The sequence below is a fragment of the Syngnathus scovelli genome, chromosome 4 (genome assembly GCF_024217435.2).
Source record: "Syngnathus scovelli strain Florida chromosome 4, RoL_Ssco_1.2, whole genome shotgun sequence".
Lineage (NCBI taxonomy): Eukaryota > Metazoa > Chordata > Actinopteri > Syngnathiformes > Syngnathidae > Syngnathus > Syngnathus scovelli.
In genome coordinates, this window is record NC_090850.1 from 18,886,604 (window position 1) to 19,121,768 (window position 235,165).

At 42.0% G+C, this 235,165-nt stretch overlaps 9 protein-coding genes and 1 long non-coding RNA gene across 31 annotated transcripts; 7 read left to right on the forward strand and 3 right to left on the reverse strand.

Moving 5' to 3' along the window:
• Positions 1-8,022: 8,022 nt before the first annotated feature.
• On the forward strand, positions 8,023-12,583 carry LOC125967412 (trans-1,2-dihydrobenzene-1,2-diol dehydrogenase-like). The gene is made up of 7 exons (XM_049718489.2): positions 8,023-8,230; positions 8,293-8,404; positions 8,862-9,025; positions 9,500-9,752; positions 10,651-10,775; positions 10,943-11,093; positions 11,177-12,583. The coding sequence occupies exons 1-7, from the start codon at positions 8,141-8,143 to the stop codon at positions 11,284-11,286; spliced, it is 1,005 nt and encodes a 334-aa protein (XP_049574446.1). The 5' UTR covers positions 8,023-8,140; the 3' UTR covers positions 11,287-12,583.
• LOC125967414 (trans-1,2-dihydrobenzene-1,2-diol dehydrogenase) lies at positions 12,161-18,304 on the forward strand. The gene is made up of 7 exons (XM_049718491.2): positions 12,161-12,277; positions 16,696-16,807; positions 16,886-17,007; positions 17,275-17,527; positions 17,640-17,764; positions 17,857-18,007; positions 18,103-18,304. The coding sequence occupies exons 1-7, from the start codon at positions 12,161-12,163 to the stop codon at positions 18,210-18,212; spliced, it is 990 nt and encodes a 329-aa protein (XP_049574448.1). The 3' UTR covers positions 18,213-18,304.
• Positions 17,096-18,261, reverse strand: LOC125967420 (uncharacterized). Of its 2 annotated transcripts, none has more exons than XR_011086752.1 (4): positions 18,142-18,261; positions 17,883-18,021; positions 17,627-17,789; positions 17,096-17,513 (listed from the first exon to the last, which is right to left on the reverse strand). It is a non-coding gene; the product is annotated as an uncharacterized lncRNA (long non-coding RNA). The 2 variants fall into 2 exon arrangements; XR_011086751.1 differs by having other exon boundaries at positions 17,883-18,037.
• A 685-nt stretch (positions 18,305-18,989) lies between the features above and the next one.
• On the forward strand, positions 18,990-21,732 carry LOC125967413 (trans-1,2-dihydrobenzene-1,2-diol dehydrogenase). Its single transcript, XM_049718490.2, has 7 exons — positions 18,990-19,177; positions 20,115-20,226; positions 20,299-20,462; positions 20,624-20,876; positions 20,943-21,067; positions 21,208-21,358; positions 21,487-21,732. The coding sequence occupies exons 1-7, from the start codon at positions 19,088-19,090 to the stop codon at positions 21,582-21,584; spliced, it is 993 nt and encodes a 330-aa protein (XP_049574447.1). The 5' UTR covers positions 18,990-19,087; the 3' UTR covers positions 21,585-21,732.
• A 153-nt stretch (positions 21,733-21,885) lies between these two features.
• On the forward strand, positions 21,886-24,400 carry LOC125967411 (trans-1,2-dihydrobenzene-1,2-diol dehydrogenase-like). 2 transcript variants are annotated; one of them, XM_049718488.2, is made up of 7 exons: positions 21,886-22,063; positions 22,608-22,719; positions 22,792-22,955; positions 23,137-23,389; positions 23,456-23,580; positions 23,713-23,863; positions 24,057-24,400. In XM_049718488.2, the coding sequence occupies exons 1-7, from the start codon at positions 21,974-21,976 to the stop codon at positions 24,152-24,154; spliced, it is 993 nt and encodes a 330-aa protein (XP_049574445.1). In that variant the 5' UTR covers positions 21,886-21,973; the 3' UTR covers positions 24,155-24,400. The 2 variants fall into 2 exon arrangements, with proteins under 2 accessions (XP_049574445.1, XP_049574444.1); XM_049718487.2 differs by having other exon boundaries at positions 22,608-22,955.
• pkma (pyruvate kinase M1/2a) lies at positions 24,239-135,336 on the reverse strand. 8 transcript variants are annotated; one of them, XM_049718464.1, is made up of 11 exons: positions 135,331-135,336; positions 30,156-30,337; positions 29,948-30,039; positions 29,113-29,244; positions 28,828-29,014; positions 28,400-28,670; positions 28,080-28,230; positions 27,827-27,979; positions 26,782-26,948; positions 25,638-25,819; positions 24,239-25,298 (listed from the first exon to the last, which is right to left on the reverse strand). In XM_049718464.1, the coding sequence occupies exons 2-11, from the start codon at positions 30,310-30,312 to the stop codon at positions 25,192-25,194; spliced, it is 1,599 nt and encodes a 532-aa protein (XP_049574421.1). In that variant the 5' UTR covers positions 30,313-30,337; positions 135,331-135,336; the 3' UTR covers positions 24,239-25,191. The 8 variants fall into 8 exon arrangements, with proteins under 8 accessions (XP_049574421.1, XP_049574420.1, XP_049574419.1 ...); XM_049718463.2 differs by lacking the exon at positions 135,331-135,336 and adding an exon at positions 33,934-34,121; XM_049718462.2 differs by lacking the exon at positions 135,331-135,336 and adding an exon at positions 33,934-34,116 and having other exon boundaries at positions 30,156-30,340.
• On the reverse strand, positions 36,298-231,051 carry slc12a4 (solute carrier family 12 member 4). 4 transcript variants are annotated; one of them, XR_007480723.2, is made up of 28 exons: positions 230,645-231,051; positions 223,797-223,888; positions 223,572-223,703; positions 223,171-223,317; positions 222,699-222,753; positions 222,458-222,588; positions 222,056-222,297; positions 221,762-221,976; positions 221,475-221,639; positions 221,187-221,285; positions 221,038-221,095; positions 220,801-220,975; positions 220,556-220,674; positions 220,155-220,253; positions 219,912-220,031; positions 219,732-219,836; positions 219,472-219,640; positions 219,192-219,387; positions 218,355-218,524; positions 218,144-218,275; positions 217,926-218,033; positions 217,669-217,859; positions 162,974-163,122; positions 156,199-156,383; positions 97,573-97,724; positions 91,646-91,716; positions 41,948-42,040; positions 36,298-39,548 (listed from the first exon to the last, which is right to left on the reverse strand). XR_007480723.2 is itself a non-coding variant. In XM_049718453.2 (24 exons), the coding sequence occupies exons 1-24, from the start codon at positions 230,772-230,774 to the stop codon at positions 216,486-216,488; spliced, it is 3,276 nt and encodes a 1,091-aa protein (XP_049574410.1). In that variant the 5' UTR covers positions 230,775-231,045; the 3' UTR covers positions 215,673-216,485. The 4 variants fall into 4 exon arrangements, 2 of the variants coding, with proteins under 2 accessions (XP_049574410.1, XP_049574409.1); XR_007480722.2 differs by lacking the exon at positions 162,974-163,122; XM_049718453.2 differs by lacking the exons at positions 36,298-39,548; positions 41,948-42,040; positions 91,646-91,716; ... (1 more) ...; positions 156,199-156,383; positions 162,974-163,122 and adding exons at positions 215,673-216,577; positions 216,664-216,797 and having other exon boundaries at positions 230,645-231,045.
• Positions 36,536-48,276, forward strand: LOC125967402 (protein mono-ADP-ribosyltransferase PARP6). 3 transcript variants are annotated; one of them, XM_049718465.1, is made up of 23 exons: positions 36,536-36,587; positions 38,117-38,213; positions 38,397-38,474; positions 39,804-39,898; positions 40,301-40,361; positions 40,531-40,621; positions 40,776-40,842; positions 40,928-41,077; positions 41,353-41,503; positions 41,632-41,763; positions 41,951-42,046; positions 42,226-42,318; positions 42,996-43,121; positions 43,527-43,592; positions 43,758-43,825; positions 44,146-44,194; positions 44,288-44,400; positions 44,836-44,908; positions 46,126-46,195; positions 46,262-46,341; positions 46,410-46,476; positions 46,548-46,632; positions 46,746-48,276. In XM_049718465.1, the coding sequence occupies exons 2-23, from the start codon at positions 38,211-38,213 to the stop codon at positions 46,831-46,833; spliced, it is 1,902 nt and encodes a 633-aa protein (XP_049574422.1). In that variant the 5' UTR covers positions 36,536-36,587; positions 38,117-38,210; the 3' UTR covers positions 46,834-48,276. The 3 variants fall into 3 exon arrangements, with proteins under 3 accessions (XP_049574422.1, XP_049574424.1, XP_049574425.1); XM_049718467.1 differs by having other exon boundaries at positions 46,413-46,476; XM_049718468.1 differs by having other exon boundaries at positions 43,530-43,592.
• celf6 (CUGBP Elav-like family member 6) lies at positions 71,066-176,168 on the forward strand. 8 transcript variants are annotated; one of them, XM_049718478.2, is made up of 13 exons: positions 71,066-71,407; positions 77,955-78,037; positions 135,162-135,210; positions 143,548-143,676; positions 148,523-148,602; positions 156,205-156,348; positions 157,580-157,724; positions 158,972-159,118; positions 160,138-160,200; positions 160,848-160,928; positions 161,776-161,919; positions 165,410-165,559; positions 169,208-176,168. In XM_049718478.2, exons 1-12 carry the CDS (start codon positions 71,155-71,157, stop codon positions 165,535-165,537), a joined length of 1,446 nt encoding a protein of 481 aa, XP_049574435.1. In that variant the 5' UTR covers positions 71,066-71,154; the 3' UTR covers positions 165,538-165,559; positions 169,208-176,168. The 8 variants fall into 8 exon arrangements, with proteins under 8 accessions (XP_049574435.1, XP_049574436.1, XP_049574433.1 ...); XM_049718479.2 differs by having other exon boundaries at positions 160,851-160,928; XM_049718476.2 differs by having other exon boundaries at positions 143,548-143,670; positions 156,205-156,378; positions 157,577-157,724.
• On the forward strand, positions 209,163-211,093 carry LOC125967416 (uncharacterized). The gene has a single exon (XM_049718494.2). The coding sequence runs from the start codon at positions 209,844-209,846 to the stop codon at positions 210,666-210,668; it is 825 nt and encodes a 274-aa protein (XP_049574451.1). The 5' UTR covers positions 209,163-209,843; the 3' UTR covers positions 210,669-211,093.
• Positions 231,052-235,165: the final 4,114 nt, after the last annotated feature.

The window sequence follows — 235,165 nt, forward strand, 5'->3', positions numbered from 1 at the left end:
AGCTCAAAGTCAATTGGGCCTTGCACTTCCTTCATGCCATCCTGCACCATGGAGGTGTCCATCAAGCTCTAATTCCCTCTTTTTCAGCTTGGGGGGGGATAATCTGCTCTAGTTCTCCTTGGGTCAAACTCAACAGTAATTAATCCTCACATTACCCTGCAGGCTTCAGGGGTAAAGCACTGTAAATGCTTGTGCCCAATTTTTTTTGGGGCTCCTAGTAGTCTATTTCATTTCTAGTCATTGAGCAAACACTGCATGCAGCCACTTAAATTTTGTTCTACTTGAATTTAATTGCTTTAAATTAGAGGAGTCTATTTATTAGTGCTAAAAATAGTATGAGACCTGCAACTGTGAAAAGACAACATGCTTTTGGGCAGGTCTACTTATTTTTACAATTTGCCTTCATTCTATGACCTGTTTTCTTTGCGTTTTCTTTCTTTTTTATGCCCATGGCAAGCGAGAATCACGTTTTTTGGCAGCACTCAGTGCAGAGCACTCAGCAAACTGACACACAGTAACTACAGCATATCCGTATTAGTACTGTTTTTTTTTTTTTTTTTACCCCCATAAAATCCTGTCGTCAAAGCCTTTTGACATCTGCCAGCATGTTCGCAAATATTGTCCAAAAGCCAACATTGCAATACCAGAGCCTCTGATGGGCATGGCGTAAAGTTTGTGTGTCTGTGTGTGCGTGCGTGTTTGTATGTGTGTGCCTCCTGGGATTCAGTTGATGAAAGCATGGATGAGATCAGAAAGATGACCACAGGTTGCCAACCTGATGTCCCCTTTCTTGCTCCTGTTGTGCCAAATCCCTCCAAAAAGTGTGTGTCCTCACCACCATCCTCTCATGCTCAGAGATTGACCATATGTGCCCTACTCACAGGTAAAATGCTGACAACGTATTCAAAATATTCTCGAGTGAGTATTGGGCGAAGGCTTTCTAAGGTGAAATTCTAAGCAGACTTAATGGCCAATGTAGTTTTAGCATATCACGATCATCGAATAATCACCAAAATTCCAATTTGCCTCACAATTCTGAAGATGGTTCCTACTATTTTGCATCTCAAACCTCAGGAGGAAAAAAAAATGCCCTAAAAGAAAAGGCTGTGTTCCTAAGTTTGCACTTCTAATCCTCCTTGACGGGTGACTCCGCCCAGCCAGAGAACACGGATGGGGAAGAACTTGCCGGTCGCTTCCATCACCCTACACCATCACTCACATGGTAAACTATGTAGAGCAGAAAAGCCCCTCCCCTCTCTCACCCCCCACCCCCCACCTTCTCTGCTCTAACCCTTCTCCCCTCCCTATTTATCATATTAGTCTGTGCCCTTGAGCATTTTGCAGCCGCGTGCATCCTTTGAACTGCACAGGCTGAAAACAGGCAGTCCAATGTGACCATGTCTTGTTAATTATGTGGGTTGACGCTAAATGGTTATAAATGACTTCCAGGCTGGGTTGTGGACGGTCAAGATTGGCCATGAAGGGACAATGCGGTTCCCTGTGTAGCAACAAGTAAGAAAAAAATATATACTAGTTTCACTGATCAAAAGAAAATAAAGTGAATATTTGTATCGCAAGATAAGACACAAAAAAATCTCAAGGACCAACCCTTGGCCAAAACTGAATAAGAAGTTGGGCATTTTGAGTTGAAGCGGCCATTTTCTTATTCTACCGAACTCACCCGAATGATGCTTTTTTTGTCTACCTTATTTAACGTGAAAAGATAGTCAACAAAGTTTAAAGGTCATTTTGGATTCTTGGCAAAAAAAAATCGGAAAACAGTATCTCAGCTGCTAAATTTTTTCTAAATATTTTTTTAAGGTCCATATTATCTAATGATGGCCAAGTACAGCATCAATAATAATTTTTTATCGTTTTTAATTTTCCCTCCACTTATCAATTCTTTACATTGGCGGTAAAACCACAATTGTTCACTCCATGTGACATCCAGCGGATTGGACACACACGACTCGTAAAGCTTGGAATGACACCAGTATATGGAGAGGCAAGTCTCCTTCTGCTTAATTAAGATAACAACCAAGTGTCACGACAGACTCATATGGCCGCTCTAAGTGCGCAGAAGGACTCTTGGAAGAAGCAACTTAGAACGGAGGAGCAATTTTGTCAGGCAGCCAATGTCATGCTGGTTCTGCTGACCTCCACGCTTCGTCTCACCTGCAAATGAACGTTGTGGCAACAGGTGGAAAGGCAGTGGAGATGGATTTTAGTTTATTCTATTTAGGGGGGCATCGTGCAGTAATGTTACCTAATTCCTCATAACGTTAATATTTAGAGTAGGGATGCTTGATACCACTTTTCTTCAAACCGATACGAGTCCTCAGCGCTTGCGTAGTCACCAATACCAAGTACCGATACTACTGGTGCATTTGATACTTAAACCCCCACCCAAAAAAAAAATTAAAAGACCCCTATATACTAATATAACAATTTTCCTTAAATTTGCATGTAATAAATGGCAATTTTCTGCGAAGGGAAATAAGCCTGATACCTGCACTGATACCGATACTGATGCCGATACCATCACCGATTCATGGTATCGTTACTCACCTACTCCCTAACCAGTTTTGATAAAAATGTTGCATTGGGTGCTAGTCTCAAATATTTAAGCACAAAAAAATACAACCGTATATAATATACAATAACATTCCTAATGTGAGAGTAAAATTCAATCTTGACATCAAACAAGGATGACATGCTGATTTCCGAGATGAGATAATTCACTTTTATTATGGGAAGCGAAGCCTTTTGATCGTCTTCCTAAGGGATTTTTTTTTTTTTTCAAGCCAAGTGATTGTCTGTGTGTGAATGTGTGTGTGTAAGCACATAGCTCACAGCGGTGGATTCAATTGACAGTTACAACGCGGCAGCCCAACTCCCCTGAAGCGATAACAGCGGTTGTGAGCAAGCGCCCGTGTGTGTTTATGTCAATCTGCATATTTTTCACGTTCAGTGAAAAATGATGTAAAACATCGGATAAATAACAAATATCCGCGCCAGGGGTTTCTAAGCGTGTGTGTGTGTGTGTCAATCTGCATATTTTTTTACAATTGATGAAAAATTTGGCAAACTATTGGATAATAAACATTGGCCAATCTGAAATTTCCAAAGAATGATTTTTTTTAAAGGAGTATTTAGATAAATTTTTGAGTGTTGGACTTTTTTTTTGCATGTTCTTGAAGAGTATTACAGGCAGTAAATGTGTTTGCGAACGTCTCGTTCAACTTCCATTTCTAATCTTGGCGTAGCCGCTGGGATTAAAAGAGGGCCGTTGCTGTATGAATATTTCATGAATGCACGTGACACAAATTGGAGGTTTGGATTAGCGTGCCTTTTTCTCCTGTTAATTAAAAGAGTCGGCAAACTTTGTTATAGTTATTATTTGCTCTACTCGATACTCCCTGTTCCCCCGGCGTTAACCAAACAAACAGTCAAGATAACTCCCAAAATAAACATGGCCATTATTATTATTGCTATTATTATATATGATTATTGTTTTTATTATTGCTATACTTGATTAATTTAAATTATTAATAAATATGACATTTTATTTTTTATTTTATGAATAATTAGCAATAATAATTAATAATCATTTGATTCAACATGAACCCATCCAATGGAAATTAGGACTAACCATAAACATTGAGTCGATTCAATATTTTTCGAAAGTTCAATGGCTTACCCCAACCTACTATTTTGGCAACGCTTCCGTTTGCTTTATGAGATGCTGTGACTAACCGGCCATGTCCAATCAGCGGGCGGTGTGCCTGCAATGCAATGTCTTCTTAGTCTGTGTGGAAGGAGTTGCCGAATGGATTTGATAATCCCCCGCCGCCCCCTCCGACAGCATAAAACATGATTCCATTTGCAGAGAGATCCTGGCGAGGTGAACTTTCCTAATCCCGATAGCCAAAAAAGAAAACTGGAAAAATGAGAGAACTGATCCTGGGTGGTTTAACTTCAGTAGTTCCATCAAGGTTGTTTCTCTGGTTTTGATACTGATATTTCCATCGCTAGATTGTCCACCTTGCTAGGTGTCAAAGGTTAAATTGAAACCACAACATATAATCTCGATTGAGTGTGTATGAATGTGTGAGTGTGGTGAGTTTTCTCGTTCCTGAAAAAAACACCAACATATCACTTCCTGGTTTTCTACCAATCACCAGGCGCAATGATCCATCATTGACTGTTTCCTCGATGAAATCTAACAAAGTGCTCGAGTTCTGTTTTGTTACTGATTGCATAGAAGTGATGTTGATGATGATGATGATGAAGGCTCCAGTTGACTGCGAATGTTCTGAGCGATATCACGGCTGAGAGGCCTGGTCACGCGGTTGGATACGCAGGTGCACAGAAGTGGCGGCTTTCCTGCAGCAAACAGGCAGCTCTCTCGTCAACGGTGTACTGAGGCGTGACACACACACACACTCACACACACAAAATCCACTAACAACCACATCTCCGCTCTGAGACACTCGCTGCCTCACGGATGGCTAATGAAAATATTACAAACCCTATCAGGCAATTAAGGGGGGGGGGGGGGGGGGGGGGCTGTAGACACGAGTGTCGTCTTAGTGGTGGTACTTTGTGTGAGTAAACAAGGTATGCATCCTTAAATGTAACCCAAACTACTAATGCCGGCTAATCATGTTCATGTTACTTATACAGAAATGCTGATTAACCATTCAAGCTTAATTTTCTTGATGCGGCAAAATGACATCCTAATTATTACGGACTTTCATTGAGTCGTAACCATAAAATAGTGCAATTAAATAGTTTTAATCACTGCCTAATAACAAAATAGACACCTAATAAAATATATGGAAACTACAATATTCAAGAAATAAAAGATCATCTATTAATTTTTACTTCCTTTTATTAATGATCCAGCTGGTTCAAGCCCATTTTATATGACATTGTTGAACAGCAAAAATGATGCACCTGCGGGTCAACAGTTTTACTGCCGAAGCCCAAATTGGAACCCCCAACCTCAGAATGCACACAGAACCCAACAGTTATCTTTCCTTTCACGTCAACCAGGATTCCAAGATGAAATAATGACAAGGTGGCGCCATCTCCAAAGTGAGCGCTCAGATTCATACTGCAGCTAATGGGGTCTCACTAAGACTGCACTGACAGATGAAATAAGTTCACTTTAGCACTCAAAAGGCAATAAACCCTCGTACGAGACTTTATTTGTTGTTCATTAAAAGCCCCGTTACATGCTCCGTCAGATCGAGGCATCGCGGAAACGCATCTCGTTGAATTTGTAACCATAAAAACACTCATTAATAAAAAAGAAAAAAAACAACATCTTTTTGTATTTCGCCCGTTGGTGAGCACAACAAATCATTAGCTTTTATAAATACAAATTACGGGTCGCCCCAGCGAGACGTTGCAAGTGTTGCGTCAAGCTTTTTCATCACAGATGTAAAAGATGAGGTCGTCCGAGGGCTGCTTAGGGATAAAAATGCGAACTGTTTGCTTTTGTCTTTGTGCCTTTCAGTGACTCTTCCTGTTTTTCTGTAACTCGCAACCTGCTGCCAACACGCCATAATAATACAATAATAATGATAAATATAAAAAGAATGAATTTGAAGTCAAAATTTAAAATGCTAAAAATAATCAGCAGCCACTCTCAATTATTCAAAATTGGGAACAATTCAGTTCCTTGTTTGACTTCTACCTCATATCCACTATACGAGTTTCATCCAAGCATCCAGATCTGAGAGCCCGCTGTAACATCACCGTTCGCTCTCATCATTCTCTGGCCAACATGGATTCGGAGGAACACAGAAATAGGGAATAAAGAGTGATAAATGGCCTATGTGCGCCCCCCCTTTATTCCCCCTACCCATCATCAGCGCAGGCGGCCCCAGATGAAGGGCTTCAACTAAGTAAGCTCCGGTCCAGCCTGCTCTTGCTCCACAAATCAGCCTCCCAGTGTGTGCGTGCTGCAGACAGAGATAGTGCTTCTCAAAGGAGTCGTGCGTTGCCACAATGGTGGGGCGGCTCAAAAGGCTCACTCTACTCACAATCACACTTACTAATACAAAAAAATAATAGCGGCAGAAATAAATGACCGACTCCCCGGACTCATCCCCGTCGAGGCCTGTCACCTTTCTCCTGCAGTGACCTTGAGATGAAGGTTCCCACTGCTCCTCCGGAAAAAAAAAAAAACACACTCACATGCGTGTCTCTCGTGACAGAAGGAGAGGGGAAGAACCTTCCACATGTCGGCATCAATCAAAGCAGGATTAGACCGCCTCTCTCCGGTCCTTTTTATTTCCCATTAACATCAAGCGCGCTGATGAAATACAGTGCTGTTAAATGCTAACTAGTTTAGCCACTGTGCATCTGCTACTATCATTCAAAGGAAGTGTGCCAAAAACATCAATAAAGCTCATTGCTGATGGTGACCTTGCAGGTCCCGTCCATACATATTGGATTTTCATATAACATAGCAAGGACGGGGAGGACAAAGTCTCAATAGTAAAGACGTTTTAATATGTATTCAGTGTTATCTCCTCGTGACTAGTATTTTTTTAATTAATGAGATTCCCTACTGCAGATGGATCCGTTAAAAGTCAGGGTCTGATCGGGTTATACGCCTGTTCATCAGATGAGCGTCTGGGATAAAGTTGCAAGTTGGGGGTCTCCGAGGGGTTCTCCCGCCACCTGAGCCTCTTGGCTGGCGGCACACAACTGATTGGTTACTTCACACCAATTTAAAATCGGGTTGCCATGTCAGGTTACACCTTCTAGCACATTCGGCACTTCTTTCCCCCCCCGACATTTGTGGTGATGTCACCGCATGGCCCTCCACTGACCACTAGAAGATCCTTTAAGTTTAATTTGTACAGTAGAGTTTAATAATGTACTTTCCTTTGAGGTTGCCCCAGAAAAAAAGTTCTGGGGCATTCCTACGGTAATGAGATCTCAGGTAATGGTTGGAATATGAGGCCAACCCCACGGAAATTTGCATACAAATAGCCCAGCTGACATCTTGTTGGTATGACAACGCTAGCACACAGCTGCAAAGGCTCATTTTGGGTGTCAATCACAAAGTACACTACAAGTGAGGAATATAAATTTTTAAATGTTTTATTTTAAATTTAAAAGTGACCCTGGATGGATGGATGGATGGATGGATGGATGGATGGATGGATGGATGGATGGATGGATGGATGGATGGATGGATGGATGGATGGATGGATGGATGGATGGATATAAATATAAAATTTAAACCTGCTTTTCCCCCCAATCTTTTTAACTCCCTCCCACCCTGCCACAACTCCGGAGTAGACAGTGAAGATAGCTGACAGTAGCGCCCCCTTTTGACGGCATATGGTAGGACGTTAGGGCTAGGGTTTAGGGTTAGGTTAAACGTTAGGGCTAGGTTTTAGGGTTAGGTTATTGGTTAAGAGTCGTAGTCTGGTTTCAAACTAAAGTCAGCTTTTTAACCTCGGGTTAGAGTTTTGAAATAGGGGTTTGAACGAGGGTTTCTGTTTCATACAAGGGTTTGAAATTCAAGTTAAGGTTTCAAAATAGGTTTAGGTTTTCAAAGTAGGGGTTCAAATTAAAGTTAGATTATCAAACTAGGATTAGGGGTAAGGAGATTCAAGATTTTTAGATTTAAAAAAATGTGAAAAGCAAGATGAAGTAATATTTTGAAAATAAAAAAAGAGTTTTCTGTATGCACAAAAGGGTGCACAGAAACCAGTGGCGCAAAAACCAAGATACGGGCTGGAGCAAAGGTTAACTGCACCGTTGCATCCCTACTGTCTAACTTTCTTTTCTTTTTTTTATGCCTCAGTTTGATAGGCGGTGAGTGATATAACAGTGTAATCATTTACTTCTTTTACCAAACAGAACCTTTGATTGATCTTTGTTCGCTATGTGCATTTGCTTCCCCTCCTCACCCTCACAACTTGTTACAGATTGTTAAGTACAAAACAATCTGATGAACACTTTATTCAACCATAAAACCATAATCAGACTGTGTTTTGACAAGGAAGTAGACACAAGCACGACCTCACCGACGTATAAATGCAGGAAGCTCCGAGGCATGACAACTCTTTTCGCCAAGGTCACAAATCAAGAGTAGCAAGCGGCTTCCAGCATGGCAACCCGATGGGGACTCTGCGGTGCCGGAAAGATCAGTCACGACTTCAGCGTGGCTTTGAGGACACTTCCACCTCAAGACCACCAGGTTTGCAAAACAAGAAGCTCGCTGTATCTTTGCTCACCTTGTAAGGACTATCATTTGTCTAGATAAGAGCCGTCGCATCGAGGAGTTTGGAGCGGGCCCAAGACTTCGCCAAGAGGCACAGCGTCCTTGAGGCGTACGGCAGCTACGAAGAGCTGGCCAATGACCCAAATATTGGTGAGCGTCAGAAGCAGACGGTTTTTCAGTTAGCAGTCAAGAATGTTAAAAAGTGACTTTGTCAACTCTTATTTAAAACCCCAACCCTATTTTGAACCCCTAGTTTGAAACCCTAACCCTAGTTTGAAACCCTTGTTTGAATCCCTAACCCTAGTTTGAAACCCCTGTTTGAATCCCTAACCCTAGTTTTAATGTAAATTTGTTCACTCACAACACAACACAACACAACACAACACAACACAACACAACACAACACAACACAACACAACTGAAATCCATCGAATGCTTTTTTGTGTGTGTTTTCTTGTTTATTCTTACATTGAGATCAAAAGGAATCAATAGGAATCAATTGATTTTTGGATAAAATGCTAATTTACTAAATACAAATATATATATATATATAAAATATATAACTAATACCAAAACTAAATTCCCATAATGTATTTATTTTATACAGATGTTGTATACGTGGGAGTGCTGCATACTGAACACTGGCGAGCGGGCCTCCTCTTCCTCAATGCTGGCAAGAATGTTCTGTGTGAGAAACCCTTCGCCATGAACTCTGGTCAGGTGAAAGACCTCGTCAACGCCGCCAGAACAAACAAGGTCTTCTTGATGGAGGTACGCTAAGGCCAGCCTTGGGAACAACATTATCGATTGTGCACATTGTTTACACACGTTGGGCCATTTCATTGGCCTTGCACAGCATGTTTCGGGTTGCCATTTGTCTAGCCAGTCACTGAACCGCTTAGCCTGATTCGGGTCACGGGGGTGCTGGAGTTGACCCCAGCAGTCATTATCAGGGGGATTTTACAAACCCATAAAATTTTCCTGAAAATCCTGATAAAAATTCACCACATGCTCCTACCTTGCTCCTTGAGTGGAAATGTTGAAAAATATTCCGGCAAAAATCTGAAAATACCCAAAAGTCAATTGTATGTATTTGTATAGTTCCTGGAAATGTGTCAAGACAATTTCAGCTATGATGGAACGGACAGTATGTCTTCATGTCACGACTCACAAATATAAAAAGAAAACACGTTGTGTCTAAAGTGTCAGAAAGGAAGTGACGAGCAGCTACCCTGTCCCTCTCAGGCAGTCTGGTCTCGCTGCTTCCCCACTTACGTCGAGGTGGGCCGACGGCTGCGTGAGGGGGCCGTGGGGGAGGTCAAACTGGTCAAGGCCTACTTCGGCTCTCCCCAGCTCGATATCCCACGCTCTGTGGAGAGGGAGCTCGGGGGAGGCGCTCTGCTGGACATCGGCGTATATTGCCTGCAGTTTATCCTGATGGTGTTCGACGGCGAGCGGCCGGAGTCTGTCCACGCCACGGGGGTGTTGCTTGACTCGGGTATGAGTCAGCAATTTTAGTTTAGGATTAGTCTCATTCACCACCCACTGTAGATCAGTGATCACAAGCTGCTTAGCCTCTGTGTTTAATGCTAAGCAAATTTCCTCCTGAGTTGCAGAGGTGGGGAAAGTACTAACTCACTGTTCCGAAATACAAGAAAGACTCTGGTGAAAGTAAAAGTATGATTCAACAAATTCATAAGAACTAATCATAACTAAAAAAAAATAATACATTACTTTAATGTGTTTTCTCAGATTGTACAGATACATTTATTGACTAGTTGACTTCTATTTGAGTTTTTTTATGTTGCGCTGTCATCTGCGAAAAAACAATAACAAACCTATTTACACAATAGAATACAAAGTACAGCTATAATTTTAAATTATTTAAAAAATAGGTAACAAAAATTAAGTCTTGATAAAAAAAAAACATGAATACTTAAGTGAAGTACAGATACCTAAAACCAAAATATTTGTCTTTTCACTGCTGAATTGAAAGCCAGTCCCTCGCCTAAAAAAAATAAAGTATAAGAAACCAGGGGAGGAATTCTTCACATGGAAAAGCCCAGTTATCTTTGAAAATGTCAGACTAATCCAAATCCCTCCCCCGGGAAGCACGGTAATACTGCAGACTGACAGGCAATGTGGACCTGCTCGTCTCGCAGCCAGATAACCTTCCATGAAAAACTGTCACATTATAACGGTGATTTCCTTATCTTTCACCAAACGCCGTGTTGCACCCTTTAATCGTCTCCTAATGATGAAGGTGTGAAATCAAATTCCCCCTGTCATCTTTTCTCCAACTCTAGAGCTTCATTCAATTAATTGAAACATGTTTGCTCAGTGTTCCACAAACCAAATGCTAACCAGCCTGATTTGTGATTTTTATTCCTCACAAGGAGTGGATGAGTCTGTAGTTGTGGTGATGAAATTCTCCAGAAAGAGGATGGCCACGTGCACCTTCTCAATCGCTGTTCGTCTTCCAAACGATGCTGTCATCAGCGGCACCAAGGGCTCAATCCAAGTAAGAAATCACAAAGAAAGTGGATGACGGAATACTCAAATGGGAGACTACAAAACAGGATGTTAGCATGCATGCTATACGGTCCAGATGTTCAGATTTTTGGCCCAGATAACAGGTTGGGCACATTTGACATTTTCTTCTATTATTTTTTGGGTCATTTCCTGAAGGTGTGTCGGCCCATGCATTGCCCCACCAGACTAGTGGTAAACGACAAAGTAAGTGAATATCCTTTGCCAGAGCCTGACCTCCCGCTCAACTTCACCAACAGCACCGGACTTCGCTACGAGGCCGAGGAAGTGCGACAATGCCTTCTTCAGGGTAAAAAATATTCATAAATTATAATGAATTTGGTTTGAGCAAATTTCTGTGACGTTATAGAGTATAATACGCCTCTTCATCAGGTCTTAAGGAGAGCCCACGGATGCCTCTGGCTGACTCCATCTTACTGACAGAAATCATGGATGAAATCAGGAAGCAAGTGGGCGTTGTTTTTAGCCAGGACAGCCAATAATGTTTCTCGAAAACATAGCCAGCTTCACCTGACTTGAACCCAGAGACTGTAACCATCAAAAAGCAAACAGTTTGAAACTCTACTTCAAAGCCCTAACCGTAGTTTAAAAAGCATGCGTCGAAACCTTAACCTTTAACGCCTAAACCTTAAACCTAACCTTAACTAACCCTAATCCTAAACTTTAACATCATCACCAAAACCCTAAACCTAACCTTAACACTAACCCTAACCCTCAGCAGCTGCAGCACAATACGCAGGGGGACAGAACGTGGTCCAAATAAAATTGCGGTCGACATGTCACCCCATTCCCAGTGCCATCTGCGCCTAAGGCTACATTAAAGATACAATTATGAAATGATTTTATCGTGTTGTTCTTCCACGTGTGGGCTCAATTCTTACTTTTGGGTTGCATTGTGACATTGCTGTTACATTACAGGCGAAAATAATCTTGGTCCTGCAGCATGTGTAAATTGACTGTGGTTACTTGAAAATATTTTTTTATTTGAAAAATTCCATTGCAAGAGTGACTATTCTTAAAATAAATTACAATTAATGTGGTTAATTTAAAAATGTCAACACAATGTGTATGCATATATTTTTCTATGGTTAAAATTAAAATAAATGTTTTAAAAATGGATTTGAAAAATAGAAAATATACTTCCATTGTATTCCTCTAACAATAATATATCTTATTATAATCAGACATACAAAAGTAAAAAAAAAAAAGGTATACCCCCAATAATTGCACGTAGACGTTGATCTTGTCTACATACAATCAGGCAAATTGACTGTACAGTGAATGTCCCCAGAAAAAAATTAATAAGTGAGACTTTGTCGCCATCTATCAGGATCCTGCGGGTATTACATCCAGATTATGATCCGTGAACACTTCCTTCCAAACATGGCAACCAAATGGGGGATTTGCAGCGCAGGCAAAATCAGCCACGACTTCACGGCTGCCTTGAAAACTCTTCCGCTCGAAGACCACCAGGTATCAGCACAGCGAGTGATTCCCTTACTATCATCAAACCATGTTTACCCCACCTTGCTATTGCTTAATCCAATGTTTGCGATTAGCGTTTGCTCAGTATTGATATGCATTCCAGTTCTTTTAAGTGAACTGAATCTTAAAATCAGTTCACTCAAAAGATTCGTTCAAAAGAATCGTTCACCGAATCTTGGGAGCTTAAGACCAGGGGACGGTTTGAGAATAATTGTCAATTTGTTTTGTATATGTGAAGCCCTTTGAGACTGCTTGTGATTTAGGGCTATATAAATAAACTTGACTTGACTTGAATCGTCGCTACACTTTATTTATTTATTCATTTATTTATTTTTTTACCTCGTGTGTTGTACCTATTGAAGTGTCAATGAGCTGTACCTAATAGCAGGCCACTTCATTAGGGAAAAATCATGGTCAAAGCTTAACTGAAAGTGAAAAGTGCCCACCTGCCCTCACCCCCACCTCCTGATTGGCTGTTTGATCTGTGACGTCACTCAGACACTCCAATAGGTACACCGCCATTTTCAGGTGTACCTAATAACAGACCACTTCATTAGGGAAAAATCATGCTTCGAAATAATTTCGTTCTATGGCTCCACATCTCCTCAGCACTGCAAAACAGCCTAGACATGTAAATAACAACAAAAAAAAACTTGCTAAACTTCTCAAAAGTTACTGCCATATTTTTCGCTCGGGTGGGGAGTCGAACCATAAATCCGAGGTGTTCGAGCGCAGCGACGGTGCCACTCGCCAAACGTGGCGAGCTCGGCGGTCATCTCGCTTTCACTTCGAGTCATGCTTATCCGTTCAGTATTGCGTTAGGCGCGCGTTGGGTAAGTACAAAATAGTGTTGGCTCGTGAGTGAACGATTCGTTCAAATGAACGATTTTCTTTTCAGTAAATGAGAGTGAACGAATCACTTCCTAAAGTGATTCGTTCTTTTTTCAGTTCATATTACTTCAACCAGTAGATATCGGTAATGCGCATTGAAGCTGGTGCCACCTCGCCGTAAAACATAACGAAGAAGAAAATGACTTAACTTCCCGTTCACGACCGAGTCGTCAATTGCATTTCCCGTTCAACAACTGAACGGAGCTGTGAGGGAACGAATCCTGACTTTCTCGTTCGCGTAAGAGTTAATGGGTGAACTGCCTTCCTTCCCGTGCATCAACGGATCAGTCAGTGAACTATGTAAGCCAGAATGTCGATTGACGATTTGCCAAGGAAAGAAAGAGCCACTCACTGAAACACCACTTCTTTTATGCACGTTTTCTCCAAGCTAACGGCTTACTTTATTGCATGAAGGGGATGCGCCGTCATGCAACAATGGGGAGATTATGCTTCTCTTGGGCAATCTTGATTTTACAACACTTAAAATAACGTGTATGCATATTTACGCCTAAATATTGTTATCCAATATATCTACTGGAATTTCACATTGGTTTGCTGGTTCGAAATTTGCTTTTATTATTATATTACAATAATAATATTTATCTATTATTACATTTTCGAACAGTGATATATATTTTTGTTGTTTGTTTTTGTTTGTTTTTTATTGATTTTATTCTTAAATCATGTTCGAAATAAAGATTCATTATTATTATTATTTTAATAAACATTTATGTTAACTTGTCTGGTGTTTTATTCCTTGTTTTTTTATTCGCCAATTAAAACGTAAAAATCTGAAATTTAGTTAACTGCTTTATATGACAATATGTATGTGTTTTATGTTGTTATATGAGTTGGTGTCCCCAGAAATAAAAAATGTCGACATAACGGGTTTTTTTCAACCTTTTATTCAAACACAAACACATTCGGTATAATAATACCATTGTCTACAAGTCAACAAAAATACAAAATTAAAACATCAATGTCGGCAGGCATAACGTGTGTTGGCTGGCAATGGCATAGCAGCAATGCCGTCTGTCACTCACGAACGAACCTGACAATGGCAGTGTACCTAATAGAGTGTCCGAATGACGTCACAGCTCAAACAGCCAATCAGAAAGTGGGGGTGAGGGCGGGTGTGGCACTTTTCACTTTCATTTAAACTTTGACCGTGATTTTTCCCTAATGAAGTGGCCTGTGATTAGGTACACCCAAAAATGGCGGTGTACCTAATGGAATGTCCAAGTGACATCACAGATGAACCAGCCAATCAGAACGTGGGGGTGAGGGCGGGTGTGGCACTTTTCACTTAAACCAGGGGTGTCGACCTCCAGTCCTCGAGGGGCCGCGTTCCAATATGTTTTCCAAGTGACCCTCGTTAAGCGCAGGTGCGTGAAAAGTTTTAGCTTCTTTCACGTTCAAAAGGAGCTAAAAGTTTTCACGCACCTGCACTTAACGAGGGAATCACACGGACACTCCATTAGGTACACCGCCATTTTCAAGCGTACCTAATAACAGGCCACTTTATTAGGGAAATATCATGGTCAAAGGTCACGTGTCAAGCTCTAGTCCTCGGGGCCGCGTTCCAACATGTTTTCCAAGTGACCCTCGTTAAGCGCACCTGCGTGAAAACTTTTAGCTTCTTTCACGTTCAAAAGGAGCTAAAAGTTTTCACGCACCTGCACTTAACGAGGGAATCACACGGACACTCCATTAGGTACACCGCCATTTTCAAGCGTACCTAATAACAGGCCACTTTATTAGGGAAATATCATGGTCAAAGGTCACGTGTCAAGCTCTAGTCCTCGGGGCCGCGTTCCAACATGTTTTTCAAGTGACCCTCGTTAAGCGCACCTGCGTGAAAACTTTTAGCTTCTTTCACGTTCAAAAGGAGCTAAAAGTTTTCACGCACCTGCACTTAACGAGGGTCACTTGGAAAACATGTTGGAACGCGGCCCTTCGAGGACTGGAGGTCGGCACCCCTGGTTTAAGTGAAAAGTGACACACCCGCCCTCACCCCCACTTTGTGATTGGCTGTTTGATCTGTGACGTCACTTGGACACTCCATTAGCTACACCGCCATTTTTGGGTGTACCTAATAATAGGCCACTTTATTAGGGAAAAATCATGGCCAAAGCTGAACTGAAAGTGAAAAGTGCCACACCCGCCCTCACCCCTACCTCCTGATTGGCTGGTTGATCTGTGACGTCACACAGACACTCTATTAGGTACACCACCATTTTCAAGTGTACCTCATAACTTTATGCATTTTTTGTATGTGTCAAGCATGTGTATTTGAATACTTGCTCTTTATTGGGGGGGGGGGGGGGGGGGGGGGACACCATCACATATTACACAACGTAAAACACATACATATTTCATATAAAGCAGTTAACCAAATGTCAGATTCTTGTTTTCATGCCCAAAAAAATAAAAAATCAGGAATAAAACACCAGACAAGTTTTAACAGGTTTTAATGTTTATTAAAATAATAATAATAAAAGTACACTTCAAACCAGTAATCTAATGTGAAATTGCAGTAGATATATTGGATAACAATATTTAGGCGTATATATGCATACACGTTATTTTAAGTGTTATAAAATCAAGATTGCCCAAAGAGAAGCATAATCTCCCCATTGTTGCATGACGGCGCATCCCCTTCATGCAATAAAGTTAACCGTTAGCTTGGAGGAAACGCGCATAAAAGAAGTGGTGTTTCAGTGAGTGGTTCTTTTTTTCCTTGGAAAATCGTAAATCTACATACTGGCTTACATAGTTCACGCCAGGAGACGCAACATGTTCACTGACTGATCCGTTGATGTACGGCAAGGAAGGCAGTTCACCCATTAACTCGTTCGCGAACGGAAAAGTCAGGATCCGTTCCCTCACTGATCCGTTCTCGCGATGAACTGGAAATGCAAATCACTCCCTGACTCGTTCACTCACAGATCCGTTCAGTTGGGAACGGGAAATGCAATTCACGACTCGTTCGTGAACGGGAAGTTACGTCATTTTCTTCTTCGTTTTGTTTTACGGCGAGGTGGCACTAGCTTCCACGCGCATTACTGACACCTACTGCTTGAAGTCATATGAACTGAGAAAAGAACTTTAGGAAGTGATTCGTTCACTGAAAAATAAAATCGTTCTTTTGACCGAATCGTTCACTCACGAGCTAACCCTATTGCGCAGGGACAGACGTACGCGTCCGACCAGTACAAAGTGCAAAGCACATTTACGTTTATTTGCCGTTTTCTCTCCCTTCCAATTAGTTATTTACGCTCCAAAGTGCACACCAATGACTCGGGTGCTTTAATAATGCGGCAGTACTGATATAACATTCCTATTGGGGTCATGCAACATACACACTTTACAAGACAGGAATAACATGTCCAACTATTTATCTTGATACATTTGAAGTATTTTAGCAATGACTTGTATGGTGGCTTAAAATCTCCAACTAACCTAAGAAAGCCGACACAGAACATTAATTTACTCATCAAATTGTGTTTTAACAGGTTGTGGCGGTGGCTGCCCGCAACTTGGAGCGTGCACAGGAGTTCAGCAAAAAGCACAGCATCCCATCAGCATACGGCAGCTATGAAGAACTGGCCCGAGATCCAAACATCGGTCGGTTTGTATCAAGGACCCCGTGGACTTACTGTCAACTAAAATAAATCATTCACGGCTCTCCGTCTGTGTTTGTAGACGTGGTGTATGTCGGCGTGATCCACCCGTACCACCTGAAGAGCTGTTTGCTCTTCATGGATGCAAAAGAGGTGAAGGAGATTCTGGACTCAGCCAAGAGGAACAATGTTTTCCTCATGGAGGTGATTGCGCTTTCAGAAATAGAGCTCTGATTTTCATGGATAGTGCATGAAAAACAGAAACAAACTCAAGGAAATGTAAGATCATAGCTAAAGCTATGCACCATCACACATTTATCTCATCCATGGTGAGAAATCCACGCAACTTGGCTGTGATATTTCCCAGAACCTTTTAAATTGTAAATAAAGCAAAGCATTTGTCTACAGGTTTATATCATGTAGTTCACAACCATGCCCAGAGTGAAAATCACTTCTGAACTTCTGTTCCAGGCCGTGTGGAGTCGATTTTTCCCAGCCTCAGTGGAGATCCGCATGCTGCTGACTCAAGGGGAGCTTGGCGAGGTGAAGATGGTGAAGGCCGAATTTGGCCAGTCACTCATGCATTTGCCCCGATCCATGGACAAGGAGTTGGGCGCGGGAACAATGCTGGACCTCGGCATTTACCCGCTGCAGTTCTCCATCATGGTGTACGGCGGAGAAAAGCCCCAGAGCATCAAGGCCATGGGAGTCTGTACGGAGAATGGTGCATAAAATGTTAAATGTTGCATGTAAAAAGCAAAAATCATCTGACGCTAGCTCAAATGAAGTCTACTGAGTTGTTTCCCAAACATACAACTTGTACCGTATGTTTCTAGGAGTGGACGAGACCGTGGTGGTCACTCTCAAGTTCTCCAAAGGCCGCATGGCCGTGATCACGTGCTCCTCAGGAATGGAGCTAGACAACGACGCCGTCATTGTGGGTACCAATGGCAACATCAGGGTAGGAATGCAGTTATCTGTCCAAACTGGATGAACTAGAATTAGCTTTACTTATTGCTGCACACTTAACAAATCAAATTCATCATCGTATAGATCCCTGCTCACATGTGGTGCCCCACCTCTTTGGTGGTCAACGGGAAGGAGACACAGTATCCTGTTCCAGAGTCTGACGTAGCCCTCAACTTCTTCAACAGCACGGGAATGCGCTACGAGGCCGAAGCGGTCCGACAGTGTTTGCTCAAAGGTATTGTGACAAAGCTGTTGATGAAATACCCTAGAATGAATCAAATTAGTCACATTTGTTACGGACAAACATTTGTTTTGTTGTCTCCACTGCAGGACTAAAGGAGAGTCCCGTGATGTCGCACGCCGACTCACTTCTTCTGGCCGAAGTGGAGGATGAAGTACGAAGGCAGGTGGGCGTGGTCTACAGCCAAGACTCGACCTAAGCGTCCAACTCATTGGATTTTTGACACCATCCTTCTTTGTGCTTATTGCCTAAATTGTTAGTCAAAAAGATAAATAAAGAGAAGAAAATGTGGTTATTGTTTCTTTTAAACCGGGTTACTATTTTTCTATTATTGTGATTAGCAAGAGTAGTTACATCTGGCTCACTGCCAGGTAATTCAGGTTTGAATCTCTGTGCAGTTTTTATGATCTTCAGCTAAGCAGATTTCCTCTCGGGGGCGGAACAAGATCAGCGATGCCCTAGGCAAAGCAGTACGTTAACAATTTCCAACATGCTGCACCGCTTCAGGAAGTCAAACTATTGTTACACCACAAATTATTGTTGCCACATTGAAAACAAGAATGAGCATTGTTATCGCTTTGAATGCAGAATTGTCTGCGACAGTGCTTGTGGGGGGATCACATGAGAATGTTGAAGCTGGGTATTTTTCCACTGAGCTGCTTTTTTGGTTTCTTGGATGTTACATAAGTTATGAGTGTGTGTGTTTGTTTCATTTGACTCTGCAAGCAAAGCCTCCCTTTTAGGCACGCCTGCTAACTTTTTTTTTTTTTTTAACGGTTGAAACTTGTTCACCTTTTATTTGTACATATAGTGTGCTTGACTGACCTGTCAATCACCCATCCAAAATGTACAAACTGAGTGCAAGTGGAAAAAACCCAAACAACACACGCTGATGAAATGTCTTGAAATTTGACACTTCCTGACGTTTGCAAACAAGCAAGCCAATTGAATCGTATGAAAGAACACTGGGCAAGAATTTCCTGTTGCGCCCAACTCGACGATCCTCACTCACTCACGAGTCTGACTTTCGAGCTGTGATCCCCTGCTCTCGGATCCACTCACACATCTGCAAACATGGCAACCAGATGGGGAATCTGCAGCGCCGGCAAGATCAGTCATGACTTCATGGTAGCCATGAAAACGCTTCCGGCTGAAGACCACCAGGTACCACCGAGAGCACATATTGAGACTCGTTTTTAGTTTGGCACATTTGCTCGATACTGCTGCTGCCTAGGAAGAAGTTAACACTATTGTCTGTAAGCAAAATTTATTTCAGCTTAAGTGACTGAAAATATTTGACCTACTTTTTGGGAAGGATTAATACAATGCTTTATCATTGAAGTTAATTTTTACCTTTTTGGGAAGGATTAATAAAATGCTTTATTAATGAAGTGAAAAAAAAATTGATACAATGTAAAAAAAAATCTGACTTGCTTGATGGCATTTTATGATTTCTTTCAATTATTTGTGAAAAATAAATGTAAAAAATAGTGATGACAATAACAAAAAGTTACCACTAAAAATATGAGTTTGTATATATTTGTGTGTTTTCACCACTGCTGGGGGGTTTTTTTGCCTGTAGTTTAATATTGAGTGATGGTCAAATACTTTTGTTAAGCAGAATAATATGTACAGTATAGTAAATGTTACTGAAATCAAAATAAATTCTTTAAAATAACCCAATATAATTAAATAATAACGGGTTTTCTTTTCCTCCACATGCCTTGTAGTTTGAAGCGGTTATAGTTGAAAGAGGAGACATGCAAAGCATCCTCTCAGCAGTAGATCAGAGGTGTCATGTTAACAGCGTGCCTGACAGTACACGTCTGAAAGAGTTAGGTTTGAAACGTAAACGATCAGCTCGTGGCCTAATAAAGTTCAGGCGCAGCATGACTGCTACAGCCATGTGACACAGCTCCCAACAGAAGGCGCTGAAGCTAAATTTGCTTATCTTAGTAATTTTGTCAACATGTCTTTTTTGGATATTTTATTTTATTAATTAATTAATTAATAGCGTTTTACGATTTATGAAAAACAACCCCCACCTCTCGCTCGCATAGTAAATGGACGGATGGATTAGAATTTTGATTTTGATTGACAGGCTGTGGCCGTGGCTGCCCGCAGTTTAGAGGATGCAAAGAAGTTTGGCAAAACGCACAACATCCCTCGAACGTACGGCAGCTACGAGGAGCTGGCCAAAGATCCCAACATCGGTCAGTGATCACGTCAGGCTCGTTGGGTCTATTTTGTGCTTTGTCAGCATAATCTCCTCTCCCTCTGCGCAGATGTGGTGTATATCGGCACTATCCAGACCAACCACCTGAGCTCCTGTTTGCTTTTCCTTAATGCCAAGAAGCCTGTCCTGTGTGAGAAATCCCTGGGTATGACCACCAAGGAGGTCAAGGAGATCCTGGCCTGTGCCAAGAAGAACAACGTCTTTTTCATGGAGGTAACTGAAGAGCAGGTTGTCACAGCGCAAACAACACTCACATGATGTGACCTCATATTTTTAGAGGGCGCTTCAGGGGCATACATTTCTTCTATATTTATAATAATTAAAAAGAGTTTCTTACCTCACTTGAATGAATCTGGTGTTTGGGTATTTTTCAGGCCATTTGGGCCCGTTTTTTCCCGGCCTACCGAGAGCTCCGGAGGCTGATCGCCCAGGGAGAGATCGGTGACGTGAGGATGGTCCGGTCCGAGTTTGGCCTGTCCGTGCTGCCTTTGCCGAGATTGGAGCTAAAGGAACTTGGTGGGGGAGCGCTGCTGGATATCGGGATCTACCCGCTGCAGTTCTCCATCATGGTGTACGGCGGAGAGAGGCCAGAGAGCATCAAAACCGAGGGAGTCATCCTGGATACTGGTAAGGGAAGAAAAGAAAGATTTTAAATTCAGGAGACATCCTATACGTGTGAATATATTTTTGCAGGTGTGGACGAGACCTTGGTGGTGACGCTCAAGTTCTCCAAAAACAGGATGGCCGTGTTCACCAGCTCCTCGGGCTTGCAGCTCTCCAATGATGCCATTGTGGTTGGCACCAAGGGGTTAATCCGGGTACGTTACTGACGATTATACTTGTGCAAACTTGCACGTAATTGCCGCTTATATTAAACAAAACAACACTAGAGAATGATGTTAAACAGGTTTCTCCACCCCTCCTCCCTACCAAATTTGTTTTCTTTATGTTTGCTCAGTTCCCATCACACATGTGGTGTCCTGAAGTCATGGTGGTGAATGGGAAGGAGAAGAAGTACCCTCTCCCGGAGCCTCACTTGCCCCTCAACTTCGTCCATAGCACGGGGTTGCGCTACGAGGCGGAGGAGGTCCGACAGTGTTTGCTCAAAGGTACAAAGGCAGATGAACAAAACTGTTGCGATGAGGTTCGCGAGTGAACATGTAATTTATAGGACTAGGCATCTATTAATTTAGAGATCTATTTCTGAGAATAATCATGTGCTTTTTCTCCACTGCAGGAATGAAGGAGTGCCCAATCATGTCTCACGCAGATTCGCTGCTGCTGGCTGAAGTCAAAGAAGAAATTCTTAAACAAGTTGGAGTGGTGTATGACTGAATTTTCTTTTTTCTTTTTTTGTTGACAGCCTTATTTCGGGAGTGTAAATGTCTTACTTTCAATCAAATTCACCCTTTTAAAGATTTTTTTTGGGGGGGTGGGGGCAAGTTGAGAAAAGTCTTCCGAAAATAAAGCAAATGCAAAAATAGAGTTTAGGTACTAGCCTTTTTATTGATGAAATCCAGTCAGGTGACAACAACTAGTCCAACATGTGCAAACTGCAAGTGTGCAAGTGGAAAAACTCTACAACACAAGATGATGAAACATCTTTGAATTTGACACTTTGAGACGTTTGCAACGAGCGAGCCAATCGAATCGTGGGGAAGAAGATAAGAGAGCAGGAATTTCCGGTTGCGCCCGATCAGACGATACACTCACTCAACACAAACATGGCAACCAGGTGGGGAATCTGCAGCGCCGGCAAGATAAGTCACGACTTCTTGGTGGCCCTTAAAACGCTTCCAGCCAAAGATCACCAGGTACCCGCCGTGAGATGCTCAGACACACCTAGAGACTCGTTTTTAGTTTGACGCATTTGTTCGGTACTGCTGCTGCCAAAGTGGAAGTTCACACTACTGCTTGTGGGCCGTATTGACTTAAGCAACTGAAAATGTTTGATCTCGTTTTTGGGAGGGGATAATATAATATATAATTATTGAAATAAAAAAATAATAAAAAATGCAATGTGGACAATCATATGGCTTGCCCTTTTCATTTGTTTGGGAAAAATAAATGTCAAAAAATAGTTCCCAGTAATGGTTATCACCAATACTGCTTTTTGGTCTGTAACTTTGATTGTGTAATGATCAAACACATTGGTTAAGCACAATAATATATAGCGTAGTATATTAAATCAAAATAAATTATATAAACAGTAATTAAATCTAAGTTGCAAGTGTTTCAATGTTACTATGAATGAAAAACAAAAAATCCCCCCAAATTCCGTCTCTGGCTCTCGTTCAATCGGGCCCCAGTAAGAAATGGACGGATGGATTTGAAAACTATTTAGACTTTGATTGACAGGCTGTGGCGGTGGCTGCCCGCAGTTTAGAGGATGCAAAGAAATTTGGCAAAATGCACAACATCCCTCGAGCGTATGGCAGCTATGAGGAACTGGCCAAAGATCCCAACATCGGTCAGTATTCACATCAGGCCTGCTGGATATATTTTGTGCTTTGTCAGCATGAGCTCCAATCTATGTGCACAGATGTGGTGCACATCGGCACTATCCACACCAACCACCTGAGCTCCAGTTTGCTTTTCCTTAACGCCAAAAAGCCTGTCCTGTGTGTGAAATCCCTGGGGATGACATCCAAGGAGGTCAAGGAGATCCTGGCCTGTGCCAAGAAGAACAACGTCTTCTTCATGGAGGTAACTGAAGAGCAGAGCGACACAGTGGGACCAACACATTTTTCACTGAGAACTCGCATAATGTGGCCTCATATTTTTGGAGGGCGCTTCAGGGACATACATTTCTTGTGTCTATGTTTATAATCATTAAAAAGAGTTTCTTACCTCACTTGAATGAATCTGGCCGTTGGGTCTTTTCCAGGGCATTTGGGTCCGATTCTTCCCAGCCTACCGAGAGCTCCGGAGGCTACTCGCCCAGGGAGAGATCGGTGACGTGAGGATGGTCCGGTCAGAGTATGGCCTGTCCCTGCTCCCTCTGCCGAGAATGGAGCTAAAGGAACTTGGCGGAGGAGCGCTGCTGGAGGTTGGCATTTATCCGCTGCAGTTCTCCATCATGGTGTACGGCGGAGAGAGGCCAGAGAGCATCAAAACTGAGGGAGTCGTCCTGGATACTGGTAAGGGAAGAAAAGAAAGATATTAAATTCAGTAGACATCCTATACGTGTGAATATATTTTTGCAGGTGTGGACGAGACCTTGGTGGTGACGCTCAAGTTCTCCAAAAACAGGATGGCCGTGTTCACCAGCTCCTCGGGCTTGCAGCTCTACAATGATGCCATTGTGGTGGGCACCAAGGGGTTAATCCGGGTATGTTACCGATGACTATAGTTATGCTAACTTGCATGTAGGCCACACTAGTTATTGCACACAAAGAATGATGGTCAACAGATTTCTCCAACCCTCCCTAATTTGTTTGCCTCATGTCTGCTGTTTGTTCAGTTCCCATCACACATGTGGTGTCCGGAAACCATGGTGGTAAACGGGAAAGAAAAGACGTACCCTGTTCCAGAACCTCACTTGCCCCTCAACTTTGTTCATACCACAGGTTTGCGCTATGAAGCGGAGGAGGTTCGACAGTGTTTGCTCAAAGGTACTAAGGCAGAAGAACAAAACTGTTTCGACGAGGGTCGCGAGTGATATCAGTAGCTCGGGCCCACATGTAATTTATGGGTCATTGGTTTATTGTCACTTGGTTGATGCTAAAAATTTAAAATGTGTTAGTACAAACCATTTCAAATTTAGAGATATATTCTGAGAATAATCATGGCTTTTCTATACTGCAGGAATGAAGGAGTGTCCAATTGTGTCTCACGCTGAGTCGCTGCTGCTGGCTGAAGTCAAAGAGGAAATTCTTAAACAAGTTGGAGTGGTGTATGACTGAATCTTTTTTTTGTGTGTTTTTGGGGCGAGGAGGAGTTGAAAAAAAGAATAGTCTTCTGAAAATAAAACGCATGCAAAAATACAGTTTAGGTACTTGCCTATTTATTGATGAAATCCAGTCAGGTGACAACAACTAGCGACACATGACCACTTGGCGTTCGCATAGCTCGAGTGTAACAATCAAAAGCTTGTCAGACAATAGCAACAAAGACAAAAAAAAAAAAAAAATCTTGACTTTTGTTACCAATCATCAGCTGCAGCCAACATCGCAAGTTCGCAATCCCATCAAAGTGCCATTTAATTTTTTTTGAGACTTCTAAGTGTCAACTTAAACATAATCCACTACACGTGAAAGGCTCTATCACACATCTAACTTAAATACAGTAACCAGCTCCGACAAGGGACACCCTTACTCTTTAGAGTCAGACAAAATAAGACTGGAATGTCCCCAACAAAACACCATTTATAATAGTCAAGTATAATAGACTGTAACAAGATTAGGAGTGCTACACACAGTGAAAGCAAAGACACTTGAGCCACACACACAGCACTAACACAACAATCTGAATTGGGTGGCGTGGCAGACCGTGAGGACGCCATTTTGTTTGTTCGCTTATTCGGTCTCGGAGCGGTTCGTTGGAACCGCACGTGTTCATGCGGCGCCACCAAAACGATAGTGACGACGCGCATGCACAAGGATCTGCTGATTTGACTGGGAGGATGTTGTTTAATAGAAGCATCTCGAGTGAATAAATAAGATCAGCTTTTGATTGAGGCATGTCAAACTGGTCGGGTGCCTGACGATTTGATTTTTATACGAGGGAAATTTAACGTGAAAGGAATGGACTCAGGAAGTGGAAATTCCACCCCACCCATTGGTTGTCCTGACATTTTGGTCTATGATTATTGTTGCTTTTGATTGCCTAGAATGCTTTGTAATTTTTATAGCAGGTGTTTGGATAGAATGGTGGAGTGGGTAGAATGGTGGAGTGTGAAAGAGAACAGGCAGCGATGGAGTGGGCCCTTTGTTTTGGCTTCTCAGGGGACCAAAACCACACGCATGGTGTTGGTGAAGCCGGAGCCTGGACGCCAGCCGGTCAGTACAATGACAACGTCACCCTCCTTGAAGAAGCCTCTCACTTTGCCTGTGGGTTACACACAACAGTGTCAAAAGTGCCTTTCTTAAACAGAGCAAAGGCGCCACAAGCTGTTACACTTGAGTACTGCATGTGATCACAGCTCTAATTTTGAGTCGGGTTGCCAAATGTAGGAAATTTTCTAATGGGGGGAAAAAGACCTGAAAGGTGGCTGGTAGTAGGGAAATTGAATATGTAAGGGGAAATACATTCCAGCATAATCCTGACTAAACCAACCAGATTTCATGCAAGTAGTACTGTGCATATATTTACAAATCAATGCCATTCCTCAAACAACTGCGCAGAGAACACCGCAGGGCTATTGAGAACACTAATGCAAAGCTTTACCCATATCCATGGCGAAGTTGACACGCATGTCGACATCCTCGGCCCACACATCGTGGGCAGGAGCATTGTAGAGGACTGGAAAGATCCCGCGGTACAGGTGAGCCTGGCGAGCAGTCTGGGCGTTACGGGTCACGGCCAGGATGGGGGCGCGGGGCCTGTATCTGGATATAAGGTGGGCGGACCTGCAAAATAACAAAAAAAAAAAAACTGTAGGAGTGTAATTCTTAAATGACTAATACTGTTATGTCCTAAGTATTAAAAGATGCCACTGTTTCATTGCACAACACTGCCACAGTTCTGCATGCCTTAGCTTTCCGCTTCAAAATACAAGAACAATGCAGAAAGAAAATCCATGTTTCACTGAGGGTCAAAAGACTGTGCAGTGGAAAAGCGGCACTTTTGTTTTTAAACAACAGATGCGTTAGGTCACAAATATCCAAAGGTAAACTTGTGAATTTCTGTCCTCTCACCTACTTCCCAGTGCAATTAAGCAAACCCTCATTCATTCACACACTAAATGGGCAAAAGGTCCATTATAGTGTACTTACCCAAGCTGATTTGTGCGTGCCAGTATCTTACCTCCCGGTCTTGGTGAGAACAATAATGGCACTAGCGCAGCATTTGAAAGAGGACTCCACAGCTCCGACAGCCACCGCCTCAGACGGGTCTCTGGTCAGGTGGGAGTGGCGCCGCAGCTCCTCAAACAGCTGCCTGTGGAAAGTGGCCGCCTCGGCCTCACGGGCAATCTAAGCCAGGTCCGAGGGGAACCAATTGGGGAAGGAGTGGCGGTTACTTACCATCACACACACACACACACCTCATCATTCATACGTCTGGGAAGGGCTTGAAATCACCCCACTACGTCTCCTGGTTGACATTAAAGTGACCTTTGTAAAGTTTGTAAAACTAAGTAAACATGCAAGGTACTTCCAGGTGGCAGAACCTTCATTGGACAAGGTTTTAAAAAATAAAAAAATAAAAAACTGAAATGGTCAACAAAAAAGAGAAAAACAACCAGCAGCTTTATGAACGTGATTGCAAGCCTCTCATTCCCAGGATTCCATCAGTCCCTGTTCTGGCCCTACTCTTCCTCTGAAAGCCTGCCCGACACAAGTGCCACAATGAATGTGGACAGTCGCCCTACCTTCCGGAACCCGTGAGCACAATGATGGCAGAGGCCAAACTCTTAAAGGAGGCCTCGACGGCGCCAATGGCGATGGCCTCGGCGGGGTCTTTGCAGTGCGGCGTGGATCGACGCAGGTCCTCAAACACCTGACGGTGAAACATGGCCGCCTCGGCTTCGCGAGCAATCTGGCAAGCGAGCGGGGTGGGTAGGATGCAACGAGCAAAAGGCCAAACCACAAGCACCACACACAAACGGAATGATGAAGATGGAGGAATTACAAAGAACATAAGAGAATGAGTGGGGAGTTAGCGGGGAGAGAGACGGTCGACAATTATTAACACCATATAATTGACTACAACTTCAGAACGTATGGCGTTAAAGCAACCGCACAAAAGCAGGAAGTCGTGTGAAACAGATGATTAGAAAGGCAGCAAATGTCAGCAGCTGAAAAGGTGGGGTGGGTTTAAGAGCTGCAAGTTGCTTCAAATATTTTAAAATTAGTGACACGCAAATAATTAAAAAGTAGAACGTGTGTCAGTAATGGGGATGGGAAAAAAAAGTTTCTTTTTGCTTTGTCATTCAAGTGGAATAGAAAATGCTGCATCACCCCATCTGAATTGAAGTGATGGATGGTGACTTGGCATGGGGACATTAAAAATTTACATTTGCTAATTTGAATCAATATTTCACAGCAGTGAACTGCAGAGGGTGCCCGGTAAATAAGGCCCACGCAGTTTGCTTTTTGCTGTCCACAGAAAAAAAGCACGACTTCTATGCATTCATTTTCTGTAGTGCTTGTCCATCCCCAAGAGGTGAACTGAAGCCTATACTAGGTGATTTATGGAACATCCACCCACATTCACAAGTCGTCAGACTGTTGGGTACAACCCACGCAAGTACAGAAAGAACGTGCTAATCATGAATACTCGGTGATTGAACTTCATGCACGATGCTGCATTCTTTTTGCTGTCCCTATTGCTGACCGAGGAGCAGATTTCAATTAGTAAAAGAAGTTAGTTGTGAAAACGGCGTTAGTATCATTGTTTCTTTTCTGTGAACTGACCATGTGTTGTGTGCGCACAGCTTCCAGGGGGTAGTCTCCCTTTGCGGTCTCACCGCTCAGCATGATGCAGTCGGCTCCATCCAGCACAGCGTTGGCCACGTCGCTGCCCTCGGCGCGGGTGGGTCGCGGCTTCTTGATCATGCTCTCCAGCATCTGAAGACAAACCATTCAAAATAAGATATACGAAAAAAAAAATGCAGAAATGAAAGGTAACATGTTACAGCGAGAGTGAAAAGAAATTCAACCGTCAGACCTGAGTGGCACAGGTGATGGGCTTGCCGGCTCTGTTGCATCGGCCAATCATCATCTTTTGGGCGACAAAGACTTTCTCGGTGGGGATCTCAATTCCCAGGTCACCGCGGGCAACCATGATGCCATCGCTGGCCTCCATGATCTCATCGAACCTGAAGACGCAAATCAGGCGTTACACAAGAATGTCAAGTGGTGGCGTAGTTTGCTTTTTGGGTGTAGTGTCACTATGAGACCACCAGGGTGGAGCAAATACACATCACTGGATGCTAAGGATGACAGCTAGCTCATCAGGTTCATATATCTCAACTCGAGGTCAGATACCTGCGCACGCCCTCGTGGTTCTCCAGCTTGCTGATGATCTTGATGTTCTTGCCTTTCTCGCCCAGCACGGCCCTGACCGCCTGGACATCGGCGGCCTTGCGGATGAAGGAGGCGAACACCATGTCGACGCCCTGCTCCACGCCGAATGTCAGATCCTGGATGTCCTTTTCGGAGACGGCGGGCAGATCCACGGCGGCGCCAGGCAGGTTGACGCCCTTCTTGCTGCCCAGGGTGCCGCCGTTCTCAATCTCGCACATGAGGAAGTCAGGGCCTGGCACACGACAGTGTTCATTTAAATAAAAAGACAACTTTGAGTTGTGATACAAGAAATGATGCTGCAATGGATTTTTTTTTCATTTTTGACATGTACACATTTGCAGTTCTAATATTATACAGCAAACAAATCATTTAAATAATCATCATCTTACCAATCTCCTTGACCTGCAGTGATATGAGTCCATCGTCAATGTAGATATTGCTGTCATGTTCCACCACTTTGGTGATGTTCTTGTAGTCCAGCCACAGTATCTCTTCGCTGCATTTGTCCTGGTAGCTGTCATCTAAGGTGATCTTGATCATGTTGCCCTTCTTCAGTTCGACCTCAGCCGTGCCGCTCTGTCAAATTGCACAGACACACATCCTTATGGCGCCGTTGCTTTCTAAGCAGTGTTTTGTTTTGTTTTATTAGTAGGAGAACGCAGTCCTCAACTCACCCCGTCGATGAGGCCTGTTCTGATCTCTGGGCCCTTTGTGTCCAGGGCGATTCCGATTGGTCGGTATTGGATGCTGCCGGGCTCAAAGCTCTCGCATGCCTCACGGACATTCTTGATGGTCTCAGCATGGTACTGTGGGACAAAAAAGTTTGATTGTGAAGTCTTTGTTTCTTAAGCAGACAAAATAGCATTCAAAATGAATGGTAGATGATTAATAACTGGGTTTCTATATTTTGCACTTCTCGAGTTGAGTCTCCCATGGTGTGGTGACACAACTGTTGGCAGTTGTTTTATTCCTTAGCATCACAGGTTCAAATCCCGCTCCACTATAGTACATATATTTGGTTTTACTCTGTTTACACAGTTAACCGTTTTTATGTAATTATTATTTACCGTGCATATTTATAACTGTTAAGAATGTTCAAAAAATTTAAAATGTTGTCAATGGTTGAACCGAAAAAAAAAATCTGATTTAGGATTTGAGACTGAGTGATAAAATGTTTGCCCTTGGTTTCACCTGTGTCCGACTGTACCAAACCCACCTGAGCATTCTTATCACCTTCCATAAAGTTGGTCATCTGGTTTGCCAGATTGTGTTTCAAATTACCATATTGCCACATCGCTCATAAATAAGATGCCCGTTTCTGAACAACCATTGTATTCTAAGATGTGCAATGTTTGCCAAGCTGTAAAAAGCAAATATTGTAAAAAGGAAAGTCACACACGCATGCGATAAGGACTGAAATGAATTGCGCAGGTTTTCTGTAGCAGTTGGGCATCTCGCCACCCTCTATAGTTTCATACATGCCAAAGAGGAAGTGATGAAACAGCTCACCTCGTGTGTGCCGTGGGAGAAGTTCAAGCGTGCAATGTTCATGCCGGACTTGATCATCTCCTTCAGCATGTCCACAGAGCGGGAAGCTGGCCCTGAAGATAAAATTAAAGACAAAAGTAACAAATGAATGGTTGTCTATGAGCAGTTTGTCGAATTGCACATTGAAATCATTTTGTTTTCCTCTTTGGCACACACACGATAGACACACCAATAGTGCAGATGATGCCAGTGTTGCGAGCGGTGGTGGGCTTGGAGTCGATGTCCAGCAGACACATGTGCTCCAGGAAGGTGTCGGCCATGGCGGCGTTGAGCTGCTGCGTCTGGATGAAGGCGGAGCCCATGTCGACAACCTTTGGCTGAGGCATGGCGATTACCTTGGAGTCTGGAGAGCTGCTGAAGGGCCAAAAATACAAACAAGGCTTTGAGATTTTTTTTTATGGCGTGTCAGTCCGATAAAGGGTGTGATGCTAGTCACATTGTTTGGAAAATAAATGATTTTGCATCAGGAAAAAAAAATGACGGACGCAATTTCAACATTCACCATAGAGCAGACGGCACACGTATAGTACACTCTGTTCTCAAACAGCCACCCCAACTGGGTTGCCAATGGCAACAATTCATTACGCACAAATAAGATCACCGCTCTTTTTCCCAGGCTGATTATTATTGCTTTTAATTTTAACTGCAACATACACAACACATTCAAAACAACAGTGGGAGGGGTGGGGGGGGGAAAAGCCAGAAATACAAGCTGGGTGCATCCTTGTTTCTTTAACAAACAAAACTCTGGTTACATAACTATATGAATGGGACGTAACTACTTTCTTGTCAACATCTAATTAAAATGGTAATGGTGGTAGGGCTTTCGAAGCCTTTACTGTCTGTCTCCTTCTGACTGATGATGTAACAGTAGAGTGAATGGAGAAGTGGCTGGCGAGGGGCTGTACGTGCTCACAGTCACATCCTGCCCTACTGCAGCAATGCGCAGGCAAGGCAGCAGAGTAGGCTGAGTCACAGGGAGCCCCCGCAATGACCATTTTTTTTGTTCGCTTTATAAACACTGGCAACCTCTCCCTCAACAGGTATGCGTTATTCTCACCAAAAACACTCCTCTAGGCAAATACTCGTCATTCACACTATTATAATCACATTCACCACCCTAACATTCATTACATTTTAGAGAACAAGTTGCAGCCTAAATCGCTCACCACACAACACTAGGTTGAATTGGATGCACATAACCCTCGGATCATACTACATAATATTGGCCACGTACACACCAAGGCAACTGTAAAGCTGAAGTTCATGGTGGAGATTTTTTTTTAATGCAGTCAATGCTGTCTTTTTTTGGCCTTAAAACAAAAAAGTTACATAAACGACAAGAATGGCAGCGATCTAATGTCAGTTGCAAACAAAGTCAGCTGAGTATCCTTGATGGGCAGTTAGCAGTCACCCTGACACAGATGCAAGGCTAATTTAAGAGCCGGCCGCTAATAATCCCCTCCAATCCCTTCCGAAACATTCTCACTCTTTCAAATGCTCCTTGTCACATGACCTCCTATCTTGCTGATAACTGCACAAGTACAATCATGGGCAAGGGCACTGCAATCGGGGTGTCGTGACTTTTGGGATGGTGACTCAACATATCCAATACGACCTTTATCAACCACTCCACCAACCTGTTCCATGCACTACATACCCCCGGTAGATCTTTTTGGTCCTCTTGGGGACGAAGAGGCACGCCACCGCCGCTGACCTCCAAAGGAACCCCAGTGTGTTAGAGCGACCAACATACTGAAATAGCTGACAACATCCTGCAAGAGATGGCCTGGCGCAACAGCCAGCCAAGGCGCTCGTGCTCGTTGACACCACTTCCAGGAGCTCAAGACTAAATCCGTTCGGTGCTGATGACAATGAAGGGCAAGGAAAGTGCCAATGTCGACCGGGCAATCGCCATAACGTGACGCTACGGCCGCACATGAGACACCCACCGCAAGAGAGCAGTGGCTACAAAGTCACTGCCAGCTTTGGACACACAACACCTCAGGCCTAAAAACAGGCTAGTCTAATAATAACATACAGCACGCAGCGAGAGTTTAAAAATTCAATGCTCGAGATGCATGAGCGGCTGGGCTATGTTTGTAGGGACTACATTACCGTTTTGAACATGTACATGGGAAAGGCATCACTTCCACGATAATCATTTTCAAAGGTTTCGTATTTTCAGAATCTGCAATGCTGTTGTCAAAAACGAAGCCATATCACACCCGCCAGGTACCAAATGCGGTCTCACGTGGTTCCAATTGGGCAAATCCGGTTAGTCTACACCGGTAAACAGGCACATTTGGAATTTTTCCCAGACTTGAGCTCGTCAGCAGAGCTTTCATGAGAAGGACTGCAAATGAGCAGATGTGAAGTGCACACACCACAACATAGGTCAAGGGCAGGCAAGCCTAGAACCAGAAAATGCAGTTTTGTAACATTACCTTAGGGAAACGGAGGAATAATCTTTGAACATTTCCAGAATGATTACACATTCTGAAATGTGGATGTGAACAAATCTATGTGAAGGAGGAAAGTGTCAGAGATAAACTTTGGTCCCATTATCATGCCAATTCCGACAAAAAGGCAAAAAATTCCAGAACTTTTACAAGTCTTGGATGAGGTTTAGGGACCTCAGTGATTTTCTTGTATAATTATTACGTACTCAAACTAAATAGATACTATGCATACTACACTTGTTTCAAAACAGGTTTGTTTGAAAGCAACAATTCCTGCTACGCAATTAGCCACTCAGCAGAACATAAATCCAAAGATTCTAAGAGCAAAAATAAGACATTTCTGACTTTCAGTAGCACCAACTGCACTAAAAAAGTCATGGGAAATTCAACACTTCTTTGAGGATTGTATAAAAACCTGCAAAAGCCCCATAACCAGCATTATGGAGATGAAAGCAGGCTAGCAAGGTTTTAAGATAAAGAACTAAATGCTCTATCAAGCAGGGGTTTAACCGCAAATATTCTGAGTTTGTAACATTGCCACTTTTACATCTTGCATTATTTACTTGTCTTTATGGTCATTATAAAACAAAGTCCCTCAGGTGTACATATATTCCGTGTGATCAAAAATGCTTCTTTTATTGTGAGGTTTGCCGACAGCTTTGAATAGTGAATTAACGTTCTGCTGTTACAACATAAAACATATAGTTATTTTCTTTTTATAAACTCACATGTCCTTTTCAGTGGATTGGCATTCCCCAACACAAGGACACTCCTCAATACACTGACCATCCTCGCAAGACATTTTTGAGCAAACGACAAATTATTGTAGTGCTAAGAGAGCAATTTCTGTAAGCAATTATTTGGATAATATTGGACTAACGAAAAAGCGTTCGTACGGCGTAGTCGATGCGTCAAAAGTCACGTTTGCATCACTGCGTCATCTAGCTTCATAACGCTTGAGATCACATTGACCAATCGGAAGCCGAGGAGACGCCTAAACCACGCCCACAACAGGAAGCAACTGGAAGAGAGTCGGCCACAGGACTATTGCATACATCGCAGTCGATTACTATTTATTCAAGTGCAACAACATTCAGCATACAGTACCGTGGCTATGAGTAAAAGTACAAAATGAGTTTTGGTAAACCAATACCTTACTGCATACCCGCCCACCAACACAATTCTGCGTTGACGGGAGACTAGTACGGCACGCACCAATGTCAGCCTCTCAAGATGGCTGCAAAGTTCATCACGTACGTCCACTTCGACGCAAATTACAATATGTGTCATTTGTCACGATGGCATTAGAGGACAGCCGAGCAGTATATTTCACAAGCATTTAAACACGCCATGAAACGTTTCACGAGGAGAGAAAAGGGAGACCGCATTTTAGGGATACAGAATGTGAGGAAAAAGTAACAACAATACAAATTTGAATGGAGCTAAAACGAAGAAACAAACGACCTAAAGGTTAGTTGAACTCACCTTCTATTGCAATAGGATGTTGGCAACGATGTGACGAGCACAGCAATCGGCTCAAGGTGAACTCGTCTACACTCCTTACTCGGCGGAACTACTTCGTTGTGATGCTGGGATATATCCCTCCGAGGCAAATCCTACGGTCGCACTTTGAGGCAAAATCCACGATCGTGCTCCAATTACGACTCTATTCCAGCATCTTGTCATTTATTATACTTGTGCAAGCAAGCCCCTCTGACACGTTTCAGTTTTTTTCCGTTAAACGCTGGAAAATTGAGAGCTAAATTGGATGGCACACGCTCGCGGAAGCATACACGGAATATAAAATGAGCTCGAGACCCGTTGTGCATTTAGCCAATCAGAACGCGAGAAATCCTCGGCAGCAAGTTGGCCTCAACAATGTTGAGTCAACATGTGACGCATGATGGCGAGTTGTAGCAAGTTTCCTCAAAACCCGCTGTGTTGGTTCCTTTTGAATACCTTATGATAGTGTGCCCTTTTATATTTCAGGACAATGCATTCGCCTTTAGCATCGCAGTTTGCCAATGCACACTGAAGAGGTAAATACTCCAGAAGACAAGACCCCCCCCCCCCACACACTTCATAAATAAATACCAGAATAAATAAATAACTAAACAAACAAACAAACAAACAAACAAACAAACAAACAAACAAACAAAAATAATAAATAAATAAATAAATAAATAAATAAATAAATAAATAAATAAATGTGATTTCGATAAAACATTTATTAAAAAGTAGCATGTTCGGAGATTACATAAGGCGACAGTGTGGTTTGGTATAAATGAGGCATATGTCGTCATCTAGTGTTCGAAAAATAGGCTTGCACTATGGCGCCCATACAATATAAAGTAGTAAAACACTTATTTCCATTTCAGACCATAATGCGTACCACGTTGTTGTTAGATGACTGATGACAAGAGAAGTTTAAATTTTTACAATTTTTTATATGATCTGATTTTCAAGGAGATGTGTAACTTTCATAATGTAAAGTTTTAAATCACTTCCTTCAATATTTATTTTGACTTCATTACCATATTTGATATTAGAGTAAACCAGGAATCAAAAGCAATCACGTTACATTACTTTCATACTATCTATAGATATGGTATTTATTTATTCGTTTATTTGTACATTTTTCTCCTTATATACAGGTATACTGTATGCAAACACAATCTGTCTGTATGCAAAACGTCACAACAATAAACTTCACTACATAATTTGGAAAGTTTTACTTTCACCTTTAGCCAGAGTTTAAGTTGACAAACTTAATCCTTTTCAGTCTTTGGGTTAGTCTGCAATAGACACTATGAAACAACCAGGGTAAAGACAGATTATCCCAAAAGCCTTATCACCATTGTCTCCAACATACAGTATACATGCTGTGGCACTGCATGATAATGCTTGATAATCATGATCATTATTTCAATGGCGTCAGTGGCATTTTGTATGAAAAAATCAGAGGACTTCAGAATTTACTCAACGACAAAGAAAATAATGAATCAATTACAATTGCAGCATGTGGTATTATACATAGTTGGGAAAAAATAGTATTTTTTTTAAATTGCTCTGCATAATATTATGTATTGCATTGGCAAATTTAACTGCTTTGTATTAAATATAACAATTTCAATGATGTCTGGTGAAATCCTTGCATGCCCCAAATCATCACTTTTCAGGAAAGAACAAAAAAGGCATTCGTAAATGTAACAGATCCACTTAACTATTGAGATTTGATTGATTGATTGATTGATTGATTGATATCTTTATTTCGAACATCCAAAACAAAAAAACAAAACAAATCACACTCTAAAGTGCCACATATAAGTCCATACAACAACAAACAAAATATAAACCAACAAACAGAAAAAATACATAAATAAATAAATAAATAATAATAATAATACATAAGTAAATAAATCAATAAAGAATGCTCGAAAAGGAGTAGGAAGAAGCATACCTTTTTAGATTCCTACCCCTTTCTCACTTTATCCATTAAACCAATGATTCAACATATACTGTAATTACTGAGATTTGTGGAAAAAACATTAAAATGACCAAATTGAAATTTGAGTTGTTTGTCAACCTGACACTAGTAATATGTAAGACAAAGATCGAGGTCCATTTATCCATTTGGTATACGGGTTGCTCAGTCTTAAATATAAAATATTAGGGGAAACAGGTAATCATCATCTTTACGGGCTTTCTCGTGCAGACTTGCCATTTTAAAATATTAAGCATGTGCTAATCCGGTAATATTGTTTGTGGATTACATGAATACACTCAACAGCATCAACATGATTACTCATCAGCAGACAAAGACATGCGCACAAGCCTCTCCTCTCTATCTTTCCTTTTTTTTTTTTTTTTTATCATCCTCCCAGCCCAGCAGCAGCAGTGCAGTCAGCTGCGGGTCACATGACTTGACTGTCTGCTCTCACTGAGCATGCTCCAAACCCTTTAGTGTTGTCAGGCAAAATACACTAGACGGCGGTCGGCACGGTGAGAGCTGCAGATGACAAACACACCGGCTCATATCACGGAGTTATTTTTGATGAGCTTTTTGTCTTTGCTTGCAGGCGCCAGGCGGGAAGAGGCTGAGGCGAGGACAGCATCCCGCGTCTCCATCCTCTCTGAAGGTAAATATGGATGGAGGAGGTTTGGGGAGGGGGTGCAGAGGGGGGAGGGGGAAAACGCGCTTGACTGCATTTTGTGCTAAATAATCATCATGGGGAGAAATGAGGACGATGGTGGAATGTGGCACCACAAAGCCATGGGGATGGTGATGGAGGGGGGGGGCACATCAGGATGCTGTGTGCAAGTGAAAGGGATATTCTCATATTCAGTACATGACAAGGTAGAATCTAGTTATGAGAAAGACGGTCTCTGAAGCGACACGGTGCACAAAGAACGCATGAGGTGTCGGGACTTGATGTCCTTGTTTGGAATTCGTATCAGCATTCGCTATCGTAATGTGTGTAACACTAAAGTGCTTTGTGTTTTGGTTTATTAATGATGTAAATGGTCTTTTGCGTGACAGCCGTGCACCGGCATTTGATACATTGTTGAACTCACTGAACCAAAATAGGAAGGACCGCTGTTTTCTTTGTCATACATGACAGCTTTGTGGTTCGAGCGGAACCTATTGCAACGGTGCTTGACGGATGATTTGTTGAGATTTCAGAAACAATAGAGGTCAGTCATGATATGTTTTAAGGTTTTGCGGTAATGCTATCAGCCAACAAAAGGAGAAGTCAGGTCAAATTAGCCAACAAAAGGAGACGTCACACAAAAACATATCTCGACAATCCCACACGACGAAACGCAGTATTCACATTAGTGTTTGTGGTATAGTAGAAAAATCCATCACAGGGGTCAGCTTGCGAATGTCACGTGACCAAACCCTGCAAACAGGTGAGGCCCTTAGACACTCTGATGTCATATTTAGTCGACAGCAATTGGCAGTCCAAGATAAAATGGCTGCACCCTGAGATGGATAAAAATGGGTGTATTTTTCTGCTCAATTCAAATTCCACAAATGCAATATATATTAATCAGAATGAAAAATTAGAAAAAAAGAAAAGAAATAATGAATGCATGAATGAAAGATTATTGATCTTCTTAACTCCTGTTCATAGCATCGTCAGTAAATAAACATTGACAACTGCCGGTTGCAGCCAAGAAGTGAATGCTGATTCAACATGATTAATCGATTCCATTTCAAATCCTTAGAAACCAATGGATTGGTGATTATGCACACTCCAAACAGTGACTTTAAAAAAAAATCCAATTCACCATGCCAGCAAATCAGAAAATGTCCATTTTTAACAATAGGCTAGCTGACATGGGCAAAAATAAAACATTTTACAAGTCCATAAAAAGGTCAGCCAACCTGAATAGATCTTTCTTTTTTCCCCGAGGAAAAAAACACAATGTAACACAGACAACCCGAGTTCTGAACATCCAGCACCGTTCTCCCACACACACACACTCCACAGTGATTAATGCCACTCAGAAAAAGAGGCAGAGACGGTTGTTGCTAGGAGACAGCAGGAAGGTGAAGTGCAGGCGGTTTAAAGGAGAATTTGCTGACAAAAGTGTGTAATGTTAAGCTAAGGCCTCTTGCGTGGATCTGACCTATGTCTGTCTGTCTGTCTGTTGCACTAAGGTGCGCAAGACGTACTGGCTTCCTTCCTTCCCAGCTGCGATGGTTGGCACGAGGCCTAAAGCTGACTGATTGAATCCTGAAAACAGCTGAACTGATGGTAAGCGAGCTCATCGGTACCTACATCAAATAAAATCTATTTATTCCATTGGACCTCCGGGGAATTTGCTTTAATTCTCCCAACAAAAGGATGGTTATTTTTAATCACTTTGTAAAGCGCATTATAAATATAGTGATGAAAGGCGCTCAAAGAAATGATGGCTGCTGCTTTGCTTGCCCACAGGACATCAAAAGCCAGTGCTGGACCGACGAGGAATCCGACGGTGAGAACGAGCCGGAGCAGTTCCTGTACGGTATCCAGGTACGAGTTTAGTCATTTCCTGTTGCTGGCGTTGGGACATAATTAACCTTGACACGCCAGATGGAATTTTGTGAAGGAGTTCATTCCACAAATCCATGTGGAATAGAGTCATTATGAGAAAAAGTTTGTGAAGGTGGAAGGTGATTAGACGAGCATTATATGGGCTAGTCGGATCATAAAGTACAGTTCTCGCAAGAGACTTGTTCGCGCTTTTGTTCAAGGCAGTTAGAAGAAATTGTCCTTTTCATTGAGGTGAATGACACTTTTGCTCCAGTTCTGATAAAACTGCTGCTTTGTTAGCCACAGCCATGCTAATCACTTTAGCGCAGGGGTCACCAACGTGTTGACCTCAGGCCCATTCTAAAAATAGCTCATTGTAATTTCTAAGGAAGGAAAAACTGACCATTTGAAAGTATGAACGCTGGCAGAGAACTCACTGTTTTCTTTTTATGATATATTTTTAAAAATATCCTTTGTTCAGCATTAGCTGTTGAGAAGGTAAAATATGGTACTGTCTTCTTTTGCAGAACTGTCACCATTAGACACCCTGTAAAGTATTGTCCCATTCCGTCTTTCACGCTAACTTTATGATCCCAATTTGCGTTATCGTCCAAGACCTGTAATTGAAATGTAAATCCTGTCAGGGGGCTCGGAGCTTGTCTCTATGCCGCTGTAGAACATAAAAGCAGAGAGGGAAAGATAAGGATGAAGGTCTGTGAAAAGTCTCAGCAAGCTGAGGTGATCAAGAGTCTCACTTCCTGTCTGGATGGCGAGAGATTGGGCTCCCTGGGACATTTTTGAGCCAACATGCAGAAATGAGTTGCTGCGGGAGATTATAAAGATCCTAAAATATAGCATTTGAAAAAAATTCACCATATTAAACTTCCTTCGAAGTGGACTGTTGAGAGTCTGATAATGTCATTTCACAATTTGGCCCCTCTTCAAGAAAATAATAATGATATAGTGATTCACTTGCCTGACTGGTGCAGACAGTATGGGCTCAGTTCCCACTGGGTGACAAAGTGAATAGGCAATCAATTTGAGGAGATTGCGCTGGCGGCCATGTGGCTTGGACTGAAATGAAAAACAGCACGTTTGTAAAACAATGGTGGCTATAATGGCAGTTTTATTACAACAGGACAACATCTGAACACTTCTATTTCTCATATGCTAATACTCTACAATAATGTGCTGTGTCATTAGCTTTTGTGTGATCATTATCACAAGTTTACTGTTGCTATTTCAAATTTTGTCATAAAAAAATTAAGTATTAATGGAACGAGTCCTCCCATGAGCTGAATGATTGATGGCAAAAATTGTTTGTGACAGGGGAGTTGCGCTGCTGACCTATACCGCCATCCTCAACTTGATGCAGACATTGAGGCAGTAAAAGACATCTATACCGACAGTGCTGTCTCCGTTAGGTACACACACATGCACACACACATGTACACACCCCTGAACCACTATCAACCGACTACAGACAAATTTTGTGTTGAAGTGATACAAATGCATGCGGTGGCCGGGGATATCTCAGTAGGTCCTGAAGAAAAACAAAAATGTTATGCTCTGAAGTAAATGAGGGAAAAAAAATACGCAGAAAAAAGCAGAAACTACCCAAAGTCAGTTATCAGGCATATTTAAGGGGGGCAGTGCCCTGACCACCCCCCTCATAGCTCCGCCAGTGATTGAATGGGAATCATCCATAAAAATTTGTTGTGCACATTTTCTATGTAACATTACCTCATCTTCACCAAATGTTTTGGAGCTCGGGATAGATAAAATCAATCTTTGAATTAATGCCTATCACTTGTGTCTTTAATCAGGGAGTATGGCATCATCGACGACGTCGACATTGAGCTTCACATTAACATCGGCTTCCTCGATGTGAGTCAGCATTCTAATTTTTTATTTTTCCATTGTTATTCTTATCCACATCTCGCCAACATCATGCATAATGCAGCTCATAGTCCCAGTTTATTCACGAGAAGAAAAACTGTCCTAATTAGCAGGCTAACCTTGTGTATATATGCATGTGTATATTTGTCCGATTCAGGAGGAGGTTGCAACAGCTTGGAAAGTTATCAGAACAGAGCCCATTATTCTGAGACTCCGCTTTTCTCTTTCTCAGTACCTCGATGGGCCCGGTGAGTAGAGATCATGTTGATGCCGCTTTTTAGCAATTTGTGCCACGCGCGGAGCGTGGGAGGTGAGCAGCACGCATGCAACACGAGGAGGCAGCGGAGGCTCAGGAGAACGCTTTCCGTGACTGCCTGTATAATGTCAGTCATCTTCTTGCAGAGCCATCAGTCGATGTGTTCCAACCTTCCAATAAAGAAGGATTCAGCCTTGGCTTACAACTCAAAAAGTGAGACAAAATCTCTTGTAATTGTGTATAATTTTTGTCATTCCTTTCAATTTGCTGCTCGACATCCTCTTCATATAATTGACAGGATCCTGAGCACATTTACGTCCCAGCAGTGGAAGCATCTCAGTAATGAGTTCCTCAAGGCCCAGCAGGAGAAGAGACACAGCTGGTTCAAAGCCGGCGGAACCATCAAAAAGTTCCGTGCCGGGCTCAGTATCTTTTCTCCAATACCCAAGTAAATTTCTCTCGCTAAGATATTTTGTATGCTAGGCTGTTGATCAATATTACGTTGTACTCAGGTCGTGTGTGCAGTATTTAGTTTTAAAACAATAATATGATCTGTCATACTGAATGAGGCTGCTTGTTATTATGAATGAGGGATTTGTTGGTATCGAACAATTAAATATGTTAACAGACACGCCCACTGACCTTGCAATGACAAACACTACATTGTCTCATTACAAGTAAACAGGAATTGCTGCAAATAATTGCTTTGCTTTTGTTATCAAGGTCTCCAAGCTTCCCCTTGATCCAAGACACGGTCCTGAAAGGGAAGCTGAGCGTGCCTGAACTCCGCGTGACCCGCCTCATGAATCGATCCATCTCGTGTACCATGAAGAACCCCAAAGGGGAGCTCTTCAGCTATCCGCCAAATAGCCAGGTTAGTGTGTTTCACACACAAAATCAAAATAGAGTACAGTATTTTTGTATATTTAATTGAAACCGTCTTCTCTATATATTGTGACTGTCGTACCGTTACCCGTAATGCTCTGTTTCCTGACTCATCAGACCGTGGCGGTCCCGGCGGCCAGGGCTCCTGCACAGATCACCACGAGGCAGCTGATCGAATTGTTTTTCTCATCCCAGGCGGGTGGACACTGCAAGAACATTCCCACACTGGAGTATGGATTCTTAGTGCAGGTGCAATAATACCTCCTACTGTTTATAATGTATTTTACTCCATGTTAGAGACTAATAGTTGCTATTCATCCATTTATTGCCATTCATGTAGGCTACTCAGTAGATTTTTATATCGCAACATTGGATTCATTTTAAGCAGAAGACTTTTTTTTTGGGCTGTGTGTGCATGTGTGTTTTCTCTGACCAGATAATGAAGTACTCCGAGCAGAGGATCCCCACGCTTAACGAGTACTGCGTGGTCTGTGATGAGCAGCACGTCTTTCAGAACGGATCCATGCTGAAGGTATCAAAACAGAGACAATTAGCCACAAAGCGTAAAACATACACAAAACTCTTACTCCAACTCTTGATCACAACTGAGAAGTATACTGTCAAGAGGTTTTACTTACAAATAGCCAATGGATGAAATGTGTAAACAAATATACTCAGTTATTTCCCGTCTTTGTGTGTATGTGTGACTAGCCGGCTGTGTGCACGAGGGAGTTGTGTGTGTTCTCCTTCTACACGCTGGGCGTGATGTCAGGTGCTGCAGAGGAAGTGGCCACTGGTGCAGAGGTGATAAACACACACATGCACACGCATACACGCGCGCACGCACACACACACAATGCAATGTGGCATATTTGTATTACAGGGATCTACTATTTGTTCTTTGTTTTGTTGTTTTGCGAGTACAGTATATTAAATAGAAGAATGAAGTATTACCGAACTCTTTGGTTAGCTAACTTTTTTGTATTCCGTATGTTTTACCAGCTCAGTGGCCTAGTAGTAGAGTGTTCGCCCTGAGACTGGGCAGTTCTGGGTTCAAACCCCGGGTCATACCAAAGATTATAAAAATGGGACCCATTTCCTCCCTGCTTGGCACTCAGCATAAGGGTTGGAATTGGGGGTTAGATCACCAAATAATTCCTGAGCGCAGCACCGCTGCTGCTCACTGCTCCCCTCTCCCCCAGGGGATGGATCAAAATCACACAGGGATGGGTTAAATGCAGAGGAGAAATTTCACCACACCCAGATGTGTGTGTGACGATCATTGGGACTTTAACTTCACTTTGTTTGTAATATACCGGTAACACTGTTCAATATTGCAAAAATGCAACTGACTAAAGGTCTCTTACGCCGCCTCCTCCATATGCAGTTGGGTAAATACGCACTCCCTGAGCCACTATTTGTGAAAAGATGACAATCTCCAAGATAATAACAGTTATCATGTTTCCCTTTCCTTTCGCCAGGTGGTAGATCTCCTCGTGGCGATGTGCCGAGCTGCACTCGAGTCTCCTCGCAAGAGCATCATCTTTGAGCCCTACCCTTCTGTTGTTGACCCAAATGACCCTAAGACTTTGGCCTTCAACCCAAAGGTCAGCATGCCATGAAGTGCTGACTATGATTGCTCATCTTATTTTGAATTTAATAGATATAAGCAAGCCACGGCACTTTTTTTTTTTCTCAGAGTGGATCACTATAATCTTGAATAATACCAGTGGTTATGAAGGATTTATATTTTTTTTTCCATTCAGAGCCTATTTTTTTCTTCAATATGACCCCTCTCAAAAAAACTATCATTTTTTAATACTGATGACTTTTGTTTTCAGTGGTTTGATGAAATTGTAATTTAGCTGACACTACCAAATAATAAAGAGGTCTTGAGAGCAGCTTCTCTATAAAATGTAATGATAAACGAGAAATGTAATTTTTGAGGTATGCATGTTCTTTCCTCTCTTTCATCACATGCAAATGCTGCTGGGTTCCACCGATGAACACAGAAGAAGAATTATGAGAGGCTGCAAAAAGCGCTGGACAGCGTTATGTCGATACGGGAAATGACCCAGGTACGCTAAGCAGATCCCGGCACAGTGTCATATATACTAAAAATAGAACTTTTATGACAACGCTGTGCATTCACTCTCTCTCGATGCGACCTTTGCCTTTATCTCCACTTTGGCACTTTATATTCAATTTGCTGAACAGAGCACATGCGTGTGTGCTTTTGCCAGGGCTCGTATTTGGAGATCAAGAAGCAGATGGACAAACTGGACCCTTTGGCACATCCCTTGCTACAGTGGTGGGTGGAGAGAACCTGTTATTATAAAAAATAAATAAATAAAAAAAGCTGTGTCTGCTCGTTAACAGCTTTTGCAGAATTAGCAACAGGAACTGTAAAATAGGGAACTGAGTGGAATCTTGGGAAGTTACAGACAATCTGTTTCAAGATCACTTTTATATTACTATAACCGTGCGAGTAGTGTTAAAAGTAACACGTGTGGAAAAATGTCGAGTGATAATCAGTAAATTACAATTATGGTATCAGAAAATGCCATTTTTTTTTACTTCCCTAGACTCACATTGATTTTTTCTTAATCCACATTTTCTGTCTTTTTGCAGGATTATTTCCAGTAATAGATCTCACATTGTCAAGTTGCCTCTAAGCAGGGTAGGAAATCAAAAGCACCTCACATCCTCTTTTTGCATCTTGTAATGGAAGGTTTCAAGTCTCCTTTCTGTCTCATTTTGTTCACCATGACAGCAACTGAAATTCATGCACACCTCCCACCAGTTCCTGCTGCTCAGCAGCCCTCCGGCCAAGGAGGCTCGTTTCCGCACAGCCAAGAAGCTCTACGGCAGCACCTTCGCCTTCCAGTAAGTCTGCTTTAGTCCTTCCCGTCAGTGACATTCTTTGCATTCAGGCAATGCTTTTGTATTGCATCACATGGGAGCGTATAATGTCTGACTGTCAATAGTCAAAGTAATATTTGTATATATCGTAGCGATATATTGAGGTAAGCCTTTCGTTAAAGCGCTGGCTGTTATATAGGGAAATCATTTTTTTAAATCAATAACTAGTTATTGGCTCCCTGTTGCTTTCAAGAAACTAATGCAACTTAGGTCATTCATATTTTGATCCACCCAAAAATCATTCATATGGCCAGGGAGGTGAGTCACTTCACATCAACACTCAACAAAATTTGCACTTTGGACTTGCAGTGTATATTTTGTTCTTGTGTCTCATTTTGAGGAGCCAGGATATTATTCACAGACCTATTTTTTCTCCCCCTCCCCCTACACTTGCTCTAGTGGTTCCCATATAGAGAACTGGCATTCTGTTCTGAGAAATGGACTAGTCAATGCCTCTTATACCAAACTGCAGGTACGTCAAATCCGGCAGTTTGCCATCTCGGACCATCAGCCTGCTTTGCAACAGAAGCAGGCTGGCTGTCCGGCTGATTCATTTTTGCAGTTAATAGATGCCAGGTTCCCTTTTGGGCTGCTTTGCCGTTTGCACTTCAGCCGGCAGGGTGTATTGGCAGAATTTCCCCCCCAGCCAGTGTGTGCCACACCAGTGGTGGCATACGCTGTGATGCTAGCTAGGAGGCTGCCTGTGCACCCTCTTGGGGTCAACCACTTAGAGCACGGTGTAGGCTATAGGTACGATGTTGCGGAATGCAAAGGATAACGGGATCCAGAGTGAGTAAAGCCTTCTCAGAGAGCTTTCGTTGGACGAGGTCAGTAACTAAAACCCGTGCTCGGCGAAGACAACCATAGCGGGACTATGCAATTGGTCATTTGATTGATGAGAAATGTTGATATTAAAATGCTGATGAACATTATATCAGATCCAACTGTGAAATAAATAAATAAATAAATAAATAAATAAATAAATAAATAAATAAATATGAATAACAATTATTACCATTAAAGATATCATTTGGGTCAATGTACTTCTTATGACATTGTAACAAATCTAACCATCACAGAAACATGAAAACATATTTTGGGTAATTATCAATGCTGTTAATTACATTTTCTGATAAAATTTTCCACACGCCTCGCTACATCCAGTGGCGTCCGTGAATATTTCTGTTTACTTTTATGAGCCAATCTTTTTCAAAGACATAAGTGATCAAATTAAAGCAGAAATGAATTCCGCAGTCTGCAGAAACGTCTCATTTGCTCGAGACGAGTGCGTGAAGACACGCTGCAAATAGATTAAATGCGCGTCAAAATCAAATCACAAGATTTATTTACACACTTTGATGGTCCTTCATGTCGTTCTGATGACTTTAATTTGTGCCTTCTTTGTTCTCATACATTTAAGGTGTCAAAACACCTTCTCAAGTGGCAAAATTGAACTGCATCCAATAGATAAATATGGAAATACTCACCTGGATGCTCATTATGTCATTATTTTAAATATGTTTGTGTCAGTTGTACGAGTGGTGGAATGTGTTGGTTTCAATCCATGTCAAGCGCTTTGAGTAGCATTTTTGTTTTTGTTTGAAAAGCGCTCTAAAAACAAAGTTGGATTGACGAGTTTTGTTCTGTGCTACACTGATCCTTCGTTTTTTCCGCTCTTTCTCAACCAAGCTGCACGGGGCAGCATATGGAAAGGGAATCTATCTCAGCCCCATCTCCAGCATCTCTTTTGGTTACTCAGGTAAAGAACGAATCACTTCTCAGCCTCCCTCATCTCGTGTAAATTATTTTTGTGATTGGGATGCAGGAATGGGGAAGGGACAACACCGCATGCCCACGAAAGATGAATTGGTGCAACGTTATAACCGCATGAACACCATACCACAGGTAAGAGAGGGAACAATATTTGGGATAATCAAAGAAGCGTTCATCATGCTCTTGATTTCCATTTCAAGCAGAGTCGCCCGATCCAATCGAGATTTCTACAAAGTCGAAATCTGAACTGCATTGCGCTCTGTGAAGGTAAAATGAAAATAAAAAAAGAATGACACCAGATTGGAAGGACACTCTTTTGTTTGTTTGTTATTTAACAGTGATAACATCCAAGGATCTACAGAAGCACGGCAACATTTGGGTGTGTCCTGTATCGGACCACGTTTGTACTCGCTTCTTTTTTGTGTGAGTAATCGCTTGAAATCTGTTTGTGCTTGTCCTTATTCAAAACTCGGGCGAGCTGGAATGTATCCCAACATAGTTTGAGCGAGTTTTTTTTTGTCTGCGTGTTTTTGCAGGTACGAGGACGGTCAAGTGGGAGATGCTAACATCAACACACAAGAGCCCAAAGTGCAGAAGGAGATCATGCGGGTGATCGGGACCTAGATCCGCATCGCCGAAGTAATGGAGTTTTTTTTTTTTTTGCAAACTGGACCTCCATGCATTGACGTGGGCGGAAACAAGTGGACAAAAAAAAAAAAAAAAAAAAATAGCAAGTGAATGTTTTTGAGGAAGGCGAGCTGACCTGCGAGGTATTGGGAGGACAATTATTGTGTTTTTTTTCGTCAGACTTGCTTTTTAACCGTAAAGTCACTGGCATGGCTTTTCCACAGTTACAGCCTGCTTCATCTCCTTTCTTGCTGCATATGTACTGTATCGCCACTTATATTTTTCCACTTTCTATATACAATTCTATAATCCAATGATCGCTAAATCCATTTGTGGGTCATCTGTAAAGGATGTAAATGCACACTGGAATTAATCCCCTTTTTACCGGGAACCGTTTTCTTCATCGTTCATGGGGCATTAAAATACGATGCAAAACAAATGAATATTAGCACATATTATTTTGGGCTTTTTTTTTTTTTTTTTTTTTAATTACAGTGTTTTTAGAGTTGCAAAGGAAGTCACGTCAGGCTCTTTGGCAGGCCATGCATAGCTCATAGTTGGTTCCCCAAACACTGCGAGAGACGATGGCAGATTATTTTTCTGTCGAATAATGTTTGAGTAATGGCATCGGTTATGTCTGTACAATTGTTATCTAAAGGGCAAGCATAGCTCTGTCATTCCGTCCTTGGCCAATGGAATTCATTTGCCAGAATTCAATAAGGGCGGCTTTGAACTATCCTCTAAAGGCACTTTGTTATGATGAGATTTATTGATAGTGTTATTATTTTGTCATGATGAATTCTTACAGCGAGGTAAATGTCCTTTATACAAAGTTAAAACGAATATTGTCAGCTAATTTTGACATTGTTTTTACTCATCAAAGATAAAAGATTGATTTACTAATAGAGTGAATGAATGACAACAGCACCTTACGATTCAGAATTCATTTCCCCTGATGTGCATAATGTTGTGTTTTGGAGCATTACTTTTTCCTGTCAAAATCAATTTTCGGAAAAGTACTCAATATGTTGCCCAGGTCCCCCTGTAAAGTGGATGCATTAAATATACACATTAACAAATTTCAACCTTGTGTATATAATCTGGGTTATGAATTATAATTTATTGTATGTGGACAATGGCAGGCATTTTCTTGACATTGTATGAGACATTGCACTTAATCTACGCTTGCCTAAAATGACGTGTCCTAAAACTAAAATACATTGGGAGACTGTATTCTTAACTATGTATGTCTGTACAAAGAAGAGCTGTAAATATGGATGGAATTTACCCAGCAAAGTACGGATGCCTGTTTTTCGGGGGGCTTTTTTGCTGCCAATTTGAACGTCTATTCTCTCGCCGCTTGTCTCTGGTGTAGAAAGTCAATGATGTAAAGTGGGATTAAAGACAATAAAATCCTGATTTTGCACAGTTTTATATAAACTCTCCCCTATTCTGTGAGAACTTGACTTACAATTTGACAAAAGGTGACATCAACCATCTGCCACAAGATGGTGCCAAAGCCCGAGCTAAGAAGGCGTCAAGGCATTATGTTGAAGTGATACATCTTAACTTTAGAATATATCTGTGTACAGTATTATCACGGAGGACCCACGTTTAGCTGCAACCATTTGCGTTTAAGGGTAACGTAAAATGATGTGCCCCATCTCGTGATTATTTTTTGTTTGGGTGTTGTCAATGTCACAAACACAATGTCGCGCTGCTGATATTTTAGAATGAGCAGATGATGTGTCACTCTGACCTCTGAAGGCCACTGTTGCCCACCTCCCCCCTTTTTAAACAATAGCCAGCTGTTAGTCTCCCAAGCTTTTATAGAAGTGTAATTTCATAATCAGCCACAAGGAGGAGCTCTGGTTTTAAAGTTGTCTTCTTTCTTTGCATCTTTTAAAGCGACTATAGATCCATAAACACACTCGGCTGTGGTTGTTTGGTAGAATGAAAAGAAGCGATAGAAAGGTCAGCGACCCTGTGGGCGCGACCCGTGAACCGTCGAAGGAAGTGCGGCAGTTCGATTCCCGCACAAAAGAAGCAATTACCGGGGGAGGTGTGTTAATCAAGTGCTCTTTTATCAAACTCGGGGACGTGACCCCGGAGGAGGTTGTCCGGTTGGGGCCGAGCCCCTCTGGAGACTCACCCCTGCAGTGCAATAAATGGAAAGTGTATGTTGTGCATGGCAATTAATGCAGATACACGAACTGAGCACGTTGGGCGTCGTAAGGCTTGTTGGGCCGACCCCGGCACCGGAGAGCGTGGGAAACGAGTATCTTGATGAGGTAACAAGTAGATGCTTGCTTGACATGAGCAGGAGAACCAAAAACAACAGTTACGGGTGATTACCGAGCACGGTAGCTTGCGGGTCGGGTTGAGCATACAAAATATGTGTCGGCATGTACCGAGCAAAAACAACAGGATTCGATTTTCCTGCTTTACAATCCCGCCCTGAGCTCCCATTCAAAACACAGCCCAGCCAGTTCTGTGTGTCAGCCGGCTCTATTTTCACTCCCTATTTGTGTAGATGCACACTTGATCATTATATCCAATGGATGCTATTTTTTCATTTCAATATGGGTTGAACATTTTTGCAGCATTAGGATCTTCCCAGCTGCGGGACTGTGGTCACTCCATGGGGCAGTCATGCCGGAGCCCTTTGAATTCACCCCGGCAACAATTAACCTGTGTGAGTGTATATGCTAATAAAGCACAGACACTCCATAACTACCACAAACAACCCAGGTTTATCTTGGCTGCCCACCCGAAATTGAAAAACTCATATCTCAGTGTAGATGTAACACTTCAATCGTACTTTCTGGATGCAAGTCCTATTTAGGAATTTGGCGACACCTTGTGGCAATGTGGGATATTTTGGTGAATAGCTGGGGATACTATACAATACCCTATTACTCATTACATATTTTTTACCATTTGTTTCTTTTTGACAAGTTTGCAACAAAACATTTTTATTGTTATGTAAGTGTTTCAAACTTTATAACTTTTTTCGCTCAAACTTAGTTATTAATTTAGTCATCTGTTCAACTGGACGCAATATTTAAAAATATCTGAATATTTTTGTAAAATAGTTTACACTTTTTTATAGACATTACAATTACAAGTCTAAACTTTTTATTTTTTATCGCAAAGTAAAAAAACATAATTATGTGATATTAACACGATTTCTTTTATCATGTCGCAAATTTCTTGTAAGATTAAACATTCATTTTTACAATAACAATTATTGTTGAATCAGAATTATTTTTTGTCATCGTGACCCTCACATTCCTTCATACTTCACCGACATCTTTCAGTCATTTTTCCCCCTAGACACGGCTGCTGGCTTCTCTCATAGTGGTGTTAGGCGGCTAAAGCGAATCAGGTGGTGGGGGCATCATAAGACGCTTGCGCCAACACCATTGACATCACGCCAACAGCTGTGTGGCTAATGTTTTGTGACACGAAGCCCTTCTGTTTCTCCGATATTGGAGACGCCGTGTTCCATCTTCAACAAATGGCTTTGCGACTTTGTCATTCACCCCCTAAGTCCCTAATTATCACTCCCCTTCTTTTTTGCCCCCCACCCCCCACTACACATAGGATCCATATGGACGCTGTATTATTCCGCTGTGCAATTTGCAAGTGGCATTTATGACAATGGCCTCAGCCAGCCTTTCTCCAAAAGAAAAGAGAGGAGGGGCGGGGGAGCAAAAGTGTGGTGCAATCTGGCAGCAACAGTCACCTCCATTTCTCTCTCTCTCTCTCTCTCTCTCTCTCTCTCTCTCTCTTTCTCTCTCTCTCTCTCTCTCTCTCTCTCTCTCTCTTTCCCCGCCTCCGTACACCACTTCTATTTCTGTGTGCGCCTTTTCCCTTTTGTTATTAATTTAATTTTTATAGCTTTCACACCATTGGCATAAACAGCCCCCTATCTGCCTTCAAGCTGAGGAAAAGGAAATAGCTGATGTTGATTTTTTTGCCTCCCCCCCTCTTCTCCCTCTCTATCTTTTTCTCTCTACACCCCTTCATAATTCATTTTGGGATTAATTCCTCCCGTCTTTGGAGACAATGCTCATTCTTTATTATTTCCACTTCACAGGCTTGATGACATCCACCTATCCACATATCATATTCGGGGGGAACATGATACCCGGCAGACCTTCTACTTTAATTTCTCACAATACTTTTTACAGCTATGAGGCAGAAGTGCCAGGTCAGAGCTAATGTTGCTATGGTATCGTATCGCTAGGTCAAAATAACCTCTTTTACGCAAAGATGGCACAAAATAGTTGTTTAAGAGCCATATAAACAGATTTGGCACTTATTAAATCTTACAGGTTACAAACTTGGGGTAGGGTTTGAAATTAGGACTTTTAAATAAGGTTTGGGGTTTTAAGACAGATTTTAAGACAAATTAGGGTTTTAAGACAATTTATTTAAGTGTTTTAAATAGGCTTTGTAGGATTAGGGTTTGAGCTTCAAATTAGGGTTTCAAACAAGATTTGTGCTTTATGTTAGCGGTAGGGTTTCAAGTCAGTACGGTTTAAATTAGGGTGTCAAATTGAGGACAGGGTGTGGATTTACATTAGATTTTCAAGCTTTAAAATGAGGACTCAAGCAAGGTTTAACTTCTCAAGTTAGGTTTTGGAGCCAGAATTAGGGTTTTAACCCATGGTGACTCAAGTTGAGGTTTCAAATCAGTTTTAGCATTTCAAGATAGTGCTTGAAGTTGGGAAATCACTGCAAGGTCAAGGTTTAAATTTAGGGATTTTTACAAAGGACTAGGTTTCAAGTTGAGGTTTCAAATACGGTTTCTTGTTCTTATTAAACAACTGTGAATGTTAACGACTTCTTTTCATCTTCCTGCTTTGTCCGTCCTGCTCTTCTTTCTTTTTCCCATCGTGCATCTCCATCACGCTATCTGCTGTGTTCCATTTCTCTGCCTCTCGTTCTGCCTGCGTACACGCCCTCCCTCTTTCCCTCCCTCACTCCATCTGTGTTTTTGTGCCAATCTTTTTATTCCTATCATTCTTTTGTGACATGTCTCTTTTTCTGCTTTTTCTCTGTCAGCCACTTGCTCAAATGGCCACATTTTTAGGGACCATTTTCACTTGCCAAGGGCGCTCTCCCTTTTTTTCCAGGCATCTGGCAAACACACAGGCGCCTGCACCTGCGTGTGCGCACACACACACACACGCACACAAACACACACACACGCACACATACACACACACACACAATATGTTGCATCTTCAATTCACTATTAAGTGGGACCCTGAATTTCCCCTGAGCTCTGTTATGGCGGCGGCCACTTGGAGAGTCCGGCTGTGCGAGATGTGTTGTCTGCTCCCTTACCATTCAATTACATGGCTGTAATCTGACAGGCTCCTCATGGCTTGTGTGCGTGTGTGTGTGTGTGTCCTGTCTCTGTGCATTTTACCTCATATCATCTCTTGCCTCTGTATTTGTATTCTTGTAACGCCACAAAAAAATGCATCAAGATGACACATAATTTATTAATTCATTAATCAGGGTTTAGGTCAATGACTTGGATGAGTTTGGTGTGGAAAAACTTCAGTGTTGAATTTTTAACTTTATCAATCATATTTGGGGTGAACTCCAAATAGACTGGAAATAATTCACAGAGGCAAAAACATGTCACAAACTATTCATGGTAACCGCCATCTTGAGTTCCTAGCTTACTTGGTCATGTGCATCATATGATTCTATCATTAGGCTTACTGTATGCAAATGCAGTAACCTCGTGAAAGAAAGAAATAGAATCGACTAAAAATAATACACAATGCAAAAAAAAATAAAAAATGGCCATGGCGTATACAATCGTTCACTTGCTAATTCCTGCCAACCACTATTTTGTGCAAACCAGAAAATTATCCACAAAGTCAGAAAAGTTCCAGTACAGGGCCACTTCCTGAAGTTGTCCAAAAACTTTTGCCAACATATTTCTCATTTGTTCATCATGCATGGTCTTTGTAGTCTTTTTATTTTCCCCTTGGTTATTCGACACTGTACTAGCTATTCATGTCCTATCAGTCCATCAAGTTCTTCCTTCATCAGTGTCGTCGCGTTCTCTCTTTTATCTTCATCTACTCCCACTGTCTTCCCCTCCCTTCCTCCTTCTCTCTCTCTCGCTCTCTGTGTCAGACTGTCTATGCAAGGCAGGCTAGTCGCTGGCGGTGTTGACCTGAGAAGGGCTGACATTCAGGGACCGGTCCCCCGCCTGCAGCACTGACATTTCTGCCAGACTTTGATGGCGCCTTTGAAAAGAGATGTGTGGAAGGGAAGAGCTGCCATGTCTCCCTTCCACCCGAGCAAGAGAACTCCAGCTACTCTAGCAGCCGACTATACGAGTACTCGTTCTAAGAATAAAACCCCTCGGACAAATTGTCATTACTCTGACAAGATATAACAACTTTTACAGTTATATGAAGCCTTTCTACTACATTTTAAAAGGTAATGGGAATTTTTGCTTTAGTGATCCAAAAAGTGCTCGATGGGGTTGAGGTCAGGGTTTTGTGCAAGTTCCCATACAATTTGAAGTTGAAGCAGGTTTTAGTTTTTTGCATGCAAACAAAACATTTTTTTTAGAGTCAGTATTGTACACAGTGTGGCATTAAATTTAGATTTTTGGCCAACGCTCGGTTTACTGTTTTAGCTATGTGGGACAAACAGTATGTGAACAAATTACACAACAGCATACAAAAATCAAAGACTCCCCCACCGGGAGGCCTTCAAAGACACATTTTACTCTTCGAACCGACAAAACCTGCGCATGACGTGGAAGGGGACCTAGTTATCCATTCACCCAGCCCCCTCCACCTGGCCACGCCCCCCTGCTGTGCTGCCTTCAAAGAGCGCCATGTTACCCCATCCGCCCTCACAGACCTCTTTTTTTTTTGCACTCATCTCGTGTGTGCACCATTCACAAGAAAGACTACAGAAGATAAAATAATGACCAAAAGAATGGCTTGATGTGTTATTCCTCTGACAATCATTGCAGAGTGATTTTTTTGGAAAAAAAAAAGTGTTCTGTTGTACAGTGACGGCAAGCTGCCTGCTTTGGCAGAGAGTCACTGCTCTGTGTTGTTATTGAAGATTTTTTTTTTTTGGGAGTTGGAGGATGGGAGCAAAGCACAATTAAAAACGACTTGACGGGGTAGACGAGGATCGAAACGCCTCATTTTGTTTCCCTCCGAGGAGTTGCGGTGATGTTGGTGGCAGATTCTACTTCCACACAAACGTCAATTCAAAGAGCCAGTTGATTGCACTTCTCAAGTAAAGCATTAAATAATTCCACACTTTCACATTCAAACAAACCCTTTTCTTTGTGTGTAGACACATCAGATGAATTTAAGTTGACTCGTGATGGGTTTTAATGATGAGGGGCTGACAAAAATGGTGTTTCCATTTCATCCAATTATCTTTATATCTGTCATGTTAGAGCCTTCTTTGTAATGCAGCTCACTTTAAAGTTCCTCTTAGATCAATTGGTATTTTCTTTAAAAAAAACACTGCATGCTTATCAAATCAGTAAATTCAACACCGGCGGCTTTCGTTTCTACTTTCTGCTAGGTTAACTTTTAAATGTAAGAAAAAAAGACAATGTTGAATTGTATGCACAATATATGTAAAGCACATTTTGCATGCTTCTCATTATCAAAAGCACAAAGACAGCTTTTAATGAATGTTTCTTCCACCCAAACAAATTGTAACCTATTTGGGATAATGAGCCACATTGACATTTACCCATCAAACGTCCTATTAAAAACAACAAGGTTTTGTTATGGAAACCCAGAATAGGTGCTTATTAGGAGGAACCATTCCATATTTTCAGATTAAATTAGTTCTAGCTATTATTTTTTGAAGAAATCCACAATTGATATGCGATTTAATAGCTTCTTATCCATGTTTTAACTCATGTTTAACCCCCCCAGGACAAAAAAATCCTAGCTCCGCCCATGATGCTTGTCTATACAAAATTGATGTAGAGATGGTAAAGAATCAAACCCTTCCAACATTACACAACAATCCCAAACTCCCCCTCCCTCCGAGCTGCTGGTGCGGGGATTCTGCCTGTACTGGGCTATTGATTGGGAACCGGGCTGCAGCTCACCTGCTAATTGAAAGCCGATCGGGGGGGCCCTGGGGCAGAGCTGTAAAACAGGCCCCACGTGGCATTAAAAGCTGAAGGCTGACGGGCGACTGTAAATCCAGTGGCGCTAATAGCGCCGCTGTACATCCATCTGTGTGTACATGCACGCAGTGCACATATTGGTGTTTGTTCTCCTTAATGTGCACATATTAACCACAAATGTAAAGTACGTGCGAGTATCTGAAACGTGTGTACGGGTTTGTCCCGCGTGACTGTAAAGTGTGTTTTTAGTCGATAGTTTTATTTCAAGAATAATCTGCGTGGATGTAACTCAAGGCTTCTTTAGACAGCAAACTAGACCGAATCAATAGCGTGTCTGATAGTTGCAGCCAAGTGGTGCCCTCCATTTTGCCTCAATTGCTGCAAGATATGATTAATCAACAAGTAATTCCACACATTTGACACAAGTATTAACATTCATTAAATGAGTAATTGCTCATTAAACTCATTCCGAATTCTTTTCATAGCCCTGATCTTAAAAGTTTATTGTTTCACATTAAAATTAGGGTCAACCGGTTCAGGGTGTCCCCCGCCTACTGCCCGATGACAGCTGGGATAGGCTCCAGCACCCCCGCGACCCCCGTGGGGACTAAGCGGTTCAGAAAATGGATGGATGGATAAAATTAGGGTTTCAAACTAGAGTTTAAAACTAGGGTCAGGGTTTCAAACAAGAGTTAGTGTTTCAAACTAGGGTTACTGTTTTAAGTAACATTTATTTTCCAAAGGTGCGATATGCCACAAAATGCCTAAACCAGAAAATCGGAATAAATGAATCACAGTTGCAATAAAGTGACAATAATGACTCATTTACTAATTTCGGCAAACAATCTAATTTTAAGCTTTCGAGGATGCAAAACATTTTGACATTGCGATCACGTTAAATCCCCAAAAGGCTTCTAACTCCGCCATTATATCAGACTCTAATTTCATTGTGTGGAGGAGGGAATGGAGGATGGTGGGGGGCCCGACTCATGGGGGTTGGGTCGCCGGCTGTCCTGCAGGACGTCGTGTGGAAACAGAGGTTAATTGGATCGTAATTAGCAGCGGGGTGATTAATTGATAGCGTCAGTACATTTGGATGTTTCCATTGTGGGCTTGGCAAATGAGAGCATGCAAGGCCAGGGGAAGACAGGCAGAGGGAGGAAGATACACCAAGAGTGACATTATATTGATGACATTAACTTCCTGCACCACAACTCTATCCTTGAAAAGCAACAAATGTTGCCCAGTTTACCTTCAATATGTTATTATTAATAACAATATTCATCTAATGGAAGACATTGATCTTGTTTATGATTTTGACATGAATTAAAATCCTTATCAAGCGACTGCAGCATTTTCCCTAAATAGGTTGGATTCCAATGTTCGTCATCTTACTGTTTTAGTTCTCATTTAATATTGTACCTGAAGAATGGTTTACAAAAAAAGTCCTGGAACACAAACTGTTGGCCTGTTAGCGGTTATCAATTGAAATAGTGCTTGACTACAGGATAACATCCATATTATTCTGCCTTTAAACTTTTATTGTCAGGTTCCCATCTTACTATATATCCATGTACCAACTGTTAGCATATTAGCTTTAGACTATTAGCAGTAATTCATCCTTTTTTTTACATTCATACATTCTATGTGTTTTTTTTTTCAGTTAATGATGCAAAAATTGCTCATCATCTCTCATGTGATGCAAATTGTTCATTAAGTACAGGGTCTCTTACCCTCACGAATGTTGCAGCGGTGGTCCATATGAGGATAGAATTAAAATTAATCAAATGTGCCTCCAGTCGGGTCCTATCACACAGCGCCAGACTCCCGCCAATGAGCCCACGTCGCTAAATTTACATTTCATCTTCTTCAGGGGAAAGGTAGTGCAGGGGAGGTGGTACAAAATTTTTCGGCCTGCCACTCGCCAAAAAGGTCCTGGAAGGATGCTAACGTTCTCCGGGCCGCACACGGTGAATCGCAGTGAAAAGCCACCCGCCCCTTCCCAGGCACACTTTTGATGAATAAGTGGGAGAAAATAGAGGAGATGACAGCAGGGGAAATATTTGCTGTTGTATTTGGAACACTCCTCAGATGCAAAGAATGTGGGTCGGAGTATTTGCACAGCTGCCTCCCAAGCAGAGTGTTTGAGCGTGTGCCCGCTAGAGTCTATTTGTTAGTCAAAGTCACTGCGCCTGTGTTCTTCAAGATATTCGGGCCTTTGGTTGTGTATTAATCCTACCCGTTCCCTCTCTCTCTCTCTCTCTTTATATACGTGTATATTTATATAAATACAGGAATACAAAGGCATTGCAGTGTGTGCGGAGTGCGAGCGATGGGATATATATCTAGGGAAAAGCAAATCCATCTGTCTTTCTTGGATACAGGCACCAGAGACAAGGAAGACAGAGAGGTTCTGGCGCTCGTAGCTTCCTTATCACCGCTCGCTCACCACATGTTCACCAGCTTTCCAGCTTCCATCTTTCAAAGAAAAGTCGAGTCTCCGGAGAAAGCATTTGCATCGTATGCAAATCTGCTATTACCTTTGCCAAGCGTTAAAGTGCGAACGCTAAAGGTATTGTTTGATCGGCGTTTATATGGAAGCAGGGCAGGATTACGCTCACAAAATAATCTGCAAGGATGGCATTTCAGGTGACCTCTTCCAAGGAGTCTATCCCAGCTGACTTCTACAACTTATTTACTGTTTTAAGGTTTTTTTATATTTCTGTTAACTAAATATAAACTCCATAAAAAAATACATACTTGGCAAGAGTTCATAACCTCCGGATTTATGCATGGCGCACGCAAGGTTATCAAAACAAAACAGGCAATTAGGGCACACTGTAGCGTTATTAAAATGCTCCTCTTGGACACAGTGGTACTGTTGATTGTATGTGATGTTTCCCAGTTCATTATACTTGAGGAGAGCATGGCATCTCATGCAGAACTATTATGCGGAGAGTGGTAAATAATGGGACTAAAAAAAAAAAAATGTCCTATTAAACTCGGCTGAACTTGGAGGGCGACGGATGAATGAACATAACTGTGTGTTTTTACATTTGTGTACCTCGCGTGGATGCTAATGGCAATCGGAAAGCTTACAGATGAATAGCGCCATGTTTTTGTGTGTGTATTAAAATGCAACATTATTGGGGAATAAATTGGACTCTCACAGAATTACAAATCACCTCACCCTTGCAAATATGTACGCCGGACAAAAGTGATAGCAGAAGAAGCTTATAAAAGCATCAATCACGTCAAACACCATCATTCATATTTTTATTTGGTATTTGTTAAGTTGTTGCCTCTGCTATTATGGCAGCTATTGTTTCATACGTTCCCCAGGCATGTCATGTTTCTATTAGTCGGCATTTATAATGTAGAGATATAATTATTGTAACAGGGTGTCGAACAACGAGGCTGAGTTGACAGATAGTGACACAAAAATGACTTTACTGTCATAGTGTGCCATCCTGAGTGTTTGTACTTTTGTTTCTAGTATTTCTAAAATTATAAAATCTAAACAGAACTGATTTTTAAAAGACATTATATCGAAATGTACTGTTAAACCCCCCCAAAACCTGTCTTGCAATGTACTCCAATAAGCGTGCAGGCTTTAAATGAATTAAATTTACAGGGATTCTACTGAGTGCCTTGTAAAGGATTCAATTGGTGATTACAGCCTTCTGCTTTGAATGCAACGGCTGATAATGGACCCATATACTGTATTTGGGACAGATGTTTGATGAGAATGCCTGTTTAGTAACAAGCGCCAACCCTGGGGGAACTTTATGTCCTCTCCTTATAAAAATAGAGGTCCAAAGAAGAAAACAGAAGCTTTTTCTTCAGCTTTCTGGTAAACAAAGTCTTAGCTGAGTGCAGTTTAAATTCACACATCATTAGGATGCAAATAGTGAGCTCAGACTGTGTTTAGACAGCGCCAGTGGACCGTGTTTCATTTGATTACATGATGTCCCTCAACGTTGCTCACCGGGCCCAGCGGCTTTTTTTTTCATCTGTCCTGTCGTTGACCCTCCGTTTCGGTCAAATGACCCGTCCGTGACACAGTTGCGCCGGCTCGTTCCGTACCCACATTCCCAACGTCCTTCCTTTGCACTCATACTGCATTTGTCAGTTTTGTTCTCCTGCTACTTAGCCCTGAGCTCCCTTTTTTTCACTTCAGATAATTCTGAAAAAAAGACAGGATTAAACACAATAAAATTATTTAGCATTCAGCTAAACCTTCTCAGAAACTTTGCATGACTTCACCGTACAAAAACGTGGTGGAAAAAGTCAAAGAACGAGTTCTAGCTAGCTAGCTACCTAGCTACCTAGCTAACAACGAATATGCTTTATGCCAGACAAACGGAGCAGGAAACAGTCAAGTGAACACGCCATTTGGGAATTAATCCATCTTTTTTCTATTCCGCCTATCCATTGCAGGGTTATAGCCCATCACATTAAACTTGGGAGGCCGAGAAGTAACATACCCCCTGGACACATTGCCAGGAGATTCGTAGAATCTTTGGTGGCTGAAAAACCAGCAATTCAATTAAAGGTTCGAGAAAAATACGCTCTGCAAGTCATACAGAGTCCAATAGCCTAATAAAATTGTAGCAAGATGAGAAAAATCAAAGCACTTAGACTTCAGGCTATGTTGTTCTATGAAAAAGGACCAGAGTTTGGTTGCAAATTGGAAAGGTCGTACGTAGCATGAGAAAAGTTCCCGAATCATCCTGTAGGTGGTGATAATGTGCATTACAAAGGATAACCGTCAAATGTGTGCTGCCCCCAACCAGAAAAAATCCGGAAATGCCACCAAAATCTAAACCACAATTGCATGGCTTCATTCTTTCTTCAAACCATCCACAGAGTTTGTTAAAAAATCAAAACATGAATAATTCACCTCACAGGGAAGTATCACTACAGTGTAAGGTTTTAGAGTTGCCAGATCTTACCATGTAAACCTGAAGGGAAAAAAACAGAGGCAGCTGAATAATTTAAAGAAGAAATACGTGTTTTTGTCACGTTTTAAAATGTTTATAGTGTCATGTGGCATACTTCTGTCATAACCCCCAACGATCACGAACAACAGTTAGCTTTTTCACCCCAATTTTTAGCTTAACTAAAACTTAAATTATTATAAATAAATATGTAAATGATATTATATACAAATATATAAATTCAACTTCCTGCTTCTTATAAATAAACCCTGTTGCCCTCTATTGTGGGGCTGTGCAACACAAATTTGAGTTTGCGTTACCACAACGACTGGGGGAGGCGCTCGGGAGTTGAATGACGCCAGCCAATTCAGAACCTGAATAGCTTTATTGTCATTGTACCGCAGGGTGCAACGAAATGGAACCGACACCGCCCATCCAAGAGACGTGGAAAAAAAACAATGACCACCAGGGGGATACCGAAAGGTAGTCCGCCTTTTACGGTGCCCCATTTTCGTAGATGAAAAGAAAAAACATAAGGGAGCTGTAAGGGGAGCACAGTATGGATGAGTATTATATGTAATCTGGAAGAAAAGGCCAAATTGTGGAAAAAAGAAAGCGCCCATAAAAACAATAAAAGCATCGATTGTGATTTCTCTGGAGGCCGCGCTTCATCACCGAGCTGCTGAGTTATAATAAATTACATGTCAATTAGTGTTGTGGATCCCTGTGTCATCAAATATACACATTAAAAATTAAAATTAATTATAATAAAAAAAATTAAAATTAATTACAAAAAATATATCATATATAATATACTACATATTCAAAGATAACATTTTATAATGTACACCATTTAAGTTGCCTGTCCTTCAATCACACTTTGAGCTTGGCAGAGGTAATGACGGAGACATGCCCTTGCGGATGAGCGGCCTAAACTCTCCTTTGCGTTCATCCGTCTTTCCCTCACATGACGACTGCGCTGTCGCCGAATCAATTTGCGGGAGGCAAGCGAAACATTAATTTGGGGAGGGGATTCTCGGCACGGGCTTTGGTTGACTTCCTTGGCGACATAGAGCTGAAAATCGGAAGGACACAAAATGCCCGCTGGGGCCCAAGATAATGGTCCTATGCACATAAATTATGGCAGGAGCAGGATGGCATTTGACAAGCAGCGGTAACTTACTATTATTGCCTGCAACCCATGATGACAATTCCCGCACTAGCCAACAGGTCGGAGCGATGTAATATGCATGGGATTCATGCAAATGCTTCCAACGCACGTCAAAAATATTGCCGCCACTGGCTAGAAGCCTTGTATCTTGGAAAAGCAGCCTCACTGTCAACCATGCATCATATTGTACTTTATGAATAGATTTGGAGCCCCCCCTCTCCCTCTTTTCCCCAGGGGTGGGGCGGGGTCGCACAGCTGGCAACCCCCCTATAAAGAGCCACATAAACTTTGCCGCCCAGGTAGACGCCTGGAAATTACAAGCGGGGCTTACGAGGGTGCCCTGGAACAGCAGGGATCTAATCTCCCAAAGCCAGCATCACCGCTTCCGTGAATAGTCAACGGCGTCACAATAAAAAAGTGGCATCATCGCCACCAAGCGCATTACGGCTTAGTGGAGACACATCACTTACATTCCCGCCACAATGGGGACTCCTAACCTTGTGAAGAGTGTTGTTCTCTTCTGGCTATTTATGCCCTACTTTTTTGCACGGCTCGCCGTCGATGCTGAAGAGCCGTCATAGCACGCCGCCGCCGATATATTCGAGGCTAATGGCAAAACGGCAGGGGCACCCTGACACCCTAATGGTGTTGATGGTTAATGTTTTCATTTAGATTGAATGGGAAAAGTAGTAGCCACATGCAAAGGGCATTTGGTCCGAAGACCGTTTCGACAATAGCATTCATGCAGAGCAAAGATGAGTAGACGAGTAGACGAACTGATGTTGACCATTGTGTATGTAATTTTACACACTAATATTTGTATTACACGTGTATGCAAATTAACCGACTGTTTAAAGTGTGTGTGTGTGAAATGACAGTTGGATGTTTACGCTGTGTGAATGAATGTGGTGGACCGTTGTTGGTATAATTATTCAACATATAAACAATGAACAAAAAATAATGTCACAGAAAGTAAAAAATGATTCAAAAGAAGTGAATGCACATTAACGATCAGCTCACATGTTCAAAAGAGAGTAGGAAGAAGTTATAAAATTTTCATTTGGCTACATTTGACTCAGATCTGATTGTCTGGAAAGGATCGGCAAAATCTGGCATCTGGTATGATGTCATAACTTGCTGATCGATAATGACAATTAATGGTGTCATTGAGCAGATCCGCAAAATAAGACAACGCAATCTCGTTCACTTCAGGGACATTTTGTGCTGCTAGAGTTAATTTTCCGAAGTTTCTCAGCATTTTCAGTGTTTCTCAGATTTATTTTACAATCCCCCCCAATTTTTGTGAATAATTTCTTTGTTTTCTTAGTGGGTGTTGCATTCCCAAAAGCATATATTATTTTTACACACATCAACATGCGTGTGTGAGTGTTCGCATGTGAACGAACAGACCGATATATCCGGAGATGTTTCCTATATTCCCATCTTTACCTTGCCCTCCAGTCTTTGTGCTGCCTCATTATTTGTCTGCAGGGTTTTCATTAGATTCCCCAACTAGCAATTAGCGCTCCTCTCCGAAGCAGAGGTGAAACAGTGGCACTCGATGCCCCTTGCCTTTTATTGCATGGTTAAGTAGACTTCATGCGGCTATTAATAACACCGCCGCTATAGCTTAGAAAAATATGCACTTTGGCTAACTAGGTTATTGCATTGTTTACTTTGCCTCAAAACATCACAACGAACAAATGTACCTCCTGTCCTTTCAGTCTTATTTCCTTCCCTCTCCAAAGCTCCATTTTTTCCCCAGTTTGGGTACAAAGAGATGCAGAGAGAGGAAAGTTAATTAGAAAGACGTCCACAGAGGGGAGAAAGGAAGTGTGGGGGGGTGTTTTTGGTAATGGAAAAGGAGCTCTGCATGGAAACAGATGGGCCTGAATTTATTAACTTGCAGGAACGCTTGAAGGAAGCTGCCGCGACCAGAAGAGACCAGACCAGACGCCAGGCCGGTCAGTGTCTGGACCTAAATGCTCGTAGGAGGCTCAGTACAGGTTGGGGCTGTCTGGCACCCAAAAATAGAACGCAGATTTATCTCCGGAGTGTTGCAAATGACCCGTCAGTGCGGAACAATGGATGCAATCCGCCTCACTGGTTGACATCTTTTAGTACACGATTTGACAGCCGAGACGAGTAATGGAGTCTTTATTCGCGTCAAAAGTTAGTTTTTGGATGTGAGGGGACTCCATTTTTTATACTCCGGATGCGATAAACACTCAAAGACAAAAAATATAGCAGGCGATGGGTAGAGTGGAAATTGAGTGAGTGGGCTGTAAACAAAAGAATATCTTCAAGAATGGAACCTTTGCAGTACAAGCAGAAGCTAAACCCACACTGCCTGCATCAAAGTTAGCTACACAACTACGTACACAATCATATTGACTTTTAGGCTAATAGAATCTAAATCAGGGATGAGCAACTTAAATGCTGGAGGGAAGCCATAGCAATTTCCTAATCAGATGTATGACAGAAATGCGATTTCAAATATTGACAAAATGGATCCAAAACGCATTTCATTTTTGACAATATATTTATCAATACATGTATAAAGGATACACCATCTTCCTAATTTGACAACAAAGGGTTTGAAGAAATAAAAAAAATAACCAATAATTAAATGAATGTTTTTTTTAAAGTGCAAAGGGCTCTCTTCCATAAAAAGTACCATTCCGGGAAGGCACAAAACTGATGAGAAAAAAAAAAAAGATCCAAAATTAACCAGTGGTGATTGGTGGTATTGCAATTTAAAATGACAGTCAAAAATCTTAAAGCTAAATGTGACATATTGTTGACATATTTGCTTCGTATTCTTAGTCAAGCATGCTAATAAGTTTGCCTTCTGGTAGAAGTACCATGTATCTACCATATATACGTACGTATTTATCCATCAGTGTACAGTCAGTAGTTGTAAAGTTTGGCAGAGCTCCCGTGCGCTCTCCCTCGACACTCTTACTGTTTACATTTGGCAGAGTGCTGTAAGCATTTAGCGGCCTCAACTCTAAAGTGTGCACTTCTACTTCCCATTTGAACTCTCCTCACTTCCTGTAAATTAGACAGCTACACTTGGTTCCGGTCCAAACCTTTTGCTTGTAACTGCACACGGCTACCCATTGCATGTGAATATGCTAAACAATAAAAACAGAAAAAAAGAAATGTGGTCCTAGAGGGATTAAAAATGCAGTGAAAAGCATGTTATCTTGCAGGAAACTGGCTGCTGCCGCGCTTAGAAGAAATCCACAACAGCCCGCAGCCTGCTCCGCATAACAACAACAACACTCTTAATTGTAGCATCTCCAAAACATCATTTTAAGTCAATCTTATTGCCAATTCTACTTTCGCCTTGGGTTACACATTAGCTCATCATTTCACAAAACACCCAGCGGAGCAATTGGTGTGTAATTTGCTGTCGTAGCAAGGTGTGAGGTGCTGAATTATAACCGTAATTTAGCAACACTCCAGCGACAAATGGAGTTCAATGATCTATTATAAAACTATATGTTTTGGCTTGGCACCTTTCATCAGGCGTGGAGGAGGAAAAAGAAGTCAAGTAAAATTTTCATAAAGAGTGAAATATGGAAAAGGAACGCTTTTTATGGCCAGGCGCGTGTGCGTCGGTGCGGTTTAACGGGACTTTGTGTGGAAGTGTGACAAACCACGTGTGTGTGTGTAAAATACATCCATTCGACAGCGAAAACAAACAATTTTTATCTTTCAAGCTCAATAAAGAACATGCCGGATGCAAGAACACGGCTGCGAAAGGAAACTTGTTTGACAAGAAGGAGAAAATGGGGAGATTACAGTTTACAAGCTTCTGTTTAAATGCGATAGAAAAACCCTTCTTGTGATAGAAAAACAATGAGATGTGTGATCTGCGACCTTTAACCTTTAGTCTATTTACTCGCCACACAAAAGGGGTTGTTTACTGAGCACGGTTTTGATTCTGTCATCCCTTTCAAAAAAATGTTGAAATTTTGTTACGATCAACTTGAGATGTTCAAACTTATCTTAAATGCAAACTTGAGCCACGTTTGCGTTCAAGTACGATTCAAGGATTTGAAATTTCTTACAAAATTTCAGCTGAATTTTGACCCAATGCAAAACCAAAAGTTTTGTCTCATGGAATTTTGCTGATTCTAAGACCTTGGAATTTGTAAAAAATCCAGATTTTAACACAAAAAAAATAAAAAAAATAACTAGAAAACTTGTACACTTTGAAAAGTTGGACGGAAAAACTGACTCCAATTTTTTTCCACACAATTTCAGTGCTTTATAAAGAAGCTTCTTGGTCTATTGAGGTCTTCTTTTTCATCTCCATGATATAAACCACATAGCGGTCAGACCTGTTCAGTCGCTTTAGCCCATTTTTAGTCTCACTTTGTCACATTATGGTTGTTCGCATTAAATTTGAGGAAACATTCCTTTTTCTTTTGTCTAAAACTGTCGCAAATGTAAAGTGGAGACAAGGAAACATTCAGTTAATGGTGGGTCTTTAAGGCACCACAGAGTTGTCACCAGCGTCTATTTTTACTTTGGCGGGACGAACGCGGCGGCATCCAAAGCTCACGGCGTCGACACACAAACGTTGACGCTTCCCGTTGCCTTAGCAAGCGGCTCACAAGCTGCTCTTGCCTTCCTCTCACCCCGCATGGGCGAGCCTTAAATAAAGCAGCGGGCTCCACACTAAATCTATTTTTCATTAGCTTTTAGCACTGCGCTGTGCGCGTTCTTTGATTCCATGCTGCAGCTTTTGACTCTGCTCATCGTTTGGACTCCGATGAAATCTTTTTTTAAACTATACAGGCAATGTTTTAAGTAAGATGAGCAGCAGTCTTAACGCTTATGCAAGCAGAAAATGATAGCTAAGTCCTAGTTGACGTTGATGAATTAAAATGTATTAAATTTCTAGTTTGTGTGTTTGTTTTTTTAAATAATGTGTTCATTGATTTCTTATAAATACTGTCATTTAAAATATAGTAAATAAACAAATAAACAAATGAATAGATAGATAGATAGATAGATAGATAGATAGATAGATAGATAGATAGATAGATAGATAGATAGATAAAATAAATAAATAAATAAATAAATAAATAAATAAAATTGTGTTTGGCCGGGTAATGAGCGTTAAATTGTTGAGCAATCAGTACAGAATCTGGATGAAGGGATGTCTCTGTCAAAAAAAGTTTTTAAAAAGTATCTTTTTGTGTCTCCGTTTTTCAAGCAATGGTGTCGCCGTTGGTGCCGTTGACCCCGCACGCCCTCATCTCCGTGTAAAACTTTTCAAGTTGTCAACGTCTCTGCACCAATGTCACCAAGACAAACCCGCTCCATTTCGATTCGCAGCCTGTAGCTCTGAAAACCTTTGTACTCATAAAACTGCGCAGCCGGCAAATGCGTCGCTTTGTGACTGTAAAGGCATCGCATGGGTCCTCCAGAGGTCCTTTTTACACGCTGTATTTTCATTATTGTATAATGATTATTATGAAGAGAAAAAGCCACGCTGCTAAAAGAAATAACGGTCGATTTGAAATCCAAGGACACTGCGGCGTCTCTCCATATCGCTTGACTCTAATTTCATAAGGAAAAAAAAAACATCTGTTAAATGATGCCTCGGCAAATTGAAAGAGCCATTTTATTGGAATGCTCTCCGAATGTCGGTGACATTGCGCTGATGTTATTGTTGGTAATGGTGAGCTCAGCAGGGTGTTTATTTGAGGAGCGCTTGGCCTGACAGCTCTTGGCAAGTGCTTTTTTTCCAAGCTGTTGTTTCCCAGACTTTGGCCCGCGACCAAAAGAATTAAAGTCCTAAGCGTCTGTATATTCAAATAAAGGCCTTGATTACAAGTGCGATTTGTCACCGTGATTAATTTTTGTGTGGACTGACTGGAGAAACAGGTTGTGTTTATTAAATATGGTGCGGGGGGTTATCTTCTTGAAGCCAGTTTGTCCTGGATTGATTCAAATTAATAAAGTACAGTAATAGATAAAGTAGAAAATAAAAAGTTCATTTGTTCCTTTTTGTTTTTTTTTCTTTAACCCTTGTTTGAAACATTTGGAGGTTCAACTAAATCAGAACAAAGCAAGACTCGATACGAGCGACTTTGACAAACAGAGAGGCAACAACAATTTAATGCATCCCTGATATATTACACAACATTCCTCCAAGATGTTCCCCGTGCGAGTTTTATTTTTAATGCTATTATAAAACACGCCGTGCGCATAAGAAACAAACGGAAAAAAAAAAAGCAAAACTTGTGTGAAGTGAAGTTACAGATGCTGCTCGTAACGCAGCCGTGGGTACTTTTCAAATCTATATCGGGGGAATTGAGGTTGACAAAAAAAAAAAAAAAAATGCCATCAGGTTTGCAACAACAGCCTCAGGGAAGGGGACTGGGAGGAGCTTGTAAAAGCTAAATACAACACAAGCAGACATAAAACAAAGGTGGGCCTGCTTGCTTTTGTTTTAAATATTTGCGACGTTATCTTGAAAATAAGGAAAGGGAATAAGATGACCTCAGAAAAAACACATAAGCACGAAAAGAGTATGCAAAGTGAACACCTGAGTTGGGATTAGAACCCAGAAGCCGCCATGGGGCGGACCCGCCAACCACTAGTGAATTCTGCCTCGACCCAACTCAAAAATCTTAATGAGGAAAGTCTACAAATGATCAATGCATACGGTGAAACATGGGAGTAGATGAGCGACGTTAACATTCCGCATAAAACATGACTTTGAGTGCATGTCTGTGCATATTGAAATTCAAGTGCAAACAGTGAGTGAGTAGTCAGAGGGAGTATTTGTATTTTGGGGATTCATTAGCAGCCAGGAAAAGGACGTCTGACTGTGATCCACTGACCTCTCATTTGTTGTTTTTTTTCCATTTCATTTATTCCCTACCTTGTAATCACGAGCTCATCATTATTCACCGAAACGTGAACACACCGCCACACAGAGCGCATTCATATGAGAGGTGGGGGGATAGAATAAAAAGTCCAAATAACAATGAAACTAAAGATAATTTACAAAAACATTCTTCAGCATTCCCTCACGGTTCCCTTTTCTCATTTGGGCAAATATAACTGGCAAATCCAATTATCTCAGATGCTAAATTCACTCATGGACAAAACTGCTGAGTGCATTTCAACACTGTTGCTAACCAAAACAGCAGCACTTAGCGATGTGTAAAAAGGTCTGTCTCTCTGATGAATTTCAGTGCCAAATAATTTTATGTTAATTTTTTCTTTATTCCAGTTGACTGGTGTGTGCTCATTTCACAATTTTACGTGTGTGTTTATGTTACACGGAGTTATGTGACTTATTAGCCATGTTAAGCCACATTGTTGTGGCCCTAAGAAACAATTTTCCGAAATTGTTTTAGTCATAAATGATGACGTCTTAGTGATAATTTAATAATAATAATAATAATAATCTAGCCTAGCATTCGGAATAACAATCCAACCCCCCCCCCCCCCCCCCCCCCCCCCCCCGCAGGCTATGATTTTTCCAGGCCCTTCTGTTACTCCACATACAAAAACTACTGTCACACCTCATAGTGCATGCGGCATGAATATCAATTATTGCTCCCCCTTTCGAACCTAGGGCCAGTGGAAAAATGTTCATGCATGACGACGCACCACCTGGCACCATATTCCCCCTTTAACGGCGTAATGAAAACACAGTATCAAGGAATTGTGCGTGACACATATATTGTGACGTTACAATAAGTCACCTTGACGGCCGCGCTATGAGTCATTCTAATATTCTGAACAGCCGAGCTTTGAATGTTACCAAAATGATTTTTGCCTATGAGGCTCGGAGCTAATGGCTGAAATGGACGTTTTCCATCCAGAGTTAATTTGAGTGAAACGCAGCTCTCGGTGAGCGGGCACCTCATGGGATTTTTCTTTCTTTCCATGTCAAATTCATACAAGCATTCCGAGTTTTCTTTTTGAGGCTGAAAGGGGGACAATTGGCATGTAAAGAATCCAAGAAGAAGAAGAAAACAAGCTTGCTCGTCTTCCAACAAAGATGACACGAACACGCCAGCCGCAATTGACGAACAAACCTGCGGCTTCAAAGTCATCGCAGATGCGAGGGCAAACCAAACCGCAGGAGGAAGAGGAGGAAGGAACACAAAGTAAGTTAAATACAAAAGAAGAAAAATTAGTGCGCAGAAGCCATTTTCGGAGATGCTCGACGAAGACATAATTGCATAGAAAATGAATACATTTACAGAACAAAGCCATGGCCAGATGTTAGTTTCACTCTGGGAGGACTGTCGTCCCAAATGAATGCGCACATTGACAGTTGACACGCACACACACACACACACACACACACATTTGCAGTTTATCTAGTTATGGTCAATTTTTGGCTTTGTGTTACACAGTCATCATTGCACTTTAAGCCATTTGTTGAATAGCACAAATTACTTAAACGGGAACACGTTAAACTCATGAGTCAAGATGGAAAAAATAAAATAAAATAAATTAAAAAAGAAATAAATAATTGAATGCTGTCTTTTCATACAAATTACAAGCAAGGAGGCCTAAACGTATTATGCTTGCCTTAATGTAAGCTGTCTGATGGTGATTTATTATCTTCAATGGGCCATTTAGCAAATGATAGCACATGAATTTTCATCTGTCACCATATAAAAAATATACGTTTAATGACACAAATGGGCAAACAAATTCCAGGATGTTCAAACAGAGCACACGTGTCACTGCTTTGTAAGCTAGCATGCGTCCCTCATTAGTAGCGCTTTTAATTGACTTGCGACATGCAATCAATTATTGATACATGATCCGACGCCATCGCATCTAACTTAATTACCCGTATCAGCGTGGGGGCCTCACTGCCCTCGTATTGACGCCATATCCCCGACTGCGCTAATTATTAAGATTCTCCACGTGTGGCTCGCGCGCTCATGCCGACAGGTCACGTGCAGATTTCTATCGTTTGCTAACGATTTTGGGTGGCATCGTTGAAAATAAGGGCTTGAATTGACTTGAATCAAATACAAGGAAAGTAAGGGTGAGAAACATACGGCTTGTTGCCCATACACAGACCGCCACAGCAGGTGGCCCGGCCCGCTGTGCAACGTGGACAATTCAAGTTAACATCAAGTTATTGTGTGCTAACATTCTGGAGCTCTACTCTAAATATGTGATGCTCTTTATCTGCAGACCATGTTGGGAAGAGTTCCAAACATGTCTGTCTGTGTATAAATTGGTGTGGCATATGACATTTGTCTTTATTTTCATTCCTTCTTTGGAGGAGTCCATGCCTGCTTGGTTGTGACTCAATTAGTTATAAAATAATAATGAATAATTAATTATGAAATAAACACATGAATTTTATTTGATGGTAATGTAAACAGTGTCTAAATAAATAAATAAATAGATAAATAAATAAATAAACATTAAGTGTTTACGGTAAGGTTTTATCTATTTGCTTCTATTATGTAAAATAAACAAATACAAAGGTAAATTATATTGATATGTACATTATTTAACACAATACACAAAAAATATATTAAAACAAAAATTATATTGATATGTAAATTATTTAACACACTAAAAGATAACGGGTAAACTTTTATTTAAATATCTAAATCTATCTGTATATTGTATTTAAAAACACACTGACAGACAAGCGGTGGAGTTTACACTACTGTTTGCCTTCTGTGTTAGACCCCGCCCCTTGTCACTCCCTGCTCTCCTATTGGCTCAGAGGGCGGGCGCTTGTTATATGCAAATGAGACGGTGGGTGGCCGCGTCTGTTTGTAAAAGTGACGTCACGACAAACGACGGCGAAGGGGAGTAGAAAGGGAGGGGAGGGGAGAAGGGGGATTTGAACGTAATAAAAAAGGAAAAGCAAAAGGGAGGTGGGGGTAGAGCGAGAGAGAGAGAGAGAGAGAGAGCGAGAGAGAGAGAGAGAGAGAGAAAGAGAGAGAGAGAGAGAGAGAGAGAGAGAGAGCGAGAGAGCGAGAGAGCGAGAGAGCCGAGCCCCGCCGGCGGCCCATTGAGGAAAGATGGCCACAGTCAGTGCAAACGGAGTGCTGCGGGAGAATGGATTCAGCACCACGGACAGCGGCGGCAGGATGAACGGGCTCGGCCTCGGTAGTCAGAACACCATCCCCATGAAGGACCACGACGCCATCAAGCTCTTCATCGGCCAGATCCCTCGCAACCTGGAGGAGAAGGACCTCAAACCGCTCTTTGAGGAATTCGGCAAGATTTACGAACTCACGGTACTGAAAGACAGGTTTACCGGGATGCATAAAGGTTGGTTCTGGATGATTTTACTTCTTTGGTGTAACTGAGCAAACTGTGACCTCATTTTGTTTTATTTTATTTTTTTGTTGGGGAAGCGCTGAGGAGCGGAGCGAACTATTTAACACGTGCATGTGGTTTGAAGTGTGTTAATTGCATGAGCACGTGAAGGCAGCTACTACACGCCTTTTGTGCGCGCATGTGTGTGAGCGGGTGCGCGTGTGTGCGTGTGTGTTTACATTGACAATCATGAGCGTGGAAGGGGGCGGGACCCCGCTGAGAGGCTCGTGCGGCTTTGCAACGCGGCACCCAAAATACATTAAAAAAAATGGATGGTGGTAAACTTTTAGGGCAGGGTTCTCACTGTACAACCATTTTTCAATCAAACTAAGACGCGCGCACGCATGCACGCACGCGCACATACGCACAATAAGTCAACAATAGATGGTGCGTGAACTTTTAGTAAGGGTCTAATTTTTTTTTTCCAGCACCCCCTCACACACAAATCCGCATTTTTATGTCAGTTGGTGTTTATTTAGTCAACTGCAGATGATAGCGGAATATATTTATCTAGGACAAATAATTTAATTTTCATAAATTTATTTATATGCGGAAAAAAAAAACAAGCCAAAAAATGAAGGCAGACTGGGTGGAGCAAATATGTTATAAAACTCCTCAGGACATAAACCTGTAGCGATACACACAACAGTGTGGCGTTACCACATATCATAGCGGCTGTCTCTACATAAGACCCCTTTTATTACTGTAGAGAGAAGAAGGCAAATGAATGGCATGAACGGGAAGACTGGGCATGGCTAATAAGTCACGTAACTCCCCGTAACGTAAACACACACACAACATTGAGTACACGTCAGTCAACTGGAAATCAGAGCATATGTAAAGATGCCTTCTCAACATAACATATGATCAGGAAACTCATTCCGCCCTGAAACTCATCAGAGGTAGAGTTTTTTACACATTGGTAGTGCTGCTGTTTTGGTTAGCAACTGCGTTCAGTTTTGGCCATGAGTAAATTCAGCATCTGAGATAATTAGACTCGCCAGTGTTATTTACCCTCATGGGAAAATGCAGCCGTCTTTTGGGGTGTGGCATTAACTAGTCCCATATTAGCATGGTGGCCACGCATTTTGCACCGCACCTTGACTGTTCAGCAGCGTAGTGCTGCAAAACACTGGCGACACGTTCTCCTCCTCGTCCCCGCCGACCGAGAGATCAGTAATCACCTCGTAATTGGGACGACAAGCCGCTGATTACGCGGAGATCGATCACTTCTTAATGATAACCAAAAAGCGAGGGTGCGGGACTTTTTCTAGGCACAGGGAGCCATTAAGTCCAAAGTCCATTAGGCGGAACTTTAATTGCTTTCTGCACTTTTCCTATATGTTCAACGCACGTCTTGTGCCACAATAAATGAAACTCGTGTGGGTTTTTTTTTCTCACCAAGAAAACACTTGGTCGATTGTTTCTTTTTCTAATCATTTCAATTATATTTGTATTAATTATATATGATTGTATTACATTTGTATTTAATTTAATAATAAGGCGTCCATTTCGGTTACCAAACGTGGCCTTAAAATGGCTCCTTGTCAGTCATTTACAATTTAGTATTGCCATTAACATTCACAATCATTCCCCTCAGCACAAACTGTCAAATTATGTATGATATGTAAGTCGCTGGCTACAGTTCATGATCTTATTGATCGCACTGAGATGAGTTCAGCTCAAGCAGGCTTGAAAAGTCTCCCCATCCCCTCCTGCACCACCTGTTCCTCCCGCGCCCCACCTCTTTCCCCGCTGTGATCGATTAAAACAATATCTCCCGTTGCCGTTGTTTACGCACCGTCCTCGGCCATCCCTGAATGTCAACACCAAGGATGAGAGAGGTCCGAGTCGGAAAGAGAGTGATAATCCTGTTCCAAAGACGGACCTATGCGGGAGCCCCCCCACCACACCCCCACCTCAAGGTTCCTCTGCGGCGGGCATTCATTCCTGTCAATCCGTCCCATGTGAGATTCAAAGTCACTTTGTGTGCACTTTTAATGAGATTTCACCAATGCATTACAGGGATGAGTTTTTGCTCATGTAACACATGTTCATGTGATCGTACGAACCAGAACAGGATGCAAGAAAATGGGATTAGTGCCTTTAAGGAAAACCAAAGTAGGTGAAGTGAATCGGCGCCCTCTAAGGGACAAATAAAAGCTGTCATTGGATAAACGCAATTCCACTTGTGGAATATGTACAAAGATTATTAAGTATATGTTATATTAATTATACATTCAGTCTTGCTAGTGCTGTTCGGTATTTTATTTTGAAGAGGACAAGCGGTATGGGGGGCTGAAGGAACCGTAATCGATGACGTTTCAATTTTTTTTAACCATTTAGCTTACATTTTATCAATACGTTTGAATGTACTTCGCAAATCCGTTGAAACTCATTTCAATGAGTTTGCAAAAAGGCCACAATGACATTGCCCCATATTGACCAAGTGTGGTAAAAATAACGATGACGGAGTGATAGATCAATGAAAACGGACTGGTTCGGCCTAAAATAATGACGGACTGAGGATGACCTGGCCACTGGTGAATAACGGACCGGCAAAATGTATTGACTCATGTATTGAATCACTTTAAATAACATTGAGTTTTCCAAATGGCCAGACTGGATGGATAGAATCAAGATAAAAACATTTTTAGATTCCCTCAATCAATCAATAACTCCACTTTTATATCTAATTGTCATTACTTGAAGTCTTCTATCCAGACAATATTTCACGTCACTGCGAGTGTGTGTTTGTTGTCAGGTCGTTTCAACAATCTCCTAGTTGTGGGGGGTTGACTTCACAGAACCGGAGGAGGGCATGACGCTCGTCAGCCCAGGTTGCACCGTTTAACATCCATCATTCTGGCCCGGCACTACATTATCATAACGCTTAGTGTCAGCGTCGGAGCCCGTGTGCGCCGCTCAGACATGCTGAATGATGGCGGGGGGCAAATCCCGTGCTTGAATAGCGTTATTTATCAATCCGTCTGCGATGCTGAGAGGAGACGCACCGCACAGCCCGTACAAAGACAGCCTAAATGTTCTCATCCATTGCCTGCTCATCGGAGGCTCCATGCACGCAATGAATACAGCGAGAAACCCTCACAGGCATTCCGCCGCCCGCCATTAATAAAACATCACCGTTCCAAAATACATGACACGGAATGTTTTGTTCATATTACTTTTTGATTTTGTGATTGATGAGCTAAAGCTGGAAGCGTGATGAGTGATGGGTCATGTATGTTGCAGTCAAGTGAACTAGACAGCTTGTGTTACAATGTCCGGAACAGCTCGTTCTGGACCAGAGGAGGTAAAAACACTCAACGGGCGAGGATCTTAGCGGACATGAGTCATTCAGGGCCATTTAGAAAAATTACATTTAACACAGTATAGACAGGAACCAGCAACCCAGTACTGAGCTGTTACTGGTCCCAAATAAAAAAAAAAAAAGTGGGTTGCATCACGAAGGGCATTCAACGCTAAAGTGTGCCAAACAAATCATGCGAGTGACTCACTGTCATGACCCCAGATGGGACAAAGTGAAAGTCACAACAATAACAATCAGTAAAATACATTTGCACTAGACTGGAAAACTAAAGTGTTGATTTCTGCTTACTAATATTGTCATCTGAAGCTGCCACCCCCCCAAAAACAGAACTAACAACTGGGCTGACTTTGCTGTTTCTGAAAAGAATGAAAACTGAGTAAACTGAGTCTAACAAAAAAATAGATAATACATTCAGTCTTAATTTTAATTATTTCGTTGCCAAGGGTTCTTCCAAGAATACCCGGTCCTTCAAATGATAAAATTTGAATCACATTTATTAGCTAGAAAGAGGGGTGATGCTACTGTGTGGTCTGAGGGAGCTGCTTTTCTAGCTAGTTTCAACGAGACAAGAAATAAGGTGTGTAAAGTGTAGCCTAATTCTTAAATCCATGGGGCAATTTGACGAAACTTGTCATTTAAACACCAGGGAATTGTTTTTAATTGTGAAAAGGAAAAAAAATCGAGAACATTTTTTCCACTAAGAAAAACATTTTCAGAATCTTCAATTATGAACATCTGCTGTCTTAAAAAAACTATATATACCATATAATTACTGTCTGCCTGCATGTAATTGTCAGTTCATAGTTAGTTTTAAAAAAGCAAGGTACTCAGAAAGTAAGTTTTGAAAGTAATCAAACAAATCATGTGGGACCGACTCCACTTTTTGCATTTAAATAGAATTTGTGGGACTTTTGTTGTAATGATGGAAAAGTAAATTGTCGCCACCCCACTTAACCTGCTCATCACAGAACGCTGCCACTTCCTCTGTTCAACAACCGCCACACTTTCTAGCCCTCATTTCCCAGTCTTTGTCCATTTAACTCGACCAACTTGCACGTCTAATTGCTTCAGAAACTTGAAATATTGACGTGAAAGATTGCTTTTTATTGCATCTGCTAGCTGAGAGAGCTTTCCCACCATATGCTACGCTTTTATAATGAACAGCTAGTTTGAGTTTACTTAGTTTGTGATCCAATCTGCTTCAAGAGGGAACAGATTTTGTGACCTTTCCATAACTAATATACTGTCATGATAGGATACACATTTGCCCGGTAGAATTCATCCCCACGTGCCATGTTGTTGCCGAGGCATCATCATTAGTCAATTCACACGTTTTACGCTGACAGCGACAACCTGCCACCAGCTGCTGTACTCGGCTTAAATGTCTCTTCTAAGCCCCATCAATTCTCAAAACAAGCTCTCTCAATCATAGTCCTTTGCGATTAAAATACCAGAACCAAAACTACAATACATAATTGACATGAATCTCACTGGAAGCCTTACAGATGGTCTGAAAATGTAAATACAAGCAATATTCAAAATGATAATAAACATGGTTTGTGGGATAGTGGATGGAATATTCAGGAAATGCTGTTCTGAATTAAATCAAGGATGCTTTGCATTTTTAATGAAGATGGCCAAGATTTAGAGAAGAGCTCAAATTGATTTACATTTAGTTCTTGAAGGAACTAAAGGGTATGTGAAGAATCCCCCGAGTTTTTCATTTTTCTCGCAACCTGTCATTGCATTTTAGTCAGCGATCAACATGTGAATCGCCTCATAAGCAAGACATGCTAATATTTACGGGGATGTTTATTATTCCCAGGGTGAATTCCCTCCCCTGAAGTGAGGCGCGTCCTCTGATGCGTTTCCAATCATCTTATCATTGCGAGTGTTTGTCAAAGCAAAGCACATGTGACATTAAGACAGCCAGGAATCGCCTCCCCTTGCGCCAACTCGCAGTTTTGTAACGCAGAGGAGGATGAAGAGTGTTCCCTCCGCCTCCTCCCGGGTGGCCCCCAAAACTTTTTCCGCTTTGCTCGTATGGCATGCCGTTTCATCAGTGTCTCCTGGGGTGATTTTTCCTTCTGACTAAGTGCCTGGTAGCGGGTGAAGGTTGTCGTGAAAGGGAGCGTTCTTGGCCGAATGCCAGTCGCTCAGCTTCGGGGGCGACTATATGCTGGGAGCAAGTTATCATTACCGTGCGTGCGTGTGTGTTGTGCTCCTTCTTCTCTCGTGGGAATGCTTGGCAGCCGCTGTGACATGTAGTAATGGGAAATTATGCTGCACGGTGCAAAACCTGGAGCTGAATGGGGTCACCCACTGTCAGCTGTGCAGCCAACACACACGACACGCTCCCTGACGGAAGCTGTCGCACATTTGTTAGCGCCTTGTTTATCCGTGCATGTTTACCTGTGAATTTTTTTTGCTGAGATGTCTCAAGAGATGTTGCAACTTTCATGTCATAGCTGTTTTTTTTTCTTTAGAATGACTCATGTGTTTGAAACTACAAAGGGGAAAAAAGGGCCAGCTCTGGCTTGACCCAGTATGGCGTTCTAAATAAAGCTCTTGTTATATGGGGGGGTCAAAATGAGCCTTGTGACTCATCAGTAATGATCTAAGAGATTTCTAGCAAAGATATAATACGGTTACATAAAATAAAAAAAGACTTGAATCCATAATCGGATTTGTTCTGACGGAATCGAATCATTACATTTTAAAATGTATCGTTCATGAATTGTAAAGCACCTCATGTATCCAGATACATATCGAATTGTTTTTTTATGAACAGGTATAAATTGATCTGATGGTGCTGATGATTTTTTTTGTTTCTTTTAATTTTATTCTTAATTAGTTTGTGCTTTGGGGAGCTTTTATTTATACGAAAAACATGACAAAAGCTACAGCTGTGCTGTACCATACCAAATCGAATCTCACTGAATCAAATTGTTCCATGACTCTGATTCAAAAGCAATATCGAACTCTCACTATTTTTTATTATATTAGCTTTGCATTATTATGCTACTATGCTGCAATGTACAGTATGCCCTGTATTAAAAAAAGTATTTGACAATTTCACAGAATTCAGAAGGAATTTCTGCGGCAAGTCCATTCTTTATTACTTTCAATACTTAGAATGGTGGAATGACATTTTTTCTCTCTCTGCAGGATGTGCCTTTCTTACATACTGTGCCAGAGAGTCAGCACTGAAAGCCCAGAGCGCCCTCCATGAACAGAAGACTCTGCCGGGGGTAAGTTTATCCTTATTGTCCGTGAACCTCAGCTTTTCGAGATGCTGGTTGGCCGGTTTGGCATGGCGGCCTAAACAAACATCATCCCCGTCTGTCTCATGCACATAAGTAGACGCGGCCTATCCCATCTGAGTGAAGATATTTGATCAGCGCTGCTTCATGACATCCGTCCTTCCCCGCGTCCTCTCACAATATGGCAGTCGCAAACACTAATTGCCTTGAGGAATCCCTTTCTCATTATCACATATAATCAAACAGTAAGTATAAACAATTATTTTAACCATGAATATCGCCATCTGCTTCTGTTGTTCCAACTCTCATTTATTTTCTCCCTTCGTCCTCCTTCTGACATCTCGCCTTCAGCGAATGCGTAACTTTTACCGAATCAAGTTTTGGTTGACAGATAAAAAAGTTGAAAATAACAAAAAAGGTTCCTGGTGGCGGGCGCGTCTTAAAGCCAACTCGGGAGGAGGCCCTCGATGTGAGTTGTGTATCTGCACTCGGTGTGCGACGACATCACATCTAGGGAATTATCGAGGTGTGATTGAATTATGCCCGCGGGTCCTAAACGAGGACACGCCCCCCCCACCCCCCCTTCCTCACCACCACATTTTCCCTCCCTGCCAGGTTAAGGCTTTAATCAGAGCTGCAGGATCTTAAACCACCAGGGGGCTGGAGGAGGTTGGGGACCAAAAAGAATTGTGTGCAAAGAAAGGGGCCAGAGGTGTCTGATGGACTTGAGGAGGGGAGGGAGGGGGGGCTTTGTCTCCCTCCTGCTTTTGGGTTAATCACATGTTTGCACTCGGTGGCGTATCGCAGGTACTTCAACCCGCTGCAGAAGAGCCCCCCTTGGGAAGCTAGCTCCTGCACCATCTCCCCATCCCATGTGGCTTAGTAATGAGATGATTGTCATGATGGTTTCTGTCTTTATTGGCCTTAAGACGGGACGCACTTGTTTGTCTTCTATCTCCAAAGAGGTTAATGGCCTGCTCTGCCGGCTTTCGGTAAACATTGGCCCTGTACAGAGCTCAGTGTGGGGTCAGTCCTGCAATCTCATGCAGAGCCCAGGCTGCACACTGAGGGCTAATAAAGATGTCCTGGTCTTCTCTATGTGTGTGTTTGTGTGTGTGTGATGTTAAAGTAAGGCCATAAACATGGGGAGAAAAGACAAGAAGACTTCTAGACAAGCCTGATTGCTATTGTCACGGCCTCTGCTTTGAGTTAGTTGGCGCCTCAGTGGCTTCTCCTTACAGCTCATGATAGAGTCCACATATGTGTGTGTGTGTGTGGTTGTCAGGCAACACAAAAGATGTTTGTTTTTTTTCCACGTTCCTGCCTGTCATTGAATGCCCTTCGAGATGAAAATAACCAGCAGTGATTATAGTTTCATCGTCAACTTTACTTTAAGGAAGTTGGTTGTTTCACTGCTAGGTGTTAGCATCTCTACGCTAGGCTGTTACTTGACTCATTTATGGAAGGCAGGATCATGAACAAATGTGCACGATTAGATTTTGCCCCTTCCCAATCACGGACACCAAAGACCTCATGGAACAGAGGTGAACCTTACAAAAAGTGTCCAGCTACGAGTAATCCAGGTCACAAAGGAATCCAGGACCACGTCTAAAGAACTGCAGGCCTCCCTCACCTCAGTTAAGGTCAGTCAGTGTTCTTAACAGTAAGAAAGAGACTGGGCAAAAATCACATGCAGGACAGAGTTCCAAGGCTAAATCTACTGCTGATCAAAAAGAGTCATGGAGATGGGGGTGGAAGGATAGGTTTTCATCTCCAGAAATCTTCAACACTGAAGAGGAGGATTAAGGGAAATGTAGAAAAAAATGCCATTTTCAAATAATATATTATTATAATTTTTTTTCAATCTTCATTTTTTTAAAATATTCAAATTCAGGGTGTCCCCCGCCTACTGCCCGATGACGGCTGGGATAGGCTCCAGCACACCCGCGACCCCCGTGGGCACTAAGCGGTTCAGAAAATGGATGGATTTTATTTATAAAAGAGCCACCAATGTAAGCTGAAAATGGCCTCAGAATCTCAAAATACGTTTACCTCATCTGACTTCTCTTTTTATACACTGCCCTCCTATAAGAACTCTGATTTGTTTCATATTTTTCACACTTTTCTCACACCGTGCTATTTTCTCATTAGCACTTTGCACGCCTCTCACAACATTTGAGGCAATTTTGCGCCAAACAGAGAGATGGAAAAGAAGCAGAAATAAACTATGTGTGTGTGTGTGTGTGCGCTCAGGAAGTCACGATTATTACATCATCACTAGCTGAGAATCTTCAGATTTTCCTTAATTTGCAATATCTTCTTGACTGAATCTCGCACTGTTGTGGGAATCGCCCACGGGGGAATGATGCTGGTTCTCGGCAAACTTCATTAGCGTTATTTGATCAATTGTATATAAAGACCATCATGAGCAGTGTTGAATAAATAATGCATCCAAGAGAGTGTAGTATAGTGTGATTCTTAATTGGCAAATGCATCTTAAAATGTGACAAGGTCATTAATGAAGATGGCGTTCCCCCTGAGTCTTTCCTAGGGCCCAAATATTTTCTTTCATTGCTCCGATTGATTTTTTTTTTTTCTGATTTAGGAAACCACAAGGACATTTGGCATTTGTTCATCTTGGTGATTTACATGAACAACATAGATTTTTTTACATGTTTTGGGGGGGCTACAGGTGTATTTGATTGATAAACCCAATACTTTGAAGAAAACCCATTTGAAAAGTTTGAAGTCGATTCCCCCTCCAAAATAAGCCCCGATGCATTTTTGATTGCCCAAACATTCGACAACAATCATATCCTCTCATTCGCAACACCATCTGGCTATAAAGGCGGTGTGCGAGTGTAACTAATATTTGCAGTTGCGGCTGAACTGAAATGTTCCTTACAAGTGTTTGCCAAACACCCTCCTGACATTGGAGGATCTAATCTTCAAATGAATGCTGCGCTCTCATCTCGGGGGCCACGCCACTTTCTCCTCTCGGGCCAATTAGCTGCCAGTGTTTGCGTGTAACAAGCATGCTAATTGGGTGAGAGTGAAGCCCAAAAGCCAATTATAATGTTGGAGGATAAAAAAAAAAAAAAAAAACACGCATACATTGGCTTCTCTTTGTCTATCTTCCTCCTCTCGTTTGTGCATAATATCGCTTCGGCTTTTTACTTCCACCCCCACGACTGAGTTGTCATATATTGCAATGTTTTTGTTGAGTAAAAGCAGCACCTGTCTGCAGTGTTGATGATGAAACAGCCAAATGAGAAATGTGTCCCCAAAATATTGCTGTGCTATTTTTCTGCACCATGGAAAATTCCAAAAATTGACTCATGAATGCATGAGACAGAAACGGGGTCAGGAGGAGCTTGGCTGTTGTCCCACATCTCCTGTAATCATGTGCGCTTGCTAAACAGTTGTCGGCACTGCATGCTAGACACAACTGATATTTATGTATTTGTCTTAAAAAATTTAGTAGATTTATTTGATAGTCCAGAAGCAACATATGCGATTCATGTTGCCTTATATGAGCAGTTCTATCAGAATTTGAAGAAAAATATTCTCAGATATTCTTGATGTTGAGTGCTAAATCCTGTTATCACATATCTGACTCAGCAAAATGAAACATCTTGACGGCATGCTTCCAGGTGTATGTTTTACACGGATCTCCAGCAGATCCATTTTTCTTCCTTACTTGGACACTGCAGTTTCTTTATGCATCCTTTTATGGGACTAATTGTGTCTACTGCTGATCAATTTGTCCTTAGTGTGAGATTATTCCACCCCCGGAGCCCCTTGAGCGGTGGCAATTATGCTACAAAAGGTCCAGTTTAAAAAAAAAAGAAAAAAAATGTTGAGAAACTAGATGCGAGAACTCTCCAAATGATCCCCGTGCTCTCCTAATCATCAATTAAGTCGGTATCATTTTCCTTCTACTGTCCGCTTTAGAAACGAAATTAAAATGGCCTATTGTCTTTCTTATCCCAGCGGGATGAAGTCATTTACTCCAGCGCTGCGCTGCGGAGAGCCGTCCCGCCTATTTCGCGAGCGAATGGTCTCACAATTGCAATACTAACTCGGCATTGTCCCCTGTTATGTGGCTGGTGGCCTCTCCTTATTGTGCAGAAATTCATTTTGGTCCATCTGATGGGATTTTACCAAATGGTAATGCTGACAAATAGTCCAGTGGGCAGACATGGGAGAGACTGTTTTCTTTTTTATGACAAAACTGTTGATTTTTAGCAGCAGCCAGTAAATATGGCAGATCCATACTATAGGACGGATAGTGGATTTAAAGGCCTTGAACCTCAAGACTTCTGGGGCTAGAAATCATATAGAGCCCATTTAGCCCCTTGGGGTAAACAAATGCGAAAACAATGCTCTCTGGTTTCACACCATTGGAAACAAAGATAATAAAAATGGATATGCTAAGTCTGTATGAAACTTTGTAGCGGTACAAAACAGCCATCAGGGGTCCCTAAAAATGATTTGTCTTATAAGTGCCTTCAAATGCAACCTTGAGTGAGGCGTGATACAACAAACAATCACATTTTTATTAAATGAACTATCAGGATAAATAAATAAATAAATAAATAAATAAATAAATAAATAAATAAATAAATAAATAAATAAATAAAATAGGAGCTTCATGGGGAGCCTTAGACAAGGGTTGAAATTGTGCTAGAACTGCATTCGATTGAGTGGCGACTGGTCCAATGTGCAAAATTATAAAGGCTACCAAATTAGTTTATGGTAACCGATGGAGTTACGTTTGTATTTTATGAGCAGATGTTTTTTTTTTTTATCACTATGCTGCTTCACATGTAGGCAGTCATTCCAGTTTGAGTTCATTTACTTTGGCGTGGGTGAAGAAGTTGATCTGTGAGCCTCAGGTTTGAGAAAACGATATTAATTCAGTCACCTCTCATCGCCCATGCTGCCGTATATAAAACACATCGTCAAATAAATGATTTTTTTTTTATACCGCCGATACTTTTCAGTTACTTTCATATCATCCACGAATCATCTAATCATCTATGCTATACATGTATTAAAATATTAAAAAGGATTCCAATTGTGAGATAGAAAAGCCCGCATGTAATGTCCCTGCATAAAGAAGCGGGGTCGCAGCAGGTTAATTTATGACAACTTCTTACCCTGCGCTTATGAGACCGACCTTCTCTTTCCCCCCCGAAATGACCGCGGGGACAAATTAAGAAGGGATTATCGACTAAATCTTTCAAGATAATAAAAAAGAAAAAAAAACTGGGCCAGACACTTTTGATCGGTCAGCAAATATTGCCTCTGCTGTAGAAACGTCGCTAATAATGAAGCAGACGCTGGAAGATGAGAAGCCGGCCCAGTTTGGTTAATAAGCGTGTTAAAGTAAGCGCTTCCTTTACCTTCCCTCCCCTTTACCGCCGCCGCCACCACCCTTCTTTCCCCTCGCTGACAGGTGCACGCTCCCCTGCACTAATTTAGCCGCTTCTTTAGCTGTAATGAGGCAGAACTGGTAAATGTAGGGGGGACAGCATTGTTAACATCTCTGCTTCACAGAGAAAGAGAGAAAGAAAGCGTGAGGAGAAGGATGACAAATAGCAAGAAATGGAAATGAGGGTGTGGGTGCTGTCATCATTCCAGGAAGGAACGCTTCGAAGTTTTTTTTTTTTTCTTTTAAACTTTACTTTCACTCAGGCTGGCTGGGCCGCTGCTTCTAAGCCAGGCTGCCAGCTGGGTGAGTCCACTTCCTCAACCAATTAAAAATCAAAAGCCGTGCTGGAGCACGATCAGCTAGTTTATAAGATACACTCCAACGAAAAAATAAGGACTTTCCATTCGGTTATTTTCTTATACTGGAAATAAAGTTACTGATTAAGGTGAACCTGCAAAGTCTTGAATCTGAGGCACACAAATCTTGTTTGGACCAGAAAACGGGACGGGTAGGAATTGATTGGTAGCCTGCTGAGTCACAATGAAATAGAAAAAAAAAAGAAACATAATTACAAGCACAGCATCACTCCTCCATCAGCTTGTCCGAAGGATTAAGCACATGCACGTTCATCTCCCTCCATTCATAGCGAAAAGAAGACAGTGACCTTGGGTTTGTTTACGTACTGATTAAAGACAGGAGGACAGACAAGGAGAAATGGCGGGAAAGTCAAACGGTAATTGGGAAAAAGTTTGTTCAGGAAGTCAGTTTATACGGCGGCACAGTGAGCGGCTGCAACATACAGCATTGAAAAAAAAAATGGATGCTGCGTAGCAGCTAACGAGCAATGAGTGGGGTGGGATGAAGCGTGTGTGTGCGCTTGGTGTATTGTTCATGAAGGTTGTTTGTGTGATTTAAAAAACAAAAAACAAAAGTATGCTTTGTGTGTGGGTGGTTCCATTAGTTAGTCTGCTTGTTTTATTGCACTGGGAATAACTGCCGACGGTAGGCTCATATGAGTCACACCGTACGCTACACTACACGCCACTACACGATGTGTGAGTTTGTGTGAAAGTGTGTACGTGTGTTCACGTGGACTTGTTTCCTTAGGCACAGCAAACCTTTGCAGGCAAATATCCCATTGTGGATTGTGCATTGAATAAGTATATATGTATATGTATATAAACTATATGTATGTATGTATATATATATATGTATACACATATATCAGTGCTGTGCATGAATGAATCGGAATTTGTTCAGTTTGGATTGACTCAATCGTTTGATTTTCACGTTATTCTGGTCAAGTTGGTGTTTTACAGTCTGAGTGCAACCCAAGCATATCCAAGGGAAAACTCTTTGCCTCAAATGAGTCGAAGCTTTTTCGAAATGGAGGTTGCAGGGGTTCGGCACATCCAAGTCCTTGGTGGCGACAGAAGCTCCTGCTTTTCCATTTAAACGGTATCATTAAAAGGGAAGACGGCACCTCCATACCTCATAAAGTGCGAGCGCCACGGCAGCCGAGAAGCCACGCACGGCTGCTTTTACAGCGAGCCAAACACCCCCCCCCACCCCGAGCCCATCCACCCCCCAATTCTCAAATCGCTTTCATGGCGATTCGTTTAGATGATATTACTCACTCTCCATTCCCCTACTTTTGTGCCCCTGCTAAGTATTGACCGATATCTCAACTGCCCCCTTTCGAGTCTTGCCTTTTTTCGCTGTCAAATTTCCCCCAACGAGGAGTCAGAGCGTAACATTGAAAGGGTATAATCAAGGTGTGTGTGTGTAGGGGGGGGAGCACTCAGGGAGCCCATTTGAAGCATGCTGTAGGGCAGAGTTGATTCAAGGGTGCAGATTGAGTCAAGCCTCATTTCGCATCCCCCCAATTAGTCATCCTGCTCGTGCCCTCCATCGCCCCCTTCTTCCACTAGCCAGACGGCCTCTCGTTTCACACTAAAATACGGCCGAGTTTTATTTCAGGTTTTTTTTACCTTGCAATGAGACATAGCCATTTAGTTCCCCTCCTCCCATCTCACCTGCTTCTCACCTCCGCCGGGATAAGCTGCGGCAAAACCCTCCTTCTCCACAAACCCTCCTTGACTTCCTCCTCACTCGCTTGTGCCTCTCCAACTTTTGCACCCTGCCACTCGTTCTCCCTCCGTCATAAATCTCCACTCAAATCCTACTTAAACCTGCATCGGCAGCTGTCCTTAAAACTCCATTATCTACAATTACTCCAGCATTAGGGAACCGGAGCACTCCTGCCCCCACATAAAAGCGGCCTTACCTAAAAAAAAAAATATATTAAACCTGCCCAAAAGGGATTTTATATATTTTTTTTATTATTTGTAGTACCTGGGCTGCGGGCGCCCCCGCGGCAAAGCTCACTAACAGAGAAAATGCCAGCAGTTGGGATTAGCGCGGTGAGGAGCGGGTATGATCGTGCATACCGAAAATTTCGTACCGAGACCAGCCCGAAACGAGAGACTACGGACAAAAGTTGGATGTATGCCTGTAAATCTGAAAATGGACTCAAGTATGGCCGATTAGCATCTTAAAACTAATTCTATAAAAAAAAAATCATTGTCGAGTAGAATCTAGCATTGTGTGAAAGTGCTTCTTTGGTGGTCAGGTGGTCTGATCTGCTGTGACTGACAGCAAAGGCAGATAAGGTGCAAAGCTGCAAGCAAAGATAGCAGCCAAGATTAGCACCTTGCCCCACATGCCCCCAACCCCCCCACACATAAAGGGGGGGTGTAAATGTCCACAGTGACAGATTGAGACATCAATGCCCAAAGGTCTTTGCTGGCCAACGCAACATGATGCGAGACTTTTTATTATACACGTGTGCTATTGTGCATCAGATCGTTGAGTGGCCGCTATGAGGAGGAGAAGGAGGACGCTCGCTAATGAGCTCATAATCCAAGCGGCTGCCGTTTCCCGGGCAACGCTGCTGCACACTCATGAGTAGCAAACAGATGCGCTCGCTCGTCTAATTCCGTCTACCCCCTCCCAGCATCCCACACAAGCACCACCACCACCACCACCACCCTTCTCACCCTGTTGCTTTCTCCTTCCTGTCAGCGCAGGCCCTCCTGTCAGCTCCAATTCTCGGCTTCCTCTGTCATTCCTAATGTCTCTGTTCACTTTTTCCCCTTTCCCATTCGCCTCTCCTGTGATCACAGAGGCCCCTGAGCTTGCCCTCGTACTTCTTCCAATTTTCTTCCCCCATCAAAACAGACCTCTGGTTGGCCTAATTCACCTTCTTCTTCCTGTATACACTCTTTGTTTTTGCCTAGGCTGGCTCTATCTGTGCAGGGCTGCTGGAGGCATGGATGAAGGCTCACTGGGAGAGCATTATGTGGTCAGGGCCCTGCAGCCTCCTCCTCCTCCTCCTCCCATGCCCTGCACCACTGGAGCTCAACCGGGATTCTGTTTAGTCCTGGCAGCACTGTACTTTTTTTTTTTTTTTTTTAGGGGGAAGAAAACAAAGCTGATTTTAGTAATTGGATTTTTGTCATTGGTGTCAAGGAAGTCAGTTAAAGTGATCTTTGGATGTTGGGGGATAAGTAAAAGACAAAATTTAGGCTGGGTTGTTTATTGAAGTTGCTGTGAATCTTAGGTATATTTTTACTCTATTGAGTTTTCTCGCTGTCCTCAGTCTCATTTCTGACAGAATAGTCTCCAAGAAGTCTGCTAAGAAGCAAATGTAGAAGTCGCTCTGACCTAGATTATTAGAGCTAAGCTGCTATCGAACATCGGAACTATGGTGTAAATACAAGTGATGTATTGGTCACAGTGTTCCAGTCAACTAACTGCCCTTCCATTTTTCCTGTTGGCCCGATTGCGCTTTGACCTGTGGAGCAACAGCAAGCAGAGGTTGGACTGAGCCTTAGGTGCCGCGCAGACAATCGACCGCCTTCACAGAACAGACTAGTGGACATGAAAGGAGTTTGATAAACGACCGGCTATTTGGCCTCTAATTGCAGCCCTTTAAAACGTCTCGCCGGTGATTGGAGAGAGCTTTGACTCAAGTTAGCCGGATCAAAGTAAAGAGGGGAAGATTAAAACATGCTGGGGCGTCTGCGCTTCGACTAACGTTGCGTCTTCCACTCGTGACCCCGTGTGGCCTCACCGGCGCCGGGAATGGCCAATATTCCACGCCTCACAGCCAGATAAATCAAAGTCTCTGCGGAAAGCTATCTTATCATGAGTTATGCCAGATCCTGGATCCTGTTGCAGTTAATCATCATTGCTCAACTTCAGTCCCATTATTTCTTAGATGATCTGAATAAATGTAGAAGTATGGCAGGAAACGGAGATGGGCAACGTGAGATCTGTACTACAGAAAACTTTTAAGAACAATCAACATGGATTTAACCCTGGAGAATGAGTGTCATACCCATCGCAATTGACAGAGTTCACCTGTCTCAAGGGTTCTTCAAGTTGGACATGCCTCCTTGTCCCAGATTTGTCATAGAACTTTGAACAATCAACCAAGATTTGAATGGCAGGAACAGTACATTGTTTAAAAAAACTGGCACTGACCCAATGAATTTCCCAAAATTCATCTGTCCAAGTGGTCCATCAGAATGGCACTCTACCAATTGTCTCATATCAAACAATTCCATTCTCTAATTGAACTCATACTGGATTTGAACCAAGTTCTGTTGAAAGACCTTCATACTGGCAACAACAGCAACCACAAGACTAAAGAGCCAAAGCGTGTGAGCCAGATTGCCTACACGGCCATAGCATCCAAGTTAAACTTATTAGATTTAACTTTGATCATATCATTCCCCGAAGCTCTGATATTAGATCAAATGTCAATAAATCCCAATTTGTGCACGTAATTCGTACTGTATATACCGTCGTGGTTTGAATGGAATTTACCCGTGAGCATTCCACACTGTTGCTTTGAAAACATATATAACCGAGAGACAAGGAAAGTATAGGAAGAAACAAAACAATAATAAAGACAAATGACAGTCAAACAAAGGCAACATCACTTTTAGAGTGCTGAGTGTGTGCGTGTTGGCTTGTGATAGAGACAAATGGGGTTAGTTCACAAGGAGCCATTAAGACAACGGAGGGGAGGGCGAGCCCAGTCGGGAGGAGGGAGCCGCCGCCGCCGCCGCTCTGCCTGAGTCTCCCCTGAGTCGTCTCGCAGACCATGTTTAATCGGGCCCGTGAACCTTTGAGGCTGAGGTCACGGCGTAGCGCTCATTAGACCTAAAGGGAACGCCGCGCCGCGACGGACGGGGCACAATCTCCACTCTCTTCATCCATCTTGAAAACACACATAATCACCTCCCACACACCCCTGAACTTTCATCCTATTACTTGCATGTGAACCCAAGGCTACGACAAACACACCTGCGGTATACCTTACACACACACAATGAAGCTGCTTGTGCTTTGTGACTTTGGCTGATCTACTGTACGCACTCTGGCCAAGGGCCAAGCATCTCCAGGAAAGATGAGCCTCTCCATTGATAAAGTGGGCAAGAGGAAATTACTCCATTATGGATGGCACAAGGCCTGTAGGAACAAACAAATACAAGGCTACGATAGGAACGGGAAGACACCATGTCCAAAATGCTCAGACGGCTACAGCTCGTCAAAAAAAAAAACGATAAATTGGACCGCATTTAAAACGATTATCACTCAGCTTCGAACCCAACAGGTAGGTTGATCAAAGTGAGACTGGCGTGTTTGCACAGCACACACACACACTTCCACACGCTTCCTCCAAGTACGGTAAGGAACGGTGAGATTTATTACCATGCAGATGACAGCCCACAGCGCACGCCAAGGAGTTAATTACATGCCAAGATATCAGAGGAGAGACACCAAGAAAGTAGATGTGGCATTGGTAGAGAGAATACAGCAGTGGGGGTGAGTCAGGATGGCTTAGTACCGTCTTCAAATAGATGGAAGAATTTGAGTTTGCGGTTAGTTTATGTCAACAAAGTCTGCTAACTTGCTTACAAATCACAGAATGCTAATAACGCACCATCAGAAGATACTTCGTTTAGGTTCACCAAAGAACTTTTATACTCAGGTTCAGGAGTGAGAGCCGATTATATTTAGACCTGGTGAAGCAGCATGTGGCTCAATACCCTGAGTTACTTTCAAGAAAACCTTTTATGCTCCATTGCAATTGGGAATTTTAACTAGAACAGGGATGTCAAACTCATTTTTGTCCATTTTTGTCAATTTGCAATTTTAGTATTGACACAGAGTCGATTTGTCTTTGCGGGCCAAACATAAATACACCGGGATAAATTTGGCCCACGGGCCAGAATTTGACACCACTGTCCCAGAAGGACAAAACTTTGTGTTCCCAGTCTTCCAAGCTACTCAATTATCAACCCATATAGAGAAAGCTGCAATGTTGAACTAAGTTGAAGTAAGTGGCTGGTTTAGCCACCCTTATTCCGCTATTACTAGGAGGAATGGTTTATCACTGGGTTTGACAGCAAATATCCCAGAGGTGGTCAAGGGAAATAAGTGCATGTGGACAGCAGCAGTTCTCTTATTACATCAAGTATTGAACAATAAGCTTTTTGGCAGACTTTTTATTGGCCTACCGCCACTTCACCAGCTGACCAGTTGCAAATAATAAAATCCCTACACAGTTTATTTGATCCTGTGATGGTGGGTAGGGGGGCGAGAAGTGTCAACACAATGAGACAATATTTCCACTGGGCATGCAGCGGCAAGACAACAGGCAGAGGTGAGATGCATAGTGCAAAAGGAGAAAGTAGTATTTCTCTTATGGGGGAAGAGAAGAACTGCTCCTATAAATCCCGCTCATGACAACTGTGTAAATATTTATGTTCACAAGCCCGGCTGAGACTAACAGCGGAGGACAATGCGACTGGGCAAGCGGGAACGGAGCCCGACGCCGCTCGGCACGTTAACTCAGTATTCATCTTCTTCTTCTTCCCCTTCCACTCTACTTCATGTCGCCTCGTCCCTCCCGTTGCAGACCGCACATGTATATTCATTACTGACCTCCGACTGTCTCGTAAAAGTCATGAGCCCCGAAGGCTGGCTGGGACGCCGCCGCCGCGAAGACCATCACGAGCGCTCGGCAGCGCCGGTGGTGGTTTCACTTCAAGCTATTGTGCGCTGTGAGAAAATGTACAAAAGCGTGGTAATGGATTCTAGAAAAGATTTTCTGGAGCACTCGTTCGTCTTCTTACGGTAGCGCGGTTTGCTTTAGGTAGCATCAAGATATGAAAACAGAGGGACAGTGAAGATTCTGGTCTTACTTAGAAAGATTTAAAATGGCATCCAGCAAATGTTCAAATTGATCACGATGGAGATCGGTTTGGACAAATTCCAAGTTTGTCAAACTACGAGCTCTAAAATTCCGACAAAATGTTTTCAATCAAAATTGCTGACTTTCTTTTATTTCAAGCACGAGTACTTAAAACATTTTTGTAAGTACTAACATGAAAGACGAATGAATTTTGAATGAATGTGTGACATCCAAATAAATTACTCAGGCATTGGAATCTAGATTTGACAATTTTGTATTGATGCTATATCATAACAAAAAATGATACATTGTGATGATGCTATTTATACTGCATATGCAATCCATCATATGAGAATTTGAAACCAATTTGCACATTTCTATCAGGGCGATGGCGTAGCAAATGTGTGTGCGTGCGTCCGTGTGTGTGTTTGTGTGTATGTGTCCAATCGAGTGCAGGGGAGATAAAGGGGACCATTCTGGCCGATGGGAGACAGGAGGTCTAACAAGGATGTATGGCAGCTCCAAGCATCCACCCGAAGACATTGTTTTGTGCTGTCAATCAACTTCAGCACTCTTACTTTTTCTCTCTACACACACATACACACATGCACACACATACTAACACACATGTAATCGTTTTAACATTAACCATTTTCACTCAGGAGTGTACTTACTTTTGTTGTCTGTAGTTTGAACTATAATGACTTTTTTTTTCCTCAGAACTCATCTTCAGTTTTTTTTGGTAAAAAAATCGCAATTTGTAAAGATTTTTTTCATTCCTTTACTCGCCTCCCAGTGTTAGTTAGATGCATATTTTCCACTATTTTGCTGGTCGACCATATTACAAAAACTGGACTCACTTTTACGAGATGAAGTAGAAGCAACTCACCTTGAGTCCACTTTTACAACAATCAGTTTTGACGTTGCTGGATTGAATGGTCCTAGTATTGTCTTTTGCCCCTGAAATGAAAATGGAAAAAAAAAAAGTCAGCCCTTCATGTTGCATTTAACCAGGCATACATATGTGCGTGTTTGTGTGTGTGTGTGTTAGCTCATCGTTATTTAGATCAATTCAGTACAGGAAGCCCAGCAAAGGTCTTATTATCATCTAATTTCTTCGAGCAGTTGATTAATTAGCTGATAATTTGCTTTTCTATTAATAGTGTGCTTGAGTCCAGTCTTATGTTTGATGCACACCCTTCGGCTGCAACGTGAGGTACACACAAGTAGATGGCATTCGAGGTACTTAGTTATTTTTCTGACTTCAGAAGTTATTTAAATGCATTTTAAAGCTAAGATGATAAGTGGCTCTTCTTTCTTAAAGTCACAAATATGTCTTGAATGCATCCGTGACTGGCAGACTATTTATGGCCAAACCATTATAATCCTTGCACAGGCAATCTTTTATTTCATGAGGTCTAAAAAAAAAAAAAAAAAAAAAAGAAAAAGAAAAACCCAGTTTAGATTCATTTGAGTTTTTTTGTGAACACTTGTTGGATTAGTTGTGGAATTGGAAGAGCTGAACAATGCCGCCTCCGCTGCATGCAGCGCATTCTCGCAAGTGCCAACATTATTTGGACAGATGAAATGCACGCGGCACCTAAAGATAGACGTGGCAGTTCTCAATTAACTCGGCACAAAGGCGCAAATGGAAAATCTATTTTGACTCAAGCATGCAAAAGTTAGTCATGTCACAATTGAGCAGCTTCCTGCTGTTTTAAGAGCAGTTTTGGCAGACGTGTTCATTTTAACACATTAAACAAACCGTTTAATGGGGCAAAAAACGTGCAGTACTTGACAGCAGCCAGCAGAGGCACTGTTGACTCATTGTCGGTAAAAAGTTAAACTGTATCCAAGCACCTGGTAACTGATATAGAAAATCATTCAGAACATTCTGAATTAAATTGCCCATTGAATATTATATTATATTTATTTCTATTTAATTTCTAACTCCCAACATTGCATATCATTGGACAGCACCAATATTTGTATTTTCTTATATTCTTTTCCTCTTTCTTTCTCTTGCCACTTTTCAGAGGATGATGTCAGCGGAGAAAGCATTAAATGCATCCCCTCTCATTGGAGATTGAATAAATACATAAATAAAGATTAAGTTACCGCGGTTGAGGTTGGATGACGGGCTGTTTGAATAATTTCAAGCTTCACGTATCCCCCTTGCAGACTTCCATACAAATTCAGTGAACAGCAGTAATAAGGTTTCAGAGCGCTTCCAAGCAACAAACACTCCAATACACAACATTGCACACAAACAATTAGTGTTTATTCAAATACATTTCAGCAACACATACTATAGCCACATGGAACTAAAATTGTATGCAACGTTTGGAGCTTATTTATACCTTTGTGTTTTAAGAGAGATTTTAAAAAATAAGTGACATTTACAGTCTGTTTGCAGACCGCATCTAATCCAAATATCAAGTGGAGGGGTATATTGTAATAGAAGCAGAGTTGTCACAGCATGAAGTTGAAAAGGCAGAAAGCACTCAGCACTCCACACCAGAGGCCACTAAATCAATAAAGGGGCTGATTTGCATCTGCTGTACAAACACGATCCTTCTTGTTGCTGTTTGGGGAGGCTGGCGTGCAACTTGTGCTGCTGGGAACCACCCCATCGTATGACACGATGATAGTATTGACAAATATCACGGAATTGGAGGATTATTACAATGGGACTGATATCTTCTCCTCTGTTTTCTTCTGCTGCTATTGTCCTCATTCAACTGAAGCGTATTTCTGATATTAGGGATTATATTTATTTCATTTTTTTTCCACTGCCATTGACAGATATAGACGTCAACGTTTTTAACGAGGCTGGCAGTGAGTAAATTAATTGTGTGTTATAAATGGGTGGCTAAAAAAATTCTATTTTTGAATGTTGGCTAGCATTAGCTATTTCCTCGGTGATAACAACTTTGGATGAGATCACATTTCCAGTAATGTGTTAAATGCACAGAATGAACATTTAGTGTTTTGGTCATTGCTGGGATTGGCTCCAGCTCACCTGGCACCTTAATGAGGTCTTGGATGGATGGGTAAAATAAGTGGACTGTCAGATGCTTTTATCAATGTGAGGGGACTTACATCAACACCCTGCGGCACTCCATTTTCATTATCACCAATTGGTATGCATGATAGAAAGCAACATATTAGCATTGTAGCCTTTTAGTTGACCTTCATATAACTTATTTTCTGCCTCCACCCACATGGCATGCTTTGGATCATTTCCCTCAGATAGTTTCATCAGAACAGGGATGCTCGATGCAGAGCTCCAACCAGTGGATTTTTTCGGCTGCCGTTCTTAGCTTGAAAATCGGAACCCCCTAGCGTGTTTTGTTGTCTATCCACCCACATACCCTCGCACAACCCCCAAAGCCTATCGCACCCCCTGCCGGGAAAGACTCGCCATGAGTCGTGATGAAACATTTCCCGGCCGAGCAGCCCACGCCTCGTCGCCCTGGCCCGTGTGTCTCTTCCCATTTCCACAAAGCAAGCAGCCGCCGGGTAAACCGAGACAGCACCCCCCACCCCACCCGAGACGAAGCCTCTGTCCTTCCTGCTGTCAGCGTATGAGTCACAGACAAATTTATAGCCGCTTTTGTTCCTTTCCTTATGTGCATGTTTAAGTCTCCAGTGTGCTTCCTCCAATATGCATACTAACCACCAGTGTCTATTTAAAGTGGAGGTGAAGGGCCGTTTCTACTCTAGAAGGCAATTAAAAGATGAGGGAGTCAAAATAGCACTTTAAGGATGTGGAAGCTCAGCTGGCAAATGGACAAATCCACTTCCTGTTCAAGTGTTCGCTGATGACTCCCAATTTTCTCCCAAAATTATACTTGCACTCATTTTGGCATTAAGGGACCCGATTCACTCCCATTCGACCAATCAGAGAGCTGAGCTGCTCGTGGGTACAGAATATTATTTCAGCTACTCAATATAGAGACAGAGAAGAGATCTGCAGAAGTTACAGCTGAACTTTTTCATTTGGTTGAAATAGCTGAGAAATGTTTTTCGTACAAATGTTGACTTCAACTGCGGCATTAGTGTAGATTACGACACAGTCTGACTTGGATACACATTTGTGTCATATCTCCGAACCTCGTTGTAAACTGACTGACCAATGTCATGCTCTTGTAGCTCTCGTAGTACCCGAAAGTGCTGTCCGCATAATTGCTAATCAAGATCAATTCGTTAAAAAATTGCTGTTCAAAAGGGTAAAACATCGAGAGTTCCCTTAAACGGAAACAGTCCACGTTAAAGCGTTTCCTGATGCTAGATTGTCTCTGAGACAAATCGGCCACGGTGGTCTAATACATTTTGAAATAGCACCCTTACTCCGATTTTCAGCTTCCAAATCATACGCTCCCCTTCAACAGTAATAGACAGTTCATGCATGCAGCGCCCACAATCCGCCAAGAGTTATTTCCACATTATGTCGAGGGCATTTTTTCTATCCCAAGCCCGGGAATTAAAACTTCAGCCAGTGGTGAAGGGAGAACGGTTGTGTGAGTGGCAATAATTGAGGGAATATTGCCTGAGTGGAGAAGCGAGCCACGCTTTTTACATGAGGGCCCTGAAAGTCATTTCAGTTTTCTGCCCATTACTTTTTCCCCTTCACCATATTTTTCTTCAGGGGTGGGGGGTTGGGAAGGGATCAAAATGTTGTCAAGTGCTCACTTTGAGAGCCCGAGTGAAGAGAGTAAAAGGAGGGTGATGTGAGTAGGACCCAAGGAATTACCTGGAAAAAGATGAAGGCATGGGGGAAGGGGGGAGTGGGATGGGCAGGATGTATGTCACAAGTACGAATGTTTGTACTGTGTGCCAAAAGCATCTAATCAGAATATCGCCTTCCTGCTTCACTCCGTTCATCCGTCCAACTCTTTCCCATCTCCTACTTCTTGTCTGCCTCCCCCGCAGTTAACTCTGACAGACGGTGAAGGCGGCAGGATAAGCGATTGTCTGGCCCCGAGGAAGCGGTGGCGGCTGCGAGATCGGTGAAGGGGCCGACCGGACAGGGCAGAGACGAGTGGGTTGAGGCGGGAGAGCTGTCGCTACGGTGACGCGACGTGGCGGGCTGTGGGCGAACTTGACATTGCTGTCGGGGGTTTAGTGCTCCATCTTCTAAACTTGGTCCGGTCCGTATTGTGGCTGAAAATAAGTTACCTGGGAACATTCCTGCCAGTAACCCTATGCGGGTCCAATTATAAAAATCAACAAAAATAAATTATAATACAGAAAAAAAATACTCGGTATACTGTAGAGTATATTCACCATCAGCAGTAGTGCCGTACCTGCGGACACATCAGAGGGGTTTATGGGATCTTTATTTCTGATTGCACCCTTGTGAGCTGACAGCGGCATAAATCTCAGCAGTGCTTTAAGCAGAAGCATATGCAGCTATGAAAAAAAAAACTCAGTGAGGTTGTTACAGTAGGGGAGGGGCCTTTTAACTTCCACGCTGTCGAGAGATTGATTTTGCTCAATCTTTAGCGATACCGTGTATTGATATCAAATAGATTCAGTCATGATATATTCTTGGAGCTACTAAAAAGATGGAACCCGGTCGACATAAACAGCATGGTAGAAGTCTTTAAACTATACCGGACAATCTGACTGGTCCTTTGCCTGCGAGTGGTACCCAAGCCCCCCTCGGTTTCCTAATCAACATTGAACAACACTGAGTAAGGCTAACTGGTTCTGGCAGAAGTAATGGCACCACATGGGAGCGGTTCTCCTCACGTTCAATCCAGCAGACCTCCTTCAGCTACTCGCTCTCCTTGGCGGTAGATTGTTGAGAATGTTTGAGGCTAGATTCAATATTCTGTCACGTAGTTGCTTTGTCCCAAACGAGAAAGGTGACTACAGCTCATGAGCCATAATCCATTCCTGCTCATCCAGATTGGAGGACAGTCACGCGTCACAGCGGTGTTTCTTTGGTGGAGCCGATTCTTAACGAGGACTTAGCCTCCCCGCCCGCCGTGGCATCTGCGCTCTCGCCTTCCTGCATGCGTACATCATGTGGACGTCACCGCTCCATCGCAACCTGTTAGGCCGTGCTTAATCCAGCCTGCCGAGACGCGGCGCCTTCTCGACCCTCCGGCCATATGTTCAACGAAAGATCAACTCTGGCAGGAGGCCGACAAGATGTGGTTTCGTGCTTTCTGGATATCACGCCTCTTTCTCCATTTTTTTTTTTAGTCTTACTCGATTAAGACGGTCAGTCATTAGGAGACGGCGTCGTTCTCCCATGAGAAATCCGAGCCGTCGCTAGTGACTCACGAATCACGGCCCAGTTCATAAACCAGAGTTCATCTGGGCATATGGGCATGCTTGACATTACAGATCCCACATGCTGGGCCAGCAGGGCATCCCATAATATGGATTGATCCCATATAGAGGGAAAGTGGAAAGGTGGGGGCTGGATGCGGGGGTCCCACCGGTGAGCTAATCTGGTATACTAGAGAAGGGCTTTGCCCCAGGGGAGGTGGACCGAGCAACTGAGGTGAAAAAGAAATCCGGAAATTTTATGTATGATAAAACATAAACATATTTTCTAAGCCAAATTATGCTGGCACTGTGAAAATCTTCTTTTTTTTTTTTTTTTTTTGGGGGGGGGGGGGGGGGGGGGAATGATTTCCAACCAGTGTGTAATTGTCTGAATGTCATGTGACAACATACGGGACTCTGGGAATAAAATGCAAAATGGTCTCATCTAAATAGTTAGAGAATATTAATTCTGTAATCAGACAGCCAGCAATCAAAACCAAGAATTTTAGCGAGTGTCTCATTGTCATTTACCTTTGCAGGACTGTACTGTTACTTGTAGCCCACTCAGGAAAAAATTGTCCTCTCATTGTCACCGTCATCATCATCATGATCATCATCATCATCATCCAGGTCCCCACTTTGCTTCCCCTTCAAGCTCCATTTTATCTGTTCATCAAGTTACACTGAGAGGAACAAAAGAAGAAGAAAAAAATCTTGACATGATTACTTGCACTGGAAAAAGAGTCAAAAGTGTGCATGTGTGTTACGTGCATGTGTGTGTGTGTGTGTGTGTGCGTGGGAAGATGTGAACATTTTAAAGATAGAAAGGTCAGGATGGTAAATTGCCTCTCAGTACATGAGTCTCACTCGTCCTTTGACTATAATGTGGGGGTTTAATCCGTCCTCCTGCCCTTTGTGCTTACACAGAACAAGAGATTGTAATTCCCCACAAGCTGATTTTTTACTTTTTATTTACTTATTTATTTTATTTAAACGTTCAGTAAATGTTTGTGCGTCCCACCTTGTTTGACACTTATTGAAAATCATTCTTTGGAAAGCGGACAATGTCTCTTGTGAGTCTTTTTTTCTTCAAAGGAAAAAAAAAAGTCAATTTAGGTCAGTGATTCATTTAAAAAAAAAAAAGTTTCATTCAGTCAACCTGCTTTGGGCCAGATAATAATAACATTACGACTTTATTCTTGGAAGAATAATTTCATTCCGCTCATAAAGTATTTTTTGATGCACTTAAGCATGTTTATTTCAGCCAGTTCCTAATGCTCATTTTTGATTTGACAGAAAAGTCTAAAAATATATATGGATATTTATCATTATTGCCGTAAAAGTAGTATACTGTGAGTTCTTCCCAATATTTTATGTTTGCTGCAAGCACTCAGTGACACAATACAACAACAACAATACATTTTCGAAAAGGCGGGCCCGATATACACACAGAATCAACCCTTCACAGTCATACACTAGGATGGACAAGAATTAAACATTTTCAATTCATCGAAAATACATGTTGCTGTAACGTGGACGACTGGACCTGAGATTTAAAATCCAAACCTTGAAGCTGTAAAGCACTGCTAACAAAATATATTGTATGATAGGATATCCCAAACAAATATGCAAGTTCTCTCACCAGAAAAAAAAAAAATTCTGATGTCATTGACTTTGACTATCTTCTATAGAATAATCCTGGATGTCTTTGTCTGCGGATGTCTTTTGTTTCCTCGCTCTCATTCTTCTCTGAAACCGATACAAGCGTCGAGCTTCATTTTCATATAATTGAATTGCACCGCTCCCCATGGTGAGCCGGGATTCAGTTAAGCCGAGAGTCCTCCTCGACTACTGTTACCTCGGCGCCGATTTGGTTACAGCTGTTACCGCGGCAGAGCAGCCTGCCAAAGCCCCGTCTCGGCGGACGCCTCCCCCTAATTGCTGTGTTTATTGGAAATTAAAGATATACCAGTTAATGAAACGCGGCAAACATTAGCGCCGATGGAATGTCATTAATTCGAAGCCGGCTCTCCATCTCTCATGTGACGCTCAGGCGGGGAAGAGGAGGGATGCTGAATATTAGCATGAAAATGATTTGTTTTTGTCTGTGGGAAGGCACTTGAATATTTTTTCATATTTCCAGCATGAATGTAAATAAAGTTGGTGGATGAGCTGCAAGCTCCTCTTTGTTTATGGATAGGATGGGGGGGTATAAAAGGAAGGCCTGCAGAGTGGCGGCATCTGCGCGGCATACGGCATGGACCCCAGTCGCTGCCCCCGCCCCTCCCCTCCCCTAAACACGCATACTGTATAGGCTGGAGTGCCTATATCGTCAACAGCCTGAGTCTCAGGAGATAGCACAAGCTGCCAGCGAGCTGCTGATCGATGTTTACTGTCGGTTTGGCACTCAGTGATGCGCTATAGTGGCTCATTCATTCTTGTCAATGAATATGCAAAGGGATGGTTATTTAAGCGCCAACGTTGGTGCACATTTGAGTACAAAATGTCCAGCCTGGCGAACATGAGATTCTTCCCTAATGGAAAAGTGTAGCGGCAAGTTAAGTTTTTTTGTGCTGCATCTCGTCGGTAAATAGCTGCTGAGGGACCACTGTTGGAGCTCTGCTTCCATTTTTGCAGCCGTTTGTTTCACTGCCACGGCACATGTTCACGTCTCGGTCGAGTGATTCTGTTTAAATGCCATTCAGCTGAGATGTGTAATTCAAAAACAAAATCTGAGGTTGCACCAAAGTTTTTTTTCTTTTTTCAAACTTTCATTTCAACATTTTTTCAGCATAAAACATTGCTGCTATCCTTCAGCACTAGATTTTTTTTACAATTTAATGTTGCCCATCTTTATAGCATACGTGGTTTCTGGAAATAGCGTCTTCATACCAAAATGGCAAATCTTTAAATTCCATATTGCCAAACTTTTTTTGATCATCACATACAAGACATTTTGTTGGCGCATCATTGTTAGTTTTGCGTTTTACAGCAAGTCAGGAAATTAGCGAAAACATTTATTTTTTATTTCTAGTGACATCCATTTGTCGAGTATTCATGCCCCAAGTTTCGTAGAAATCTGAAGGATCCTCGAAATGGCCAAATTGACTTCCTTTGTATTCTATGAATGAATTTTTGAGTGCTTGTTTTTTTTTTTTTTGTTTACCCATAACAGACATGGCTACCAAATTTAATGTTGTTAAATTAAACTGGCTTCAACTGTCAATATAAAAAACAAATATTTATAATAATGCCTAGGTTATTCAAATTTGATATTTGCTATTAAATGGGCAAATTTTCTCATTACATTTGATCTTTTCTCATTACGATAGTTCACTTCCTGAGTGTCATTGGGTTTGGCAATTTAATTTTTTTTTGTGTGTCCTAAAATATCTTTTAAAAGTGTACTTGAATATCTTGTTAAGCACAAGGTTCTTCTCTATTTCTACCACTTCTACTTCTACTACTTTCTTTGCTCCGGAGATGACTGCAGAAGTATCAAAGCTAAGAACATGAAATGAATGCAATGCTTTTTTTTTTTTTCTTTTTACTTTTTTTTGCCGAGTGAATCGTGGCTCCCTTGAGGCCTTGAGCTGAGTGGACACATGAACTCAAGAGACTTCCTCACTGTGCTTCAGCAAACGTGTGAAAAGCTACAGGGAGACTCCTTCTCTTCCATTTTCTTTCTTTTCATGTGGAAGACAAGCAGAAGTTTGTGTAAGGAGAACGAGATCAGAAGACACGTGTCGTGCTATTGGTCTTGAAAGATTTTCGGGGGTTTTTTCTTCACAATTTGATGCTTGGCTGCTAATTACGCTCCCCGTGGAAAGTTATAGTCTCTCTGCGTCTTTAAACTGTAAACACAAGCAAGTCTGCACTTGCATCGCGCTGTTAGTTAGCCTCCCCGTGGTGACGTATGTTTTTTATTCTCATATCACTTTTGTCCTACACGTTTCCTCATGTACGAACAAAACGTTTTTCCTTTCACCTTGAAGCTCAGCTGTTATGAGATTATGAAACGAAAATAAGTCATCCGGCGACCGCCCTTTGGAATCCCTACGATGACGGTGATGACGCCAAACACATTTATCAATACCGTCGGAATTAAACGCCGTCAATTTCATCATCTGACAGCCAGGCGGCCTGAAAATAACAATAATAACAGTGAAATCCAATTTGATAAAGGGATAATTGAATTTGCAAACATCAGAGAAGAGATGTGATCCCAGATTATGTTTTTTTCTTTTTTTAAATGAAGTCTAGAGATATTGGCCATATGTAAATTGGGAAACGTCGAAATGGATACCGCTACATGATTAGGGTCCAGTCATGATGAAGTTCTGTCGCTTTAGATGTGAATGATGTGGGCTGCTGGGTGATGTTAAAATCTGATTAAAGGTAATGAAAAAGTATATGAGCTGGGGGAATGAAGGCTGTCATGACATCTTATGGAGCAAAAGGCTTCACATGTCTTCATCTGGATATTGCTAGCTCCTAGTGTGTCTTTATCCTGTTTAAAGGTCGTCTGGAGAAAAGGAAAAAAAAAAAAACAGCAGTTCATCCCCCCCTTGCTGTTGTAGTCTTTTCACTATCCCGACAGGTGGTCGGTCTACTAGCAGCGTGACCCACTTTTATCATCATGTCCTCATCTGACCTCCAGGCTAGACTGCGAGGGGCACTCGAGGAATATTTGCTTGTTTACCAAAAGCGTCCGTAAACCTTCTTTGTCTTTATTAGAGGTCATCGCAACGACGTGTACGGTATACTTTACGCGATGGGCTGACACTTGGAAGATATTAAATCAACTGCATCTTTTATTGTAATTGAGCCTTTTTTTTTTTTTTTTTTATCAATCGGTGCAAGCCATTTCCTGATAATACAGAGAACCACAGCAGAGCTGGCTTATTTTTCCAACAGAGTGGGCCAACATTATAAAAGCTTTGTGTCCTTTTTCCAGCCTCTAAGCGTACCTTCTACGTCTACTCTCATCTCCTTTAAACACCCATCTCGCATGCCACTTTGTGCTGGACTTTACATAAGGGCTCGAGGTAAAGTATTTTTTTTTTAGAGGAAAAAAGGGAGGATGGGAATCAGTGGGGCTTTGTCACAGCTTTTAGCTGAGTGAGTTTTGTAGATTATTCATGATAAAATTATAGCTTTCAGGTATCCTAGACAAATGAGCTATGTAAAATTACAAAGATTTTTTTTTTTGCCTATGCAAACTAATGTAGGCAGAGCCTGTCAAAAGACTATTTTGAGAACTTGCCATGACAAGACACAGTGAGTCCCGTTCTAGCCATCTGCAGTTTTAATTATTAAATTTTGGTTTTAAGAGAATATCAACCACTCAAAGACTTTCTGGGGAAATTCATTTCTGGTACCTTAGAGATTTTCTTGTCTATTTTAAAAAAAATCTCTAATCTTGACTGAGCGCCTTCATATGATTTGCCTTTCATAAATAATAATAAAAAATGAATATAAACATTTGTTTTCCACTACTGGGAATACTTTGTGTCGGCATGCGGACCATAATCCTCCCACCTTGGTGGAGGTCTGCACTCTGCTGTGTGGCTTTCTATTTGTAACTGTTGAGGCTGTTTGGAATTCACCAAATAGATGCATCTTATCGCGAGCATGTTTCTACCAGGACAAAGAAGCCGCTCCTTGGCAACAGAATCACTTTGTCAACAGTCCGTGCCTACGAGCCTCAGCACCCCCCCCATCTCCTGCTTTTGGAGGGTGATTTTTCAGCCTCCAGGTGTTTACCTGCAGGATACACATTCCTCTTGAGGAGCACATGAGTGTCACATACGCCAGCTGTGGGCAGACACATCGCTCAGTGATATCGAGGGAGGGAGGCGAGCTGGGCCAAACAAACAAGTGAATGGAGGGCAACGCCGCTTTTATTATGCACCCGCCAAAAGCTTCGACTCATTATGTATGCGGCCGTCCCAGAGCAAGCATCCATATCCGGAAAGCGATCCCCGCAGTGGCTCTGATCACATTTTTCCAAGTCCAAGGTCAAAAAGAAATTTGGAAGGCAGGAACTTTAAAGCCAAACAACAGGTGGCACTATAATCTGGGACCAAAATTGATGACTCAAGGAAAATTAGGAGGGTTTGCTCAATAGGGTATAAAGGGGCAACGATTAATCGATTAGTTGACGATTAATCACTCATCGAAACAATCTATGATTATTTTTGATAGTCGATTAATCATGTCGACAGTTTTTTTTAATTTAAAATCCTCAGAATTTCAATTTTTGTCCTCCTTGATGAATGCAGGCTGATAAATTTTGTGTTGGGCGCCATGTTGGGGGAAACCTGATCTGGACGGTTCTTTTGCCTATGCAAAAGGTTATAAGTTATTTTGAACTTTATGAACGTTGCTAAATTAATATCCTGACATCAAAACTCATGACTTTCTTCTTAACCATATAAGTAAATATTATAAACATGATTTGTTTGAGTGACTTTTGGTTCTGGCGAGATCAGTCAAAAAGTTTGAATGCATTTTCTGCAGACAACAGGCGAGCTAAAACACATGATAAAAAGTTTGAAACAGCCTGTTGGGATGGTCATCACAACGACTGCGGTTGACCTTTTTCAACACAAACAGCCACCCATGCTCTATTTGCTATCGTCTGGATGCCATCAAAACGCAGAATGGAAATTCCGGGCTACTTAAGCCTCCTGCAGCTGCTCGCGCAAGACGGAAGATAGCCTTTGGTCAACGCCAGTTTGCCCTCTGTGTGTGTGCCGCAAGTTGCAAATGGAAGAGGGAATAATAGATGAGTATCCGCTCGCGTCTGATGGAAGGTCTAAGTGATACAAATGCGTCCCATTCCGGTGATCCATCCGGGGCTGTGTCATGGAGGTGATTTGTGGGAAAGGTCGAGCAAGAAATGACTTTGGCTGAGGAGGCGAAGGCGAATCCCCTTGTTTGTGTTTTGGCGGCCCCCGCCGAGCGACGGGCTGCGGCGACGGGCGTCTGGCGCAGGTGGTGTTTTCGGAGGATCGGGCTGATATATCATTTTGCCAAGGTCGTACTCAATTAGGCTATTTGTTGAGCACGGCGGCGTGAGGTTGGTTTAATCAAGCGAGGGACGGAGACAACAGCGACAAAAGAGGAAATAAATTAGGCATGGCCAGGCGACGCTGTCAGCCTGGCGGCAGCCGGCTGGAGAAATGCTCCATTTAGCTGGTCTTTTTTGAGAAAAAAAACCTAAAAAGAACCATCCGCACACACAAAGCTTAAATAATTGTATACACAGACCGACTTCAACCATCTTAATCAATTTCTTCCCCTCCTCTTTCCACGTGGCGCGACCCGGATATTTTGTCTCCACTCTGAACCTAGCATAATACTGCTAAAGCTAACATACAAACTTACGATACAATTACAAGAAACTATTTAACATACAATGCTTCATGTGGATCGCCTCATTGATATTGTGCCTAATAATATGCTGCGCCCAGTGGTCCGAAAAATATGGTGGTATTTGTAGGGCCAAAAGGTCAAAACAATATGGTGCTTGTAGATTCATTGTAAATGACCAAATTAAAAAAAAAAACATTAATTTTACTCCTCTTTGAGACTATGCATGCCTTTTCATACTGATTTGTGTATATTTTAAACAATTAAACACAGTTCCCTGGTTTCTTAACATGTCTGACTTTCTTAGGTCCCAAGGATCAAGACTTACAATGCACTTTACGCACCAGATAGGAAAATCGCTCAGGTTCTTAGTTACATATTTTTAATTTAAACTGCAAAGGAGACCAAAAGATCAAATTCGGCCCCATTGGATTGTCACTAACACTCACCTTTCCTTTTTGTTTATGACTTTCTAACGCAGTTATAACCTTTTTTTTTCTGAAGCACAACAGGCAACACACAAAAGGTTAATTACACCAGATGGGCATGATTAGCAAATGCGTTTAAATAGACACGTGTGTGTGTGTCTGGGTGTGTGTGTATGTGTTGGAGGGGGGGGGGGGGGGGGGCATTTAGGTGTGACTGCAAAGACTGGCATGCATCAAGCAAAGTGACAACAGTTGTTTACCCTGATTAAGCCGAGCCCTTGAAGGGCGCTTAAGCACCTATGCAAGCGGGTTGCAGCCCTCAAGGAGAAGAGTCAGGCTGTGTTAATAGCGAAGCAATCAGCGGCCATTCAGGTTAATGGGCTTTCAGCGAGTCGGCTCCAGCTAATGTGTGATTTGCGGGGTGAGCCCGTAAGCTTGGCATTAAAGCTTCGCCGCGCACTCCGCCGACTCTGCCCTGGCTCGACTTTTTCCTCGCCACACCCTCAGGCGCTGCGGCATCTTATGGCGGTAAATATTTGATTGAATAAAAAGAAGTGGCTCGATTTGCTCGGCCTTTGCTTTCATACTAAAGGGAGCGTTTCTTTATTACCTCCTGTCTACACTGTCATCTCTTCAGGTAGTAAATAAGTTAAAGGCGAGTGTGATGGTGGCTGGGGAGGAGTGATGATGATGATGATGATGATGAATTGATAGTACAGAAAGTCAATGGTGACAAAAACGAGGAGTACTGCCTGCTTTTCTCGGCACTTACCTGTCTGTTTTCTCTCTCCCTCACTTGCTCGCTTTCCACGAGACCTCTTAAGCTGTGACATTTCCGTTTCCCTGGAGACAGAGCGTGCCAGGCGGTTGCCATGGCAACTCCCTGCACTTTTAGCGTGCACGCACAACCCAGGCGGGGATGGCTGCTGGAGGAAGGAGGGAGATCCAGAGGAAAAGCACACCTGCTGGCTTCTTGCTAATTGGCTATTTCTCTTTCGCACTTTTTTTTTACACCCCATGTCTTCTTTTAACTTTGTACCCTCTCCTTGGATTGCTTCTTCATTCCTGACTTTAGAAGTTCTTTCTTCCCGCCTATTGTGTCTATTTTTAAATTGCTCTTCTCTCAAAGTTTTTCACTTATGCAAGCACTCAAGGCCTCTTCTTTGTGTGTGTGTGTATCGAGTACGAGCGCAACTTCAGAATGTATCTTCATCTGACCTTGTCACTCCCCATCATCACGCTCAGCTACATGCTACATCATCGAAACCCTTGAATGCACCTTGCTTTTATTAGCTGCTTGTCATACTGGCTTGTTTTGATGGGGTTGAGCTTCCATCCAAGCAACCCCTTGGACAAACACACTTTACCATAATAAATCACCTATCAGGTTATACTGTAGAACTCCATATTACAAATATCAGCGCTAACTTTTCCTATCCATGCTTGTGGTGAGACGCTTGAACACACTGTGTATCATCAGACATTTGTCATGTTTGCTTGTCCTCTATGATTTGGGTAACTTATTGGTCCTTCCACACCTTTACACCGGCATAAAGGCATAAATCCATAAATTCATCTCACACGGCAATAAATATCTCAACGAGAAGGGTGCACACTAAGAATCTCCTTCTAGTCATGATCCCTGGCTTCCAATTTGATCTCTTGTGGATCTTAAAGGCCCAACTCTATATTGCAAATATCACAGATAATCTTCTCAATCCTGCCGCTAATCACCGTGTCTGAGACGCTCGGACATATCGTGATTATTATTAGCTTCTTGCTATGTTGTGGTGGAAGACGCACTGGTCAAGCATTTTGTGGATTAAACTGGGTTGGTTGTTGTCTTTGGTCAGAGCAGAAGTTATTATAGGGAGTCTTGACGGGAGGCCGAGATAAGCCTGTCATCGCATCCGTGACATTTGAACGCATGACGCAGGAGGACAGCTATCCCTTCATTAAGTCCACGAACAAACCTGCTGTGTCATCGTGGGGAAGGGGTACGGGTAACGATTATGAAATCTGTTTGCCGCCACATAGTGAATGTTAAGTAGTGTACCGTTTTCCTGGCAGCAGAAAGGCAAATATCGATGTGGTGACATTGGGGGGGTAAGAAAAACAACAAAACAAAATATAACAGTAAAGCCTGCATCCCTACTCAAACGCCAAATATGCTACGATGGCCTTTTTTCGTCCACCAACTTGTCTAGCAATGTGTTTACACCATCAACTTTCTGTGAGTGAAAAATAGATTTAATACAAAAAAAGACACCGTGGATTCAATAAGTCCTTTGACCTTTTATGGACTGATGCGGATTGGGTCCAGTCCCCCTGACCCATTTAAACTTGGCCACATGGAGCTCACAATTACACTATTGATCCGACTGCCGGCCAGGCATCATCCGTCCAATTCATCCACCTTCGAGCACTTCAATTATCAGAGCCATCACGGCCACGCCGCTGCGAGTGGCAGCTTGTCCAACACTGTAATCTGTCAGGGAATGAGATCCTGACCGCCTCGTCATATGCCAGATGCTCCCCTATATGTCACCTTGATCATTAAGGGCCGTCAAGCACTGACAGGGTTGTGAAAGGGCCTCGGGTCCCTTTAGAGCAGCAATTCTCATTCTTTTTTTGTACCGAGGAGCCGTTACATGCACAACAATATTTCTCTTTGGTAAACTTCAGACGATTGTGTGGTGCAAGTTAATTTATCTTAGTGAAGTCCAGTACCGACTAATACAGTGGTTGCGTTTTTTTGTTTACAATACGTTATCATAGCCCAAACATGGCAAATGTATATGCTAATACAACCCGTACGTTGTATCATCACGGGCCATTCGGTATAACTTCCACTCCCTTCAGAGTCTTTTTGTTAACTAAGTCACAAAATAAATCTTGCACCTTCCAAAGGACCAGCAACATGTTTAGGACATATTGGAAAAGCTGCCTAAGCTGAACTAGCTAGCAGGTAGGGGACAGAATATTGATCGAATATCCAGTTTGAGCCAAGTGAAACAGCACGGCCTCAGTGCTGCCCACGCCTGACGTGCAAACTCTAAAGAAAGATCCAGGCTGTTTCTAAAGCCTGCGTTTCTTTGTGCAAGAACAACCTCCCTAATTCCCTGCCAGGAATGCTCCTGCTGACAGCCTAAGGTCTGGAGGTCTGGGACTCAGAGCTGCACAAATGTACCGACATGAACTGGAAGTAAGGCCGAAGCGGAATCAACAACAGTGAATGCAGGAAATGACTCTTGATCTACTATTTTTCCCCACAGATTGATGACTAAAACACCACAAAAGCGCAGTTTAGCCACGTGAATTATGATTTACTTGACGGGGTTGTGAAATGGTCGCAAAGAAAATTTGAATGACGATTAAAGCTGTTTGTGATGGGATATTTCACAAACTATTATAATCTATTCATTCATGGCGTTTCCCTGGGATGACTTTTTGAATTTTTTTGCTTCAATTTGAATTTCTATCCAGCTGTGTTCATTCCACAAAGATTGCTAACAAGGAAATAAAGCATTCAGGGATTTTTTTTCCCTCAGTTCTTCCCATGCCGATTGCTCGCGGAAACTTTCCCATTCAATTGTTTCATCTACATAATTTTACTGAGCCGTAATTACCATAACAAAGATTTGGCGTCCTCCGGTGACATTGCTCAGACAACAAATGCCATCCCAATAGCTCTAAAATAGCATTTAATGTGAATGAGAATTGGAGGGGATGTTGACAGCTTTATGATATGCAACACACATCGGTGGGATGCACCAAATTAGAGCTGTTTTCACAGAAAAGTGCCTCCTAAGTCTCATCTTTGCCATGCCATTCCAGTTAGCTTAAGCTCACTAGGAAGAAGGGACGTGATGCATTTGTGTGAAAATTAATTATGGTCTTTTTGTTCTGAGAGACTAATCATCACTTTACGGTTATATTTTCTGTCCAATTTAAAAAAAAACAACAACATTTCTTGTCTGTCATGTAAAAATTGCTATGAAGATGCAAAATAAGTTACTGCATCCAATTTTGTGAAATACAAACAAAGGATTATTGATTAGCAGTTAGTATGACCAATATTTGATCAAAAAGAAATCAGCGTTTTATATACAGCACAACAGTAGCCCCTGAACTTCACAAGGTAGTTGCAAAAGTAAAATAATATAGTGACATCATTGGCAGTGATTATGGGGGGCAGGTGCTTTTTCAATATGGCCACATTTACACCAAGCAAAGATTCATATTTGTGACTTGAACTGCCCACTTATATTAAGATGGCCCAGAAAAGATCATTTTGTATCTCAAATAGAAGAAGCAACAGTCTTATGTTGTTGAAAAAAAAAATTACAACTGCCCACAGCGCAAACAACATCCTCCGTGTGAGTCATGTTTGGATGGCCCTTGGTACAATGCAAAAAATATATTACAAATTCAGCTGGGAGAAGAAAAGTCAATGTCAAGAGATTAGAGAAACGCTTTACATCATAAAACTGGAGTGACGAGGCTCAGAAAGGAATTATCAAGATGAGCAAGGCCCTTTTTTGCCCCCCGCCTTTCTTAAACAGCCACTTTGCAGTGAAAATTGCTTTAAGCCACTGTATATTCAACCCTATCTCTCGCATATCATAAAACCGTCAACATTCGACCCCATTTTCATTCATATTGGATTTTATTTTAGAGCTACTGAATTTGAAATCCTTCTGTAAGGGTTCAAAGTCTTTGTTATGGGAAATTAATCTCGGTCAAATCACTTGGGAGAGCGCTGCGGCGTAGTTAGCGCTATTCCGTCATGGTTGATTTTACTGCGGCACTGTGGTCATTACCTAGTCGTCCAACTCTTTGTAGTCCCGGGAAGAGCAGTACTAACTCAACTCCACTTTGCACCCCATGAAAACTCAACAATAGAATTGAATATAGTTTGCAAATTGGCACAGTCGGAGGTCTTTTTAAGGCTATGCCTCCATTTTCTATCCAATTCTAGACCATGTACGTTCAATCCGGAGTCAATCCCAGTTTAGCCAGTGTGAAAGGCAAACTCCACTTTTAACTGATGGACAGACAATAAAAAAAAATTCAAAACCTTTTAATCAAATCTACACTTTTCGGCTACTTTCAAACTGCACGTTCTGCAACATGACCGCCGTGAAGTCAACACAAAGTGACTCAATTACGCGAGCGCACCGCTAATCCCCGTCCTCCTTTACCCCGCTGCCATTATTCCCCCACATAAACAGACTCGCTCGTACATTCACGCCTGTGTTTAGTTTACCGTTTATTTTTAGAAGGCCGGCGCCTAATTAGGAGGGAGCTGGTGTAGAACACAAGCATAAACAGTAACATTAGTGCTGATGGCTAATGAGAGAAGCTATTGTGGGTAAAGCTAGGGTAGTTTCATGGCATATTTTTATTATTATTCTTTCATTATCTTCTCAGTGGATGACTGACCCCTCCGCCTCTTAAAATACAAAAGCTAAGCTATTATATTTGTGTGAACTTAGTTCTCACTGGTATGTTCTCAAGTCGTTGAGGACAACTTGGCATGCAATAAAATGCAATAAAGGTGGTGTATTAAATAGCTTTGCTTTCCAAAGATAAAGTCCTCATTTTTTTTATATTTCTTATGCCTGAAACAATTAAAATATTTTTCCCAGTAAAAATATTCTTATTGTTTAAGAAATGCTGCAAATAGGGAAAAATAATTGAAATCATTTGTTGCTGTGAGAGGGAACGGTAGCGCAAGGTCCATGGAGGCGGAGCAGTCGGACGGATTGCTTTGGGCAGTCAGCTGTGTAGCGCTTGATGTGAACCAGTGCTGTCACGGGCTTGTTATCTTTATCATTTTCCCTCATAATGCGCAGGACGCTTGCGAATTGCCTGTCTTGCACAGGCTGATATCTGTGATACGCTGTGCTTTTCCCAAGTGGGCAAATAGGTGCATTAAGCCTTCTGTGCTACAATTTTGTCATATATAGATATGCCCATGTACATTAAATAAAGCATGACTCATTTGCTGTAATGGTTTGTAACCCTTAATATGCAGTAATGCACTTTATAACCCGGTGACCCAACCTATATATGGGAATTTCTAAAAATAGTCCTCTTCATTGAGACTCGCTCCTTATAATGAGGTGTCTGAGAAATACGGTAACTTAAGTAAATACACCCAACATGTTTCCTCAAATATCGATCACAACTCTAATATATATATATATATGTATGGTCCGCCCCAATTAGTTGACGCCTCTCTTCTCATAATTGGAAAAAATAGCATAATAACTCTTTTGTCATTTGCAGTACAGTATATATGCAATATTCCAAAAGATTTTGAACATCTACAAAAAAGAATGACACTAATAGATGTCTCTCTCATCTACAGTTGAATATACCTTCTGCAAAATAATGATATAAAATCATCTTTTTAGTAGATGCCAAGAATTTTCTGCATGGTCCCGACTTCCGCATCTCACTGAGATTACTTTCTTCACTCCAACTGTGCGCAAGCAACAACTCAAATTTCCATCGAATTTTTCTTAGTCAGAGTTAGCGTGAGTCCATATCTAAAACTGTTATGGGTCTTATACATGCAGAGACACAGAGTTCATGACTGAGGGTTACCAGTGGTTACCTGAGCAAGAAAGCCCGAGAAGCGCCGTCACGGCTGTCTCCCCGCTGCCCCTCACGGGCCGTAGCCCCTCTGCGCACATCAGCCTAATCAGGCTGCTCAGTATGCAGAACAACCTTCCCAGACGGCCCCGGCGCCGAGCCCTCAGTCGCTGACCTCCCCTACAGCAATGCAGGCCAGTCGGGCTGAGCTGTGCCCAGTCAGCCGGTGCCAGATGTCAGGCGGGATGGATAGCGGCGATAGTTATGCAGAGGAACAGGCGAAGGCTGGATCAAGTGATACTGGCAAGGAATTTTTTTACGCATTGCCTACTGGGTAAAGAAGGAAATGATGTGGCCCACATTAAATTCTCTCTTGGCCACTTTGTAATAGCAAGGGATTTAACTTTTTCAGGGATAGTTCACATACTGGATCCAATGTGCACCTTTTTGCATGTTTAATCAAACTAATAGTCATATAAATATATTCCACCTTTAAATTTGTTGTAGGTAATATATTCACAGCACAACTGGTAATAGCAAGTGTACAATGAAAACTTACAAGGTCCATTAAACGTGGGGACGAAAATGGATGAAGAAAAAACCCTCCACTAAGGCTAATTATTTTAATGTGATGGATTTGACTAATGCTGTCCACTGAGTTTTGTGAAAACCACCTCTGCATTTTGTTTTTGGTTGCAAAGACCAAATGAAGAGCATCGTTAACTGTTACTTTCCAAAAAGCCCGAAAAGTTTTTTTTTTTATCATAAGATTATTTTATACTGTCACTAATACATATAATTAATACTTTTTCTTTAATCACAAAAATAAGCAAATATTTTTCACAAATAATTTAATAACTTAATTTGTATTTTTGCAACTTTTTCATTGAAGTTGATTAGAGCTCGTAAGAATCATTGTTGGATCTAATCTGCAGGCACATTGTTTCCCAGAACACAAAAATGGACGCAACACAACACAGAGATGCTAATGAAATGCTAATTGCTTAACAATGACTCACCAAACAATGTGAAATCATGCTCAACACAAAGCAGGAATCTTGTTTACAACGAGCAAGACTTTACGCTTAAATCCATCTAAGCGACTGTTTACGCACTTTACTTTTAGGTCCTGCTGTTTTGGTTATCAACAAGGTTAGCAATATTCTGCAGGGTGCAGCAGTTAGCTCAGTCAATTACACCCGCAAAAGCTGGGCAACAAACCCGGCAATAATTGGGACATGCCGTCTATTAGCGTAGAGGCCACTATTTGAGGAAATAAGGTTTTGTTTTTGAATCGAAAACACAAATGTTCACCGGAGGTAATCGCGTCCCTTCGTTTAAAACGGTAACACTGCCTTGATTGCAGTCGCAGCAATGACACATTATGTGAGCACATATTGGAACTAAAGCGGCCCCTCCCTCTGCAGGCTGATGTAATCCGAAGCAACACAGAGCACACCCATATATTCTAAAATCCCCTCAGAGACAAGAGAAGGAGGAGGAGCATAGAAGAGAGAAAGAAAAAAATGGCTTCTCCCAGGGAATTTAGGAGTAGAATTCCTCGTCTGCCCCTCAACATGTCACCCTTAAAAAAAGCAGGTTATTGATCTCTTGGAAGAGAGTCTGTCAGATTTCAGCGTGTGCCTTCTGCCCCCGGCTCCCAGCTCAGCCGGATCCCAGAGAGGATGATATCCCCCGGGGGCTGATTAAAGACGTTTTCCCGGAAGACTCCTGGGTCAACCTATAAGCTCCTTTCCCCCTTTTTACAGCAAGCCTGCTATATTCAACACGTTGGAGCGATGACTCCATATGAAGAAAGACTCTTTACAACTATTATCCTCCAGTTACTCTTTATACTTTGCCAGGGAGGGACAGTGGAGCCACTAAAGTGGATCACGATCCCTTCCATAAGAAATAATGAATGGATTTTGACAGCTGAATCTGTATGGGTAAAATTTTAGGATTTCTAATAGAGTATATAGAGAAGGTAAAATATTTATTAGGTATTATTAAGTGCAAAAATAACTATCGAGTGATAGTGGCTTGTAATATGACCTTGGCATTGCATGAATATATCGTGAATCATCTTTATGGACAGCATGCTGTCTAAATGGCAACACCTCCAATTATGCTTTGCACTGAAATTGTCTACACGTGGACCTCCAATCGGAGACCCCGAGGTTGCATTACGTGGAGCCTTCTGTCTCTCAGCGGGTCAGAGCTGGAACAGGACCAGTCGACCGCAGGGCCAGGCCGACCTTTACCTTATCGAGTTAACCATGATGAGATTATAGAACAACCTGAACTGCCACGGCCATTACCAGCCTGTTGTCCATTAGTGACCTGTGGCTACCGCTGCATGTTCACGGTGGGCACACACACACTCAGAAAGAGAGAGAGAAAAAGAAATAAACGCAATATAAAGACGCAGGCACACACATGACAAATCTATCTATTCTTTGTATGTTATATATTTAGTGTTGCTGATTGCATAAAACAGCAGATAAAGCACATGGTGAGGCAGACACGATTCTGCCTCACCAAAGCAATTTTGTATGCTAGAAAAAATATCGATCATACCTGCCATCCTATTGTTGTATCGCTTTATGCCTGTATACAATCTACGCGTAAATCCCACTGATGGTTGCTTCCAGTATTTATTACAGTGTGGGAGTGCGCGTGTAATCGTGTGCACGCGCACGGAGCGAAAGCGTCGTCGCTATGATAAGTGACTTGCCGGGTGATTAAAGAGAAGTCGCTGGCTGTGTCTCTGCGTAATGAACACAGGAGATCCATCAAGCGGGCGCCTTTGAGGAGCGCCGGGCTCATCGGCAGCTCAAGAGCTAGCCTGTGATCTTTTTCCCGTTTCAAGCAACCTTTATTCACGTTATTAAGTGGAATGGTATTGAGCGAGGCAGGTGAGATTAAAAAAAAATAAAAATCGTTTGCATTAGGTAAAGAACATGTTTGTGTACATACTGTCGTGGAGAATTTAGCCTTCAAGTCATCCAGTGTGCATATTTTGGTACGAGACAAGATATGACGAGATTAATACACACCCTGCATCTTAAATATGAGATTCATAGTATCAGGTACGACAGGTCAGGAACTACTGAAAGGTTCTCGAGATGTTGAGGGCAAACGGAGACTCGGTTCAAACGTACAAGGTAAATCAGGCAACGTGGGGACCAGTTTTATCATTCATGCTGGGAGTTGTCCCACTTATACACACTGCCACTCAGGTGAACTCTCGTACGGGATCGGCCGCTCTCGCTTGATCTGATGGCGGGCCTGTGGGAAGCTTTGCAAGAGTGTTCATTCCGATTACTTATCCCGAAGTTGTCACCTGTACATTGAACCCGGGGTCAGTGAATTTGATTTACAAGTGGAAATACCTATATAAGTCTCACTTATTTTCCATCCCCAAAGAGAGCGGGCCTTTGATTTGCCTTTTCCGTAGTCAGTCATGGACTGTTGCTCCCACACTGTTGTGAGTAATTTGTTCCCGCATGTTTACAACATCAAACATGGCATCAGTAGATGTATTTTGTGTTTGAAAACAAACTCCTAATACAAAATGGAGCGTGATTTCAACCACTTCCTCATTTGTAAAGTGACCTCTAGACCTTGTTCATGATTGCATCGTGTGACGCATCTGATGATCTCCCCATGGATTAAGTGTGTCACTATTCCCTTTCATAGCTGAAATTATCCGAGTAGACACTATAGAGAGAGTCTTGCTAATCTCGAATTACTGGGTAGAGATCTTTCAAAAGAAGTAGTAAAGCATTAACTTGCGAATGTTAACCTCAGCAATTGTGGTTCTGGACTGAAATCAACTCCACCAACTGATAAGCGTTACAATTTTAATGAGAGAAATTGATCATCATTCCAATATATATAAAAATATAATGAAAGAGAGAATGTAAAGAACAACTGGGTTGGTCTGCATGTAAGCATCTGGGGATGAATTGTGGCCTGCAGTGCTTCCTGCAAGTCTTTTCATTTTATATTTGTGTGTTTGACTGCTTGTCACATTCAATAAATGAACTAATAGTGCACCAACCCAGAAAGGATTCATAACTCAAAAGAACTGTGCAAAGGAAAAGTGCCATCAAGTTTGTAAATTCAATACGCTCTTTGGTAAATTTGACATTCGTACTGAATGGGAAAGCTTGATGAGATTTTGGAGAAGCTTTTAGTTTGGAGCTTGCAATGCAAACATTCATTGTGATGCCATTTCCATTTCGTGGCAAACATTCGCTTGTCAGCGCTGGCTCATGGATGTTGTGGGTCACCTCTGTGACAGAGACGACACGCCTGATCAAAGGCTGGCCATTTGCCGCTGGGAGGCCTTGGATTCCCGCATCCAGCTGCGCGTGTACGCTTGTCTGACCTTGGCCTCGCGTCGCGGAAGTTCGTGCGGCAAATAATAGCTAATCTGACCCGGCTAATGCTCCTTCGGTGTCCCCTTCATCCGTCGTTTCATCTCAGCGTTCAGTTTCTTCAGGCTACGTGGGGGAGCCCTGATGAGGCTTGCCAAATAGCGAGAATATTATCACAGTTGTGAGCAGATAAAAATAAAACGTGGCTCAGACTGTATCCACAGATTTCTGGTGCACTTTGCTCAAAAGGGGGCACTCTGTAGCACCGCCATCTGCCTGTGACGGCTGGACATACCGCCAACATTAGCAACAAATCTCACACCAGCTGCCTTCAACTGCAGCGTTTTGTCTCTTTGTTAGTGTAAAAAAACATTTTACTTCCTGAATTGAGTATAACTATATACTTGTAGCAGAGAGAAAAGGTTCCGCTTGTATGATCCTGCTTTTATGTGCCGAGACAATTGTTTCTATGAAAAGCACCGGTGTTATTTTTTTGTGTTTTAAAAAAAAAAATCGACAAGTGATTCATTTGTAAAACCTCCTGCTGCAAATGGCAACTGTTTCTTTCCATGTAAACCACTCAGCCGCTTTTATCGGGGATCATTGCACTGGCAGTAACTTTCGGCTAAACATCAGCATTGGCATTCAAATGTTGAAATTGATTCCACTGTCAGAGTAAAGAGGTGAACAGTCATAACACACTGTGTTTTCACATTTATTGCCAAGTTCACTTTTTGAATGAGGGGGAAAAAATGCATTAATGCATAAATCAGGGCAACTTGGTTCATTGAAAAGTGTAAAGCAAAGCACGGCATTCAAAAGAACATTGACTTCTACCAAGGCCAAACTCTGAACAACTGGAGTGGCAAGAAGGTGAAGTGTCGAAGTTGTGCTCGATGCTGAGATGGTGTAAAAGCTGCTTTCCAAATCGGTGCAAGAAAACAAATCATCTCTAAAATGATTATCTCAGTTTATAGATTCTATTATCCACATATAGGCTACATTTATTTGGTGAGCTGATTTAAACACTGTTGCTCACCAAAACAGCAGCACCGAGGCACCAAAATGAGCAAATAAGACGTGTGCTTCACAGTTATGATGAGTGATGGACATAAGATTTTTTTTTTTTTTTACAGTGAGCTCAGCAACAGACAGCTTCAAAAGGGATATCGTAAAAAAATCATGAAAGACTCTGACAAGCCCATGACACATGAGGGATATTTCTCTTTCTAGAGATCAGTGAGGCTGGACAAAAAAAAGAAACACGGAGACTCAGTTGGGAACGTGTAACAAAAGCCCAGATGCAGAAAGAGACATTCAAAGGCAGCCCCGTGATGAAGCTCATGCATTGGGATCGTCGCTCCCGACGACTCGCTCTGATGGAAGGATTTCATCTGTTTTATCTCCTTTGTCTTCTTTTTTTCCCCTTCATGTTATACAGACCATGTCCCTCCTTTTTTTCACCCCTCCCTTCCTTTTTCTTTGCTTCAGTGAGGCAAAAGATCTTAATCGCGCCTGACCGTAATCTAGCAGAGTGGAACGCTTTTCTTCAATAGAGTAAGGGTTATTGTCTGACGAAAAAAAAAAGATGTGCGGTTTGTGGTTTTGAATTGTGTCATTTCCAGACTATAAGCCGCTATAAAGATCCGGACGGCCCTCAATGGGCTTTACTGAAGTCTTAAGAGAGTTTTGGAATTGACAAAATGGAAAGTCATGTGATGATTGTGACTTGGAGGCACATTTTTTCATCTATTTCCAAATCTCTCAGGAAGAGTCAAATTTGGAGGTTTCAATGTGTTTTCGAAAGTATTCAGCTGGCACCCATGATAGATTCAAAGTGACAAGACTACAATAAAATGAAATCATCATCTTCGGCTTGAAGTTTGACTTTCTCCTGTGATGGCAGATGCCTCCTTTTTTCCCCTCCACGTTTCTCCTTTTGTCTCTGTCACCTCATTTTCTTCTTGTTGCCTTTTGTCACTTTGCCTCTCGCTCTTTGGCATCTTTCTTGTTCTCTTGTGTCGTTGTCACTTCCCATCTTGGCTGCCTCATTTGTCATTTCATTCTCGGAGCTTGTCTTTTGTAGACAAACATGGGGAAAATCCTCGTTTTTCTTTTTTCAATCTGATGTCAGAAAAGAATTTGAAAATCCACAAACAAGTGGGTAGCTCAGGAAGTACATGAGTTGTTCATCTTTTCCTACCATGTCTCGTTTTTAGAAAGCCTCACTAAATGTATGAAATAGTTCATTTGACAAGATGAAATTTAATAAGCTATCATGAGTATACCCACCAAAGCATTTCAAGCGTTTTGATACTCAAGCTAATACGGACATGCTAATATGAGCCGACAACGCATCACTCATATGTGTTGACTTACGATGTTTCCTCGTTAAGCGCCGTCGCGGACCGTCCAATTGGAAAAGAGTCTTATCGGGCGTAAATAATGGCATCTATCTGTACAGAGGCATGGACGTTGATGCAACAGATGCCTTTCTCCCCTTCACTGAGTCTGCTCGCTAAATTCTGCCACTCACATACTTGGCTCCCATTCACACTCATTTGTATTAATTCAGTGCATATAAAAGGAAGAAAGGATGAATGAGGATGTTGATACAGGAAATGAAAATATACCCCGCTGAGCTAAGGTTCAATGTGTTCCTTAGGGCCTATGCAGTTTGTGGCAGATCAGTGAAGCATGATGGGAGTTGACGTTTATGCATTCATCCATTCAGCCCGTCTTTGCAAATCCATCCAAATGATCAGGCAAAGGCAATTGAGAAGAATGAAAATGAAAATAAAAAAAACAGCCTTGCGTCTCTTGTGTTTTTTCCCCAAAGACGGTAAAACTGCTCTTAGCATTTTTTTATCATCCATAAAAGCATTTGTTAAAAGCTTACAATTACTTCTCCCTTCAACCACATTTAAACTTGGGTCCACATCTAAGCTCTCACAAAATGTGAGCCTCCTTTCCACTAACTAGTACAAGTTGCTATATATTATGACAATAAAGGAGTGACATCACGAGAAACTACAAGCGAAAGAAATACTTTTTTCTTTTAGTCTTATTACAACAAGAGTAATACTTTTAGGAAAATGGAGTACTATTAGCAGAAGAATTATACGAGAAAAGTTAAAAAAAATACAGTTACTCACGGGAATGCAAGCATTTTTAAATACCATTTAATGAGAATAAAAATGTTGATTTGCAAGAATATTGCAATCCGGATAAAATTGTGATATAAGAGAAAAAAAAACACCAGCACAAACTAATGAGGTCTAATAATAATCTCAAAGGAATTAAAAAAAAATATACAAAAGACATGTACAGAGCTAACCAATGGAACCGATGCAAGCTTTGATTTATGTACAACAGCCCGGTGTGACATTGTGCACGTGTTCCGTCAACAACAAACAGCCCAGTGAGCTACGGCACCTTCCGCCATGCACCTGGCGTATTTGTCAATAGCCTGAATAAAAGCCAACGCTTCCCCTGCGTCCGCCGAGCCTCGTATCCTCGCATTGATTTCTCCCCGGCCGTTTGCTCTCCCCTCACAGCCGAACCCAGGATGCAATTTAAGTGCCGTGCGGGGACGCGTTTGCAGCATACCGGCCGACACGGTGCGGTCAATAGCCCAGGGCGGCCAACAAACTGGAGTGGCGTACGAGCTGCTCGACAGACTTCCTCTTTCAAGCTCACCTCACGCCTCTTTGTCAAATTAAATGATGGAGGCTGGATGGCTTTCCAAGAGGCCTCCGGCGGGCTTCCGTCTCCGAGTGGACGAGGCGGGACCGTGACAAACGTAGCGCGTTCCACACTTCAATTGTTCCGTTTGATACGGCGTTGGATTTCAACGCGCTGCTTCAGGAAGTTGAGTTTTACAAACAGATGCTGTTTGGATTGACACAACGAGGCACTTGATGCTGATGGTTGGTTTTAATTTACAAGATTTTATACGACTGCTTAAATTTGAACCAGAATTTGTCAGCCCAAAATCGATCCAGTAGTGCCCACTGGAAAGCTTCAAAAGTTGCACTCCAAAAGTTTGTTTTCAGATCGCAATTAGAAGTTTGCTAGCCACGTCTATCATGAGTTGACTCAAAAAGCTGTGCCTGAAAATTCCAGGTAATCAGCCATTTTGGTTTGAAGACGCCATTTTAAGTTTATTGTTCCCAATTACAGGTTTCCTTAAATATGAGCCTGTCCAAAAGCTTTTTCCAAAATTTATCCTGGCCTTAAAGGACAAAGTGTTTCGTCATACATAGCTACCTTACTCCAAAACTCCAGTTACTCAACTCATAAATGATTTATTGTATAACGACATTCCCACTTTTAAGAAAAGCATACACATCCACCACTGTCATGAACGTATAGATGAAATACTTCTACTTCAAACCAAATTCACTTTTGTTTGGTGCACCTTCAGCTAGAGGAGAGGCTGTTTGTATTTGTGCAGAACAGAACAACGGGCCGTGTGGATAATGTAAACATAAATTCATGAATGCGGGCGTAATAGGGTAGCCGCTCTACATCTTTCTTCTACGTTTATTATATATTTGCAAACCATTGGCAAAGAAAAACAAATTTATCTGGGCGAGGATGAAGCCATTACTTTGTCTATTACTCATTCACGTGAGCCTCCGGGCCGATGGAGGGAAAAGAAAATGGAAATAGTAAAATACGCCGGCTACGAATACTGTTCATTTGATGCTGCCTCTTGGATACATTGTGTGGTGGCGACACTGTTTATTTTATTCCTCGACATGAGCGCGCAACGCCGCTCATGCGTGTGTGCTATAAACATTGCACTCCAATGTGCAACCATGCTTGTCTTGTCCGTGTACTCGCATGACCCCCCACCCCCCACACACACACACCGACACCAGAGCTTTTTTTTGTTTTCTCCACACATGCCGTATCAGAAAGCATCTGCAATTATACACTCCGCAGTAAAATTATTCAGTTGGCATCGACGCCACATCGCAATTCTACACGCAACAACCGCCTCCCCCTCCCTCCCCTGAAATCTCAAAGGGAAATAAAGCAAAACCATTTAGACGGGTTTGGAGCTCAACCTTTTGTTTGTCACACCTGGGGAGCACAAATGGATTCTGCTTGTACAGAAGATTGAAATTGTATGCTTATTTACACCTCTCTGCTTTATTTAAAAAAAACATGACAGCCACCCCCCTCCCCCTGTTAGTCCACATTGCCCTCACTCTTCTAAGACAGTTGAATGTTTTTCAACCTTTCAGGAACTCAGGATGGTCCTTAGAGGACTTTCTAAGACTGAAACTATTCTTCAGAAAAAAAAACATGTTAGAAGGTAACAGAAGGACACAAGTCCTCCACTTTTAGCCTGTTCAAATAATTGGCGGTTTTGACCTGGGCCCTCTCTGTTGGCCCATTAGTAATCTTGGAGAATGAAAGAGCGCTGCACGGTTGCTCATTTTGTTTTGACGCTCACAAACACCCGCCAAGAATCAACATAAACAATCCCAGGACGATGCTAACACACCCTCGCACACACATACTGTACAGGCACAGAACCAAGGCAAGAGCGGGATTGATTTTATGATGATGCCCCTGGCTGCTTCCAGCCATGGAGGAATTGGAGGCGGTAGAGCTTTTGTGCACATGTGTGGATTTTTTTTTTTTTGTGTGTGTGTTTTGCTTTTTGGGAAATGAGGAGTGCCGCTGTTTGATTTTTGGAAGCAGTCTGCTGGACAGGCCAGGCTGTGCTACTGCTGCTGAATGCACAGCTTGTGCAACATGGATGATGTTGGGAAGTGTGTGTGGCGGTGGTGGGGGGGCAACCATGCCCCCTACCACAGACAAGCCGCCCTCCTCAGCGCACACACACACACACACACACACAGGCAGACCTGCAACTGCCAATCAAAGGCGCCTCGGGCGCCGCCACTGCCATGTATGCATAAATTAGCATTCATTTGCATGAGCAGCCACTCGGTTAGCAGGCCCACTTGGACCCCCATTCCTCCCTCCCGACACGCAAATGGCATTTTCTCCCCCCCCCTCGTTCCCTTCTCCTCAATTGCTCACTTTTGCTCTCCTTATCCCATTACAAGCATCGGCAAGAGCTAGAAAATAGTAAGTTAACCCTTTTTCTACCAAACAGCTCTCGACATGAATTACAGTACAGGATTTTGAATTTGCATGCTTGTTTGTTTGTAAACTTACAAATGAGCCAACAAACAAAAAGAAAGCAAACAGAGGGCTAACACAATCTAATGAGCACTGGCAGAGCTAGAATTTTTTTTCTGGTGGGGGTGGCCAAGGATAAAAAAATTACAAAACCAAAAAGTTCTTCAGGAAACTAAATAAATAGAATCTGAGACAGAGGGGGAAAAAAATTGCAGGAAAACATCCAAAATCCAATTATCTATCCTGGCCCTTTAGGGGAGTTTTGTGGACAACATCTGTGAACTTTGTTTTACAATTCTATCATTTTGGTTACTTTAAATTAGAAGTACAAACTATTTGCTTTCAGTGCCAAATAGCAAAATACGGTGTTAACATTGTCATTTCTGACAATGTCAGTGAAAACTGACCATTATTAAAGTTGCTTGTCACAACTCTTGTGAGGGATCTCATTAGATACCCTGTGACTTACTTTGCCAATAAAGTAAAAAAATCTTTCTAAAGCGCTCACATAAGACTTTAACTTTCCACCGCCGAGCTGCATAGGCACCAAAAACAGGCACAGACCAAGCTTCATTATCCCACGAACTCTCAAGTCTTGTTTTGCACCGGGAGCAGCAGTGCATGCATGGCTGTCTAAATTACATTTTCTCCCAACAAGAAAATTCAGCATAACGCTCAGCAACAGTTACACAGCCAAGGTGAGCCAGTCAGATCGGGGAATACAGCGGATAAAATGACATGAATTTTTCACCACGAACACTCAAACATGACACTATACAGTGTTGGCCTGCATGGGGATTAATAAGTAAAGAACAGAGAGGGCTTATAGCTGCCCTGAGCACAAGTTTTCGGATGTAGTAATTGGCCGAGATTGTGCATTCCAAGTCGAGTCGGAGCAGCGCGTGTGAGCCTAATAAAAGTTTCCTCTGCTGCTTTGTTGACCTTTTTCTCACCCGTTGCACATATTTTCAACAAAGTTCACAATGATTAAATTATTGAAAGTCTTCTTTGGTCCATAAAACTGCATTCGATTGCATTTGTATTCATCCCAAAAATAAAAAAGCCTCAATTAACAACAGCATTTGTAAACATTTTAGGGGGTGGCATCAACTATTCTGGATTTTTTTTTTTACTTTTTGCAGTACAGTTCAGTCCCTAGTGGATAGTGGGGAATTATGGTATTCTGCTCACTGGGTTTAACAGAGGGCATGTAGCTAGCACATATTAGCATAAAAGTGCATATGGAGCATGTATAGTGCTGTGTATACATTGTCAGAAACTAATCTGGGTTGTGTACCACACGGGGTGCTCGCATCTGCAAGCCTTGACGACGCAAAGGAAATTGCAGATAGTCTCAAGTGCCCACTGTTGGCTGTGTTTCCTGTCCTCAACCTCTCTGTGACCCTTCAGTTGAATACAAGTCACGAGAACTCAAAGAAGCACTGCCAAGGCAACAGAGCCGCATGCTGTCTCATCCGATTTCCACATCACCTCGCCTGAAACACATCACGCCCTTTTCGTGTGCACTTTCTATTTATGTTGTTTGTGTCTACTGGGAGTGAACTGAGCTATAGTTAAGGCATCAGAGTTGTAAAGATAGTAGGTTCAAATATCTTTAAGGGGTCGACACGTTTCTGTTATGTCGTGCCGCATTCAAAGGTTTGATAAAGGTCATTTGTGCATTTTGAAATTTCACCCAAAATTTGAATATCCCATTTTTAGAGTAGCATATGAGAAGACTCGGCATGATCAAGAAAGTGTTAATGCTCACAAACAACTGCTGCCGCCTCTTGTTACGAGTGCTAATGATGTCAGCGGAGGGGCCCCTGCTTGTTGATTAGCCTAAATGAAGGGCTAATAGAAGTTGCCCGAGCGTAATTAATGACTGAAGGGTCGCCTAACGAAGACGAGAGCGTGCAGACATGGCGTGCGGGGTAGTCCCGGGGTTAAGTGCGCCAATAGACAACACGGCAGGGCAAACCTCATCAGCTCGACCATGCTAGCTAACCCGTGATGCCCTGCCACCGTGAGCTACGCCAATGCCCAAGACAGGCCTGCCATCCTGACCGGGTTCTAATTAGCTGTCACCGCAGGTGGACCAATGCCACCGTGTGGTCTTGTATCTCTGACAGTGTGGGACCCCACCGAGCTTCCCCTTGACACCCGGCACCACTGCAGAGAATGTGCGTGTGTGTGTCTGAACATAGAATACATTAATTTTAGAGATGGGCACACAATAGTCCTTTACTGATAGATATGCAGCCAAATATCCTCTTTTGGTTCAATCTAAGGCCATTTTTTAATATTCATGCTGTGTTTGCCACTTCATTTATAGGCAGTGTAGAATGGATAATGTAGATTAATAAGCTAAATGAAATATACAATAATAGTGGCAACTTGTGCAACAGAAAAACTAAGTAACTTGGGTCCATCACACGGTTACTGCATGTTATATTATAAATGAAAACATTTCTTGTCTAGTTTTTCACTCCGAATCAACAGAATGTCATCAAATAATCCACAGTCAAGAATTCCCATGGCGGCAACATGCACCCACACACGTGCATAATTTATATATGTACCGTAGTTAATAATCACTCAGAGTCTCAGGCACTCAAGTACGCCCTCAATTTACATTTTCTATACTGTAATTAATGCAATTGTCCTTCTCGCCAGTTATTCATGATAACCGGCAAGTGTGATCAATACAAATCATCAGATCAAATATAAATATTGCACTGTCAAAAAAGAAGTCCACAGCACTCTGTTACTCCGCCTGTCATATAATCAATGAGATTGTGTATCTTGCCAACTATTCATAAAAGCTGCCACCTTGCACAATCTACCAAACCTAAACTAGAACTGCTCGAAATAATCAACAAAGTTAAGAAGGGGCACCATTTGTTTATGATGTGATTTCTACCCTTGCCAGTTTTTCATGAAAACCGATACCATTCCTCCTCTTGCCTTTCACAATAAAAATAAATACAAGGACTAGAAATAATCCATAAAGTGAAAGAATGCCCAGGCACTATAAAGAATGTAAAGTCAGGCACGATGCAATAACAGCCTATTGTATAAAATCAAATGGCCTTGTGTGAGTACATACAGTAAGTAAGTACCGGTACTAAACTAATTCCAAGCGATATATCATTGTTACCATCAATTTCAACACAGCATTCCATCATTACGCCTGCGTGTTGTGTTTGTCTACCCTTCATCATTTCTACCGAACATAACATTCTTAGACACCGTGTCAAGTGTTAAACACACATACACACAACGGCGTGCACGGTGATGTATGGCTCATTTGCGGCGTGATATGTTCTACACGCGGTCACTATACATCAGCCACTGATGTTGCGCAAACGGGTCCATTTGATCCTCTTTGGCAGATGGATCCAATCGGCCGTATTGGCCTGTGACAGAAAGCAATCTAACGGCAGCCTCATTGATGATGATGAGTTCTGTTCCATTGCGCCCGAGATCCAGTCCAATTTCAAAAACAAATTCAGCCATTCATCTTCCAAATAATTGTGGCACTTTATCAATTGCTCCCGGCTCTTTTATCTATCATTTCGATTGATGTGATCATTTTCCAAAATAGCCGTCTGTACCGAGTCTGGTCTTCAGACACACTTGCGTGGCTTTGCCGGTGTGTGAGTTCTTTGGCTTTGAGAGATATTAGTGAATGGAAAATGTGCTTTGATAAAGATTTTAGTTGACTCACAAAATTTTATAAAATGGTGACTCGGGAATATTTTCACAATTTATTACAATCTATCCATTTTGTACACGTTTCAAATTTGACACAAATTTGCTTTTTGAAGGACAATGAATGGTCAAAATTATCCTTAAATGGACTCCAACTAGTGCATTTTTGGGTTTTTGAGACTTTTTCTCTGTGAACTCATGATAAACCTGCCTGCCAAATTTCACCCTGCCAAATGAAACTGGCCTCGGGGGGCTAAATGGACATGGTCCGGATTATCATTCATGGCTGTGTGTGTTAAGTCAATTTTACTTTAGTGAGTGACATGTAATGTTGTTAGACCACTTTTTTTTTTGAGGATCTTTTCATTTGTTCGTAACAGAAAAATGCTCGGATGAAGGTGTGTGCGAAAAGTAGTCCAATCAAGTAGCTCAATCTTAAACAATATTTTTGTTAATATGAAATGTTTTCTTATTCTATATCTGGAATTTAGACAAAGCAAAAAATTTTGACTGATGTGTATATTTAAATGTTGAAGATTGGCCTGACTCTAATTTAAATTCCACCTGGCTTTGACCATCTTCAGCTAATTTGCATGCACATGTACGTTTGTCTTCAGTCAACACTTTCTTTGATTTTGTGCCTTCCTTTATTAAGATATTACATGGGCGCCGTGATCTGACAGATCCAATTTTTGCGTCGTTGTCAGCACCCAAACTACTTAGCATTCTAAGTGAATGCACGCGGGCAAAGATGAAACAGATGCGGTATTATATGACAGCTCTGTCATAAACTCCACTTTGAATAGGTGGAGGCGGAGGGGGGGCAGGGTCACAAGAGTTAAGTATTCTGTTTGAGAGAGATGTTAAATGTTATAGTGGGAGTTTTAATGTAATATCACATATTTGGTATATTAATTACAATTGATGTACATTTGTTTTGCTAATTCCATTGCCAAAGAGGGTGTATTTAGTGTTTGTTCCATCAACATGGCCGCATGCATGGGTGATAAAATCACTCCGTTTTCAGGACTTATACATGTTCACGTGACGGATCCGTGATCCATCATTGCTTTACGTTTATTACTCTCGACATTCTCTTTAAACTACTCGGGTCGTTTCACAAAGCCTGGCTTGAAAATATTTGCACTGTGGCCTTGCGGAGTGATTGATGCACCCGGGGAGGTACCGGGTTATTGTTATGGCTTTGCGTTTATGTGCAGGGGCTTGTGTCTGTTAAGCTAACCTTCTGTGATATGGAAGTATTCACTGGAGTGCATGTTTATTGATTTCATCTTCTTGATTAGTATGCATGCTGGATAGTTGTACAGTACATATATGTATGCTGGATCTGCACTCTGCTATTGCTCTTACTATGATAAAACAATTTTAATGTGTTATCTTCATCCTTACTTGTAATGTTGTGTTTGTAAAATAAATCTCAGAATGTTATAAAGTAGAGAAACGGGATTTTCATCAAACAATTTCTGATTTGTTGCCCTTGAGAACTGATTTACAAAGCAATGTTGGAAAGATAATAATAACTTCCAAAAATAAGATTCCAAAGATGATTCCATAAACATTTCCCATATGTAGCAGTAGTCCGGCTCGTCTCTTAAGAAACAAACTCATCAAGATGGCAAAAAATATTGCGCTTTTGCACATTCAGATAAATGCCAGCAGTTTGAGACAAGTAAACAAAGTCTCTTTTCTGAAGTAATGAGTAATAAGAGTTAAAAAAATACCTATTTCCATTTCTGCAAAGACAATGTTGTCACAGATACAATACCATCTGCATGGTCCAGTTCTGATCAAATTGCAGTCAAGGCAAAGTCCAAGGTAATACCCCTTGTGGTCCTTCCTTGCTCAAGAAATTATCACATCCGACAATTTGGAATTTGGCAAGAGAGTGCATATCATACCGCAATAAATTGGCTACCTTACACAGCTGTGGAAACGTATTACAAGAAGAGACGAAAGTATGCACTTGGTCCCACACCTATTATGCAAACTAATTTACTCATCTCACTTCAGTATGCTAATGCTAAACAGAAGCGAGAACTTGCTTCCAAAGTTAAACTTTTCCATTGTTGCCTGATCCCCAAGCTTCTCGTATCCGTGATTTCTTCCTCTAATCTCGCATCTTTAATCTTACTTCCTTGCGTTTGGTTCTCTCTCTCGCTATCCCCCTTTACCCCGCCGCCACTTTTACTTCCTTTTCCGAATACTTTCTCCACACGCCCTGGCGAGGGGAACATCCCTCGAGAATGAGCCAGAGACGGCGAAGGGAGAACGGTCGCCTCAAAGGAGCAGACCTCATAAAACTCTCTGTCACTTTGACTAATTTGTTAGTCTTATCGCTCTGTGTCCAATCGTCACCCCTCCGCTAGAGAGGGAGAGGGAAGGGGGAGGTAAAAATGGGGCAGTAAAGGTAATATAGCAGCCTGGCCATTGGGTGCATGGACCTCCATGGCAATCTATCTCCAGTCCAAGAAAGAAAAGAGGCTTTATGGAGCAGAGGATAACATGATGGCTCAATTTCTCATTCGTTTTCTGTCTCAGGGCCCCCCCCTAGACTCCTCCCGCTTCAAGTCCAACCAAAATTAAGCGAAGATAGGAGCATTATGAGCACGGGTCCACAGTCCCGGAATTGGATGGCATGACACTGCCAAAAGCAGGCGGAGCCTCTCGGAGGGGCCAGCACAGATAGAGAGAGATAAATAAATGTCAACGCTCCTGCCTGGTGGGCAATTACGGGGAATGAGAGGAGGGATTACGGAGACATAACCAAAAGGAAAACAAAACGCATAAGGAGATGCAGTGAGGGAATAGTGTGAGTCTGATGCGACATTTTTCGACATGCGTGACCTTAAAGCAAAAGTGTCATATAGATACCACGCTGGCTGGTATGAAATAGGCATCGAGGTTCTTACCATGACATTCTCAAATCCCCCAAAGCTTTCTCAGTGTCTAACTAACCCAGTTACTTCTTGGATTGTGATTCTTATAGGTCTCACAGTTCTTGGTTTGCATAGTTGTTGACTTCCATGTATTCGGTGTCAAATGGATTCCCACTCTCTGTGCCAGACCAATCCAGGGTTGACTACAACCTGGTTAACAAGGCTAAGTACAAAATTGGATAGATGAACTGTCACATTTCCTTTCTGTGAGTTTTCAGTGCAGATGACTTCACCCGATAGAACCCGTCCCAAACAGCATTAAATAGCAGAAGGGGTTCAGAGCTAAGAATAGGCCAAATCTTCCCGCTGTCCACGCATGTAGCAAGCTGTCAGAGCCTATTCCCTCTCAGTGCGACTCCACACTGAGCTCCGCTCGTGGGTTTCCCATCACTCGGATTCTAACCCCGTCTGCTCCAACAAACTCCGCCGACTGAAACTCTCCTGACTTCCTGGCCTGGTGGGGAGGCGACGGTGAACACACGCTCCAATTTGAGAGAGAGCGCCGTTCCCGCTGCGCTGGCCCTGTTTCTTCTTTCACGGCGGAATAAGGGGCAGGGTGTCCTGATGTGTGAGTGATGGGTGATGGAAGGTGTAATTTGGGACGGTACAGCAAGGCTTCTGCTCAATCTAGGAGCTTACCTGTCAGGGAAATAGGCCCTGAGGGAGATACTTATATTTTAAACCGGGTGGGTTTTTACGAACGACATATCTGAATGGATCCTGAAAGCTTTTTTTTTGGGAGTAGCACACATTTACTCAAGATTTGTTATGCTAATTTAAAAAAATCCCTCATTGTCATCAAGAAGAGAAGCAACTTGACCTGGATCTGCATACAAGCTGTGCTTTTTAATATTTCGCCAAAACCTTTACGAAAAGCAAATAAAGTTAAGCCCTGCGGCTTGCTCATACCCTGACCACATTTTGAGTGAAATTTTTTAATGGATATCTTTTAGCTGACAATGACAAAGGAAATCTGTAAAAGATGAAGTAGCCCCTTTTGTTTACATTTGGACCAAAATGATTCATCGTCTTATTACTTGCAAAACGTTTTCGTTTTAAGACCTATATTACAAAACTTTATCATGCACTGCCAAAACATGGACAGCATATACGATAGAAAAATAACGCTAAACATGTTATTGAATCAAAAGCCATTTATCAAGAAAACATATGTCTACTATCATAAGCTTGGAAAATGCTGCCGTAGATTATTGTAAAAGTCACCAAGGTTATTAAAAATGGTGCAAAAGATCGGAGCATGTCTCCAAACATTTGCAAGACATCAATCATTTTCTAAATTGAAAAATGTAAATTGAGAATATTAATTTCATGAATATCTTGTTGTTACTATTTTGATGTGCCATAATCATAATGTTATGAAATCATGTAAAGAATAATATTGTGCTTGCAAAAAATATGTTTTCTTTTTTTCCCCCAAAATGTTCAAATATGAATTTTACAACTGTGTCGTTAGACTAACGAAAGATTTATTCCCTTTAATACTTCATTTGGACAGAATATATTCACATTTCTATGAACAATCACCATAATTATCAACTATCAATAAACAGAAAAAGATTGAGCGATAGTCTCATGCAGTATTTTGCCTTCACAAAGAAGGATTCTCCATCTTATCAAGTGCCATCAGCTCTTTGTTAGCTTTCTAAGAAAAGTCAGTCAGCATTAAACACCTTTAATGAGTGTCGAAGGCTATAAATGGAACCAGCAGCTAAAATGAAACCACAGCCGAGCGGCAGGAATCATAATAAGACGGATCAAACAGATGTTGGCTTATTAAGGTGGAAATTTGTGATGGTTCTAAAAAAGACAAAGAAATTAAATCGCTATGTGATCAAATGACAAAAGTCAGTTTTTTCCATCGAGTAGATTTTGTTTCCACTAGTTTGTTTGCCTGTCTGGCGGTTGGATTGCACTGAAACGACCACCGTGGTTTTCAATTTTCCATGGAGATTGACACAAAATAGAGTTTTATTGGAAATTTCAGAGCTCAGCGGTAGTGCGCCGCGGCGGTATTTGTTTTGCTAGCCGCTGTTGAGCAAGTTCAACAGGACAGGGAAACCAAGTAAATCTTTTTCAAACCGTTTCCTGTGTAAGATCATCATTTTGTATTGTTTCCACTGTGACTTGGGGACTTGGCGGGATAGATGAAGGGCAGCCATTTTCTAGCAATACTCCTCACAGCTACAATACATTTTGTTGGCTACACAGATTAGCAACATTAGCATCTGAAAATGGGCATATCCTTGATTGCTTGGTGCTCAATAGAAAGTCTTAAAGTATTTCTTTGTAATTATTTTTTCCCCGTTTATATTTTCAAGCTGCTGCCGGGAAGTGACACACTTTGAAAGCTGCTGTTTAGGAATGATTAATTATACTTTTCAGTCTCGTGCATTTGCATATGGTTAATCAATTGATCAGTCGGGCTTTGTATTATTGATGACTTTAACAATCTGAATTGATGAATGCATCTCAGAGAGGCTCATTATCTGATATCGGCACTGCATCAACGTACTTTTTCTTCACTTTGTATGCCAGGTGACATTTTGCCTTATGGAGAACTTTTATATTTGTCATGCAGCGCCATGATTGGCGCAGCTGTTTAGGACTAAAGTGAGTAATGTGACTGGCTGAGAAGATTTATCATGGTTCCTTTAGATAAATACAACAGTTCACAAAAAAGACAGTTTAGGGTATGCATGAAGAAGAATCACCGGTGTGCCGATAACCTAAGAATACATTTGCGTATTAATAAAAGACGAGCTATTTCCCAGCAACCAATCAGAGAGCGTCTCCAGCTCCAGGTTTTCTGGGGCAGTTCAATTGCGATTCCCTTTCTTGGTACAATACATTTGCATCCACTCTTTTGGAACATTTTGTTTTGAAAACATTTATTTTGATAAGTTTATATTTAACTTATATGCACATACATTTTTGTTGAATCATTAAGGGGAGTTTTTTTTATTGTGCTATATTCAAGCACAGTTTTTATATTGAAAATATCAACTGTTAGAGTGGCGTAGAATAAATAATATTAAATCCATAAATAAATCAAATTCAGATTGTTTTAATTAACACTTGGGCCTACTACGCTACTGTATTTTACTATTGGCTATTGGTGATTCTTCAGCTGTACGAATTTTGAGACTGCCCTGCCCACAGTGCTTGGTTAACATTTTTCATGTTTTCAGACTGTCGTGCAAAATAGAAAATATATATAAATAATCTGTCCTTGTTGACTTTTTGTCTCCCTTTAGACAAAGCATGGTCAAGCATGGTCAAAGGCCAGCACTGACCTTGTCTCACTTTCTATCTGCTGCACTTGTTATCAATCAGACACGCTAAGACTGAAGCATCTGCATGCAAACACACACACGCACGCACACACACACACACACACACACACACACACACACACACACACACACACGCACACACACACACACACACACACACACGCGCGCACGCACGCGCACACACACGCACAAAGGCAGTAAAGTCCTTCTGTGGAACAATGCAAGCGAGCTCCACTCTTCCGCACTATAGTTTTTCCAACCCTCCATGTCTTAAACACACTTTTATTCATCATAAAATAATGAAAAATATAGATTCAATGCCGCAGAGTGGAGAGGGAAAAAAGACAAAAAGTGAATGTATAGACATAAAGCAAATAGAGCATGAAGGAGGGGAAATGTAGAGGGAGGAAGGGAGGGTTGAATGTTAAAAAAAAAAGTGGAAAAATGGCAGGGATGAGGAGAACGAGAGATGGCCTCTCTAAGTGCGCCTGCGTAGGCGCAGAACTGCGCGTTCCCAGGCAGGACAGCATGAGCTGCCTATTTGTCAGCATTGATCAAGCCATTAAGGGGCTGTGGAGGGAAGCATATTGGTTTTGGAGGCCAAAAGGGCACTGAGAGACAAATATAAAGCAAGACATGGACAGGGGGGGGGCGGCGGTTAGGTGGGGGGAGCTTCTATCCCCCGCAGCAAGACGTCTGCCAGATGAATAAGCTGGATGTCTTTCTTCCGAATGTTGATGCAGCTTATTTTGTATAGGCCCGGCGGGAAAATGCTAGAAATCATTTCACTGAGACTGGTTTTCACTGGTAAGTCTGATTTCATGTCTATATCTGATATGCGGTCTGTCTCCTGTGTGGGATGTGTGAAAGAGACTGACATGGAATATGGATAAAAGCCACACACACATTACTTTAGAGCAGTGATGTCAAACTCATTTTTGTCGCGGGCTGCATCATAGTCATAGTTTCCTTCGGAGGGCCATTACGACCATCAACAAACTGATGAATAACTAAGTTTGAAACCGGAGACTGTTCAAATATTTTGAAAACATCAATGGTAACAAAAATTGCTATCAATGTATATTTTTTTTATAGTAAAGCCAATTTGTAACTTTAGTTTTGACAGATGAAGTTGATACACAATTTGTCTTCGGGGGACACATAAAATAATGTGGCGGGCCGTATCTGGCCCCCTGGCCTTGACTTGGCCACCTATGCTTTAAAGAGACAATGGTGACTGTAAAAAGCAACGGGGGAAAGGGGGGTAGACATTTTTGCTTGGTCGGATAAGGCCACTTTATTTTCATCACCATTCACAATAGAATCAAAGATGGCTGCATTGGAAGGTACCAATGCAGGATGGCGACAAGAGCAAAAATCGGTATCACTTGGACTACGTAGTGTAAATCCATCTTTAGGCAGCACGCGTCACTGTGACACCAAAATCCTTATTAGCCAGCTTCCCCAGATAGACCAAATGTGACTCGTCTGGATTTTGTGTGAGCAAGGGTGAGTGGTTGGTGGATGCTTGGCCCAAGGGGAAGACAGGCTGCCTCTTCGCCCATTCTCTGATGAATTCATATAATTAACTCAGCCTTGATCTGTTGGCTAATCCTGCACTCTGTAATAAGGGATTAAAATGTCACCTAAGACACCTGCTGTTATTGAGCCCAAAGACTTTTTGTGATACTGTCAGGGAGGGTTTGTAACATTCGCAAGGGGACAGTACTAGGAGACGGAGCTACTGCTATAAGCATGTTCATGTTAGCAGTGACTCAATAGTTGGCCCAGAAATTGCAGCAACAGACTTGCTCTGAAAAGTCTCGGTCAGAGTCAGTGAAAAGGGACAAGAAAGTAGGACATGCTGGAAGGTGTGGGAGTTTACAGACTCTTTCTTGCGCACTCTCGCTATGACCTCCTTGGACCTAGCCAAGGAAAAAAAAAGGAAAAAAAAGAACCAAGTGCCAATTGGTTGGCAAACTGCCCGAGGACCGACAGGCTCGCTCGCTTTGTCTGCCTGCCGGGCACCTCCACTCTGTTGCCTAGCAACCCCAAGTGTACTTTTGGTACGACTAATGACTCTTGTTGTAGAGCGGTGGGGCTCAAGGCCACTAATGAAGCTTCTTGGCCAATCGTTGGCTCTTAAAAGTCGCAGAAGCTGACTGATCACAAAACGAAGAGATCTTCCCAGCTTCAGGCTGTCCTTAAATTCTCATGCCAGACAAACTGTGACACTTTTATATTTAAAGCAAGTACCGTACATTTAACACTTTGAGTGCTACAGTTGACCTACATTAGTCCTGATGCTTGACGGTTGCATAAAACAAAGACCTTTATCCGAGAAAGTTTAGACTGTGGACTTTTAGCAACCGGCCATAGCTGTTTTTGTGTATGAAAATGTCTCAGTACCAAGTAGAGGCGATCTGATGAGGTTTCAGATCAACTTTTCAATTTCAATAAATGTGTCTTGGGAAACATTTATAGCCTTCATTAATATCGCTGGGCGAGTAAATTGTGTGCCCTGGGTGTCGCCATGTACTTTGGATCTGAGTCGATCCATGCCAACCAGACTCAAGTCTATATTTAGCTCTATGGTCCCGGCTCATGTCAACCACTGTCAAGTGCTGCACTGCCTCGAGGCTCGACACCCACCGTGTGAGAGTGATCTGAGCGGGCAGCGCCTTGTGCCGTTCATATGTCGTCGGCGAGACGGACCCACAAGTGACAAAAGAAAAAGTAGGAAATATGACGCATGTGACCTGGATAAGCAAGGAGCTGCAAGAAAAACTCTAGCTCAGGAAGAACAAGTAGACCTTAAGTGCTATTGTGTTCCTGAGTCGAGAGGAACAGGAAGAGTGAGCACCAGGCCAGAAAGGACCTCTGCCTGGAGGTGCGGGAGTGGCTGATGTAATAGCATTAATCTCCGAGTGCCATCTGACACCCGGTGTGGTGCCGTCATTGAAAAGTGCGAACTCTGCTGAACTGTGAGGGGAATTTGGGCATCTCTCGAGGCGGCGCCCTGCATTAATTAAACCCACTGGCTGGAATTTTTGTGTTTAGCTAACAAAGTACTCATTACACACCAGGGACTACCTTTCGCATCTTCAGGCTCTTGATGAAATAAGTTGGCCTCATTGTTACACGCTAACAATTCCTTCTTTTGTTTTCTCTCTCCAGATGAATCGGCCCATCCAGGTGAAGCCAGCAGACAGCGAAGGACGGGGAGGTAAATAACCTCAAGAAAAAAAAAAACATTGACACACAGTGGTAAAAGCACAATCCTTAATATTCTCCTCTCACTTGAGACGCACTGGGAGTTAGCAGCACGGTCCGTAATATAGGTCACTTGCTTCTATTGACTTCCCATCTGTGCCAGCAAAAAGGGGGCTGTCGCGGTTCACAGTCACCGCGAGCGGGTCAAAGACAAGTGAGAGGAACACGGCGGAAAGACGAAAGAGGATGGAGAGCAATAAGTAGACACACTGAACCGTCTGCTTGAGGCTTCGGGGGAAAAGGCGAGACAAAAAAAAAAAAAAAAAACAGAAGACAAACAAAATTGAAAGGAAGAAAGAAACACTGAGCTGGACAATTTCAAGACGCTATCTTGAGTTTTGTGATTGAAAAGAATAATAAAATAGAAAATTTGGAGGGAATGTTCAGGTGTTGCTAACCATAAATTCGTCATCACAAATCTATTTTCCTCTCGATATCTGGCACCGACTCTCACAATAAGGCCTGATGACTGACTGCATCATTTCCGTGACGACCATCACAGGAGGTTAACGCAGATGAAGCCAGTTAAACATGCGCACACTGGGTGGCATAGGCTCTAATTGAACCAGTCAGCGTCTGCTTAAATTTCAGACCGAGCCACGTCGGTGATTTATCCGCCCCGAGTGTGAATCAAATGGCTCATTCCCATCGGCGGGGTAGACCCCCAAAGCGAGTCTTATTTTTGTCATGGCGGCACTTTAATTAACGGACATCTAAAAAAAACGGGCAAAGTCTGACCGACAAGGCTTGTGTGAGAGCCAATTGGCATTCTCACCAAGATAAATTAGATCTCTAGCCTTAAGAGGGGAGGATGGATGGATCCCAATATCAATTACTACTCCTCTTTCACCGAACGGAGACATACAGGCGTGAATGATACGGAATACAGACGGCTCTTTGGCCGGCACATCTGTCGCTCGTCTGTTAGATGAAGTTTCTATATGGGAGGACAGGCTCGCTAACAGAACGGATTGAAATAAGACCAAGCCGACAGGCCCCAACAGAGATATTGAGCTTTAATGGCAACAGGAAGTCGGCTGGCCAGCAAGGGAAGTAAACCACAGTCACGGCTGACAATGAAATGAGATTTACTATGAAGCTGTGCGGTTAAAGGGAAATAGACAGCCCAGGCTGACAAAGAGAAAGAGGAGCAAGGATTCATTTGTGGAAGGACCAGTCAGGTATAATTAACAGTGAGAGACACTAGATTGTCATTTGGAACATTTGCACCTTCAGTGTGAAGTCACAGTTTTTTGGAATACGTCACACGGCAAAGAATAAATATGGGTCTTCAAATGAGTTCTAAAACTGTGGGTTTACCTAACATTTAAGCAAGGGAGGGGGGGTCATCCCCCCTCTTTTATCAATTGTCTCTCTCTTTGCACGAACCTGTCTGATCTGAACAAGTGAAGAATGGAACCCGTACTTACTCGCACTACTGACAGCCCATGGGCGAACAAGCTATACATCTCTATTCAAAAGCTTTATTCCAAAATGGGGCAAGAATCAGAAAATGTCAACTCCTCTATCTATACTCTGCCCCTTTCTCTCGCTATAGCTTTTTTTCTTACGCCATCTTATTGGTACGCCAATGCGAGGAGAAAGATGAAGCAAGCGATAGTGAGGCCTGCCAGGTCCGTGGAGGAATTTGAGAGATAGAAGGCGGGATGAGCAAAAGGGGCCACGACAACAGCATGAAAAAGTTAACGGAGAGTGATAGAGGCAGCTGAGTGAATCTCAGTAGTAAATCATGCGAGAGCCGCCCCCGTTCCCTATCGCCCTTCTTGCCTCGCCCGGGAATCTTCTCCCCCTGACCTTGTCTGTGAAGAAAAAGATGGGAGCCAGATTATCTATGATTGGAGATGGTTATTATCTAAACACAATCTCTGAGCCAGGGTCCCACTACTGTCAGTTAGGAGAAAGCTTCATGATGAGGAGACTCGAGATGGCTCAGCATCTACTCTTGTGCGTCAATATGTACTTTTTCTTAGTGTGCCATTTTGGCTACAGATACTAAAGTCATTAAATGTGTGTCAGTACAGTTGATCCTTGCCCTCCTATTTTTCTGTGTTCCAACTGATGCATTCAATCTGTAATGTTTTCTATCGCACAAAGTGGAAAACCAATCGTCGGCAATGAAAACGCAGCATAAGTCAGCTGGGAAAGCTTCAGGCTAACCCCAAACAGGATAAGCGCTATAGAAAATGGATGGATGGATGTCCTCGTTGTTTATTAGCTCCCCCATCCGTTGGCTTTATTGGATGCTTATACAGTGCCGAGAGCACGGCGGCGCCTGGATTCTATTCCCAGCGGTCCGAGTGTGAGTCTTTTTAATATCTCCACGCCTTTTGTCTATCTCGCTGAAGGGGAAGTGTCTGCAAAGGGCTCACGTTTGTCCTTGCAAAGCCGTTCTTCACAAGAGTGACCCCAGTCAGGGCAGTCGGCAGATTGACGGGACCTTAAGATGTCGCGCCGTGTGCTGTCATAGCCGAGCCCAGCGGGCATGGGATAAGTGAGGGTCCGCTGGCTGGCACAGTCTGGCAGGCAACACGGGAGCGGCTGTCTGGAGGCACCTCATGCCGTCAGAGGACCGTGTTCCACTTTACATGCAAATGAAGCCAAAGTATCCCTCTGTGCCCCGAAACTACCGCCCAGCAAAACGCAACTGCGATGGGCAGTTTTGAGTACGAGCAGAACAAAGCAGAGATTGCACTACATCAATTAAAGCTTTGTTAACCGTTAATTTATCGAGCTTTGGGCGAGGGCCTTTGCACAAAAATAACGACAGGCAATTGGTTCCCGTCAACTCTTTTGCATGCAGACCAGAAGGTTGCAAGCCGTTGTCGGTATACAAGTGTGTCAGGTCTGCTTGTGAGAGTAATGCATTTGCATGTAAACAACGTGTTGTTGCATCGCAACACTGACAACTGAAATGTTTGTTTTTGTGCGATTATTTCCAGTCTGTATCCACGTAGAAAAAAAACATTAAGCAGGATGTTACTTTCATTACACTCATAATTAATCTATTAATTACTATACTTGAATCAGACACCGACTCAATGCAAGTTGTGACGAAGAGAAAAAAAATTAAAAACTCCATCAAGCGTTAATAATTATGGAAATGAAAAATAAGGATTCCGTCCAACGGAAAAGTTCCTTTTGGTTATCTGTGATTCAACACTGCTTTTCCCAGCGAACAACCTCATCGACTAGAACACCTCCAGAGAAATTTCTCGGAAAGATTGCTCATTCAAGAAAGCAGACGTGGCAACCTTGGAGAACTGATTGTCCCTCACTCACATTGGCATAAGCAGATTTTTTTTAAATTCTTTGTGACCTGGATGCTGGTTGGCAAATTTGTTTTAATTTACAAGCAGTTATTCCCAAAGGAAATAATGGAAACTGTTGTAAACAACATTTTGACCTTCATGACTGTGATGAAAGTATAAAAATATAGGGAGTTGATGGATAAAAAATAAAATAAACCAAAAGCTGACATTTTGTTGACGCACAACAAGCGTTTGATGTTAATGAAAGTGCAGGTTGCTGAATTTATCTTTTGTGGTAGCAGCTTTGAATGTATGGGGGGTAGGTCTTGGAAGGTGACTCGCTAAATTAAAAGATTACTGATAAAATCAATTATTTTTGCTTACTCGTTGTTTTCAGCATTTACTACTGGTCATTTTAGCTCGGGCAGAGTTCTGTGGACATAATCATAATTTTATTTTTTTCCATCACTTGTACCCTTCTGTGGTGTCATCACACACACAAAAAACACACAGGATCTCCCTCTAGAAAGTCAAAGAAAGAAGCTTTCAAAATCCCTTTTGACGCGCATTCATCCAAAGTCTCATGAGGTATGCCGAAGTCTCGCGGGATTTACTCAAGTTTTGAGGTATATCTCATCCGTGACAGCAGTTCGACTTCGGAAGTTTCCCGAGGAACTTTCTAGAAGCGTAGTCGGAACCATCTCAGCCATTTTTTAGAAAAAAAATATGAATCTGCCAATGATATTATGCAATGCAGCAACTATTACTATTATTAAAAAAATATTTGATACCCCCTCTAAAAGTCAATATAATTGCCAGTTTAAGTCGTAAATGGATTGTTTGGCTTATGCAGGGTCATTTTTGTAACCAGGTTATTTTAGTGTGTTCTGTTCTTTTATTTCAAAAGTTCACTTGCGGCCTTTTTCTTTATCACTAGGTGGAAGCGTACGGAATGCTCATTACCCCCCCAAAATGGACTTGACTAAAAAGCAAATGGTGCGATTTAATTCCAAACTGATTCCCATGGCCGTCACGCAATCGGGACACCGAGTAGATGACGCGAAACATAGCCCGACTCTCTATTCAAATAAACATTTTTTAACATTTTATACAGCCGTTCTGCGTACTTTCATGTGCAAACGCATCCGTTGGCGAGCCTCGCAGGCACACCAAAAATAATTAAGTAAATAACAAATTAAATAAATAAATAAATAAAAATCATGCTTCGCTAATGAGTCCATAAGAAGTGCAACTTCTCTGATATGCTGCCCGGAACATTACGCCGCATTCGAAAATGCACCCGGCGGCCTGGTAGGCATCTTTTATTGTCGGGTGCAGCTGTCCATGCTTTGTGAACACTTGCTACTACCAAGCCGCCTCGACAATAGCCAGCAGGCATGATGGGATGGAATGGTGAAAACAAAAGATATTTACCACAGCACAGTTATTCTTTTCAAAAACAGTCTTACCATAGACACAAATTGAAATATAGACTTTGTAGCAACTAGCTATTTGGCAAGAAAGAGAGAAGAGAAAGTGAAGGATTATGATAGAATACAAGTTGAATAGTATAGAGGGAAGGCGTGTGTAAAAAATCTTATAATATATACATAAATATATTTATTTCGATAATTATTTATAGATTATATATATATAATCTTCTGTGTAAAAAATCTCATAATATACGTATATATATATATATATATATATATATATATATATATATATATATATATATATATATATATATATATATATATATATATATATGTATACTTATATTTATAGATTATATATTATCCTATACAAATATAAGATATAATTTATAATATTTAATTCATAACATTTCATCATTATAATATTTATATATTTTATGATATTTAACATTTTATAAAAAGTCATATAATAAGAAAATAATAATATCATACTAAGAACAGTTTTCAAAGTGTTTCTGGATGTTTACAGCTTAGCAGAGAAGTGTTGTTTTTTTCAATTCATTTCCTGTTGCTTCTATATGAAGAGCCTCAAGCCTCTTAATGCAAATATACGGGTGCACATAAGGGCTCTCCATTTTTTTGCTCCTCTTCACTTTTAATGGATTACTCTTTAAAGTCGTGGTGTCATCCCCTTACGCAGAGGGTGCATTACATGATATTCATATTCATAAAATGCCAATTTAAAGTGCGCAAGTGGCCATGGGAGATGTGTGGTGGGGGGGTGAACTTGTAAAAATCCAGTGCGAGCAGCTTCAGAGACAGGTGCAAAGAGGACTAATTAATAGCAATCAATACTCGGGGCCAGGGCAGGCGGCTGGCCGGCGGAGACTCTCTCAGGTCAGGCAATGAAAAGATAGCAAGCACCAAATTCATTCTGCTCTCCCGGAGGATGGCTCTGAAGTACACTCACACTTCCTTTAATGCCTTCGCAGGGGTGTCATTTATTTTTGCGTTTGCCAGCACATTTGGAAAGTTCATTACCTCGCTCATGGCTTGTTAATTAGCCTTGTAAAGCCACCATTAGATCTCCTCGGGCCAGGACCAAGATGAGACTTTTTTTTGGTCCCACAACATTAGCACACAGTGGGGTGGGGGGGTTGTAAAACTGCACTCTGCCCATTTAACAGGGACCCCTCAGTGGAAATCTGAAAGATAGAGGAGCCTTCACGGCAAATTAGGTCACATGTTGGCTGGACAGGCTGTGGCCTTCCTTCATATTTCCTCTTCGCTTCCTTGAACAGAGGTCAGCTTCATTTACCCCAACACATGTTCAAGCCCAACGTCCCGGGATTGGCATTCGACTACATTTCCTTGATCGACTAATAATTTAAAGGGGACATTTTATGGAAAATTGACTTTTTAATTGCTTGCATAGAAACAGATCTCTGGAGTGCCTTCCCAACCCTCAAGTGTGAAATTAAACAACCAACTCATTTTTTTCTGTATGGTAGTGAGCTTTTTTTTTGTACTTTTGGCCCACTGTAACAAAACGGTTGAGCTCATTTCCATTCTAACCACCCCCACACACCTTTTCTGAATGTGTAGTTCAGATAGTAGTTCACTAAATTATTATGATAAAATATAATAAATATATTATTAAATGTAAAGTCTGCCTTCCTTCATCCCTGTTTGTAAACAGGATAGGCTAATCAATATGGATGCATGTATAATATTTTTTTAATAGAACATTTATATACTATATTATATAATACACATAATATAATATAATATAATAGAATAGAATAGAATAGAATAGAATAGAATAGAATAGAATAGAATAGAATAGTTCTTCTACTATACTACTATAAAACTTAAAAAATTAAAATTATTAAATCAAATATGGCATTTAACTTTTTGATAAAAATACCCCCAGTCCACATGCTATCCACATCCACAACCCAGCTAGACACCAGCAGTACAACAGCAGCAGCCGACCGAGCCCATCAGCCGCCGGAGCCTTATTGATTATGCAGGTGGTCATTTGTGTGGCCAAGCGGGTAGCGCGCACGTGTCTCATTTGAACTTTACAGAGATGGAGCACGATCGGATTGCCTCGCCGCAAAGGCGGAGGCTTTATTTTTGGACCAGATGCATTTAATGGGGCCTGGCAGGTACAGGAGGCGTCACATCTGTTGAGGCCCGGGTGACGCTCTCGCCATCCTCACCTCCCCACCAACAGCACACCTCATCGCTCCGTACCAGTCAAATGATTCACGTGGAAGATCAACAGTGTCATCCGCAATAAAGTTCTCTCCCGCTCGCTGCCGCTTTCTATCAGTGCTGGGGACGGGCTCTTGCTTGTAACCATTTTCTTCCACAACTCAGCCGAATTGGAGATGAATAATGCAAAAGATGTAAAATAAGATGAACGCTCTGTCTATACCAGGATAGATTGGGAAAATTAATCTCTCCGACTTTTCAAAATGATAGTGGAGTACAACTTTTATCTTGCTCTTGAAAAGAACACATTTATTAACAAGCTGGATTCGTTTTAAAATAATAATAAAATAACAACAACAAACCCTTCTAATTTTGTTGGAAACCTGTTGTCCATGGACAATAAAGGCATTTTAATTCAAATTCTAATCACCATGCTTGTGATGATTGTAATTCTTACAATAAGTAAATAGACTCAGAACGTGTTCACAAAACTGATTATTTCTTGGTGCTTTTGTTATCCAGCCTTACTCATAATTATACGCAATAACAGAAGAATGTTATTCAGTCTAACTGCACATTCCAATAGCTCAGTGTTTATTCTTTCTTCCACTCTAATTGTCTTGTTGGTGAGAAGTTTTCCAAAGTTGTCTCGCACAAGCAATAACATTACTTATAGTAATAGCAGCAACAATAACATCAGCACGATAAAAAAAATATTTGCTGGGCTAATGAAAAAGAAAAACAACAATTTGGCCGACGACTTGGCAACCTTGACATATTTGGCTACTTGCAGTTCCAAATTGCGATTTTTACGACAACCTGTCCAGGCAGTAAACTAATTAGGCGATTAAAACAATATGTGAATTGGACCCCAAAAAAAATCAGTTTATTAACGTACTTCTGGTTAACATCGGTCAGTATTACTATAATTTCTGGACTATAAACCGCACCTAAATATAAACCGCACCAGCGAAAATTCGGTTTTGTTCACATATAAACCGCACTGGACTATAAGCCGCAGGTGTTTAATTTCCATATAAGAAAATGCACAAATTATACAATATTGTCAAAATCATGAATCCATAGATAAGCCGCACTGGACTATAAGCCACAAGGTTCAAATCTTGTGCAAAAACTAGTGGCTGATAGTCCGGAAAATGCGGTATCTAGGCACTACTGGGAAAAAAGGAAACTGGTAGTTAATAAATGGAAAAAGTTGTCCTGTCCTTGGTTGAAATGCACAGCTCAGCACAACAGACATGACTAAAGTCGGGGGCAGTGTGGGGGAGGGGGGCTTGCACGAGCACCTCTCGGCTCAGCAGAATGCTACCATCAGCCGATGTTTTTCCCTCTCTTCCGATCCAGAAGACAGGAAGCTGTTTGTGGGGATGCTCGGCAAGCAACAGAGCGAGGATGACGTCCGGCGGCTCTTCGAGACCTTTGGCCAGATCGAGGAGTGCACCGTCCTGCGGGGTCCTGATGGGGCCAGTAAGGGTCAGAGCACACACACGTGGTCCCTTGTCATTCCTTTCGCGTTTCAGCCGCCTCTGCTCGAGCATCCTTGAGGCAGCGTTACTCGCTCGCTCGCTCTTTGTCACGGTGCTCCCACACTTCTTTCCTTTTCCACTCTACTCCATTTTCACTCACGTCTTACTTCTTTTGTACCAGCTCATATCTCCCCCTCCCCCACCTGTTATCTGAAACAACGTGTTTTTGTTCCCCACATTGCCATCATCCCTCCCCGGGCGACCATTATGCCCTGCTGTAAATAAACCAGCCATGCTCTGTGTTTAGCTGCACTCACTCTCGATATAGCAGAAAACATATCGTATTACATCGGGGGGGGATTTTTTTTTCCAAGTTTTCACCTTTTTGAAACCACTAAAATCTATTTGGCAAAGGATTTGGAGTCGCATCTTTAGGGATGTGGGTTTCGGAACCCTGGGGTTACTTTTTAAATCCTTCTATGACCAAATGCAAGAAGCAGAATTTGCGTCATGCGAACTGACATCTGGTTTAGTCAGGATATTCCAATTATTCCGTAATTTGACCTTAAACCGCTTCAATAAGTGAGAATACGTCATTGAATTGAGTCTTCAACCATGCATGCACAAACGCCTCAAATATTTGCTACCTTTGACAAGATGTCACACGGCAACAAAGTGAACCACACGACCGGTGCAAGCGGTTCGATAAGCATCTGTAAGCCGTGACGTGTCCATCTATACGATGACGTGTGACGGCAAGGCAGCGTGAGAAAACGCATGCGTTCTCTTGTTTAATCAATAAAAAAGGCTCGCTGGTATCGAACGGCGGGTCTTTCAGCGTCGACATCGCTTGCCCTCGCTGTTAATCCCAGCTCTTTTTCTTTGTGTCCCCCAAATACATTCATCCACCCCGTCAACTGCTTGCTTCCTACTTTTCCATGCCTCGCTTTTTTCCTTCCTGTCTGCTCAGATGCCTCGGGCTGATTGACAGCACATAAAATGAAATCGGGCCGGTGCCGGCGTGTTCGACAGGAGCAATACTTTGGCTCCTTTTCACCCTCCTCGCGAGTCCTCTCTTTCCTTGTGCGCCATATGTTTCCTCTAGCGGCGTTCGTCTCGCACTCGTTACTTCCCTCTCACTTGTTCTTCACTCCTTCCATAGCGACAAAAAAAAAACTGAATATTAGCAGTACAGTGTAACCTCCAAATGTCGAATGGCCCAAAGTCATACAAAAGTTCAGCTAACACGTTTCAAAAACTTGAATGTGACATCAGCAAATGTCATGAGAGTTCAACACACCGAGCAGCGAATGAAGTCTTTTAATGGGTTTTTGGCAATTTATTTTACCTAGCAACAAGCTCTGGATGAACCTAATTCAAATGAAGCTGACTTTTGAAATTGACTGCACTATCTCCACCAAGATACTGTTATGTTGATGTCAATGTGCACTTCTCAGAAGCCTTTCAGCACCGCCCTCGTCGCCCGATAGAAAGACCGAGAATTTCAAACCCTCCTCACCCTCGCCGCAGCGATTCTCTAAAGTACTGGCAGCGTTTGCCGCCAGAATTGAATAGAGCCCCGGGTTGTCAGGAATAATAGAGAGACGGCTTTTAGCTCTATAATTAAGTTGTGTTATAAATGTCACCCATCCAGCCAGATGGAATTCATGCATACATATTACTACCCAGGGAATTCAAAAGGCACTGGCGAGATCCCTTCGCTTGAAAGCAATGCAATCTCCTCGCTGCGTTTGCCCCGACTCATTCGGAGATGTCAAATATGAAAAAAAAAAAATCAACACGTATGCTATAATTCATGAGATTCTGGCACTTCCATTTAATTGGAGATGTTTTTGTGCGGCATTCTTCCTGGGCTGCACATAGGGACAAAAGTCAGTGGATGTTTGATATGACAATGAAACTTTAGAACATGAGTGGGAATCTTTTTTCAGAATTCACTTCAACCAAGGCTCAAGGATTTATCGTATTTTCTGGACTATAAGCCGCTACTTTTTTGGACAAGCTTTGAAACCCGCGCCTTATAGTTCAGTGCGTCTTATCTATGGATTTTTATGATATTGTAGGATTTGTGCATATTCTCTCTCTTATATATGGAAATTAAACATAAAAAACACCTGCGGCTTATAGTCCAGTGCGGTTTATATATAAACAAAACAAGAGTTTTCCCCTAATTTTAGTTTATATTCGGGTGCAGTTTATAGTTCAGAAATTTCGGTACATACAACATACCAGAATAATAAAACTCAGTTGAAAACTGAGTTCCACCGCCTGTATTTGTTTCTAAGAATCGCCTGGTCGGCCAGACCAAATATTCTGACGGGCCTCACTGGCACTGAGGTCCACCCGACCCCTTGTTGGAGAAACAACCAGACTCTATCTTGCCCTTCAAAACCACACTGAACCTAATTTTTTTTTCAATTCTTTTCCTACTAAAAGTCAAATTTGTTTGCTCTTTCAAAGGCAGACTTCAAGTCACAAGCATCTTTCAGTCAAACAAATGAAGACCCTTCCTGCCTTGAACCCCCTAGAGAACATTTCAAATGAAGTAAAAAAGCGGGCGAACGGAATCAAAGTGTTCTTTGACGTGAGCCGTTCCCCTCTGTAGATCTATTCAGCTTTAAGGACATTTGACACAACAACAAAACACACATGGCCTTTTGCTGCTCACTTGAATCTCTCCACACAAACAGTTTGCGCTGCTTTTGTAGTGGATGGAAAGCCTCAGGTGAAAGTGGATTTTGTCTTCTATTGATTGGGGACACAGTGCTAGAGTCCTAAAGTTTTGAAAGTTTTGATTTGGTAAAGTTAGAGAAACAATTACCTCCAAAGTCGGACACGATATTTTTCAGGGATGCTGTCATACCTCGAATACGTGCGGATTTAATAACACTCATCCATCCATTTGCCTAGCATATATTTTTCATAGGGATAAAATGGAGGCCATTACAGATGACTTGAAGCAGGAGGCGTGGTAAACTCTTTAGTACATTCCCATAAATTGCATTTCAGGTTGTACAGTTGTCATTGCATTTGTTCACTTTCGAGAGAGAGAAAACAAACAGTAAACCCTTTTAGCTGACATCCCGCATGATTTAATTATGTCTTATGTGATGTCACACATAATGACAGTTTGACTGAATTTAGCTTTTAGTGGTCTGTTTTTATAAATTGGAGGCGGCCATTTTGAATATTGGAGATTTCCATCCATCCATTTTCTCTACGACTTATTAGGGTTGCTGGTGAGCTGGAAACTCCTCAAGTTGACTTTGGGGTACACCGTGGAAGCTAAAACTACAGTCAAATCATGAAGTGACTCCAAACAAACTATTTCAAATCCGATTTCCAGACATCTCCCGGGTGATCAGCTCAGGAAGCGTGCGCCCGGTTCTGTGAGCACCGCTGTTGCTCGATTAATGAAAAGCAGCTGAATAAATCCTCTAGGTTGTTAATTAGATAGCCTTCTAAAGTTAAAACATGAACGACCTGAGGCCAAGGATAAAAATAGGATAGAACAGAGTAGTCAATGATGGTAAAGCTGATTAATTCAATGCCGTTTCTAAATGAACATTCACATTCATTTTTATTTTAGTGCACCACATGTTGTAAAAGTGCTGTACAGGATCTCTTTGTGGTTTAGGACAAGCATATGGAGGTCTGGATGTGCCAAAAGTGGTAAAATGTCATTTTAGCGCACTTTGACCTCATTTCAGCCGACATTGAATGCTGAACGAGCAGTACCATATTTTCCGGATTATACTACTTTGCACAAGCTTTGAACCCTGCGGTTTACATTCCGGTGCGTCTTATCTATGAAATGTTCACGATTTTTATGATATTGTATGATTTGTGCATATTCTCTTACATATGAAAATAAAACATTAAAACACCTGCGGCTTATAGTCCAGTGCGGCTAATATATACGACCAAAACAGTATCTTTCCTGAATTTTACCTGGTGCGTCTTATAGTCCAGAAATTATGGCATTTCAACTTCTTGTTGATCAGAGATGATCACCAGCAGTTATGAGGTTGACTTCTGTTAAGTGTTTGAAGTTGTCTTAAAACCCAGTGCACCCTAGATATGGAAATTTATCAAAGCAGACCTGTTTATTGAGACTGAGCCTGATCGTCCAAAAAGTACCGTCAGAAGATTATATGATGATCTCAGTGGGAATTTTTGTGGATCAAAAGTCCACACAATTTTGAAGCAACACTTGATCACGTGACTAGCATATCTAAACCTCACATGCATTCATATTATCCACTTGAATCACCCTTAATATCGTTTGGAACATTGATCCAGCAAAGCTCCCCGACACTGCTGCCGACACTCATTTCTCTTGTGTTCTGGCCAACTTCTCATGTTGACTCTTCCTTCCTGAGCCTTAACCACACAACAGATTTAAAATGATTCCAACGTCCTTCGAGGCAGAAAAAAAAGAGCCGTCCCTGCCCAGATTGCCTCCTCTAGCATCACCGCCCAACGTCTTAAATTTGAGGCGAATGACGATTACGTCGGATAGGCCGATTATAAGAGCGTGCTATTGTCGCGCTAATCTCCTTTATGAGTGACTGCACACAAATCACAATGTGTAAATATTAAACAGATTAATATTCACAAACAAGTCTGTGGAATTAGTGCTGCCGGGGCGAGGGACGGGATGTTCCAGGCCGCTAATGCCTTTAGCGACGATCCCAACACACAAGTGACCAGAATATATTTATAGATTAGATAATGTGAAGACAATAACTGGTGATTTTACTTTAATAACTTGATAAATCCAAAGACTGTCTGCCTGATGTTGTTTCGCCTTTTTGTGTGTGTGTTTACAGGCTGTGCTTTTGTCAAATTCTCCAGCCACGGAGAAGCACAGGCTGCCATCAACAGCTTGCATGGTGGACAGACCATGCCTGTGAGTAAAACAATCTCTCAACACGTAAATAACAGAATTAGCTCAAGTACTGTTACAAATACATCAAATTTTAATGTAGGTCATATTAAACTTTCACCTGCTACTCGGGCTTTTTATATCGCGCCCGTTGCTCAGCTTTCCTTCAGAGAGTTGCGGTATGAGTCTGGAGGGAATATTGTATGTGTGTTCACATCGATTGTGAAGGCAGACAAATCGAGAACCAGAGGCGGGTCGGTCCCCTTGGCGGAGGGCCACTCCTGTCGGCTCCCCTTATAAAATTACTCTTGGCAGGCAGCGGCGGCATCCATCAGACATAAAGTGACCCGGCCCAGCAGAGAGGAAATGAGTGGGAAAATGGAGTATGAATCAGGAGTTTTGGGACACTTTCTGCTCACTTTTGTTGACACGTTTAATAGCCGGACGAGTGAAATTTTGGGGAGAGAGTGGACAAAGGTTGTACACTATGAACCGAGAAAGTTAAGTATCCAAGTCATGAAGTCAAACTGGATTGGTAGAAAAAAGGTAAATTGTAAAGAAAAGATTATGTCGTGTATGATATATGTCTAATACAAAAATCGTCAACAGACACGACATCGACATTTTTCACTGTTGGCATAAACAAAAGATACTAACAGTCAGCATCGGCCTTCTTACAGTGCATGTCTTCTTTCATGTCTTTACACTTGATCCGTTCTTTCTGCATCTATTCAAACTAGCTTCTCAGCAAACATATCGTCTTTCCATTCGTGTCGTACAGAAGATACGATGACTGCACACACGCCGCCGTATGCAGCCTTAAATGCGTCCCACTGAGACGCTGTGACGCAAATGTCTTGTACGGGATGTTATTTACGGGTAACGGTTCAATCGGCGGTCAAAGGATGATGCTGAGGCTAATGTGAAACACTTCTTATATAATTCATGCAAATGACAAGGATGAGACTTTGATCGGAGGGAAGTTGAAGCGGACATATTGCTAGAAACGTATAACGTCATTTAACCGATAAACAAGTATAGCCTTTTAATTTGCACAAAAATTACATGTTTGATTAGTATGCTTCACAAGAAGGGACAAACTGCTTCCTTGAAATGAAGTGGAAATAAAATATGAAGAGCATAAATGAGCCTCAAGCATCCGATTTCAAATTACAACAAAATCACATTTTTAGGGCTGGCATATGTGTGAAATGAGTGACGTTCATGTCAGTTCACCCTCCAACTAAATATGCTGTTTAACCTTTAGTGGGATTTTGTACTTAATTGTCATAAGGGCTTGTTGATCTACAAAGTGCAAAGCGGGATGACGGCGTGCGTGGGGGCGGCAAGAGAAAACAGTGCGTGCAAAAGCATGCGTAAGTATTCTCTTATCACAAGGAGATAGGACTGTTTTTCCATGCAGGCTAAGAGGCCTTCGTCATAAGATAAATGCCGCTCTTAACCTCCTCCTGAAAATGTAAATGAGTGTATAATTTGGGGCTTTATGTTGAAGAGTGTGTCGAGCAACAGTGAGCAACACATTTTGGGAGATTGGCTATGCAGGTCATGCTTGCGATCGAGGATGTAAAAAAAAAAGTTTTTCTATATAAAATAAAATAAGAGAATGAGACAAATCATTCCAATTTAAGCAAAAAAAAATACTGTGACCTATAAACTGTATAACCACCACCACAAGAAACATGTAGTGGGGGGGCAAGCATAATTCAGGAGGTCTGCAAAACCTCCCAAAAAATTAACAAACCCCAAAGTTCTTCAGAAAACACTCAAATTAAAAAAGAAAATCCAGAAAAATCAGAAAATACCGAAAAGGTTGATTATCTAGCCTGGCACATAAGCATATTTCAGAGGTGGGCAGTGCCCCCGTGTCCACCCTCTAGGTCCGCCAGTGACTATGAGGAAACACCACACCATTTATTTTTCAGTATTTACTCATATAAACAAAAATCTCATTTGGTTGGTTGGACGATAGAGATGCTCAAAAAGCAGTATGACAAACCCTTGAGGCCAATCCATTTTTTGTTTGAAGAAAAAAAATTAATTAACCCTGGTGCAGTGTATTATAGATGAAAGATACAAGTGCAGTTATTGACTACTTAATAGCAGAAGAACACGTGGAAAGGTAAAAGGCTTCACATAAGACGTAGCACCGACGGAAAAATAGCCCGCAAAAGGACCATCACGGCTGAATTATGACTTCAGTTTAGCCAATGTCACCGAGCGTATATTAAATATTTAAAACACTTATCAAGGGAGGTTTCAAGGCGGCAACTAGACGGGTTGGTTAACAAGTACGTCAATAATGTTGACAAGCACTCTCCGGAGTTGAGATTGATCTGCAAAACAAGGTCAGGTTATTAAGGTGGCCTACCTAAACTGTTTCGCTAATATTTTTGCCCGGCTCTTATGAACCCATTAGGCCTTCATAATAGTGTCGGACTCATGCCATTTATCAGTCTACCTCCACCGCTGGCAACAATATTAAGTCGTTACAACAAAGCAAGGACAAGGCTGTTGTAGTGGGCTGCGCTGTGCGAAACATTAGTTGTCCTTTTGCTTTTCTTTCGGTAGGGTTTAGCAGCAAATGCACTTTAATGGGAACTGTGAAGTTAGAAGGTGTTTTTGTTTGCTTCGACGTGATAAACTGCACCGCACGGGATGGTGTTTATTTGGGAATTGGAAAATGGGGCCACGAGAACCGGAAGCTGTCGTCAAGCGGCAGTTAATTATGAATCCGATATGCTTCCAACTCGCTCAAACAAGGCCGTGTAAGTATAAGAAATGATGTACGGCAGGACAAGCACACACACACATACACAATCTCTGGCAAACACTCACTCTTCACACACTTCACTGATGTGCTGCGATAAATATTTACGAATGCTTCCTGGCAGCCATGAAACCAGATGTGATTTACATTTCATTTTTGAAATACACTGAAAGAGTGAGGGAGAGAAATAAGTCTGCTTAACTTTGTGCACAGAGTTCCTCTAGAGGTTTTCTACTCATGTAAACCGTGACGAGCAAAAATCAAAACTAAATAATGATTATACTAATTAGAATTAGATTGATTGCCATATTTAAAAAAATAAATACATTTACAATGACCTACATGGTTCATCCATCCTCCCTTGCCGTGAGTGTCGAGAATCTTTTCCAGGCTTCTGTACAGTTCTGTCGTACATCTGCAGCCTTGGCAATGCTGGCGGTAGCTCGAGCCAGTCAGCTGCTTGAGCTGTGCAGCAGATGAACTGTCCACGGCAGCAAATGGCTGCACAAACAGACTTTGGGCTGATGGACAGCAGCCATCCAAAAAGTTCACTAATACACTTTATTAACTAAATCTCCCGCCTCTATCCCTGCACCTGTTATCCTCTCTGCACCCCAATTCCAGACTTGCTCCCAGATTAATAGGCACCCAACTACGAGTATGCCTCAGATGAATAGGGAATTCGGTTAATTTGGATAATATCGCCGCCACATGTCGTCAGCAACCGTCCAGCAGGACGCATGATTCGGTGTGCCGCTGCCAGCTGTGAGGTCTGCATGAACATTGAACAAAGAATCTCTTAATGTTTTCCGTCGCATCTGCGTTACCTGGCACTGGCGTACAAAACCATGAATAAGCGTGACGCCAAATAATGGCACAAAATATATTTATGGAAAAATATGCAAACTCTGTGTGTGCTGTAACAGAAGATGCAAAAAAAAAGATTAAAAAAAATCGACTTAGTCTTTGTACTTCCGACCACTGCCAAAATTAAGTCCCGCATTTAATTTACGTCTACTCCAGACTGCAGGTGTTTCCGGAATTAACTCAAATGACAGTCAGTCTCGGTTGAGTCATGCTAAAGAGACACGCGTGTGGCAGAACTTCAAAATAGAACGCGCCAAGGGTAAGGCAAGCGGGCGGCGAGCAAATTGTCGCCATTGTCATGTTGGCTGTCACGGCACGGCTGACAGGCCCCATGGAGCCTCAGCGGCGTTGGCAGCGACAAGAGCGTACAGGTGTGTGTGATAGTCGACTCGTGGATTAATGAGAGATAAGACCGAGCCAGAGAGCATTGTCGTGGCAACGTGTAGGGCAGCTAACGTCATGCCGAGGTGTTGTGGAATTTCAAGCTGTGACATACTGCATGAGATTTTGGATGTCCTCAGTTTGAATCGAGCGACTCTAGCACAGACTTCGACATAGAGGCAACATTTTGGATTAGTTCAGGCTTGACTTTTTTGGATGGACATTGGACAAAATATTGCTAGCGGAAAAAAAAAACGATTAATCGTTTTTTTTAGTTAAATGGGTTTGGAGGAAAGCCACCAAACATATCTGACTTTAGTGTTTTCCAATCTTCAGTGAATCAAGACCCGAGTCACATTAGAAAAATCTCCATCATGTTTCTGTCTTGAAACGAATGGTCACTCCCAATCAATCAGTTTACACGATTAATAATTTTCCCCAATCACCACTGTATCGGAAATGTTCACCTTGTATATTGTCAAAGAAATCACAGGCAAATGACCGATCTCATTTCATGGCAGTATTCCGATTGCTTTGTCTTTCTGGGCTTTATGCAATTTTACTCAGCAGCTGCAGCAGTCTTTGGGGGGTAGAGCAGAAAGGCCAAACCGAGACAGCAACATGCACCGCTAATGAGCGACAACCTTCCCGAGTGGTTTTACCAGCCGTGCAACACTGGGCCCAGTGGGAGTTAACTCATTTACCAAGGAACCCGCTATCATATATTCAATTAATTCATTACACATGCTCCATTCACACCCTGAGACTTTAAATGTGTCAACAAACTTTTGCTTATCCTTTAAAAGTATTTTGGTCCACGGAGACGTAAAACTTTGTTATTATTGATAATTCCTCTGCTTATTTTCTCTCCAGAGAACGTCTGGCTGTAATATTACATAATGTTTCTCAAGATAGATGAAAATGAGGCTGTTTACCTGTTTGCACATATTTTACACACAATTGAGTCGCAAGAACTGCAGCGATAAAGACTAATGCCATTCCACGGGCGTAGTCGAGTTCTAATCCCTCAATTACCGCCGCGTATTGTTCTGTTACCGCGTTGCCCGGCCCTATATAAGATCCAATATGGGGAGATTTTCACAAGTCAAGTGTGTTATTTAAGAAATTAGATTAGTTTTTGAACCCGTCGCAAATTCCTTCGTTGTACCTGTCAAAAGTGACGGCTCCCCGTTGGCCCTTATCAAATTCAGCAAATTCATTTTCTCTCCAGGTATGAGGACTTGTGCTGCGGGAGGTTATTATTCTGTTTGTTTGTCAGCTCGGGATTTTCTGCATCCAGTAGGGGGAATTTCTTTTTTTTTTTTTTGTGTCGTCGGCTGCCACCTGTTCCTTCATTACCCGGACACATATCGCTTGGCCTTTTTTGTTAATGGAAACTGTCGATCCACGAGATGAAGCCCGCATCCTATCGGAATGCATCAGAAGCTTCACAAGGGTGAAATTTAAGCTTGAGACAGCGAGGGCCTGTTTTTTCTTTCTGTTTTTGTCAACGGCACAGACCGCCTTAGGCTTTGACTGTTCCAATTGTCACAAGCTATTCTTTGCAAGGTATTAAATGAATATGAGAATGTAGGCGGCGAAGGGTGTGAGCTAAATGCCAGGCGTCGTCGCCACGGTAGGCAGCCTTCACTGGCAGCGACGCAGACGGACAATGTTTGCTCATCATCAGCCTCATTAAACCAAACCGCCTGGCGCCTTCAAATGGCCACCAAAGTTGAGGAAGAAGTGTAAAAAGGTCAGGAAGTGCAGCGGAATCAAATTAGAAATGGAGGGGAAAAAAACAGTTCCTTCATGCCGCCATGTCGGAGTATTGATTTAACTAATTGAAATGGCACACAAGGAAAGGAATCAGAAGGTTGTCGTGTGTCTTCAGGAGGAACGCTCTCTGCCGATATAACAGCCAATATGCAGCGAAATGGCCCCTCGGGGCCACGCTGATGCTCCTCAGTGTGCTGTACATTTGTCCGCAGATAGTAAAAAAAGCTGAGTTCTAGTAATACAAGTAAGTACATTCCCAATCACAGCCAATTTCCGATAAGGACTGAATAAGGGCTAAAATCAAGTTTAATCCGACGTGATTGTAAAATAAACACAGTGGTAGGAGAAGCCTTTGAAAGCTCCCGACTGCTCCCACGGCAATTTGAGTAATTTCGGACTTTTTTTCATCACTGTGTCAAAAATCACTTTATGAATGATGTTTTTGCACAAACACTTGCGGTGCATGTTACTAGGATTTGTTTAGCATTAGCATTCCGAGCTAAACAACAGCTGAACACTCGTCATCTTGATTAGTCCTGACCTTCGATAACATTTTGAAATAAAAGCTATTCACAAGGACTTAAGTGAACCACTAATGACTCAGGCTTTATATAAACCGTGACTGCATCAATCTTTAGCTTTAGCTGTCCACCACAGGCAACTAGGTAGGACACTCGCTCCGTTGCATTATTTGGTTGGAGGGAGCAAGGTCTTCCTTGCTTCTGTGCTTTTCCACTGAAATAAAAACTAGTACTCATGCAATCTGACATGGGGAGCATCTGGGCGTAGCTTTCTCAATTTCACTTCATTCATGCGCGAGAAACAGGTGTATGGCACACTGGTCACTTTGCTCCCACTTTTAAAGTCCACACTCCAGGAGACAATAGAAATCTGAACCAAAGCCTCAATTTGTACTGGCCCTGTCAGCATGAGACATTTACTAACAGAATCCCAAGATTTTGATCCTTTCTCGTCATGTCTTTGCTTTTATGTTCTTACTAATCATTTCCTGGCTCATCCCCTGGGGTTCCTGTGTCCTACCGTCCTGGTTCTTTTTCCGAGCTCTTTTAATTAGACTGCAGCCCGGTCACAGTGAACTTTCCCCTCCCTAGATGTCACGCTAGCAACTGACACTAGTCTCTATATGTGAAATGATTTAATTGGATGCAAACTCAGCAGTGCGGACATCAATACGGAACTATATATGCCATAAGGTAAATCTATTAGTCAATACTTCACCCTTCATATGCTCAAGGCTCGGGGTCAGATCTAATTACCCGCAAGTGTATGCAGCAGAGCTTCACAGCCGAGCGACTGGAACTCCAGCGGGATCTGGTTAGGATCACAATTCTGTTGGAGTTTGAAAGTTTGCATCAATCACCACCGTCTTCCATTTAATGCTGACAGCTAAATGACTGCACCCATAATGGTTGCATATTCAGTTCCACTGGCTTCCTTGATGGATGTCAAGACACCCGTTGGAAAAAAAAAAAAACGGTGCTCTCCTCTTTTATATCGACGGTCATGAAGAATGTATGCTCGGATTTTTTCAGATTGTATCAAAGAGAAGGCAATTCCGTGGGGAGACAAAGCACACACCAGACAATTATAACTGGGCTTGGAAACCCAAAGTGCGATTCATTTGACGAGAGCCCGGGTCCAGTCTTAAGCATATTTTAGTTTGGTGTCACTTTGTATATACGTATTAAAAAAACATGCTTGTGTTTTGCTTCGAAAGCCACTTTACACATGAACCCCCACCGAAAATAATACTTGTAGGAAAACCTAACGTGACATATTCCTACCTTTAGGGCGCCTCGTCCAGCTTGGTGGTCAAATTCGCAGACACCGACAAGGAGCGGACTTTGCGCCGGATGCACCAGATGGCGGGTCAGCTCGGCATCTTCAGTCCCATGACTATCCAGTTTGGGGCCTATGGCGCCTACTCTCATGCTGTAAGTCTCAGCCCGGCGGGGGAGGAGACGGTGAGCTTGAAAACAGAAAACAAAACGCTTGTCATTGAAGGTTTGACCTCACTTCTCTTTCCCACTAGGAATGTGATGATATCCACTTGTATAAACTCATTGGCCATGACATTGGCTACACAGGCACAGTCAAATATAACGCAAGATGAAGTAGCAAATTTTTCAAGTTTTATTATTGTGGTAGAGCTTTTGGTGGTGTGAAATTGCTCTCCACTCGTTTTTACTGTGACCCTCTCTTGCAGCTAAATTCACAGAGCAAACACTACATTAACTGGAAATACTGTACAATGTTGTAAAAGATCACAATGTATCCCACCAGACATCTACATTACAAAGAGCTAACATATTTTTTTTTATCATAAACAGCAGGAGTGGGCAAATGATGGTGCTCTAGAGCTATATTGGATTTTTAAAAGACTGGCCTGCAGGTCATTTATTTGTGAAGTAAAATATGAATAAATAAACACTGTAAATATGATGAATGATCAGTTATTTTGATTTAATTATTTTATATTAGATTATAATTAACTAGAATTTCCATATTTTAAAGAATGATTCACCATCTTTTGATACTGTGTCTAGTCACCTGATTTATTGATGCAATGTTTTTATCCTGTGTACGTATTGCTGTGTTTCAGCATCTACTTTCCATTCAAGTCACATTTTTTAGGACTACAGTACTTCATCGAATTCCACCCGCCAACACATTTTACCTTGCACTCCAAACTCAAGTGTATGTCATTACCGAGAACCAAAACCGGCTACCCCCCCTACCCCTCGCCAGCCCCTGCCCCCCTCGCACCACCATCACCACCGTTTCATATTCACACATGAAAGTCACAGCCCGAGTTAAAAGTCTGTGAGATTTTGCACTCACACGGTAGCTAACAACTCATCTTGACAGGTGAGAATCGCCCACTCGCACATTCCCGCCCTAATTCCAGCACATGTATATTGCTTATAAATGTATTAAATCATCAGCAAATAGTTTTGATTATGAGGCGGTACAATGAGGACAGAAGTGTGTTATGGACTGGTGAGTGGAAAGTGATGCTGAGGGGGTGATGCGGTCCAAGAACAAGGCGCGAGCCAAGTAAACAGAGATGTGAGAGTAAACACGTTCTGCTCCCGCGGCTATTTCAACCCTCCTCTCTGTCCTTCCCCTCCTTCCCCCGCCCGCTGATCTCTAATCCTACAGCAGATGATGCAACAGCAAGCAGCCCTGATGGCGGCAACACAAGGGTCCTACCTGAACCCCATGGCGGCCATTGCTGCCGCGCAAATGCAGCAAATGGCGGCGTTCAATGTCAACGGCCTGGTGGCGACTCCGATGACACCATCCTCAGGTACCGGGGGGACGGGGTTATCGTCTCAATTTTATTTGCTGAAGCCCGTTTTTATCATCAACCATACATACTTATTCAGGTCAAATTTGAAAATGTCTTTGGCAGAAAAGCTAGCATGAAATATTCCAGCCTTGAAAAAAAAAGATGTTGAAAAATTCAAAGACTTTCAAGAACTCCAAGAGGCTATAGGAATTTTGATTTTTACAAGCAGGATTATGAGAAGCAGCGGTAACAAATTCATCCAAGGTCTCTCTACATATGCCCTTGTTGCATTTTTTAAGATTCCACTTTCCGTGCTGATAGAAGCCCGCGTTGAAGCGAGGCCGTGATGGTAGAACACGTGCAGCATTCCCGCCACTTTTGTTGGCAGCCGCATTACACACTTCTCGCTCTCATTATCTCTCACTGCCTTGCTGTCACTCGCTCTTCGCGACGGTGTTTTTTTTTTTCTCCCCCGGGAACGCCGCCAATCCTCATGACTTTGGATTCTGAGTCCGTGGTTTAGCAAATATAAGAGCGATGTCTCAAAGGCGATAATCCCGGACCTCGGTCTGAACTACCTTCTCGGTCGTTGTCACGAAAGACTTTTCTGACGGCTTGACACTAAGTAGGCAGACGGACTGAGAGGCAGGGTCATCGCAAATACATTAAATGAAGTGCCTTGACGCCATATAGAGCAATTGTAATCCAGAAGGTATACACGTACCAGGTAATGCTTATCAAACGTAATCCCACATGTTATAAATGCCCTTCGCCTTGGATTAAAAACTAATAATAAAAATCCATCAGTTCAAAGGTGACATGAGCAGCCTATGACATCCAAAAGCTGCATTACAATTTTTTTTTCTGAGACTCATATTTGGATCATTGGATGTTTATCATCTTCAAATACACTCATTTGCCAATTGTATGAACTGGAAATTATACTAATCCGAATTGTTCATGTTATGAGGGGAGTTTGAGCTGTTAGTTCAAGGATAGTTTGATAGGTTTAGAAATTTTAAGAATTTGAAGCAGGCTGATTAAAAGGCATAGAGAGGCACTAAATTACTGTAACACATAAAATATATCGAAAGTCTAAATTCTGATTAAATGAGTGTCGAGGGAATTAAGTAGGATTTCCTAAACAAAGCAATAATGGCAGTGGTGTTAAAAGATGGAAATGGGTGGAACGATCAGTTTTGAGTCTGCAGCATGCGGATTCCCTCTTTTTGTGCATTTTTAAAACAAGTTGTATATATTTCCAGGCACCAGTACACCCCCAGGCATCACTGCAACCGTCCCCAGCATAGCCACGCCCATCGGGGTCAACGGCTTTAGTGCCCTGGCGCCACAAACCAACGGGCAGCCCACGTCCGAGCCAATTTACAGCAACGGCATTCACCCTTACCCAGGTGAGCTGAAAACGTCGTTTGCGCTGAGGATTTGTTGTCTTTAACCACAAGTGTCACCTGATGAACAACAACGATGAACGTCGTCGCATTTTACGAGTAAAAAGTTGACCGGTCCTTTTTTTCCGTTTATCCTCCTGTGACATGTCTTTTTTGATTTGAAGTCTTTTAAGCTCCGGGGCCAGTCAGCCGCATCTTTGGCAGATTTCAGAGCGGCCAACTTCCATATGATGATGAATCAATCATTTCAGCTTTCTATCCTTTCTGGTTAATTTGACGTGCGTCGGCCTGTCCTGAGCTCCTTGATGCTGTCTGGGAATGATTCCTGGAGAAGTGACAGGACTCAAGCTCCCTTGCGTGTGTTTTATGCAAAGAGAGCGGCAGTTGTAATGAACTACAAAGTGGTTTGTTTGGCACGTTATTAATATTTGATGCAAACATCTGGGTCGAACAGGCAATTTTGAAGAACTGAGGGGAATGACAACCCAAATATCTGCCATCTCTCAGTGTGATCTTGCCCCCTGAAGGCTCTCCACAGTTAGTTAAGCCAGCTTTCCTCAAAGCGCTACCATTCGAATTAGCTCACCACAAATAATTTTCAGGAAGTGGCTTGCATGAAGGTTTGTCATAGCTGCTTTAGTTCCATATAAACAGTGACATCACAGCAATGTGATGACACAGTTTAACTTGTCAATACATTACCAAAAAGGGTCACAACATTGTTGGTTTCTAAAAAAATAGAATCTTTAAGCAGCACCCAATTGGCATCATCCGCAACCTAATTCTAACCCGCCAATCTACAAAGATATTCTTTTATGTTGTTTTTGTAGTATCTTAACACCTTACAATGATTTGCAAGTTGACAGCCAATCAGAGACACCGGCAGCCGACACCATTTTGAGTAGAAAGCCAGACACTCGTATCACATCTTTGGTCTTTGTCTCGGAGCCTCTCTTGACCGCTCTCCACCCTCTCTCTGCTCTCCACCTCCCCCTTCTTCCACCCCACTGCCTCTCTTGCAGCACAGAGTCCGACAGTGACCGACCCTCTCCAGCAGGCTTACGCTGGCGTCCAACACTACGCAGGTGATCCGTCTGTCGTCTAAAGTCTCTCGCTCACTCCATCTGCACCTCCCTGTCTGTTTGTCACACTGGTAGACACTGACAAGTAAAGATAGCAGGCACAACCGGCTAATTTCCATCAGGATTAGGCGGTTTTACATTAGGATTGCAAAAGGATTTGGAGTTGACTTGATAGTACGCCCACATACACAAAAAAAAATGTCTTCATTCCAAAAATACACAAAGAGCTGAGGTTCTGAACTTGTCATAGTCTACAAGAGAGATGACATAGACTTCTCACTGTTGCCTGACATCGACTCTCATTAATGAGACGTAAGATTTCATGCACGGGTGAGTTGCTGGTTATTAACTCCCCGCGACGCTTTAGACTTTAAAATTTAGAGTACTGTGGTACCTCAAAACAAAACCACAATGACATTAGTCAAACTTAGAAAAAAAGATGGATGGATGGATGGATATATATATATATATATATATATATATATATATATATATATATATATATATATATATATATAATACATTTGGTCCAGAGTCAGTAAATAAATGACAAACCATGAGCTCAAGGTAATGTCATATTTGTTCCACCAATCCTGAAAACAGAGAAACGATTATTGCCCCCTTCTTGCTTTCTCCCCCTTTTGCAACAGCAGCCTACCCCGCCGCCTATGCGCCAATCAGCCAAGCATTCCCCCAGCAGCCGACCATCATTCCCCAGCAACAGCGGGAAGGTAAGAGCGAGTGAACGCGCCCACCCAAGATAAAAGGTGATAATTGCTGTGTTCCATTCTAATGTTGCCGCGCCGCTTTGAATTAGAAAAAGCAAGGGGGAGAGGGCGCCTCGGAGCTGTCTCGGAGTATGAAGAATAAAAATAAAGTGAGAAAAAGGCTCTAAAAAGCATTAGTGACGAGACGAAAGTTACGCTGTCATTATTCAAAAAGTGAACTAATTCACACTCGGATTGCTTAATCAGTCCATTACAATGTATTTAAGTGGTTATAAATATTCATCAGATTAATTATCTGCATGCATAATCATTTACGCCATTACTAGTAGGAGCGTTCACATACAAACCACATAGACACACCTGCACGGGCCTTGCCATCATATATAATAAAAGAAAGGATGTACGCTTATATTAAATTACTCTTTTTGACATAATTCCTCCGTCTCAATTATTCACCTGTATGATGATTGTATGTAGGAGACATTTTAGAGCGGCATGAATATTCGATGTAGGAGGTATGAAATGAAGTGCTTCCATAACCGTCTTGCAGAAAAACTTTGTTTACCACAGCGGGAGTGCGTGTAAGAGTCCGTGTCCGGAAATTGAATCGGAGTGCTCTAATCGTCTACAAACAGCTATTGAAACAGTCTCGATGAGTTTGCTGTCTAAAGAAAATGAGACAGTTTTGATTGGTTAAAAAAAAAAGGTGAAAATAACAACTTATAAAATAGATTTAAAATGTATCAAATTGTGACATATTTGGCCCAACGTCAGCAACTGTTTACTTCTTGTCTGAAAGTCTCCTTCGGATGTCACTCGTCTTGTCTGTGCTGTCTCCTCCCTTCACCAGGGCCGGAGGGCTGCAACCTGTTTATTTATCACCTGCCCCAGGAATTTGGTGACGCAGAGCTCATGCAAATGTTTCTCCCTTTTGGCAATGTCATCTCGGCGAAAGTCTTTGTGGACAGAGCGACCAATCAGAGCAAATGTTTCGGTGAGTTCAAAATCAACAGTGGGATGTGATGTGGGTGGGTGAGCAGTTTGGAATTATGCGCTTGGGTTTTGAAATCTTCTCATGCCCCTCGCTGCTTTCATGCAATTAGCATTTGCCTTTTACTTTCTTAATTCCCACTGTCTATCCTAATCAAGCTACAATTAACATTTGAAAGGTAGTTTAAAGGGAGTGTTTAAAGCCACTGAGCGGAGGGTGGCTTTGTTGTCAATCGACCCAATCGGAGAAAGTTACAATGAGTAGACCTAATTACATTTGCTTTGACATCATCGTAGACGTCATGGTAGAGTTTTGTGGTGTCCTCGCTGGGCCTCCAATATTATAGATTAGTGTAATGTATATTTCTTTTAATCATTAATTGTCTAGAAGTTGTTGTTGATTTGTTGTTAGTCGCTGTGGAAATGAAGCTATGTGGTATTAGTACCATTAGTGGGAGCTCCCTCTGGTGGTATGCGAAAGAATCACTGCTTAAGTACAGATCACTTGTATTTAACTTTTTTAGTACGTATTTAATTTGTTTGTTTTTATTTCTGTATGCAATGCAACATATCTTTTTATTTTAACATTTAGGTCATTTTTTCTTGTTGTATATTTAAGTGTACCGTTTAAACTGCATAATATTTGACTGTCTTACAATTATAGTAAAAATACTTTAAGGTATAAATCCTGTGTGTTGTTTTTGATTAACACAGTATCTTTTAAATGGTTTAGTCCATACAACTACAGATTCTCCCAATAGAAATAACCATTAAAAAAAAAAAGAGTTTCTTTTTAATCTGGTAAATGTGCTCAAATGCTAATCACTATTATAGTAGGTGATATTCGGTCACCAAAGTAACAATAGGAATGCTTTCCTACTTAATAGAAGCCTGTGAGTCCTTTGTGGTAAAAATTTTAAAATAAATCTTCCAGTCCTATTCTACCACCCCTAATTAACAGCATCCCTCCCCGATTGCAACCCTTTTATCGGGGTGGAGCCCTTGCAGGTGGACTCCAAAAGCTTAAAGCGATAATAATAGACTAGTGTGGACCTTACTGTTGATTCAGTGGGACAGCCGCACCCAGGAGAGCGCACGGAAGACTCTCGGCATTGGCTTTCTTTCAGCATCTCTCCGACACGCTTGTCTGTGAGCCGCTCGGCAACCCCCCACCCTCACTGTCCGTCACGCCGCGGGAGACGATGAACTGTGGGGGGGAAAAAAACTGTGAATCTCGGGCAGTAATTAAAATAATGACAATTTAAAATAATAATAATAATATTAATATTAATGATAATAATAATAAATAACCAGGCTATTTTGTTGTATGTGAAGGTTTCCATGTTTTGATACTGTGGTTACATGCTGTAGGCTGAGTCATGAACAAAGACAAAATATTTCTTATTTCTAAGAATATTTCTGCTTGATACGTTGAAGTGCTTGAAGGGCAAAGTGTTAACACGAACGGCTATTATGCTCAACGGTACACGCGCGTCACAATGAATAGTAAAGTGAAGTAGAAAGGTTCAAGAAAACTGACGAGAGTGAGGCTAAGTATTTCCATTCAAGTCTGAAAGCAGGTGCAGTCTTTCTTTAAAAAAAAGAGAGAAACTTTGTATTTCTATTTTTTTCCAAGAAAATAATCTTGTCTCAACTATTTAAGTATACCAATTTCTATAATGCTCATTTTTGGGCATACAGACAAACTAAACTAAAGGTAAATTTCAAAAATTTTAAAAACATTCTGATTTTTATTTTTACTATATCACAGTAAAGCAAATTTCATATGGGTAAAATTGATTGAATCAAATGAACGCGTTGGGAGAATACAAAAAAATACTTCCGCAATGAAGAACATTCCAAGATGGAAAATTCCCCCGAAAAATTTACGCAATTAATTCCTTGGTCAAGGAAATTGAGCCAAAAGCCCCTTCACACTTCCTGCGGCATCAATTCAACAAACTTTGCAGTATTTTGATATTCTGATTCCTTTCAAAAATCCCTTCTCAAACATACACCAAATCAGCCCCCAAACTGTCTGGTGAAAACAGCCAATTAAATGATGTCCAGAAATCTCCCAGTAGCTTTTCTGACGTCCTCTAACAACACTTTGGCTCCTTTCTCCCCAACTTTCTATCACCCCTTTTTGGCATAATGTGAGGTATGGCGATTCATTAAATCCTGTGGGTAGGATCACAAATGTGTGAGTGTGTGTGTCTCGAGTGGGGGATTTTTTTTTTTGGGGTGGGGGGGGATCACTGCCAACTGACAGGCCCTTGCCTGCTCCGTTTGTTTAAAAGGTTTGTAAAAGCAGCAGCCTTATCTCATTCGCACTGACAAAAGCCTGCCCTCTACCCCCAAATTAAATTGGACCCGTAGCAGTGCGATGAAATCAGATGGCAGGCGGAAAATGCGCGCCGTCAATCACAGCCGTGTCTGATAAGAACGGGCACGGAGTCCCGGTGTGGAAACCTGTGCTCTCATTGCGCTGTGACACCCAGGTGATAACTCAGTGCTGCAGGCGTCTACATCCCGTAGCCCCTCCCCCTCCCCCTCCCCCACCTGCCCGGATCACATCTCATCCCAACCTGATGCCCTTTACTTGCCTGCACGCTTTGTCACGTACGTTCAACATTCGCACGACAATAACGGATTTGCCGACAACATTGTCAAAACCGTTCATGCCAACCTAGAAAAAATGACTGTTGACTCTAATGTGCACACCGCGGCTGTGGTTGCCGATAATATTTACGCTGAGAAGCAACACGAGTTAATGTGTCAACTACCGGCCCTCTTCTTTTGACGACAGCAGGTGCTCGATTTACAACATAGCTCCACTCCTCCGGTGGTGACATGAAGCAAATATGTACACAAGTCTGAATATGCCAGAATCTATCATTATGTATCAAACAAGCACCACTCCTTAGAAAGAACGTAACCTTATGTTCCACAAGATGCCACCAAAGCTCTGGATAATAAAATAACAGTATTGGCGTCAAGGAAGTATCAGCTCTTTTGAGATCATTTGGAAATCTTTGCCCAGGTTACTAACTCAACCCTTTGTGCTAAAATGAAGGGACGCTTGGTAAAAATGTGATTTTAAACCAAGTGTTGCTTCTTTCAGATCTCTTTTCTATTTTCAAACCTTTTTTATCTTTGTTTTTTTTCTGTGTTCACTATCACAGTTCCACTTTGAGTTTCCTATGCGGTCTTCTGTTTCATTGTATTATCTGCCTTATTAGCCTTTGTGCTATTTTATGTAATCTTTTCTTAATTCCCAAATTTTCAATTAATGTGCTGAAAAGACAAAACAAAGAGCTATTGTCATCTCATTGTTGCCAGTTAAAAGGGGCCTCCTTTCAAACGCCGTCTCATCTCGTCTTCCTCCTGTCAACCCTCTCCATCCCTGCCGATATTCCTTTTTCTTCCACTCTCCCATTCCCTTTTGTCCCCCCCACCCCACCCCACCCTGCCACTCTGTGTTCTCGTCTCAGGCTTTGTGAGTTTTGATAACCCCTCGAGCGCCCAAGCTGCCATTCAGGCCATGAACGGCTTTCAAATAGGCATGAAGAGGCTGAAGGTGCAGCTAAAGCGGCCAAAGGACGCCAACCGACCTTACTGACTGGTCTACAGGCCTGATCAAGGTATGGTGACAGCTTAATATTAAAATGGTCAACTTTAAAAAAAAGATAAACATCAATACATCTTTTTCCGTGACCGACTAAATGTGTGGTGAATTTTTTCCCCTAAAAAGAAGGTTGAGAATCCCATTAGTAACTGCAGGATTTGTCAGTGTGAAATTGATGACATCATCAATATCCAACTGTGCATAATTACCTGACAACTGGAGACAGCCTTCACGATCAATGCGAGTTGTCGAGCGGACAAATCCACAAAAGCCGAACAGCCCTCAGAGACCATGTTGGCTTACAGCAACTACATTACAATGATGAAGCCACATCTCACACTTTTAAAAAAAAAAGAGACCATGTTGGCTTACAGCACCTACATTACAATGATGAAGCCACATCTCACAAAAAAATGGCAGTAGCATATCCAAACTGCACATTTTCAATAATTTCTAGATTCGGCAAATGTTTTCTAGACTAAGGTATTGTCCTGTATATAATAATAAATAATAACTACAGGGTTCAAAGGTTCACACCTTAACCAAAATAGGCAAAATGCCACATTTTAAAAATCAATTCCAACCTTCTATTAACTTTATCAAAGTTTTGCAGCAACTGCTGCATTTTTTGGCCTTCAATACAATCTCCATAATAATGGAAAAAATCTATAATTCAACTTCAATATCGTTTCTCTCTGGTTAAAAAGAAATAAAGGAAACTTTAAAAAAACTTTTATATGCTGATAAATTCCAAGACCCATTGTATTCCTCTCTAATACCTCATTTTGGTTGGGGAAATTTTAATAAAAAAAAAAAAAGATCAAGCGGGGTTCTCTTCCAACGGAAAGAAGCCACTCATAAATTGTGTTTCTGTGCAGAAAAGATAAACTTAATGAAATAAATAAAGTAAGGAAGAAAGGGAAAAAAGTGCAGCCCTCACCGTGTGGCCGACCTCATCGCAAACAATGCAAGGCAAATCCAATTACTGTAGACAGGAGGGTTTCTGAAATATGCATTTCTGCCTTCAGGGTTATCTTTGTGTATATACAAAAAAGGGGAAAAAAACATCAATTCATCCTTTTCAGTTTTCACAAGTTTTCTGTGAATCTTTCTCCGCCATCACAAAGGGAAGCAAGAAGCAACTTTCTATGGTGGCATGCTGATAATTATTTGTCCTTTCTATTTAACATGTCACTTCTGTTCTTTTGTGTTTTTGTTTTGCCAATCATTGTGATGCATAGCAATAATAAGAAAAGCAGGTGCCTTGGACATAAGGACCATCGTGGAGTGTGTATCCCTTTTTACCCACCAACCAAAAAGTCATTTTAATGCTCACTGTGTTAAAACCTCACAAAATTCAGACAGTGTAGTACGACTTTTGAAGCTTCATATTTGCTTCATGAACCAGTTGTCTTTTTTTTTACTCTACTTGCTGTCCCTGTTGATTTAAAGAAAGATGTGGAAGAAATTGAACGAAATGTTCATCTCCATTGAACAGAGAGTGCCATCTAGAGGGCTCAGCAAACACAACAAAAGCTTCATGAATCATCTTCAAGCTTCATTTGCCTGTCACGTTGGTGCTTTCACTGTATTCATTTTTCTGGGTCACTATTTCCTCACATTCACAGTGTTTCCTCAAGCGAGCTATTATTTGTGTTTTTACATGAAAGTCTTTGCAAAAAGGACCTTTTTCCAAATGCAATCAACAGTTGTTTAGCGGCAAGATGGGTTGACGCCGAGATGACCCTGCCGTGTTTGCGCGGCCAATTAAATCTTGCTGAGAGCGCGGGCAAATGTTGACACTCCACTTCTCTGTGGATTTCCATCTGCACAGGCCTCACTCATGCAAGATTGTTTTGTTTGCCCAACACCAGAATCACTTCTCATTTATTTATTTATGAGGCTGCAAACCGATTACATTGTGGCAACAGAGCAGCTAGCGGCACCACCTAGTCCAAAAATATTAACACCATACCCGAGCCATATTGAACGTATCCTGTTAGCAACAGGATGATCCTGTCATTTAAATTTTGGGGGGCGGGGCATGAATTGTTTGTTTGCCTGGATCAGATTTGCTGTGAAAAAAGGTTCTTTCTTTTCAAGTTTCCAGTCTGGCCAGGTCAAAACATGATAAGGCTAAGTCAATTTCAGTGAGATCTCTCAAAGGCAGGTGACTCTGCCCTTTCTTTTGTCTAGCCAGATGCACCCACGGGACCGTCTGCGCTGGGTGGGGAGGGTCACCACAGGCGCCTTTGTGGCTCAGAGTACTCTTAGGCACCTTTTATGGAGGTGTTTACGAAATGTGAGGTGAGGGAACCTGCAACAAATGCAGTAGGAGCACAAAGGTCAAACGCAATCCACTCTTGATCATGTTCCAACTCTGGCTCTTTGTGTTTTGAAGCAAAAATGCCAATAGAAAGTCAGGGGAATAGATAAAAAAAATAATAACCTTGACGCTAATTTCTATTGTAACAAAGTTTTGGTGGCTTCTTGTGGAATAATCGGGGTTTTAGCGCAACAGGCTCTATTTTAGTGGAGAATGTAAGTCATGCCCGGCAGAGGCAGTTTTGACCAATTGTTCCGCAAGTCGGCATATTTGAGAGAGGGAGGTCTGCGCTACTCTGGGAGTTGTCGCTGCCGACTTCAACCCCTTTAAATGTTCGGCACTAGCCACGCAATAGAGTATCACTACGGTGACCGTGCATTGGCGCCGTGATTTGGGTACTTGGAGACCCACATGTGCCAAAGCCATGGCACAATCTTGAGAAGTTATCTATGAGTAGAAATCTTGATTTCAGGAAAAAGGTCTCACAAAAAGTCCAATACAAAACATGGCACGAACCCTTCAACCCAATTTCAGACATATTTAGTTAGAACTGTACAAACTTTAGAGCAATAAACTTTAGAGGTAACATGAACAAAAGTTATTCCCGGATGTTGTTAGCATAGAAAATAAAACAAAACCCCATTAAATACATTGATCTTGTGCTTTGGTAGACATAGAGCTCAAGTCACAGCTTGCCTCCAAATCAGAATCCATAATCAGAACCGTTGGTCGTTTGTATGCCGCTAATGGCAGGCCTGGATTTGACTAACATCTAAAAAGTTGATCTATTATGAACGATAACAAGCTCATTTTACAGGAGGCAGACGGTAGAACAAAGAATGTCTGGCAGCGAGTTCGCATGGGCGAGTCGCGGCCTTTCATGTTCGCTCTTTCGAAGAGCAATTTGCTGTGATATCGCAGCCTTTCTTCACCCACATCATAGCTCCCAACATATTAGAGATAAACTAGATCTTTTATGTCCAAATCTCCCGCGCATGGATACATTTATCTGTAATGTGTCAACACAAAGGCAACAGCGGTGTCTCATGGGCTGTCTCTTGCCAACAAATAACTGAAATAACTAAAAATGATGTGCCGGATGTATCGTCCATACAAAGGCATCGCTAACTAGCAAGGAGAAAAGATGAAAATAACTAAGAAGGTGATACAAATCTTTGCTACATAAACCCAGTTAATATCGTCTATAACCGTCTTTGGCACTGAATGAGTTAAGCAGTTCATAATTATACTAATTTGATTTTACCCCCTCTCATTTGTGTGTCATGTCATGCTCGTCAATCAGTCTGTGCGATGAATTTTTCGCTCTGTGTGTCGTAGGATGAAGGGCCCACAACACCTTATTTCCACAAGTGCAGTCAAAGACTCCTTGCTCTTCTACATATCACGACGGACAGGTGGTCCCTTAATCCCACTGGAATCCCACTGGAAGATTGGGTGACTGAGTGAAGAATCCCAATTTTTATTTTTCCTCCATTTTTTGGCAAATGCCTTTTTTTTTGTCTTATCAATCCCTGTTTCTTTTATTTATGAATTAATTTATTTTTGGCTTAGGCATCCGTTGGAAGCAGATTTTTTGCAAAGACCAACTTTTTTGCTGCTCTTTTTTAGACATGATGAGTTGAAAAGAAGAAAAAAAAACACATTCATAGACTCATTATGCTCAAAGCATGCATACCATCAACACGCATACAAACAAGATGCTATAGCTAAGGAAAATTACAACAACAAAAAAAACATTGTACATAAGTGCAAATGCCAATTCAAGTACTGAAGCAAACACACACACATACATGCAAGCAAACACGTACACACACCAGCCTGCTGCCATTTTGGTTTTTGTGCCTACACAGACGTTGTGTGCTCTGTGACAGGGCCGAGCACTGGATGGATGATGATGACAAAGAAGAGGAAGAATCCAGGATAATTTACATGCATCATTCCTTAGGAAATAGGGACCAAAGGACTAAAAAAAAAAAAAAAAACGCTTTTTAAACAAATATATAAATATATAAATATATATTTAAAAAAACTCATACCTTGTAGCTACAACTATTACTCTTAGTCAAAAAAAGTAACAAAAAAAATCATTAAATCAATATCCAGTGGCCTACTGTAATAAAAGAAAATGGACTTTATGTATTGAAGAAAAAAAAAACATGGAATTGTAGTGTAGGGGCTGTTTTTTTTTTGTTTGCTCTGGATGCGAATCGGGCACCAAGTTGTATCATAGTGAAGTGGGTATAGAAAAAAAAATGTAGATTTGCTCATTTTTCCTGTTGTTAAAAAAATACTTGAAGTTGCAATGGTAAAGGACAAGAAGAAATGAACAATGGACAGTGCTGTTTGCAACACTGGATACTGCGCTCATCACGATGTCCGAGGCACCGCAAAAAGGAGAGACTGTTTCCCGGAAAGGGCAAAAGAATGAACTAACTCGTGCCTGCGCTGGACAGAGTGCAGACACTCAAGGCTCCTCCTTAGCCTATACGTTCAAGCGACAATCCACTGTAAGAGACCAAGCAACACGGACCCCCGAGGGCGCCTTTTCGATTATTTTTTTTTCTGGCCCTTTTTGTATTGCGCAACGTGAAAAGCAAAGTGGTTCAATGAAGGGCGGCAAATATTACAAGGATTTTGAGGGAACAGGAAAGCTATTGAAACTGCCAGAAGAATGAAAACTAAAGTTTCCACCAAGTGGTATAGTTCAGTTTGCCACGGTATGGTTCTGTAAACACTGCCGGCCATGAGGCAGCCACAATTAATTAACTAATTAATAATTAAATAAATTAGGGCCCAGTTCTGAGTGCAGACAGTATCTATAAATAAATCTGATTTGCAAGCCATATTTTTTCCTGTTCGATCTTCTGTATAAACAACATGGACATGTAATGGGACGACGAATAAACATCTTTTCTAAGTTGAGCTTTGACGATGGGTGGAAATAAATTTCGGAAAGCTACGAACTTGAAATTCATGTCTCCCACTGCTGTTTGCTGAAAGAATGTTGGGTTGTGTCATAAAAACTCACACAATAATTCCCCATCCATACCAAACTGAACTGAACAATACTGCTTGGTGGAAACATAAAATAAGTTGTATAGTTGTGTCCAACGTCCCCTCAAAAAGAACCAATAATGTTATTATATGAACTACCTATAAATGTTAAGACATAATAAGACCAAGAGAATTACACATCCGAAACATTCCACTGTGAACATGCTTCTCGACCTACTTTCTTGGTAACAATCCATGTCAATTCCCCAAAAAAGCTGAAGACACAGTCCGTCATAAAATGTCAACTTGTAAATTAGCTCTGGCTCTGAACGTTCCCCAATTTGCTCGGTTGGAACGTCACAACGTTTCGATCAACAGTGGTGGATGGAAGGCAGTAAGAAGAACGGAGGTGGGGGGGGGGGGAGGGAGTAAACATCCTTCAAAGTAATGCTGCGAGGATGAAGCCCAAACACTATAAAAATAGAAAGGTGTAACCAAGCTCCTGGTGACAAGCACCATATATCTGTTCTGCGGGTCCCACAAAAAAATAAAAAATAGGATTAAAGTGTTCAGAAAGCTTGGTCCAAAACAGTCGGAGTATTAAATCCCATTGTCTCTCAAGAAAATAAGACCTAAACCAGATTTATTGCAAACAACTGACAATGTGCTACAGATTTGTAGATTCATTGTGATAAAGCACAAGTTGCCAAGATAGTGTCAAAACCCCTTTGCTCAGTTCTGCTCATATCAATTATCCCCTGCCCTCCTTATTGCACTGTAATCACCAGCTTTTATCCAGCAACAGTTTAAAAAGAGAAATATCACCAGGATATTTACAGGGACCAAATGATGAGTAGGGGCGGATATTTCCTTGGATGAGACAGGAAATATTAGCCAAAATGATGTTTGTGCCTACCCTTACATTTGAGAGTTGGCCCGAGATTAGCAACACTGCCAAAATATCCCCAAAGACAAGATAGCTGATGTGGTATCAAATATTTTCATGTCGTAGCTCAAACTGTTTTATATTATTAATGGACCAAAATTTCAGCAAAAGTTAATCCACGATTGTAGTGCATCAATAATAATTTTTGAACTGTGGAGACTCCATAATATTTTTCATTTGATATTTTATGGAGTCATACAAAGATAACATAACTATGGAGGCCAAATTTCCTTCTAATTCAAAATGATTGATGATTGATTAATAGACACCCTGACCCAATCAATGCAAAAATGTGGCATTTAATTGAAAAACTAAACCTGAAATGGACACCTCATATTATCCCAGGGCTGACACAATTTCCCCGCAACACACCTATTAAGCAGACAGCATCTGTAAATATTTATGATTGAGTTTAAAAAGAAAGTTCTTCCAGTAGCAATAGTTGTCAACACTGATACTGAGGAAATTACAGTCTAGGGGAAAAAAACAGCCTAACAAACAAAAGCCACCTCTAAAAAGAAAAAAAAAATCAATTCCTTGTACTCTCTGCAGTTGAAAGAATAAACATCCCCGGCCACAATATGAGAAAATGTGGTCCTATTTCTCCGTCTTTGATTTGCTATCATGAAGCAGGGAGTCAAACAAAGCAGTGCTCTGCAAAGTGTTTCTTGTTCATAAGAGGCAGAACTAATTGATGGCAAATCTAATGTTCCATAAGCAATGAAATTTCCCGTGCTTGCTTTGGCCTCACATCGCAGCGCATGCCGATCACGAAACCTCGCAAGACGACTCTCGCAGGATGCCGTTGTAGTTCCCAATGGCAGGTTGTGCACCCGACTGAGCTGACACCCACGCTAGCCTATCACGTTGCTGACTAACCAGTGCTGAATTTACGACATGTAATATCCTACAGCGAGGTGAAATGAAAGCGTTAGATAGGCAGCTGGAAACTTTCAACAAAGATAGTCTGTATTACTTTTTACTCCCTTGAGGACACACTTTTTAAAGTGATGGGTAATAAAAACAGAAAAAGCCGGGTAGGGGTTTTTTTTTCCCACCGAAAACTACATCTACGTACCTGTATGATGCAATATTCATACTGAGTCACTCAAAATGACAAAAGATGTGTCCACGTGTACACAGGTATAAAAAAAATAAATAAACAAACACACCAATGTAACCATTATAGATATTTTCAAACTTCAACCTAAAAGAGCATTTCATGATTATGACAAGGCAACAGAGATCATTATTCCCAATTAGAAATGAAAATGCCACACTAATAACAATGGCCAAATTGAGTAAGCAATTAGTGTAGCCTTCTAATGAGGCAGAGTAATTATTTAATTGATGGAACATGCAGCAATCTGATGTAAAGTACAGAAACTAGCACCACAGTAGAAAGCACACTTCTGCTATTTAGCATATCCAAGTAACTTTGTGGACACTCAGGAGGGTCCGGCTAAACAAAAAAAAAATGACTAACCCAAACTATTCTTCAGAAAACGCTAAAATACGGGAAATAATTTCCTGGAAAATCGGGGAATACCCAAAAGTCATTTATTTGGCCTGGTACCAGGGTGGTCCAAACAAATTTCAGTGGGGCAATGCCCCAGTAGCCCCACCTCTAGCTCCACCAGTGAATAGAACCCCTTAAGACCTATAGTTGGAACTTCTCTTATATGGATCATCACCAACATTATTCATCAGATTAATTACCCTACAAAAAATAAAAAAGCAAATAAAATAATTTTATCAAGCCCATTTAGCTCATAAAAATAAATATCCAGGTCCATGTGGACACAACCCAAAGTATTGCCTATTTTATATATCTTTTAGTTAGAAGTGCACCTTTAACCGTTGAGATCTTCTCTAACCAATGTCGGCCATATCAACCAGTCTCCAACACTCACCCTAAAATAGTTGAGATTGTCAAGGAAAGGAAGTGAAATGTAATTGACTGATAGTCTAGCGATGATTAAAGTCACCTGTTGGGACAGAAGGGAAAAATTAATGCTTCTCATTTAAGAGCTGCTTCCAGACTGATCTTTTCCGTCATCTCCTTCCAGTTGTTACTGGTGTGGAAATGAGATTTTTTAGATGGAAATAGGCACAGGGTGGTGGTCGTCGAGAGGAGGGGGGGCTGAAACCTGAAAACTCCAAATCACTCCTGATACTCAGGGCATCAGGCGCGATGATGTCATGATTAGTGGAGAGGTTCCTCGCCTCGCCTCACCGCCTCACCCTGAGATGGGAGATCGCATCCCATCACTGTGATGGCGATGAAGTATCTAATTCCTATCAAGCAGTCACGAGTTTAACAACAAACGAGATTACAGTATAGTTTAAGACAATAATGCACAACGTCACGAGGGATGTACGATCGATCATGCTTGACTCGGTACGATAACGAGCAGTTTTTGTGTTATTTCTTCATGTAAATAGCCTATAAAATACAAAATTAGAGAGATTGTACAGTAGTGTGCTCTGAAAAGCTCCACTCTCTGGTACAATGATGTCATTTGATACACCACAGCAGTGCTGGGATCTGCGGGTCATTTTTCAGTCCCTCAACTTTTGAAGTTGTCTTACTTTTCCAAATGCTGGCATAAGTAACACAAGAGGTTAAGTCCACCCTAGTTTGGATATGGTTGCAGTGAATCATGGGGACGTGTTGTACATTTGTGGAAATTGATACCAGAACTCCAGCTCATGTTCTTAATCTGCTTTGAAACATTATAAAGCAGTAATGGACCTAAGAAGAAGAAGGGGACGAGGAAGTGACAAATTATTGAAGAAATATGTCGCCTTCCATGACTCTTGACCACACTGCTGCTACATCTCTCTTGTACATACAATATAGCTTATTTTTCAATTTTGTTCAGCCTTCTTTATGGGCTTACGTACAATATCTCATGTTGAAAAGATAAAAAAAATAAAAAAATAAAAACAACTAAATAATCTATTTCAGTCAAATAAAGAGAAGGAACCTATGGAGTAATTTTAACAAAAAAATGAATAGATAATACAATAATTTTATTTCTTGTACAGTGTTTCACAAGGATTTTATACTCATGTTGGAAAATTGGTGATTTCTCCGATGTTTTCCTGAGCTAGGATGGACTCATTATCATGAAGTTTATTATGATTATGATTTTTTTATTTATTTATATTTTTCAGGCTGCATATGTATTTAGAAAAAAAAAGGAAAAAAATCTTTAAGAGATTCCGCATGCTAACAGCTCTTGGATCAATAATAAACTGGACAAAATGCACTTATGGTTACTGGTCAAGTGGAATCAAGGAGGAAACACACTCTTTCTTGTTTATGTAACTTTTGGGGACCTGCAGACTTCTCACCCCCATAAGCCGGCCTTTATTAAAAAAAAAAAGATAAGCATTTTTACCCTTGTTAGACGTTTCCATTTGTCCTCTGTGAAAAAGGAGTCCACGAAAGACAGCAAAATCAACAAAAACCCACCAACATCAAAACCTATGCTGTAACCTTGGAATTAAGCTATGGATGAATTGTCTTTGTTTGATTCTGTTTCATTTCTTAAGGGCTGGTGGTTTGTCACATCTCATCTATTCTGTGTTTACATTCTTGCTTTCTCATATGTTGTGGCGAGGGTTTTGCCTCCCAACCGCAATACACTGGAGATGTTGATTTGCCAATGTGACGAGGGAGTTCTGCCTTAAACCTAGCTTATTCCCCACCGCTCTTTCTCTCTCTCTGTCTCTCTCTCTTTCTCTCTCTCCTACCTTCTCACCCTCTTTGTCTATCTCTCCGTCGCTCGCGGTACTACCTGTGAACACTGCTTGGACACCCTGTATTGTAAAAATGGGGAGACACCAAATCCCAAAAGTCAAAGAAACCTGCTGTTTAATTTACCTCAAGCCCATCCGTTGCATGAATGAGAACATCTCCATCACCATTGGTTACCAGGACCAAAATATAGAACTCAGAAGGCTGAGCAGTTTGCGCCAACTGAGAATCCAATCAGAGCCTTCAAAGAACTCAAACTGAGACACGAGTAGTTTTTGCCTCATGGGTTTTTCTATCATGAGTCATTCCCATTTTTGCTAATCCTATTCATTCATTTTCATGCATTTATACAAATTAGCAATGAATGAAATTGTACAATTCCATGACTCGAACAAATAGCATTTTTTGATTTATTTTTGAAACAGAGATGTAATTTGAATCAATGTTGGCTCGGATCCGATTCCCCTGGTTTTGGAGTGATATCCTCCCCATAGTGCTCCTGAACGCTGTAGTTCTCTAGTTCATTATATTCTGCTTAGACTAAAATAAAGCACAGACCTGTAGAAAAATGATCACCCGCGTTGTCCTTTTTATTCCTTCATATTGCAGAGGTTGATGTCATATTTAAGAATGAAATCGGATCCACCACACATCTGCTTCGATCAAATCCACCAAAATCGCCTTACACCACCTGCGCCACAACTTAGACCTGATTTGCTGGTCTAAAGTCTAGTCTAATTATTGTCATCAAATTGTTAGGTGTGCCTTTATCTCCTTACACCACCTGCGCCACAACTTAGACCTGATCTTAGCTGGTCTAAAGTCTGATTGTCACACGCAAACACTTACACTTACGTCACTTGTCTTGCATGTCAGACATGTCATTGACTAACACGGGAGAATACTAAATCAGATGAATTAGTCAGTAGAAAGTCATTGGGGGGGAAAAAAGGGGCGAATAAAGCATAATAAATGTGAGGGAGATTGGAAGGAGAGCAGAATGAATTGATTAAAGGGAAATGGATCGTCATCTCTCGTTATTGTGGCATTACCGCAGAACTGAGAACCAGGTGCAATAGGTCCCCGCCTACATAACAAGTGGGAGGTCAATTGATTAATCATGCTGCATTTTATTGATGTAGACTGCATGGCAAAGGAGAAGAAAGGTCACATTGAAAGCTTTTGTTTAGTTTCCTTTTAATGGCCCTTTGTCTCCTCCTTACTCAATAATCCCAATATTTAACATTTAAAGTAGAGGTCATGCTAGGCCGGCAGGTTCCTGATTTTCCAGTTAGAATTGATTTTGAATCTAAATAACGGTTGACGTAAATGCTTTGTATCAAGCAAGTCAGTCAAGAACAGGAACAACCTTCCAAAAATGCCTGAGTCTTGGAGCTAATCTAATGTATCACAAGGTTGGTAGGTAGGATTTGCCGGTTCTTGGCGAAATATAAATCAACCAGTTCCTTCAGCCACAACTGCCCCATCACGGTGGAAACATCTAAACTCCCTTGGACAGTTATTGTTCCCTGAATGGGGCGTTCCACCCCAGGGGACATCAATGACCAAAGCAGGCCTGAGACACTGCTCATAATTTCTTGTTTATGGCCCTCCGTGGTGTATCTGTGCCATAGCATTGGTGTGGAAACAGATTTACGGTTGCTAAATTTGCAGGTGATAAAAAAAAGGGGAAAAAAAAGGTCAAAGACGAGGCCACTAACTCTCGGCTATTCACGTCTTGATTCCCGCGCTCCAGTCTCCGGAGAGCCTCTCCATTGTGAGGGAAGGCAATCCATGATTCCACATGACAAACTGGATTTTTCCTCGAGTGAGTCTTGCTGAATTATTTTGGTCCCTTCGATTGAATCTGCAACCCCGGGAGAATTTCCCTCCACTGTTGCTTTTGAGCCGTAAGCCTCGATGGCCAACCGATGTCGATACTCAATCTACGGCGTGGCCCCTGAAGCTGAATGAAAAATGCTAACAGGGGCGGTTTGTTTGTTTGTCTCCAGGAGGGGGCGAGGGGGGGGGGGGGGGGGGGGGGGTCAGAACAAGACCCTTTTGACAGCTCCATTTTTCCAATCTTTGGGAGTTGGGGATAATCAAGGAGTATGGATTGGAGGAACAGAGTGCTGTCTTTATCTGTGTTTGACTTGTAATAAAAAGAAGTGACGGATTTTTCCTATGGCTTATTTTGGAGAGCTGGCTTTACGTAGTCGCTTTGTGACGACTGTCATTGTGATGTCATTATCTATCGTTTTGATTCCAATGCAATTTACTGAATTTACAATCGGCCTCTTACAAATTATAATATAATACGATTCGATTCACTCCATTTATGATGCGATTTTCTTCAATTGTGGTACGATTCAATCCGATTCTGATACAGTAAGAGTCAGTGTGATTTGAAGGTGATACAGTTGACGAAATTTAATAACATCATGAATCGATGCACTCGGTTTTTACGGTGTACACTTTTTAACTTTCCACGTTTCCTTCTTTCTCGATAAATCGACAACACAGACGAAGTTGCTAGGTTTCGAAATGTAACAGAGGACGAAAAAACTCACGTGATATTTTAATTAGGACAGATGGTCTTCAATTTTAATTAGAACATCCAAGTTGTTCCACATATGAAGGAGATGAGATATTTGAAAAAGTGTCCCTTGAACCGTGCCATTTCAATTCAACCTTTGTGCTGATTCTGGGAAAGTTAGTTTTGCATCCTGTTGAAATCAAAATGAAGTTATCTAGTGTCAGATAGAACCGTCATCATTTGAATTTTTGAGCAGCATTACGAGTAAAAATGCTTTATGATACCCCAGGTGAAATCGTCATCCATTTATGATTTGTTTGAGGCCCATGCCATGTCAATATAAGCCAAATGTGCCCAAGAGCATTTCTTTGAAATTCATTCCCCCGTGTTTCATTACACCGTCGGATCGCTCGTCTCAAGGTAATCCTGAATAACGACCTTTCAACTTCTTAACCATATCCGATGCAAATATTTACCACATTGACTTATCACTTGTCACTTATGGCGCATTTAGCGCCTGACTTTTATCGTCCATTAATCTATCAGTGCATCCATTAGGGACACTCAAGCACTCGGAAGCCTGTGCACTTTCCAGAAGGCCCTCTTTACTATTCTCCGCTTTAATGGCGAAGCAGCTCGCAACAAGTGAAGCATAAACCCAGCCACGGTCAGAACGTAAATTGGAGATGATGCATAGATGAGACTCCTGCATGCATTGCGATGTGCTCCCAAGAGGCTTTTGTGCACGGCGAGGTCCCCAGGCGGAGAAAACTCTCGACAAATGGGTGACAAATTCCAATTTCATTACATGCAGATTCACAGAGTAACAAAGGATTATAACTAAATGAAAGCATGCGCAAGACGTCGGTAAGCAAAAGCAGCAGAATCCCCGGGATCCCATTATGTATTACAAAAGCTTAATCAATATCTAATCAAGGGGAATACAGAGCGCCCGTGTCTTATGGAGGTCTTTGTTGTCGGAGGTGAGGGTTGCCATGGCGATTGGACGGGTGCGGGGGACCTTAGTGCTGCAGAGGTATTGATGGAAATTAAGAAGCATTGATGAGACCTGACGAGGGCAGGATGGAAAAGGGAGATAATTAAACAGAGATGCAGGAGGGGGAGGGTGGACGCAGAAGAGACTCAGCTGGGAAAATGTGGACAGTGTACGTATTCAGATCAAGAATATTGTGCAAACGCACAAGCCCGTCTATAATTTTGTCCTCATTGGGGTCACAGGTAAAAGGAGCCTGACAATGTTGCATGTATTGTGACTATTTTACTGATCAATCACGGCAAGCTTCCCGTTACAACTCATCAGAAATGATGCAGACAATAGTTTCTATCCTTTCAGGGAGAAAAAATGCACAGAAACATTTGTCTGGACCTTTAAAGGTGAGTTTGGCTTCCAATCAGTGTTCCCAATTTTACAAGTGGTTGAGATGAAAAATCAGGTCTTAGGGATTCAAAGGATGGTTCTGGCTTGCACGGAGGGTCCTGATTAATTTGAGTAATTGGAATTCAAATGTCATAATGAAATTGAAAGTTCAAAGTTGGGTTTAAAAATAACATGACAAACATTTCACTCAGTCCATTTCTAATCATTTCAATATAATAATTATATATATATATGGTAATTTCAAATAATTTCAATATAATCATATATACATATATTTATGTATATAATTATTATATTGAAATTATTAGAATTTTGTAAACCATTGGACTGAGTCAAATGTTTGACAACTCTGAATTACCTACTAGAGTCCCCCGTTCCTATTCCCAATAAAACTCCCGAAGGGTAATATTTTTCAGGGTTAAAATGGGCTCTCTAAATTTAAGAAAGTTGCGCGCAAGCTATACAAACATACAAAATGACTCTACGTTTGTTCGTTGTTCACTCCTATGTAATTCATCGGGTGATAAAACTGGAAGAGAAGATTGAAAAGAAGCCCCCCCATTAAAAAAGAAAAACTGCAAGGCTGAGTGGGTGCTCATCCAGCAGGCCTGCATGTACTGTAAGCGCGTGTCCACTCTGTCGGCACCTGATTAACACTTGAGATAATACGGTCATTAAAGTTGCCCCTCAATCAATACGTCCGATAGAGTAATCAAGGTAGAGATTGAATGAACTCGGACCACCGTGGAACACAACGCGGACCTTTTAATCAGAGACGCTGAGGCGTTACACTAGATTGTTTCCTTTTGTTTAATTGACAATATACGGTACGCGATTTATTTACAGTCGAGTAATGAATGAAAAATAAGTAGTAATTGGACCATGAAATAACATCTTCACAAAAGAATTAATGGATAGACTGGCTTGTATTAAGGATCTCCGTCACTGCCATAGTGAACTCAGATGACCTTCTTTCCGTGTGACACAAAGTAAATAAAATATGACATTATCAGGGATGACAAAATGTCACACGACTTCTGCTCAGTATCCATTTAGAGGGTTATTGCATTTTCTTTGGCTTTGTGGCTACTTTTGTGATGCTGTAACAGAAGATCACAAGGGGATAACAAAAACCAATAAATAAGAATCATTTTTATAGACCGAATATATTAAACACACAAAGAATTGGTCTCAGATAGATTTCGCACTCCAGTCATTCATTCCACAAGAGGGCGCCAGAGACAGACATATTTTTGGCCTGAGAACAAAAACAGCATATAGATGAGTTTTTAGCCGAAAAATGTACTAAATTCCGAAAGTGAAGAAATGCAGAAGTTTCGAAAAACATCCCTTTTAATGTGCATGACCAAAACTCGAGACACGAGCAGGAACAAACTCAGTCATAAAAGGAGCACAGCTCCAAAGAGCTTCCTTTCATTGCTTACTCTGGTGTCAAGTTGGTGCACCAGAATAAAAGTTCACCGGAGAAGACGACGGCAACAACAAATAGACACCGTCATTACTTTTACCTACGGCTGTCCTTAATATCCGATTTCACGTCTCTCGGAGGAATGAATGAAGCCAGCTGTGCTATTGCATCACCTTACAAGCAACAAAGAGATCCGCAAAAGCATCTCTCCTGGCGATTTAACAGCGGTTTGCCCCTGCAGGAGCTGGCACGCACGATGCCAGTGTGGTTCATAAAAAGGCCCATCACTGCGGGGAAGTGAGGCTAATTCTTCTCCGAGAGAGCGGCTCTCGTAAAGAGACATTGCGGCGGGCCCCCACTTTAATGGAGCTGATGCAACTCGGAGGCAACACTTGGGTTGTTTCCGCCCTCGGTTTCCCCGCGCACGCGTCGAGGAAGCGGGCCGCCGCCGATTGGCCGGCGCTGCTCTCGACACGGGCCAACCCGCTCGTGAGGTCGTCGGATTTGGACAATCTGTTGTCATCCCTCTACCAGCATGGTCCGTGCGGTCGCTTGTCTTGCTTTACAACTCGTTTCACATTACTGCGTAAGTTTAAAGTTCATTTTCATCAAAAAAGGATGTTTGAGGATCGGCCCGCCGGGTGCAAGATGCTGCTGGTATCTTAGCAACCTGTGCGGCAACTGAGGTGGGGGGGAAAAAAATCTTATTAACCTGTTGCTATGACAACAGTGATAGACAATAAGTCTCCTTGAGCAGCATGATCAGAATAGCTTGTAAAGGAAATATGTTATCTGCCGTATATGACTCTGCTGGATGGCCATTGCATTATCTTTGCTCAGTAAACTGATGCAAACCGCAGCCAACCAACTCAGTGAAAACAAAAGAACGGAAAAAAACAAAAAACAACCAAGCCTTTTGTGTCCCTCCTCCGCATGGCGTGCAATTAACGCTTCACAGTGTAAATTCAGCATCCGATCAAGGTTGATTTGAATTGACGCTATTCCGAGAAAGGAGAAAAGAAAATTGATGTATTTGTTTTCTTTTTTCTTTTTTGCAATTACGCCCCTCGCGTCAATTCATCAAGAGATTTGCATGAGGTAAGTGTCGCTTCGCTGTCTACTGATGCATTTTTTATTATGTTTCAATTAAGGTTGGAATCCAATTAGGGCTGTCATTCCCATCAACCAACAAGGGGTCTCTCCTTTGTCAAGGACTCTTATGTAAAGCATATCAATGCAGTCCAATGAATAAATATATCAATTAATTAAATGGGTCTGGTATTGTTTTGAAAGTGGATAACCAAGACAGGAAGGATATTGATACATTTCAAGTGTAAAAGTTGATTCTTCAAAGACAAAAGTCTATACGTCAAGTGGGAGTTAATGCTAAAGCTTGCCATAGTTTTTATAAAGCTCAGCACATGAAAGCGCTCACCTCAAACCAACCCCGACATGTTCCATTCCCTCGCCAGATGACACAATACCAGCGAAATATGCTAACAATCAGCCAACCTGAGAGGCAAATTCACACTGGGTGTTTAGTTTTTTTTTTTTTTTTTTTTTGAGTATGTGTGTTTGTTCAAATATGAATTAACATCATAATAATAATGTCAGACGCGGGCAAAGGAAAAAAAAAATGGACGCCATTCAAAGTGAGCCTTTTGGAGGTCGGCCTCTCATCGTGTGACATTGTGTTAAAGTCTTTTTTCTTCAGAACAAAAAAAAAACTGTAGAAAGTAGTCTTGAACTAGATGGGAGATGTGTGTACTTAGAGAAGCAGTCGAAAAGATTTGGACAGGCTATGAGAACTGTCATACTGCCCCCTAGGGATGAGGTGAAGAATTACAACCCGATGCTTCAGCACCAAAACACAAGGACAGCGCATGAAGGAGCGCTCCCTTGGGTGTCTATCATCAACACACTAATTGGATCTGCCATAAGAAAGTAATGATAAGGGGGACAAAAAGAAAAGGAAAAAAAACGTTGGCAGCTTGTCTGTTTATGTGGCTAAAAGCGATGAAACGGTGGAAATCCCCAAAGGCTTTACAGTATGTTTAAAATATATTTGAGGAAAAGTTTTGGGACACTTTTATAAATGAATCTTCTCCATCCTGTGATAACATAATGGGTATATTACTCAACTCCAAGTTGCCTTTAGTTTATAGTGATTTTATCGAAGTGTAGCAATCACAGCTGTGTTCATTGAAGGGAGGACAGCAAGCCATGCAAGAAAGTTCCTTACCAACATTTAACTTTTTTTTCTTAAACCCTACTGAGGAAAACCCACAAAGGACCCCCGTGACTGAAGTCGTCCACGTCCTTTATCAAACATTATAGCGGCGTTATTTTTCATTTTTTTTAGCCATGTTCAGCTCTAGTCGGTCGAGTACAAATATTACACAATAAAATGCAGCAGTTAGCGGATTTCGCACTTTGGCCGTTGTATTATCCTTCGCTAACTCGCTCTCAAGAGCGCATTTTTGCACCACTGTCCTGCCTCTTGTCATTTTTCCACCCGTCCCCTCATCGCTCGACGCCATCGGTGAAGACCCTGCGGCCTCCTACGTAGCGCCGGCGGCAAAGTGAGGGGCCGGTAGCTCGGCAACGCACCTAGCAACCGCTCCTTGTAACTATGGATGATAACCTGTTGCCAAGGGAGACAGAGATGGAGGATTGATTTTTTTTCTTCACTAAAGCTTCAAGTTCAAAGTGAATGAGAATTTAGTAATAAACAATCCAGCAACACACCACCATTCATGAAGTTATTAGTATTGTATTAGTCATAGTAGTCAGAAAGCAAATTACATTAAATTACATTTTAATAATTCACCGTTTAGAGAGCTAAAAAATGATATACATTCTGTTGTTATTCCTATAGAAATATAGGATTTTTTTCCGTTTATAGTTAAGAAAACACATCAGATTTTTTTTTTTTAAATTAGTAATAGTAGTAACCAGCAATATTGTTTTTTTTATTTTCAATGCTAATTTTACTTGAATATTTATATTTACATTTCTATAATTTAATTTTAATTTAATTATTTTTGAGAAGGTGACATTGAGCCTTGATTCATGTGTTTAATTACTTGTGGGGGTAATTGATAAGACATACTGACTAAAAACTAAAAGTTTAATTTGTGCTTAAAAAAGCAGTATAATCTTTCTCATTTTTTTTTACTCTTCACTTGACAACTTGATTTTCAGAATTCCTTCAATAACTCATGTTCCTTGATATTTTGGGTATATTTAGCATTTTTAGTACTTTTATGACATAGATTGAAAGAAAAAATATGGGGGGCTTAAGGGATACACTGACTTCATCTGTTGGTTTTGTTGTATGGCAGCCCCCCTCACTGACACATGCTTTTGTTGTGGACACAACAACTTGTAATTTAAACTAGGCCACCATTTTCCACAACCTCGCCTGGCGTCCCACAGACTGGCTTTTGTGGACGTGAAAGCCCACAATTGCCCAAATGCTGTGGCATCTCGCAGGCCCTGGCTAATGATAGGCTGCCACTCGAGAGCAGGCTGGAACAGAGCCGGCACGTCCTTGGAAAGTGCAAGCTGGTGAAGCCACCTGCTCTGTGTCATGCTCGCTCGCTCACCATTTAAACGCTCTCTCATGTCCATATGAATAGGGATCTTCTCCCGTTAGGCTTCACTGGTTATTAGAACATGCACTTTAAAGTTTGCATATTCATTTTGCATCATGACTTGGTGGTCTACCAATGACGCTTATTAGAGAATAGAAAGGTAAAATTAGTAGGTATCTTGATTGGATGAATCTTGAATCTTCAACAAAACAATAATCTCACACTTTAAAATATGACATGTATAACCCTGTGACCCTTATGAGGACAAGCGATTCAGAGAATTTACGGATATACTGTATTTATTTATTTATTTATTGGACTGATAGAATGGATGTTGATTTGTTGTCTATGCTGTAAGAAAAAAAGTATTTTGGCACCATCTTGTGGTTTTTCGTATATGTCCACAACTAATTTTATTGTCATTCAGTATATTTTATGTCGATTAATATTTGGGAAATTAGACGATTTGAGAATGTGTAGAAAATTATGAAAATAATACAAATGTAAATAAAATATATCATGATGTGCATTATTTTTAAGAATCTACAAAATGTTTGTCAATATCGTATTACATTTGACAGATTGTGGTATGTTGTATCATATTGTATATTGTATATCAAATATATCAGATTTTTAATGTTACATTTTTATGCAATTTACAGCTGACTCATACATAGGTACACTGGCATGTAGTGCTTTTTTCTGTCACATGAGGGTAGTCTAAGTCTGTTCCAGTAGAGCTTCTGGAACAAAGGCGAGTTAGTGTATGTAAATTGTGTGGAGGGTTTATGCCAGTCTAATTTCATGGCCAGTCAATCCACTGAGAATTGGACCTTGGGCCAAGAAGGCATTGTTGGAAAGTGATTGGTGAGCATAGCATTGTAAAAACAAAGTGGAATTTTTCCGCATTGAAATTGTTTTATCTCATCATCTGTCTTTGTCACTGTTTTGTTTGTGTGCTCGTGTGTGTTTGTATGTGTGTGTGTGTGTGTGTTAATGCAAGCAGGTAAAAGTTGATGAGGCACTCTATTTTTTGGGTGTGATGGGTCGCATGAGGACATACATCTTGTGCAATGTGTTTGGAATGAATTTGGAAGAGGAGCAACGGACACATGTAAATATTGGCACTGCTAAACACATAAGGGGAGGGGCTGAGGAGGCTAATCTACACAGCTAATTGATCAATTTGGTAAACAGAGGCCTCTTCTGGATGGGGAGGGGGGGCGTGGAGGTGCGGTGGGATCAGGGGAAATTTGTGGGTGATAACGCTAAAGTGCTAATGACTCATCTGTGGCTAAATGGAGTCAGGAGATGAGAAGGCAGCAAAGGAGCAAAGCAGCTGGTGGTCAGTGTGGAAGGAGAATGTGCCAAAAGGCTTGGGTAAGGAAAAAAAATAGATTTAGCGGCACTCAATGGCATGCTTGGAATATCAAATTGGCGACCATAACATTAGGAACACCAGAGTAATACAGTGAACGCATGTTTCTGATTCAACATTTGCAGATTTGCCTAATTCCTAACCCTAATCCTAACCCTAACTGTAATTTTGACTTTTCACAATTTTAGTGGCCTAACTGGTTGAAACGAGCAACACTCAACCACTGACCTCCACGAAGGACGTCAACCCAACATTAACCAAAGGGTTAAAAAGGTCAAAATAGAAAAAACATTTTTTTAAATTGATTAATCTGGGGTCCTCATGATGCCCTAGTGGAAAAACTGGGAAAGTAATTTTCACATGTATCCAGATTTTCCAGTGGCTCAAACCCACTAACAACATTTTAATGAACTTTTTGTTAATCCTGCTGACTGTAGCTTTGCAATTATTTATAGTTTCATCATGTCAAAATGGCTGATGTAAAAGAGCTCATTAAAACGTCCGAAATGGCTTTGCGACTTACGCACGTAAGGTGTGATATTGGCTAATTCCTTCATAATGTGGTTCAGTCAATTTGGTGCATTGTCGCCTCGCAGGGGTGGGTGGGGACAATGTACGTGGGGGGGTAATTCACTGACAAGAAGCGCTGTGATGTTCTCAATGTGCCAAGTAAGTGGTGCTGAACGAGACGAGCTCGGGCGCCTGACAACCAGGTGGATTGGGTCCCCACCCTCATTCCCACCGTCTTTCATTTGAATAATGCATGCTAATTACCTACTTGCCGCCGCACAACTGTCACCCCACCAGGCCCCAGAAGACATTCTCGCACATACACACACGTTGCATGTATGGCGGACACACACTTCAGAATATGCAATCACTGGCACACACTTGCCTAAGCGTTGGCACGTTCACCACCGGAACTTTAAGAGAACCCAACAAAAGCCGCTGTCAGGTTAGCATGTAGGCTAATGATAGCGTACGTCCACCCCTTTGCTGGAAGAGCTAAACGAGCTGAACGTTAAACACCGCTAGTCTATTGTACTTAATTTACTGTATTTATATAGTGGATTTATTTCTTTACTATTAAAGTATTGTACAGTGAAACACTCCTTTAGCCATTTTCAGCAGTAAAAAAGTTCACCTTTTTTCATAAATAATAATCACAAATAATTTCATAATGATGTTTAAAAACAAATTTTTCCACTTGCTGTTAGATGGAAATGACATCACTTGAGGTGAGGGCTCAGGTAAGCAATAAAAGATGACTCAGCTTGCAAAAGTCACATGACCAAAGAGAAAAAAGGTGAGCCGTAATTGATTAGCTGAGCTCTCAGCACGTGATGTCATTTATAGTCAACAGCACATTGCTAAAAGCGATTTTAAAGATATTAAATGTACAGTACATAAAAAACAATAGCTGCTAGTCCATTGTGAGACTTCTATTGTGCCAGCTTGTTTTTGTTGTTGTTTTTTTTTTAATCCCCAAATTTGAGCTTTGCTTCCCCAGAAAAATTGTTTTGGCACAACCTGCGCTTCCACTGATTAGCTCTCTGCCTGCAATATGCTGAGGTAAAACTTGGCCAACTGCTTGCACGTGTGTATGTGTTGCTCAACTTCCAACTTCTGCAGTGGCCATGATTTGCGGATCATTTACCGCCCCCACTTTTTGTCCGCTGGTGAAAGTCCTGCCATTGGTATGCAAAGCGTGGCGTGTCCTCAACAATAATTTGAGGATAAAATCAATGACGCCGTCAGTGAACGCTCTGTGGTTTTTACGGCCGCCATCAGTGACTTTGAGGAGGGCAACTGCGCCTCTCCACCGACGCGGGGCCGAGGCTTTTTGACGGATCTTCAACAGCTGTGTTGGCGGGTGCAAGCATGTTGACAAGGCTGCCCATTAACGCAACACCTGACACATGCGAGATGCACTACGGCCCGTCTGTGCCCATTTGGGTCATTATGTCACCGTTCCGCAACTGCGGAGGGCCGCGCTCCACCATAATGGACCCCCCACCCCAACCCCACGTGATCCCATCTCACTCAGATCTCCATTAAGATGTCAAAGCAGCCGTTTGTATTTTTGAGACAGCCCGCTCACCGCCACCCCTCGGCCTGCTAAAGCGTTATTTATGACGCTTATTAGCAAGTGTAACCCAGCCATCAATTAATGTCCTGCGGGCATGCTCAGCAATCGGCTCCGTTGGCGTCGGACCAAATGTACTGGAAAGTCCATTAATACAAAAATCTACACTTAAGCACTCATTTCTAAGAACACGTTGAGAGGAACACAAATGCGCAGCTTTAGGGTGCAGGTGAGACATCCAGTAACTATCTAGTATAATTTTTTACAGTAGCTAGCTATCCATCCATCTATTCAGAGGGATGTCAAACTCGTTTTTCTTACGGGCCACATCGTAGTTATGATTTCCCTCGTGGGGCTATTATTGACTATCTCATACTAATATATAATCCTATATAATACACATTACAAATACTAATACTCATTATCACAGACATACAAAAGAATTCAGTAAAAAAAAAAAAAATTCAACAATTTTCAAAATTTGTTTGAAAGTGAGTTATTTAAAGGAAGAACATTTGCTTTTGGTATTTTAACAAGTAACATTGAGTTGACACATGATTTGCCTTTACGGGCCACATAAAATGATGTGACGGGCTGGATCTGGCCCCCGGGCCTCGAGTTTGACACCAGTGATCTATCGTTAAATATTGTCAGGGTCACATCTCCCTAAACGCAGAAGATGCATTTTCCATGGCGGGCGAGATTTGCTTTGCTTTCCTTTTAGCCTTGACATGATTGCAGGCATGTCAAACTCGTTGTTTTACATGACAGTGCTCGTGCACGATAGTGCTCCAACGTGCAATATTTTTTTTGTCATTTTAAATATGTTGAGTCTTTGCAAGACAGGAAGACAGTTTCTACAAAAATCTCAATTATTTCAACGCAATTCACTTTATTATGCTAAATGGGCTGAGCTGTTGCAAGTCTGAAAATTGCAGTCTACCTTTGTTATTATGTGACCGTTTTTCCCCGAGCAGACAACAAAACAATTATGAAATCACAAAAGGTGATGCCGCCATTGCTCATACGAGATGGCCAATTAGTCAAACGCTGTGTGCAGGGTGTTATCAGCACAATTCCATAACCTCGGAGATGAAGGACAGGAGTAAACACATCCCGTGTATTGAGCAAATTTTGTTTTCTCATTATGTGTGTGTGTGTGTGTGTGTGTGTGTGTGTGTGTGTGTGTGTGTGTGTGTGCGTGTGTGCGTGTGTGTGTAGTGTCACAAGTCTTTGTGTAGCTAAATTGGGGTGTCTACAAAGTCTGTAAATCTAAAAGAAAAAAAAACTTTCAAGTTTTGTTTGGTGTTTAAATGCAGGGACACAAGCTGGAATACAAAAGAAAGTTTCTTATAAATCTTAATGACAAAAATGTAATGTTACTTACAAAGAAACTATCAAGTATTGTTCAAGCTTTGATGTGTTGGGTTGCAAAGGTTTGAGGCAGATTTTGTGTACAACCTAATTGAAATCAAACATTTTGACAACAATTTGCATAAGTGTGCACACCCTCTTATAACTGCAGCGTTGCTGTTTTCAGATTTACGCCTAACTGGTATGATTTTTAACTGTACAGTATGATTAAGGAAGCAGAGTGTCAAAAGTCATATAGAAGGGATACAACAGATGCCGCCTTGATATTTATCACCGGAATACAACTCCCAGCAAACAGTTCCACCGATTAGGCCGGGCCATACCAATCCTGGGGCGACAAATCACATCAGGAACGGTCAAACTTAGTTTCAAAAGGACAGACTTGCGGGAGCAGGCCTGCATTTCAAATTGAAGCACCGTGGGAACCCCTGAAGGATTATTTAGGGCATGCTGGTCTGTTTGCAAAAGACAGATAGAGTAGCAGACGTCTGTAGAGGACATAACAATAACAAATGACAGACTCGTGAGTATTGCTAAATGCTTCCAGGCTCAATACCAGCCTATAAACTAGCCATTGTTACTACTGAACAAATGAAAAATAATGTCTTTTTATTTTTTAGAAATAATGCTTACTTAATTTTTAAAGTTATCTAGCATGCTCAAAATTACCATTAAATTAAATGTTATGGGTTTTTTTTCTGTGTCTTGAAATGTTTCGAGAGAAAATGAGGTGCATTACTTGGCCGGAACCAATAGAGGCGCTATTGATTCAGTCATAATGTTTTCTTTTAAACAATTGGTTTCCCATACTTGAGTCATAAGAGAGTTCCATTTTTAATTTGTTGTCACTGACCTACACTAACACAATAGTTGGTGACATACTTTCAATAAATATTTGTATGAAAATGCTTCTCGACTGAAAAATATAACTAATTAGAATATGCCGCGCGATGCATTATGATGCCATTTGTAAGATTCGAAATGTTGTATGTCGGGGCCCGGCGAAGGTCTTTTACCACTCAAGTGTAGAGTTTTGTTTTTTTCGTTTTCTAAGGCAACAGTTCACCCCTGAAAGTAATAACAGCTTGTCTTTGCTCCTTTTTTGTGAGGTGACATTTGCCGCCTATGATTACCGCCGAGCATCTGCAGCCATTTTCAAAGTCAAACTGTTGGTGCAGAATAACAACACCATTCAAAAATATAAGCCTGGTTATTTTACATTTGACATTGGGCATAGCGATGTAGGTCAATACACACCGGGAGGACGCATGTTCAATTCTTTGGAAGCAGCTGAAAAATAAGATGAATAGACCGTGTTTTTTAAATTACTTTATATTGTTGTTCCCAAGAACACAAAATGATGCTATAATAATAGAGCTTTGAAAAGTGACATGGTTTGACAATTTTCTTTTTGGGTCCAAAAATTGTTGCTGTTCTTGCTTTTGACACATTTCAACAGACCCACTTGGCATCACGGCCAACTTGGTACGATGAAGAAAGCGTATCGGAAAATGTGACCAATATGCTTGACTGTAAGATCCAACTTTTTAATTAAACAGACCACAAATTAACTGGTTTTAAATGTAGTTTTATCTACTGACCATGGCTAGCTGCAGTTTATTCCCCACGGTATCATTGTTTCACTATAAATAAACACACTCGTCTATTGCCAAGTCGCCATCTTTTGTAATTAAGCCTTTTAAAGCCGAGATAAAGACCCCTGTGTTGGAAAAGTTCTCCACTTCAGATGATAAGGCTAATTACTTTCTTTCAAATGAAGGTGGTGCCCCGACTCGCAGCTCATTTAAATTCAAATGCACACGCGTATCGCTGTTAAGCTGGATTCATTTAGGACCACACAGAGACGCTATATTAATGTAAAGTATGTTTTTAATCGACCGGGAGCTGCTCAATACAGAAGTTGGGGATAATTATTATATATTTTACTCTCTTCTATAATCTGCTTTTATAGTGTAGTGATGTAATATAAAATAAAATAATTAATATTTTTTAAATGTATTAAAAAGTCCGGGGTTTTAGTATCATAGCCATTACCCCAATATTTTGGATTTTATTGACATCCTAAAAAAAACGTCCAACTCGGAAAAGGCCATATGTCTATAAAAATAGGAGAGGGCTCAGAACAGATCGACCGTCTTCTGGAATGGATCGAGGTCAACCATTTTCCAGATGGTTTATCTCTAGCCGATGCAATTTAGTCTCTAATATTAGCCGTTTGCAGCTTTAGGTCATTTAAAATACAGCGTAAACATGTTTGACTGATAATGTATGTTTATGGCCCGTGGGAAGTTGCTTCGGTGCTAGTGTGTATATGTACGCATCTGTGTATATGTCTGTCTGTGTGTGAGTGTGTGTGTGTGTGTATACAGTGGCCTGTGGGGTAGAGGCTTCTGTCAGACACGTGTGAGTGATGATGTGTCTTGTACGAAGACCCCAGCACCAACTATCAGTGTATGTGTGTGAATGCGTAAGGCAAAAACTGAACACAATGCTAATATTAAGCAAGTATGATTAATTTAAATGTAGAGAATGGGCAACTGTATGTGAGATTGAGCAATGCTAAAAACAATAAATCCCATCCTATTTTTAATTGTGGGTCTTCAAAATGATCACCTTTAGACAACATGATGAAGAAGGTTAAACAAACAAAAAAAACCCGCAATTTAGCAAAATCCATTTGACCTGGGGACATTTATACAGTTGTGACTTTTGTTGACCGGTAGCAACAAACTAAATTTCAAACAAATTAATCTTTGTAGGACCCCTGGGAATAACCATAATAACACTAAAATAAACACAAAATTAAAATGCTGTGATTTTATTTCTTTTTTACTGGTCCTTGAGACTTTTTGTTCACTATTTGTTGAGAGACATGCATACAAAATGTTGTGTTAGTTTGGAAAACTCACCAAGACTAAGACAATTTTTAGGCTTCAGACTTGCAATTAGTTTTTTTTAACTGAAGAAAATCCCTCAAAATGGCAACTTAATTCATAAAGATGACAATCAACTAATTAATTTCAAGACAGCGCGCCGGATGCTTGGCCCCCAAATCCAAATTCAGAGGCAGTAAATCAATGTTCAAAAAGTTGCACGATAGAAACGGTACCTGAGAGGACAACCTCCCCCCCCCTGTAACGCTTAGAAGTGCATAAAAAAAACAGACGTACAAACAAGCACCCATACTCGTGCACTATTCTTACAGCGTGGCGAGATAATGCTTCTCCCCTTTCTCATCTGCCTCATCCTCGCTCATCCTGACACCCCCCACCCCCCCATGCCCTCTCCGTCACACTGCTGCTTCTCATCACAAACCTAATCGTCTCACCCCCTCGGCAAGTACGTGCTGTGCGAATTAAAGTGCCCTTGCCCTCTTTTCTGTGTTTCTTCATCCTCTTTGTCTTCTCTCGTCTCCTCCTCCTCCTCCTCCTTGTGTTCCTCTTTCTAATAATTTGCTGATTTTGTATGGAACGGGGTGTCCAACTTTTAAGTGGACACAGCATTTAAATAATGCGTTTACTTATCTCCATTTAAGCTATTGAGCTCCTGACAATTTCAATTTATGTTTACAAATTGCCAGCATTAACATGTAAATGTGGTGGCGGGGAGCCTCACGGGGCTTGGCGTGCGCGGGCGAGGAAGGGTCATAGAGTAGGACAACAAACCAGTAATGGCACAGTTTGTTGCGAAGCATTGGCACTAATGGAATCTGATGTGCACTCACAAGATCACATGAGCGCTGTGTAATTTGTTAAGTCCTGTTTTTATATGAAATGTAAACAATTTGAGGTTACATTAGATGCAGAGGAGAGCGACAATGCTTTCAGAGGGTATGCAAGGGCCACTGTTGTTGTATTATCATAATATTTATGCCTGGATGAGTTGTAGCTACAAGTGGATGTATAGCACAGCGGGTCGCATAGATGTCATGTCTTCTTCAGAACAAGCAGATGTAAACGTGAGATTTTTTTCCACAATTCATAGTTTCCAGTTTCATAACAAGTCTGTCATTATTGGGTCTAGTCGCTATTAATTATTTTTAGAATCGACTATTCAATCGATTAATGGAGTCACGGATAAAATGTTTGTGTATTTAATAAAAACATTTTGCCCACAAGTTATTGTTGTTTATTTGGATGTGTTCAAGGTTTAAAAAACAACTAAATAATTGAGATACTCCCCAACCTTTTTGAAACAGATCAATGTGTTTTTCCAGATGAAATGTGTTATTTTGACTACCGGCAAACAATAATCAGGATTTCATGAAGGACTCCAAAAATCAGAAAACAGTTACCTTTAAGAAGCTGCAATCAGAGGATTTGTACAATTTTGACTTAAGCAACAGAACTACATGTATACTGCATTATGAAAATAAATGTGATAATTGATTTTGTTCTTGATTAATTGGTTAATTTTGACACGCCTAGACATTATTTTATCAAACCTCCGACAGACCAAGAATTATCTACTGCACACTTTAGACACCCTTTTTCTTGTCTTGTTGAAATTAATTTGGCTGGCTGTCTTAAACAAGCAAATGTATGGCCTGCCCGACTTTGGTCTTGTTTCTCAACTCCTAAACAAGACTGTACGTTTATAGACACCGGAATGTTGAGTTTGAACCTAAATGAGCCACACAGCATTCAGCCCATACAACAACAGCGTATAATCCAAGGAGAATGGCTATCATGAAGCAGCAAGCAGCACTCTCTCAGAAGGCTTTTCAATCAAGCCAGACGCGCTAATTCACTTTCTCCTCCAAAGCGCAGCAGGTCGCGCTTGAAAGTTGAATTACACGGACAGACAGAACGACTAAATGTTCATGAGAGGGATAAAGCCAGGCAAGCAAAGTCTATATTCCGGGACTTCAAACTGCGCTAAGAGAGGAGGCCGCCTGGAGCTGAGGGGGGGGGAGTACAGCGGGAGTCATCTATAACTGAGAGGCTCGTAATGAGAAAGATGTGCCAGCCGTCTGCTCACTGTGATAAGATGCCCAAGTTCCCTCGAGGCCTAAAGCATCGCTGACCCCGACAACAAAAAGACAACAAACGGGTGACTGCCCAAGCCGTTCCCTCTTATTTCCATCCACCATTTACATTCTCTCTTCTTCCTCTCGTAAGCACTTTTTGTCTCCGGCTCAACGTCCTGCTGCCCAAATCCAGCTTGGCACGAAGACCCTCCGCCATTTAATCGGTTTCATCAGCGTTTTTTTTTTTTTTTTATAAGCTAAAGAAGAATACACGGTAATTAAGGGATGGGCTGCAAAGCGTGACGGTGGGGAGAGAAGCTTCATTCGGCCGCTGATGTGGAACAAGACGAGAAGAAAAGGAGGAGGTGCGGGACCAAGGGCAGGAGAGAAACAGCAAAGACAGCAGCTGAAAGGGCAAGAGCGAGCGATAAGGCTGGCTTGAATGGTAACAGGAAATGAAAGGCTCGGAGCATGAGGGTCACAATGATTTTTCGCTCTTGTGGCCAGCGCGGAGGCTGCACGTCGGCGGAATGGAAATGAGTCCTAATGTCCTGTTAATGCGGTCCGAGAAGAGTCACACCGCTGTCGTCCGCCTAATCCCCTGTGTCCACTCCAATGGCCCATTCCGGAGGAGTGCGCAGCGAGGGCGCTATCAGAGCGTTGTTTTCATGCTAGGTGCGGTTTTATGGTCTTCACACCCTCCGAGCGATACTAATGAAGTGGACAAGAGAAGCTGCCGGCAGCTGAGGAGCCATGGGGACCGATGAGATCTGACTTAGATTCTCCCTGATGTGCTTGACATCTTAAAACGCAACATCGTTGCAAGGGCCATTAAACATGCAATTAGAAAGAAACTAACCTCGCAAGGCTGCGAAATTGCAGAAAATACAGCAGGTACACTAACAGGGCAAAAAGTCTTGATCGGGAGTTGGCAGGAGTTGCTCATTCTCATTCCATGTGTGCCATCGTGACTTTTTACAATTTTGCTGTAAAACTATTGCGGTATTAATATAAGGCAAAGACCAAACTTGGAGTAAATACAGTAATCGCCAAGCTGTGCTAAAATTAATTTTCTGCTGAAACAGCCAGTGGCCAGCAAGTGCAAGTTTGCCTAGAGCTGAAATATCAATTATAGTTTTCTCCTTGGTAGAGAGTGCAACGCTTTAATCTTCGCACGGCCAATCAAAACATTGCCTCGACGGAACTGCACGGGAAATGCGTAGTATGGCGAAGTGTGTGTGTGTGTGTGTGGGGGGGGGGGGGGGGGGGGGTGGCCCTTAGGGGTCGTGGAGCTGTTGCCACCTAAAAAAAGAGTTTCAACCATTCTGTGTCTCATAATGTCACTCATGCAAATTAGCAAAAAGTACAAGTAAAAAAACGGGGAAAAAAATGGAAATTGAAAACAACGTACTTTACTGGACTATAACCAAATTACTGATATTTGCTCATGCCTTCGGGAAATTGTTGCTTTTGTAACAAGTCATTGAAGTTCAGGTTGATCCAAACTTCTCAATCCAAATGCTTGAACTTATATAGACATAGATGTATAGAAATAGTAGCTGTAAGGTTTGGACCGCGTCGATATGCATCAAAACATGGGCTTGTTCTATTTCAAACGAATTAACATTCAAGACTTAATTTCACACTAACGCCTTCAAAATGAAGAATAATGTGGCAAAAGGATGCGCACACTCCACACGTACATGATACGATAAAACCCGCGCCCGATTCCTTAGCCGGGAAGCACAGCAGGCTTCCTGGCTGGCATGTGAAGACTGTAATTTTCCGCCACGCTTCCCCAGCTCTTTCTTCCTTCTCCATGTGCTACGGGCCGGGGTGTGGAGATAGCGAGGAAAGAACAAGGTGTGGACGTCGCTAGCTACGCTCCCGCCTCTTCTTGTGATCGTTAATGCAGCGGCAGCCAACATGGCCGACAGGTTAAAGCGGCAATCTGCTGGCGCGCTAAATAAGATCATTCACGGCCTCTTTTGAAGACAGATGCAGAATCGCGTGGCACTCACACATAAACATTTTCATGAACGTGCCTGAGTGGGCGCAGTGCACACATAAGACTTAATGCCTACTATGGTAAACATAACCCGAGAGGAGGGTTATGTTTTCGTTGTAAAGACAAATGTTTCTTTCTGGGGAATAAAAATGCTTCAAAAGTCAAATTTTAGCTCTGTGAGCTTTTTTTTTTTTTTTAAACAGTATTTTGAAATGAGACATTGTGGTAAATTGTAGCATGCAAATGAGATGAGATTTGGTGAGGAAAATATTTGCAACCAAAATGCGAATAAATTTATTTCATAAAAAAATGTAAAGTCGTAGTTATAATTATATATTCAAATTAAACTACCTGTACATTTAAAGGTTTCATGAAGGTCACGGTTTGTGACCCAGATTGCATTAGTTCACATAACTTCATTTTCCTAAATTACTTTACAATGAGAACAAGTTGGACTTGAACCAAATATCAAGGTTTAGAAATCTGGTGTTGATCAAGATCGGAATTGTTCAGCCTTGAAGGGGTTTGCTCTTCAACTCTGTGCAAAACTACGCAACGAATGCATCATAAACACGCAGCAAATTATAAAAGTCCTCGAAGAAGTCGATATTTTTTTTCCATGGGGCCATTTAAATGGAAAGAGCTATCAGTGCGCCCGCAACTAATTAAATCAAGTGAAGTTAATTAGCATTAAGTGTGTGAGTTGCCAAAAGATAAACATAAAATGCTCTTTGTAAATAGTCTGCACTACGTGTTGATATGAGGAAAACAATTCAATCTTTCTTTTCCATTTACGCAAACATTGCTCAACAAATGAATTACGTCAGCAGACAATGTTAGTTTTATGTTACAGTTGCAATGCTAATGCTAATCACTAAAGGTTATCCCTCATCAACCGCTTTTCTAATATTTATTTTTAATTGTGAGGCGACTTTGTCGACACCTTGTATCGCACTAAAACAATATAACGTACATAATGCTCATATTTGTTTCGCTCCAAATGTCTCAAAACTAAGCCCGAGCTTGTGATGCACTGCGCCAAAGGAAATCAATGTGAAGTGTGGGGCTGTTGTGTAAACAGATTATTAACACGGTGTTGTGTGCCCATTCCACTGTATTAAACGCCGCTATGATTCTCGATAGACACCCCTTACCACTGAAAACACAATGGATTTTGAGGCACAGGCTCGTGAAAGAAATCCATTGGTAATTTCAGTCTGATCAATTATCCGCTCGAGCTCGTCACATTCTCCAACAGGGCTTGTACCCATGTGCGACAATGGGAAAGACACTTACTCCGGCTGAACGGAGAATTATGGAGAAATTGTATTTTCTTTTTTTCGCAACTCTACCGTCCATATATATGGATCGTATGCTCTCACCTGCGCGTTGACAAATATCGGCCGGGTTAGAATTTTTAAAGGCTAGGTAAACATGCCCAAAAAAAACATTCTTCTTTTATTCTATACAACAGATTCAGTATCTAAATATAGTCTGGCACCACATAAATAAATATATAAATTATATAAGTATATAAATAACTTCTATAAATGATATATAAATAATATAAATAATATAAATATATAATATTGACATAGAGTATCTCTACATTATGATTATATAAATAAATAGGAACTTTGGGCAACTTTTAACTTTACATTGCCCTTCACCTCAACACTAGGCCTTCAGGCAGCCTGCCTTGGCAGTGACTGATTATCATCTCTCCTCACGCCTTCGGGAGCCTTTAAAAAGTGGTCGCGATTGCCCAAGCTTAAACTCCGCCTGAGGCGAAAAGCATCGAAATGATTTTGAAGCCGATTTTTTTTTTCAAACCACAACAGATAAGAGAAAAAGCACAATGTGGCACTTAATCGGTTAATCGGGTAATTGATTGTTTGGAATATGGTGGAAAAACCTGTTGGTTAATCACATCTCAAAGCAAGTCTACTCAAATGGAGCACATTTCTTGGCTGCAACTTGCAGAGATGCTGTTTACTCATTCTCAACTAGTTTGCGGTCTAACGCAGCACAGCATGCCACATATCGCCACATGTTACCACCTGTTATCACCACAATTTGGTGACCACTGAGATAGCACCAAAGGTTTGGGCTGACCAGGAGGAAACGTACCACAATTAAGCCAGAAATTTGCCGAAGCATTCACTGTATTCACACTCATCGCGGATATTCATGACTATTCTTCATCGTTTGTGTATTTTTGACAGAAGAATTTCAGAGTAAACAACAATGGCGAACGATTTTAAATTATGAACAATGTACATGTGCAAGCAATACCTCGTGTGTATGTATTTATGACTGAGAGAGTCATGACTACGCTGGCAAGATCACTGCCTTTGGCAGCACAGGCGAGTCAAGAAAAGCAAGGGGATAGGATTGTGTATGTGTGTGCGTGCACATGCGTGTGTGTTTGCAGAATTGTCCAAGTGTAGCGGTAGTGGTCCTCAGTCACTTTATCAGTGCCACAGCAGCACTTTTTCCTTTCATCCGTCTGCCCGGCGACGACTCTCCCGCTTTAACGGAGTGTGGAGAAAAAAAAAAAAAAAACTCCCTCCCTCAGCAGAGGTGGCGCAAACACAAGCCCAAAACCACTCTTTGTCTAAACACACACACCCTTTTTCTCGCCGCTCAATCCCATATTTGTGGATTTGCCAAGAACTGGAGAATTACCACACCTGACTTGTTCTCCACATGGTCTATCTACTCGCTTAGATATAAATATCACACGACGCTTGGTTTATTTTCAGAAAAGCATTTCAACAATGTTTCTAATGTGTGATTCTTACAGTGGTGTTGTACTATATATATATGAAGAAAAAATATATTTATTTTTTCTTCATATATATATTGAAATAGAGTTCTATAAACCACTCTGATATTTCAATATATATACATATATATTGAAATATCAGAGTTCTATATACTAGTCAACTTTTTTGCACACATGAAAATATGATGGCAGCATAATAAAATGGTCGTGAGTAAACGTCAAAACACAAATTATAAAAGAGAAAACTATTGAGCCATCATGAGAGCCTTGTGCACTACGTGGGACTGTGTGAGTTTACATCCAGAATTGAGAGGTGTTATGTCAAAGTAGTTTGTCCATGTTCCCTCAGCCAAAGTCAGTATTTCATCCATTCTTCTCCCGACAATACATCACTGGTGGGCATTTACTTTGTCGATCCACTCAGAGGTGGAACGATCAATAAGACTCACTTGAATTAACAACCCTGTTTATGGATGGCTGCGATCACCAGGCCGCCCACTTGACTGTCGCGTTTGTATGCCTTCACATAAACAAGATGGATCTCATGCCACAAACAGGGACACAACTTGTAAGGAGTCATATTGGTTGTGTGTAGAATATATTCAAGCTATCTATATATACAAGCAAACTGTTATAGAAACATAATTGCCTCCCCTCCAAAAAACAATGCAATGCATCAAGAGGGTCAATAATTTGAGTCTAATAACATAATGAGTCTCATTTGCTTCATGGCGGTTTTCTCTATAAATTGCACTGACATGCACAGGACGGAGTGGCGCTCAGGCCTGAAGCTGTCCCAGGATGGAATACTCCATCTTTGGACTTAGTATCAGAACCAGACTTCCCTTCTGTTGCATTCCATCTGATACACCCACCATACGTGGAATACTATTCAATTATTTGTGAATTTGTGAATCTACTAACTCTGCTAACTTAAAACAATGTAGTGTCTAGATCGGCACATGACTGGGATGTAAAAAAAAAAAAACTAAGCACGACAAGCCCAGTCAAAGGAAGGGTGAGAGGGGAGGGTAAAAAAAAGACATTAGCACAAAAAGCTTCACAGTTGACGGCTTGCAGATTCGCTGACGCCTGTAATAAAATAAGGCCATCCGGGTGTGCAAGAGTTGACATTGCATGCAGGTGTACAGTCAGGCATCTGCATAAAGAGCCTACGCTTCTGCCAGCAGCCATCATGGCCTCGACAGATTAGAAATTGTGCGCCCGTGTGTACGGATTCGCGGCAAATAATGAGAAATGAGTTTTAAATTGTGGCTCCGGCAGCAATGGGGAAAAATGGGCCTTGTCAATACGAGATGCAGCCGGTGAGCGGGAGGATTTAAGGGCGAGTGAGATTTGGGGGGGGGGACAGACAAAGAGAGAGAGAGAGAGTGAAGGGGAGGGAATCAGGGGATGACTTTGTTTTGGTTTACTGCTTATTACCATCATAATCCTTTGTCCCATTTCCCCACTCTGCAGTCCGGGCACACCTCTCTCGCCTCGCCGTCAGTCGTTGTGATTGCCTTGTATTTAAGAAGCCTTCTGTGAGCCTCTGTTCCGACAAATGCCTTTCCAATACCAATCACAGCTGAGTGCGCCTCATTTGAATGTGTGAAAGGGGTTTTGATTCCATCAGCGGAATGCTCCTCCAAGCGCAACGTCGACCATTCAATACCGGCAAATATTCTCACCTAGTGTATATATACAGTATATAAATGCAGGTGTATTGTAAAGGCGCTTCAAATATTTTTCATTTATCCCTCTTTTATTCTCGACATACGGCTTCATTAGCTCTTCTCCTTTTATGGCATTTGGATCTTGTAACCGGCGCACCAAACGTGCGATGAAACAAGTGCCGGAGTGATCGTAAACCCAGACGAAGAGGGAAAACAGACTAATTGTGCTCAGCGTTTTGCTCTTTGGAAATGTTATCGCCACCTGGTCACCGGCTAATGCGAATACGCACTCGACTTTGCAAGATTGCTACCGAGTAGGGGGAGTGCGGGTAGCTCCGCCTAAGCAGCTGGTTGACCTTCATACTTATCGGTGCGCATCGTTCGCCTGCTTCTTGGGGGTCTGTGAGGGGTTGGGATAATGCATCCCAATTAAAATCTTACACAAATCCCATTGCTTGATTACTCGGAGCCACGGAGAGTTAGCTAACTTTAATGTTGAGGAGGTTCTTAAAACCCAAAGTAATTTCCTTCCACCGTATTGGAGACGCACAATTAATCCTACACTTGGGCATTGCAGATCTTGGTTTGGTCCTTATGGTCGATCATGTAGAATCCAATAAAACTTTCTAAGCTTGTAAATAAAAGGCACAGGTTGGTCGCATCCACCGTAAAGTGTTTTTTGTCTATGGCTGGTCAGTCAATACTGGAGTGCTTAGTTAAGAGGCCATTCTTAGTGTGGCTAATGAAAACGATCAAAAACAAACAAGCAGTTATCGGATTTTACATTGCCAATTGGAAATCAATTATACATGGTCCATTCTGTCTCTTCAGAATGTTATTTTGATACTTCAAATATCACGGCCAATAAAGGTTTTATCAGGGCGACAGTGTCGCCGTGGGATACAGCTGACCAGTGTGACGGAACAGATTGTTTGACCTCCGAGAGTGCGCTGTTGTGTAATTTCACTAGAACAATCATGACCTGTGAGCACAGTCTAAAATTCTCTTTAGACTTGATGAACTGCAGCCAAAAACATTGTTCTTTCCGCCCAGTACTTTTCTGCTGAGTAGTAAAGAAAGAATAAATGAACACTGAATCCCAGTGTTTGAGATTAGTGAATTTGTTTAATCTCCAAACGTGTGGATGTTAAACAGCATCTTTTGTTGGGATTTTGCAGAATACACATTTTGCTTAGCTTGAGGCAAAGATTAAAATATGTGGCAAACAGCTGAGACTTTGTTTTATTTCTTTGTATAATGTCCAAATGTACTAAAAGTATGAAAGTGCATTTGCTGTGCCGTTGTTTGCTTTCTTAAAGTAAATCTTTGGTTGTACACTTAAATACTGGATGAATAATATGGAGTACAACCTCATACATGACAATGAAAATCCAGTGCTAGTGAGGCATAAATGAATCCACCGTTTGCTGTTACATCAAACCCAATTTCATGGACGACGTGGTGAAAAAGGATTACCACCCAATTTATATACCTTTAAAGGGAAACACGGGGCTTCGAAGGAGCTCGTGGTTAATCCTCGGAGTACTCCGAGGTTGGATGTTTTACGAACCCGTTGGTCTGTCCCGATGACTGAAGTGACAGAAGCAGTGGGAAAGGCTAGAGTGGCTGCACCCAAAGTGATGACGATGTCAAAGGATTATGTGTGGGGCTAACAATACTAATGGCACTTCTTTTGCATTATGATAATTGCCAAGACAAAATTGCTGCCTAATTTTTCCCTGTTTCCAATTATTGGGCTCTTCAGCGCTAGCGGGCTGTGGGAGCAGAGCATTGGCAGGCAATTAAATTCCCGCAATTATGCCTCTATTGTAAAAAAAAAAAAAAAAAAAAACGGCTTTACCAAGGATTTGTAGGGCACGGGATGATTGCTTGGTGACGCAGGTGAGAAGATCCTTTAAGATGACTGCTACACCAAAGCCAGCAAGAAACAAAATCTGAAAAGGTAGCCGGCCAGCTAAAGCAGATTTCAGCTCATTCAGTATTACGCTGATTTATTTAACGTATTTTCCGGACTGTAAACCGCTACTTTTTGCACAAGCTTTGAATGCTGCAGCTTATAATTCGTTGCGGCGTATCTATGGATTTTTCGTGATTTTTATGGTATTGTACAATTTGTGCATATTCTCTAACATATGGAAATTAAACATCAAAACACCTGCGGCTTATAGTCCAGTGCGTCTTTATGAACAAAACAGGATTTCTCCCGGATTTTAGCTGGTGCGTTTTATAGTCCAGAAATTATGGTATTTCACAATTTACTTTTGGGGAATTGCAGTAATATTATCGAAGCAGAATGTACACTTGAATATATGCCGTGTTCAATATGAAGTCATTTATGTCTTTGTTTAAACTGATCAGTCCAATGTGGCTACTGTAAGTCAGTCATAGTGATCAATAATAAAAAAGAAGTAGAAGGATGACAATTACAGTTAAAATTGTATGAGTTACAACAATTTTGATCCTAGAAATGTGATACTGCTGAATTTCCCCGAATCCCCCCTCCTCCCATGGGATGAAATGGTTCTGAAACGTGAACAAATGGAAATGGTTGACCGGCTCCCTGGAATGGATTGTGATCGACCTCCCGCTGTACTTGCAAAGAGAGCATTTTCAGGGTGGCGAGCTCGGCAGGATTATAGCATTCTCGGAAGCGAGCAGTGACCTGATGCAAATGTGTGTTCTGGGAAGTTCCAAGTGAGGAACGGTGGGATGTAGAAGGGGTGAGGCCATCTGGAAAACTACAAAAACAGGAGGATGTTGATGAGAGACTAGACCCGGCATAGCAGAAAAAGAGACCACCTACTTTGTCTCTATTTGTCTTACACAAGTCACTGATCCGGCGCAGCGTAGTCGAAAGGCTTCGGGAGAGCCGGGGGTTGAAAAGCTTACACTGGGGCTTGAGTGGAAAAAAAAATCAATATCCAAGTAAATGATATGGTGTCTAAACTCAGATGAAAGACAAAAACATGGACACGGATGATTGGGCCAGCAGTCAGAATCAGTGAGGGTATAGAATGGAGTTTTTAAAAGCGTAACAGAAGGTTTGTGTTTTTGAAGGTTTTATGACATGCATAATTTTTGGGGATGATTTTCTACTAAATCAAACCGTGAGTCAGATCAAGGTCTCATATACCGCAGAGCAATCAAAAATCAGTCAGGGTTGTTTCAAAATTTAACTTCCTCCCTGAAGAAGAAGGGATTGATTGGAGAGGAAACGTCGACGTAATTACAGATAAGAAAATGTATTTCTGATGAGTTCGAAGCCACAAAATTTCAAAGCCAAATTGAGGCCAACGGATACATAAGAATGATTTGTAAGATAACATTTTCATTTTCCCAACACGTCTGGCTTCAGGCTACAAGTAGGCGGAATTTTTTTCCATTCGTCACCTCGATTGTTGATCTTTCCATTCAGGTGTAGCAATATTTGTCGGCACATGTACATTGGAGAGGCACGACGCTTCCAAATAGAAAAGTAGAGATGGTGGATTGTGGCTCCGAGGCTTTCATTATGCCTTCCAAATTTCCCGCCGTACGGTCTATTAATTCACAATATAATTGATCAACATTTTTCTATAGCGTCCATTAACTGTTAGCCTGGGGGGGCCAGTCAAAATAGACGCAGACAGAAAAGGCCATTATCAGCTGCTGCGGTTCTTGTCAATTTAAATGGGTGTCATTCATCAAACCGCCTGCAATAACAAATAAACATATCTGCAACAGGTTTCTGCTTGGAGAAAAAAAGTCCTGGCTAAATCAGATATACCATCTTTCAAAATTGAATGACGGTGAGGCCCTCGAAAGTTGTCGAAATCTTTGCCGTATCTAAATAAAGCAGATAACGATTTTATAATGGAGACAATTTTGACCCTGGACCAGATTATTGCCATTCCCATTATTACAATCAAACAAAATGGAAGGCAGACAAGCATCTATCTCTCCATCTCTTTCAAGCTGTGTCATGTTGCGTGTGTCTTCAGTGAAACTTCCAGCTCACTGTGAGACGCATCTGCAATGCAGTGCCGAGGGAATGGTTGCACCCGAGGGAACAGGAACTCGAGTGTGTCTGTGTCTGTGTGTGCGTGAACAGTAGGAGAAGACAAGCAAAGGCGAGAAGAAGAAAGAAGATGCAAGTGTTGTCAACCAACAAGATGGATGCCTGGGGGAGAGGCATAGCTCACACATCATTCAAGGATTTTATATAATACATATGGCAAAGACAGTCGCCGTTACACGGCTAGCTTCTTGAATTAAATCTTTTCAGTTACAAGCCATGAGTTGGTGTATTTTTTTTTTTGCTATGTGTTGTGGGGGGAAAGTTTGAGTTCTGAATGAGCTGCTGTTTGGAAAAAAAAAAGAGAAAGCACTAAAATCGCTGATGCATTTTCTGCCGTTAATTGAACAAACGAAAACACAAATGGAGGAGTTGCTAATAGTGAGCTAACGCTGTTTTGTGAACCAGCTTAAATTCTCTTTTATTATATTTTCTGTTTTCAAATGTATACATTACAATACAATGTTATCTTCATGTTTTGTTGGATGACATTATGATTCTTGTTAATAGTTAGAAAATATTTGCAATACAACTAAATTGAGTTAAGAGCTTGGTCATGGAATAAATTCAACCCCTAAGTCAAAATAGCACTGTTTCGTTATTTTTCTGCCATGACTGCAGAAACATGGCCCATTTGAAAATGTCCAAAAATCAAACACAGCGACCATTTGCACCTCAAAGTGCTGTCACATAGAAATGGCGGGGAGGGAGGGTCATCCACCCTGCCTCCCGCAAACGTTATTAATGGCGTCATCATTTTTCCCTCGCTCACTCTATTTCCCCTCTGATAGCGCGGCCCCGCTCGCTCGTGTTCTGCCATGTTTTTGTAATTGCTCCAACAGCCTTCCTTATGCTGAGCGTATACTTTTTTTGTGTGTGTCCCTATCCAGAGGCTGTGTGCATATACATGTGTGTGTGTGGGTGTGTGTCGTGACTCCCACAATTTTGCCAACCGGGGGGCCGGCTGTGAATTTGTGGGGCAGAACCAAGCTGCAGGGCGAGCGCCACACGAAGCAAAAATGAGCGCCTGCAGGCCACCGTTGTTTGATGACCGTGAAAACACTTGCGGTTAACGCAAAGTGAGTGACCGGCTGTCAAGGGGGAGGCCACGCGTATGTGCGTGTGTGTGTGTATGCGTAGCCCTGACTATGCACCACAACACCTCGTTCTATCGCCTTGACGAGCTTTGATGCATCCAGCGGAACTTCATATTGCTGCTTTCAAGTCTGTGAGCAGTTCTATTTAACGAAAAACAATCAACGGGTTTTTGTCGCTTCAAATTCAATCGCAATTAAAAAGCAAAGGATAACTGAAAAATATTAATGAACAAACAAGCTTTAGAATTGCTTTACTATAGGTCCTCTAACAACTAACACATGCTAAAAGTAGCTCATGATTAATACAGGTCATAAAAAATTTTTTAGGAAGTTTATGAGGAAAGAAAAACATCCTTGTTACTGCTTTCAATTGCAGCCGAGGTGAGTGAAACGGTTTGGTTTGGGTTTCCCTGAGGATTGAAAGTCACAGATATGAACCAAGGTTAGATCAAGTGAAGTGTAAGTGCAGAGAAATTGCAAAGGAGCAAGTGACCAAGCGTGAGTGCCCGTCGCCGCCGAAACAGCCGCCGTCCCCGACACGGCTGCCGCCTTTTCCCGTCATTAAATGAAGGCACTTACAATGCAGGGAGGGACGTGTGAAAGGGAAGTGAAAGGGAAAAAAAACACTCTTCTCAAAAAGGTTATTTCATACCACTTCAAAGCCCAAGATTTTAGTTTTATAAAAGTATGTGAAGAAGAATATGATGGAAATTGTAACGACAACCAAGTGAGCAAAGATGTGAACTGCTTTTCAAGTTTCTCTCATAAGTAGCCTGGTTCGCTGTCAGGTTTGTCACCGTCTTTTCTCATCAGGGTTATTTCATACCACTTTAGAGACCAAGATTGTGTTTTTACAAAATTAAGTGAAGAATATGATGGAAAATTGTAACGACGACCAAGTGAGCGACGACGTAAACTGCTTTGCTAGCTTTTATTAGCCTGGTTAGCTGTCAGGTTTGTCACCGTCTCTTCTCAAAAAGGTTATTTCATACCACTTCAGAGGCCTAGATTTTAGATTGTTCATCAAAACTAATTGACGAACAATACGATGGAAATTGTAACGACAACCAAGAGAGCAAAGGCGTAAACTGCGTTGCTAGTTTCTCTTATTAGCCGTAGCCTGGTTAGCTGTCAGGTTTGTCACACATGATCAAACGTCATCTTCATTTTGGAAGTCTCTTGGCCAATATTTTCAGAGCAAATGACATCTGTTCTGTTTTAACAAAAGAAAAACCAAGCAAAAGGTGTATCTATATTAGCTTCCCGTATGCGTTTTCCTCTTAAAAACACAGCGGGCTCTCTCTAATGCAGTGAGTTTGTTCATCAATAATGTCGACGCCAGACGCCACAAGCAGTAAACTACGCGCCGTGATGATGTGGTAAATACAGATGATTACAGAGCAGTTTTCATCATCAATTTAAAGCTCTCTGTGGTTAAATTAGACTCCTCTCACCCGCTGCCCTCCTACATTTGCACCCCCCGCCTAACCAAACCCCCTTACCCTCCCGCCACTGCTATTCTCATGCACACACACGCTTTATTACGCAGTGACATTACCACATCCCTGTAGGCAGCTGCGCATCTCCGTATGACTGATGAGCGTAATTTCTCCCAAACAACAGAATGATCACTTTGGTGGCGAGCGCTTAAAATCGCTCCCTCTCCCTCCCTTCCTCCTCCTGTCCTTGCTCTTGTGTCTTCTTTTCAGCCAGGAAAAACAAAAGGCAACAAAAGAAAGATTTTTTTTCTCCTCCAATGGAAACACATTGATGTGAAATTACTCCTCATGTTCTTATAATGCCGAGAGCCCCATTAAACACATTTGGTACGAATAACAGCATTTAAAGCCATTCAACTTTTATGTTTGTTTATGGGCAACAGTTGGATAATAATACCCATATATGAATAGTACATAGGGGTCTGAGGTACAATGGAAACATTTGAAGATGACAAGATGGAAGTTCTCGGAAGGAGGTCAAGGCCAAGGATTCCCTTATTAGCATAAATCGTGCACAACCAACAGGCCTGTATATTAGCCCCATATAGCTGTCTGGGCACCACTGTTTACCGGGAGATATACTGAATGGAAGGCTAGTTACGACTCGTCGGTCTCTCTCCCGGCCTTATAGGTTCAGCCTCAGTGGGCTGTCCTCACGCATTCTCCCATCTGTCAGTCACATGGAGAAAAAAACAAATCCACCTGTCCGCTTAGCTGATTAGGTGGACGCCACCCTGTCGGGGCCTGTCGAGGGTGTGAGAAGTGAGTCGGGCAGCGCCACCCACTGGTGATGGGAAGCTCATTAAGATTGCTCTACACCTTTCATTATTAATCCATCTAGTATCCATCCAAATAAGAGGATGAAGAAAGACTGTCACCGAAGAGTTGCTTTCGCTGCTTAATGAGTCTTTGATCACTAAAGCGAAAGACCGAATTTTTTTTGTGGCTCAGAGCTATAGCCAAAATTAGTATAGGCGGTAAAAAGTAGTGTATTAAAGTAGCAGTACAGATTCTTGTCTAAACGAGACTCTAGTAGTAAAAGTTGAAATACAGATTGAATTACTTTAAAAGTAAAAAAGTAAATACAAATGTTATTTTGTCGCCATTTTAGTTCTATTTATTTATTCAGACTATCATGTGTGCCAACCTCATAAGCGTGTATGTCCGTCTCTAGTTCTGAAAAGTCGCCATTTGGTGTGTTGGAGAAGGGAGACATCTAAAACATACACATCAGCGTCCCTCGAGGACCAGGTTTGGACCTCGCCGAGTTAAAATACGCCACAATTTTATGCAGCTGCCTTTCAGCTGACCCTTTTGCAATTACAATGCAGCTAATTTAATCCATATCGGGCAATTACTTTTTTTTTTTTTTACAATTTACAGAGCTGCTATTCAGGTGCTCAGATTTAATCAGTTGTGTATGTTCAAAAGTGCCATGTCCTCTAAAGAGATTGACAAAGTTGCTGGGGACATACGTGAAATTCCTTAAAGCGATACAGCGAGCTGATGGAGCAGAGGAGAGGACGGTGTTCTGGATGCTAGAGAAAATGCCATGTGCCTTTAAGAGGGTTACCCCCCCCACCCCCCTCGTCCAAATGCCCCCCCTCCCACCACCACCTCCCTCACTCAGCCACACAGACCTTCCTTCTGTGAGCATTGCCGAGGCAGCTCCGGTCCCTCATGTCTCTTTGCGGGGAGCATCAACATACTTCCCGCGGCATCACTGGAGACGATCCAGACCAACGCGTTGGGGAACTCCACGCAACTCCACTAACGGACTTGTGCCGGAGTAGAAATGGGCAAAAGTGTAAATTTTGACGGCGGAACTTCTAAGCGGGACTGAAATGAGAGGTCACTTCTGAGTTGAGAGCGACACCCGAATGGACCGGACTGCTTGAGGAAAGGTCACATCTTAAAGTTACAGGCAAAGTACTTGTTATATTCGGTAGCTACTTCAGGAAAAAGTGAAGTGAAAGTAACAATATAGGTTGTTTTCATTATCGTTATCTGTCCCTGAAGCGCTTTCCAAATGCTATGAAATGGAGACACTCTTTAAAGAATGTCTTGAATGGTCCCGGCAGTGCTTTTGATTCACTAGCCGGGCGTTTATCTTAATTCTCCAGCTCTTTCAGAGAGTCTGCATTAAAGACTGCGTTGATATCGCTGTCGGGGGAGAAGAGAAGAGGGTAATGTTTCTTTTATGAAGTCTGTTTGTAAAACTTTACAGCTGTCAGCAGGAGGAAGAGTCGAGTGGCTTGCCATGACGGGGAAGTAAATAAATCTGGACTTGAAGTGAGGCTTTTGAGGACGGGAGTCATGTTCACGGGGGACGGCATGGTCAGTGGCCACTTCCTGACTGGGGGTGCGTTCAAGCCCCATCAGGGACTGGAAGTAAATGCGTCGCTTCAAATGGAGAATGGACAACACTTTGGAACTTTTCCTCCATACCAGGGTCAGAACGTCATGAATGCCAGCTTGCCCAAAGTGGAGAACAACGATATTACAACCGCGCTTAAACCGACACCTCAACCGGGGCCTCCCGCTGCACTCAAACTAGGGCAGGAAGGCTTTAAGAAAGTCTGCAGGACCGAGGAGAATGGCCCAAGTCCCTTCCCCGGACTGGCCTCGGGGGTACTAGAGATGCGCGTTAAAGAAGGGAGTAAGATTCGCAACTTGATGGGCTTCGCAATGGCGCGGATGCAAGGCGACCAAGGACTCTGTGGTGCCGGAGAGGGCGGACTCAGACAGGTGGTCTTCACCGGCTCGGGCCGCGCCGTCACCAAGACCATCACGTGTGCCGAGATCATGAAGCGGAAAGTGGGCTCGCTGCACCAGCTGACCAAACTGCAGTATAAGGTGGTCAAGGAGGTGTGGGAGAACACCGAGGGGGGCACGGCAGAGATGACCGTGCACAGAACCGTGCCCTCCATCAGCATCCTGCTATCTAAAGACCCACTGGACCCTCAGGAGCCGGGATACCAACCCCCAGAGACTCTCGGCGCACTGTGGGAGGACAGTGTCGAGCGCGCCACAGCGTCGGCAATCAAGAGACCCCCGGACACTTTGCCGTTCAGAGGTTTACAGCACTGTAAGCGTGTGTGCTCGGGCGAAGGGGTCTCCGTGACCCCCCTCTTGCACTGACTGGATGTCAGAGTCCACTTGAGCACAACTCTGAGACAATCAGAAGAGCCACTGAGACGGAGCAGCGCTTTGGCACAAGACCTAACTACCAATTGCAGCCTAACTGGGATGTTCTGAGCTTGCCTTCTGTACAGACAGACGTCAAAATTGTGTCAATTATGTACCCGCTGTGAAACCTTAAACCTGACGACGATACTTTTAAGATTGAAAATAAGCCATGAACTGCAAAGACGTTTTTCTTGTTTGTTTCAAGCAAAGGTTACGAAAAAAAATAAACTGCTGAAAACTGCTGATGACAAATGCAAATCTTGACAATGACTATTTCTTTTGTATAACATGTTTTCTTTCCGCTACGCTTTTTTTTTGGCTGTGTTGAATGTCAAACTTGCCAGAGAATATTCATTAAAAAAAGGTGAAATTGCCTATTTATTTAATCATACATTTAATCAACTAATCCACCCTAAAAAAAACTTTTGTGTTAAAGTTTCATTTTAGACTTCTGGCTGAACCTAGTTACCGACTACTATTTATCCACCAGATGGCGCTACATTTCCTCATTTAAAGCATGCAGCAAAATGTGATACATCATAATGTGTGTGTGTGTGTGCGTGTGTGTGTCTGCCTGCCTGTCTGTTGACAAATGCAAATCACACCATTGTCCATTTTTAATTTGCCTCACTATTAAACACAATTTCCGCCCCTTATAGAAACGCCTATGCTGTATTTTATCTCCGCTCGGCTGAATGCGCAAAGCTGTGATTGAAAAGAAAACCGACTTGCTGATCCTTTCTGATAAGAGCGACGACGGTAAACTTTTTGGACGTGGCGTAGAAAAAGCTGATTTAATGACAAAGCTGTTGATAAGGCGCATCTCCTCACCCCGCCCCAGCCTGGCAGAGGAGCCCGGCGGCTGGTGGGGACGGGGGGCACAGAAATACAGGCAGCGATTATCATTAAGATAACAACATAACATCGCACAACACAGCAGAGGGAAGGATTAAAACTAGGGTTGACAGTAGCTCACACTGCACTCTTCCTCAAAAGTATGTAACACATTATCTCCCCCCCCCCCACTATCGTCACTTTTAGCCCCGGGGCCTGCACGCATATTTTCTGAACAAGGTGTATTCTAATTATATTTCTCAAAATGGCCTTAAACAAAAACAATTGATTCTGAAAGGGAGATTTTATCCTAATCAACGAGTTATTTTTCTACTTAATCTACCGTGCCTTTTGGGGATAATAGCCTAGACAAGTGGAAGCGTGTCTGAAGCCGTTTGCCATTGATCTTAATGAAAATCTGCAAACGCAGATGTCAGCATCCTTAAGTAAATTAATCAAAGTGACTCCGCGTAACCGCGGCGACAAATCGACTCTGCATACAGAAAGAAAGAAAGAAGTCGCTGCATTTTCCTTGGGATCGTTTTTTTGTAGCCCTTCATCACATTTCAACCGGTGATCGGCGGTCACCCGGACAGTCGAAGAGCCGAACTTAATGATTAACCTCGTGGCAAATCCCATTTGGGGAAAAAAAAAATTGTCACAAGGCTGAATAAGAAATGCTGTGACTGCAAGCGCTCAGGTGGGAAGCGAAACGGCGTGTCCTCGAAACTAGCCCGAAGGTTATCGCTCCAGGGTCGCCCGTTATCAAGCAGGTAACAGCTTTCATCCCGGAACCGATAGGACAATCGTTGCGCAATGCAGGTCAAAAAGATATTCCCTAATCGACCTGCATCTGCTATCTGGGAATTCTGGTGGGCCGAGCGTAAAATGCAGCAGCGAGGTGGGGGTAATTAGGGGTAACAGCGGAGTGAGAGAGCAGATAAAACATTGTGACAAAAGTATTATCCTGGAGCCAAATCCAATGTGGCTGTGAAGAAATAGCAGAGGAGTCAAGCAAGTAGCAATACGGACAAGGTTATTCACACAACCTGAGAGTTGATTACAGTTATATTATTTGTTTGCAAACAGTCAACATGGATTTGGGGGAGATGCAGGCCCTCACCCAAAACAAAACACGTTTATACGGGATGCACGCAGTATATTTAACCCTTATACGGGTTATTTCTATTCTTTATATGAGCCTAAGAAGGCAAACCTCCAAAAAATTACGTTTAAATGTAACTATTGAAAACCATGTAAACTAATAAAGTCCTTTATTATCACATTTTGATTGCCATATTTTTCCCATTCAAAGCATGCAGCAAATAAATCGGAATTTATATTGTTTTCTGCAAGAATGCATGATTTCAACAGATTTCAGATTTCCACCTGAAGCTGGATATTAGTGTCTGTGTATTTTATTTTACCACCAGATGGCGCTACTTTTTCCCGATTTGTACACGTGTGAAAAGCATGCAGCAAAACACCACATGTTTTTCAGTTTAATGCAAGAATGCTCTGCTTTTGAAATCTTGGGATGATGTGTTACTGATGTCGGTATGTGTGGCCTAGCTTATTTCGTTCACCAGATGGCACGACTTTTCCTATTCAAAGCATGCAGCAAAACTTCACACCTTACTGTATTATTCATAGTGTGGATGTAAAAAGTGTTTCAGGCCCCACTCTGTCTAGTGTCCACACATCGATTCAACGGGTTTGAAAATATTTTTCCCATGTTTCTTATTTGCTTAGATGTGCAATCCATCCCATTGACGGCTATTTCTTATGTAAAGCAAAATATTACCAAAAGGTAAACACGACACCCTCGTAATAAACATTAGTTTTAAGACTGACGCGTTGGCGATTTCTTATGAGGGGACGCAAGAGTAACATTGTGTTTACTAAGGGTGGGAAAAACAGCATATGCTTTGAATGTCAATGAGTTCATTTTGAAAGTTAACATAATGAAAGTGTTGGTACTCATTCGTTCGGCCGCCGCCTCGGATGAGAGTGAGGTCTCGCGGATGGCGTGGGAGTTCGCTATCTGGCAGCCTCCAGATGGCTCCGTCTTCTCTTATCTAGAAGAATGGGGTGCTGCCTCAATTTTTCAAGCCGCCTTATCTGGGAATCCTTTTAAATTTAATATTTACAGAGGCCTATGTTTTGTGCCGGAGTGGAGTCGACATTGCTCCAGTCAGTTGCGTGGCTGCTGTTGTTTTTTTTTTTTTCGTTTAACTCTTCAAGTGAGGGTGGGGGGGTGATGACTGATTACGTGACAGAGTCGAGAGAATAGGAGTGGAAGAAATGCCAAACAAAATGAAGAAGGCTACAAAAGGAAACATTTCATTTGCGACTTTGCATTGAACGCAAAAAGAGGGGGAGTATGATGACGACGCAATTACAAAAACAAGGCTCATACTTGAAGATACCGTATACAAACAAAATGGGCTTTGTTACTTTTTATGCACAAGAATACGCTTTTTACAAAATGTACTTAAAATTATGAAAACAAAAATATTACTATGAAACATCAGAATGCATATTACAAATGTCTGAGATTATATTGGAGACATGGAGACAGATCAGACACTCCACAGGCCTCATTTGTAATTTTACCACTAGATGCTGCTTTGCTATTTCAACTTTTTTGTTGTTGTCTGGGATTGAACAGACCACTCACCAGCGCCTCCAACCCTGAGGCTGGAATTACGAAGAAGAGCGTCTCATGGCCGCCACAACATCAATACCAAAAGTTCATAAACAAGGTTTTTTTTTTCGACATAGAATTGACATTTTAAATTGCATAAGGATTTAGGAAATTCGTATCCTCCAAAAACATGAATATATTCAAAGCTTAATAGTATGGTGGCTTAAGTACAGCAAGAGACTAAGAAACGTTCGTTAGTTAAACACGTCATTGTGTGAACCTCCATTACATTAAATCCCTCCTTTATTGAAGATTTTAGGAGAACACTTAAGCAGCCATTGAAATGTCTTATTGTAACATAAGGACTATGGCACAAACGAGCAGCTACTCCTTGGCAAAGTGTCCGCTTATGTTCTTTTCATTTTGAAGGAAAAATAAATAAATAAAACAATAAAGCCTCCGCGTTGGATTAATCAGTGCGTCCGAGGATGTAATTGCAGTGCTGGAGTCAAAAGCTGGAATTGCAGATAATGAACACATGGCCGTGAGGCTGCCAACATTCAGGGCAGAAGAAATGACAAGTTACAAAACTGTGACTTCAGCATTATTTAAAGCCTCACTAGGAAATGAGGGCACTTTGTAATTGCTTTTGACAACAGGCCTTTTTTTTTTTTTTTTTTTAGCAAATGTTACTTCCGTCTCACTAGTGACCACACGAAAACTCTCCAATATGTTAAAACTTCAATTAGGAGTACTGACTTCAATATTTTAATTAGTATATATATACATATATATATATATATGTATATATATATTTTTACAGTCAAAGGAGGGTGCAAAATATGAAATTATTTACTGTAATGGCTGAGTTGCTACTGTGATAAGAGTGTGTACCATCGGAAGAAGATGATTCCTTCCTGACATGTCTTTTCAATTAAGTCCCAATGTGTTGACCTAAACCTCCACCTCAATAAATAAATAAATGAATAAATAAATACTACAAAGCACTAGCTGCTGGCTGTGTAGCATTACGGAAACTGCATTATCAAATGTAAACCTTCCTTTGGAATATGCTTATTTTACAAGTACATAAAATGGATGATAGATAAACAGTTTTAACGATCACAATTATAAAAATGACAGTTGTACATTGCTGCTCTCTGGTGGTGACACTTCAAAGAATCCACAACTGAGATTTAGCGAACAGTAAGCTTGAAATGCCATTAAATCATCATACTGCAATATACAACATATTGTGATTATTATAGATCAAATCAAATAATTGACATATAATAAATTAAATGAAAATGTAAATAGGTTGTGGCGCTGTTTGAGGTTATGCTCATCCATATGCACCTCAGCCACTGGGAAATGTGTGCTATCTAAGATCTGTTATTAAGTGTGATAATTCATATTCATATATTGAGTTGTGTTTGTTTTAACTATACAAAGTACAATGCACAAGTGCAAAAAACTGTATAGTAAAATAATTTATTGAAGGGAATCAAATCATAGAAATGTATACTTTTTTGATGTAATTTGTAATTTAGTAAAAAAAATCTATCAAAGTTAGTACTGCCGACATGAATTTACAATATAAAAGTAACGACTGTACAAAGGTGGATATTCCTTGACATTGATACAAACCAGTTTGGTGTTGGGGCAGAACACGTCAACAAAGCAAAAATAAAATTACTGAACTAAATGGAATTAAATTTAACTGACTTAAAAGTAAATCTATTTCGGGATTTTTGGCATTGTTCAGTCATTGCACAACTTGTCATCCATCCTCCCTTTAAAACAAACTGCTCATGCTCACATCATCTGAGAACAAAAACTATGAACATATAAGTTAAAACAAAATAAAAAAAACTTTGCATGCAAATTGAATACTTAAGTCTTACACTAAGTAAAGTCTCTTACCTTGTAAACGTGAAAAATTAAAAGAGTCAAATAAATAAATAAATAAAGTGCACGCCCCTCCCCGTCGGAATCCCGCAAAAATCTAAATCCTCCTTGACCTTGTGTACACTACATAGGCAGTCGTCCTGCTTCTACTATACATTTCATCAGGGTGGGGAACCCATGTGTCATGTGATCCGGTCCACCATCGGAGAACTGAAATGACCCACAGTAGGAAAAAGATCCTTCCCCCCTTAACTGCTCAAAATAAATGTTCTGATAATCTACTTGACCATTATCTTAGATATAAAGACACCCTATTCTAATGTGAACAGCTAACCCTTGAGGAGGAATGTTGAAGCACCTCCGTGGTCCGTTCTGATTGGTCACGAGTAGATGGTGATGACCTCGCGTCCGCCACCTCGCACGAGCAGCACCCTCTCCAAACCTTCCGTCAAAACCTCCAAAAATTCCATATCTGAAGTGAGCGCAAAAGTGAAGGGAACAACGGCAAAAAAAAATTGCTCTGGTGGTGCGTTCCTTTCCGAGGCGATAAAAGGATACAATTCTCGTCTCCGTCCGTGTCACGGGGCGGTCCCGGCATGTTAAGGAGCACTAACCGAGCGTCGTGGGACCTGTTGACGATCACCTCGTTCAGCTTCACGGCCGTGTGCATGCGCCGCACGTTGGACTGGTCCCTGGATTTGAAAACGCATACTTGTGTATATTTTCTTAAAAAGTTCGAAAAAGCTGTTTTGTTTTGTGTCGTGTGGTTTGGCGGGCTAGTTTAGCTCATTAGCATGTAACTCTATACTATACTTCTAAAGTAAACCAACTAAATTAAAACACAATGATAAAAAATACAATTGAAATTTTAACCACTTACCATACTGTAGCTACACTTATCAGAAAATTCTTAACAAGTATCATATTTTCACACACTATAAGGCACTTTGGGTTAAAAGGCGCAGACTCAATTACGGCGGCTATTTCTGTAAATCGACGGCGCACCGCGTCATACGGCTAAAACATACGGAATACAAAAAAAGTTAGCAAACCAAATAGTTCGGTAATACTTCATTCTTCTATTTAATATACTGTACTCACATTATTGTTAATCAATCTTCATCCACAAATCCATCAAAGTCCTCATCTTCTGTTTCCCAAATAAACAGCTGGGAAAGTTCGCCATTAAATACGTCGAGTTGCCGGACGGAGTCAGTCTCGTAGTAACGTTGCTCTTCAGCAATGAGCCCAGTTTCCCAGAGAGCTCGGACAAGGGTTAAAGCCGATACTTTTGCCTAGGCATCCACAATCTTTCTTGGCGTCGTACTCTACATATTAAACCTTATTAAAAGGCGGCCCTTCGATTTTTGAGAAAATTGAAGTCTTTTAAAAGCGCATCATGGTGCAGAAAATACGGTACAGCAAATGTTTGATACTTTTCCCCAAGTAACATTCAAAAAAACTTCCGTGCCTGGTTCCGGACATACTCCAAGTGTGAACAAACTACATACAAGGACTTTGGCATCATTGCGAATATTTCAATGTTAAGAAAATGCGACTCACGGTTTGAGGCTCATGAGCTCTCTGAAGTTTTCGGGCGCATTGTTTCTGATTCTCCTCTCGGCTTCGCATTTCTCCTTCGTCCACGTCATGTGAACGTTCTCCGGCAGAGGACTGTCCAATGTGTCCTCCTCCTCGTCCGAGTACAAACTTCCCATTCGCACCAATGAGTGTCTGTCCTTAATAAGTTGGGCCTGTGAGAAGAAAGGATGTTCATCAGAATTCCAGGCGTTGCCATTTTGATGAGACTTGGGTGTTACCTCTCTCTTCCTCTCTGCGCCGGACAGTCTCATCTGCCTCAGCATCTGAGATCTCTGCTCCATCATCAGCGTGCGCTCGTAAGTGTACGCCGAGATGTCGCTATCGTGCTGAAACGCATCGGTGGATTCTTACTCAATAACGTCAATCAAAAACTTCTTGATTATCATCTCTGCTCACAGTGGGGCTTCTCATCTCACTGCATGAGATCATTTCTTACCATCTCCACCACTTCCACTTCTGCCTCGATCCTCAACTGGTAGAGGAACGTGGCTAAATCCTTCTTCATCTGGATGCTGTTGTCATCCATCTGGGCGACGGTGAAGATACGCATTCGGCATTTTCTCCACACCTGAGAAAAAACAAAGCCAGAGTTTACGAATCAAACTTTCACCCAAATAGTTTTCTCCATTTGATTTGCGTCGTCGTACTTTATGTTGCTTGAGCAGGAAAGGCAGCAGCATGAGCATCCCCCCGTCGTGGACGATCCACCACACGTCAATGCTGCCGTCGGCGAAGCGCTCGTGGTTGCTCGGGTAGAACGACACGTTTTTGGGCACCATTAGAGCCAGGTGGGCCGCAGTGGTGCAACGGACTGTGTCTGTGCGGAGATGAGAACACGAAGACCATTTAGGGCTTAATTGAATCATAGCGGCCCAGGACGTGAGGTTGCTTATCGTCTTAATGTTCCAATATACAATATGTCAAGCGGCAATTATAGCAGGATGTTCACTTGGCAGTTCACAATTCAAGCGCAGCCAATTATTCAGTTAATTATTAAGTTTAGGACTTTAAAGGTTACACAAAGGAGAGCGCAGGTTGGGCATATACAACTAGCAAAATGTACTTCAATTTAAAATAAATCAGTAAACATTTAACAACAGGCTCTGAAATGGAAGTTTTAAGTAAAAAAAAAAAAAAAAAGGCTGAAAATTTCTGCGTTTAAATCCAGTTAATTAAATATTTAATTCATAACTGAGGTCTTTAAAGGCATTTTCAAAATAAAGTTTCCACTATCTTTTTCTTGCACAGTCTGTTCTTTTAGTCATTTTACTAGGCTACTAATTTATTTATTTATTTATTTATTTTTAAATGTCTCAAGTTCTTTTGTTTTTAAATGCTCTTAAATATTATGTACTTTTAACAATGTGAAGCACATTAAGTTAGCTTGTCTATAAAATGTGCTATCTACTGTAAAACAAAAAACCTGAACTCTGACATTTGACCTAAAGGTAACCTAGGCCTCTATCTACAGCAGTAGGGCTTACTGATAAAAGTCTTCCAAGCTCGAGGATCCTCGCTTTGCCTCCAGCCGTACGGCCATCCCATCATCACCGTGTTGTGCTTCATGCCACCGAGACCGCAGGACTGGATCAGGTGGACGATGCCCTCCCGCACCTTGCTCGCCACCACCACCTGACAGAAACCCTTGACCCTCTCAATGTCCATCATGTTCTTGATGGTCTGGCGGGATAAATTAAAAAAATAATAATAATCAAGATAATGATCGTACACAATGCACAACTGTTGAAAAACACCATCATGTACCTGTTCTGCTGCTTGCAGTTCTCCGTAGCTTTCCAGGAAATTTCCCTGGATGACAGATCCCACAATGGTAAGACCCTTCCCGGCCTTCAGCTGCGAGGCAAAAGTCAGTAGTCGGGGATATTTAATGTGGAGATCCTCATCCAGCTTTGACAGAACCAACAGCTGAGGTCTGTTGGGGAACAGGGACATCATTATTTTCAAAATGATGTACGCGATGATTTGGTCTGACATAAATAATTTGCAGGAAGACTTCAGCGTACCTCCAGTTCTTGGTATGCGGGGGTCCCACTTCTAACCTTAACAGGGCATAGCGTGCAGCACTTAGGGAAAGTCCTCTGATGCCATCTCCCCACTCCTTCTCTGCTCTGTATTGGAAAAACACAATACGCTAAAACGAAAGCAGGCATAAGAGCCAAACAACATTAAAGCTATGAACATACCCCTGATACTCGATGTACTTGTAGATCATCCCAGCTATGCCCATGGCCACAATAGCGTAATACCAGGAGGAGATGAACATCAGGGCCAAGCACATGCTCATTCCGAGGAAGGATAGAGTCCTTTGTGAGATAAAACATGAAATGTTCATTCCTTCAGATCCAGGGATACAATCTAGTCTAGCAAAAAAAAAAAACTTGTCAAGCTTATCCAAGTGGAATGGAGCAGTTTAAGGTTGTTCTCACCAGTGGTAGTATCTGAACCTCGGCCTCCAGTTGGGGGTGCGAAGGAGTGTTTGCACGGCACATGCCAGGTTGACAAAGAGGTAGCACATCAGGAAAAACCTGCAAGAAAAACAAACACATGGATCTTATTTTATTGGGTTTGGTGATTGGATCTACACAAGCATACATCATTTCATTTCATATAGCTATCATGGTCAAAACAAAACTAACAACCAAACAAATAGATAAAAAAAATGTTTTAACATCAAGACATCCTAAAAAATTCAAATCATTTAAAGTGGGTCCTTATTAAAAATATCTACAATAAAAAAACTGCTAACTTTTCATTCTCAGTTAAAATAAGTTTAATTGGCTACAACAAAAGGTGCAAAGTCGAGGCAACACAAAGCAAGTCAACTTACATGGAAAGAATAGGTGCCACCATATCCAATGAGGCGATCAGGATCCCAAGCTCAGCTATGAGAACAGTCAGCAATAGGGCCCATGTTGGCTCACCATTAGCCTTCCCATGACCAAAAACCTGAAACAAAAAAATAAAAATCAGCAAAGCAAAAATCGTACATTGCTTCTCTCTTCTGATTAAACAGGGTTGGTCTTCAGGCTCTGTTCTGAAATGCATAACCCACAAAGTAATTTTTTTTCTCACTCTGAGGAACGGGATGATATTGTCCGTAGCAATAGCCTGAAGAAGTCTAGGCGCTCCAGTGAGTGTCTGCAGACCTGCCCCCACCGTGGAGAAGAAGGAACCGATGACAATAACCCAAGGGGATGGCCAGGACAGAGTTCCTACGACCAAATTGTTCCTAACGGCATCACCAAACCTGAAGGGACAAACGAGTTGAATTTAACAAAGAATATGACAGTTTGCAAAAAGATGACTTACTTGTCTCTTAGGACCACACCTTCCACACAGGCCCCAAACAAAATCACAGAAGTTAGATCTTAAAGCAAAAGGTCAAGTGATTTACAGTGGCAGCAGGTGAATTTCCAACCAAAAGATTCAACTTGATATCGTCACCCAAATAAGGATACAGACAAGAGTCGTGGTGGTAATAGCTAAGATGGTTCCAATGGGAATGGATTTCTGAGCATCCCGGAGATCTCCAGACCGGTTGGAGCCTGCCATAATGCCTACAAAGCACAACATAATGGTTCATATTAATTCATTCACCAGCAGCACAGTTAAAATAGATATTCGTCAATGGCAGTGAATGAGTTAATGATAAAATGTCTTTTCAAATTCACAAGAAATCCAAATAGCACAGCAATTTTCCTTTCCAAAGGTGGAAATGTCCTACCCAGTATATGACACAATCTCACCTGTGGCCGAGGGGAAAAAGATGCCCACCAGCAGCATAAAGGACGTGGCGATGTCTGCAGACACATACATGCCAAAGTGCTCCATGGTGCTGTGGGAGTCCACCGACGCGAGGCCATCCTTCTCCAGTATCTCGCCTTTCTGCAGGTAGTCGCCCCATAAGTTGTCTACCAGAAACAGAGAACACGAGTCAGTCCTGTTACATTCGCCGCAGCTTTTATTTTATTTTGTATGCCATTTGTGAACCTTGAAAAAAAACAAAACTCCATAAAAGGGCTCTCATCAATACCTTTAAATATTCCACTAGCCAATCCGGGAATGCCCTGGATCTCTGTGACGTTATTCTGGAGGAAGTAGTCATCACACTGAGCGTTGCTCGCGTTCCCCGGAAGGCAGAACATGTCCCACAGCTGACTGGATGCTGTGACGTTGCCAATGATGACGGTCTTTGCGCACACATCAAAACGATCTCTGACCAAGGTCCTGTTCCCAAGCATGCAAATCCTAACGCAGTAATAAAAAACAATCAAAGTCACCAAAAGATTTCAAACAGCTCTCAGTAGGATGCTCTACACAAACTTACGGGAATTCTGGCGGATGAGAGACGGACTTGATTGCGCCGGCGTAGATGGAGACGATTGAAATAATGACGCAGGCGAGGAAGAGCGAGGCCAACTTGTTGACATATTTGACCCCCACGAAAACCACCACGGCCATAAGGCTGAGGCAGATGGTGCCGTAGACGCGCATGTTGTTCAGCATCGCGCTGTCGGTGCCGTGGTGGTCCGCAGCGTGAAAGATGGCGGCCTGGGGCACCAGGTATTGCTAAGAAAGAAATAAAATACAGAAATAATTTAGATCTTCCCCCATTTATGAAATACTACGAGAAAATGTATCTTAAATATTTTAACGTGTTATGATATGACCATTTTTTATTTTAACATTATATGCATACAAATATGGTTCCTGTGCTAAAAAAACGAACCAAGAATATTTCAATGGCTCCGAGGATGTACATGGCGGAAGCAAAGGTGGTGCCAAGGTAGAAGCACAGGCCCACAGCTCCTCCAAATTCTGGACCCAGAGAGCGCGAGATCATAAAGTAGGCCCCGCCGGCTAGAAAAAGGAAACACATTGTTACAAACCAGATGTTCCAAAATGCAGTTTTAAACCATTTTAATGACAAATAAGACTATTATCTGTAGACGCAGCGATTCAAACATTACCTGGAACGACACCATTTGTTGCAATGGCACTCATCGATATGGCCGTGAGCATGGTCTGCAAAAGGAAAAGGGACAATTAAAACAAAAAAAGGGGTTGGCACGGATATCGGGAGGGGACATCTGTGTGGCACGCTAACATCCGCCCATCAAAATGATGCCCGGGCACATCATCTTCCAACTGACTAAGCATAATCCCGCCTGAAATAATTACTAGCGTGTATTATTGCTGTATCCTGGAAATACAGTTCATACAACTACAATGATGATTACGTAAGACAGTGGTAGTAACGGCGGCTCGCTCTGCAGAAATAAAAGTCTAAGTGGCCACTATTGACGACAACAACACCAGATATGCTAATGTTGCGGCTCGTTTAGCTTGTATTGACCGGTACCCAGTGGGCACAGGCTGATGACCCACATTGGGCTTGAAATCCAGTCGGCATATTAGCCCAGTTTGTGTGGGCGTACTTACACACGTGCAGCACATGACAACAATCAACAGGGACTGCATGATGCCGGCCACCCCGACGATCCACGTCAGTCGCAGGAAGAGGATGACCCCGAAAATATTCTGGAGGCACGGTAAGTAGACGCCCATCAGAGTGCCCATGTTGGGGGACTGAGGGGGAGGCAAAGAGAGGGAAGAGGGGGGGGGGGGGGGGGGGGGGAATTATTGAATAATTCAGGAAACAGCGGTATTGATGATCATTATTGATTGGTGTACTTTTTAAAAAGGTCACTGCAGAGTGTTACGGCTCTTACACGAACAGTGGACGCTATCCAAGCCAAGCTTGCCAGACAATCTGTCAGCAGGTTTTCATATAAAAGCTGGCCAGGAAAGCCCTGTTGTTTCATTTTACCCTTTGCACCGACCTTGGGAGTCTTTCTGCGCGAGGCCTCCGCGCTCTCTTCTTCCTCATGCTCCTTGGCTCCCTGGGTGATGTTTGTGTAGCTGACCAAGCGACTGAGCAGAGAAGATACTTTGGGTCGGATGTCCAGCTCTTCCTGAATGAAGGGCAACAGGGATATAAAGTCTTGCAAAACTATTTTTAAAAAAAAGAGCTATGGTTGTTGATTGATAAACAATGCAATAAATACCTCGAACAAGGCCAAGTTCCTATCGTAGAAGTCCTTCTTCTTCTCATCAGGACTGTTGAGAAACGGGTGGTCTTCTTTGTGATTGCCATGTCCTATCATTGGGACCAAACGATACAAATTAGAATTACGTTGATATAAGGATCTGCTTGGAACATTTTGCAGCCATACCTCAGACAATAATGCTATTTCATTACAATAATTTGCGCACACACATTTTCTTAGTAGGGTTTGCAAGTCGACCATTGGGCACATATACACAAATGTGGAATTCACCCCAGAGAAGAAGAGACCACGCTGATGAACAGGAACCCTCTTATAGTCTGAAAAATATTTATTTTATTTTATTCACACTCATATTCACACTTTATTTATTTATTTTATTTATTTATTTAGAACAGTACCAGTTAGATTAATTCAATTTACCTAACATGCATTGGTTTGGGACTATATTGAACATGCAAACTCCACAAAGTAGGGCCAAATTTGAGATTTGAGGCAGAAACGCAAACGATAAAGCCATCTTGCTGCCCATTGAAACAACTACTGGAGCTTTTTTGGCCCAGAGTGTTCGACCTGTCTCAGGTTTCAAGTGTATCCTCTCCAAACTCTTTCAGCTCCCTTCTTCAAAGTGAGATAAATCACATACTGTACAGTCTTACCGTAAAGACTCAAGTTACTATATAAGGGTCCTTGCCAAATACAACTTCACGACATCCCATCTAATTCAAGTAACACACAGGATGGCACCAGCAACAAACCTTGCATCACTGTTTTTGGGGATAAAAAATGTGTTTCAAGAAAGAATCACCTGCAGCACCACTGGTTAATAATAAATATGTCTCCTCACTCACCTGTGCTCAGTGTGGCAATGTAGCTGCTGCGGGTGGTGTCACTGAGGCTCAGCATAGTTATGAGCGGCAGTGTTGTGCACGCTGCACTCACATCAACTACTGTCCAGCACGCCCGCTCACCCTGGGTCAACACCCACTGCGGGGCCTGATCCAAACACGTGTGATGCCACAAGAGGCCAGGGCTCATTGATGCAGCACAGAACCTTGTGTTATTGTACGTGAATGTAATCGTCTCTCACTGAGGTGCATATATGAGTAGAGGGCAGAACTAGCAAATGAATTGATGTATTTTGTTTTAATCACCATCAAAATGCTTCACAGATGAGTTGCAGTAAGGTGGGGAAATTAAAAAGAACACAACACTCCCATCTAGTGTTTGGGTGGAGTCAATACATTAAATTCAATTTTAAATGGACTATCAGGTTCATTCACGTGTTGTTGAGGAATAAATCTCTCATTTACTCATTTATAATTGTGAGAAGAATATTTATTTGCACTTTTAAAATGCTTACTTTGTTTTATTTCTTATTTATGTTTTATTTTATTGACAACAAAAAATGTGATTAAAAAAAGATTTTACTTACACTACATAATACCAAACTTCTTAGAACAAAATATTTTGAGTACAAAACAAGCTTTTCATCTGCAGTGCAGCTCCAGTCAGATCTTTCTCAACAATTTAAGTGCCCATCAGCTCCATATTGGAAAAGCAGCTTACCTGCTAAAGTTCCCCAATAATGATTGCATTAGAGATTTAGCACTGAGAAGCCGATTAGCGCAATCTAGTTCCAATTTAATATTGTTTCTACTCCACCGCATAAATTCTCTGATATCCTAACAATGATACAAGATGTCAAATTCTACAAATGCCGATGTTTATGATGGCATCCCTCTCACCAGTACATTCATGATGAACTTTATTTTTAATGGCTGCTTGAATGGCAGTCTTTTGCCATGCGGAACGACATTAAGAATGCTAGCAGCAACATATTTTAGTGCTGATCAGCGCTAATAATGTTCCTTTTTTGCCATCACAAAACGGGAAAAACAAAGCAAAACATTGGGTGAGGAAGCATAGCCAGAGGTTGCTGGCAGTCACATTGCACAACTGTAAACTATCCGCCCAAACTGGTGAATGTATGGGAGTACTCTTTTGGCTTGACCACAATGACGGCAGTGTTATGGCGGGAGGGGGGCTGGTTTCTGGGCCAGACAGAGCTTAGTTTTGTCATTTCCTCCCTGGTTACATTACTAAAATAGAACAAAAAACTACATTCGACTCAAATATGTCATTTACTGAATCTATTTTTTCCTACACTGCTTGTGAAAACACAAATCTGGTTTCTGCAATGACCTAAAGTTAAAATAAAAAAAAAGCAAGGCAAACGTTAAGCACAAAAACAATGACAACTGCAGAATGATAATGCCATTGTTGTCGTACATCTCCATGGCCATGAAGCAAACTTTCCTTATTATAGCACACGCCTGTTCTCCTCATTCACCACAGTCTCACTTCCTTTTATGACACCATGTAGTCAACATGGCAGCTGCCTGCGAACTGGGATGTCATTGCTTCCGACAAACTATTATTTCCGCCTTTAAAAAAATATTACTTTTTTTTGTTGTTCCCCTCCGTGAGTCGTCACCTTATCGTGGTGGAGGGGTTTGCGTGCCCCTATGATCCTAGGAGCCATGTTGTCGGGGGCTTCATGCCCCATGGCAAACGGGTCCTAGGTGAGGGGTCAGACAAAGCACGGCTCACCCAAGCCCCTTATGATGAAAAACACAAATGGACTTTGTTTTCCCTCGCCCGGAGGCGGGTCACCGGGGCTTCCCTCTGGAGCCAGGCCTGGAGGCGGGGCTCGAAGGCGAGCGTCTGGTGGCCGGGCCTTTGCTCATGGTGTTAGAGTTGTGCACACTCCAACTTATTTTGCAAGAACCAAACAGTAGACAAGTAAGTCCTCTTAAGCACCTGCAGGTGGAGAGTCCATTTGTCGCTGTCTGAACAGCGATGATCGAATGAAGTCTAACTCAGGCCTCTTGCAGGAGCATTTTTATTGAGAGAAACAGAGTGGGGGTATGGGTAGGCTGGCTAAAGCCCTTGTCCTCTAGTCTAAACATGTCAGGGGATGTTTTACGACCTTGTGATAAGGAGGACAAGGTAAGGTATTTATTACCTGTTGCATTCCAACATAATCCTACGATAAAGATAACCTGGAAAACCCTAACACATGGGGCCCGGCCGGGCATAGCCCGAAATGGAAACGTGGGTCCCCCTTCCCATGGGCTCACCACCTGTGGGAGGGGCCGAAGGGGTCGGGTGCAATGTGAGCTGGGCGGCAGCCAAAAGCAGGGACCTTGGCGGTCTGATCCCCAGCTGCAGAAGCTGGCTCTTGGGACATGGAATGTCACCTCTCTGGCTGGAAAGGAGCCCGAGCTGGTGTTTGGGTTCCGTTACAAGCCCTCTCGAGAGGGGCTGGACTCTCTTCCACTCTGGAGTTGCCCACGATGAGAGGCGTCGAGCAGGTGTGGGTATACTTATTGCCCCCCGGCTGGGCGCCTGCACATTGGGGTTCACCCCGGTGAACGAGAGGGTAGCCTCCCTCCGCCTTCGGGTGGGGGGACGGGTCCTGACTGTTGTTTGTGTCTATGCACCAAACGGCAGATCAGGGTACCCACCCTTCTTGGGGTCCCTGGAGGAAGTGCTGGAGAGCGCTCCTTCTGGGGACTTCATCGTTCTACTGGGTGACTTCAATGCTCACGTGGGCAATGACAGTGAGACCTGGAAGGGCGTGATTGGGAGGAACGGCCCCCCCCGATCTGAACCCGAGCGGTGTTCTATTGTTGGACTTCTGTGCTCGACACGGATTTTCAATAATGAACACCATGTTCAAACATAAGGGTGTCCATGTGTGCACTTGGCACCAGGACACCCTAGGCCGTAGTTCGATGATCGACTTTGTAGTCGTGTCATCGGATTTGCGGCCGCATGTTTTGGACACTCGGGTGAAGAGAGGGGCGGAGCTGTCAACTGATCACCACCTGGTGGTGGGTTGGCTCCAATGGTGGGGGAAGATGCCGGTCCGACCTGGCAGACCCAAACGCTCTGTGAGGGTCTGCTGGGAACGTCTGGCAGAATCTCCTGTCAAGAAGAGCTTCAACTCCCACCTCCGGCAGAACTTTTCCCACGTCCCGGGGGAGGCGGGGGGCATTGAGTCTGAGTGGACCATGTTCCGCGCCTCCATTGTTGAGGCGGCCGACCGGAGCTGTGGCCGTAAGGTCGTTGGTGCCTGTCGTGGCGGCAATCCCCGAACCCGCTGGTGGACACCGGCGGTAAGGGATGCCGTCAAGCTGAAGAAGGAGTCCTATCGGGCCATTTTGGCCAGCGGGACTCCGGAGGCAGCTGACAGGTACCAGATGGCAAAGCGGAACGCGGCTTCGGCGGTTGCTGAGGCAAAAACCCGGGCGTGGGAGGAGTTTGGTGAGGCCATGAAGAATGACTTTCGGACGGCTTCGAGGAAATTCTGGTCCACCATCCGGCGTCTCAGGAGGGGGAAGCAGTGCAACGTCAACACTGTTTAGAGTGGGGATGGCGTGCTGCTGACCTCGACTCGGGACGTCGTGAGTCGGTGGGGAGAATACTTCGAAGACCTCCTCAATTCCACCTACACGCCTTCCATTGAGGAAGCAGGGCCTGGAGACTGAGGCGGATTCTCCAATCTCCGGGGTCGAAGTCACTGAGGTAGTTAAAAAACTCCTCGGTGGCAAGGCCCCGGGGGTGGATGAGATCCGCCCGGAGTTCTTAAAGGCTCTGGATGTTGTGGGGCTGTCATGGCTGACACGCCTCTACAACGTTGCGTGGACATCGGGGACAGTGCCTCTGGATTGGCAGACTGGGGTGCTTCGGGAGTACGGGGTGCCGAGCCAACTGATAAGGGCGGTTCGGTCCCTGTATCACCGATGCCAGAGTCTGGTCCGCATTTCCGGCAGTAAGTCGGATTCGTTCCCAGTGAGGGTTGGACTCCGCTAAGGCTGCCCTTTGTCACCGATTCTGTTCATAATTTTTATGGACAGAATTTCTAGGCGCAGCCGAGGCGTTGAGGGGGTCCGGTTTTGGGACCTCAGCATCGCGTCTCTGCTTTTTGCAGATGACGTGGTGCTGTTGGCTTCTTCAGGCCGATCTCCAGCTCTCGCTGGAACGGTTCGCAGCCGAGTGTGAAGCGGTCGGGATGAGTGTCAGCACCTCCAAATCCGAGTCCATGGTCCTCGATCGGAAAAGGGTGGAATGCCCTCTCCGGATCGGGGATGAGATCCTGCCCCAAGCGGAGGAGTTCAAGTATCTTGGAGTCTTGTTCACGAGTGAGGGGAGGATGGAGTGTGAGATCGACAGGCGGATCGGTGCAGCGTCGGCAGTAATGCGGACCCTGTACCGGTCCGTTGTGGTGAAGAGAGAGCTGAGCCAAAAGGCAAAGCTCTCAATTTACCGGTCGATTTACGCTCCTACCCTCACCTATGGTCACGAGCTATGGGTCGTGACCGAAAGAACGAGATCTCGGATACAAGCGGCCGAAATGAGTTTTCTCCGCAGGATGTCCGGGCTCTCCCTTAGAGATAGGGTGAGAAGCTCGGTCATCCAGGAAAGACTCTGAGTAGAGTCGCTACTCCTCCACGTTGAGAGGAGCCAGATGAGGTGGCTCGGGCATCTTATCAGAATGCCTCCTGGACGCCTCCCTGGGGAGGTGTTCCGGGCATGTCCCACCGGTAGGAGACCCCGGGGATGACCCAGGACGCGCTGGAGAGACTATGTCTCTCAGCTGGCCTGGGAACGCCTTGGGATCCCCCGGGATGAGCTGGATGAAGTGGCTGGGGAGAGGGAAGTCTGGGAGTCCCTCCTAAAGCTGCTGCCCCCGTGACCCGACCCCGGATAAGCGGAAGAAGATGGATGGATGGATATTTTTGTTGTTGTTGTTTTGCATGGCATTGGTATTTTTTGTAGTATGAAATCTAACTCAATCTTTTAACATTTGACATTTTGTTTAAGCCATTCTTTATGGAAGGACCTGATGTGCAAAAAACCCAAAAATGTGTTGATGTCATCGTTTTTATGTGAGAAATGTGAACTGGCCAAGTGGGCCCGGTGTCAGTGAACTTCAGATGACTCAACAAAGTCACGTACTAGCCTCGGGTCAATGGGCCATTGTAAAAGCCTTTAAATGTCTGTATTTACTGTCTATGTTTTCTTTATGCATCGCAATGTTTAAAATCCGTGACAAGAGAAATAACAGAAAGTTGGTACCAATGTGAGCAAATGGATTCCGTGAAAGTGTTCAATGAAATATAACTCAAGGTAGAGAACTTATTTGGACTTAAGCTGAGTCTTTAACCTGTCACAGTAAGCACACTCTTCACTTTGAAATAAAATTTAAAATGCAGCTCAGTAAGCCTTTGGGTTTGAACAAAATGAAGCCTTTGGTTCCGTACGATTCATTTCAAAGACCGCACCCAGTGTGAGTCTGTTATTCCGAAACATGTTTCTTTCCTAGAGCCCATGTACAAATCCCACATAATCACACTCTTTGCCTTCTGCTTGCTCTTCTTGTTTTGAATCCTCCCCCTCTTCTTTCTTGTGCAAACACGGTAAAAACACGTGAGTGACAAGCTGAGGCAGAAATGTGCTGCAGCCCATTTTGGGGAAAGCAAATCCTCCCAGACGGGAGCACCATCTTTTGTGCCAGGCGGCCTTTAGAGGCCTTTTTTAGGTGTGTGCTATCAACGCAGCCCTCCCTTCCCCCTCCATATCCCCAGTTGTGTATCCCTTCATTAAGTCAACTTTTGAAACTTGTGAAGCGATTTGCATACTCCAAAGAGCTTGCAAAACGTGTTTGTGGCCTTGTTAGAATCGCCATGGTAACCACCCAACCAGCTGTTGAGCAGAGGTGCTCGCCACTAGCCACGCTGAGCTAATTCCAAACTTTTAAAAAAAGTTGTGCGGCTTACCGTCAGAGCTGACCGTGTCTTGATTATCCGGTGGGCCACCATCGCCGTGGTCCACGGAGTTGATCCCCTCCAGACTGTCATAGCCAGACTGGGCTCGATCCCTCACGGGTACCACCGTAAAATGAGGCATGATTTCATCCCCAACTCCAGCTCAGCATAACAGGCTAGCTTGTTAGCTCCTCTTCCCACTAATGGCAACTGCATTCCACTATCCTGCTCTCACTTCCCCCGGCCCGGCTATGATTTCAATCCACGCCCACCGACCGGCCCCGATTCTGAGGTGGAGTTCTTAACTGGGAAAGACCATGGGAAGACATTTGGGTTCGCTGACAAAGCAGGGGGAGTTTCCCGATGTGAGGGTTGGCTTAAGTGAAGTCATCCTCTCTTTGCAAAGGTTACGCTGATCCCTCAGCTTTGCGTGTGTCCATCCTGACTTTCGTCAACAGCTTTGTGTTCAAGGTCCGGACTGTGTGGGCCTTTTGACTGCTACGTGGCAGTCTGGAAAACAAGGCAGAATCAATGAGAGCTGCACGTAAAATTTAAAAGAGTTTGCAGATGTTTGCATAAGCATTACCTCTCTCTGCCTCCACTTTTCAAGAGTAGTCCTAAAACCATAAAATTGGCACATCAAAGCAGAACGTCTGTCAGGAAGGCACTTGAAGAGCTTGCTAACGACGCTTTTTGGGTGCCACTTTATGAGCTGTCTTACTTTTATTGTTAGGATCGCATGATAAATGGTCTTTGGAACATAGTTGAGGCTGGATTATGATTGTGTTTGGAGAACAGAGGACATAAAACAAACTCCATGTGCACACATGCCAAATTGTGCAAGTCCGTGACAATTCAAACATAAGTAATACGTAAGACTCGTAAAAATAATAAAAAGCCTCATATGTTCACTATTATTATTATTATTATTAGTCGCGTTATGGTACCAATCTGATACAAATCAAATTTTTAGCCACATTTTAAAACGGCTTGATTCCGATCTGAATCTCTTCACTTTATGGCTCTTATTCTGCCATGTTGCTTATTTTTTGTTGTAGTATTTTTAAACTTTTGACTTGTAATGAATGTTGTCAACCACTAGATGCCGACATTGAATCGCTTCACGTATCCTCACCGCTGCTTGTTGTACTGCTTAGTTATGACCACTAGAGGTCAGAATTGTAATAGAAAATACAGTATGAGCTGCAGCCAAACCATTAGGAACGCCTACTAAATGTAATTAGTTTCCACTGAAATTAATACAACAAAATGTGTCATTATCATTTTAAATTTACATTATTTGTTGTATTTAGTATGATCTGATACGACAGGTGTTACTAATAAAATGTATATTGTGTGTATTTTGGTTTGAAAAAAATTGTGAAATTAATTCTCTACAGTCTACATAATTGTTTTACGACGCACTACTCGACAAACTGTCACTCTTAATATCCTCTTTTATGTTGATTGTGCAGAAATGTAATACAAAATAACTGTTTGGCAGCATTTCCCCATCAATGCATCATTTTCCCACAGTCCCTCATGTCTACTTTTCAAACTGTCATAAGATAAAGAACAAATAAATGCTACTTCATGGCTCAGTCTAATTGGGAGTGAAGGCTATAAGCTCCTCTTGCCTCCGTCACCCAGTGACATTGATTTGGATTTTCTAATACAGAGCCCGAGGGGGCTTAAGTCAATCCAATTAACTTTGGCTGCCATCAATAGCTTGACATGGCTGCTTCGCAATGGTCACACAATGGCCGCTTGTGGCAGCTTTAATGCAGTACCCAAGAGCAGACTGTGTTTGTTTCAAATGCCTCTGGGAAAAAATCCAACTTTAAAGTGGTACAAAACTTCTCGGTTTGAATCATGCATGACGTCACGCAAGAGCTCAGCATACCTCCGGAGACCTCAGTTCAGCAAGCTGACATACATTTCTTTTTCTTTCACTATTTTGCAAGACTTTTGCCTCAAAAAAAGGTTATTTCTCGTCAAATTTGTTCCTATGGGGAAAAAAAAGCAGTTAAAAATCCAAATGAATATGATTGGTCCACTGTAAGTGGTGTCAAAAATCCCCCCCTACACACACACACTTTTTTGGCCTGGCTTTGATGTGATCCCTCCCGTCTCCTATCATGTATGTTTTCACACCCCATTTACTTCACCGGGTGGTGCTTATCTGAGCATAATTACATGTAGCAACCCCTCAAAGTTATGTGTAGTTAATTTTTTAGCATAGTTGCCCTCTGTGTTAGAAGCACCACTTGAGGACTATGATTAAATCAGTTGTGAAATTATACCATGGAAAAGATATAAAAGACGATATGTAAACATTGAATAGAAAAAGCTACTCTATATGTAATAATTTCAGAAGTAAGACACGCTAGCATGGTAGAAATCGAACAAAAACAACTGTACACTCTATGATTGAATTGTATTGACTATTTGAGTTCATTGCATTTGTCCGTCAAATGATTTAGGTCAATCGGAACAAAACATTTGTAAAGTTACCACACCAAAGGCTACACCCCTGAAAGCACAAAATTAAAGCAATGTATCTTTTTTAACATACAATGATATAAGAGAGGTTGAAGATGAATTGCAGGGCTGTGGTATTTCACACCTTTAAGTCTTTATGAAGAACTGTCGAGTTCATTGATAAATGACTGAATACTTTCCATATTGCCTTCAGCCAGCCTGTCAAAACCTTGTTTATTGTCTCCATACTATATTTAATACCCTCAATGTTCCCATCAGTCCCTCCATCTAAAGGCCACCAGATGCCTAAGATCACTTTTGATTTTATCTGACTAGAAAGTAACTGGGATGAAGTCTAACCTTGCGGCGCATCTGACGGAGCACAAAAACCGAAGATAATACAAAAAGTTGCTTTACTGCATAAAAAGCAAGGACACTAATTTCTGAACGAATTGCTATTTGTGTGAGAAAAAAAAACATGTTTTTGTATAGTAGTGATTTTTTTTATGTATTTATTAAAAGCTGTTTACTTATTTTTACACTTCTATGACAGTAAATAATATGGAAAAATGTCATTTGCCTGTCCTATTAAAACGTTTTATGTTGGGATAAAAAGGATGTCCCATAGTGAAAATTGTAAATCAAAGGTTCAATATTGCCCATTCTTTCCGCTACGCCTTCACTTAAAAACAAAATTGCATACGATATGTTTTAAATCATTATATACGAAAACCAGTTGCGTGCAAAAGCTGTCCTCCCAGAAAATAAATGGACAACATAACAAGACAGTTATTGTGTGACCAAGTGCAGACGAAGAACCAGCTCAAATGTAATTACACTCTTCAGTAAAACATTAAAGTAGAAGGTAGGAAATTGCAGAAGAAAAGGAAGGACAGAAATTCAAAGAACTACTTGGTGGGGCTAATGAGTCAGATGTAACATCATGTCCAACGTTTCACAACATCTTCCATGTCTTTCTTAAATATCTGTATACATCCCATATCATTAGAACTTCCTCAATGTATTTAGTGACAAATAAATCTTAATTCATTTGAGGGGTTAAGTCCCATCTGGCTTGAATTAATGATAAATGGTCCAGATTGTAAAGGCAGGGACCTGCCTAACGTAAATAACAATGTGAAGGTCAATATCACTGTAAAGTGTTTTTGATGTCCATACCAGAGTTTGGAGCAGGATAACGAAACTGCTAGTCGAATGTACCTAGTACAGATACTTACAAATCGACATCAGTACACGAACCAAGTACCCTAATTGTACTGCATTATTTACCACCACTGGTTCTCCCTATACTGTATGCCGTGCTCTTGACCGCGCTGATATTATCCACCACTTACATTGTTTCTCTGTGCATGTTTCCTATTTTCTGCAAATTAATTTCCTCGACAAGAGGTCAAAAGGGATAAGCGATAAGCTTTTGCCATGGATGGCTGTATCTTTTGTTGCCATCAGAATGTGGCCTCTATTAGATTTGTGTCTCCAAGGCAGGAAATAGGCTTTCATTTTTGCTTTTGTGGATAAAAGAGGATGGAATGAAGGTGGTAGAAGGGTTTACGAACATGGTGTTTACAAATTGCAGGAGATCCTCATTGGTGGTGTGTATGGGCGAGGTGGCAGGAAGTGTATGGCCTATGGCCATTAGTACATGAAGTGTTCCTAAGTTGCTATTACGTCCTCAAGCCAATGAGTTGCCAAGAATAGCAATGTTATCTCGAATCGCAAACAACACATGGCGTACATATGATTATAAGTGTAGTGAAAACAAGTAGCTACTTGAGTGCTATTTTGGAAACATTGGCATGGATTTTACATCTGGATTTTAAATCAACATACTTGATGAAAGCACAAAAAGTGTTTTGGTAATTCAAATATTTTTTCTATAAATGTCATTTTTTCCATGTATTTTTGTTGTTCAAAGGAATTATATATTTTATTGTTGTTATTAAACTTTAAATGTGTATTTTATTTATTATATACGGTCTCGTCTAGTCTATTATGGTACTGCATCGTATCATATCGTGTTCTGTGGTTACC

Coding starts and splice junctions, on each gene's coding strand:
- celf6 (XM_049718472.2), top strand. CDS start 71,155: ATGGCCACAGTCAGTGCAAACGGAGTGCTGCGGGAGAATGGATTCAGC. Junction 78,038..135,161: donor AACAGAAGACTCTGCCGGGG/GTAAGTTTATCC, acceptor TTCTCTCTCCAG/ATGAATCGGCCCATCCAGGT. Junction 161,920..165,409: donor CAATCAGAGCAAATGTTTCG/GTGAGTTCAAAA, acceptor TTCTCGTCTCAG/GCTTTGTGAGTTTTGATAAC.
- LOC125967414 (XM_049718491.2), top strand. CDS start 12,161: ATGATCCGTGAACACTTCCTTCCAAACATGGCAACCAAATGGGGGATT. Junction 12,278..16,695: donor TTCCGCTCGAAGACCACCAG/GTATCAGCACAG, acceptor GTGTTTTAACAG/GTTGTGGCGGTGGCTGCCCG. Junction 17,765..17,856: donor GTACCAATGGCAACATCAGG/GTAGGAATGCAG, acceptor ATCATCGTATAG/ATCCCTGCTCACATGTGGTG.
- slc12a4 (XM_049718452.2), bottom strand. CDS start 230,774: ATGCCTCATTTTACGGTGGTACCCGTGAGGGATCGAGCCCAGTCTGGC. Junction 223,318..223,571: donor CGCGCAGAAAGACTCCCAAG/GTCGGTGCAAAG, acceptor CCTCCCCCTCAG/TCCCCCAACATGGGCACTCT. Junction 222,589..222,698: donor AACAAATGGTGTCGTTCCAG/GTAATGTTTGAA, acceptor TCCTTTTTCTAG/CCGGCGGGGCCTACTTTATG.
- LOC125967411 (XM_049718487.2), top strand. CDS start 21,974: ATGGCAACCAGGTGGGGAATCTGCAGCGCCGGCAAGATAAGTCACGAC. Junction 22,064..22,607: donor TTCCAGCCAAAGATCACCAG/GTACCCGCCGTG, acceptor TTTGATTGACAG/GCTGTGGCGGTGGCTGCCCG. Junction 22,956..23,136: donor ACAACGTCTTCTTCATGGAG/GTAACTGAAGAG, acceptor GGTCTTTTCCAG/GGCATTTGGGTCCGATTCTT.
- LOC125967416 (XM_049718494.2), top strand. CDS start 209,844: ATGTTCACGGGGGACGGCATGGTCAGTGGCCACTTCCTGACTGGGGGT.
- LOC125967412 (XM_049718489.2), top strand. CDS start 8,141: ATGGCAACCCGATGGGGACTCTGCGGTGCCGGAAAGATCAGTCACGAC. Junction 8,231..8,292: donor TTCCACCTCAAGACCACCAG/GTTTGCAAAACA, acceptor TCATTTGTCTAG/ATAAGAGCCGTCGCATCGAG. Junction 10,776..10,942: donor GCACCAAGGGCTCAATCCAA/GTAAGAAATCAC, acceptor CATTTCCTGAAG/GTGTGTCGGCCCATGCATTG.
- LOC125967402 (XM_049718465.1), top strand. Junction 43,826..44,145: donor GCACATCCCTTGCTACAGTG/GTGGGTGGAGAG, acceptor GTCTTTTTGCAG/GATTATTTCCAGTAATAGAT. Junction 44,401..44,835: donor GGCAGCACCTTCGCCTTCCA/GTAAGTCTGCTT, acceptor CACTTGCTCTAG/TGGTTCCCATATAGAGAACT.
- LOC125967413 (XM_049718490.2), top strand. CDS start 19,088: ATGGCAACCAGATGGGGAATCTGCAGCGCCGGCAAGATCAGTCATGAC. Junction 19,178..20,114: donor TTCCGGCTGAAGACCACCAG/GTACCACCGAGA, acceptor TTTGATTGACAG/GCTGTGGCCGTGGCTGCCCG. Junction 20,877..20,942: donor GGGAGTCATCCTGGATACTG/GTAAGGGAAGAA, acceptor ATATTTTTGCAG/GTGTGGACGAGACCTTGGTG.
- pkma (XM_049718455.1), bottom strand. CDS start 31,927: ATGTGCGGCCGTAGCGTCACGTTATGGCGATTGCCCGGTCGACATTGG. Junction 30,341..31,646: donor ACCAAAAAGATCTACCGGGG/GTATGTAGTGCA, acceptor TTGGCCCTTCAG/CAGCTCTCCAGACTCCAAGG. Junction 30,040..30,155: donor TGGCATCATCTGCACTATTG/GTGTGTCTATCG, acceptor TTTTATCTTCAG/GGCCAGCTTCCCGCTCTGTG.